Genomic DNA, 215,280 nt, shown 5'->3' on the forward strand with positions numbered 1-215,280 from the left:
ACTAGTTCCAGGAGGGGCAGGCAGGAAGAGGCAGGGTGCTCTGCCGTGATCAGATGGCAGCCCAGCTGCCAAGGGCACAACAGGAGGGGAGTGCTCAGCAGAGGTTGCGCAGGATCCAAGCTGCTGAGACAAAGTTCCCTTTGGGCAGTGCGCGGCTGCAAGGAAGCGGGTGTCTGCTGCCTTCGTCAAGGGCGGGATGCTGTTGCAGAGGCAGAGACCACAACTGGCATAGGTGCAGCCAACTGCACGCCCAGCCCTTCATGATGGGAAGGGGCTCTAGGGGAAGGAAGTGCTTTAGGACGGGGAAACACCACCCATCGAGAGGGAATTTTTAGCAAAAGAATGTTGTGAAGTCTTTCCTTCCAGGAGCTCAGAAATAAGTCCTGCCTCCCCTCCTGATGCAAAATAATGTGAAGAGCAACACTTTCCATGATTTTGCAGCAGGACGGGAGACAGGACTAATTTCTGAGCTCTTGGAAGGAAAGACTTCACAACATCCTTAGCCGAAAATACAATTCCCCCTCGATGGGCAGTATTTTTCCCGTGTTTTGTTTCCCCCACCCCATCCCTTCTCCTTTCGTGTTGTGACTTTTTAGAGCGCAATCCTATGGATGTTTAGACAGAAAAAAAAGTCCAGCTCTCAGTATTCCCCAGCCAGCTTGAGGAACAGCTGACGGGGGAACGAGGGAGTTGCAGGACTTTTTTCTGTGTAAACATGCATAAGATTGTGCCCTTAGAAAATAAGCCTGAGGGCAGGGATTATTTTATTATAAATCTTTGTAAGGCGCTCTGGGAGCTATTTTTGGCTGAAGAGTGGGATAAAAATGCTGTCAATAAAGAAATACAATAAATTTGCCGAAGCTGCAGAAAAAGGCAGGGAAGAGATCCATACTGGATTAAGCTGTATTTAGGATGTACCTGCTATTGTCCAGTGAACAGTAGAAGGTCCAGCGGGTTACCCTGCCCCACCCTCTCAGTATTTATTTTCATTTTGGGCTGAACACCAGCAAACGGGGGTGAAATAATACAAAATATGATCCCACGTTTCCTGAGAAAGACAAACTGAGCAGAAACAGGAAGTTCTTCCGAGAGGGGAGGGGGCGTTCTTTAATAAGACCCATTCCATTTCCTGGACAATCTATAGAATCGGGCACTTCCTGCGCATAAACATCCCAAACCACAACTCAACTTTCCCCTGCCCCCTCGCCACCCCCCCATCAGCGCCCCTGTGTTCCACAAGGCACAGCCCCCGCTCATGCAGTCCGCGGCGCCTCCCGGTTTTGATGGCAGGGCTGGCATACCTGCTTGGAAATCAGTTGCTGCAAGGGGTTCGTGCGCACATTCTGCCAGCCCGCTGGCCTCAGGCCTCCTTGCTCCTGCTGCTGTCAGAAGGGGAGGGATGGCTCCCTCTGCCCCAGAATCTCTTTCTCTCCTACAGTGTCAAAGGCCTCACCCCACGGATTTTAGCCACACCGAGCGTGAAGAGAAAGAGGGAAGGGGGCCACTTCCTTGAGTAGCACTGGCCCCAGATCAAGAGCTGGCTGCAGCTCCCCGTCCCCCTGCTGTAAAGGCCACAGATGCAAGACACCGGGAACCCAGGAGGAGTCCCTGGCCTTGCATGCGAAGGAGGGATGCCTCCTTGGGACAGTGGGTAACAATGGGGCTGCCCTCTTTTTCCAGTACCACCAGCAGCCCCCCAATTGCCCACACTGCTGAGCTCATTCAAGCCTTTTGCCTGAGGATGGGAAGCGCTGTCCTCGCAGCGAGTGCCAAGCCCCGCCCCGTCCTCTGTGGCTCACGGCAGCTGCCAGCGTCACAAGCCCCGCCACCCCATTTCCTCAGGCTACCACCTCTCCCCCACAGGCAAATGCACCTGGCAGCAGCAACAGAGGAGAGCGTGGCCCTGCAAGCAGCGTGGGCGTGAGGCGAGTGGAAGGGGCCAATGCCAGCTGCAGGGTGGGACTCTGCCGTCGCTGCCCTGGGCGGAGGAGGGCTTCCTCTCTGGAGCGGAGGCAGCACCTGCTGCCCAGGCACCGGAGGCAGGGGGGCCTGACGGCACCTGGCCTGCAGGAACGGGGAGCGAGCATGGCAGGAGGAGAGGGGCGCAGCCTTCTGGCACTGCCAACTGCCTTGCCACGAGGAGGCTCTGAGTGGCTCCCCAGGCTGGAGACAAACGGAGGCTGTGTCCGGGGCGGGGGCAGGCCACAGTCCAGTCCTTCTGCACAGCTCGGGCTGAGCAAGTCAGTGGTGGGTCTGAAGCGAAGCCTCCAGGGAGAGACCCACAATCCGGAGGTCCCAGCCGGGCACCCATCTCAGCGGAGTGGCAGGACCGCGCACTCAGACCCTTTTGGCCCACTCAAGAGTAGCACCGCCCAGACCCAGCACCACTCCTTGGCTCTAGGCTCCATCTGCCTGGGTTGTGTGCCGGGCGTATGCCTCTTCAAACATCTCCCGGCATGGGATGGCGGCACCCAGGCGGGCGCAGATGAGGAAGGAGCCAGCCATCTTGCGGTGCAGTGAGTAGCTCTCCTCCGGCGGGGGGCTCAGTCGGTGCTTCAGCATCACAGGGATGAGGCCCTGGATGCTTCGGGTCACGCTCTGGGCACTGAAGTCGAAGGGGCCTGCCGTGGAGAAGGCCTCCCCCAGGATCATCACCGCATCGACGTGCGCCTCCTCGAACACCTGGGGGAAGCAGGGGAGTCAGCCCCACCCCCTGCTCCGCTCCCTGAAGGGCCTCCCGGACGGGGGAGATCAGGCATGGCCAATGTATGCCAGCCGCAAGGGGCATGCCCTGGGCCATTGCCCTGGGCCCCCGAGAAGCCATGGCAGCTCCTCCTCCCTTCCATGCCCCTGCCCCACAAACTCTCCCCTCGCTCTGACAACTCAGCGCTCTGGCACAGCACCGTCCTTCCGCGGCGGGAGCAGCGGGGCCCAGCCGTTCCTGCCGCCACACAATCCACGGAAACTGCATCCAAGCCGCTGCAAGCAGTCAGCAGCTGGGTCAAATCCAGCCACCAGGGGACGGTCCCTTGCCGTCCGGTTGTTCATCCAGAGGCAAAAGCAGCCTCTGGAGGAAACAGCCCTTGTGGCAACGGGGCTGGCCAACAGGCTGCCGGAGGGAGGCTCTCGGGGGGCATGGGCCTTGCCCTTGGAAGCTCTCACAAGGGGCCAGGGGGTGGCAAACAGCACAAATGCAGACCTCCTCTGCTCAGCCACCGTCCTTCACTCTGCAGAACTGACCTGCCTTACAGCCTTCTTCTGCAGACTGGCCAGATTACATACCTGAAGCATGCTGAACACGAAGGCAAAATCGTCCTCCTCTTATAACTATTATCAAGTCTTTGCTGGCTGCAGTTAAATGTGGTCCCAACAAGGAGGGACACCGGATGCCACCAGGCAGCACTGCACTATCTAGCTAGGCCTGCAATGGGGCGGGGGGGGGGGGGGAGGTGGGCCTTGTGGAAGATTCCCCGCTCTCGCACAAGCAGACTGCTCCAGTCGTGGGGGTGGAGGTGCTGTCATTGCTGCAGCTGCTGGGAAGGGATGGCCTGCTGCGAGCTTGTGGTGCTAGATGTCCACAAAGAGCCTCCAAATAATGTTTAATGTACAAACGCCGCATGCCAGGGAGGGCGCCAGGGCCAGCGGGGGGAGTGGCTGGAGGGGGACGTCTCCCCAGTCTTGCGTTTGCAGCCTCAGGCCTGGGAAACTGCCATCTACCCTCAGCAGAAGCCGTGCCCTTGAGGAATAACCTCAGATCCCACCCCCCTCCCCACGACAAGCACGTGCTGCTGTGAGTGTGTGGTAGGGGGGACACCTTGAAAGGCCCTGGGAAGGTTTAAGCAGCCATGACTTCTGTAAGCCACCCCAGGGAATTCTAAGTTTGTGAAGGTGCTGAGAAGGACATTAGATTTTTGGCCTACAACTCCCATCAGCCCCAGCCAGCATAGCTAATGGTGAGGCATGATGGGAGTTGTAGGCCAAAACATCTGGAGGGCCACACCTGTCCCACCCTTGAATTGCAAAGAAAAAGTGACAGTTAAACCACTTCAAGGGGGGAGTTCCAACAGCTTTGCCGGGAGGGTGGTGAGTGAGGCCCCGCTCCCTCCTCCCCTGGCTCGCTTCCTCTCCAGGTCCTGCAGCTCCCCCAGGCCGCCTCAGTGCCAGCCCACAGCCCTTGGCCTGCCAGAGCCTCTGCCCAGCAGCCCCATAGTTCGGGGCTCACCTTGCACTCACCTTGGTCTCGAATCCCGTCATGAACTTGAGGTCTTTGGATTTCTGGAGCACTTTGGCCCGGTCGCCATCAGCAGCAGCTCTCACCACCTGGCAGCACCACGAAAGGATCCGATGATGTGGTGAGGCTTGTCTGGATACTGGGGGTTGCGCCCCCCCGCCCTGCTCCAATCCCCAGGCAATGACCGATGCTTAACTCACTGCTGCGGCCCCCCCTGCAAATCCCCTTCCCTGCATTCACAAGCTCCCTCCCCAGCACCACACTCTGCGGATGGTCTGAAGCCGAGCGCACAGAGCCCCTGCCCAGCCCTTTAGACCTTCTGCTGGGCGGCGAGGGTGGGAGCTGGTCGGGGTGGCAGTGCTGGGGGCGGGGCCAGCGAGTGCAGGCAGGGGCCCTCCCCGCCGCCCCTGAGTCCACAAATGGGTGGAGCCTGGTGAGTTCTGCGCAGCTGAACCGCCTGCATGCACATGCCTGGATTCTGGCACCCACGAGGCCACGCTCGCTGCCAGGCCCCTCCCCCCATGCTGGCTGCTCCCAGCACTTGCCTCGATGTAATGGTCAGTGAACTCCTTGCTGAAGTCTCGACTGGCCCCGAAGTCCAGCAGGGTGACCTGGAAGGGTCACAGCATTAGATGGGCTGCTGGCATAGCTGGGCTCCAGCAGCAAGGAGGGGTCCTGGCCTCCCCCCCCCCCCCCGGAATCCAGCGATTCCCCCGCCCCACCTTGTGTCTCTCAGCATCATAGAAAAAATTAGACCAGTTTGGATCAGTTTGCATGAAGCGGAATTCGAAGAGCTCCCGGAGGCAAAGGCGGAGGATGTGTGAGCAGATCTGGGGGGGGGGGGGAGGGAAAAACATCAGCCAGCATTTAAGTTCCCTTTGCTGAGTAAGTGACGAGCCTTCTGCAGAGAGGCGGCAGCAGCGGGGGCGGGGGGTCCCAGAGGGCTGGAACGCGCATATCGCCCTGAACATCGAGGTTCCCGCTTTGTTTAAAGCTCAGGCCATTCCCCTTGGCAGAGAGCTCTCCCCCGGAGCGTCTCCACCTGGCCCATGACAATGGACTCCCCAAGCAGCGGCAGCCGCGCCGCAACCTGCCCCTCACCTCGTTGCGGAGCTCCTGGCCAAGCACCTGGCACTGGTCCAGCGGGATGCCGCCCACCAGCTCCATCGACAAGACCCTCCTGGTGGACAGCTCATCAAACACCTCCGGCACCTCAAAGAACGGGTCTCCTTCCAGGAGCTGCCTGGGGAAAGCGGGCCGCTGGGTAGCACTGGTGCGGAGGCTGCCGTGAAGCATGCAACATGCCCCAAGGCTACAAGTCCCCTGGCTGGACACGCACGGACGCAGCCGCCCCCCGCCCGGCCCCCTCCAGAGGTGCTGGACTGCAACTCCCGCAACAGAGGTGGTCGTCCAGCACCTTGGGAGGGGGCCAGGCTGGAGACCGCTTCCCTCAACTCAGCACTTCTCCCTGGGCCTTCGCGCCTCCTGCCCGGCCCCAAGGGGCACCGCCCTGCCTCCGCCCAGACATGGCCGTGCCAGGGGTGGCAACCCACCAGGCGACTCTGCAGCCTGCCGCGGGGCAGAATGCGGGGCAGTGAAGGGGCAAGGCTCTGGGTGCTGACCACAGGGAGGGTGGGGGGAGAACTGGCCTGGGTACGTTTCCCTGTTGTGCTTTTGGGCCAACTGCCAGAAAGGCATGTCAGCGTGGAAGGTTTTTCTCTGCAGCCGTTTCTTCCGAGCGCCACATTGTAGGTGAACTGGTAGCTCTTGTGCTGGGCCCTGTCCCTGGTAATGCCAAAGCACAGGGGGCGGGGGACCCCCCCCAGATCCCTCCCGCTACCAGAATGTTTGGTTTGCGCTGTGGGCCCAAGGGGTTCCTGGACCACACCTTGAGGGGGAACGCAGGAAAGACAGCCCCGGGGAGCTCTGCACTGGGCAGGGGTCACTCCTGGCTACCTGAACCTCCGGGCGCAGCCGGCTTCCCGCTGGTAGTCGCACTCCCACTCCAGCTCTTTCTGCAGCACCTGCAGGGTGTTGTCTGCAAAGAGGCCTACGAAGAGGGAATGAAGAGCAGCAGGAGCAGGAGCATCAGGAGGGGGCACGGCAGAGCGACGTGGGTGCTGCACGCCCCAGATGCACCACAGGGGAGCTCCAGACCCTGGGCCTCCTCGCCCCGCCTGCACCCCACCCCCACCCCCACCCCCACACACTGGGCTCACAATCCTCCTTGAGCCCTCGTCCCACAGCCCCTCCGCCTCCCTGTCCCCACGCCCCGGCCCTCGTCGTTTGCTTCCGACATCCAGCTCCCCACCAACCCCAACCCCCAGCCACCTTCCCCATCCCAGGCCTTCGCTCGCCCCACTTGGCCAGCATGCCCTCCGCCGCCCACGGCCAGAAGGCTCTCAAGCCACGCGGCAGCCTGTTCCGTTCGCCCCATGTGGATGCCGGGAGGCCTAGGCAGTGCCCAGTGCCAGCCTGAGCAGTTACCATGGGGCAGCTCCCCCCCGCAATTACCCCTTACACATGACCCCAGTTCTAACAGCAGCTAGAAGGCCAAGGCATGGCAGGATGTGCTACACCCCCCCCCCCCCGCTTGCACCCCAGACATCACCTTCTGGAAGCATCACACTCATCTTGAGCACCGAGAGGAGGTTGTCCACGTCGCTCCGGATACTCTGAGCGATGCCAGGGTACTGTGGGGGAAGGCAGAGAAGCGGTCGAGACCGCAGGAGGGCGCCACCAGCCCTGGAGCCAGTGCCTCTGGCCACAGAGCCTGGCATCCTGTCTCGCACGTGCTGTAGCGAGCGCGCACCCCGGCTGACACCCGTGCAGGCCCGCCCCACTCCTCTGCAGCCAAACGTTACCTGGATCTTCATCGCCACCTCCGTCCCATCCTTCAGCACCCCGAGGTGCACCTGGCCGATGGAGGCAGCTGCAAAGGGCGTTTCCTCGAAGGAGGACACTTTACCCCGCCAGTTGGTGCCCAGCTCTTCAACCAGGACCCCCTGGAAGGTCAGAAGCAGAAGCCTCGCACTAGGCAGAGGGCAGCACAAGCATGTGGGGGAGCCGTCCTGGGCTAGGCAGAGCAAGGCCCACGCGGAGGGCGCCTAGTGGCGGCACCCCGGCGGAGACCCCTCCTCGGACGTATTCCAGGGCCCACCGCTTCCCAGCGCCTCGGTCCTCTGCGCTTCCCTCCCTCCTCCTTGACCCACAACTGAGCATGTGCCCAGTCAACCGAATTGGCCAAAGGGCTCCTGGGGCCGCTCTCCTTGCTCGGCAGCCTGGAGGACCCACTCAGTGGCCCCCGTGCCCACTCCTGCCATGGCCCAAGCCGAGACCAAGGGCGGCTCCCGCGGCCACCTCTCCCGCCAGCAGCGCACCGTCATCTGAGAGGGTGGCATGAAGTCTGCACTCTGGCGGACGCGCTCAAAGATCTGCTGCAGCTGGGGGCTGATGAAGCTGTTGTCTGTGGGGAAAAGGGTTAGTGGGGAGCCGTCCGCCAACACTGCCCCACTCTACGAGCCGCAGGGCAACCGCCTCCAAAAGGTGGCAGGATGACCTGGGGGCTTCAGGAAAACCGGTTTTTAAGAATCTAATTAAGTGACGGGAAGGGGCCTCTCTGCTTTCCCTGGACACAGGCTCTCGGGACGTTTACTGTGGGAGAGATGAAGGGGAACAGCCGCCCCTCTGAATGCCCTGCTTGAAAGGCATCTGACAGAGAGACGCTCAGCGGGACAGGACCTTTGCTCTGTGCCGGCATGGCAACAGCCTTCCAGGCCAAATGGGCTCAGGTGCGGAGCCTTCCAGAATCACAGCCATGTCCGGCCTAGATCCCCAGCCAAGGCAGTTCCAGCAGGCCCCTGCAGGTGACTAGGGATGGCCACGGGGGAGAGGCGTCCCTGCCCATACCTTGAATGCTAAGCATCTGGCCGATCTTGAGGGCCGCCCCACGCATCTTGCAGAGGGTGTCGACGATCCGCTCTGCATTGGCCTCCGACAGGAAGGGACTGGATTCCAGCAGGGAGCTGCCACCTGCAGAGAAGGTGCGGTGGGGAGGAAGGGAGAGAGCGCCTGAAGCAAGGTGGCCAGCCCTTGCCAGCCCCTCAGCTCTCTCCGGCAGAGTGCCCATCACCACTCAGAGCCTCCAGCCATGCCCTGGGAAGACCTGGGGGCAGGAAGAGGCAGGTGTCTTGGCCACGGATGTCAGCATTCCCTGCCCTGCCCAGGGGGCTTGATCTCTATGCCGGCGGGTAAGGCAAGGCTAATGGGGTGGAGGGAGCACGCAAAATGGCTAGCAGAGGGCTGATGGCAAGGGAGGGCAGAGTGCAGGCTGGGGAGCGCCAGGCAACAGTCCTGCGGGAAGGACCAACTGCCCCGCCAGGGCGAGCCAGAAGACGAGGCAGGCGGATGCCACCTGCCCTCCGAACTGCCCGCTGCAGCTCCGCCTCACCATGTCTGGAGCAATCAGAGCTCACGTGGCACAGCAGCTGGAGTGCTGGCCAGGGCTGGGAGCCTCAGGCTCAAGTCCCCACTTGGCCACGAGGCCCCCGGGTGACCTTGGCCCAGGCACTCCCTCATCACCTAGCCCACCTCACAGGGTTGTCGTGAGGACAAAACAAGAGGGGAGTCACGTGCGCCACCCTGTGCCCCTTTTTACCTCAATTCTTACTAGGCAACTCTAGGGGATACAATACTTACTAGGGGATACAATGCAATAAACAAACAAAGAAAGCTGCCTTTCCTCATTGTATCTGGGGGGGGGGGGGGTTTAAGTTGACCAGTTTTAAAATTCTATTTTTTCAACCTTCCCTCTCTGACTCCTCACAGATTGATTTCTTTTAATATTTTCACTTTTAAATTGTAAGGGGTTTAAAGGAATTACTGTGCTCTATGAATGACATGAGGTGCTTTGGGGGATCAGGATGAAAACCGAAACAAAACTAAGTCATGGGCTGGCGAGATGGGCTGGCGCTGCCCCAGCTCTGGGTGCTCTTCCTGCACCACCACAAGCGCCCTCTTTCCCCGGCCAGCTAGCGCTTGGACCTCTCCTCCGTTCGAAAGCCAGGAAGAAAGCTGGGCACAGCAAGCACCCCTCCCCCCACCGCCCCGGAAATCTTTGGAGAGACAACCACTTGCCGCCCAGCCCAGGACACCCACGCAAGCCAGTGCAGGCGAGCGCAAGAGAGGGCGGCAGCGCCTTTCCCCTGCACCTTTCTTACCCTTGGGCCTTTGCTCTCCGTTCAGGGAGTTCCTTGCCACTTCCACCAAGGCGCCAAGTCCCAGACCCACGGCCAACCCTGGAAAGACAAGGCAGTGCGAGGGGGCGGCTCTTTGGGCCCTGCCGAACCGTCTAGTTCAGGAGGCCAAACCAGCAGGTCTGGCGAGTAAGATGAATTTACGCAGCAGCTGGGAACCAGGAGGTATTAACTGCACCCCCACAATGACATGGTGCCTGTGCATATATCTACACTACAAACCTAAAACCAGGTCAGCATTAGCAGAAAAAACAATCAGGATTGTTCCAGTGTTGTAAGCAGTATATCCATGTCCAGCCATGAATTCGCAGCATGTCCCAGCCTATCATTCCCAAGGCTTCTTGTTATAGTTTACTTACTTGCTTGCCTTAAAAAAGCATTTAGTTTCTAGAGACAGGGCCTTCCCAGAAGTTAGCTTTTGAAGGAGGAAAGACGGTCTTCCAGGCCCCTTGCAGCAGCTGCACCACTTTGCAACATTCCCTGACCAGCCCCTCAGCAGTCAGCATCTCTGTAAACATTCTGCAACATCACAGCAGCTGAACCAACGACTGAAAGGCTTGTGCACAAAAGGCAATATCCAGTTTGCAACCATATGCAATCCCAGCATCTCAGTGTTGACCCAAACAACTGGCTCATAGGCAGTCACAGCAAACATTAACTTTCAGCCTGGCAACCTCCCACCCACACACACACCCTCAGCCATACATGCTACAGCCTAGTGCAGGGGTGTGGAACCCCAGGCCCAAAGGCTTAATCGGACGCTTCATAGTTCCCCAGAAGCCCACGCCCCCTTCCCTGGCCCCACCTTTCCCCCCAGCCAACAGTCATTTGGTCATATCCCCACCCTTTTGTGCAGTCCCCGGCCGCCCATTCTAAAGGCTCCTAAGACTTGGCTACTGGCAGGAAGAGCTTCAAGCTAAAGTGCAGCAGCATCTGGGGGGTTTTGGCCGTGTCCCTTTTGGCCGTGTCCCTTTCACCCCACCCACCACTGGAATGTGGCCAGTGAGAGTGTTTCCAAAATGGAATTTGGCCCTGGGCCTGAAAGCGGTCCTGCCCCTCTGGCCTAGTGGACCTTACCTCCGAAATTTGCAAGCCGTCCAACTCGTGTCACTGGCACTTTCCGCTCTCGGGCTCTCTCGCTAAGCTGAGGAACCAAGCAGAAATAAAACAAGCAGAAAGTAGGGCCAGCCAGATGCTGGGGAGAAAGAGAGATGGCTCAGCCCTTTCAGGCTCACTTGTGAGCTTCCCCAGAGACATCACATAGGAACATAAGAAGAGCCCTGAGGCTGGATCAGACCAAGGTCCATCTAGTCAGGCATTCTGTTCACACAGTGGCCAACCAGCTGCCCACGGGAAACCCATGAGCAGGGCATGAGCGCAACAGCATCCTCCCGCCCATGTTCTCCAGCAACTGGTGTACATGAGCATACTGCCTCTGATCCTGGAGGTAGCACACAGCCATCAGGACTAGTAGCCACCGATAGTCTTCTCCTCCAGGAATTTGTCCAACCCCCTTTTAAAGCCATCCAACTTGGTGGCCATCACTACATGTCATGGTCGCAAATTCCATAGTTTAAACATACGCTGTTTGAAGAAGGACTTCCTTTGATCTGTCTTGAAGGTGATTGGTGGGAGATTCATGGCATAACCCCAGTGGGTTCTAGTATGATGACAGAGGGAGAAAAATGCCTCCCACTCCACGTTCTCCACACCAGGCATAATTCTGTGCACATCTATTTGCCCAGCAGGACAATGCAGAACCACCTTGGCCAGATCCAACCAGATCGTTGTTTCATTCACAAGCAGGGCTGAAAAGTCTCTCAAGTAATGACCTGAAATAGTTTACCAGCCCTGCTCCATAGCAACCATTACTGCTGATACTTGTGCATACATCTTTGTTGTTGGTCCCAGCCACACGTGGGCAACCCAGCACCTTTGGGCATCTGCTTCCCACCCTACTATTCTATGAGGGGGTTGGACTCGATGCTCTTATAGGCCCCTTCCCACCCTACTATGCTACGATTCCTGCCCCTGCCAAACAGCTGTTTGGTGGGAACACAATTGGGGGGGGGAGAGGCTGCGGAGAGAGTCACCCCCATGTGCTGCTTCCCCATTTATCTCACCAGCACCTGCGGAACTGTTCCGGGCCATTCCAGTAAGTACTGGAAAGGAGGTACAATGGGATCTCAGCACTCATCCCTGCGCACTGAGATGGGGGGCAGCGGGGAGAGGAGTGAGACTGTCTTAGAAAAAGGTGTGTGTTTGTACATGAGGGACGGAGCGAGTGTGGGGAAGCTGTGCTAATAAGACTGTTGCTGAGTACTAACTGGTTTCTGAGCACGCGTAGCGTATTTTCTTTGTTCTCCAACTTCCAGTCTGAATACATGCATCCTGTTTCTTTTATTTGGGAGACACAGTTTTGTCTCTCTCTCCCATGGCTGTGATGTGCTTTAATAAATTTCTGACTGTTCAACCTGACCTGCCTTGGTTATTTCCTTAACAATTTGATGCCGTGACTCAGATCCCAAACTCTGAGGAGAATCGAACCAATTTGGACCGTCGTTCACTGAACATCCCAGAATCGCACACCAAGGTAAGAGATCTTTTGAACTCTCTAAGTCTGGGACTCAGTGTGGGGCTGCTTGTGGACAATTCTGCCTTGGCTGATGGTTGATGATTTACTGCCTTTAAAGAGACAGTAATTTAAGCACTTGGTAAAGTTTTGTTTTGGTTTTTTTGTTTGTTTTGGGGGTCACAGAGGTCTATGGGATATGGCGTCAGGTGAATGGGAGTTGTCTTGTGTAAATTGAGGGAAAAAATTGAAAAAGAGTTGCCTAGTAAGAATTGAGGTAAAAAGGAGCAGGGGAAATTACAGTCGCTGGAACCTTGTGAGAGTGAGTTTTCCTTCTTCCCTCCATGGTATGAGCCAGCCGACAAGGCACAGACCTCCTGATTAAATAATTCCTGAATGAAAGGAGATTGCAGTGAGTGACCCAACTTTTCCTTCACTCCCTGCCATGGTATGAGCTCCCTAGACCGTGGGTTACTGATTGTGCCTCCAATTCAGTGGGAGTCGGTCTCTGACTGTACCTCGGAATTTGATCTCATTCTTGCAACCTGTGGAGACCTCCTGACTGTTTTCCTGTGTGCTCCTGTGTGAATTGAGGATGGGGTCGGATTCTTCCAAAGAAATTCTGCAGCCTCAAAAGGAACGCCTTCAATGTACACGTACAAGAATTATGGACTGAAGACTTGCAAGTTTTGGACAAATGGAACTTCAGGCGTCCAAACAATTTCCCTTGGTTGGGACTTTTGATTTGGACAGAATCGTGCATTTAAAGGGAGCCTTGGAATCTTGAGGTCCACGGTGGCACAGCGTCAATGAGAATGCATTCTTTGATTGGTATGTTGAGACATAAAAAAAAAAAGTCACCTAAGTCCCAGGGAGTGGAGTCTTATGGACTCCAAAGAAAAACTGAAAGACCAGGTCAAATTTTGAAACATCAGAAAAGCCACAGAAATTTAGAGAAACAGTGATCACTTGTTAAAATCCTAACTGGGCTAGCACAAACCAACTCATGAGAATTATTTTGCCCCAAGAAGTGCACATTGGATTAGAGGAACAAGCAAATTGGCCAAATCAAGAACCAGCTGATCTTAATACTTTAAACCAAGCGTGCAGAAAAATATTCTAGCATTGCTGCCATTTTTTTTGTAGTCAAAGTTGAGCATAAGAAAAATAAGTGTCCCCACTGGCCTGGCCAGCTAATAGAAACACTTCACATATCCCCCTCCTCCTCAAAACATCTAAGACAGCCGAGAGGTTTGTAACTCCATCAACACCCATTTCTTTCTATTGACCAGAGACCTTTTGTGTAAACTTAGTTGCACTATCTTTGCTCCCTGAAATATTCCTGAGCCACTTCCCTGGTCTTCCGAAGCTGAATCTGCTTCCACTGCTCCAAAACAAGCACTGTTCTAAAACAACTTGGGCTTCCTGATTATTCCATTCACTCTCTTTTATGGAAAAATTATTGAGCTCTTAGTGTGTTTGCCTAAAAGCACAGAAATAAGAACTGACTAGTAACGTATTACAGTACTTTCCTTGATTCTGCTGCTGCTGCCCTCCTTCTTCAAGTCTCTGAAAATATTGTGTTAAGTTTTCCTTTAACTCTTTGTGTACCTCACTCAGTAGCAGCTCTTCTACTTAAAGCACAGAACTGTATTCCTGCTCAAGTGGCAGAACTTTTTGCCCTCACTTGGGCCACTGCCTTATTCCTTTCAGCAATAAGCCAGTCTCCCATGGCAACTTTTGAAGATGTTGCACAACTCCAGAATCAGGCCCAAATGTTGAAAAAGAAAAGTGGAGATTGGCTGGTTGCTCTCAGTACAATGACCATTTGTGGCGCTCCCCGGACAGCCGCCTGGTAGCGCCCATGGTCTGTCTTCCCCGCCTTGTAGTAGCAGATAAGAAGGGTAGAGTCAATTGAGTCAAACCCCTAAGGGCTGAAGGTGCCACAATGATTTAGATCAAGCAAGTGGCATAAATGTGAATGTGTTTAATGTCCACAGTAACTTCATTTTTTGTTTTTGCTTTTAGAGAAAATGTCTTTATATCTGTATTTCTGGCTATTGTTCTTGCCATGTGAGTGTGATCTTTTTACTCCTCTTAGTCATCAAATGCCTGTCCTTTGGGTCTGCTGGACAGATTGTCCTATATGCCACCTGAAAGCTACAACAGCAGCTTCTCCTGTGTAAAAATCAAGATACAATGACTGTGTGTGGCTGGCAATAGAGAGTGAGTGTTGGCTGAGGACCGTCTGTATGGTCATGTATTGGTTAATGTGTTTGAACATGTATTGTAGCTTAAGCCCAACCTTCTGTGTATGCCAGTAAATGTTACTTTACAAAGAAGAAAATGCAAACTAAACTGAATGTTTGTTGAGAGATGCTGCATGTGCTAGAATGATGCTGTTGAAATGAGATTTTAAAGTGGTCTAAAGAAGTATAAACTTTTATTGAAAGTCACTGGTGAGATATATTTGTACAATGACGTAACAGTGGATTTGAAATCCCATCGTTGTGTTAGTTATTGTTATTTTCTTGCTTTGTCTTTTTGCTTTGTATGTAGCCTAGCAAGCTTAATGGTGTTAGATATGTTATAATTGTTTAATAAACAACTGCATATAGAATCTGTGAGAAATCAACGGAAGAGTATATTAGATTTAGCGTCAGAAAAATAGCAAGCAGTCAGGTGTGAATTTGCCCAGAATCATATGCAATAATTATGTAGTAATCAATAGCAAAAGTATGCAGATTTGCCAGAAAGTTGGCAATTTTCATGATTAAGAGTTTGTTCTTATAGCTGTATTCACGTACAGTGAAAGCCACCCTTTTTGCTACTAACAAAAGCTAAAACAATGCACCATAATTGCTCTTCACACTGTGTACCTTCTAACTGATAAGGACCGCTTCTTTCTGTACTGTGAAAAACTTATTTTGCTGCCAAAAGAGAAAGGCCTTGATGAAGGGGGGCCAGCAGTGTGTGTATTTTCTGACAGTTTTCTAACTCAGTGCGACTTGCTCTATAAAATCCTGAGTGAATTAGCCTGTTATCTGTCTTGTCTGAGAGAAAGAAGGTGCACCATCTGCTCAGGTAACCAGCCCCAAAGAAAGTTAAGAGATGTGTAAGCTTTCTTTTAACATACAAATAGATTTCATTAAGATGAAGAAACGTTGTTCGTTTAAATATATATTAGCAGTTGTGTGTACAAAGCTCTGCAAATTCAACAGCATTTCCAGTGCCCCTAAAACACCCAGCCAGCAGGGCTGGCAGAAAAAAAAAGGAGTCTTAAAGAACAAATTAGCCAAAATCTGTGCTGGAACTGGACTTCAATGGCGTGATGCTCTAACTTTGGCCCTGCTGAGCATGTGTTCCACTTTGCACTGACAGAGTGGACTCAGTCCCCATGAGACCCTTATGGGAAGACCCATGAGACTCCTGTCTTCAGCACCTGTTAAAGAACATCTTACTAACTTGCATTTAAGGGATGAGACTGTGTTGAACTATTGCCAAGCGTTAATGAAGTGTGTGGAGGCGTTCAAGACGAGGCTGGACAGCCATCTGTCAGGGATGCTCTGATTTGGATTCCTGCATTGAGCAGGAGGTTGGACTCGATGGTCTTGTAGGCCCCTTCCAACCCTACTAGTCTAGGATTCTATGTGTGAAGGCTTTCCATTCACAGGTTAAAGAAGCTTCCAGACGTTCCTACAATACAGTGTCACAACCTGTAGCCTAGAGATTGAGTCTACATCAAAGTCCATCAGAAGAAGTCTTCCCTTCAGCCTTACTGGAAAAGACTTCATCAGGTGCTGTTGACCACCCACGCCACCGTGAAGCTGCAAAAACAGCCTCCCGGGATCCCCACATCCCACTGCAAGGAAGTGTTGCCCCTAGAGACAACGCACCCCAGAACCAGACAACACCAAATGTGCCCTAACACAAAGCTCATCAGCCCTTTGAGTCATTTTGGACCCGAAAGAGAAGAACATCTCTGGCTGCCCTCATGGGACTGGCTTGTTGCCCTTTTTCCTGCCATCGTGTGAGATCTTCTTAGGCTTTTGGCACTTTGGCCTCCTTGGGCTTACAAAATAGCCACCTCTAAGAAACCTGTAGCGACCCAAGCACTTGCTGGCGAGGTGAGCATAAGCCTAGCAGTGAGCCCAGCTCCTGTAGTGAAGAGAGAGTTGTCTCAGCATCCACCAGAGGCGCATTCTCGTGATGTGGCCCACCTGCATCCTGCTGCTGCTTAGCATCTTTTGTGGCCTGAAAGCAGAGGCCCCTCTCCTGAAAGTAGTGAGCCAGATTCAAGTGAACTTAAATGTATCCAACTGCTAGATCCGCAGCCATGTGCCAGTCCATGCCCACAGAAGCACACCAATGATCCAAATCCCACTAAATCAGACTGAAGTGATTTAAACCCTATTAACTAGATTCATCAGAAACAGCCACCTAGCAAGATGTACAATGCAATAAGCATAATTGTTGTTTATATTGTTTTGTTCCATGTGATTATTGCCTCAATTAAATGTTGTATCAAATTCCTTACTAAAAGTATACATAAAGCTGAACTGCACCAAATCGCCAGTACAATGCAACGAGAAATGTGAAAAAGAAGAGAAAGAGAGAGATAAAGAGATTGAACAATTGATAATAATACAAGCATAGATGGTGAGCCTAAAAGGCTCAAATGGGGGATTGTGAAGGTAGGCCTGACTAGGCCTTGTAAGTAGTTTGGTTCAAGCAACCACCCAAGGTGCCTGATGGGATTGAGGGAGTGTATCTGACCACGAGAGGGTAATTGTAACTTGCTCATAAGCAAGAAATTCCTATCCAACAAAGTAACTCATCCTTAAAGATAAGAAGGCTGCTGTGCTGATAAGACCGTTGCTGAGTACCAATTGGTTTCTGAGCATGCGTAGTGTATTTTCGTTGTTCTCCAACTTTCAGTCTGAATAAATGCACCATTTTCTTTTGGGAGGGGAGAGATACAGTTTTGTCTGTCTCTCCCATGGCCATGATGTGCTTTACTAAATTTCTGACTGTTCAACCTATCCTACCTTGGATATTTCCTTAACACTTCCCAAAGATCCTGGTGGGATAATATTGCCCAAGATGCCCACTTCTCTCCTGCAAGAGACAGCTGTTAAGAACATCAGAAGAGCAACGCTGCATCAGGCCAAAGGTCCATCTAGTCCAGCATTCTGTTCACACAGTGGCCAACCAGCTGCCCACAGGAGACCCACAAGCAGGACACGAGCGCAACAGCAACCTCCCTGCAATAGCTCTCACCTTCTGTCTCATTTTGCCCAAGCTCTCCTGGTCTTTCTTTGGCCGATGTTCCCTCGCTTTCTGGATGTCCTCGATCGTAAGGCCTCTAAGTGATGCAGCCTGATGGATCAGATGGGGATGCCCCAAAATGGGGTGCCTTGAGATCCTGGCTCCCCCTGCGATGATGGGAAGGAACTGGGTCCCCAAAGGACCAACTGACCATCCTGAAGGACTGGTGGTGTGGCAAGGATTTGCTCCCCATAACCAAGATCTTCCCTGGTATGACACATGGCCATGCTGTCCTTGGAGAGATGCTGGAGGCTCCCTGGCTTCCTGCAGAAAGAAGAAAGCCACCAGCTGTTCTTTGGCTCTGTGTGTGGCCCAAATGCCAGTTCCAGCAGCATCACCAGTCCCAGCACTATCTCCAGCAGCCAAGAACCAGGACTACCCCCATGGCAGACACCTCTCAGCCACAAGCCTCTAACGCATTCTGAAGCGCCAGGAGAGAAAAAACTCTGGGGTGGAAGAGAGGGAAGGGGACAGAATCACGGGGAGAAAATTTTTGTGAACTACCCAGAGGCCATTGGCTGCTGGGTGGTAAAGACATGTAATAAATAAATAAACAAACAGTATGTTTGGAATATGCATGGGGAAAATGTGAGCGCTCATACTAGAAGAACATGAGAGCCCTGCTGGATCAGACCAAGGGTCCATCTAGTCCAGCATTCTGTTCACACAGTGGCCAACCAGTTGTTGGATGGGAACCCACAAGCAGGGCGTGAGCACAACAGCGCCCTCCCACCCATGTTCCCCAGCAACTGGTGTACATAGGCATACAGCCTCTGGAACTGGAGGCAGCACATCGCCATCAGGACTAGGAGCCATTGATAGCCTTTTCCTCCAGGAATTTGTCCACTCCCCTTTTAAAGCCATCCAAATTGGTGGCCATCACCGCATCCTGTGGTAACGAATAGTTTGACTATCTGCTGTGTGAATAAGTACATCCTTTGATCTGTCCTGAATCTCCCACCAATCAGCTTCATGGGGTGACCCCACTGGGTTCTTGTATTATGAGAGAGGGAGAAAAATGTCTATCTCCATTCTCCACACCAGGCATAATTTTGTAGACCTCTATCATGTCTCCCTTTACTCTCTTTTTTCCAAGCTAGAGAATCCCAGCTGATTTAACCTTCCCTTATAGGGGAGTTGCTCCAATCCCTTAATCATTTCAGGACGCAATCCTATGGGGATAGGCCGCCTCCTCTGAACACGTTCCCTCCATACTTCTCCTGCCCTGCATGTGCGGCTAGACAGCTGATTTTGGCTGTCTAGTTGTGGGAAGGCGGAACGGGGGGAAGAGGCTGCTGGACGACACATAGGATGTGTTGTACCAGCATTTCCGCCTTCCAGTGCAGCAGGGGCCAAGGTAAGTTCCCAGAAAACCAGATATCCTATGGCTGTCTAGCCACTGACTAGCGGCCTTAGGATTGCTCCCTTAGTTGCCCTTTTCTGCAGTTTTTCCAGCTCTACAATATCTTTTTTTTAGGTGGGGTGACCCAAGGATGCCTCCATTTTCTGCTTCTTGGGTCTTTAAAAGACATGATGCAACGGGGGAAACGAAGCCTGGCTTTCTGCTAGAATGTTCCCTTCTTGCCTCGAGCTTGCACTGAGCTTCACCATCAGCTCAAGCACCTCACAAGAAATACAAGGTACATACAGTAAATTATTATAATGGCCCATCTATTACCAGTGGAGGTACTATGCATGCATGCTGGTGTTGCACCAGGCTCTGCATTGCACAGCATTTTTTGCACAGCTACTACAAGGAAGTTTGCACTGGGCTCTCCAGGGACCTGGAATGTTTGGGCAGCCATGGGCACATCACTCTCCCCAACCCCTCAGTTCCCCATCTGTGCAATGGGAGTAACAGTGACCTCCCCAGGCTGCTTTAAGAGACTATGCAGTACAGAACAAATGAAAGCACTCTGCAAATGCAGACTGTGGTTTAACTGGTAAGTAGTGGAATTTCTATTAAGGCTGCCACTGGTAATCAGTTTGCTTGGTTGATTCATCTCTGGGAGATTTCTTTTTATCAGCAAGGCCAAGAGTAAAGCGCAGACTCCTTCCTTAAAAGTTATTTTAGCTTGGCCGACGGTCCTTGTGTGTCTACTCCACACCACTCCAGCATCCACTGCATAAGGGGCGGTTCAGAAATACTTTGAATGAATGAATGCGCGTGCACCTGCGAGCCAAGGCCGCATCCACCTGCACCTTCCAAGGGTGACGCGGGCACCGTCAGCGCGCATGTCGCGCAAGGGCGCCGTGCACACGTTCATGCCCACACCGGCGGCGCCCCTTCAGAGGGCTTCCGCGCGCCGGAGCGGAGGCCGGATTCTGGCCCTGATCCTGCAGGGATGCCGTTGCGGGGCGCCCCGGCGCCAGCCCTCCCGCATGCCCGCTCCCCTCCCGCGGCGGAGACTCACCCTCCTCCTCCTCGCGCTGCGGCCGGCGGCGGGGCGGCGGGGCCCCGCGGGCCGTGCGCGCACGGGGCGGCCCCCCCACGCCCCCAGCCCCAGCCCCCAGCGCATCGCGGCCTCGCGAGGGAGCGGCTGGGGCGGGCGCCGGGCGGCCGGCCGGCAGTGAGGCCGCAGCGCCCCAGGGAGCGGGGCTCGCGACGAGGCCGCCGTCGCCAGGCCCGCGCGGGGAGGGGCGGGGAGGCAGCCGGCTCGCGGGTCCCGCGCCGCGCCGCCTGCCCGGCGCCGACTTCCGGCTGCGCCCGCCCCGCCCCGCCCCGCCCCGCCCCGCCGGACGCGCACAGGAGGCGCCCAATCAGCGGCGCGGCGCCTCTCGGCCGGGGGAGAAGCGGGCGCGCGCCGGCCCCGCCCAGGCGCGGCGCGCTGCCCGGCGGCGCTCCGGGGGCGGGCGCGGGCTGCGCGAGAGCTCCGCCGCCGAGGGGCGGCCGCTCCCCTGGCGCGCCCGCGGCGCCTCTGCCGCCCCGAGCGCCCGGCGCGTCGCTCCAGGCCCCGCGGGCGGCCGCCGCGGAGGCGAGGCGGGCCGGGCCGGGCCGGGGAGCGCGGCGAGGCCTCGGCCGCCAGCGGGCCCGCCCGGCGCCGCCCGCAGCCCCGGCCCGGCACGCCGCCCGGGCTCGTGGCCACGCGGCCGCGTCGTGCGCGGGCCGGAGCGGGCGGCGGAGGGCCGCGGGGCGCCGCGTTGGAGTGCCCGCGGCCCGGCGCGGCGGCAAGGGCCGGGCCCCGCTGGCTCCGACGCGGCCTGCTGGCGTCCCGCCGCCAGGAGCGCTGGGAAGGCGGCTGCTGCCGGCCGAGCAGGCGCGTCCTTCGGGGCGCGGCGCCTTCCCGGCCTGCCTCACCGCGGCGTCTGCGGAGCGGCGCCCGCCGAGCCGCGGACCAGCGTCGGAAGGGCGCAGCAGCCGGCCAGGCCGGCGACGGGCCGAGCAGCCCGCGTGCGCGTCTTGCGGCTGCGCAGAGCTCGAAACGCGTGCGGCGGGAAATGCTCGGGGCGGTGATTCCGGAATACGTATGGAACCTGTGACGAATAATGCAAGGCAGCCTGCATGTGTTGCTGCTTTGTTGCTATATGATTGTTACCTTGCGTTTCTTAAATAACGTACTTCATTTTTTAAAGAAAGATGTCCTGCCGCCCATCTGCTCTGGCGTCCTCCTCCTCCAAGTGGTCTTGAATCACATTTCCTGTCATTCCCAAGCTAATCTGAAATGACGTAGCTGTAGCGAGGAAAATCCTGTTTGCATGCGAAGGAGCCTGAAGAAGAACAAACAGGCTGCCTTGGGCAGGAAAGGCTGAGGCGATGAATGCAGGGCAGATGGACAATATCCGATGGGGCTGGCGGACAGAATCACGAGCGGCTACCAGTGACTCAGGAAGAAGCCAATGGCTTAATCTCTGTGGTGTTTAGCAAGAGATGGGAGATTTTCCCAGCCCACAATTCCTGTCTATGACATACGGTTTGAATAAAGACATGAGCCTGGATTGCAGGTATCAGCACTCCGTGAGTCAGGCCCTCAAATCCCAAGATCAGCCTAAAAGCTCTTGAGATTATGGACGAGATGTTAATTGCATTCCTAAAATGTTCTTCTAGGAGATGTGAAGCATGGTTAGATGAATCAAAACGCTGCTGCTGAACGCATATGGATTGTGCCCCCAGTGTGCTAGGTGCTGTACAGTGCCCCAGAGTGATGTGGTCTCTACACAGAGCGTTTGCAGCACTGTCATCTGGGGACATCCTGCCACTGCTGTGGGTTGAGGAGCAAGATGATACCGTGGGTCGGAGCAGGAGAGACTGTGAGAGCAGGCCCTGGGTTCTTGTCTGCAGCTCTGGGGTGGCAGTGGGAGAGAGGAGGGAACCAGGGCTCTGGAGGCAGTGTAGCTCAGCAGAAGAGCACATGCTATGCATGCAATAGGCCCTAGGTTCAATCCTCGCCATCTCCAGGTGAACCATGCTCAGGTTGCAGCAGGGCTAGGAAACGTCTCCTCTGCCTAATATAAGATGCTGGAGAGCAGCTGCTAGATGGATTGATGGACTGACTCCACTTAAGGCAGCATTATATGTGCACATGCAGTCTGTTTGCTGTTCTGGATGGGGCCTTGGATTGGACATCCAAGCCCAGACTCGGGAGAGAACGGACACTCCGCTCCCCTTGGTTGCTCTTCCTTTCCCTCTTCCTTTCACATTGTGTAGGTTTTTTATGGGAGGATGTGGGAAAGGTGGGGGGGGGGGAACAGGGCCAGGAAGAAATTGCAGAATGACGGAAGACCCTTTCCTCACCAGCAAACTGCAAGAGCCTCTTACACCACAGGGACAGCATTTCCTGTGTGTGGTTAATGCTGTGTTTGAGAAAGATTCAGTGGGGCAAGGGCAGTTTCTCATCCCCCCCGCCCTCATGGTACCTTACAAAGGGCTCCTTTGTTAAACTGCACCTCTCGAAGCTTACAAAACCAGTGTGGCCCTTGCAGCTTGGATTTTTACCATGTGCTTTGGATTTGCCTGCAATTCTGACTGGGGGGGTACCTGACCAACTAAAATACAAAGCAAGAGTGAGGAGGACCCCCACCCCAAACTGCCCATGTGGTCTTTGGAATGCGCAGGGCTTTCTTGACAGACAGGTTCCTGCTGAGAGTGTTCCCTGAAGGTGTCAGGTTTGAAAAAGCAGCAAGGGGTGGTGGTGGTGGTGGTGAGTCCTTTCCTAAATTATAGCTTGAAAGGGATGCTCAGAAGGCACCTACGTTTGGTGCAATGGCCAGGCAGAGAATTCAGTGGCTGTCACAGCACTGGGGAAGGAAATGGTGGCCCTGGTTCCCTGTGACAAGTCTGTTCTGGGGCAGACCTGCCCCTGCCCCCTACTTGGTTTGTAACTGCTCTGGATTCGGGAAGTAAGGTAAAAGTTTGGACTCTGGCTGCTGTGATTTGGGGTTAAAGAAAGAGAGCACCCCATCTCGTGGTTCAGCAGCTGGAGAGCCTCTCCTGGGACCATTACTGCTCTGTCTTGTGCTCTGGCTATAACCTGTTCAAGAGCCACAGCAGCACCGCTCCGTATCACAGGATGCTGTGTTGCCCCAGCTGTGGGTGTTGAACTCTTAGGTTAGAGGTGCCAAGATAGTGATAAATCAGCTTCAAAGGTTTACTTACAAGGAGACTTTATTGGGTAACTTACAGCACACAGGTGTACCCAGTGGTTGGATCAGACAGCTTCTCTGAACCAAGAGCCATGGGGTACAGTGGGTCTTATACCATACATGTTAGTTCTCAGCACAGCCACCTGTAGCTTTAAGGTAAACAACCTCTACTTCTCAGGCACATGAGTGATAAGAGACTCTCCTCATTACTATGGAATGTGCTAGGGCTGTTATTGGCCTTTTGACTCATCTGCACATGCTCAGAGGCTTACTAGCAAGGGAATTGCATTAACAATGAACTTAAGCAAGGCATTATGGATCTCTAGGCCCCTCTAACACTACAGGTGACTTGGTTACGCTGCTGGGGCCAATACATATGCACAGAGTTCTGCATGGGGACCCAGAACTTCGACTTATGATTCTGTCTGTCTCCATTGTGCTCTCATTAAAAGGAAACCAAACCCAGGTAGCATGTGAGTATTGTTTTGTATTGTGTATTTTCCTGTATATTTTTATAATTTTTATGAGCCACTATGTGTATTTTTGATTACAAAAACAGAATCATCATCAGTCACTGGAGGGCCGGAGCTCATGACATCAGACGAGCTGGACTCTGTCACACAGAAGCTGATGCCACAGCAAATGTCAGCCTTGCCATAAGGCTCTTAACTGTGTACACTGAATGTCGGCAGTACAAAAACAGGGTATTTGGGAGATGAGTCATGATGTGGCATTTTTTCTAGATGTACAAATTGTGCTTTCTGGAGAGAAAAGGCATATTTGGGCACTGATTTTGTGGCATGCACATTGTCCCAAAATCTCAAAATGTGCTGTGAGGAAAGGAGGTGGCGTGTTGGGCTCACCCGGCTCCATGCTGCGAGGATCCCCCTCTCAAGACACAGGGCGCCTGTGCTTCCCAGGGTGCGTGTCAGGGGACCTTTGCTGACACCGCATTTGCCGACACACGCGAGGGGTGGCGCAAGAGAGCACCAAGCGAGGAAGAGCAGGTGACACCCCCCTCCGAGGCGTGGGTCGCCCTGGGCCATCTACGGAGGAATGTTGCAAGGAGGCCGAGAGAGTGGCTGGCCCCGGGTCGGCAAGTCTGCCGGGTCGCCAAGTCCGCACGCAGTGGCTGGGGTGGGTTTGAGGGCCCAGGTCTCCTGGTCCAATCATAAAACCCCTAAGAACCCAAGAAGAGCCCTGCTCAGAGCAAGGTCCGTCTGGTTCAGCGTTCCGTTTCCACCATGGCTGACCAGAGGCTTCCCCGGGGAGCCCACAAGGACGACATGAGCGCAAGAGCACCCTGCCACTCACCTTCTCCAGCAGCCAGTACCCAGAGGCAGACTGCCTCCGCTACCAGAGCCATCAGGACTAGTAGCCACAGGTGGCCCAGTCCTGCCTGGCTGTGTCTCATCGCCTTTTAAGGCTGCCCCGATCAGCGGCCATCCCTCCATCTGGGGGCAGCACATTCCTCAGTTCGACTTCGCGCTGTGCGAAGAAGCACTCCCGTCTGTCTGCCCGGAGCGTCCTGCCATTCAGCTTCATGGGGTGGCCTCCTGGGGCCCCGTATTGTCACAAGGGAGGACACAGAAACAAGTCCCACGATCCCCAGCATTGCTGGCTGGCGGGTGCTAGGAGCTGTAGGGCGTTTCTCTGTGTGGAGGTGCAAAGGGCTGCGTCTTGAGTCCCTAAATTCCCTCGCTGCGCCGCTGGACGCAAGTCGGCGGAGGCGAGCGCAGAGAGCGCCCGGCAGAGCTTCTCCACGCGCGGCGCTGGAGCGCGCAAAGGATGCGGCGGCGGCGGCTCCACCTCCCGGGGCGGAGCGCGGCAGACGGGCCGGCTCGGCTCGGCTCAGGCGCAGGGCGGCGGCGCGGCGGGGTCGAGCAGCGGCGATGCGCTTGGACGTGGCGGCGGCGGCGGCGGCGGCAGGAGGGGCGCCGGCCGGGCAGGCCCGCCTCGCCGCCGATCACGGCTCCAGCGCCGCCGGGGACGAGCCCGAGGGGCAGGTAAGGTGGCTGGGAAGCCCCCCACGCCCGAGTAGCCCATGCGAGCCCGCGGCGTCGCGCGCGATCCGCGCCTGCAGCGGGCCAGCCCGAGCTCGAGGCGCGCGTCGTCGCGAGTGAGGGGCCCGGTGCGTCCGGCTAGGCTCGCCCCCAGCGTAAGGCTGCGAAGGGGCTTCTGCGTAAACATGGACTATTTTGGCTCTTGCAGGGCTTGCTTTGTTTTATGCTCAGCGCGGTGTTGGATCCGTGCAGGAGCTCGCAGCCTCCTGGCCCGATCCTGTTGCGTGTTAACTCGGAAGTAAATCCCATGGCAGTTGATAGTAAGTGTGCCCAAGTCTGCACCCTGCGCCCGATTCCCGATGATCTTTTGAAAGAACGTTCTTTTAAGGCCTCCTTGGAACATGCTTGAAAAACCCGGCCGACCTTTGCTTCTTCCTTTGTCTCTCGGGAACGGAATCGGGCGTTTCGCGCCTGCCTTGCCCCTGCGTACGTCGGGCGTCTTCGGGCAAAGCAGATTTCATAGCGACGCTGCCATCCTAGCCACATTTACCGGGGAGTAAGATCCGTTGCACTCAGCAGGACTACGTCTGCATAGACATGCGTGGGATTGCACTGTTGTTGTTGTTCAGTCGTTCAGCCGTGTCCGACTCTTCGTCACCCCACGGACCACAGCACGCCAGGCCTTCCTGTCCTGCGCTCTCTCCCGGAGCGTGCTCAAGTCCATATTCATTGCATCCGTGATGCTATCCAGCCATCTCATCCTCTGCCGTCCCCTTCTCCTTTTGCCTTCAGTCTTTCCCAGCATCAGGGTCTTTTCCAGGGAGTTTTCTCTTCGCATTAGGTGGCCAAAATATTGGAGCTTCAGCTTCAGTATCTGACCTTCCAATGAGCACTCAGGGTTGATTTCCTTTAGGATGGACTGATTTGACCTCCTTGCAGTCCAGGGCACTCGTAAGAGTCTTCTCCAGCACCACAGTTCGAAAGCATCAATTCTTCGGCGCTCAGCCTTCCTTATAGTCCAGCTCTCACAGCCATACATTACTACTGGGAAAACCATAGCTTTGATTAGACGGACCTTTGTCGGCAAGGTGATGTCCCTGCTTCTTACTATGCTGTCTAGGTTTGCCATAGCTTTCCTCCCAAGCAGCAAGCGTCTTTTAATTTCATGGCTACAGTCACCGTCTGCGGTGATCTTGGAGCCCAAGAAAGTAAAATCTGTCACTGCTTCCATTTCTTCCCCTTCTATATGCCAGGAAGTGATGGGGCCAGATGCCATCATCTTAGTTTTTTTAATGTTGAGTTTCAAACCAGGTTTTGCACTCTCCTCTTTCACCCTCAACAAGAGGCTCTTTAGATCTTCTTCGCTTTCTGCCATTAGGGTGGTATCATCGGCATATCGGAGGTTGTTGATAATTCTCCCAGCAATCTTAATTCCGACCCCTGATTCATCCAACCCGGCATTTCTCATGATGTACTCTGCATATAAGTTAAATAAGCAGGGTGACAATAAGCAGCCTTGTCGTAGTCCTTTCCCAATTTTGAACCACTCGGTTGTTCCATGTCTGGTTCTGACTGTTGCTTCTTGACCCTCGTACAGGTTTCTCAGGAGACAGGTAAGGTGGTCTGGTACTCCCATCACTTTAAGAATTTGCCAGAGTTTGTTGTGATCCACACAATCAAAGGCTTTAGCGTAGTCAATGAAGCAGAAATAGACGTTTTTCTGGAATTCTCTTGCTTTCTCCATGATGCAGCGAATGTTGGCGATTTGATCTCTAGTTCCTCTGCCTCTTCGAAACCCAGCTTGTACTTCCGGTAGTTCTCGGTTCGCATACTGCTGAAGCCTAGCTTGTAGGATTTTGAGCATCACCTTGCTGGCATGTGAAATGAGCGCAATGGTGCGGTAGTTTGAACACTCTTTGGCGTTGCCCTTCTTTGGAATTGGAATGTAAACTGACCTTTTCCAGTCTTGTGGCCACTGTGGAGTGTTCCAGATTTGTTGGCATATTGAATGCAGCACTTTAACAGCATCATCTTTTAGGATTTTAAATAGCTCAGCTGGAATACTGTCATCTCCGCTAGCTTTGTTGTTACTAATGCTTCCTAAGGCCCACTTGACTTCACTCTCGAGGATGTCCGGCTCAAGTTCAGTGACCGCACTATCATGGCTATCAGGGACATTCAGATCTCTCCTGTATAGTTCTTCTGTGTATTCTTGCCACCTCTTCTTAATCTCATCTGCTTCTGTTAGGTCCCTGCCTTCTTTGTCCTTGATCATGCCCGTCTTTGCACAAAACGTTCCCTTGAGATCTCCAATTTTCTTGACGAGATCTCTAGTCTTTCCCATTCTGTTGTTTTCCTCGATTTCTTTGCACTGTTCATTTAAGAAGGCCTTCTTGTCTCTCCTTGCTGTTCTCTGGAACTCTGCATTCAGTTGGGTATATCTTCCCCTTTCTCCCTTGCTTTTCGCTTCCCTTCTTTCCTCAGCTACTTGTAAAGCCTCATCAGACAGCCACTTTGCTTTCTTGCATTTCTTTTTCTTTGGGATGGATTGAGTTGCTGCCTCCTGAACAATGTTACGGACCTCCGTCCATAGTTCCTCAGGCACTCTGTCTATCAGGTCTAATCCCTGAAATCTATTCCTCACCTCCACTGTATATTCATCAGGGATATGATTTAGGTCATACCTGAACGGTTTAGTGGTTTTCCCGACGTTCTTCCATTTAAGCCAAAATTTTGCAAGAAGCAGCTCATGATCTGAGCCACAGTCAGCTCCAGGTCTTGTTTTTACTGACTGTATGGAGCTTCTCCATCTTTGGCTGCAAAGGACATAATCAATCTGATTTCGATATTGACCATCTGGTGACGTCCATGTGTAGAGTCGCCTCTTGTGCTGTTGGAAAAGAGTGTTTGCTATGATCAGCATGTTCTCTTGGCAAAACTCTATTAGCTTTTGTCCTGCTTCATTCTGTACACCAAGGCCATGCCTGCCTGTTATCCCGGTGATTTCTTGACTTCCTACTTTAGCATTCCAATCCCCTATGATGAAGAGGACATCTTTTTTTGGTGTTAGTTCTAGAAGGTGTTGTAGGTCTTCATAGAACCGATCAACCTCAGCTTCTTCGGCCTCAGTGGTTGGGGCATAGACTTGAATTACTGTGATGTTGAATGGTTTGCCTTGGATTCGTACTGAGATCATTCTATCATTTTTAAGATTGTACCCCAGTACTGCTTTTCCCACCCTTTTGTTGACTATGAGTGCTACTCCATTTCTTCTAAGGGATTCTTGCCCACAGTAGTAGATATGATGGTCACCTGAATTAAATTCGCCCATGCCTGTCCATTTTAGTTCGCTGATTCCCAAGATGTCGATGTTCAATCTTGCCATCTCATGTTTGACCACCTCCAGCTTACCTTGATTCATTGATCTGACATTCCAGGTTCCTAAACAATATTGTTCTTTACAGCATCGGATTTTCTTTTCACCACCAGACACATCCACAGCTGAGTGTCCTTTCGGGTTTGGCCCAGCCGCTTCACTCTTTCTGGCGCTACTTGGAAATACCCTCTGCTCTTCCCCAGTAGCATATTGGACACCTTCCGACCTGAGGGGCTCATCTTCCGGCGTCATATCTTTTAGCCTTGTGATACGTTCCATGGGGTTTTCTTGGCAAGAATACTGGAGTGGGTTGCCATTTCCTTCTCCAGTGGACCACATTTTGTGGGATTGCACTGCAAGGCTACAATTCTATACCCACTTCTCTGGGAATAAAGCTCCACTAAGTTCAAGGAGACTTACTTTTGAGTAGGCATGTATAGGACCATGCTGTAAAATCCGATCTTAAAATGTCATGCATTGAGAGAGAGCATAACCATCATAAACAAATAGCAGAGCTTTTTTGTTGTTCTTAAATGGCAGTATTTATTAGATAGCAATCCTCTACAAACTTACTTGGAACCAAATCCTCTCCAAGGCAGTGGAAGTTACTTCTGAGTAAGCCTGTTAGTATTGGGTTATTAAGCACATTTCAGCCATTGCTGTATTAATATTTTAAGAAATGGAGGAAGGAAGGTGGATGCCTCTTTGAAAATATGAGGATGCTGATTAGATGGTCTACCTTATAGGGCTGTTGTGGGTTACTGAAGCAGTTTGAGGCACCTTGACACTTGAGATACACACAGTGCACTCAGTATTATTATTTATTGAATTTATTAACCTAATTTTATCAAGAGACTGCCAGTGCCATCCTATATGTGTCTATTCAGAAGGAAACCCCACTCTGTGGAATTTACTTTGAGAGAAATGGGCATATGATTGAAGTCTGTATCATCGAGCTGCAAAGGTTGGTCAACACCCCTGGCTATTAGGTGCAAGGAGCAGTTCTAAACCAACTGGACTGAATTCGACCCAGGAGGAAGCAAGTTATCCCTGATGGCATTTGATGGGCAAGGCAAAGCATGATATAGCAAGAGGGTTGAATCATACCAGTCAACAGAGAGAGAGAGAGAGAGAGAGAGAGAGACCAGCTGCAGGAGCCCTTCAAAGACAGGACATCCGAGAGTTTCTGTTTGCTTTGCATGTTGCAAGGAGCAGGGTGGGGTGGATGAGCCCAGTACACAAATGTTTGTGGTTGCCCTTTACGTGAATTACTTGAAAGTGCCCATGGTGGGAGACTGAGCCAACAGTTGCCTTGTTGTGGCAGAAATGGATCTGCTGTCACCTGACCCAGGAGGGACCTGCCACGCTGCTGCTCCCCAACTGGAGCCCAGGCGGGGCTTCCCCACGAGTTGGGGCCGAACTCTGTTTGAGCATGGTGCCTGAGACATGGTCACACAGGTGTTTGCTGGGATGTGAGCTCCTGTCATTGCAATGTGGCTGTCACCCCAGCCCTGACCCAGGTGAGCTCCTCCACAAGCTGTGCTTTGGTGCAACACCGGTGATACTACACAAAACAGATCCAGTCCACTCTATATAAATATGAATCTCCCCATCTCCCACTTGCATCTCTTCCTCACAAGGATTCCTGAGGAGACTAACAATAGAAACATCATCACAATAAAACCACTGCACACAAAACATGTAAACAGACGAAAACAAACAACAAATTACCATTCAGAGACAGCAGCAAAACCCTCTGAACAAATTATTTATTTATTTATTGCATTTATACCCTGCCTTTTTTTCCTCTTGCAAGGAACCCATGGCGGCTTACATTATCCTCCGCCTCTCCATTTTATCCTCGCAACAACAACCCTGTGAGGTGGGTTGGGCTGAGTGTGACTGGCCCAAAGTCACCCAGTGAGCTTCCATGGCTGAGTGGGGACTAGAACCCAGATCTCCCAGCTCCTAGTCCAACACTCTTGCCACTACACCACACTGGCTCTCAGTTACAGGAAAAGCTGCATCTTGAGGTTTTTTTCCTTTCCAGAAGCCAACAGGGGGAGCGGGGCATGGAGTTCCAGGAAAGGTGCTTTTTTTTTTTTTGCTTCTCAAGTCCTTAAGTTCTTGGGTTTGTTCAGGTTGTGTGTGTGTGATGTGTGTGTTTGTCTGTGTGTGTGTGGCAAATATGGAAGTAGGTTTTCAAGTCTTCAAAACTGTTTAATAACTTCTACTGTGCTCTTAAAATACAACATACTTTTTTCACTGTCAGAACAACCTTGTGGCCACGTTTTTATATAATACTAACCAATAATAATAAGACCACCCCGTGGGCTGGGCTTGCATCCCCCCACACCCCGTGTCACAGATTGGGGAGGGGTGGGGGATGCAGCCCGAGAGGAGTGTGCTACCAATTGCCACCTAATGAATTCCAGGCGGAGGTGAGCTTTCAACCTAAGACTGCCAGCAAATCACCCTGGCTCCACCCTTTGCAGATGAGGCGGGCTGAGACTGAGAGAGAGAGAAACTTTCCCACTGCCAGGTCGTACCTTGATGGATGATGTGGGACTCCAGTCCAGAGGATCAGGGAAAGTGTAATTCACCAAATCTAATTATAACCCAGGAGGTGGCATAATGAATAGCCAGGCCTTCACTTTGCCTGGACGTTCATGACTCAACGGTATCTTTTATTGTTTCCCAACCTCTCTCTGTCCCCCATGTTGAGCAAAATAATTTGTTCCCTTGACTCAGTTATGGATGTGCAAAATGTTTCCATCAACCTGAGAGATGAACACCAAAGTAAAAACAACTTTATTTTCTGAATCCTGGTCCATTTGCTACTTCTAGTCAGTTCGCAGTCACACTTTCCTGTTTTTCGGACATGTTTTTCAAAACAAAGGTCTTAGCCTTAGTGAGGAAGAAAAGACAAACAGGGAAATTTGACTACCCAATATTTCCCCCCACTGAGATGAAAGAATTTTGAATGAGTAGATCACCAGTGTTTCCCCTGCTCCTCCTCTTCCTGTTGTTCTAGGAAAGAATTGGTACATATTTTGAAAAATTAGTTGACATTGGCACTTTAAAAACCACACAATCAGACTGCAACATGACTTCTTAAACCCTTGAGTTTTTCTTGATGTAGTTTCACATTAAGAAACCAATGTGGCTTCCAGGTCCTGCCCTGAGTACAAAATAGTGTTTCCCTTCCTGCCATGTGTTGGCGTTTTCTGAACTATGGCACTTGCAGAATGAAGTGAGTGTGTGTGTGTGTGTGTGTACACAACGCACATGGTATTTGTAGTGGGAGACTGGGCAGCCTCTGATGTAGGCAAGAGGAGAAAAGGGGCCTTAAAGACGTTATTTTTAAAGACAACACCTGTATGTCTTTAAAACATACAGGAGAGCCAGTGTAGTGTAGTGGTGAGAGTGACGGACTGGGAGCCGGGAGATCCTGGTTCTAGTCCCCACTCGGCCATGGAAGCTCACTGGGTGACTTTGGGCCAGTCACAGACTCTCAGCCCAACCTACCTCACAGGGTTGTTGTTGTGAGGATACAACGGTGAGGAGGAGGAGAATGTAAGCCGCCTTGAGTTCCTTGCGAGAGGGAGAAAGGCGGGGTATAAATGCAATAAATAAATAAAATAAATATGTCATAACTAGGGTTTTGAGAAATGCTTGTTTCATTACAGGGTTCTGCTACTATAATTTGTGCCTGTTTTGCCCTGGTCAAAGATCTAAAACTTCTGTTCCTGGATTGTTCAATGTCCCAAGGAAAGAACCATGAAGTTCTCAGGGAGTCTATATTGACCTGGTTGTTACGTTGCATGGAGTGCCTCTGAGCATGGGCAGAGTACCTTTCCCTGCCCTTTGTGTCACTACATTCACGAGTCTGGGATAATGGGCAGGGCTTCCAGACAAGACTTGAGCCTCAGCACCTCCCCCCCTCCCCGGCTCTCCATGAGCAACTTCCTGGATGCTTCATTTGCTCCAGGTGGAATTATTGTTCACTTCGCCATGGAGTTCATTTCCTGCCAGATGAATAATCCCCACTTCCAAAGGCAGCAGAATGCCTGGCTGATTCATGCTTTCACTCGTTCTTCGCTGGCCTTATGTTCTGTAGCACCGAAACCAGGACTTTCATCTGGGCTGACTCACTCCATGGTGGAGGCTGAACCCGGTACTGGAGAGACCTGTTTCTGATCCCGCTTGCTGCCTTATTCCTCCGCCTGACTGTGCTGCTGCGGCTTTTAGGCGGGAGCTGCAAGGAAATGATGGGGACTTTCTGGTAATTCCCAGAGTGGTGCTGCACAAATCCGCTCCTTGTGAGAAAGCATCCTGAGCGCCTTCCTGTCACACTTTTAGACCTGAGAAGGGCTGCATGGGTTGGTTGGTTGGTTGGTTGGTTGGTTGGTTGGTTGGTTGGTTGGTTTGTGCAACAGTACTGTTGCTTAGGCCACTGATATGATTACAGTTAATATTAATAATCCCCTGCACTTCACGGATGGCAAGTTGGGGGTGAAAGAGAAGTATGTCTGTGCGCAACATGGGGCTAACTTGTGGAATTCACTGTTCTTAAATATCTATTCAAAACAGTTCTTATCCAGCTTTCTTAGAAGGGATTCCAGGAGAGTATACAAAAGTGTGAATATGGCTATTGACACAAACATATAAAGACAATATGATAAAAGCAAAAAATAAACATAACAGAATACAGTGATAAATTAAGCATAATAAAAACAGACTGAAGCATAAAATCAGTGTAAAATTTCTTCTAAAATGCTTGGGCAAATAAAAAGGCCTAACCCTGGCACCCAAAAGATTGTCATGTCTGTGCCAGCTGAGCCTCTTTGGAGAGAGTGTTCTAGAGTTGGGGCACCTCCACAAAAAAGGCCCTCCCCTTTGTAAATACTCCTCTGTGAAAGAGCATGCTCAGAGGAGGCCCTCTGCAGAAGATCTGAAGACACAGGCAGATTGTAGGTTTGGTACTACCAGGAAATGCAGTTGTGGCCACTGGCTTGGATGGTTTAAAAGAAACTGATGGAATGATGGCTGAATCTTTCTGCAAGTTGCCATGGGTCAGATTTTCCTATGTAAACAAACGAGACTTCAGAGGCCAAAAGGAAGGATCGAGACAGGCTGAAGGCATCACCAAGGCCCAAGGCAGATGAGCTGTGAGAAGAGTTTCATTTTCCCTCTTCTGACTCTCTTATAAGAATTTGGGTGTTGTTCAAACACTCTCTGGAAACAAAGAACTCTGGTTCCATCTGCCCACAGCCTGAGAGCTCACTCACAGAAGGGAAAATATCGGTACATCTGTGTCACGCCAAGGGAACACACAGGGTTCATGATTATAGGAGTGAGCAAGCCAAGCGGATGAGGACACTACTTTTGTGAGATCTGCTTGCATCCCCCACTAGGAAGAATTTTTGATTTTTTTAAAAGGGCCCTTGCAACCTTGGGTGAACATCTTCACATTTATGTAGTACAAATGAGTAGTCTATATTTTCTCACTGCAGCCCTAAATGGTTAGATTTTGCTCCCCAAATGGTTACATTTTCAGAGTTCAGTGTGCAGTAGAGAGATGAGATCTGGTTCCAAAGCAAACGAGAAGGGCTTCTTTCTGCCCACCCAAACCAGTGGAGTGGATGTTGTCACTTTACCACATTATGGGAGAGAAGGGAGGCAGCAGCAATCCGTGCTGTTATTCTGTTTGCTTTTATTGTATGTCAGCCTGAGAGCTTTGGCCATTAGGTGACTCATGGAATAAATCCTCATCTTCACCTCACATGCGTTACCCCTCCTGCTGGAAGGCAGATTTCAAAAGGAGAACCTGACAGACTGAGCCCAGCTGATGAATGCAGCCAAGCCAGGATTGCTTCTCAGGGCTTAACCTCCACATGTACGCGCGCACACACGTGCGCTGACTTTCTGGGAGGAGGCATGCCTGTGGAGGCGAGGAGCAGGCTCTGCAGGAAGAGGACTGCAGCAAGCAGGACTGGGGACACCTCTGGTCTCTGGCAGCCCCACGTCTGCTGCTGGCACCTAAAGGATGTAAATCGTTTTGCAGAGCTGGCACCTCAACTTGCACGCTAGCTTTTCGGGGCCCTGGAATATCTCCCCCCGCCAGCTCTGTCATTGTACTGCCGGGATGCAGAACCTCAGGCTGCCAGAGTCCCAATCTAGCCCTCTGGGGCTCCCCAGAAGGCTGTGCCCCCTCTCTCCCAGCCACCAGTCGTTAGGGAGTTTCCCAGTATTGTGCAGTTCTGAAAGGTTGAAGTGCCTCTCCCAAGGGTTGGTTACCGGCAACAGGAGCTTTAAGCTAAAATGCAGTGGGGGTTTTGGTGTTTTGGCCCTACCCACCTCTGGAACGCGGCCCCTGAGAACTTCCCAGAAATGGAATTTGGCCCTCAGGAGGAACAATGTTCCGCACCCCTGCTGCAGTGGGACAGCAGCCCGGAGCAACGGGAGCCTTCAGGGCCATGTCGGTGCCACCAGCGGAGGAGCATGTTTCCCAGCCCCCACGGGTAAGAGATGGACCAAATGACTGGCAGCACAGGCCTGAGCCCAAGAAGGGACTTGGCAACCGTCCCCGAATGTGGGTGGGTGGCCTGGCTCAGGGCGGGTAGGGAGGTCACCTATTGTTGTTGCTCTTGGCAGGATGAGCGTTGGCTTCAGGTCAGCCTGGTGGGAGGATCTCTTTAGTTGCTGAGGGGTCTGTCAAGCTTCTGGGGTTCCTCTTCAGTGGATCCACAGTTGGCTGCAGAATCGGACTCCAAGGGTGCTTATCGATGGGACCTTCTCCAACTGGGGAGAGGTAACGAGTGGGGTACCGCAGGGCTCAGTCCTGGGCCCAGTGCTCTTCAACGTTTTTCTTAAGGACTTGGAGGGGGAGGTGCAGGGAATGCTGATCAAATCTGCAGATGACACCAAATTGGGCGGGATAGCTAAGACTTTGGAAGACAGAAACAAAATTCAAAGTGATCTGGATAGACTGGAGCGCTGGGCAGAAAACCACAGAATGACATTTAATAGGGATAAATGCCAAGTTCTGCACCTAGGAAAAAGAAACCAAATGCACAGTGACAAGATGGGGGATACGTGGCTCAACAACACTACAAGCAAGAAGGATCTGGGAATTGCTGTTGATCACAAGCTGAATATGAGCCAACAATGGGATGTGGCTGCAAAAAAGGCCACTGCTCTTTTGGGCTGCATTCATAGAAGCATCGCTTCCAAATCCCAGGAAGTACTAGTTCCCCTCTACTCAGCACCGCTTAGGCCTCATCTGGAGTACTGTGTCCAGTTCTGGGCACCACACATTAAGAAGGATGCAGACAAACTGGAGAGGGTTCAGAGGAGGGCAACAAAGATGATCAGGGGACTGGAAACAAAGCCCTATGAAGAGAGACTGAAAGAACTGGGCATGTTTAGCCTTGAGAAGAGAAGACTGAGGGGAGATATGATAGCACTCTTCAAGTACTTGAAAGGTGGTCCCAGAGAGGAAGGCCAGGATCTCTTCTTCATCATCCCAGAGTGCAGGACACGGAATAATGGGCTCAAGTTACAGGAAGCCAGATTCCGGCTGAACATCAGGAAAAACCTCCTGACTGTAAGCACAATACGACAATGGAACCAATTACCTGGGGAGGTGGTGGGCTCTCCCACACTGGAGGCCTTCAAGACGAGGCTGGACAGCCATCTGTCAGGGATGCTCTGACTTGGATTTCTGCATTGAGCAGGGGGTTGGACTCAATGGCCTTGTAGGCCCCTTCCAACCCTACTATTCTATGATTCTATGAACATTTTCAGTTTGCATCAGAAAAAGTTCTGATGCCCTAGAGGAGGGGTGGGCCACTTGTGGCCTCCAGACGTTTTGGCCTACGACTCCCATCATCCCTCACCCTTGGCTATGCTGGCTAGGGCTGATGGGAGACATAGGCCAAAACATCTGCAGGGCCACATGTGGCCAGCCCCTGGCCTAGAGAGATCGAACTTCGCATGTGTATTTGACTTATATTTAGTAAGCCACAAAGCTTAAAAAAAGGTATCCCATGCCAATTTTTTCTCCCAATACACCACAAGTATTTGACCTGAAATATTTGAGGGAAAACGTTAAAACACATTTAAGGTGATTAAAATGTCATGTTGTGTTTTTTTTCTTAAAGGGAAAACTTGTAAAAATGTAAAGACCATAGCATGTACTTCCCTAACATTGTTTATATTTAAGCAAACAACAAAAGTAATCAAAACTGTTGGCACACTAATCAATGTTAGCAAGCCAAAGAACTCTGCATGATATATGCTGCCAACCACTCCTCGATTTTGCGAGAGTCTACCTCTCTTCCACGGAGCTTGTTGGGGCATCTTCAGTCTGGCTGCTGCTTCTTAGTAGACCCAGTTCACACGGAGACATCGATGCCTTTCAGCGGCATGCATGCAGTTGCTCGCATGCTTGCAAAGGGTAAGCAAGCAATGCACCTCTGGAGCTGCCCAGCTTGCCTCATGCTGGACTTGCAATTGGCATCCACTCATTGTTACTCATGAACTTACAAAACAGAAACTTTTCTGTGGAGAAATAAGGCACTGGAAAATGTTCCACCGTGGAAAATGTTCTGCCTGGCGTGACTGTCTGCAAGTGATCCTGAACAGAGGAAGAGCCCTGAGGCTGGGTCAGATCAAAGGCTGATTTTGCCTGGCGCCCCATGTCCCAGGCCACAGGGAAGCTCACAAGCAGGACATGGGTGGCAAAGCAGAGCCCCCCACAGCTGGTATTCGGAGGAAGACTGCTTCTGACCCACGAGGTTGTGCAGAGCCACTGCTCTCTCGGCCCGCCTTGACTTATTGCCATGTGGGTTGCTGGGCAGGGAGTCCCAGGCTGCTTTCCTGGAGCATCCCTTTGCCACCCGGTTCTTCCGTGCAAAGTGTACAGTTGCTTCTCTCTCGCCATGAGGCAGGCTAGCAGGATTCCCAATTTACAGATGTATAACTAAGGCTGAGAGAGAGAGAGAGAGAGAGAGAGATTGATTTGCCCATGGCTGTTCAAGGCATCCGTGGCAAGAGGGAGCCACCTAAAGCCACACCTCTCAAATGTAGTGCCCTGGCCCCTGGACTATTTGGAAGGGGACAGAACTTCAAGTAGCAGGGAATCCAGCTTGCCCCTCCCAGCATGGCCTCTTTCATTGGGCTCTCCCATTTTGCCTTTTTCACAGGGTCTCTGCACCGTTGAGCTGTCCCTCGTTCAGTCAAGCACTGCTCACTTATTAAGGAGTTCTCAGGCTTCACTGCCTTGTTGTGGCGAAGAGGCTTGCGTACCTCAGTGAAGCCATAAGCTATGCCATGCAGGGCCACCCAAGACGGACAGGTCATGGCGGAGAGTTCTGACAAAATGTAGAGTGGAGAAGGAAATGGCAACCCACTCCAATGTCAAGGGCTCCTTGGAGGTCTCTCTCTGTCTAAACCAGTAGCCAAGTCCAGACACAGACAAAGGAATTCCTTTCAAAGCTTTATTCTTCTTTTACAACTTAACAACTATACCGATTGCAACTAGATCTGAGCAGCACAGTACCTATGCCCTAAGTTGGAACAGTTGGTCCCCGTTTGAAAGGGAATTACTGGCAGACCCCTGAACTTAAGGACTAGGGAGCGTCCCTCCCCTTTTCCCTTGGAGCCTCTGGGCGCAGCCATTGTTTGCGCGCCAACCTGGCACTTCGCCTCCTTTCCGCGCCCTCCATCTGGCGCCGCTCTCTGCGTCTGCGTCGCGCATCCACCAAGTCTGCTATCTGTGCTTGGTCACTCCCTGGACTGCTAACTAAACTAGGAATGCTGGTGAGAGGAATCTCCGTCAGCTGTTGGTCCTGGGAAAGAGGAGTGCGCTCCTCTCCCAGAGCGACTGCTCTTCCTCAGAATCAGAACTACTCTGGGATTCTATGGGCTCAGTGTCCACCCTGACATCCAGTATTCCTGCCAAGAAAACCCCATGGAACGTATGACAAGGTTAGAAGATATGACACCGGAATGTGAGCCCCTCAGGTCGGAAGGTGTCCAATATACTACTGGGGAAGAGCAGAGGGTGTTTCCAAGTAGCGCCAGAAAGAGTGAAGCAGCTGGGCCAAAGCCGAAAGGACACTCAGCTGTGGATGTGTCTGGTGGTGAAAGGAAAGTCCGATACTGTAAAGAATAATATTGTTTAGGAACCTGGAATGTCAGATCAATGAATCAAGGTAAGCTGGAGGTGGTCAAACATGAGATGGCAAGATTGAACATCGACATCTTGGGAATCAGTGAACTAAAATGGACAAGCATGGGCGAATTTAATTCAGGTGACCATTATATCTACTACTGTGGGCAAGAATCCCTTAGAAGAGATGGAGTAGCACACATAGTCAACAAAAGGGTGGGAAAAGCAGTACTGGGGTACAATCTCAAAAACGACAGAATGATCTCAGTACGAATCCAAGGCAAGCCATTCAACATCACAGTAATTCGAGTCTATGCCCCAACCACTGAGGCTGAAGAAGCTGAGGTTGATCAGTTCTATGAAGACCTACAACACCTTCTAAAACTAACACCAAAAAAAGATGGCCTCTTCATCATAGGGGATTGGAATGCCAAAGTAGGAAGTCAAGAAATCACCGGGATAACAGGCAGGCTTGGCCTTGGTGTACAAAATGAAGCAGGACAAAGGCTAATAGAGTTTTGCCAAGAGAACACGCTGATCATAGCAAACACTCTTTTCCAACAGCACAGGAGGTGACTCAACACATGGACATCACCAGATGGTCAATACCGAAATCAGATTGATTATGTACTTTGCAGCCGAAGATGGAGAAGCTCCATACAGTCAGTCAAAACAAGACCTGGAGCTGACTGTGGCTCAGATCATGAGCTTCTTATTGCAAAATTTCTGTTTAAATTGAAGAACGTAGGGAAAACCACTAAACCATTGAGGTATGACCTAAATCATATCCCTGATGAATATACAGTGGAGGTGAGGAATAGATTTAAGGGATTAGACCTGATAGACAGAGCGCCTGAGGAACTATGGACGGAGGTCCGTAACATTGTTCAGGAGGCAGCAACTCAATCCATCCCAAAGAAAAAGAAATGCAAGAAAGCAAAGTCGCTGTCTGATGAGGCTTTACAAGTAGCTGAGGAAAGAAGGGAAGCGAAAAGCAAGGGAGAAAGGGGAAGATATATCCAACTGAATGCAGAGTTCCAGAGAACAGCAAGGAGAGACAAGAAGGCCTTCTTAAATGAACAATGCAAAGAAATCGAGGAAAACAATAGAATGGGAAAGACTAGAGATCTTTTCAAGAAAATCGGAGATCTCAACGGAACATTTTGTGCAAAGACGGGCATGATAAAGGACAAAGAAGGCAGGGACCTAACAGAAGCAGATGAGATTAAGAAGAGGTGGCAAGAATACACAGAAGAACTATACAGGAAAGATCTGAATGTCCCTGATAGCCATGATAGTGCGGTCACTGAACTTGAGCCGGACATCCTAGAGAGTGAAGTCAAGTGAGCCTTAGGAAGCATCACTAGCAACAAAGCTAGTGGAGATGACAGTATTCCAGCTGAGCTATTTAAAATCCTAAAAAATGATGCTGTTGAAGTACTGCGCTCAATATGCCAACACATTTGGAACACTCAACAGTGGCCACAAGACTGGAAAAGGTCAGTTTACATTCCAATTCCAAAGAAGGGTAATGCAAAAGAGTGTTCAAACTACCGTACAATTGTGCTCATTTCACATGCCAGCAAGGTGATGCTCAAAATCCTACAAGCTAGGCTTAAGCAGCATGTGAACCGAGAACTACCGGAAGTACAAGCAGGGTTTCGAAGAGGCAGAGGAACTAGAGATCAAATCGCCAACATTCGCTGGATCATGGAGAAAGCAAGAGAATTCCAGAAAAACATCTATTTCTGCTTCATTGACTACGCTAAAGCCTTTGATTGTGTGGATCACAACAAACTGTGGCAAATTCTTCAAGACATGGGAGTACCAGACCACCTTACCTGTCTCCTGAGAAACCTGTACGAGGGCCAAGAAGCAACAGTAAGAACCAGACATGGAACAACCGATTGGTTCAAAATTGGGAAAGGAGTAGGACAAGGCTGTATATTGTCGCCCTGCTTATTTAATTTATATGCAGAGTACATCATGAGAAATGCTGGGTTGGATGAATCACAGGTCGGAATTAAGATTGCCGAGAGAATTATCAACAACCTCAGATATGCAGATGATACCACCCTAATGGCAGAAAGCGAAGAGGATCTAAAGAGCCACTTGTTGAGGGTGAAAGTGGAGAGTGCAAAACCTGGTTTGAAACTCAACATTAAAAAAACTAAGATCATGGCATCTGGCCCCATCACTTCCTGGCATATAGAAGGGGAAGAAATGGAAGCAGTGAGAGATTTTACTTTCTTGGGCTCCAAGATCACCACAGACGGTGACTGTAGCCATGAAATTAAAAGACGCTTGCTCCTTGGGAGGAAAGCTATGGCAAACCTAGGCAGCATAGTAAGAAGTAGAGACGTAGAATCCTAGAATAGTAGGGTTGGAAGGGGCCTACAAGGCCATCGAGTCCAACCCCCTGCTCAATGCAGGAATCCAAGTCAGAGCATCCCTGACAGACGGCTGTCCAGCCTCGTCTTGAAGGCCTCCAGTGTGGGAGAGCCCACCACCTCCCCAGGTAATTGGTTCCATTGTCATATTGCTCTAACTGTCAGGAAATTTTTCCTGATGTTCAGCCAGAATCTGGCTTCCTGTCACTTGAGCCCATTATTCCATGTCCTGCACTCTGGGATGATCAAGAAGAGATCCTGGCCTTCCTCTCTGGGACAACCTTTCAAGTACTTGAAGAGTGCTATCATATCTCCCCTCAGTCTTCTCTTCTCAAGGTTAAACATGCCCAGTTCTTTCAGTCTCTCTTCATAGGGCTTTGTTTCCAGTCCCCTGATCATCTTTGTTGCCCTCCTCCAAACCCTCTCCAGTTTGACTGCATCCTTCTTAAAGTGTGGTGCCCAGAACTGGACACAGTACTCCAGAAGAGGCCTAGCCAGAGCTGAGTAGAGGGGAACTAGTACTTCCCGGGATTTGGAAGCTATGCTTCTACTAATGCAGCCCAAAAGAGCATTGGCCTTTTGGCAGCCACATCACATCGTTGGCTCATCTTCAGCTTGTGATCCACAACAATTCCAAGATCCTTCTCGCTTGTAGTGTTGTTGAGCCACGTATCCCCCATCTTGTAACTGTGCATTTGGTTTCTTTTTCCTAGGTGCAGAACTTGGCATTTATCCCTATTCAATGTCATTCTGTTGTTTTCTGCCCAGCGCTCCAGTCTATCCAGATCACTTTGAATTTTGTTTCTGTCTTCCAAAGTATTAGCTATCCCGCCCAATTTGGTGTCATCTGCAAATTTGATCAGCATTCCCTGCACCTCCTCCTCCAAGTCATGAATACAAATGTTGAAGAGCACTGGGCCCAGGACTGAGCCCTGCGGTACCCCACTCGTTACCTCTCCCCAGTTGGAGAAGGTCCCATTGATAAGCACTCTTTGAGTCCGATTCTGTAGCCAACTGTGGATCCACCGGGTCATTGTTTCATCTAGCCCACTTTGAGCTAGTTTGCTCATCAGGAGATCATGGGGCACTTTGTCGAAAGCTTTGATGAAGTCAAGGTATATGATGTCTACAGCTTTCCCACGGTCTACAAGGGAGGTGACTTGATCAAAAAATGAGATCCGATTTGTCTGGCAGGACTTGTTTTTGACAAATCCATGTTGGCTTGGAGTAATCACGGCATTGTTGTCAAGGTGCTTCCAGATGGATTGCTTTATCATCTAACATCACCTTGCTGACAAAGGTTCGTATAATCAAAGCTATGGTTTTCCCAGTAGTAACGTATGGCTGTGGGAGCTGGACTATAAGGAAGGCTGAGCGCCAAAGACTTGATGCCTTCGAACTGTGGTGCTGGAGAAGACTTACAAGTCCCCTGGACTGCAAGGAGGTCAAATCAGTCCATCCTAAAGGAAATCAACCCTGAGTGCTCATTGGAAGGACAGATAGTGAAGCTGAAGCTCAAATATTTTGGCCACCTAATGTGAAGAGAAAACTCCCTGGAAAAGACCCTGATGCTGGGAAAGATTGAAGGCAAAAGGAGAAGGGGACGGCAGAGGATGAGATGGCTGGATAGCATCACCGATGCAATGAATATGAACTTGAGCACACGCCGGCAGAGAGCGGAGTACAAGAAGGCCTGGCGTGCTATGGCCCATGGGGTCACGAAGAGTCGGACACGACTGAACAACAACAGGCTTTGCACTGGAGAAGCGATTCAAAGTGATGGCAGGAGCCAAGGCCTAGTCCCTGAACATTTTCCCTGTTCCAGACCCTGGCACACGCGAAGCACAGGGTGCCTCCGAGAATGTCCAGAGTGCACTTCCCTCACCACCGTGGTAGCCACAGCTGGCGTCCATGCATCCGGAATGAGGCGGAAAGGGAGGCCGCGGCTTCTCGGAGGTTTGCGCTCCGGCGTCTGCGCGCCCCCTCGGAAATGCCCTTGTGCCTTCAGCGCTGGTCAGGGAAGGGCCGCTCGTGGGGCGGGATGCGCCCCACCCTTGCGTTCTGCGGAGGGGCGGATTCTCGCCCGGGCCCCTGCCGGAGGGCGAGCCCGAGCCAGGCGGGGCGCGCGCGGCTCGTGCGGGCTGCCTCGCCTCGTCTTGCCGCCAGCGAGGGGACGCTGCTCTGGCCCGGCGGCAGCGGCGCGGGGGCTGGAAGCTGCCGCTCCGCGATCGCCACGGGCCCGCCGGCTCGCCGGGCCTCCCCGTCCAGCGAGCGGGCCCGCCGGAGGGCCGGCGGCGCCCTGCCCGCCCCTCGGGGCGGGCGGGGCCTCGCGCGTCACCGCCGGCGGGGCGCGGCGAGCGCGGCGCATAAGAGCCGCGGCGCGGCGCACGGCCGCAGGCGCGCGCCGGCCCTCGGTGCGGAGCGAGAGCCGCGGCGCGAGGGGCGGGCGAGCCATGCGGGAGCTGCGCCGGAGCGCCTGCCGGGTGAGTGCCGCGCCTCGCGGGGGCCCGGCTCCGGGCGCGGGCGGCGCCCTCCGTGGCCAGGCCGCCGCGCTGGGCAGAGCGGCGCCCATCGAGGCTCGTCCCGGGCGGGACGGGCAAGAGAGGGCCCGGGCCCCGAGAGGCCTCTCCGCGGCGGGCGGGGGTCTGGGGCGCAGCGGAGGCGCGTGGGCTCCGGCCTCGCCTCCCGGGGAGAGGGGCCGTGGCCGTGGCGGAGCCCTGCTGTGCTGCGGAAGGCCCGGGTTCGGTCCCGGCGGCATCCTCGGGCAGGGCTGGGGCAGCTCCGGCTTGCAACCCGCGGGAGCCCTGCTGCCAGTCCGTGTCGACGGTGCTGGGCTGGACGGACCGGTGGCCCGAGCCGCTGTGATCAGCTCCCGATGTTCGGCGCGCCGTCCTATCCATGCGCAAAGCCGACGTCCGTGGTGTTCGAGCGGCGTGATCTGAGTAAAGTTGTCACTGGCTTCTGCCTCGGATTGGCATCTTCCGGCGTGGAAGTTTTGCTTTCTATGTGTTGGGACCAGTCATGATTACCTGGTGGTATGCACTCTGCCCATGTTCAGAGGCGACCTCATCCTGATTTATTACATGACAAGTCTTGGTGTGACGCGCTTTGGCCGTGAAAATTGGTGCTGGGACTCATGAAATCCTTCCTCTGAAGCCTTTCTCTCCCCGCCCCCCTCGGTGTATGGAGCACTCAGAATGCGTCACTCATGCAGTTGTATCGTGGGAACCAGCGCCGCTTGCAATGCGAGAGTCTGGCTGTAAAGTGTGAAGCGTGTGATTACGATTCAGGTTTCGAAGCAGCCAGCAGTGGCCCAAAGACCTTTGCTAGTGGGAGGAGGGGTCTGCTCAGCATTGCGTGCCCCCAGTCTCTGTGGTCCCCCTTCGGGTCCTTGGGGTGCCACCGCTTGTGTTGGGCTCTGTGGCTTCTGCTTGTAGCAGCCATATCGGGGGTCAGACTAAGTAGCCTCATGCAGTCTCATGCTTCATGTTCTTGCTGAGCTCTTTCTCCCTTGAATATATTGTTGTAAGCTGACGAGACACAGGAATTCCTTATCTTGTCAAAGGTCATACAATTGTATATCTTGTTCTCTGCTGTTCTCTTCTGTTCTCTCCTTATCATGGCTACCCTATAACCCAGTTCTTGTATTATAAACAATGGTGCTAGGAGGAAAAATGTTGAGGATTGCAACCCCATGCGGGAGGGGGAGGAGGAGCCGTTTCATATGTGTCACAATGTCTATAAAACCAATGTGCTAATGTAAATCGGGGCTTCTGGCTCTTTGGAAACGATTCCAGCCTTAAGCCCGCGCGTTAAATAAAGAATCTCTTTTTCCTTCACTCCGTGGTCTCTCTGACTCTGGGTTCTGCAACATAAATGGTGCCGTGACTCGGATGTGGCAGGCTCTGAGCCAGACAGGTGGCAGTTGCCTGCTCTTGATCGCCGCACCGGGAAGACGAGCTCGGCGCATGCCTCCCTTTCTTGGCGCCACCGACCTTTTTGTCGAGTGAATGGGAGAAGGCCTGCACCGGGATCGCCCAAACGGCAGCGAGCAGCAAGAGAACCTTGAGAAGCGGAGGAAGGAACTTGAGCCCTGCCTGTATCGCAGCTGCAATTGAGTTGAAACCCACATTGGAAGCCTTCAGGAGAAAGGCAAGTATATGGGAAAAAGAGGGCCCCGCCTTTAGGGAGAAAGGCCACTGGGCAGAAAAAAAGAGGGCCCCGCCTTATGAAGAAGGTCAGTGTTGGTGGTATACGTATACAAAAGAACCTACTCCTTGCGGGTAGAAGGGGGGCCTGATCACACCCCCGAGTGGGCGCCAGTACCTAGCACGCCAGTACTCAGTAGGAAGCTGGGGAAGCCGTTTTCCGCTCTGGTAAAAAGTGGGAAAAGTGGGTGGCAGGGACATATGGATGTAGTGGAGAGATTGATGATTGTGTGAGTGGCTACTGTGGTTTCTGACGCATACCGTTGACCGTCCGGGTGCCCAGGCCAGTAGCAAAGTGCGTGGTGTGAAAAATCCTCTTGTGTCGGCCAGTGAGACCCCTTACTCACTGACCAATTCCCATTCCCTAATTGTGTCTGTCTTCAATTTAGGAGGGAGGCTATGGGTGGTGGGGGAAGCAAACCTTGCACCCCCTTGAGATGTATGTCAAACAAAGAAATAAAAAGGTGTTTTTTTAAAGATTCAGAATAGAAAGAGAAAACAGCAAAAAGCTCAAGGTCGAGCTGAGAGGAAAAAAACAAGATCTGAGGCTGTTAATTAGAAAAATGTTGCAGGACAGTCTGGCTTTTAACAAAGCGTGGGAGCGTGAGAGTGTAAGGCCGAAGAAGTAGCTGTTAGCCTAGCGCGCCGAGAGAGGGGGGGGCAGGAAAATTGCCCACAACATTCTGAGTTGTGCAACATCATCACCTCGCCTAATTGAGATGAAATCCCTAAGAAATGGAAACTGAAAATGAAGACCCAGAAGATGAAGGCAAAATAGAAAATAAAGGTGAAGAATCAGCCCCCAGAGCACAGGCTAGACCCCTCTTCGAGTGAAAAGTGTGCCATAAGACTGTCCCAAAGCAGAATGAAGCGGAAAGACCACGTTGAAGATCTCTGTCAAGGTAACCGTGTTTAGCTTTGAACTGTGTTAAAATTGCATAGAGCCTGTAGCTACTGACCATCAGCTATATGATTTCTGAAGAGCGTAACCATTAAGCTTTTGCCGTGGGATTCCCTGCAATAAAGAAATCTCACTGATTTGAGTGTCCAGTGTTACACTGCCTAAGTGTGTGTGCTAAAGAGACCGAGAAACCAGACAGCATGTTCCTGGCCAAGCCAAAATCACGCTACTGCCATGCTCCTGAAAGCTGCAATAAACTGTGTAAGCTGAAAGACCCAACCTGATTGAGAAGAAAATATTGGAGCAACTGTCTTAAAAAACAATGAGATCTGTGTAGCTGGCTGGCTGACGCTGTCAGTGATGTTACAACTTTAAATTAAGACTGTTTTCCTGTTTGAGACCCCAGCGAAGAAAGCTGACCTGAGTTATTTGTTGCCCGTGCCAAAGCAAGAATTTAGCTGCCCCGTACCTCATCGTGTCCTGTTTTAAGCTTGGGATTTACAAATACAAACAAACTGAGAAGCTTGCCTTTGAAGTCCTGCAAATCACCCCACCGCCTCCCCGAAGATTAATGGCTGCCTGAAAAATGCAAGTATAAAGCGATGCCCATCACCCCCAGCATCCTGAGTTTCGGCACTCAGTGTTTCAGTGCTTTTGTGTACCAGGTTAGAAAAGAAAAAAAAAGAGTAAGTTTTTAAAATGTCTGTGAGAGAACCTGACAGAAGTAAAATAAAATTTACAGAGGAGTTGCCCAGGTTAAAGCATCATGGCTAGAGAGCTGAGCTGTGCCGCTCTGTTTAAACAGAAGCCTTGCTAAAAAGTTAAAGGCCCTTGTCTGTCAGAAGGGGTGTAGGGCCACACTTTCCCTTTTTAAACTCATGCAAAAGTAGAGAGCCTTTGCTGGAAACATCACATCTTCATTGCCCAGAGCCGTCTCTGTTTGCTTCCATCAATGTCTGGGCTTTTTAGAGACACTCTGCACATGAACTAAAATTTTAAATTGTCACAAACTTGCCATGGACAGTGCTGTGAAGCTTTTGATAAACTTGAACTCTCATCGCTGTGGACCATGTGTCTATGTTTGTAGTCAGCTCAGTGTACAGCAGGCTGAGTTTGATCTATAACTTTTAGATTTCCTTCTGCCAGAACTCATGCAGCATAGAGTTGCCGATGCAAAAATGGTGACCTAGAACTCTGTGTGTGTGGGTATGCCCGTCCCTTGATTTTAATGAGCCCTGAGCTTTCAGCCAGAAGAGCAGTATGATTGCTGGATCTGCTCCATCATGCCTTACCATGCAAGAAGTGTTTTCCATTCATTGTGTTAAATTGCAGAAAAAGTTTGTTGCGTATATTTTATGATTTCTTAAATATCATAAAGTATATGTGATATTTGCAGATTAGTGTTAGTTGCAACTCCAAATAATACTAAGTGTGGTTCCCAATGGATGACGAAGAGAAAAGACAAAAGCAAGTAGAAAAGAAGGAATAGAGAAAGTAGCAGACAGATAGAGAAGAGAGGAAAAAAAAAAAAGAAAGAAAAGGCAAGAGGCAAAGAAAAAACATTTATAAAAAAGAAGCGTGGCCATAGTTGCCCCCAGGGTAAATTAAAAGCAGCTGATTATGCCTGGAGCTTATTACCTGGGGTAAAGTAGCCACAATAATGTAATAGTTCTTTAAGATGAAGAAAATGTAACTAGAAGGAGAAGAAGAGCCTATCCCAAATGTGTGTCAGTGGGACTAGTGTAAGGCAGAAAGGTTTAAGTAAGTAAGTTTAACTTGAAAAAGACAAATAAAGAGACAAGGCTGGTGCATGGAGCAGAAAGTTTTATATAAAAAGTTTGAAACATGATCTGCAATACAGGCAGATCAGCAAAGAAAAAGAAAGCAAAAGAAAGAAAAAATTTGTCTTCCCATACTAATGAATAAAAAGTGTTATCAAGCACTTTGAGAAGCGAAATTGTTTACAGGAAGCTGTGCCTGAGAACCAAACACTTCTAGCCTATGCTAAAAATGCTTGCTAGTGTTGTGCTGCCTCATGGGTAACATGTATGGTATAAAAACCCATTTAGCCCAATAGCTCGTGGTTCAGAGAAGCTGTCTGATCCAGCCATTAAGTACGCCTGTGTGCTGTAAGTTACCCAATAAAGTCTCCTTGTAAATAAATCCCCCCCTGCTGGAATCCCAAAACACAAGTTGGGCTAGAGCGCCTCACCCAGTATCAAACCCTGCTGTTAGAAGCCATGAAAGGCAGGTATAAAGAAGTCAATTAATATGACCAAAGTGTCTAAAGTGCTGCAAGGTGCCACCGAGGCCCCAGAGCGTACTTGGAGCATCTTTCAAATGCCTATCGCCAGTACACCCCCCTCGACCCAGAGGCCCAAGAAGACGTAAACGAAAAAAGAAAAGAAGAAGACCCAGCAGAGGCAGAAGATTCTTTAAAAAAAGAACCAGTGTGCCCAGTATGGACAAGATGGACATTAGTGGCATGAATGCCCAAATAAAATACATCAAATACACAAAGGAGAAAACCAAAGGGGCCAGAATGGGCGAAGAGGGAGACAGCTTGAGAGGGGCCGTGACATTGACTGTGAGGGGCCGTGACATTGACTTCATGATTGACACTGGAGTGGCATCAAGAGCAAGCAAACGTTAGCCTTAAACAAGAAGTCCAAACACTAAACAAAGTTCTTCAAGCCCAGCCTAGCTTTGTCTTAGAAAATAAGCCATTCCCATCACAGAAGTTCATCCTTTCCAACCAAGAGTTAAAGTATGAGTTAAAGAGGGAAAAATAACCCTTTGACTCCCAGATGGAAAGAACTCAGAACTGTCATACTTTCCACCCCCGCAGCTATGAAAGCAGCTAGAGTTAAACCCTAGATACATTGGACACGAGTCAAGAGAGCGAGAGGGGGAGAGTAGACTGTAAACAGAAATCCTGAAAATCCTTTAAAAATCATTCTGAAAAAGCAGTAAGAAGACTCAGGCTAGACCTTACTGTGGACACACCGGGAAACTGTCCCCCTGCGTACGGTCAGACCTGCAACTGGAGAATTGAAGAAGGGGACTAGACCCTACTGCAGCTTGCCAGGTGAATAGCTGCCCAGCGTACGGTCAGATCCCAAAGAAGATCAAACATGCGTGTTGTAGTGTTAGTAGTGTTGCATTGTGTTTCCTTAATAAGGTGCAAAAAGGGGGGTCTGCCCCTAGAAAAAGAAGTTTGTCCCAGTGATTTGCTGATAATTACTGGCTTCACCTGGCTAACATCACAAGAGTAAAACATTTTTGTTTGCCAAGAGGTATACCTGCAAACAGGCTTATTAGCTCTTGCCTAATACCTGTCTGTAGACATCCTGGGAAAATTCAAAAAGATACCATGTTAAGAGTTTATGGTGTAAGTTTAACTTATTCCCAAAATGCTAATTGGGGCGTGGTTGCAAAGATCCTACCCCCTACAGAGTTCACTCTACGCACCCCCATCATTGCTGAAACAAATGCTACGTGTGCACAAATGCTTAATTGTCAAAATTTTTTCCAGAAAATATAAAGCTATCCCTGGCCCCCTTCCACTGTAATAAAATTCAAAACATATCTTTTAATGATGCCCACATACTTTTGCCTCATGGATGGTTTTAGACATGTAATTCCCGCACTTGGTCATTCATTCCTGCCAACTTGTCTGATAACCACCCATGTTGCCTCAGCCGCCAATTGAACTGGTGCCAATTCTTCCCCTGTAGCCCGAGAAAATCCGTCAACGGCAGCCTCGAGCACTCCAACTAACTAAAAATTGTAATAGTCATGTGCAGTTATATTCTGACTCAGAAAAATTGGCCTTAGCAATGTCACTGGTTAAGGTTCCAGGTTTAGCCTTGGCTGATGGTCTGGAAATCAACCGGTTAGCTTGCAGCTTAGCCAAATGCATAAATGCCACCTCACGAGCATTGTCCTTGTTAAATAAAAAGCTGCGTGATCTAAAAGGTGCAGTTCTAGAAAACAGAGCTGGTATAGATTACCTCTTCCTTCTTCATCATTTAAGTTGTGAGACACACCAAAAGCTCTGTTGTTTTAACTTAACTGATAATGGCAATGCTGTAGATGAACAGATCAACAAGCTGCACAATATAGTAGCTAACAAAACAATAAGACAAAACAATTAGCTAAATTAGTTAACCCCTTGGCTTCCAGATCTTAGCTGGCTTGAAAGCATTGTTCATCCTAATTCTACCAGTGTTGTTCATAAAAGTTCTGTTATGTCTCTGCGTTCCTTGTCTTATGCGCTGTTTAACCAATCTGTTTTATGTCTCAGCTAATAAAACTGCTGCCCTCTATGCTCTAATAGCCCAACAAGAGGCTAAGTAATATGTATGTCACAAAAAGCTTTGTATAGTTATCAGAAATGCTATAATTGTAATGAAATTATGCATTTAAGGGGGGAATGTAGCAGCCATATCGGGGGTCAGACTAAGTAGCCTCATGCAGTCTCATGCTTCATGTTCTTGCTGAGCTCTTTCTCCCTTGAATATATTGTTGTAAGCTGACGAGACACAGGAATTCCTTATCTTGTCAAAGGTCATACAATTGTATATCTTGTTCTCTGCTGTTCTCTTCTGTTCTCTCCTTATCATGGCTACCCTATAACCCAGTTCTTGTATTATAAACAATGGTGCTAGGAGGAAAAATGTTGAGGATTGCAACCCCATGCGGGAGGGGGAGGAGGAGCCGTTTCATATGTGTCACAATGTCTATAAAACCAATGTGCTAATGTAAATCGGGGCTTCTGGCTCTTTGGAAACGATTCCAGCCTTAAGCCCGCGCGTTAAATAAAGAATCTCTTTTTCCTTCACTCCGTGGTCTCTCTGACTCTGGGTTCTGCAACATAAATGGTGCCGTGACTCGGATGTGGCAGGCTCTGAGCCAGACAGGTGGCAGTTGCCTGCTCTTGATCGCCGCACCGGGAAGACGAGCTCGGCGCATGCCTCCCTTTCTTGGCGCCACCGACCTTTTTGTCGAGTGAATGGGAGAAGGCCTGCACCGGGATCGCCCAAACGGCAGCGAGCAGCAAGAGAACCTTGAGAAGCGGAGGAAGGAACTTGAGCCCTGCCTGTATCGCAGCTGCAATTGAGTTGAAACCCACATTGGAAGCCTTCAGGAGAAAGGCAAGTATATGGGAAAAAGAGGGCCCCGCCTTTAGGGAGAAAGGCCACTGGGCAGAAAAAAAGAGGGCCCCGCCTTATGAAGAAGGTCAGTGTTGGTGGTATACGTATACAAAAGAACCTACTCCTTGCGGGTAGAAGGGGGGCCTGATCACACCCCCGAGTGGGCGCCAGTACCTAGCACGCCAGTACTCAGTAGGAAGCTGGGGAAGCCGTTTTCCGCTCTGGTAAAAAGTGGGAAAAGTGGGTGGCAGGGACATATGGATGTAGTGGAGAGATTGATGATTGTGTGAGTGGCTACTGTGGTTTCTGACGCATACCGTTGACCGTCCGGGTGCCCAGGCCAGTAGCAAAGTGCGTGGTGTGAAAAATCCTCTTGTGTCGGCCAGTGAGACCCCTTACTCACTGACCAATTCCCATTCCCTAATTGTGTCTGTCTTCAATTTAGGAGGGAGGCTATGGGTGGTGGGGGAAGCAAACCTTGCACCCCCTTGAGATGTATGTCAAACAAAGAAATAAAAAGGTGTTTTTTTAAAGATTCAGAATAGAAAGAGAAAACAGCAAAAAGCTCAAGGTCGAGCTGAGAGGAAAAAAACAAGATCTGAGGCTGTTAATTAGAAAAATGTTGCAGGACAGTCTGGCTTTTAACAAAGCGTGGGAGCGTGAGAGTGTAAGGCCGAAGAAGTAGCTGTTAGCCTAGCGCGCCGAGAGAGGGGGGGGCAGGAAAATTGCCCACAACATTCTGAGTTGTGCAACATCATCACCTCGCCTAATTGAGATGAAATCCCTAAGAAATGGAAACTGAAAATGAAGACCCAGAAGATGAAGGCAAAATAGAAAATAAAGGTGAAGAATCAGCCCCCAGAGCTGATGTTCTGATGTTCAGCCAGAATCTGGCTTCCTGTCACTTGAGCCCATTATTCCATGTCCTGCACTCTGGGATGATCAAGAAGAGATCCTGGCCTTCCTCTCTGGGACAACCTTTCAAGTACTTGAAGAGTGCTATCATATCTCCCCTCAGTCTTCTCTTCTCAAGGTTAAACATGCCCAGTTCTTTCAGTCTCTCTTCATAGGGCTTTGTTTCCAGTCCCCTGATCATCTTTGTTGCCCTCCTCCAAACCCTCTCCAGTTTGACTGCATCCTTCTTAAAGTGTGGTGCCCAGAACTGGACACAGTACTCCAGAAGAGGCCTAGCCAGAGCTGAGTAGAGGGGAACTAGTACTTCCCGGGATTTGGAAGCTATGCTTCTACTAATGCAGCCCAAAAGAGCATTGGCCTTTTGGCAGCCACATCACATCGTTGGCTCATCTTCAGCTTGTGATCCACAACAATTCCAAGATCCTTCTCGCTTGTAGTGTTGTTGAGCCACGTATCCCCCATCTTGTAACTGTGCATTTGGTTTCTTTTTCCTAGGTGCAGAACTTGGCATTTATCCCTATTCAATGTCATTCTGTTGTTTTCTGCCCAGCGCTCCAGTCTATCCAGATCACTTTGAATTTTGTTTCTGTCTTCCAAAGTATTAGCTATCCCGCCCAATTTGGTGTCATCTGCAAATTTGATCAGCATTCCCTGCACCTCCTCCTCCAAGTCATGAATACAAATGTTGAAGAGCACTGGGCCCAGGACTGAGCCCTGCGGTACCCCACTCGTTACCTCTCCCCAGTTGGAGAAGGTCCCATTGATAAGCACTCTTTGAGTCCGATTCTGTAGCCAACTGTGGATCCACCGGGTCATTGTTTCATCTAGCCCACTTTGAGCTAGTTTGCTCATCAGGAGATCATGGGGCACTTTGTCGAAAGCTTTGATGAAGTCAAGGTATATGATGTCTACAGCTTTCCCACGGTCTACAAGGGAGGTGACTTGATCAAAAAATGAGATCCGATTTGTCTGGCAGGACTTGTTTTTGACAAATCCATGTTGGCTTGGAGTAATCACGGCATTGTTGTCAAGGTGCTTCCAGATGGATTGCTTTATCATCTAACATCACCTTGCCGACAAAGGTCCGTCTAATCAAAGCTATGGTTTTCCCAGTAGTAACGTATGGCTGTGGGAGCTGGACTATAAGGAAGGCTGAGCGCCAAAGACTTGATGCCTTCGAACTGTGGTGCTGGAGAAGACTTACAAGTCCCCTGGACTGCAAGGAGGTCAAATCAGTCCATCCTAAAGGAAATCAACCCTGAGTGCTCATTGGAAGGACAGATAGTGAAGCTGAAGCTCAAATATTTTGGCCACCTAATGTGAAGAGAAAACTCCCTGGAAAAGACCCTGATGCTGGGAAAGATTGAAGGCAAAAGGAGAAGGGGACGGCAGAGGATGAGATGGCTGGATAGCATCACCGATGCAATGAATATGAACTTGAGCACACGCCGGCAGAGAGCGGAGTACAAGAAGGCCTGGCGTGCTATGGCCCATGGGGTCACGAAGAGTCGGACACGACTGAACAACAACAGGCTTTGCACTGGAGAAGCGATTCAAAGTGATGGCAGGAGCCAAGGCCTAGTCCCTGAACATTTTCCCTGTTCCAGACCCTGGCACACGCGAAGCACAGGGTGCCTCCGAGAATGTCCAGAGTGCACTTCCCTCACCACCGTGGTAGCCACAGCTGGCGTCCATGCATCCGGAATGAGGCGGAAAGGGAGGCCGCGGCTTCTCGGAGGTTTGCGCTCCGGCGTCTGCGCGCCCCCTCGGAAATGCCCTTGTGCCTTCAGCGCTGGTCAGGGAAGGGCCGCTCGTGGGGCGGGATGCGCCCCACCCTTGCGTTCTGCGGAGGGGCGGATTCTCGCCCGGGCCCCTGCCGGAGGGCGAGCCCGAGCCAGGCGGGGCGCGCGCGGCTCGTGCGGGCTGCCTCGCCTCGTCTTGCCGCCAGCGAGGGGACGCTGCTCTGGCCCGGCGGCAGCGGCGCGGGGGCTGGAAGCTGCCGCTCCGCGATCGCCACGGGCCCGCCGGCTCGCCGGGCCTCCCCGTCCAGCGAGCGGGCCCGCCGGAGGGCCGGCGGCGCCCTGCCCGCCCCTCGGGGCGGGCGGGGCCTCGCGCGTCACCGCCGGCGGGGCGCGGCGAGCGCGGCGCATAAGAGCCGCGGCGCGGCGCACGGCCGCAGGCGCGCGCCGGCCCTCGGTGCGGAGCGAGAGCCGCGGCGCGAGGGGCGGGCGAGCCATGCGGGAGCTGCGCCGGAGCGCCTGCCGGGTGAGTGCCGCGCCTCGCGGGGGCCCGGCTCCGGGCGCGGGCGGCGCCCTCCGTGGCCAGGCCGCCGCGCTGGGCAGAGCGGCGCCCATCGAGGCTCGTCCCGGGCGGGACGGGCAAGAGAGGGCCCGGGCCCCGAGAGGCCTCTCCGCGGCGGGCGGGGGTCTGGGGCGCAGCGGAGGCGCGTGGGCTCCGGCCTCGCCTCCCGGGGAGAGGGGCCGTGGCCGTGGCGGAGCCCTGCTGTGCTGCGGAAGGCCCGGGTTCGGTCCCGGCGGCATCCTCGGGCAGGGCTGGGGCAGCTCCGGCTTGCAACCCGCGGGAGCCCTGCTGCCAGTCCGTGTCGACGGTGCTGGGCTGGACGGACCGGTGGCCCGAGCCGCTGTGATCAGCTCCCGATGTTCGGCGCGCCGTCCTATCCATGCGCAAAGCCGACGTCCGTGGTGTTCGAGCGGCGTGATCTGAGTAAAGTTGTCACTGGCTTCTGCCTCGGATTGGCATCTTCCGGCGTGGAAGTTTTGCTTTCTATGTGTTGGGACCAGTCATGATTACCTGGTGGTATGCACTCTGCCCATGTTCAGAGGCGACCTCATCCTGATTTATTACATGACAAGTCTTGGTGTGACGCGCTTTGGCCGTGAAAATTGGTGCTGGGACTCATGAAATCCTTCCTCTGAAGCCTTTCTCTCCCCGCCCCCCTCGGTGTATGGAGCACTCAGAATGCGTCACTCATGCAGTTGTATCGTGGGAACCAGCGCCGCTTGCAATGCGAGAGTCTGGCTGTAAAGTGTGAAGCGTGTGATTACGATTCAGGTTTCGAAGCAGCCAGCAGTGGCCCAAAGACCTTTGCTAGTGGGAGGAGGGGTCTGCTCAGCATTGCGTGCCCCCAGTCTCTGTGGTCCCCCTTCGGGTCCTTGGGGTGCCACCGCTTGTGTTGGGCTCTGTGGCTTCTGCTTGTAGCAGCCATATCGGGGGTCAGACTAAGTAGCCTCATGCAGTCTCATGCTTCATGTTCTTGCTGAGCTCTTTCTCCCTTGAATATATTGTTGTAAGCTGACGAGACACAGGAATTCCTTATCTTGTCAAAGGTCATACAATTGTATATCTTGTTCTCTGCTGTTCTCTTCTGTTCTCTCCTTATCATGGCTACCCTATAACCCAGTTCTTGTATTATAAACAATGGTGCTAGGAGGAAAAATGTTGAGGATTGCAACCCCATGCGGGAGGGGGAGGAGGAGCCGTTTCATATGTGTCACAATGTCTATAAAACCAATGTGCTAATGTAAATCGGGGCTTCTGGCTCTTTGGAAACGATTCCAGCCTTAAGCCCGCGCGTTAAATAAAGAATCTCTTTTTCCTTCACTCCGTGGTCTCTCTGACTCTGGGTTCTGCAACATAAATGGTGCCGTGACTCGGATGTGGCAGGCTCTGAGCCAGACAGGTGGCAGTTGCCTGCTCTTGATCGCCGCACCGGGAAGACGAGCTCGGCGCATGCCTCCCTTTCTTGGCGCCACCGACCTTTTTGTCGAGTGAATGGGAGAAGGCCTGCACCGGGATCGCCCAAACGGCAGCGAGCAGCAAGAGAACCTTGAGAAGCGGAGGAAGGAACTTGAGCCCTGCCTGTATCGCAGCTGCAATTGAGTTGAAACCCACATTGGAAGCCTTCAGGAGAAAGGCAAGTATATGGGAAAAAGAGGGCCCCGCCTTTAGGGAGAAAGGCCACTGGGCAGAAAAAAAGAGGGCCCCGCCTTATGAAGAAGGTCAGTGTTGGTGGTATACGTATACAAAAGAACCTACTCCTTGCGGGTAGAAGGGGGGCCTGATCACACCCCCGAGTGGGCGCCAGTACCTAGCACGCCAGTACTCAGTAGGAAGCTGGGGAAGCCGTTTTCCGCTCTGGTAAAAAGTGGGAAAAGTGGGTGGCAGGGACATATGGATGTAGTGGAGAGATTGATGATTGTGTGAGTGGCTACTGTGGTTTCTGACGCATACCGTTGACCGTCCGGGTGCCCAGGCCAGTAGCAAAGTGCGTGGTGTGAAAAATCCTCTTGTGTCGGCCAGTGAGACCCCTTACTCACTGACCAATTCCCATTCCCTAATTGTGTCTGTCTTCAATTTAGGAGGGAGGCTATGGGTGGTGGGGGAAGCAAACCTTGCACCCCCTTGAGATGTATGTCAAACAAAGAAATAAAAAGGTGTTTTTTTAAAGATTCAGAATAGAAAGAGAAAACAGCAAAAAGCTCAAGGTCGAGCTGAGAGGAAAAAAACAAGATCTGAGGCTGTTAATTAGAAAAATGTTGCAGGACAGTCTGGCTTTTAACAAAGCGTGGGAGCGTGAGAGTGTAAGGCCGAAGAAGTAGCTGTTAGCCTAGCGCGCCGAGAGAGGGGGGGCAGGAAAATTGCCCACAACATTCTGAGTTGTGCAACATCATCACCTCGCCTAATTGAGATGAAATCCCTAAGAAATGGAAACTGAAAATGAAGACCCAGAAGATGAAGGCAAAATAGAAAATAAAGGTGAAGAATCAGCCCCCAGAGCACAGGCTAGACCCCTCTTCGAGTGAAAAGTGTGCCATAAGACTGTCCCAAAGCAGAATGAAGCGGAAAGACCACGTTGAAGATCTCTGTCAAGGTAACCGTGTTTAGCTTTGAACTGTGTTAAAATTGCATAGAGCCTGTAGCTACTGACCATCAGCTATATGATTTCTGAAGAGCGTAACCATTAAGCTTTTGCCGTGGGATTCCCTGCAATAAAGAAATCTCACTGATTTGAGTGTCCAGTGTTACACTGCCTAAGTGTGTGTGCTAAAGAGACCGAGAAACCAGACAGCATGTTCCTGGCCAAGCCAAAATCACGCTACTGCCATGCTCCTGAAAGCTGCAATAAACTGTGTAAGCTGAAAGACCCAACCTGATTGAGAAGAAAATATTGGAGCAACTGTCTTAAAAAACAATGAGATCTGTGTAGCTGGCTGGCTGACGCTGTCAGTGATGTTACAACTTTAAATTAAGACTGTTTTCCTGTTTGAGACCCCAGCGAAGAAAGCTGACCTGAGTTATTTGTTGCCCGTGCCAAAGCAAGAATTTAGCTGCCCCGTACCTCATCGTGTCCTGTTTTAAGCTTGGGATTTACAAATACAAACAAACTGAGAAGCTTGCCTTTGAAGTCCTGCAAATCACCCCACCGCCTCCCCGAAGATTAATGGCTGCCTGAAAAATGCAAGTATAAAGCGATGCCCATCACCCCCAGCATCCTGAGTTTCGGCACTCAGTGTTTCAGTGCTTTTGTGTACCAGGTTAGAAAAGAAAAAAAAAGAGTAAGTTTTTAAAATGTCTGTGAGAGAACCTGACAGAAGTAAAATAAAATTTACAGAGGAGTTGCCCAGGTTAAAGCATCATGGCTAGAGAGCTGAGCTGTGCCGCTCTGTTTAAACAGAAGCCTTGCTAAAAAGTTAAAGGCCCTTGTCTGTCAGAAGGGGTGTAGGGCCACACTTTCCCTTTTTAAACTCATGCAAAAGTAGAGAGCCTTTGCTGGAAACATCACATCTTCATTGCCCAGAGCCGTCTCTGTTTGCTTCCATCAATGTCTGGGCTTTTTAGAGACACTCTGCACATGAACTAAAATTTTAAATTGTCACAAACTTGCCATGGACAGTGCTGTGAAGCTTTTGATAAACTTGAACTCTCATCGCTGTGGACCATGTGTCTATGTTTGTAGTCAGCTCAGTGTACAGCAGGCTGAGTTTGATCTATAACTTTTAGATTTCCTTCTGCCAGAACTCATGCAGCATAGAGTTGCCGATGCAAAAATGGTGACCTAGAACTCTGTGTGTGTGGGTATGCCCGTCCCTTGATTTTAATGAGCCCTGAGCTTTCAGCCAGAAGAGCAGTATGATTGCTGGATCTGCTCCATCATGCCTTACCATGCAAGAAGTGTTTTCCATTCATTGTGTTAAATTGCAGAAAAAGTTTGTTGCGTATATTTTATGATTTCTTAAATATCATAAAGTATATGTGATATTTGCAGATTAGTGTTAGTTGCAACTCCAAATAATACTAAGTGTGGTTCCCAATGGATGACGAAGAGAAAAGACAAAAGCAAGTAGAAAAGAAGGAATAGAGAAAGTAGCAGACAGATAGAGAAGAGAGGAAAAAAAAAAAAGAAAGAAAAGGCAAGAGGCAAAGAAAAAACATTTATAAAAAAGAAGCGTGGCCATAGTTGCCCCCAGGGTAAATTAAAAGCAGCTGATTATGCCTGGAGCTTATTACCTGGGGTAAAGTAGCCACAATAATGTAATAGTTCTTTAAGATGAAGAAAATGTAACTAGAAGGAGAAGAAGAGCCTATCCCAAATGTGTGTCAGTGGGACTAGTGTAAGGCAGAAAGGTTTAAGTAAGTAAGTTTAACTTGAAAAAGACAAATAAAGAGACAAGGCTGGTGCATGGAGCAGAAAGTTTTATATAAAAAGTTTGAAACATGATCTGCAATACAGGCAGATCAGCAAAGAAAAAGAAAGCAAAAGAAAGAAAAAATTTGTCTTCCCATACTAATGAATAAAAAGTGTTATCAAGCACTTTGAGAAGCGAAATTGTTTACAGGAAGCTGTGCCTGAGAACCAAACACTTCTAGCCTATGCTAAAAATGCTTGCTAGTGTTGTGCTGCCTCATGGGTAACATGTATGGTATAAAAACCCATTTAGCCCAATAGCTCGTGGTTCAGAGAAGCTGTCTGATCCAGCCATTAAGTATGCCTGTGTGCTGTAAGTTACCCAATAAAGTCTCCTTGTAAATAAATCCCCCCCTGCTGGAATCCCAAAACACAAGTTGGGCTAGAGCGCCTCACCCAGTATCAAACCCTGCTGTTAGAAGCCATGAAAGGCAGGTATAAAGAAGTCAATTAATATGACCAAAGTGTCTAAAGTGCTGCAAGGTGCCACCGAGGCCCCAGAGCGTACTTGGAGCATCTTTCAAATGCCTATCGCCAGTACACCCCCCTCGACCCAGAGGCCCAAGAAGACGTAAACGAAAAAAGAAAAGAAGAAGACCCAGCAGAGGCAGAAGATTCTTTAAAAAAAGAACCAGTGTGCCCAGTATGGACAAGATGGACATTAGTGGCATGAATGCCCAAATAAAATACATCAAATACACAAAGGAGAAAACCAAAGGGGCCAGAATGGGCGAAGAGGGAGACAGCTTGAGAGGGGCCGTGACATTGACTGTGAGGGGCCGTGACATTGACTTCATGATTGACACTGGAGTGGCATCAAGAGCAAGCAAACGTTAGCCTTAAACAAGAAGTCCAAACACTAAACAAAGTTCTTCAAGCCCAGCCTAGCTTTGTCTTAGAAAATAAGCCATTCCCATCACAGAAGTTCATCCTTTCCAACCAAGAGTTAAAGTATGAGTTAAAGAGGGAAAAATAACCCTTTGACTCCCAGATGGAAAGAACTCAGAACTGTCATACTTTCCACCCCCGCAGCTATGAAAGCAGCTAGAGTTAAACCCTAGATACATTGGACACGAGTCAAGAGAGCGAGAGGGGGAGAGTAGACTGTAAACAGAAATCCTGAAAATCCTTTAAAAATCATTCTGAAAAAGCAGTAAGAAGACTCAGGCTAGACCTTACTGTGGACACACCGGGAAACTGTCCCCCTGCGTACGGTCAGACCTGCAACTGGAGAATTGAAGAAGGGGACTAGACCCTACTGCAGCTTGCCAGGTGAATAGCTGCCCAGCGTACGGTCAGATCCCAAAGAAGATCAAACATGCGTGTTGTAGTGTTAGTAGTGTTGCATTGTGTTTCCTTAATAAGGTGCAAAAAGGGGGGTCTGCCCCTAGAAAAAGAAGTTTGTCCCAGTGATTTGCTGATAATTACTGGCTTCACCTGGCTAACATCACAAGAGTAAAACATTTTTGTTTGCCAAGAGGTATACCTGCAAACAGGCTTATTAGCTCTTGCCTAATACCTGTCTGTAGACATCCTGGGAAAATTCAAAAAGATACCATGTTAAGAGTTTATGGTGTAAGTTTAACTTATTCCCAAAATGCTAATTGGGGCGTGGTTGCAAAGATCCTACCCCCTACAGAGTTCACTCTACGCACCCCCATCGTTGCTGAAACAAATGCTACGTGTGCACAAATGCTTAATTGTCAAAATTTTTTCCAGAAAATATAAAGCTATCCCTGGCCCCCTTCCACTGTAATAAAATTCAAAACATATCTTTTAATGATGCCCACATACTTTTGCCTCATGGATGGTTTTAGACATGTAATTCCCGCACTTGGTCATTCATTCCTGCCAACTTGTCTGATAACCACCCATGTTGCCTCAGCCGCCAATTGAACTGGTGCCAATTCTTCCCCTGTAGCCCGAGAAAATCCGTCAACGGCAGCCTCGAGCACTCCAACTAACTAAAAATTGTAATAGTCATGTGCAGTTATATTCTGACTCAGAAAAATTGGCCTTAGCAATGTCACTGGTTAAGGTTCCAGGTTTAGCCTTGGCTGATGGTCTGGAAATCAACCGGTTAGCTTGCAGCTTAGCCAAATGCATAAATGCCACCTCACGAGCATTGTCCTTGTTAAATAAAAAGCTGCGTGATCTAAAAGGTGCAGTTCTAGAAAACAGAGCTGGTATAGATTACCTCTTCCTTCTTCATCATTTAAGTTGTGAGACACACCAAAAGCTCTGTTGTTTTAACTTAACTGATAATGGCAATGCTGTAGATGAACAGATCAACAAGCTGCACAATATAGTAGCTAACAAAACAATAAGACAAAACAATTAGCTAAATTAGTTAACCCCTTGGCTTCCAGATCTTAGCTGGCTTGAAAGCATTGTTCATCCTAATTCTACCAGTGTTGTTCATAAAAGTTCTGTTATGTCTCTGCGTTCCTTGTCTTATGCGCTGTTTAACCAATCTGTTTTATGTCTCAGCTAATAAAACTGCTGCCCTCTATGCTCTAATAGCCCAACAAGAGGCTAAGTAATATGTATGTCACAAAAAGCTTTGTATAGTTATCAGAAATGCTATAATTGTAATGAAATTATGCATTTAAGGGGGGAATGTAGCAGCCATATCGGGGGTCAGACTAAGTAGCCTCATGCAGTCTCATGCTTCATGTTCTTGCTGAGCTCTTTCTCCCTTGAATATATTGTTGTAAGCTGACGAGACACAGGAATTCCTTATCTTGTCAAAGGTCATACAATTGTATATCTTGTTCTCTGCTGTTCTCTTCTGTTCTCTCCTTATCATGGCTACCCTATAACCCAGTTCTTGTATTATAAACAATGGTGCTAGGAGGAAAAATGTTGAGGATTGCAACCCCATGCGGGAGGGGGAGGAGGAGCCGTTTCATATGTGTCACAATGTCTATAAAACCAATGTGCTAATGTAAATCGGGGCTTCTGGCTCTTTGGAAACGATTCCAGCCTTAAGCCCGCGCGTTAAATAAAGAATCTCTTTTTCCTTCACTCCGTGGTCTCTCTGACTCTGGGTTCTGCAACATAAATGGTGCCGTGACTCGGATGTGGCAGGCTCTGAGCCAGACAGGTGGCAGTTGCCTGCTCTTGATCGCCGCACCGGGAAGACGAGCTCGGCGCATGCCTCCCTTTCTTGGCGCCACCGACCTTTTTGTCGAGTGAATGGGAGAAGGCCTGCACCGGGATCGCCCAAACGGCAGCGAGCAGCAAGAGAACCTTGAGAAGCGGAGGAAGGAACTTGAGCCCTGCCTGTATCGCAGCTGCAATTGAGTTGAAACCCACATTGGAAGCCTTCAGGAGAAAGGCAAGTATATGGGAAAAAGAGGGCCCCGCCTTTAGGGAGAAAGGCCACTGGGCAGAAAAAAAGAGGGCCCCGCCTTGTGAAGAAGGTCAGTGTTGGTGGTATACGTATACAAAAGAACCTACTCCTTGCGGGTAGAAGGGGGGCCTGATCACACCCCCGAGTGGGCGCCAGTACCTAGCACGCCAGTACTCAGTAGGAAGCTGGGGAAGCCGTTTTCCGCTCTGGTAAAAAGTGGGAAAAGTGGGTGGCAGGGACATATGGATGTAGTGGAGAGATTGATGATTGTGTGAGTGGCTACTGTGGTTTCTGACGCATACCGTTGACCGTCCGGGTGCCCAGGCCAGTAGCAAAGTGCGTGGTGTGAAAAATCCTCTTGTGTCGGCCAGTGAGACCCCTTACTCACTGACCAATTCCCATTCCCTAATTGTGTCTGTCTTCAATTTAGGAGGGAGGCTATGGGTGGTGGGGGAAGCAAACCTTGCACCCCCTTGAGATGTATGTCAAACAAAGAAATAAAAAGGTGTTTTTTTAAAGATTCAGAATAGAAAGAGAAAACAGCAAAAAGCTCAAGGTCGAGCTGAGAGGAAAAAAACAAGATCTGAGGCTGTTAATTAGAAAAATGTTGCAGGACAGTCTGGCTTTTAACAAAGCGTGGGAGCGTGAGAGTGTAAGGCCGAAGAAGTAGCTGTTAGCCTAGCGCGCCGAGAGAGGGGGGGCAGGAAAATTGCCCACAACATTCTGAGTTGTGCAACATCATCACCTCGCCTAATTGAGATGAAATCCCTAAGAAATGGAAACTGAAAATGAAGACCCAGAAGATGAAGGCAAAATAGAAAATAAAGGTGAAGAATCAGCCCCCAGAGCACAGGCTAGACCCCTCTTCGAGTGAAAAGTGTGCCATAAGACTGTCCCAAAGCAGAATGAAGCGGAAAGACCACGTTGAAGATCTCTGTCAAGGTAACCGTGTTTAGCTTTGAACTGTGTTAAAATTGCATAGAGCCTGTAGCTACTGACCATCAGCTATATGATTTCTGAAGAGCGTAACCATTAAGCTTTTGCCGTGGGATTCCCTGCAATAAAGAAATCTCACTGATTTGAGTGTCCAGTGTTACACTGCCTAAGTGTGTGTGCTAAAGAGACCGAGAAACCAGACAGCATGTTCCTGGCCAAGCCAAAATCACGCTACTGCCATGCTCCTGAAAGCTGCAATAAACTGTGTAAGCTGAAAGACCCAACCTGATTGAGAAGAAAATATTGGAGCAACTGTCTTAAAAAACAATGAGATCTGTGTAGCTGGCTGGCTGACGCTGTCAGTGATGTTACAACTTTAAATTAAGACTGTTTTCCTGTTTGAGACCCCAGCGAAGAAAGCTGACCTGAGTTATTTGTTGCCCGTGCCAAAGCAAGAATTTAGCTGCCCCGTACCTCATCGTGTCCTGTTTTAAGCTTGGGATTTACAAATACAAACAAACTGAGAAGCTTGCCTTTGAAGTCCTGCAAATCACCCCACCGCCTCCCCGAAGATTAATGGCTGCCTGAAAAATGCAAGTATAAAGCGATGCCCATCACCCCCAGCATCCTGAGTTTCGGCACTCAGTGTTTCAGTGCTTTTGTGTACCAGGTTAGAAAAGAAAAAAAAAGAGTAAGTTTTTAAAATGTCTGTGAGAGAACCTGACAGAAGTAAAATAAAATTTACAGAGGAGTTGCCCAGGTTAAAGCATCATGGCTAGAGAGCTGAGCTGTGCCGCTCTGTTTAAACAGAAGCCTTGCTAAAAAGTTAAAGGCCCTTGTCTGTCAGAAGGGGTGTAGGGCCACACTTTCCCTTTTTAAACTCATGCAAAAGTAGAGAGCCTTTGCTGGAAACATCACATCTTCATTGCCCAGAGCCGTCTCTGTTTGCTTCCATCAATGTCTGGGCTTTTTAGAGACACTCTGCACATGAACTAAAATTTTAAATTGTCACAAACTTGCCATGGACAGTGCTGTGAAGCTTTTGATAAACTTGAACTCTCATCGCTGTGGACCATGTGTCTATGTTTGTAGTCAGCTCAGTGTACAGCAGGCTGAGTTTGATCTATAACTTTTAGATTTCCTTCTGCCAGAACTCATGCAGCATAGAGTTGCCGATGCAAAAATGGTGACCTAGAACTCTGTGTGTGTGGGTATGCCCGTCCCTTGATTTTAATGAGCCCTGAGCTTTCAGCCAGAAGAGCAGTATGATTGCTGGATCTGCTCCATCATGCCTTACCATGCAAGAAGTGTTTTCCATTCATTGTGTTAAATTGCAGAAAAAGTTTGTTGCGTATATTTTATGATTTCTTAAATATCATAAAGTATATGTGATATTTGCAGATTAGTGTTAGTTGCAACTCCAAATAATACTAAGTGTGGTTCCCAATGGATGACGAAGAGAAAAGACAAAAGCAAGTAGAAAAGAAGGAATAGAGAAAGTAGCAGACAGATAGAGAAGAGAGGAAAAAAAAAAAAGAAAGAAAAGGCAAGAGGCAAAGAAAAAACATTTATAAAAAAGAAGCGTGGCCATAGTTGCCCCCAGGGTAAATTAAAAGCAGCTGATTATGCCTGGAGCTTATTACCTGGGGTAAAGTAGCCACAATAATGTAATAGTTCTTTAAGATGAAGAAAATGTAACTAGAAGGAGAAGAAGAGCCTATCCCAAATGTGTGTCAGTGGGACTAGTGTAAGGCAGAAAGGTTTAAGTAAGTAAGTTTAACTTGAAAAAGACAAATAAAGAGACAAGGCTGGTGCATGGAGCAGAAAGTTTTATATAAAAAGTTTGAAACATGATCTGCAATACAGGCAGATCAGCAAAGAAAAAGAAAGCAAAAGAAAGAAAAAATTTGTCTTCCCATACTAATGAATAAAAAGTGTTATCAAGCACTTTGAGAAGCGAAATTGTTTACAGGAAGCTGTGCCTGAGAACCAAACACTTCTAGCCTATGCTAAAAATGCTTGCTAGTGTTGTGCTGCCTCATGGGTAACATGTATGGTATAAAAACCCATTTAGCCCAATAGCTCGTGGTTCAGAGAAGCTGTCTGATCCAGCCATTAAGTATGCCTGTGTGCTGTAAGTTACCCAATAAAGTCTCCTTGTAAATAAATCCCCCCCTGCTGGAATCCCAAAACACAAGTTGGGCTAGAGCGCCTCACCCAGTATCAAACCCTGCTGTTAGAAGCCATGAAAGGCAGGTATAAAGAAGTCAATTAATATGACCAAAGTGTCTAAAGTGCTGCAAGGTGCCACCGAGGCCCCAGAGCGTACTTGGAGCATCTTTCAAATGCCTATCGCCAGTACACCCCCCTCGACCCAGAGGCCCAAGAAGACGTAAACGAAAAAAGAAAAGAAGAAGACCCAGCAGAGGCAGAAGATTCTTTAAAAAAAGAACCAGTGTGCCCAGTATGGACAAGATGGACATTAGTGGCATGAATGCCCAAATAAAATACATCAAATACACAAAGGAGAAAACCAAAGGGGCCAGAATGGGCGAAGAGGGAGACAGCTTGAGAGGGGCCGTGACATTGACTGTGAGGGGCCGTGACATTGACTTCATGATTGACACTGGAGTGGCATCAAGAGCAAGCAAACGTTAGCCTTAAACAAGAAGTCCAAACACTAAACAAAGTTCTTCAAGCCCAGCCTAGCTTTGTCTTAGAAAATAAGCCATTCCCATCACAGAAGTTCATCCTTTCCAACCAAGAGTTAAAGTATGAGTTAAAGAGGGAAAAATAACCCTTTGACTCCCAGATGGAAAGAACTCAGAACTGTCATACTTTCCACCCCCGCAGCTATGAAAGCAGCTAGAGTTAAACCCTAGATACATTGGACACGAGTCAAGAGAGCGAGAGGGGGAGAGTAGACTGTAAACAGAAATCCTGAAAATCCTTTAAAAATCATTCTGAAAAAGCAGTAAGAAGACTCAGGCTAGACCTTACTGTGGACACACCGGGAAACTGTCCCCCTGCGTACGGTCAGACCTGCAACTGGAGAATTGAAGAAGGGGACTAGACCCTACTGCAGCTTGCCAGGTGAATAGCTGCCCAGCGTACGGTCAGATCCCAAAGAAGATCAAACATGCGTGTTGTAGTGTTAGTAGTGTTGCATTGTGTTTCCTTAATAAGGTGCAAAAAGGGGGGTCTGCCCCTAGAAAAAGAAGTTTGTCCCAGTGATTTGCTGATAATTACTGGCTTCACCTGGCTAACATCACAAGAGTAAAACATTTTTGTTTGCCAAGAGGTATACCTGCAAACAGGCTTATTAGCTCTTGCCTAATACCTGTCTGTAGACATCCTGGGAAAATTCAAAAAGATACCATGTTAAGAGTTTATGGTGTAAGTTTAACTTATTCCCAAAATGCTAATTGGGGCGTGGTTGCAAAGATCCTACCCCCTACAGAGTTCACTCTACGCACCCCCATCATTGCTGAAACAAATGCTACGTGTGCACAAATGCTTAATTGTCAAAATTTTTTCCAGAAAATATAAAGCTATCCCTGGCCCCCTTCCACTGTAATAAAATTCAAAACATATCTTTTAATGATGCCCACATACTTTTGCCTCATGGATGGTTTTAGACATGTAATTCCCGCACTTGGTCATTCATTCCTGCCAACTTGTCTGATAACCACCCATGTTGCCTCAGCCGCCAATTGAACTGGTGCCAATTCTTCCCCTGTAGCCCGAGAAAATCCGTCAACGGCAGCCTCGAGCACTCCAACTAACTAAAAATTGTAATAGTCATGTGCAGTTATATTCTGACTCAGAAAAATTGGCCTTAGCAATGTCACTGGTTAAGGTTCCAGGTTTAGCCTTGGCTGATGGTCTGGAAATCAACCGGTTAGCTTGCAGCTTAGCCAAATGCATAAATGCCACCTCACGAGCATTGTCCTTGTTAAATAAAAAGCTGCGTGATCTAAAAGGTGCAGTTCTAGAAAACAGAGCTGGTATAGATTACCTCTTCCTTCTTCATCATTTAAGTTGTGAGACACACCAAAAGCTCTGTTGTTTTAACTTAACTGATAATGGCAATGCTGTAGATGAACAGATCAACAAGCTGCACAATATAGTAGCTAACAAAACAATAAGACAAAACAATTAGCTAAATTAGTTAACCCCTTGGCTTCCAGATCTTAGCTGGCTTGAAAGCATTGTTCATCCTAATTCTACCAGTGTTGTTCATAAAAGTTCTGTTATGTCTCTGCGTTCCTTGTCTTATGCGCTGTTTAACCAATCTGTTTTATGTCTCAGCTAATAAAACTGCTGCCCTCTATGCTCTAATAGCCCAACAAGAGGCTAAGTAATATGTATGTCACAAAAAGCTTTGTATAGTTATCAGAAATGCTATAATTGTAATGAAATTATGCATTTAAGGGGGGAATGTAGCAGCCATATCGGGGGTCAGACTAAGTAGCCTCATGCAGTCTCATGCTTCATGTTCTTGCTGAGCTCTTTCTCCCTTGAATATATTGTTGTAAGCTGACGAGACACAGGAATTCCTTATCTTGTCAAAGGTCATACAATTGTATATCTTGTTCTCTGCTGTTCTCTTCTGTTCTCTCCTTATCATGGCTACCCTATAACCCAGTTCTTGTATTATAAACAATGGTGCTAGGAGGAAAAATGTTGAGGATTGCAACCCCATGCGGGAGGGGGAGGAGGAGCCGTTTCATATGTGTCACAATGTCTATAAAACCAATGTGCTAATGTAAATCGGGGCTTCTGGCTCTTTGGAAACGATTCCAGCCTTAAGCCCGCGCGTTAAATAAAGAATCTCTTTTTCCTTCACTCCGTGGTCTCTCTGACTCTGGGTTCTGCAACATAAATGGTGCCGTGACTCGGATGTGGCAGGCTCTGAGCCAGACAGGTGGCAGTTGCCTGCTCTTGATCGCCGCACCGGGAAGACGAGCTCGGCGCATGCCTCCCTTTCTTGGCGCCACCGACCTTTTTGTCGAGTGAATGGGAGAAGGCCTGCACCGGGATCGCCCAAACGGCAGCGAGCAGCAAGAGAACCTTGAGAAGCGGAGGAAGGAACTTGAGCCCTGCCTGTATCGCAGCTGCAATTGAGTTGAAACCCACATTGGAAGCCTTCAGGAGAAAGGCAAGTATATGGGAAAAAGAGGGCCCCGCCTTTAGGGAGAAAGGCCACTGGGCAGAAAAAAAGAGGGCCCCGCCTTATGAAGAAGGTCAGTGTTGGTGGTATACGTATACAAAAGAACCTACTCCTTGCGGGTAGAAGGGGGGCCTGATCACACCCCCGAGTGGGCGCCAGTACCTAGCACGCCAGTACTCAGTAGGAAGCTGGGGAAGCCGTTTTCCGCTCTGGTAAAAAGTGGGAAAAGTGGGTGGCAGGGACATATGGATGTAGTGGAGAGATTGATGATTGTGTGAGTGGCTACTGTGGTTTCTGACGCATACCGTTGACCGTCCGGGTGCCCAGGCCAGTAGCAAAGTGCGTGGTGTGAAAAATCCTCTTGTGTCGGCCAGTGAGACCCCTTACTCACTGACCAATTCCCATTCCCTAATTGTGTCTGTCTTCAATTTAGGAGGGAGGCTATGGGTGGTGGGGGAAGCAAACCTTGCACCCCCTTGAGATGTATGTCAAACAAAGAAATAAAAAGGTGTTTTTTTAAAGATTCAGAATAGAAAGAGAAAACAGCAAAAAGCTCAAGGTCGAGCTGAGAGGAAAAAAACAAGATCTGAGGCTGTTAATTAGAAAAATGTTGCAGGACAGTCTGGCTTTTAACAAAGCGTGGGAGCGTGAGAGTGTAAGGCCGAAGAAGTAGCTGTTAGCCTAGCGCGCCGAGAGAGGGGGGGGCAGGAAAATTGCCCACAACATTCTGAGTTGTGCAACATCATCACCTCGCCTAATTGAGATGAAATCCCTAAGAAATGGAAACTGAAAATGAAGACCCAGAAGATGAAGGCAAAATAGAAAATAAAGGTGAAGAATCAGCCCCCAGAGCTGATGTTCTGATGTTCAGCCAGAATCTGGCTTCCTGTCACTTGAGCCCATTATTCCATGTCCTGCACTCTGGGATGATCAAGAAGAGATCCTGGCCTTCCTCTCTGGGACAACCTTTCAAGTACTTGAAGAGTGCTATCATATCTCCCCTCAGTCTTCTCTTCTCAAGGTTAAACATGCCCAGTTCTTTCAGTCTCTCTTCATAGGGCTTTGTTTCCAGTCCCCTGATCATCTTTGTTGCCCTCCTCCAAACCCTCTCCAGTTTGACTGCATCCTTCTTAAAGTGTGGTGCCCAGAACTGGACACAGTACTCCAGAAGAGGCCTAGCCAGAGCTGAGTAGAGGGGAACTAGTACTTCCCGGGATTTGGAAGCTATGCTTCTACTAATGCAGCCCAAAAGAGCATTGGCCTTTTGGCAGCCACATCACATCGTTGGCTCATCTTCAGCTTGTGATCCACAACAATTCCAAGATCCTTCTCGCTTGTAGTGTTGTTGAGCCACGTATCCCCCATCTTGTAACTGTGCATTTGGTTTCTTTTTCCTAGGTGCAGAACTTGGCATTTATCCCTATTCAATGTCATTCTGTTGTTTTCTGCCCAGCGCTCCAGTCTATCCAGATCACTTTGAATTTTGTTTCTGTCTTCCAAAGTATTAGCTATCCCGCCCAATTTGGTGTCATCTGCAAATTTGATCAGCATTCCCTGCACCTCCTCCTCCAAGTCATGAATACAAATGTTGAAGAGCACTGGGCCCAGGACTGAGCCCTGCGGTACCCCACTCGTTACCTCTCCCCAGTTGGAGAAGGTCCCATTGATAAGCACTCTTTGAGTCCGATTCTGTAGCCAACTGTGGATCCACCGGGTCATTGTTTCATCTAGCCCACTTTGAGCTAGTTTGCTCATCAGGAGATCATGGGGCACTTTGTCGAAAGCTTTGATGAAGTCAAGGTATATGATGTCTACAGCTTTCCCACGGTCTACAAGGGAGGTGACTTGATCAAAAAATGAGATCCGATTTGTCTGGCAGGACTTGTTTTTGACAAATCCATGTTGGCTTGGAGTAATCACGGCATTGTTGTCAAGGTGCTTCCAGATGGATTGCTTTATCATCTAACATCACCTTGCTGACAAAGGTTCGTATAATCAAAGCTATGGTTTTCCCAGTAGTAACGTATGGCTGTGGGAGCTGGACTATAAGGAAGGCTGAGCGCCAAAGACTTGATGCCTTCGAACTGTGGTGCTGGAGAAGACTTACAAGTCCCCTGGACTGCAAGGAGGTCAAATCAGTCCATCCTAAAGGAAATCAACCCTGAGTGCTCATTGGAAGGACAGATAGTGAAGCTGAAGCTCAAATATTTTGGCCACCTAATGTGAAGAGAAAACTCCCTGGAAAAGACCCTGATGCTGGGAAAGATTGAAGGCAAAAGGAGAAGGGGACGGCAGAGGATGAGATGGCTGGATAGCATCACCGATGCAATGAATATGAACTTGAGCACACGCCGGCAGAGAGCGGAGTACAAGAAGGCCTGGCGTGCTATGGCCCATGGGGTCACGAAGAGTCGGACACGACTGAACAACAACAGGCTTTGCACTGGAGAAGCGATTCAAAGTGATGGCAGGAGCCAAGGCCTAGTCCCTGAACATTTTCCCTGTTCCAGACCCTGGCACACGCGAAGCACAGGGTGCCTCCGAGAATGTCCAGAGTGCACTTCCCTCACCACCGTGGTAGCCACAGCTGGCGTCCATGCATCCGGAATGAGGCGGAAAGGGAGGCCGCGGCTTCTCGGAGGTTTGCGCTCCGGCGTCTGCGCGCCCCCTCGGAAATGCCCTTGTGCCTTCAGCGCTGGTCAGGGAAGGGCCGCTCCTGGGGCGGGATGCGCCCCACCCTTGCGTTCTGCGGAGGGGCGGATTCTCGCCCGGGCCCCTGCCGGAGGGCGAGCCCGAGCCAGGCGGGGCGCGCGCGGCTCGTGCGGGCTGCCTCGCCTCGTCTTGCCGCCAGCGAGGGGACGCTGCTCTGGCCCGGCGGCAGCGGCGCGGGGGCTGGAAGCTGCCGCTCCGCGATCGCCACGGGCCCGCCGGCTCGCCGGGCCTCCCCGTCCAGCGAGCGGGCCCGCCGGAGGGCCGGCGGCGCCCTGCCCGCCCCTCGGGGCGGGCGGGGCCTCGCGCGTCACCGCCGGCGGGGCGCGGCGAGCGCGGCGCATAAGAGCCGCGGCGCGGCGCACGGCCGCAGGCGCGCGCCGGCCCTCGGTGCGGAGCGAGAGCCGCGGCGCGAGGGGCGGGCGAGCCATGCGGGAGCTGCGCCGGAGCGCCTGCCGGGTGAGTGCCGCGCCTCGCGGGGGCCCGGCTCCGGGCGCGGGCGGCGCCCTCCGTGGCCAGGCCGCCGCGCTGGGCAGAGCGGCGCCCATCGAGGCTCGTCCCGGGCGGGACGGGCAAGAGAGGGCCCGGGCCCCGAGAGGCCTCTCCGCGGCGGGCGGGGGTCTGGGGCGCAGCGGAGGCGCGTGGGCTCCGGCCTCGCCTCCCGGGGAGAGGGGCCGTGGCCGTGGCGGAGCCCTGCTGTGCTGCGGAAGGCCCGGGTTCGGTCCCGGCGGCATCCTCGGGCAGGGCTGGGGCAGCTCCGGCTTGCAACCCGCGGGAGCCCTGCTGCCAGTCCGTGTCGACGGTGCTGGGCTGGACGGACCGGTGGCCCGAGCCGCTGTGATCAGCTCCCGATGTTCGGCGCGCCGTCCTATCCATGCGCAAAGCCGACGTCCGTGGTGTTCGAGCGGCGTGATCTGAGTAAAGTTGTCACTGGCTTCTGCCTCGGATTGGCATCTTCCGGCGTGGAAGTTTTGCTTTCTATGTGTTGGGACCAGTCATGATTACCTGGTGGTATGCACTCTGCCCATGTTCAGAGGCGACCTCATCCTGATTTATTACATGACAAGTCTTGGTGTGACGCGCTTTGGCCGTGAAAATTGGTGCTGGGACTCATGAAATCCTTCCTCTGAAGCCTTTCTCTCCCCGCCCCCCTCGGTGTATGGAGCACTCAGAATGCGTCACTCATGCAGTTGTATCGTGGGAACCAGCGCCGCTTGCAATGCGAGAGTCTGGCTGTAAAGTGTGAAGCGTGTGATTACGATTCAGGTTTCGAAGCAGCCAGCAGTGGCCCAAAGACCTTTGCTAGTGGGAGGAGGGGTCTGCTCAGCATTGCGTGCCCCCAGTCTCTGTGGTCCCCCTTCGGGTCCTTGGGGTGCCACCGCTTGTGTTGGGCTCTGTGGCTTCTGCTGTGTTCTCTTCCCCAAAGTTTATGCTAATTGGTTGTTCTAGGGGAGAGCCACTGCCCATAAATAGGTTATGGGGTTATGCCCTGGTGGGGTGGTGATGCTGCAAATGGGAGTCCTTCCCGAGCAGGGGCTTGTGCCCGCAAAACTTGGGCGGGCCTTTGGTTGCAGCTGCCCCTGGCATGCCCCAGTTTCCCCTGCATAAATGCACGGCCTCTTCTCTCCTGCAGGCTTGGCACATGCGGAGTGTTCACTAAAAGACAGGTGGAAAACTTGGTGCCAGTGGCTCGTGGCACTGCCTGCAGCCTCCCCTGTGCCAGCCAGCAGAACCTGTCAGGGCACTTGGAAACGCTGAGGTTTCTCCCACTGCCATTTCCCGTGAAGATCTCTCCCTGCTCTTCCTCCCCTCTGGTCTGGGGAGCTGTCCCACCAAAGTGGGGGCAGTTGGGAGCAGACGTTGCTAAGGGAGACGGGTGCAGCCCAGGTGAGGCACCGATCTGGCCAATCTGGCTGGGCAATTCTGGGGAGGGAGGGGATTGCTGGCTAAGGAGGGAGGGTTGTGCTCTGAGGTGCATTGCATGGCCACCAAGGGCCCTCAGTGACCCACAAAACTGACCCACAAAGCTCTGTTGCAAAAGGGGGGGCTGAAGCTTGCCTGGAGATAGAGAGAGAGAGGTATGCTGTGTATGCTCAGAAGCAGCCTCCCTGAATTCTGGCTCGTTCTGTTTAGGATTGGGGCACTGGAAGTGGGTTCTGGCACTGAACTCAGCCCTGGGGCCCTGGTGGTCTGTGACCCCAAAGCAGCCGCCCCTTGCCCAAGAGAGTGTCTTAAGGCATGGCTGAGAGGAGCCGCATCGGCTCGCCAGCGGAAGGGGCTGGCCCAAGCGTTGGAGAATCCCCCCCAGGGCCAGCACCCCTTGGTCCCCTCTTTTCCTCTTTTTAACTTAGTGATGGTCATCCCTGACATTTACTAACTGAGGATGATTTTGAACATGCACAGAGTGCCATTCACCAGCTGCCTTACTGAAGTCCCCCAAGCAGCTCTATGCCACCTGGGTGGAAGGCTTGGCTTCTATGCAGGTATGAACCCCAGCACCCTTTTGGCCTTGGAAACCCTGCACACCTGGTTTGCTTCTGAGCTGCAGCTCAGTCAGTAAAACCCCAGCATGTGCTCACAGTGGAAACTCTGCATCATGCTGTGGTTTCTGCTGCCAGTGGTGGTGGAGTGGGGTGGAGATGCTTTCCAGTGAGGCAAGATGCTGCCGGTGCATGGCGGATGTGGGGCCGTGAGCCAGGAGGGCGAAATCAGGAGGGCACCAGCTTGGCAGGGGAAGTCCAGCACAGGGGTGCACATCCCAGGGAGGGCTGCACAGGGCAGAGGAGTCCTGCCTCCTTGCTTTCTCTGGCTCGCTCTGCTCAAGGTGCCCTCTCTGGGGGGGGGGGGAACCTGGGGGCATTGGCGAGGCTTTTTCAGGAGCGGCTCCAAAGCTTTGGAACAGATTGCCAGTGGGGTGCCTGCACAAAGCCCTTTCTGCTTTCCATTGTTCAGCCTCAGCCTTCCCCAACCTGGCTGTTCTGGCTGGGAATGATGGGGCTTGCAGTTGCCCAACACACCTGGAGGGTGCCAGATTGGGGGAGGCTGCGCTATGAAAATAAAGCCCGTTGTTTAGTTGAGGTGTGGTGACATCTTTGCTCCAAGTTCTGCTTGCCTCGGCGTCCCCGTCTCCATTTCAGCCTGCCAGACCCCTGACCTTCCCTGGAAGTGTGTGTGCGCACGCAGCGGGGATGGAGTGGGGAAGCCCAGGAGTCTGCGCTGCTCGTCATCCTCCTTGCCAGCACAGCTGCCTCTCGGTGTACTTGCAAAACTTGGCTTCTCCGTCTAACGTGTAGGGACTGTAAGCTGGGCCCCTTCGGCCCCCGCCTTGGGACGCATGAAGTGGGCGCCACGTCTCACTGGGCCTGGGATCAAATTGGCGGTGCTGGGCTGGCCCATTGGCCCCCGGCAGGCCCCCTTGGCCCTTCCTGGCAGGGCTGTCGGGCCTCCTTCAGCCTGAGGCCTGTTTTGGAGACGGGCCAGAGGCAAAGGGCGGGGCCGGAACGCCAGCCTCTTGCTGCCTGTGCCTGCCTCGGGAGGGGCCATTCAGCCCTTTGGGATGGGGGGCGACCACAGGAGCCGCCTGGTGATGTGGGGAGGGGCTGTGCGCCCTCCCCTCCAGCCGAGGTCTGAGAACCCTGTGTCATGACCCTTCTAGCTGTGCCCTTCTGGCGCCAGCTTCTCAGGACAGCCTCATGTCTGGGTCATGGAAGGCCAGCTGGACACACCGTCGCCTAGGGTGCAGTGCTGGAGCCTCAGAATCGGAGGAGGATGCCTCTGACCATATGCAGAGTGCCTTTTTGCTCACCCTGAGGAACAGTTGGGTGCTCACAGCTGGGGTGAGGGGACACAGCTTCCGGGCCAAAGCAGCATGGGCCCTGCCCTCCCTCCTAGCAATGTTGGGCATGGTGGGACGCCAAGGGTCCTGTCACACTCCTGTAATGCGTAGAGTCTCCTCCCCCTGTTAAGGAAATGCCCAAGGCAGGTCAGGTTGAACAGTCAGAAATTTATTAAGGCACATCACAGCTGACGGAGAGACAGACGAAACTGTGTCTCACCAAATAAAAAGGAACAGGATACTTTTGTACAGACTGGAAGCTGGAGAACAAGGAAAACACACGACGCATGCTCAGGAGCTACTTTAGCTCAGCAACAGTCTTGTCAGCACAGTGGCCTGCTTATCTTTAGGGAGAAGCTACTTTGGCAGATAGGAATTCCTTGCTTATGATGAGCAAGCTACAATTCCCTCCTTATGGTCAGACCCAGACACACGCCCTCAACCCCATCAGGCCCCGTGGTTGGTTGCTTGAGCCAAACCACTCCAGAGGCCTGGTCAGGCCGACCTTGGCCCCCCAAAGCAGCCTGCTGCACCTCAGTCCTGTCCCGCGGGTGTCTTGGGAGCTCATCAGCAGTTAGGGTGCGCCCTGTTTCTTGCTGCTGTTGTGTGGGCGATGCGGGCCTTTTGGCATTCCTCGCACACGAGGAACTTGGAGACCGAAGCGCCCCTCGTGAGCTTGACTGGAGGGCAGCTGCGAGGGCCCCAGGGAGGGGGAGAAGAGCGGGCTCGGAGGAGGCACCGCGAGCACCTGCGTGCGCTGGCCGCTGCACAGCACCCCAGGCTCTACATCTGCACTGCTGCTAGCTTTGATCTTCGCAGTCGTGCCCAGCTTCTGTCGCAGTCGTGCCCAGCAACTAGTGGCGAAGGGGGCTTGATAAGGAAGCAGGACTGAAGGAGAATCAGGGGAAGCTGGGCTGAAGGGAGGGTTCTCCCCCTCCTCCTCTGCAGCAGCCCTGGTCCTGGATATCAGCTGCCTGATAGGGGAGGGAACCCAGGGGGCCTGGCTCCCACTCAGCCCACCCTCACCCGCCCAGCCAAACCCTTGGGCCAGAAGAGGTGGGGCCGGCCGTGCTTTGTCCGTGGCCTGCCCTGGAGGTCCCCCGCTTCAGGCCTCTTGGCAGAGTTATACGCCGCTGGTGCTGAGGCCAGCAAGGGCCGGGAACACACTCCCAGGCCCACCCCTCGGGGCCGCACAAATCTCCCCCCGCCCCAGTCTTGCAAGAGAGGCCAGCTTAGATGGCGGAGAAGCAGAGGCCTCCTTCAGGCTCCTTGGCGAAGACGAGGAAGCAGCTGCTGGTGCTGCTGGAATCCAGCCTGGCACTCTCCTGAGCGACGGGGTGCGCTCAGTTGGTGGCAGCCAGCACCTGGCGGCGCAACAGCCCCCATAACTCGCTCCTGCTTGTTCCCGTTCAGCATCCCATGTGCACAGAGGAGGGCTGTTGGGTTGCCTGTTGGCGAACTAGCTTCAGCACTTCAGGCAGAGGAGGGTGGCGGCCACCTTGGGCCCAGGGGCGCTGGGGAGACGGGCAGACGTGATGCTGGGAGTCCTGCGGCTGCCGACCAGGGCCTGGAGGTGAGGCAGGGGTTCCCTTGCTTTGCAGCAGCCCAGGGTGGCTTTCTTTGCTGAGGACCATCCAAGATCTTCACCAGTCTCGTGGCTTGTGGGGAGGGTCTGCAGAGGGGAAGGCCTTGACGTGATCTCGATTTTGTTAGTCTAGAAGGAAGATGGCGGCAGCAAAATGCTTGACAGAAGCTTCTGACGTTATGAACAGAGCAGGGAGGGTGAACGGTAAACACCCTCTAAAATCCTGTCCAAGGCACACTAATGGAAACAGTGTTTCCATCTAGTACAGAAACCGCAGACATTATTGTTGCAGGACATTTAGTTTTTACAGTTGTATCTTAACTTTCCTTCAGGGAAACACGCATGGTGCCCCCCCATTTTATCCTCACAACAGCCCTGTGAGGTAGGTGAGAGACCGTATGACTGGCTCAAGGCCTCGCAGTGAGTTTCATGACTGAGGAGGAATTTGAAGCTGGGTCTCCCCATTCCCCCTTCTCCAGCCACCGCACCACGTTGTCATGCTGGTGATGGCCACCTGCATCCCAGTGGCCTGGCCTGCCGCTCTGCTCCACAGCAGCAGCAGGGATGAGGCAGCCACTGTCCCGCCATGCAGCTGGGACATCGCACCGAGCCTCTGGGGGCGGAGTGAGGTGGAAAGGGACCGCGCTGCCATCCCTCACTGCCCAGCAGCTGGCTCCTTGATGGGCTCGGGCGGGGGCCCCTGTTCCGTGTCAGAGCAGTCCTGGCTGTGTGTGACCAAAGTTTGCCCGGGAGCGGCATGTTCCGTCATGCAGCGCTGCCTGCTTAACCCACACATCTCAGCAGGGCTCGAAGTGTGATGGAGCCGTGTGTTCTCCAACTGACACACTCACACACTTTGCTCTTCCCAGTGACTTGTCGAAAGGGGTCACTCCCCCTCCCTCCAATTAACTTGCATGCTCTTTCCTTTTCTCCTTGGACCACCCCCCAAAGGCTTGGGGTCTTCTTTGGAGCAGCTGTGGAAGGGTGCTCCCCAGCCACTCACTGTGTGTTCTCTTTGCTTTGATCTGCAGAATAAGCCGTGGAAGAAGCTGAAAAACATGGTGCATTGGTCTCCATGTGTCGTGTCCTTCCGAAAACGCTACCCGTGGGTGCAGCTTGCTGGCCATGCAGGTAGCCATGGTGGCGAAAAGTGTGTGTGGTGGGGTGGGGGCTTTACAAGTTGCCATAGGGAGCACGTGCATGATGGTGTTTTCTTCAGGGGCAGCGGGTAGATATCGGGAGCCAATGGAAGGGATGTAAGCAGGCAGTGCCGTAGCTGATACCCGAGGCATCCCACCCAGGCACTTTTCCTCTAGGCGAGTTAAGAGCAACTACTGAAATTGCAAGTTCTTACTGCTCAGAAGCCATGGGGCAAAAACCCTGTTGGCTGTCCAGTGTCAGAAGTCTCCCATCTTTCTTTCATCTCCCCCAATTTGCAGTATTTAATACGTGAATACACTGTAGTGTTAAAGAGTACAAGTAGACAGGCCCAGTGAAAAAGTGCTGTAGTACCAGCCTGCTGCCCTTATTAAGCCTCTGAGCAAGCCAGTATCCAGATATTCATTGGTCCTTTTGAAAACATGCTTAATTTATCCAAACGAAAAAAGAAAACAACATCACTTTGCTGTTATTTGGATAAATGCCAATATGTGTTTCAGAGATTGGTGCTGAGGCTCAGGGGTTCTACCAGTCCAAGCTAGTTTTGCTACTGGGTATCAGCAAGGCCTGATTTGAGCTCACTGACCTTACTGGATTGCTGTGCGACAGGAACCCGAGAGACACGAGGGGGACGTTGGAAGCCCAAGGACCCCGGTGCCGCCTCCCCACCCGCTACCTTCTCTCCCCTCTGCAGGCAGCTTCAAGGCGGGGGAGTTTGGGCGCATCTTGAAGAAGTATTGCCCCAGTGAGCAGCAGTGCCTGGAGCGCTTGGTGCATGACACGCTGCAGCCCTATGTCCCGGCGTACTATGGCGTAGTGGAGCATGACGGGGAATCCTATATCCAGATGGAGGACTTGCTGTGTGGCTTTGATGCCCCATCCGTCATGGACTGCAAAATGGGAGTCAGGTAACCCTGCTTGCCTCCCTTCAGCTGGGAATGTCCGACCAGCCCAGGCGGCTACAGCTGAAAGGCCATCTAGTCTGACCCCCTCCAGAGACAGTGTGCCGCATCAATGACGTTGTGCTTCTCTTCTCCTGGCCCTGCATAGGACATACCTCGAGGAGGAGTTAGAGAAGGCAAGGCAGCAGCCCTGCCCGCGCAGGGACATGTATGACAAGATGGTCGCTGTAGATCCAGCAGCTCCCACAACCGAGGAGCACGCAAAGTGCGGGGTCCTGAAGCCTCGCTACATGCAGTGGAGGGAGACACTCAGCTCAACCACCACCCTTGGCTTCCGCATTGAGGGTATCAAGGTGAGGGGCAGGAGGGGTGAGTGTGCAGAGGGCAGGGCAGGGGAGGAAGCTGCCAGGGCTATTCCCACGAAAGCACTCACGTGCGTGCAAGAAATTCAGCAGCAAACCACACCGACACAGCTGCCTGTGCTTGTAGGTCTCCAGCCAAGGACACTAATCGACATGCTTTCCCCTGCTGCTGCTGCTGCCGCCACCTAGGGTGGGGACACTGCATAGAGCACAAGACTTGGCGCAGCATAGGGGACCCCCCCCCCCAATAGTGTAGCGGCCCCTGTGTTGGCATGTCCCTTTTCCTGTGCTCATCCTCAGATCCTGGTGGCAAAGGGTTGCTTTAAGGCTCTCCCGACAGTCTGGCCGACTTTCTTTCCTCTTCTCGCCCTTCCCAGAAAGCCGATGGCACTTGCAACACCAGCTTTAAGAAGACCCGGCAGCCAGAGCAAGTGGTGCAGGCCTTCTGGGACTTTGTGGACGGAGACAAAAGCATTCTGGTGAGGATGCCGCTTCTGCACAGGGGCAGCTGGCACGCCTTCCATCGCTGGGGGACAGGAGTTTTTGTAGGGGTTGGGACCCATCTACTGCTTTCCAGAGGCACAGTTAGAAAGGATGTGGGGATGTGGCCTGCCTTTTCAAGCTCCTGGAGGAACCGCTCAAGGGAGCTCTGCCACCAAAATCTGGCCCCTCCAAATGGCTATCCAAACCACAGCCCCATTAGTTGATGCTGCACTGGGCTGTGGGCAACAGATGCCTCCTTTCCCCTGCAGGCCTGTGGCTGTCTTGCTTCCTAACATGGGCTCCTCTCTCCCTAGACAAGCTACCTGGAGCGTCTGCGGGAAGTGAGGCTGGCACTTGAACAGTCGGAGTTCTTCAAGGTGCACGAGGTGGGTGTCCTTCTGTGGGGCGAGTGGGAGCCTTCCTGGGGCACCTGCTGGGCTGCTGGCGGTAGATGGGGAGCTCCACAAGGGCGACTCCTCTGCTGCACCAGCACAGTGACTGGCTGCCCCTTGGCCTCCCTATCCGCGCCTCGGCCTCCATGCCTGTTGCTGAATTCTCTCTCGGCTCCAGGTGGTGGGCAGCTCCCTGCTCTTCGTCCACGACCACACAGGCCTGGCCCGGGTCTGGATGATCGACTTTGGCAAGACGGTCCCGCTGCCCGAGAAGCAGACCCTGACACACCGGCTGCCGTGGATGGAAGGGAACCGTGAGGACGGCTACCTCTGGGGCTTGGACAACCTTGTTGCAATCTTAGAGAGCATGCTGGGAGAGTGACCAAGCTGTAGCCCACGGGGCACCCCGATGCAACCAAAGACGAGGACTGCACCGCCGGCCTGGTCTGGGTGGCTCTGCTTTTAATTTATTCAGCCAGATATGCTACCAAACCTAGGGAACTCTGAGAAAGCCTGGAGCAGAACTGGTGCCACTCAGGCCATCTTCCAGAAGCACCTCCGTTCCTGCTCATGACTTCACTGGCAGTAGCCTTTTGAAGGGGCCTTGGTTTGGCACAGAGTTGCTGCATCTCAAAGCGATTTATTCTAGTGATGGACGTGGTTCAGACCTGAGCTCTGCTCTGGGGGTTCCTATGTCCCTGGAGAGCCACTGTGTGATGGAGAGACTTCTGGGGACCACAAAGGGCTTGCCACAGGAACCAGAACTGAGTGGAGATTCTCAGGATGCCCAGTTTAGAAGCAGACTTTGACTGGTGTGTTGACTGTAGCATTTCTAAAACAAGACATCTCTCAAGAGCTTCTTAACTAAGACACTGGAAAAGAAGAGGGGGGGGGGTGCTTATCTAATGCTCCTCCCCAAATAAGCCCCAGCCACATCAAAAACATGGCATGTCGTCCTGACAAAACATTTGGTTTCTCTTGGGCAGGTGGGGTGCATAGAGATAAAGAGAAACTGTGAATCTTGAACAGTTAACTTGCCTGGGATCTAAATAACTTACTTTTTGCCAAGGCAAGGGGAACCAAACCGTCTGGCGCCTCTGCAGGTTAGACAAGAGCCACTTCTCAGTTCCCTAGAGATTAGGGTTTTCAAACTGCTTTGGCATTGCCAGGCTGCCTATTTTATGGTGCTGAATTTGGGACAGTCGTAAAAAAAGGAAAAATCTCTTGGGTAGAATCTCCCACTGGACTTTTTCAGAGTGGTGAGGAAACCATATGCTCAGCTTCACCCCACTGAAGAAGGGAGCAGCTTTCCTATTAACATGTGTTTTTGTGTGTGTGTGTAAATTTTAAGATGTTGAAACTTTTTTTAAAAGGACACGACTAAATGCCATGTGTACTGTGCCTTTTTTTTATCTTCTTTCAAACGTGAATTTGAAGAGTTAAGGGTGACTTAACTCTTTCAAGAAAAGCTCATTATGGTAGGGCCAAGTAGCCCAGCCCATGACCTGCCACAGGGGTAGCGGGCCACCTCTCTCCCACCACCCCAGCTGCCATATTTCCTTAAGCTGCTTTAGAGGCACATGCTTTAGAGGCACAGTGCTGGAAGAGAACCTGTCAGCCAAGACAGGGGCCCTGGCAGCAGTTGTGACCGCCAAAGAGGGCGAGACATGGCTGGCCAGACCTCACTCCTGTCCCAGCAAGGCACTTTCTCCAAACAGCCTCCTGTGGGCTGGTCCATCTATGTGTTGATTTTAATTGCACATCTCCGCTGCTGAGGTTTCAAAGATCCCAGCAGGGAGGGGCTGGTAGGTCACCCTGGCATTCCACTTTGGATGGAACCAGGAAGGAGAAGTTATTTTGGGAACATGCCACAAACACTTGTTTCCTGTCGCCATGGTCAGAGACCCTCCCAAGGAAGGGGACAATGGCAGTGGAGGAGGGAAGGAGGAAGCTGAAAATAGCACCCAGGCTGGCAGGACGTCACAGACCCTGAATGGTCCTTGTGCCCGGCCAAAAGTGCCTGGGCTGGTTTACCAATGTAGCAACCCCCCTCAGCACCATTCATCCTTGGGTGGGTGGGGATGGCATTATACACCTTGAGGAGAGTACTTTCACGCAGGCACTTCTCCAAACCCAACATTTTCTACCACTTATCAATTCTGTAGCACTTTTAATTTCCAAAGCACTTTACAACTGTGGCTTTGTTCACCATCAGAACAAGCATTAAATCATTGTTTTCACTTTGCAAATGGGGAAACTGAGGCTGAGAGGGAGTTACACACACACACACACACACACACTGGAGAGGCAGGACTTGACCTTACATCTTCCCCCGCTTCATTCATTAATTCATTACATTTCTATACTGCCCAAGAGCCAGAGCTCTGTAGGTAGTTCACACGCACAAAAAGTACCTTGCATTACACAATGCTTCACACTTTTGAGATAGTTTTGGCAACAACACGGGATCTAAGAGACACTGGAGTATAAGTTTACCTCCCCCAGTGTAGCTTATACCTAAAGAAGTTGTTATTGGCATCAAACCAGCTTGGCTTTGAAACAAAAGCAAATCCAGACTTGTTTTAAAACCTCCTGCTATTTCTGAATGCAGCAGTGAAGGCCTTCCGGCTCTTCCTACATGTGCCAGTGACGAGAGTTGCAGCTTGGTGGCTGTGGCACAGCCCAGAATCATCCAGGCTGCAAACGTGGCCATGCACAGGCAGTGGAATTTATTGCTGTGGCCCCAATGGGATGCCTGAGCCACAGTGCAGGAGGCTGGAGACCAGGACTGGCTGGGTGCTCCTGGGCAGAAAGGGGAGGCTGGAGGGCCCACTAACTCCCTAGGCAGAGGAGTCCACATTCTCAGACACAGAGCAGGAGGGGGCCGACAAGCCTCTGGCTAGCTCAGGTACAGTATTCCGAATGGGATTTGGAGGCAGGCCTCATCCTCCAACTAGGGATGTCAGAGAATTTCGCCACGAATCTCGGGGAGGCCGAATGCCAGCGCATTTGGCCCCCCGAAATTGGTGGCGAAATGATCTGCTCCCCCGCTCCTCCCCCACGGGACGGGACTTACCTTTGGCGAATGTCCCTGGCAGCGGCTGCTGCAGCAGCCAGTCTTTCGACCAGCTGCCACTGCTGCCATTTCCAGTTTAAAAAAAAAAAAACGTGATAGGCTACGTAAAGATTTACGTAGCCTATCACAGCTAGATTTTCAAAAAATACCGTGATAGGCTACGTAAATGTTTATGTAGCCTATCATGGCTGAGTGGAAAAAACAAAAAACGCGCGTATGCAAATGGCGGCGTCCATGGGCGCCGCCATTTGCGTTCCTTATTTTGGCACGTGTAGTCTATGTAAACATTTACGTAGACTACGGCAAAAATAAGGGGAATGCAAATAGCGTATGCTATTTGCGTTCCCCTTATTTTCGTCTACACGTTATTTTAGACTACACGTGCCAAAATAAGGGAAGCAAATGGCGGCGCCCATGGGCGCCGCCATTTGCGTACGCGCGGTTTGGTTTTGTTTTTTTTCACTCAGCCATGATAGGCTATGTAAACATTTACGTAGCCTATCACGGCTGACTGCAGAGACCCGCCGCCATTTGCATTCCTGGCCGGCCAGGATTCGCGGTGGGAGGGACGGGGCGTCTCCCCCCCGGCCAGAATTTCGGGGGGAGGGATGGAGCGCCTCCCCCCCACCGCGAAGCAAATTTCGTCAAAGGTAAGTGACTTTCGTACATCCCTACCTCCAACCCACGAAGCAGAACCATTTTAGGTTCATGTGCGGGGGCAGGAGCGGCTCACCCTCTGCATGGCTGTTGCCCCACTGCTCTGGGTGCAATGCTGCTGACTTGCTGCACAGGGAGGGAATAAGCGATCCAGCGATGCCCACTGAGGGGATGTAGCTGAATGACCCTCCCCTCCAAGGGGAAGCAGAGGCAGCAGAAGTGGCCAGGCTGGCACAGCGACTTGGAGGCACGGCCGGCCGCCTCCTCTGGGGCCGGGGAGCGGGGGACGTTGGGCCACGGTTTGCTGCAGAACATGTGTCTGCCCAGCCCAGTTTGGGAGTCAGAAGACGGCCAACTAGTTTTCAGAGTGCAGGCAAAGTAGAGGGGAGTAGGCCACTGCTTCTCCCTGGTGGGTCATGCACACTGCCCAGGGCCCAGGCTTTCCCTGCCGAGCAGCCTGCTGCTTGGGGAAGGGGGAAGAGATGCTGCTTTAGAGTCTCAGAAGCGGGGAGGCCAACTGAGCTTGCAAACAACTCCTGCTCGTTTTCAAGGAGGCCTGGGCAGGAGCACTTGCTGGTGCTGGACTGTGCCCCCAGGAGGTCAGCGTGGCCTGCTGCCTTGGGTGGCAGCCAGAATCCACCACCTCCCAGTGCCTCTGCATGCTCATGCGTCTCTTCCTGTGCCCTGTTCAAGCCTAGGGGCTGGCCGCTGCCACCGGGAAGCACACGGCGTGAAGGAAATGGACAACTCTGGCTTCTCCCCCCAGCTGGTATTCAGGGACACACTGAATACCAGCTGCACCTGGGGGCTTCTGTAGCTACTGTGCCTATCAGCTTCTCTTTGAGTCTGCTCTGCCTCCCTGAATCTGCCAAAAGCCCATCGAGAAGTTCCCACTAAGGCCTTCTCTGGCTGCAACTTTGGAAAGAAGCCCCGTCGCCCTGGGCTGGTGGCTCCCCTGGCCACAACAGTACGGCCTTCCCGCACAGCCCCTCCCGCATGCCACCGGCTGGCACAATGTAGAGCTTGCCGTCAGCCGCCCGCTTGGGGCTGAAGTCCGTCAGCTGGGCGTTGCTTTCCTGCACCTGAGAGTAGCTCCACAGCTGGTAGCGGCAGCTCTTGCCCTGCTTAGCCAGCAAGTAGGTCTTGGCCACAGCCCCCAGGGGGGGTGATGAGACTGTTGGGCCAGCATGGAAGAGTCCTAGGATCTCCTTATCTTCCTGGCAGGGAGGCAGCTGGAAGTCGCTCTTCAGACCAAGGAGAGCGCCTGGGATATAGGAGAGATAAGGTGAATGTTACCTGTGCCCAATCATCATCCCTCCACTCAGGCTGTGAAGTTACAGCCCTCCACCCCAACTGGCAGCCCTTGACGCACACAGCTCCCGCCACTGGGCCTCCTGGCCAAGTCTGCCCTTCCCAACGGCATTCCCTCTCCACTCTGCGCTGCTATTGCACCAGCAGCTACTCCCCAAACACTTGGCAATTGTGTTCTGGACAAGAACACAGGGACACTGTGTGTGTGTGTGTGTGTGTGTGCGCACACACATATTATGTGGGGGTTGCCAAGAGCTGGGGGGTGAGCCAATTCTATTATCATTAATTACATTTCTATACCACCCCATAGCCAAAGGTCTCTGGACAGCTTACAAAAGTTAAAACATTAAAATACAATATACAAAGTTTAAAAGCCATTTACACAAAAGTACACAGACAATATACACAAACAACATATAACTAAAAACAATTTTGAACTGTCAGTCATAACTAAAGACACATCCAGGACCGATTAAAACTCATCATGTGCTGCCAAATGCCTGGGAAAATAGAGAGGTCTTAACGTGATGCCAAAAAGATAACAACTTTGGCAGCAGGCAGGCCTCATTGGGGAGCTCGTTCTATAGCTGGGGGGCCACCACTGAGAAGGCCCTCTCCCTCGTTGCCACTTTCCAAGCTTCCCTCAGAGGAGGCACCCGAAGGAAGACCTTAGACGCTGAACGTCTAATTCTAAACAAGTTTGATGGATTTTACACTTCTCTTATGCAAGTGAACTTGAAATTTTGCTTGCATAAGGAAGTGCCAAAACCCATATTGAGACTTCAGGATAAAATAATGCCAGTAACCTTTATCATGTTTATCCACCCAAAGAAGTTTTTGTTGTTGGGCAGACTAAAAATATATTAAACAAAAACAAAAAGAAAAAACACTGGCTTTTCAAATTTAAGGAGAACTGCATTTTATCCATTTGCCCGAACTGGGTGGGGAACCTGGGGCTTCTAAATGCTGTGGAACTCCAACTCCCATCAACCAACCACTCGTCATGCTGTCTGGGGCTGATGGGAGTTGGGGTCCAACATCTGGAGGACCACAGGTTCTGTAACCTTGGCTTAAAGCATAGGATGGGAGAAAGAGAGAGATTTCCTCCAGAATGTGGGCCCAAATATGAGATGGTTTGACAGGCTGGAGGAGAAAGCTGTTGGTACTTTGGGGGGTGGGGTGGGATTGAGTCCTATACCCTGGAAATGAGGTGTGAGTAACTGGGCTTGTGACAGCAGCACAAGTGTGTCCATGCACTCCCTGGGAGGGGAAGCGTTCTCATTTGCCCACTCTCGGGGGCCAACTGCACGGCTCTGCACTCTAAAGAGGGTTGACCCTGTGGCCTGGCCCTCCAGCCTGGGGGCTGTCACCCCCTTGTGGGCACAGCTGTTCTAGGCCGTGAAGTGATTTTCCTTCTTTCCCATCTTGTTATTGAGGGAGAGGAAACAGCCAGGTACAGAGCGGCTCCACCAGCCCCTTTCACCCTATAAGGGACACCGTGGGCAGCAAAATGTACCTGAGGCGATGGCCCAGTGAGCCTTGTGGCCGCGCTTGAGGCAGGGTTCATGATTGGAGTCTTCATCATAGCTGAGCTGGATGTTAAGGTCTGGCCTAAGAGACTCTTGCTTAGATGGGCAGAAGGGCAACGGAAGCAGGAAGAAGTGCCGCTCCTAGCACTGGCCACCTCTCGAGACAAACTGCTCTCCCACACCCTCCAACTGCTCACCAAAGGGGGATGGCTGGAAGTGGAGCACAGCACACTGTGCTCCACTGAATAGTGTGGGTGGCTGGAAGTGGAGCACAGCAGGCCCAAACTTTGTTCCTTCCTCCTGGGAGCCTTGAGCAAGGAAGGAAACATGACAAGCTCCCCCGCAACATTCCACCAGGAAGGATACGGTATCAGCACTGGGAAGCCGGCGCTGAGATGCTGAAGCAGCCTTTCGTGGTTCTGTCCCTCCAGGCCTCCAGAAAGCAGCTCTGCTTTGCAGGGGAACGCCACCTCGGCAAGCTTGGCCATGTCGGCCGCTGAAGTGGGCAGACGTAGGAGAGGTGGTGCTGGGGTGGCTACAGAGCAGCCCCCAGGCAAGCCCCCGACCTAGGTCAGGCTCGTGCAGGAGAATGGGACCTGTGTGAGCAGCAGACCATGGGCTAAATGTTTCTAGGTCCTGTGCCGGAAGACCCCAAGATGGGAATAATTCTGGCAGGTTTGCAGGACACATCCACTGTCCCTTCTCAGATACCAACCTGAGAACATTTCCCCCTGAGCTGTGTAGCCTTGCTCCAAAGCCACCTGCACAATTCTCTCCAAGGAAACAGCTGTGGGCAGAGAGAGCAGTGCACCTGCCATCCACAGGGCCACCAGACCACACCTGGAGGAGGAAGAAAGGCAGAAAGGTCGCATTGCTGTGCTAATGTCCAAACAATAAGCTTAAAAAAAGAAGTCTTCTACAATTGTATTTATAGAAGCCAAAGCTAATTGCCTGTATTATATTTGCTTGTTACTTTGCATAACATTTTCCCCTGCATGAAAGTGAGGGGGTGGGGAGCAGCAAAAAAGCAATGCTGAATATGAACTCCCACCCTTGCTGAACACTGTTCAGCATCTTCTGGCTAGATGAAGCATTCTTCACATACTCTTGAGCCTAGTAACCATAAGGATTCAGAAATTTGCTTTAAGTAGAAGAAAGCCAATGCTTTTAGGATACTGTAGTCTGTACTTGCTGCTAAGTTATGTGCTTGCCACAATGCAACTATGACAAATTCACAGGGTGGTCAACAATGGTGTCCTTCCACTAGCAGAATGGACACTATTGGCAGAATAAATCCCCCCTCTCCTAGCAGCCCCCCTAAATCGGATCTGGATTAGGGGATCCTCTGAAGCTGATTTGGGGAGTGCAGGCGGGCTGCAGGGCAGGAAAACTCCTGTTGTGTGAGTGGTCGTCAATTCATGTAACAGTGGATTTAGTCCCCAGTCCTGAAGCACCCCACCTAGAACAGAGGGCTTGGATCCAGGGTCAAAATCCTCCTCCACAATGAAGCTCACTGGGGGGCTTTACACACTCTCTCTCTGCCTAACCTACCTCACAGGGCTGTTGTGAGGATACAACATTGCTTTGTGTTCCTTGGAGCTATTAACATTTGTGATGGTAGGCCTCTTGAGTAGTTTGGTTCAAGCAACCAAACAAGGTGCCTGATGGGATTGAGTGTATCTGACCACGAGAAGGTAATTGTAACTTGCTCATAAGCAGGAAATTCCCATCCACCAAAGTAACTCATCCCTAAAGATAAGTAGTAAGAGTAATAATGCAGCTATACCGAGTACTAATTGGTTTCTGAGCATGCATAGTGTATTTTCTTTGTTCTCCAACTTTCAGTCTGAATAAATGCATCCTGTTTCTTTTATCTGGAAGAGACATGGTTTTGTCTGTCTCTCCCATGGCCGTGATGTACTTTTATAAATTTCTGACTCTTCAACTTGACCTGCCTTGGATATTTCCTTAGTGCATCATACATATATATTCAGAATTCTTTTAACTTTCTTCTGTTGGTTAGTGGAGTTATTTTGGGGTGGGGGACTGTGCTGCACAAGCTCCTACCTACCCAGCAAGCTATTACTGCATAGTTCCTTTTTACAGTAAAGAAGAAAAACCAATACTCACTGGGGACCCTCCTGGATTAAAGAAGGGATATGATTGTTGAAGAGAAGCCACTTTAAATGCTCACTAAAGCTGGAACACAAGAGAAGGAGAGAGAGAAAAACAATACCCTTACAAGCCACTTAAGGGCCTGGCCCAACATTATCAGCACTTTCTCCCCTTGCATAATTAACAAGGTTCTGCATGTTTCTCATCTTCAAACACTTAATAGGAGCAACTCCCGAAAACTGCCTTAGCTGTAGCTGCCTCTGGGGTGATGGTGTTCCTTGCCTTGCAGGAAATGGAAAGGAGAGTAATGTGGAAATGGAGATTCAAGGAGACAAAATGGAACACCACCCACAGGACATCAGAAGGCAAACACCCACATTCCAGTGGGAAAGAAGATTTTGCAATTAGAACATTTTAGTCATACATTACAAATGAAGCTGTGGTTGCCAAGGATATTGTGTATGTAAGCCCCCAGTCAAGTCAAAAGCTGACCAGGGTGGTGGTGGGAGATGAGGTAACATCTAGCAGTGTTTGCAACTCCTAGAAGCAGACTTTGGAGTTACACAGGGCTCCTCTTCTGTCCTAAGTATTCAGTACAAAAACTGATGGTGCGTGTGCCTTGTTTAATGGTTGCGCAGACATGTCTGCAGGGGGGTTTAAAGAAGAAAACTCAGGAAGTGGAAGCAGATGCTATGAGCACCATCCAGCACTACATAGTGCCAATTGTCCCCCTGAGAAGTTAGAACATGCATGAACATTCTGTAACATCACAACTCAGCCAACGGTGCTTGGGCGGAGGAAGCTGGGCTGTATTTTAGCCTTTTACATATACTGGCTAGCCTTGTAGAGAAGACTCAGTATAGGCAGCTACGTTGGCCTGGCCGCAGAACAATTTTGTTGGGGGGGGGGGGATCTAACCTCGAGGAACAAAGCAGCGCAAGCAATGTTAAATGCAGGCTGAGGCCTATGCCCGCATGCTCTCGCATGTGGATAAACCACCTTCCAACACATTCCCACCAAGATGACCAAACTCGGACGGGGGCCGGCAGCGGCTCCGAGGCGCCTCCCTGGCCCCGCCACCGCCTCCACGTCTGCCGCGCGCCTCCTTCCCCGGGACAGGCGGCGCCGCCCTGGGCGCGGGGGCTGCCCTGCCACAAGCTCCGCACCTGGCCTTCCTGCGCCTCAGGAGCTCGCGCACGCCGTCCTGCTCCGCGGGGCCCGCCTGCTCCAGCGCGGCTTTGAGGAGCCGGGGCCCTCGCGGCTCCGGGGGCGGCGGCGGCGGCGGCGGCGGCGCGGCGCCCTCCAGGGCCTGGGCCATGCCCGGCTCCCGGCGGCAGTTCGGCGGAGGGGCCAGAGACCACGCTGGGTCTGCAGGGGGCCTTCGCGGAGGAAGGCCCGTGGCAGCCCCGCAGACGGAGGCCAGAGCTCAACGCCGGAGGTCAGGCCAGAGGTCACGGTCAGGGGTCCCTCCAGGGCCGTTGCCGGCGTCGGGGAGGGGTCAAAGGGCACGAAGCGTGACGCCGCGACGCGGACAAGACGCACCTCCGACGCCCCGCCCAGATCACGTGCCCGGACGTCATCGCCAGGAGACCTTCTTGACGTCCTCAGAGTCTGCCCCGCCTCTCCCTGAGTCGCCCATAGGACGCGCGCCTGCGATGAAGGGCAGCTCATAGGCTCCCGAAGAGGACGCCCAATCCAACCTTCCTGTTTGGAAAGGGGGCGGAGAGAGAAGCGGATCCCATATGGCGATTGGGCAGCAGGCGATTGGGCGGGCGAGACGAGCTCGTCATGCCAGATCGGCGAACGGCCAGGCAACGCCCGAGTGGGCCACGGCGCGTCCAATAGCGGGCGCACAGCGAGGAAATAAGGAGCGGGCGTCGCGATTGGCCGGTGCCGGGCGAGGGGCGCGGCTTTGCTCCGGCGCGCAGGGACGCGGCCGCTCTCGTTGCTCGCGCGCCGCCGCCGCCGCCGCCGCCGCGTGGAATCGGTGAGGGCGGGGGCCGGGCCGGGCCGGGGGCGGCGCTGCGATGGCCGGCGCGCCGCCGCATGCGGGCTTCTCCGTCCGCGCCGCGCCCGGGCTTTCCGGAGCCCTCCTGGCTGGGGGCCTTCAAGGGGCCGAGGGCCGCGGGGCGGGGCGGGGACGCGCCCGTGCGGGCCCCGGCAGCGCCCCTGGGCCGCCGCCCGCTGGACGTGCGGAGGCGCCGCCGTTGGACGGCACCAAATCGAGGCGGCCCGCCGAGCTGCGGGAGGCTTCGGAGCCGGGGACAGGGAAAGCGGGGCCGCGGTTGAGGTCGGAGGGCTGCTTCGGAGGCGCCCTCCCGCGGAGAGCGGCGCGCGCGGCTCGGCAGACGCGGCAGTCGGGCGCAGCTGGGTGGCGCAAAGTGGAGTTGCTGCGCGGGAAGGCCTCCAGGCAGCCCCCGCCGGTGCCCGCGAGTCGCGGCGCCCCCGCTAGCGCAGACGCATCGGGGCGCCGGCGGGAGAGGCTGCGTGAGCAAGCGGCGGAGGGAGAAGGCCCGTTGCTTCCTTAGTGGGTTTCGTAGCCCGCCTTTCTTCAGTCGGGGGCCTCCAGGCAGCTCCCTGGTTCCTTTGACTCCAGGCAGAGCCAGGCCTAGCGGGCGGGCTTCAGCAGGGTGATTGTGTCGTCTGCCCTCAGCCTCAGGACTGCGTTGGCTGGGCTGGGAAACTTAAAATGTTGGGTCAACGCCAACACCACGCTGGCAGACAACGTCTTGCTCTGGACAGAGCCCTGCCTCTCCCCTTGCCCAGCTTGCTGGTGTGGAGCCCCTGGTTCTTTGGGGCCTCATGACCTTAACACACACATCCCTCCTTGGCTGAACTGCCTCCATTTCCTTCTGTCGTTGTGTGCTTGGGGGGGGGGGTGTCTCCAGAGCCCCAGAAAGGCAGCGTTGGAGAATGGGCCCATTTCTTGCTAACCAAGTAGAGTGTATGGTGACCACTCGCTTGAGTGCATCGCGTATCTACTTGGGGTTGCTTGAACTGGCACAGAACGCTCTTTAGCTTCCTGGTTGCTTATTCAGAAGGGGCTGCATTGGCCTTTCCAGGAGAGTCCTTGGTGGCAGGCTATGCTTTTGCCAGCAGCTGTGTTCTCTTTTGAATCAGTTTCCTGTTCAGGAATTCATCACTCTGCTTGTTCTGATGAGGTTCTTTCCCCCCGCTTCCAGTGTCTGCTGTTGATAGAGCGATCACGATGGCTGTCCCAGAGGCCCGGCCCAATCACACAATCTACATCAACAATCTCAACGAGAAAATCAAGAAGGATGGTGAGAGGCAGCTTCTTTCCTCAGCTTCCAGGATTTTGTCCAGGGAGGGGTGGAGTTCTCATGTTAAGGGAGTAGTTTTTATTTCCACTTTCCTACTACAGTTGAGTGAAGTGGCATATTTGGAGTTGCTGAGCCTTCGTCACGATATGTGTGTGAGGTGGAGGGGCTCGCCATTTTATTTGCATGTTTATGGGATTTGATGGCCGCTCCAAATGCCCCGAGGCAGTTGTGAGATCTTAGAAACATGTAAACCCAACCAGCACTTTGATCTCAAACACCACTGCTCCACATCCTAGGGGCAAAGTGTAAATGTGGCTTTTCTTCATCTTGTGCTTCTTCCTCGTAGAACTGAAGAAGTCCCTCTACGCCATTTTCTCCCAGTTTGGCCAGATTCTTGACATTCTGGTGTCCCACAGCATGAAGATGCGGGGTCAGGCCTTTGTCATCTTCAAGGAGATCAGCAGTGCCACAAACGCCTTGCGCTCCATGCAAGGCTTCCCCTTCTATGACAAGCCCATGGTAAGTTTCGCTGCTGTCAGGGGAGAGCTCTGTTTCTGAGGGGTGGGCTGTTTGTTGGCTTCTTGGCTGAGAGGGAAAGTACCATCTAGGTTTGGGGCTGAACGTGTCATCAAGGCCTGAAGAAATGTTTCTGGCATGTGTGCCTGTTAGTAAGAATGGTACATTCATAACAGCAGCACAGATACATTCAGGACTAGTAACTCGAATAGAGGATGTGAGTGCTTCACAAAAGTGTACTCATTTGTCAACTGGGAAGGGTGGGTTGGACAGCAGGATTACCATTCCAGATTATTTCAAAGAAACGTGCTTTAGCTCCCCCTTCCACTCAGTGGATGTAATTTTTCCCACTGTATACCTATCAAGTTTCCAAACTGTGTTGCTTACCTGGCAAATAGTCTATGGCTATAGCCTGTGATGGCTTATTCTAGAGCAGACCTCTATTTTCGGTTCTGGCACAGCTAGTTATTGTGTCTGTAGTTCACTCACACCATCCCGTGCAACCAAGTGCTTCCTTTCCACGTACAGCGGATTCAGTATGCAAAATCTGACTCTGACATCATAGCAAAAATGAAGGGCACATTCGTGGAGCGTGACCGCAAGCGAGAGAAACGGAAGCCCAAGGGCCAGGAAGCACCAGCTGTCAAGAAGCAGATCCCTGGAGCAGCTGCACCAGTGGCCCCTGCTGTGCAAGGCGCTGTGCCTGTGAGTATCTGCACGGGGGGCGGGGGGGCGGCATGAAACTGTCTGACTCGCCTCTGCAGGCTGTGGGGGAAAGTCAGTAAAATATCCCTTGTATGACCTCTCTTGATTGTTGCATTTAAATCTGCATGGAGAGATGTTGCACAATTGGGCCAACACATTGGTGGGGTTCAGCTCAGGGTTGTGTTCCTTCAAAGGCAATAGAATGTGAAAATGCAAATGGGCTCTGGTTGCAGCTTTGTGAATTGGGCCTGTTGGCTGGCCCTGCAGTCTGAGGCTAATGCTTTCCTCTGTTGTGAGCTTGCCGTTGGTCCCAGAGATGCAGCTGCCTCAGCCATCCTTCTAGTGGCTTGTACAGTGGGGTCTTTGGGCAGCCCTTGTCTTGAACCCCAACCAAAGCTTCCCCAGCTGTCTGTTGAGGGGTGTCCTGGGTTTGAGCTTGACTACTCAGGGGTGTGCTTCCCTCCTTCCTCCCTCTACAGGGCATGCCACCCATGAACCAAGCCCCACGAATGATGCACCACATGCCAGGCCAGCCTCCTTACATGCCCCCTCCGGGGATGATGCCACCACCTGGCATGGCCCCAGGCTCCATGCCCCCGGGGGCTATGCCGCCTCAGCAGATGCTGCCGGGGCAGATGGCCCCTGCTCAGCCGGTGAGTGGTGCGGTGCCCAGGGCTGCAGTGGCAGGGGGTGTGACCCTGCGTTTGTGGGTCTTGCAAAGAAATCTCTGCAAGGGTATGACGTTGCACCTGGTGGGGTAACGGGCCGTGAGGGTGTGGCTGGGGGCTGTCTCTGTGGCAGGGTGTCAGGGGTTGTGCCTTGGCAAGAGGGGCCTGAGCAGCGCTGGGGTCCTATCACACAAGCCACTTTGGAGGCTTCTGGTGTCTCTGAGCTTCCCATGTGACTGGGTCTTTCTGCCCTTTGCAGCTGTCGGAGAACCCACCCAACCACATTCTGTTCCTCACCAACCTGCCTGAGGAGACAAATGAACTGATGCTGTCCATGCTCTTCAACCAGTAAGTGCCTGGTTGTTCCCCATTGCTGACGGGCAGAGTGACGTTGCTCTTGTGCGGGGCAAAGCAGGACCAGCAGTGGAGGGTTTGCTCATGGGCCTGGAGGCTGACTTCCTGGGTCTGTAGCTGCCAGCATAGGGTTCTGTTGGTGTGAGAGCCTGAGGACTAAGATCTGGAGGCCTGGCTTTGTGGTTGTCCCTTTATGTTTAAAATGGGAACATGGAAATACCTGTGTGCGTGTCCCTCATAACTTGTTGCCTGGTGTGCGTTTTGTGCTCTTAATATCTGCAAGAGTCATTACGCTGGAGACGTACTCCCTTCAGCTGGGCTCAAGCTTTATCCTCGCTCTGGTTTGTAAGCTGCCCATTGCCCAACTTGCACCTTCAAGCCCCTGGCTCGGTTCAAGAGTCCGATAAAGGTGTTCAAGCTCTGCCCCGTATTCCCTCTGTGTCTCTTCCATCTTCCCTTGCTGGGTTGCCCTTCAGCAAAGGTGAATACCCTAGACAAATCGCCCTCTTCCATGTTTCTCCCCTTCCTCTCCTTGGGGAACTGCAGCCTTGAGCCCACTTTGCTTGCCCTCCTCTAGGTTCCCAGGCTTCAAGGAAGTGCGGCTGGTGCCTGGCCGCCATGACATTGCCTTTGTGGAGTTCGACAACGAGGTGCAGGCCGGAGCTGCCCGGGATGCCCTCCAGGGCTTCAAGATCACGCAGAACAACGCCATGAAGATCTCCTTCGCCAAGAAGTGATGTCTCCCTCCACCTCTCCCAGGGCTACTTACCCTCCCTCCTCTAGTTAGTGCCTGTAAAATGGTTTGGGTTGTTATTTTTTGTGTTCTGTTCTGTAAGGTAAGTGGGGGGGTGAGAGGGGGGGAGTGTCTGTGTGTGTGTGACAGAGCAAGAGGGAGCAAGGGGTAGACAGAGAATCAGCTGCACAAATGGGCAGGCAGATCTTGGCCCAGACTACCTGCCCCTGACTCAGTGGCTTAGGAGTTGGGTGGGTGTGTCTGTGTGTGTGCACCACTGGAAGATCGCAGCCGATTCTTTGCAAAAGCATTGCACCCAGGGTCTGACGGCTAGACATTGCACCTGGAGCTTTTCTGTTTTGCAATAAAAACATTCGTTGATTTTTTATCTTTGGTTTTGGTTCTTATTGCCAAGAGACTCGGGGGCTTTGGGGGGGGGGGGTGAAACAGGTATGCATGTAGCCTTGCCAAAGATCCCACTAGCTTTTACTGGCCCATCATCTTGCTAGACATGAGCTAGTCACTGTAGCCTGATAGAACCAGCTGCAGTACAGCTTCCGTTCCTGATCACCTGGGGGCAAATCTTCACAAATCTTCACATGTCATGGGCAACAGCTAAGAGTGCATTACAAGCCAGTGTGGGCTACCCCAGGTGCTGCTGCCCAAGACACTCCTGGAGCAGTTTGCCTTTTGGGGGGAATTCTTATCCCTCTAGTACCTGCTACTTACTTGGGTGACCTCCAAGATGACATATTGCACCCTGGTGGGAAAGGCCCTTTGGGATTGGGCACGGGGATGGGGGGATACTGGTGAGAGTGAGGCTGCAGTTTGGGCTAAAAGCCACAACGGGCCACTCTGGATCCAAACCATTCTGCTCTCTGGGGCTTCTCCTTCACTGTGTTTTTCTCTCACCGCAAATTTGCCAGAGCAAGTGCTATACTGATGCATTGGCTACCTGACTTTTTGGCTCCAGGGGGAGAAACTCCGGTGGGCTGAGGTACATTCAGGACTGTTGCATTCAGACCTGGAGGTAGCCTAGAAATTGGCACCAGACAAACGAGCCAGCAGAGGGCAGCTGTGGGAAGTTGTGGGGCATTGCTGGGGTGAGGATGAGGCCGAAGGGGGTGTGCCTGCTGGCAAGTCATGCCTCTGCAAGGGTTGCTTAAAAGCACAGACTGCCCTGCTCTCTAGGGCATGCACGCTCTTTCTGCACAGGAAAATACGCACCTTATTAGCAGGAGTTGGATGTGTTCAGCAGAATCTTACATAGGGGTTATAAAACATCCTCCTGAAGTTGTGGGCTGAGTGGGCTTTCCTGGTCCAACCAACCAGCAGTTCTGCTGCTGTAATCCCAATACCCACTGGAATTACAAAGGATAAAATCCAGTCTGGAAGTGTCTGCAGCTAACTCCTCTGGCAGCCAAGAGGTTCCCAGTCAGGTGTGCTGTCCTGTCAGAGCTGGCATGGAAGTCTCCCTGTCCTGGATACTGGAGGCGATGGGCCCTGCCTGCCCTCCCACCAAGAAAGGGGGAGCAGGTCAGCAGCACGCAAAGGGATTCAGTGTGTGACAGGCAGCTGCTCCGGCCAAGGCCAGCCTGTTCTCATGGCATCAGCTTCCTGTTTGGCCAGGCAAGGACCCCAGCTTGGAGCTGCCTGTCCCCAACTTGTGCTTATGGCACTGGAATTCTTTCCCTGCAAAAGCTGTGCGGCAGGGAGAAAATGCAATTCGGAAAGGTTTAAGAAGCACCCCGGAGGTTCTGGGTGTACCACTTCATCTTCGTATAATAGAGGGAAAAGGAGGTAAGGGGGAAGGCTGTCTCTGTGCTTGGTCTTCCAAGAAATTGGGGCAAAGTGTAGGTAACATGGCAACATTAATTTTCTGAGATCCTTCCTGTTCAGCAATTAAGAATGTTTGTAAAAGTTCCACAACATTGCAGCACCTGAACCAGCAGCTGTGGTTGAGAGGGTAAGTGTTGGTGACAAGTTTTAGCCAACGTACTGCATGGGCAAAACTGGTCAGGGTGAGAGCCACAAACTATTTTATCTTGGATGCTGCCCAGTTATTCCATCAAAGAAGCTATTAGGCTGTCTCAGTCTAGATTGCAAAAATGTGGGGTGCTGCCTGGTGCTTTCTCTGGCCCTGTCTGCTTCTCTGCACCTTGGGGGGGCCCATCGGGAGTGGGCGCCAGATGGACAAGCTGGCAGACAAGAAGTTGTGTGCTGATGCTGAATGCAGCCGTGAGTGTGCGCTCCTTTTGTAGAAGTTCTGCCTTCTCCCCTGCCATGAGAACTGGAGCATGGGCAGGCGAGTGCATCTGATTGACCCGCCCAGTGCCCCTAAGAAGTCGCAAGCATGGCTTTGGACCCAGAGTTGGTTCCCAGCATCTGGTAGCTGGGGAGAGAGCTGGGAAAGGTGCAGAGGAGCCACTCCTCTAAGGAAGGGCGAAAATGGGTTTTGTAGTCTATCAAAAAGGCTACTGTGTGTGTGGGGGGGGGGGGATTGATGAAGATATAGCTTTATCCAGTGATGCATGGTGTGGCAAAAGCGCTTTCTCCTTCATAATACTGAACTCCTCATCCGTTGAAATCCATTTGCAGCAAATTAAGGAAAGGCTAAAGTACTCTTGCTTCACACAAGGCATCTTCCCCCAGGGCAGAGTTCTGTCTGTTTTATCCTTTGTCTGAAGCAGGCATCAAGGGGAGGGGAGCATTTCCCCCAGTGTGTGCAGATCACTTTCCTTGGATGAATCTCTCTGGTCCCTGTCCTTCCTTCCTTCCTTCCTTCTCCTTCCTTCCTCCTTCCCCAACTCCAGATCCCATCTCCATTGCAGTGGCGCTGCAGGATTACATTGCTCCCGACTGCCGCTTCGTCCACATTCAGCAGGGCCAATTTGTGTACATCTTTTCCAAGCTGAAAGGCCGTGGGCGACTCTTCTGGGGTGGCAGCGTGAGTAGGCACTGCTGCTGGGCTCTGCCCTTCTGCTGGGCTCTGGGTGGTTGTGAAGATGTGTGAGCCGTGAAATGTGAGAAGTAGTGAGCATGTACAGAGTGCCCTGCCTTTATCGCTGGCTAGTTGGAGCCATTGCCCACAGTCCGCTGCCAGTGGACACGTTTCTGCCTGTGAGTCTTGGGTTTGGGTCCCACTCTTCCTGTACAGGCTCTGCTGGCCGCTTTTGCCCTTTTCCAGCTTCAGTTCCCCATCTCTGAAATGGGGGCAGTAGTGGGTGATGATGTCAAAAAGGCTGTAAACTTTTTTTGTGAGTTGAAGGTGTTCATATATGGCAAGAATGTTACGAATGGGATTATAAAGGTTTCCAAGAAGGCAGGGACGCTGACAACCGCACCCCAAATCCCTGAACTGTAGCCCCGGGGAGGGCTCAGAGCTGCTGCTGCTGCTACTTCCTCCGACTGGCCAGTAGGGGGGGCTCCAGCCATGGGGAGACTGCGGGCGGGACGGGACCTCACTCACGCCCCCCCTTTCTGCGCAGGTGCAAGGTGACTATTACGGGGAGCAGCCAGCCCGCTTGGGCTATTTCCCCAGCTCAGTTGTCCAGGAGAACCAATACCTGAAGCCTGGCAAGGTGGAAGTGAAGACTGATGTGAGTGCGGCACCCCTTGAGGCCTGGGGGTGCACGCTGGGGATAACCCACCTTCTCTCTCCCCATCTATCCCATCCCATCCCTGCCCCACCCCACCCCACCCCACCCCACCCCTGCTTTATTGCCCCTCTTCCTCTCCTTCACATTCCTAGTTCATGGGGCAAGGACCAGGCTGTGCCTGTTGCTGGTACGATGCCGAGGGAGCGCCCCAGGAATGGTCTGTGGCTGAGCCAGGAGGCCTCCTGCGCCACCCATCCTGGCCATCCGTCCCCCTGGCGTGCCGCACGCTCGCATCTCACCAGGGCTTTTCTCTCTGGCGAGGAGGGCTGCGTCAGCTGGCCACGGCCTTCTCTGCTTTGGAGGAAATCCCTGCCCTGGATTTGTGCTAGGACAGCCTGGCCTACCATGACTTGCCCAGGGCTCCGCACCACAAAACCATGGCACAGTCTGGATCCCGTTCCCCATTGGCCTCCATTCCTTGCCTCTTTAAAATGGAAATCTCCCGAACCTGCCTTGTTAGGCAGCTACCTGTGAAGTTGCCTGCATGTTGCTGTGAGCAAGAGTTCCCTAAGGCTGGCCGTGGAAGGTGACGGTGCTTCTGAGCCTGGGCCGAGTGCCTTTCCCTCACCTCTTGAGTAACCACAGCCATATCTTGAAATGTATTTCAATGGCGCTCGTGCCACAGATGCAATAAGCGAGTTCTGCCCCAAATGTATCTTTTATCTTTCCTTCAGAAGTGGGACTTCTACTGCCAGTGAGTTGAACTGCCTGGATTTGGACAATGCCTCCTCTGCGTGACGCTTGCTCTTGTTCAGAAGCTGTGCCAGTCCAGCAGGGTGAACTGGGCGGGTGCGCTGCATTCAGGCCCAGCCTCGGGCCTGGCCCATGTTTCCAAAGACAGGCGCTTTCTTCTCGCTGCTGCTCCTAGTATGCGTGCTGGGGGGCTGGGGTGTGTGTGAAGAGAGTTCACACCCTGCCCCTTGATTCAGGGGTGCAATACCTTTGCATAGATGGCTGTGTAAGCTGTATTTTGAGTAATGCAAATCATCCACCCATTGCTAAAGAATGAATGAATAAAGCTCCTTTAAAGCAAAATATATTGATATTTTAAATCTTGGCTGTTGTATCTAGATGAAATAACTGGGGAGGAGGCATCTCAGGTACTTTCTTTAAATGGCTTTGCAAAGAGTATCATATATGTACAGTTTAAATTGGGTTTTAAGATCATTTATTTCTTCCGTCAAGGGAATTCAAAGTGGGGTGGGGGGGTGCACGTCTCCCAGGTGGTCTCCCACCCAGTCTCCCAGGTGGTCTCCCACCCAGTCTCCCAGGTGGTCTCCCACCCAGTCTCCCAGGTGGTCTCCCACCCAGTCTCCCATCCAGGCACTGACCAGGCTTGGCCAGGTTGGCAGAATCGGACTGTGCCCTGGGAAAAGGGTGTGGGAGGAGCTGAGGTGTTCGGAGAAGGGGAATGTTTTGGGCCTGGAGTAGCCAACCTGATCTCGGAGAAAGGAGTGGAGCAGAGACCTGGGCTAACCACGTATCTGCCACAGCCGTCCTGCAGGCAAACTGCTCCTTCCCACTAGTACAAATGAGGGAACGGGCTGGGAGAAAATGACCTTCCCTGCAGGGTGGTTGTGAGGGTAAACACAAAGATGGCAAAAGTATGTGAGTAAGTCAATTGCTGTAATGGGGTGGGGAGGAACTGGGATATTCCTTGGCAGCTCTGTTGCCTTAACCCCAGAGTTGTAGAGGATAGGCACCAGTGACAGTTACTGAGGGTTGCTGGGGAAGCATGCATGGCACATGTTCAGAGGCACTGTTCATTTGCAGCGCTTCTTGTTTCAGGGTCAAGTCATAGTACCGAAAACAGCTTCTGGGGCGGAGGCTCAAATTGAGCGCTGCCCAATAGGGGCAGCAGAACCACCCACAGGCTGGGGGGTGGGGGAGCACACAGCAAAGAGGTGGGGAGCTGAGGGGCCGCAACTCTCGCAGGGGGGTCTCGCCGCCCCAGCCTCGCGAATGTAGGGCAGCCCCCTCCCTTGGCAGCCCAGCAGCGCTCAAACAATGCAGGGGCTGCCTGGCACCGCAGGCTGGCCGAGGGCCCTGCGCTGAAGCCGCCGCCGCGACCCACTTCCTCGGCCGGGCAGAGGGCGCGGGCTGCCCCGCGTGCCCCAAATGCTGATTTCTCCATCCCCAAACGTGTGTCAAGGGCTCCTTGGAGGCCTCTCTCAGTCTAATCCAGTAGCAAAGTCCAGACACAGACAAAGGGATTCCTTTCAAAGCTTTATTCTTCTTTTACAACTTAACAACTCTACCGTTTGCAACTAGATCTGAGCAGCAGAGTACCTATGTCCTAAGTTGGAACAGTTGGTCCCCGTTTGAAAGGGAATTACTGGCAGACCCCTGAACTTAAGGACTAGGGAGAGTCCCTCCCCTTTTCCCTTGGATCCTCTGGGCGCAGCCGTTGTTTGCGTGCCAACTGGGCACTACGCCTCCTTTCTGCGCCCTCCATTTGGCGCCGCTCTCTGCGTCAGCGTCGCGCGTCCATCAAGTCTGCTTCCTGCGCTCTGTCACTCCCTGGACTGCTATCTAAGCTAGGAATGCTGATGGGAGGAATCTCCGTCAGCTGTTGGCCCTGGGAAAGAGGAGCGCGCTCCTCTCCCAGGAGCGACTGCTCTTCCTCAGAATCAGAACTACTTTGGGATTCTATGGGCTCAGTGTCCACCCTGACAACGTGTGTGCAGGTCAGCGCGGAGCAGCATGTGTGCGTGCTGAAATCCCTTCTGTGCACTGAAGCACGTACATCCACCATTGGGCTTTAACCTGAGCTCCCGGCTGATGCAGCTGCTGTATTAGTGTGCCAGGGAAGCCCCTGTCTGCAGCACCCATCCCCAGGGCAGGAGCGCTGCAGTCCGAGGGAGGCACCCTAGCTGGGCTGCTGGGCATGTGGCCCTCTGTACAGGGAAGCAATTTGTGCACAGCGTGCCACCTTTCCGGTGGGCCTGACGGACACACTGATCCACCTCAACCTGGCCTTGCTGTCTTCCTGCTGTCCCCCCCCCGCCCCAGGCAAGGTGAAGCAGGCAGCGTCTGGTGATGGAAGTTAGGGTGGGGGGAGCAGACGAAGGCCAACACCTGTGTTGTGAGTAGTGCTTAGGGTAGGGTGGGGAGAGTTTAGTGTTTAGACGGGGGGGATAGCCACAGATGGCAAACTGCCTCCACCTGGCTCTGGGGAGGGTTCATCCATCCAGCAGAGGTACCTGTTGGGCATCTACCTGCATCTACCTGCAGCCTGTTCTCTGCTCCTGAGAGCAAGGCAGCGCATCCGCCTGCGTGACTTCAGGGCAGGGGAAGGAGGCCTCCTTGCCTGTGCCGCCATGGCGCCTCAAGCGCCTGCTCCAGCTGCAGCCCTCTTGCTGCACTCCCGGCTCAGGACTGGAGAGAGAACCCGGGCATCCTGCTCATTCTTATCTATTACATTTCTGTATTGCCCTTTAGTTGAAGCTCCCTGGGCAGTTTACAAGACAAGGCTGAAAACCATAAAATGCAGCACCTTAGTAGAACATAATATAAAACCATAAGTTTAAAACAGAATAAAACCAAAGTAGTAGCCAAGATACAGGCCAGTCACAGTGCAAAGGTCTAAAATGCACTAACGCCATTTTAAAAACTTTTTTAAAAGGGCCAAAAGGCCTGGCGGAATAAGAAGGTGCCAAAAGGTCCACCATGTAGATGCCAGGCCAGCCAATCTGGGGAGCTCATTCCACAACCGGCGTGCCGCCACCAAAGAGGCCCTCTCCTCGGGAGCCCCCCGCCTCGCTCCCTTTGGCACTCAGAGAAGGGTCTCCAGGGATGATGCTGGGGTCCAGGCAGGTATCTATGGCAGGAGATGATCTTTCGGGGAACCAGGCCCCAAGCTGTTGAGGCCTTGAAGTTAATCCCATCACTTTGAACTTGGCCCAGAAATGGGTTGGCAGCCAGGTCGCGTCATAAAGCACTGGTGCAATGTAACCATATCAGCCAGCCCCTGTGCGCCACCTCGCTTGCCTGCTGTGGACAAGCTGAGGTTTTCACAGGCGGCCCCATGTATCCCTCATTGCGATAATTCAGACGAGAGGTTGCCAGAACATGGATAACTGTAGCTAGCTGTCCTAGCCCCCAATCCTCCCACTCCCCCCTCTGTCCCCATCTCCAGTCCCTTTGAAGGAGCCACAAAGGCCCAGGACTCCTGCACTATCGCTCTGTACATAATGTTTCCAGTACTAACTGGGCGGGTGTTCCATTTTTGGAACATCATGTTATCAGTTCTTCCAATTTATCATAAATAAACGCAGGCGCTGCAGTTTCAGGAAGGGCTGGGAGCAGCTGCTGTTCCCCTGGCGCTGTTGCAGGGGGAGGCTTCCTGATCTCACAAAGGAAGGAGAAATGATGAGGACTAGAAAGCTGGAGCTGCTTTGAGCCCCGTACTCACTGCCTAGGTAAGCAGCTGGTCCCAGTTCTCTGGTAGGTGCATTGTACAGACACTTGCTCACATGCCTTTGTGTGTACATTTATGATCTTATATTCCTCACAGAAGGCAAGGCAGTATTCAAACTGTGCCCAGTGCATTAACTTAGACCCCACAACAGCCCTGAATGGCAGGCATAGTTTGGTGGAAAGGTGGGATAAAAAATAAATAGGCCAATATTTTCATCTTCAATGGGGCTTGGGGGAGGGGTACCTGGTGGCAGAAGCAAGATCCAGGTGGCGGACGTTGGATTCATCACGCAGCCTCCACCAGGTTAGCTTAAGAGCCTGTGTTCAAATGCCTGGAATGTGAGATGCGATCCTCAAGGGGCATCTGCCTCTGAGCTCATGCAGAGTGTATTGCCATAATTAGTTGTTTGACACATCTGAGGTCAGAGAGCAGTGCCCTCAGATCAGAAGGTGTGGTGTCAAGAGGGCTGAACTCGCAGTGCCTGCCTGCCAAAGTAGCCATGAAGTAGTAGAGATGCATGGATGGGAGGCAGAGAGGGGCCCCCCGCCTGCCCGCCCTGCAATCCTCCATTCCCCTCCCAGCTTTTCAAAGCCAGTTCGCCAGTGACCTTTCAGCAACAGACTCCCAAGGGGCCCAGAGCCAAGCCCAGAGACAGAGGCCCCCAAATTATGACACCAGCTGAGTTTATTTTCGCCCTGGATAAAGCTGCCCGGGACTCACTGATGTGGGCCCTCCTTGGTGCCAAGCCTGGAGCCTGCTGAGAGACTCACTGAGGCTGGCTGTGATGAAGGCGCTCCCTTTCATGGTGGCAGAGGTGGGCTCCCCTCTCTGAAGGGGAGCACCCTCTATGGCAGCATGTGATGCTCCATCGTTTGCCTCTTTCCAGGCTGTTTGGTGGTGGTGGTTCAAAGTGAAATCTGTGTGAGTGGGTGGGGGGAGAGGGAGACAGAGAGGGAGTGTCCGGCTTCAGGCACAGTTTCTTGGTCATGTCAGGGCCTCCTTATTCCCACGATGGCCCTCCCAGGCCTGCTCTTGTCTGTACCTCTCCTAGGTCTACTCCTCTCTTCAAGGCTAGAGACAGACAGGCGATCCTTCCGGAGAGATCCAAATGTCCCTGGCTGGATCCACAGTCCTTCCTTTGGTCCCACTGGCCAAGCAGGTTTTGCTGGATCCCGAAGCACTGGCAGCAGGGGGGGGGGTTCGCGGGGGGAGCGTGCACACAGTGCACCCGGCCTGGCTCCTCCGACTCCCTCCTTGGGGAAAGTGTAGTGCAGCCCTTCAGCTGGAGGTGCAGCAAGAAAAGGGCTGAGACTAGGCTCGCTCGCTTACCTGGGCAAGTCTGCCCCCCCATGCCTGCTGGTGCTGGACGGGCCAAGGAGGTTTTTCTGTGCAAAGTGGCATCTGCCCTGGGCACAGCTGACCTTAGTCCCCGTTTCCAGCTTTCCAGTAACAGTTCGGGTGTTTCCTGTTTTTGCTGGTTAGTGCAGCCCTGAGGGGGGTTTCCAGGCTGCTGTCTGGTATGAAAAGCAGGAAGAGCCTCCCTCACCCCACAAAAACATCAGCGGGTAGGACAGATATTTTCCATTTCAGGAGAGACAGAGTGCATCCCAGCCCAGCCCCTGCTTTTCACAAGGGACAGAGCTGTTTAAGGGTCCTGAAGATGGCTCCACCTCTGAGCAAAGCCAGAGTGCATTGCCCCTCTTGAGTATCCATAGCCCAGGCCGGCTGTGACTAAAGGGAAGCCCCCTGCCCAATTTGCTCCATGCCCAGCCCTTCTGGGGGTGGCCTCTTTCCCCAGGAGGGCCTGTTCCAGTTTCCCTTTACAAAGTGCCCTGGATTGCTGGCTTTCTTTCTCAGCTCAAGGAAGGGCTCCTACCTTAGTAGTAGGTGTGTAAAGAGTTCCCGGGCTGCACTCCTTGCTAGGGGCGGGAGCGCTGGGGGGGTGGGGGTGGCGGCTTACACCCTGGCACCTCTCTCTGTTGAGAAGTCTGAACAATTCCCAGGGAAGGGGGTTAGACATGCTGGGGGCCTTAAAGAAATGGGCAAGGGGGATCGAGGCACCCATACAGGGAGTCCAAAGGATCAGTCTCCCCCTGCCTTGCCCACCACACATGGCTGGATCTGGCCCACCTGTGGGAGTTGCAGCCCCATCCTCAAGTCTTCTGGGTTAACTGGGAAGGGAATCTGTCTAGCTCAGTCTTGTCAACAGTTCTCCAAGGACTTGCCTAGCCCTATCTGGGGGGGGGGGATTGGACCTGGGACCCTGTGTATGAGCAGGTGTGCTCCCCCTACACAGCAAGGGCCCTTCCTAAAGAAAAGCAATGAGTGACCATAAGAAGCCCTTGGCCCATCTAGCCCAGGCAATTGGGTGGGGTGTGTGTGTGGGGGATCCCTAGGCTGAGAAGGGTCTTTCCCAGCCGTGCCTGCAACTGGGCCCAGGGCCTTCTGCAGGCCAAGCAGGGGCTCCACACTGAGACACAGGCTCATGCCTCTTTCTGGACCATGCACAGGGCCAGTGCCAGAAGGGCTCAAGCCCTCACACAGCAGAGCAAACACTTTTCAGAAAGGGATCCAGCGGGGATCCAGGAAATTACAGGCTGGTCAGCTTAACATCTGTTCTGGGTAAATTGGTTGAAGGCATTATTAAAGATAAAATTAGCACATAGAAGGACAAGTCCCCCTGAAAACAAATCAACATGGCGCCAGCAAAGGGAAGTCCTGTCTCATGAACCCTTTAGAGTTCTTTGAGAGTGTCAGTAAACATATAGACAGCAGTGATCCGGAAGACATTGTTTACTTGGACTTCCAAAAGGCTTTTGACAAAGTCCCTCACCAAAGACTCCTGAGCAAACTTATCAGTCATGGAATAAGAGGGGAAGTCTTCAAATTTTTCAGTAACTGGTTAAAGAGCAGAAAGCAGAGAGTAGGAATAAATGGTGAATTCTCCCAACGGAGGGAAGTAAATGGTGGGGTTCTATTACTATCGATCTGGATTAGGACCAATGCTTTTCAACCTGTCCATAAATAATCTGGAATTAGGTGTAAGCAGTGATTGAAGTGGCCAAGTTTGCGGAGGACACCAAATTACTTAGGGTGGTTAAAACAAAAAGGGATTGTGAGGAGTTCCAAAAGGATATCTCCAAACTGGGAGAATGGGCATCTAAATGGCAAATGCAATGCAATGTAAGCAAGTGTAAAGTGATGCACGTTGGGGCCTTTTTGGCTAGACAGCTGATTGTGACTGTCTAGTCTCAGGAACACGGAGCAGGGAAGGAGGCTGCTGCGCGACACTTTCCCCGAGGAGGATGCGTGCAGCAATGCTCTCCCCGCCCCGGACCGCCCCAGCCACGCCCCCTTTCGGCCCCTCCGCGCTCCTCTAGTGAGCGCAGAGGACGGGGAGGCAACGCAGGAGCGTGGGGTGGTCGGTTTTCCAGGAATCGACACGGAGCGCAGGCTCCGCGGTCGATTCCCGGGAAATGGCATGTCCTACGGCTGTCTAGCCGCTGTCTGGCGGCCACGGGATCGCTCCCTGAAATGGCCCAGGGGCTGGAGCGTCTCCCGTGCGGGAAGGTCGCGACAGCTGGGATTGCTTCGCTTGGAAAAGGAGGGCCGGGGGAGCCGTGACGGAGGGCTGCGCGGGGAGAGGGCTGCGCGAGGGCCCGGCTCCCGGAGGAGCTCGCTCGGGGCGCGTCCCTCCGCGCGGGGAGCCCCGAGCGGGCCCGCCCGGCTCCAGAGCGGCACCGCCGGGCGCGGGGCGCTGCACAGGCCCCGCCCCTCGAGGGGGCGGCCTCGCCCGGCGCGGGGGTGCGGCCCGGCCGACGAGGCGGCTCCGACTCCCGGCCCGGGCCAGTGCGGAGGCAGGGGCCGGGCCGGGCCGCGCCGCTCTGGTGCGCCGCTCGCCGATGGCGCCGCAGGAGGAGGCGCTGCCGCCGGTGCCCCCGCGCGGGCCCCGCGGGCGGCGCCGGCTGCTGCTGCGGCGGGGCCTGCAGTGCGTGCTGCTGGGCGACGGCGCCGTGGGCAAGACCAGCCTGGCGCTCAGCTACAGCGCCAACGGCTTCCCGGCGCGCTACGTGCCCACCGCCCTCGACCGCTTCTCCGGTACGCGCCCGCCGCAGGAGGCCCGCGGGGGGTGCGCGCTCCCCGGGCAGCCGGGCTGCAGCCTCCGTCGGGGCGGGAGGCCGCGGCCGCCGCCCCGTGCCTGCTGCCTGGCAGCGCGTCGGAGCTGCCCAGGGGCGGGCCGCGGGCCGAGCGGCGCTTGCTCCGGAGCGAGGCCCGCCGCGCCGCCGGACTGGCTTCCCAGGGTCAGGAGCCCGGCCGGCGCGCCCTGCGCCTCGCCCCCTCCTCCCTCCGAGGGGCTCCTAGCCAGGCCTCCCGTCGCGGGCGGGCGGGGAGAGCGCTGCGCCCATCCCCGTGGCAGCGCCCAGCCCTGAACGCCTCTCTGCTCCTCCCCTAGCGGTGGTTCAGGTGGACGGCGCCCCGATCCGGCTCCAGCTGTGCGACACGGCAGGGCAGGTAATGGCCACGCTCGGAAGCCGCCTCGTTGTCTGCCCAGCTGCCGCGCCCCCGCTGCTGCTCCTGGGCGGCGGCGCGCGACCGTTTTCCGGGCGCCCCGTGCGTCCGCGCCTCGGCCCGCCTCCCCAGAAGTGGGTCCCGGGCGGCTTAGAACGCTGAAAGATCCCGGGCGCGCGCGCAGAGAGCCCCGCGAGCTCCGGAGGGAGCCCGGCCAGACCCAGGAGGGCTTGGGCCGAGCAAACGTGCTCCGGGGCGCGGCCCGCCCGCCTTCTGGCGCGCGGGAGAGGCTCCGCAGGTCCCCTCGCCGTGGAGGGCCTCCTTCAGCCCCAGCTCCGGGGACCCCCGGTGGGCTTCTTGGGGGTGAGCAGGGGGAGGCCGCGGCGGAGGGGGACGGGGCCCGCCAGGACGACGCGCCGGGCCTTCGGAGGACCAGATGCTGAGCTCCTCGCCCCCCCCCCCCCCCGCGCTTCCCGCTGAGCGGCAGTCGGCTCCCTGGCCGAGGGAAAGGGGCAGCCGCCTTGTGCGGTGAGCCCCTCGCTGCAAGGCCCCAGAGTCTTTTGGGGCGGCTTGGTGTGGAAGGGGTAACCAAGGGCGCCTTCCCCCGCGCTTGCAGACCCGTGTGCCCAGCCAGCCATGCTGGGGAAGCTTTGAAGCTGGGAGGGCTTTTCCCATCCAAGCGCGCAGGGGAGGGGGCCCGGAGCAGGCTCGGGCAGGGCAGAAAGCAGCTGCGCCCCTGCAGCAGGGCTGGGGTCTGCTCCCTGGGCCTCGCTCAGCTGCCCTCCCCTTTGCCCCCACCCAGGATGAGTTCGACCCGCTCCGCCGGGTGTGCTACCCCAAGGCGGACGTTCTCCTGCTCTGCTTCAGCGTGGTGGCCCCCACCTCCTTCCGAAACATTGCGGACAAGTGGCTCCCCGAGGTGCGGCGCCACTGCCCGGCCACGCCAGTGCTGTTGGTCGGCACACAGTCGGACCTGCGCCAGGACGTCAAGGTGCTGATCGCGCTGTCCCGCCGCCAGGAGAAGCCGGTGCCTCCAGCAGCTGCCCGCGCGCTGTCTGCGGAGCTGGGCCTGGTGGGCTACGTGGAGTGCTCGGCCCTGACCCAGCACAACCTCAAGGAGGTCTTTGACGTGGCCATCACGGCAGGGCTGCGGTACACGGAGCCCCCCGGCCCCAGGGCCCGCAGGAGCACCGCCAGCTGCATCCGGACCCTTTCCAAGGCCTGGTGGAAGAAGTATGTGTGCGTGCGGTAGCCCTGGCTTCCCCTCCGGGCGGTGGGGCTTCCGGGGCGCCTCACCTGCGAGCAGCGTGCCTTCCCTGGCAGCAAGGGGGGATTCTGCGGCACAGTCCTCCCCCTGACAGGCAGGTTGTGCAGACACTGTGCTTCAGAGACTGGACTCCCTGAGGCAGGGCGGAGAGCCGCCCCGGGGTCCTCTGTGGACTGCATGGACGGAGGAGGGGCGGAGTGGGTTTGGCGTTGGATCCGCATCCCAGCGTCCACTTGCTGAGGGCTGGAGCTCTGGCCCAGCCCGACACCCTCAGCCCTCTCAGGGGAACGCAGCTAAGGTCTCATCATGGCGGCATTGACACCACCCTGCCCCTAAGGCGGGGGTGCACAACCTGTGACGCTGGTGGAGCCACAACCACTTTCCCCCGCAGCTGTGGGAGATGGACAGGGTGCTCTTCTGGTGCTGCTGTTGGCAGCACCAGGGCGGTGATGTCACTGGGGCATGGGAGAAGCCTTTGCTTTCATCCCCCCCCTCGATCTCAGCATGCTGAGATGCACATGTGTGAGCTTGCACACATGCAGGGCCCCTGGCTGACAGATGTCGCTGTTAGGGCTGGAATGGCTGTGCACCCCTGCTCTGGTGGCTCATGGATAGGCCTCCGTTTAGGGACTAGCTGCCCAGGCAGAAGAGGGGGACAAATATTCTCTTCATGCTGGAGAGTGGCTGACTAGAAACTCCCCCGCCCGCCACTGTGCATGGAAAATTTTACGCCGGGTGTGTGAGAGAGAGGACGAGAGGGAGCATTCCTCTTCCCTCCTGCTCCCCCCCCCCACTGCAGTAAGTTCCGCCAGAGAATGTTATTTGCTAAAGAAGTGTGCAATTGGGTGAAGTTTCAAAGCAGCTGAACCTGCTACATAGAGTTCTGGTCATGAGATGCTTCTGGGGGAGCGGGGAACATCTCTCCCATAACATTTACAGTAAAACGTTCACGGTTTGTGCCTTGCTTTTCTCTTAAGACCAAAGCCAGCACTGGGCCTGCTCCAGGGGTCTGTGGATCAGTGGCAGGTTGGTTTGTGTTCACTGAACAAGGATGCCATCGTGGCTCTTTCCTTTTCCCTGGCCCTGGTTTTCCTTGTACTACTGCAGGACTGTGTGAAACCTCCGCTCCTTCCCATCTCCCCCCCCCCATTTCTTTCCATTGATGTTTTTTGGGGAGGAGCAACTTAAACCTTCCACTGCTGGTTTCCCTTTCATGTTTCTCAGAGCCTGGTGCCCAGTTGATGGGACTCCCACAACTCAAACCTGGTTTCAGAGATGGGAGCAGCTTCCCTGCTGCAGGGCCTGGCATGCCTGGGCTGTTCTGCCTTTGACCGTCTGCAGGTGTCCCAGCTTTCCCTGACTGAACTGTTTTCAGGAAAAAGTGTCCCAAGCTTCTGATGTGAAAGGGGAGGTGCCTGGCACAGGCTGCATTTCTCTCTCCCTGCTTCATCTGAGAAAATCTTGGGGATTTGCGCGCTTGCAGAACTTACAAAGGGTGATTGACACTGTTCATCCAGTGGAGGGCTGTAAACCTTGCTGCAGTCCAGAGAGGGCAGCACAACTGTTTCTCCAAAGTATGAGAGGATGCCCCCCCCCCCTCTCTAAGTTGTAATTTACACTGGAGCATTTCTGTACTTTGGGAGCAAAAATCGACTTGATGTTTGTTTTTCATATGGAAACAATAAAAAAAAGCGTTTCCTTCTCGCTCCTGTGTGGCTTCCACTCTGAGCTGCTTCCACAGCTGAGGTGGGTGGGGAGGTGCAGAAAGGGTTTTGGTGCTCCAGCAGCAGATCACAGTAACAATTAATGTTCTACACACACACACACACACGAAGTAAGAAGACTTAACTGAAGAAATGTGAGGAAGGGGTGTGTGATGGCTCTAGTTATTCATTGAGGAGTGAAAGTTACTCTGCACATGCTCAGAGGCACCTAATTTTTAAATGTATGGCTTCAAATATCCTAGGCCTGAATCTTGCACTTCACACCAAGTTTTGGGGCGTAGCACCGGAACGTTGATATTAACAGGAGTGGAGGATGGCGCCAAATCTGCATTGATAAAGGCCACGGAAGTGCAAGATTAAGTGTGCGCGTGTAGAGGGGAGGCAGTTCTCCTGTCCACTCGGACCCTTTACAGAGCTGCTTCTCCCCCCACCCCCAGCTGTGAGGAGCTGGCCAGGGCCAGGCGAGGGTGACTCAGCAAGGAGCAGCTGACTTGTTCAAGACGAGGAAAGAGAGAGAAGAAGGCCATAGCAGCCTCCGCGGCCGGCTGCCCCCCTCCCCTCCTGCGCCAGGCTTAGAAGCTGCCCTGCCCTCGAAGGACTCCCTCCTGGCATTCGTGACCAGGAGGTCACGGGGCCAGGCCCGGCCCAGCAGCGGCAGCCCCCAGAGGGCGATGGGCACGCGGCGGGGCCAGGAGCCGAGCGCCCTCCCCCTCAGGGGTGTGCTGACGGGCCGTAACGCCGGCTGCTTCACAGGACAGGGTGAACGGGAGCTGGGCCTCCCCACCTGGAGCACGAACGGGAGCTGGGCCTCCCCACCTGGAGCACGTGCGGAGCGCCTCTCTGAGGTTAGAGGATGCAGGATGTGATCTCCGCCCGCCCCGCATTCTCCCACTGCTTCTTCCACCTTTCGTCTTTCCACAAAACCCATTACGGAGGGGGAGGCGGCGCAGGGGCACAAGGCTGGGGGCTCCAGGAGCCCTCCGCCTGGATGCATCCTTGGTGACCAGTGGTCAGAGTTCCATGCTCAGCCCTGGATTAGGAGGAAGTAGCCAGAATGACAGCCTCCCTGAGCATGTGCAAAGTGCACCACAGCAGCTGGGAGGCAATCCCTCCCCCTGAGTTCCTTCCCCTGATGGATAATCTCCTGGGCCAGAGGCGGAGAGGAAGCCAGCTGGGGATGGCGGCTCCCTTCAGTGAAGAGAGGTCTGGTCCAGGCAGTTGGGGAACAGGGAGGACCCAGGCGTCCTGGCTCCTAAACTCCCACACCCCACTCTCCTCAGCCCTGGGGAAGAAACCTTGGGACCTGCTCTCCACCTGCCCTCTGGGTCTGAACTGCAGGTTCTTGAGCGGGGAGTAACACCTAGGAGGTTGGGAGCCTGGCTTCTGGCCTGCCCCTGCACTCTGGAGCCGGCAGGCTGCTGGCCTCTCCCTGCCTTGCTGCAGGATCCAACTTGATGGGGAGGAGGAGGAGGAAGTGCCTGGCTGCACCCTGCCCCTGAGCACCAGCAGGGCACGGCTGTTTGCTTGGCAAGGACAGGCTGTTCCTGCTCCTCTCTGGGCCTCACCCTGCCCCCGCCCCAGTGGCCTTGCAGGGAGAACTTGTAGGGGCCTGTGCAGGGGAAGGAACCAGGAGAGTGCTGGGGGTGCTGGTGCAAGGGATGCTTGCAGGGGTGGTGCCCAGGGTTCCTGGGTCCCTTCCTGCCACATTGCTGGGCTAGGGAGGAAGAGACAGTGGATAAGGTGGGGGGTGAATTGGGAAAGCCTGGTTTTCCTGAGCTCTCCTCCCTCTGCTTGCCAGAGAGTTGCAAACTTGTGGGAAAATCCTCTCCTCTGGTGCTGCTGCTGACTTTTTAGGGGTTGGGCCAATGGAGGGCTGGGGGCTTCCTGAAGACCCCTGCTTGGGAATGACTCAACCCACCTCCCACCAGGTTCTTCATGACCATGGCGGTAAAGCTCTTTTGCAATGCCTGTGCTGCTCACCTTTACGCCAATCTTGCGAGGTGGTGCACAGTTCTGCTTTATGATGGACAGGCTTGAGAGGCAGCCACTCACCCAGAGCAACTCACTGCATCTACAGCAGAGGTAGGACTTGAACCCAGGTCCAGCTCAGGGCAACCCATCCTCCACCCCACTCTGCTGCTGGGCTGGGTCCTGGTAGCAGGTCCTTTCCTCTGCCTAGCTTGATTCTGAGCTGGGACTGCCCATGCCAGGTTTTGAAGTAGGTGGAGTGTTAATGAAGGCATGCTTCCCTCTGACCATGTGCAGAGTGTTTCCCTGCCAAGTAATTACAGTCAGCCCCCATGTAAGGGACTGGGGGAAAGGCACTTGAAGGAGAGGGCTGTGCTGTCTTAAGAGGGGCGGTCCCAGCAACAGCTGTGGGGTTGGGAATTAAGTACTGGAGGAGACGCTACCCCCACCCAGGCTCCTCTTCCTCTCTAAGACTCTGCCAGAAAGAGCCCACCATTTTCCTGGCTGGAGATTTCAGGGGAGTCTGGGTATCCATTTGCAAAGTCCCTGTCACTCATGAGTTTGGTCATGCCTTTGCTGCCCCCCTCCTAAGCCCCCCCCCCCGTGGCCTCCAGATGTATTGGGCTGCAACGCCCATTCTTCCCAGCCAGGACAGATGGCAATTGCAGTCCAACACACGGGGGGGGGGGCAAAAACGGTTGGGGGAGACACACAAGAGGGTCTCCAGTGCTCAACTGCAAGAGGCTGAGCTTGCCTCTTCCCCACCTTGCCAGCACATTCCCCAAACTCCAGAGCAGCAGAGTCGTCCCCCCCCCGCAATGCCTTTTCCCTCGGGCTGCTCCCCCAGCCTCTGTGTATCCCAGGCTGGTTGTTTTCCAGTTCCCTGCCAGCCCCCTCCTGAGAGAGCGATTAGCCATTCCTTCTGTGATGCCAGGCTTTGCCTTGGTCAGCCTGCTTCCTTGTGATTGAGCTGGCATCCATGGCAAGGTGGGGGAGCGGGAGATCCCCGAGGCCTCTGCCTGCAACCCTGCTCTTGGGGGCAGGCTCTGCTTTTGGGTGTTTGTGCACCCATTGGTGCAAGACCCCCACTTTTAACAGAGTTCAAGGGAAGGGCTGGATTGCCACCTCTGCTCTGTGCTCTGGCTGGCCTGGCCTGGCCTCTCTGTGTGTCCCCCTGTTGCCCAGATTCTCCTGGCTTGACTTGATTGCCTTTCAACAGAAAGGGGTGGTGGTGGTGTGGGCAAGAGGAAAGGCAGGGACTGCCCCAGGCTGGCATGTGTCAGATCACCTCCACAGTATTGTTTTTCATTAACATGGAATTTACATGGCAGCTTTTTTGCTAAAAAGCTATCAAGGCAATCTAAAACCAGAAAACCTTCAAACAATAAAAAATAAGAACATGAAAACAACTATGTCGTTGAAAAGGCCAGGTTAACAAGCACCCTGCTGGTCTTGCGGCCAGCTGCTTGGATGTGCTGTGGACTGGATGCCGCTTGTGGCAGGATGAGGGCTGGACCCAAAGGCTGGCAGACCAGCAGAGAGACCAGCGTCCGCAGAGAAGGGCTTGCGTTTCTAGAGCAGAGGTGTGTGCTCTGCTAGTAAGGCATATCATTTGATTTATTCGTTTAGCACATTTGCACCTGCCCTTCAGCCAGACCACGGCCCGGGCCGTTTGCAACAAACGGGCAGGATGGTGAAAGCACAAGAAGGCAAAGCCAAACCAGGCACGCCCTCTGGTGCCCCGGGAACGCGATCTCTGACTCCCCGGGGTCTTTGTGGATTGGTTGGAAGGATGTGTGGAAAGGGCTGGCTGCCCCAGTTCAGAAGCGCTCCTGAGGCGATCTCTTCCGCACAATCCTATTTCTCACGCACATGCTCAGGGGCACTTCTGGATTCGTTTATTTCCCACGGCCTCGAACTCCGTCTTGGTGTTGAACATAGATTCAAGGCGGAAGCTTGGTGTCGCGAGCCAGTCCCGGGGACACAGTCTGCTGGCGCCAGCTGCCTCCGGCGGAGGGAGCAGACCTGCAGCTTTGGAGGGCCCTTCCTGAAACCCCGCGCGAGAGGAGAGGGGAGGGGAGGGGAGGGGAGGGGAGAGGAAAGCTGCGGCGCCCGCGCTCCGCCAGGCCCCGACCACAGCAGGCCCCCGTCCCGCAGCCTCGGCCCCCGTTGCTTCCGCCGCCCAGCAGCCCGCTCCGGCCGGGCCAGCCCGCCCGCCCGGCCGCAGGCCCCTCTCCGCGTGGCTCCAGGCCGCCCCGCACTCGCGACAGGGACGGCGCGACCCGCGCGACGAAGCAGGCCGCTGCCAGGCTGCCGCCGCCGGCTCCTCTCCTGCTGCCCCGCAGGCGAAGCCCGCGCAAGGCTGCCCCTCTGCTGGCGAGGGGCAGTGCAGCCGGCGAGGTTGCCCGCCGCGAACAGACGGCGCGGTGCGGGCAGCGCCGCGTGCAGCGAGGCCGCCGCCTTGAAAGAGGCCTGGACTCCGGCCCCGCGCTTCGCTCGGCGGCTCTCGGCCGGGTCGCGCGGGCTGTGCTTGCGCGGTGCTGAGGAAGGGCCGCTCTGCGCACGCCCAGAGGCACTGCCGGAGCACACCCAGCTCGAGCCCAGCGCCGGAGCGTAGTCTCCCCCTCTCCCCTTCGGCGGTCGCAAAAGGCTCCCCCGTCTGATGCGGCCCCGCCAGTTGTGCTCCCGAGAGGGGCTGGGCTGCCTTCGGCCGGGCTGGAATGGCGGGAGCAAGGTCGGGGCGGCCCGCAAGCCCCATCCCGGGCTGCCCCAGCTCTCGCCAGGGCGTGCCCCCCGCAGCCTCCCCGGAGCAGCAGCTCGGGGGCAGCACAAGGAGGGAGGGGCACCTGCCCACCTCCGCTCGCCGCGTAACGCGCCTCGGATGCCTCAGTCAGTCGCCAGGATTCCGCGGGGAACGTGCGCCGGTCTCTCCGCGGCTCTCCGCCATGCTCGCTGGAAGGCGGCCCTTGTCCAGGTGCCGCCTGGCTCTGGATGCCAGCTGGGGGGGGGGCACTCTCTGCTGCCCTTCCACAGGAATCCCCAGGGCCATTTACAAAAAAAAGCAGGGTGGTTTGCGTATATTTTGTTTGTATATTTATTGTTTGAAAAACTGCATCTCCCTCATTTCAGGCTCAATTGAACAGAAATCAGTTTTTATCAAGTAGTTGATAAAAACAAAACGACAGAGTGAAACATAACAGCAGCAGAAAAATGCTAAGGCGGTAGGGGACAAAGGCAGCTTCTCCCGTTCAGCGGAATCGGGTTGGCATACTCCGCGGGGGCTTCGCGGGGCAGCCTTCGGCTGCCCACCGACGGGAGCGGGAAGCCTGATCCGGGTGCAGCTCCGAGGCTGGAACGCTAGGGGGCGCTGGTCGCCAGAGCGGCGCGGGGAGGGAAAGGGGCGCGGCTTGGGGCGGGCGTGACGGGGCCCGTCCTGGACCTCGAGCGGAGCCGCGTGGCGTCAGACTCGCGGCGACGCCACGCCCAGGGGCGGGGCGGGGGAGAGCGACCACCCGGAAGCGTCTGGCTCGCAGGGCGCCGCCATATTGGCCGGGCCCCTGGGCGCCGCCATATTGCGCGAAGCGGCTCGCTCTCGGGGCCGGGCAGCCTCGGCGGGAGGAGGAAGGAAGAAGAGGCGAGGGCGGCGGCGGCGCGGGAGGAGGAGAGGGGCTGCCTCCCCTCCCCTCCCCGGCCATGTCTGAGACCTATGGTAAGGGGCTGAGGTGCGGGGCGTGATGGGGGCGCCCGGCTCTGCTGGGCCTCGCGGCCGCTTCCCGGGGGCCGCGAGGCGCCACGAGGCTCCCGGGGCGGCGGCGCGCCTTGGGGGCCCTCGCGGGGCCGCCCCGCCTCCAGGCCGCGCGGCGTGCTGGCGGGGCCGGCGCGGGGCAGCGGGCGGCCGCGATGTGGGAACAGCCGAGGGGGCGTCGGGGGCCCTTGTGGCGGCTGCCGCGGTTCGGGATTGGGGGTGTCGGGGCGTCCCAGGCAAGTGTTGCAGCCGGCAGCGGCGATGCTGCTGGCGCGCGTGGGGTCTGCGGCACGCGGGTGGGTGGCTTAGGCCGGGGCCCCTCCGGCCTGGACCGCGGACCTGCCCCTTGCTGACGCGGCGGGAGCGCTTCGCGGCGTTCCCGGGGGCATCCTTGCCCTTCCCTCTCCATCTTGCAAGAAGGAGGCCGAGGGACTTGCCCCAGGGCTCGGCAGAGAGGCTGCGTCAGAGCTGGGAAACAATCCTGGGCAGGTCCCCATCTTGCTTTCCGTTAAAAAAAGGGGGGGGGGAGGCAGTATGTTCCATTATTTTGCTTTGCAGCTAGTTGCTTGGTGCCTTCGTCGGTGTTCTCAGGACATGAAGCTGTTGTGAACAGGACTTGAAGGGTTGCTGGGTGGGTGGGCTGTAACCCCCCCCGCCCCCATGTTCTCCTGGGCTGAGGAAGGAAGGAAGAGGAGGCTTAGGTTATAATTATACCTTATTTATGTAGGAAGTACTCCACCTCCCCAATAATGGCCCTCATTATGTTCTATTGAGTAGGCTTAGCTGCCTTTTTCCATGTGTGTCTTCCATGGAACGCTAGCCCACAGAGGCTGCAGGAATTGGAAAAACCTGCTGGTGAAGGAAGCAGCAGGCCATATCATGTTGTTTATTGGAGAAGATCTCCTAATAATGATACCCTTATTACCTGCATGGTAGGTGAGCAAGATCCAGTAGAGGTATAAACCCTCCATGACACATATCCAGTGCTTAAAAGTGAATAGTTGGTGGTAGGACTGGAAATACCTTTATTTTGCTTTCTGTGCTAAAAGGGGTGTAAAGGCAGGGCTGAAATTGGGTTTCTTGCAGTGATTAATGGCTAGGTTGAACACTGCAAGTATCATGCTGTTTAAATTGGTAGGTCATGATGATAACAGCACTGCTTGCAGGAAGCCAGAAGTCTTGGGGTAATGGCATGAATAGTGATAAAAAGAGCCTTTAGTGTTGTAACACTTAAACCAAACCCAGTTGTGAGTGTGGTTATTGTATCAGCTGCTGTGCAAAAGAGCCCTTTTGAATTTGTGGGGTAGTCACACGACCCGGTGCTTGAAAGTATTCTGTGAACAGGAGTGTGCCTTAAAAAACACACACTCTGTTGCCACTTGCTGTTCTATTTGTACAGACCTGAGCCCTCTGCCTGGTGTGTATGGGTGGAAACTGGTGGGTGTGGCACTTATGAGTGTGTGAGAATGTTCAAAATACATGCGTAATGTGAGGCAGTGTGATTATCATCACACAGATGCTGGAACTACAAATAGCATAAGAGCTGCTTGTGAAAGCTGCCCCAGTGTACCACTGCAGAATATTTGAGGGACAGGTTAAAAGATGGGGAAGAAACACAGTTGATGGAAGCATAAAAAAGTGGGCTTCCTTGACCTGGCAAATAGAGCAAAAGCTCTGGAACAGTCAATTCATTCTTTAAAATTCCGGAAGATTTCATGTTGGATCTCCTGCCGCAAAAAAACAACAACTAGTTCTTTGGCATCTCAGAGTTTGACTTGCTTATTGGGATAACTTTCATAGACAACTTTGTTAGATGCACGAAGAAGGCTAGTGCTAAGTTTGAGCAGCAATGGGAGTGGTTTAAACAATTTTGGACTAGCCAACAAACTACAGTGTTTGGTAGCCCATTTTTGTTGACTTGAAGAAGAGGAAATGTTGGCATAAACTGGCTGTTTAGTATGCAGTTGTAAACTTAATTTTCAAAATCAATAAATATTTGAATAACAAAACAAAGAAGAGGACTAGAAATATAATGGTATAGAAAGATGTAGGTTGAGGAACCTTGAAGGAGAAATGATTTTGACAAGGCAGAATTGGTGCTGGATTCTGCTGCAGTCTGCCAGGATTGCCATGGAGGTGGTTTTTAAACCCCAGCAGGACCATTGTGTACCAATTAGATGGAGCTGCATGTTCTTCCTCTGTCCCGATGTCTTTGTGGCTTTTGCCTTTTTGTCTTTGTGTGCTGAGAGAAGACAATGTTTTCCTAGATTTCATTGCTTCTTTGTTTCCCATGTAGCTTTGCAACAGCAGCTTTCAAAACATTTTCCTAGTACACAAAGGAAGAAGGCAAAGAGGGAAAATTAAATCAGCGGCTGGACCTAGTTTTGTTGAATGGAGCAATTCTTAACTAGCGGAGGCGTTGATTCTTCTAGGGCGTGCCTGTGTCCATGCAAGCCAGGCACGTGCAGGTTGGGGCAAAATAAGCTACTGACCTCACAAATAGGGCTTGTGAGCTCTTGCCTGCTTGTGTGGCTGGGCTGGAAATATCCATAGCATTGGAGGCGGAGGGACAGTTCTGTTGTGTAGAAAGAAACTGCTCCAGAGAGAGCATTTGTATCTTGGCAGGATTGTTGATATTGATTCTCATACTGAGGCAGCCCTGTTGTGAGGAGTTTGGGGGTTGGTGCATGTGGTCAAATGCGACTCCTTTTAGACTAGGCAAACTGCCTTGAATCCTTCCAGAATGGGGACCTGCTAGCTGGGCAATGGACCAATCCTGCCTCAGTGGTGCAGTTGCTGTCTAAGCACTCAGCCTGACAAGCTTCGGGTCTTTGGCAGAATTATGTTGCCCAACTCTTACAGCTTTGAATTCACATCCTGCCCTTTCCCTCCATGAAAATGGCTTTGATCAAAACCTTGAAGTGCAGGGGGCAGCCTATGCCAGCAAAGAGATCTTCTCTAAGGGGAAGCTAAGATGTTCCCCCTTATGGCAGAAGGGATCTGAACACTTGCTGTCCAGCCTGAAAACAGATGCCTTGAATTGTAGTGAATGTGTGTCTAAAAACCCACTTCTGCCGCTTCACCTTCCCACAAGGCTGTTCTCTCTGCCTTGTTAATTTCATTGCCCCATTCAGTGTTCCTCAGACTACATCTTTATTTTTCTAGTCCTCTTCATGCATTTGATCAAGCTGGTGCTGCCCTGTGAATGCTTTCCCAAGAAGCTAGTTAAACTCTCAGGTGTCACATGACTCTGGTATAGGAAACCTAACTTTAGAATACCTTTCTTCCCACCCTGACCTACAACTCCAAAGCAGTTGAGCTGGTGTTTATGTAGCAGGAGCGCTCAGGGGCCATAGGTCCTTCAGGTCCTGAAAATATGACCCCAGCACCAAGAAATTCTCCATTCTCTTCTCAGCTCTGTCCAGGCTCATGTATGTGTCAGGAGCGCCTTAGCTGCCTCTTGCAGTCCCCTCCAATAGCCAACTCAGGACACAGACGACGAGGATTCTTTCCAAGGCTTTATTCCTTTATGACTCTTACAGATACTAATTACTAGTGACTAAGCAAGGAACTGCACTGGGGTAGATAGCAGAGTAGCCTAAGCTCCAGGTAAGGCAGTTGGTCCCCATTTGAAGGAGAACTGCGGGAAGACACTGAACTTATGGGCTATGGAGAGATCCTCCCTCTTTCCCTTGGGTCCTCGGGACGCGACCGTTGTTTGAGTGCCAAACGAGCGGAGCGCCGCCTTTTGGCGCCCTCCATCTGTTGCCGCTCCCTGCGTCTGCGCCGAGCATCCAGCAAGCCCCCCTCCAGCGCGCTGTCTCTGCCAGGGTCACTATCCATCCCAGGAATGCTGGCAGGAGTAATCTCTGCCAGTTGCTGGGCTTGTGAGAGATGCGCGAGCTCCTCTCCCACGGATTGTTGTTCCTCCTCAGAATCAGAACTGCTCTGGGGCTCTGTGGGCTCAGTTTCCACCCTGACAGTATGTTCCCAGCCTTGGTCTGTTACCAAAATGTTGATACCTTCTCAATCCACCTTGTTCATCTTGCCAAGTAGGCTGTTGCCTACAAAAAGCCTCTTGCCTCTGCTGCAACCAGGGCTAGAGGGACTTGAGCTGCCTGAGTGCCTAGATTTCCTGATGCTTCTCCCTTCAAGGACTGTTAAATCTTTGTCCAGCAGGGCTGGCTGGCAGGGTGAGGTTCCCACCACAGAGAAAAAGCTAGTGGGGGTGGGAGATAGTGGGCACAAAAGGCAGCACATTTCTACCAGTGGCAGTGGGGTGCCATCTGCTGGGATTTCCTGCTCCCAGATGTCTGGTATTGTCTCTGTTCTCCAGTCTTGCTGCCATTCTCTTTGAGCTTTGCTAGTTTAGGATGCTGCTCACATCCTAAGTTATATGATTTGCCATCTCCCCCACCCTGAAAAAAAAAGTTTTTTGAGGGTGTGAACATCATGGCGCTTTCTCTGGCTCTCCCTGCAGATTTCCTCTTCAAATTCCTGGTGATTGGAAGTGCTGGCACAGGGAAGTCCTGCCTCCTCCATCAGTTCATAGAGAACAAATGTGAGTTATTTTAGTTTATCTATAACTATGGTTATTTCTTGTCTTCCTAGGCACATGCCAACTCAAAGCAACTTACAAAAAATTGAGCAGAAGGAAGTATAATAAAAAAGAGTTAAATGCAATCAAAGCAAACAATAATAAAACCAGAAAAAATAGCATTGTCGATGTGTTAAAGCCCTAACTTCAAAAAGAAGTCTGGAATAATTCCATGTCAAAGACCACCTAAAAGCAGGCAAAGGGGGTCCAGACATATCTTTCTGGGGAGACAGTTGGGCAGGCTGGGCACCTCAGCGGAACAGGCCCTTTCCCTCATCCCCTCCGCTGAACGTCTGTCAGCCGCTGCAGGGGCAGGGAGTTGTCTGTCTGGCTCAGGTGCTGCTTGAGTGTTCTGTGTTCTTGTACAGCATCTGGCCACGTCATTTTTTTCTTTCAAAACGAAGCACATGAGATCTTTTGACTTGAGGGGGAGAAGACAGTGATGTGTTTGTCTCTGTGGGAAGAGGGTATGTAGCACAACAAACTTCTTATCTTGTTCAGAGCCAGCACGTAATGCTTTGCAGCACGGAGGAACTGCCCCACCTGAGCCCAGGGTTGTGCTCTGGGATCCCATATAATAATGCAGAGGGTTGCGGGGCAGGTGGTGGTCAGGTCGGGTCAGGGAGGCTCCCTCTTGTATCATGTGCTGTACTATTGATGCCCCCAAAATATTGCCGACCCAAGTAATTAATCTGATTTTTATTAAGGTCCTTGTAAGCTGTTGTCCCTGTGTCCAAAGAGGCTTACCTAAGCAATAGAACATCTCCTAAAAAACAGATCTTAAGCAGCAGTTTACAGTAAAACCCCCTAAGCAATGCAGGAGCCAATAAATAACTCTGTCATTCAAATGCCATCTAAACAGAAGGATTTTATGGAAGGCCAGAAGGAATGACTAACTCCACTGGGGGCTCATTCTGCAGCCTGGGGGCCACTATCTTAAAGGCCCTGCTGCAACTGGTTTTGTGCTGGGAGAGAGATGGAACGGGGGCCTGATCAGCCAGAGATGGTGCAGAGCTTGTGCTGTGATGTTGCCTTACCGTCAGGCTGTCCTGCATATCACTGGCAATCTGGCACTGCTGTAATGGGTTGTGTATATTCTGTCAGCAATCCTTACAGCAACCCTGGAAAGTAAGCTGCCATTATTTACTCATAGTTCAGATGGGAGAGAGCAAACCAGGGGAGGGGGCCCTTCTCTGAGGCCATTTTGTGTTCATGACAGAAGCAAGATCTGACGGGGTGATGTCCTGGTTCACCTCTCAGCCTCTGAGACATCATTCCTGCTCAGACAAGCTGTTTGTGTGCCTTGATTCTACCACATCTCCGTTGTGGCTGACATTACCATCACATCAAGATGTCTGAACAACAGGGTCGGGGGTGGGTGGGGTGGTCATAACTTGTATTCTCAGAAAAATTCCATGGGTCTGTTTGCTGAGCTGACTCTTTACTACCACTGCCACCCATCCCCTGATATGTTTTAGTTATTGGCTTACTTTTCATTGAAGCATAAGGGAGATGGATGGAAAGGGTGCTCTTTGTCTGCAGTGTAATGATGCAAAATGTCCTTTTAGTGACGTGCATGGGGCTGGCTAAATGAAGTGAACTGAACAAGCTGGAGATGGAAAGCCAAGTCCCCCCATTTCCTTCCTGTCTTGCGACAGGCTGCAAAAGAGCAATGCAGGATGTCTTCCTTCTACTAGCCAGTTTTGGACACTGTACCTGAATATTTCCTCATTCTAAAATGAGGTGCCCTTTCATTCTGGCACCTAAATCTCTTTGTCTGCTGGTCTGTCGCAGCCTTAGCCCAGAATCTGCTGTTGGTGGTGTTAGATCACGCTCAACCCAATAGTGTGGTCGATGCCATTCTCTGCCTCCTCTCTAGTGCTGTGGGACTTACAGTTTCTGAGTTGCTGTTTTTGTGTGTTTTACAAAGACTTGCTGTGGCTGATCCTGTGTGCCCTCTGCGCTTTGCTAATTTTTCTTTCCTTCTCTCTGTGCTTCTGTAGTCAAACAGGATTCCAATCACACAATTGGAGTGGAATTTGGATCCAAGGTTGTGAATGTTGGTGGCAAAACAGTGAAGCTCCAGATCTGGGACACAGCTGGGCAAGAGCGGTTTAGGTAAGGGTCAGGATTGCCCTGGAACCTGGCGGAGGCTCCAGGCTTCTCTGCTGGTCTGCAAGCTCTCAAGAGGTGGCTAGCTTTCTTTCCAGTCTTGCAGCAAGGGGGGGAGGCAGGGACATGAGAATGCTGCCCATTTGCTAGGCCTGGAGAGTGGGTGTTTCTGGGTGGTTTGAAGATGCGTGTAGCTGGTGCCCTGTGCCAAAGTGGTAAGCATATGGGAAGGGAATTTTTGAAGTTTTCTAGTAACTGCTGTTAGACTCCAGCAAGTAAGGAATGTAAAAATAGATATTCCTCAAAATCGGCAATGCAGGATCTTCAGTACCACTGCGTACGAACCTCTGCGATTGTCAGTCTTCCCCAAAAGGGTGGCACTTCTCTCCTTTCCACACCTCAGATATCCCAGATGTTAACGGGCTAAATGTTAGGTCCAGGTTAAAGGGAGAGTGTCTTATTTTTGCAAGGCTTCGGATGCCCCTCCTTTTTACAGGCCCCCCCCTGTGTCTCTGAGTGCCAGAGGTACTCAGCCCATCAGCCCAAAGACTGTACAGAAACACAGGTGTGTGTGTGTGTGTGTGTGTGTGTGTCCTGTCTTGAGAGAGGATCCAAAGCAGTCTGGATTTTAATTGTTTAGTTCTGGCTGGGTTTACTCAGAAGTTAACCCCATGGAGTTCAAGTAAATGTGTTTAGGATTGCAGCTGAAAAAGCGGACCCTGCCTTTTGCGTCTGTATAAGGCTTTGATCTCCCTCTGTCTAGGTCTGTAACGAGAAGCTATTACCGGGGTGCAGCTGGGGCGCTCTTGGTCTATGACATCACCAGGTGGGTCTCTGCAGTGGCTTCCCTTTCCCTTCAGACGGGGAGTGGGAGGAACTGTTGGGGAGTATCAGACCCTGTTCTAAGGGTTGTGGGGTTCTGGTGCCTTCTTTGGAGAGAGCTGGTCAAACAGCACTCCTCCGGCCCAAGAGAAGGCTCCCTGCGAAGGGTGGCAGGCGGGTTTAGCTGCTGGGCTCTGGGGAGGTTCCCCTGTGGCACTGGAGAGGGTGGGGAGGAGGCAATCAGCTCGTCCAGCAGCTCGCAGTGGGGAGGGGCGCCCCCCGGTCCCCGTCTCCTCCAGCCCGCCTGAGTCCCTGCCCTCTCCTCTTCCTGGTCCTGCCTTGCAGCAGAGAGACGTACAATGCCTTGACCAACTGGCTAACAGACGCCCGGACTCTGGCCAGCCCCAACATAGTCATTATTCTGTGTGGCAACAAGAAGGATCTGGATGCTGACCGGGAGGTCACATTTTTGGAAGCTTCACGTTTCGCTCAGGAGAATGGTAACTTCTGCAGGGGGGGGCTTTTCAGCCTGGCTTTTCCACTCATGCAAGGGTTTCCTTCCTGCCCTCCTCCACCCGCCTGCGTTCCCCTTGCATTGGGCCCAGCCAGGCTGCAAGAGCTACTTGTTCAGGGCGAGAACAGTCGCTCCTTGAGGTCTGCCTGTGTTTCCTTCCTGTGCTGTCCTTGTGGCTGCACCGCCAAGGGTGAAGTGGGGGAGCTGGTGGCGACGTGCTGCCTCCCCTCCAGCAGGGGCTGCTGAGGCGCAGTCTCAGAGGTGGCTTTGGGGCTGGGGAGCAGCTGGGTCCCCCGTCTCGCTCAGCTTGCAGCGGCTAGTTCACCTGCTTGATCGCAGCACCCATCAGTGCGTTAATGAGGGACGGTGTTCTGCGGCTGCTTCTGCGGTCCCGTGCAGGCCTTGGGCGGCAGCTCACCCTTGAACTTGAAAGAGGTGGTGGTGGGGAAAACGGGGGTGGGCAGACCTGGGGTTCTCAGCGCAGCTGACCTACAAGCGAGCTCAGCCCCCCTTCTCTCACTCCTCCATGGCTGTGTTTTCCTCCTGGAGCTGGGAGGAGAAGCATTGGCCCCACACCCTTCTTTGCTCTAACTCACATGACTGAGCAAGATGGGATTGTTCTGTGTCTGTTTTTTTAACCCTGCAGAGTTGATGTTTCTCGAGACCAGCGCCTTGACTGGGGAGAATGTAGAAGAAGCTTTTCTAAAATGTGCACGGACCATACTGAACAAAATTGAATCAGGTGTGTCTTGGCCTGTTTCCCCCATGGCTCCAAATGAATGCAGGGAGCCTCTTTTGGATGGAAGTAGGAACATGGGAAGCTGCCTGCTGCTGGGCCAGAGGCCCCCGCGTCCATCCCGCCTAGCATTGTCGACGCTGACAGGCAGCAACGGCTCTCCTGGGTTTCAGGCAGGGGATTTTCTAGCCCTGCGCAGAGATGCCAGGAATGGAACCGGAGAGCCGCAGCATGGAAAACACGTGCTCTCCCGCTGAGCTTCAGCCCCTCAGTGGAGCCCAAATGGCTTTGCCGTCAAAGGTTCACCGCCCTGGAGTATCGACTGCTTGGGAGGGGCACGGCTCCTCTCTTGACGTGTCTCGTGCGGGAGTTAGTTTTCTATGTTACAGCAACGGCGGCATTATACCATGCGAGTGAATATGCATAAGAGCTTCAGTACTGAAGAAATGTGCACAACAGAAGTTGTGTTCCAGGGAGCTCTGGGGCTCCTCAGAAGCTTCCTGGGGCTCCCTCAGTGAGGAATCGCAGCATGGCAGCTTGGCCGCAGCAGCTGGCCTGTGCGTGCAGCCGTGACGGGAGTGCGGATGTGCCTGAAGGAGCCATTTCTGTTCAGGCAGTGCAGTGGTGGGGCCTGACAGACCTGGCCAGTGCCCTGGGTGAACTCTGTGTATGCTCCAGAGCAGGGATGAGGAACACACGGCCCTCCGTGTTGCTGGAGTACAACTCCCATCATCCTTCACTGTTGGCTATGTTAGCCAGAGCTGGTGGGAGTTTATTTATTTAGTGATTTGATTTGTACCCTGCCTTTCTACCAAGAAAAATGGCACTCAAGGTGGCTTACAGTCGTAAATAAAACGTGATTAAAACAATAATAAAACAAATGTGTTAAAACACAATTAGAAATGCAGCAATAATGTAATAAAACAGCACCCAACCCAGCAGACCTGTTTACATGCCAGAGGCCTGCGTGAAGAAGAAGCTCTTTGCTTGTTGATGGAAGAACAGCAGAGGGGTGCAGTCCAACGACACCTGGGGGACTGCAGGTTCCCCATCCCAGCTCTAGAGCATGCCCAGAGTGCTCTGCAAGTGTGTAGCGGCTCCTCATACATGGGAAGAGTTCCCTTGAAGAAATTAGATTTGGAAACCAGGGATGTAAGAGGGTGAAGGCTTTGGAGTTGAACAGAACGCTTGGACTGAACACAAAGTAGCCCAAACACAGCGGGTCAACTTTGCACACTGCTGCAGAAGTGCTCCGCTGCTTTGCGCTGCTCTTAGGGATGGAATAAAAACTGCCTTGCTGAGCCAGAGGCTGGATTCCTTGAGCCAGCTGTGCTTCAGGTGGGCCTGTCTGGCTGTAATGAGCCTGTTGCCATGCTCCTGGATTTGACGGGAAGCTCTTTTGCGTGGAGATGCACCTGTTTTTTGGGTTCCTGCCAGAATAATAAGACCCCCACCCCCAGGTGAACTTGATCCAGAGAGGATGGGCTCGGGCATCCAGTATGGGGACACATCCCTGCGACAGCTGCGGCAACCCCGGGGGACCCAAACACAGACCAGGCAGCAATGCAGCTGCTAGAACCGAAATCCAAGCATGCCTGGAAACTGTCTTGCAAGGTAAGTGTTAGGGGTGGGTTGGAGGTGGGGTGCACTAGCCCAGCCCCTGGTGCTTGAGGAAGCCCCATGGCAGAGGCGCCTGCGTGGGAGAACAAATTGGCCACGGGCATCCCAAGTTGGTCAGGACTCCTAAGCTGGTGCATCCTCCGCAAAAATACCCCCCTCCCACCCGGATGTGGGAACACCCTTCTTCTTCAGATTGTATGGGAAGGGCTTGCAAATGAAGCTGCAGGGGAGGGCTTGCAAATTCAGACAGGTTCTATCCAGGCAGGCAGGGAGGAGAGCAGGGAGAGCGATGCACACGCAGTCTTGACCTCTCCCTCACTCCCCCGCTCTGTCCAAGTTCAACGTGTGTTTCTGTGCCCTCTGCCACCCTGCTCCCCATGCCTGGAATAGCGCCCCCCCCCCCCCCGAACATAGGAAGTTGCCTGATACCCTTGGTCCACCTGGCCCAGTGTTTGGCAGCCATGGCTCTCCTGGAGTTCAAGCAGGAGTTTTCCCAGCCCTACCTGGAGATACTGCTGGGGATTGAACTGGGGGTTTTCTGCATGCAAAGCAGGGCTCTGCCACGGAGCTATGGCCCTTCCCCTGTATGCCTTTCCTCCTCCAATCCCACTTCAGCAAATGCTTTTGCTTACCGGACTGGGGTCTCATTTCTCCTGTTGTTCCCCTTGGCCAGCCCCTGCTCTGCTGAATCCCCTGCTCTGCCTCTCACCAAGGCTTTGGGACTCACGTGTGGGTCAGGGCTCCTCTCTGCAAAACACAGACCTTCCCATGTGGAGGGAGTGAGCATGGCGGGAAGAAGGGGAGCCTGGACTCTTTCTCCCAGACATGCTGGGGGGGGGGGGGCTCACTCAGTGGGGGAGTGCCAGCTTTGTATGCAGAAGACCTGGGTTCCATCCCTGCCGTCTCCTGCCAAAATGCTTTCGAGCAGCTGGCTGGGGAGGCACTCAGACTGCTGAGAGAGGCTCCCGATGGCACTTGACGCTGGATGGGCCTGTGCTTCTGGGCTCCGGATAAGGCAGGCTGGTGCAGCAGAGCCCCTTTCCATTTTGGTTTTGCCTGGAGGGGCCCCTCTTTCCTACCCACACCCTGAAGTGGTTCAGTCCAGAAGCCTGGGTGATTGCTCAGGAGCATGTAGCGTGTGTGGAGACGGGGAAAAGCACGCCTGCTGCAAGTAACTGGTGCGAGGGGTGTGTCTCTGTTGAGGGTTCTCCTCCTGGCAGCTGTTGGCCCTAAGCAGTTTGTTCTCTCTCTCTATACACACGCACGCACACACACACACACACACACACACGCGCACGCTTTCTCTCTTGCCTTCAGTGCTGGAAGTTGGCTGCTCTGTACCTGGGGCCGCCTGAAGCACCTTCTTGCATTCTGTTCCCAGGACTATGTGCCTCGTTGGCTGAAGCCCTCTTCCTTTCCAAGGATTTCTGCTCCATCTCCATGCTGCTGCCACCGCCACTTTCTCCTTCCCCTTCACCTCCCTTCCCGACGAGAAGCCTTGCAAGTTCACTTCCCAGACAAACGTCCTTGCGGGAGGTCTGTGACGGAGACTGTGCGCCAAGCCCCCTTCTTCTGGCACCACGCAACTATTCTAGCTGTGAGGTCAGCAGGCTGCGTGTTCACGAGCAGCAGGGGCGATCCATGAACGAATCTCGGCCGCCTTGTTAATTCCTTCTGCCCTCGGCGGCGGCAGCTGCTGACTGAATGACAAAATAAGATTCTGATTTGGGGGTGCGGTCTGTGTGTGTCGCTCTGGAGATACTTAATTTCTTCTCCCTCCTCTCCTAAAGAGTGGATCTTGATTCCACCTTCTGGGGGAGAGGTCAGTGTGGTTTCTCCAGGGCAGGCCAGAGCACGTGGCACTTCTTGGGGCTCTTTATGCAGTGGAACAGGGACTGCTCCTGCTAAGATCCCGGAATGGGCATATTCTGCCTTGGTAGCCAAACCAGATGACCCCTCTGCTTGGTAGCATCTCTGGTGCACGCCTTCCCCATCTGGGGTCCAGCTTGAATGTATGTTCTTGCCAGATCCGCTCGTGTGTGTTGGGGCATGTGTGTGTGTTTCCATTCCTCCACTCCGCTCTGAGGGCTCCTCTTCTGTTTTACAAAAGCCATAGATTGTACCTTTTGCAGGCACTTTCTCCCACATTTTTTTCCTCTGCCCCCTCCATGGGGTTGTAGCCACTGGGCCAGGGCCAGAAAGGGCTGCACACTCAACGTTTGCGTCTTTGCCGCTTCTGTGTGTGGTGTCAGCTGAAAGAGAAATGAAATTTCTTAGGGGTTTGTGTGTGTTGAGTCAGCATTGCTCTACTTTGCTCTGAGGACATAGTAAGGAGTCCAGATCCTCAGAGAAGGAATCATTGCTTGCGTGATCAGGTCTCTTATGCAGGGGAAGCAGTGTGTATGTGTGTGTGTGTGTCCGTCCGTCCGTCCGTCCGTCTCCCCACCCCCTTGTACGTTTATAGCCATCTGTTTGTGTTCTCTTGGATTCCTGTCCGTTGTCAAGTGCTGCAGAAAGCCCCAGTGCTTTAAAACCTTTGACCAGGCGCTGCCGTCCCACGCTTGGGAGATTTTAGGGCACAGGAGCTACAAAGGGTGCCTTCCTCTTCCAAAGGCTCTGCTGTGAGGAATGTTCACAGCTTTCCATGGCCCTTTAATCCCTCTGTGAGTAGGTGGTCCTCAGACTCCGCTCCTTCCTGGCAGCTTATGAATAAATCCAGTTTCTGAGCCCCTGGGCTTCAAAGCCAGCAGTGCTCTTGCACCCGCCGTTCACTCTCCTCCGTGGCTAAGGTTGGACTGGCTGTGTGGGCGTGGAGCGGTGTCGTGTGGTGCAGATCTCTCCAAACAGGGCCTGTTCCCCACCAAATTGAATCTTCCTCCTTTTCTAGTGGCCGGCTGTGGGGGCTTGGGCTGGCCCAGGGGTGGGCAACTTGCGCCCTCCAGACGTTTGAGCCTACAGTGCTCGTCATCCCTCACCATTAGCAATTCTGACAAGGAAGGTATGCGTTGTAGGCCAGAACACCTGCGCAGCCCTTGGAAGTGTGCCTTCTTTCACGCCTCCCGTTCCTCCCTCTGGAGGCCTGGCTTGCTCATGTTGGTCTTTTTGGCCCGGAGTCACCATAATGGGCCTTCCTTAAAGCCTGTTGCTCATGTGCGCCAGAGAGTCTCACTTTGAATGCTCCTGAGTGGATCTGTAGTTTCACCTTATCTTGAGGTGTTTGGCTTTTGGGTGTTCTCAAGAATGTGGCGGAGTTCTAGTTCTTGTGACAATACAGGTTCATTCAGAAACATTTTCTGGGCAAAGAGGCAAGATCATGGCAAATTTACCAAAAATCAGTGTGAAATTGGGAGGCAGAATGGACGCTTTTGCTCCTGCTAGTGTTCACTTCTGATGACGTGTGGAGTTTGCACACATGGCGGAGAGCGCGCCAGTGCTTCCAAGTGGTCGGGAATTCCCCTCTTCCTGTTTTCTGAGCTTTCCGGGTATGTGGTGTGCATGCACAGTGGTGCTGGTGTCGCTGGGGGGCGGGGGGTCTCATTTGGACAGCAGGTTCTGCTTCTGTGGTTCTGTCTTCTGCTGGAATATCGGAACTGGCACTCCTGGCTTGCCTTATTGGTTGTTTTGGGGAGATCCCCTCCCCCAGCTGCCGCATCAATTCCTTCAACTGAGAGCCCCTCAAAAAAAAAAGTCCCAAGGGGAAGGGGTAGGAGGAGTTCTTTGGATTCTCTGTCTTTTTAAAAAATGTAATGTTTAACTTTGTTATTTATTACTTCTGTGTTGCAGTTAGAAGCCCACAGCCACCTTGCCTGTGGCCCCTCCTGCTCTCTCCACCCCTGTGCTTCTACCAACAATCTCTCTGATTCTGGACACTCCCTTGAGGTTTGTCAAGGGATGGGCAATTTGGACAGGGCTGCTTTGAATCTGTGGCTGAGCAGCTGGCTGTTGCAAAGCAATTTATAACCCAGATCCTCTGGTGGATTTTCCTCTCTAAATGCAAACGTTCCCTCCAATCTAAGGCTGTGAAACTGATTCTCCTACATAAAGTGTTCTTTTTTTTTTTCTTTTCCAAATGTGAGACTGGTGGTGCATTTCTTCCTTCCTTCCCTTCTTTGGGCATGGTGTGTGCGTGCTGGCCAAGGGGCAGCATGGCAGGTGCGGTTCAGCACCAAGGAGCATTGCAGTCACTGGCCATGTACACAAGGGCGCATCTAATAATGCCAATGAGTGTCTTGGGGTGATGGAGGTTCCAGCACTTCTCAAGGCATCCCAGTCCAAAGTTCCAACCCGCTCTTGCTTTAGGAATACAAGCATTGTCTCCCTGAGCCCCATTCCCAATGGGAGTCCTCCAGCCACCCTGGGAAGCTTCACAAGCAGGTCTGAAGACAGGAGCACTCCGCTGTCTTCTACTCTGCTACTACAGTACCTATCAGTCCCAGCCAACATGACCAGTGGGGGTTATTGGAGCTGTTGTCCAACACGTTTGGAGGGCACCACATTTGGGAAGGTTGCAGTACATCATCTGCCAGGATGGAAAGAGCAATTCTACAGCTTGAAACCAACCTCAAGGGAAAATCTCTCCCGAAATAAAATGCGTCTTGCCTCTCTCTTGAAAGGAAGAGCAGCAGGTGAATTAATTTGGGCTGAGTTCCACAGTCCCCCCCCTCCCCCAAAGCTGCCTTTCTGCAACTTGCTGTATGTTGGGCAGTGGGTGGCACTTACTGAAGAGCCTCCCCCAGATGATCTCGGTTGCTTGGGGTATATGGGAAGAAGTGACCCTTCCCCTGGGCCGGACGTTGATCACAAGAAGCTCTTACAGAGCCAGACTGTTCAGTGGTCCATCTCGCTCAGCATTGGCTATGCTGACGTGCGGCAGTGGCTCACAGACCTGCCTGTGATGCTGTTGGGGATCAGATCTGGGACCTTCTGCATACAAAGCAGGGGCTCCGCTATGACTCTATGGCCCTTTCCTTAAAAAGCACCTGTAGGGCCTTGAAAGTCAAAACCATCACTTTGAATTGGGCCCAGAAACTAGCAGGTAACCAGGCCTGGGTGCTCTTTTTCCAGAGCAGTGGGAAGTGGTAGCTCAAATGCTAGCTGCTGCATTTTGGCCTGTTGGTGCTTCCCAGGAACCATCTTCAAAGGAAGTCCCACCTGTCAGTCAGGAGGTCACGGGGGCAGAGCCAGGGTGGGCTTGTTGTCCAGCAGAGGGTGCTGTTCTAGGAGGTTGGAGTACCTCTGCCTTGCTGGTGGTTGCCCCAGACGGTGTCTCCAGGAGCAGCTACATGCAGGAGCACCCCCAGGCGCCAACCTCCCTTTCTTTGGGGGCGGGGGCGGATGTGACTCATATCTGGGGTGGCTTTTCTGCTGGTTCTTCAGGCTAAGGTCTTGCCTTCCCTCAAAGATGTATTAACGCTCAGCTCAATTTCCTTTGCAAGGAAGGGTAAAGATCCAGAACGCAGTAGCTTAGCTGGGCTGCTCCAAGAACCTTGTCCAGATCCTTGGGCCGCAGCAACTGGAAGTCATCCAGGCAAGAGTTACAAATACTCTTGCTATGGATACTGTCAATAAAGGGAGTCCCAAGCAGATCAGACTGAGAGATTTGTCTGCAAAGTATTTAGCAAATACGTCACAGTGGTTTATGAACCAGTCAGCGTAACCAGATGAGGAGCCCAGGACTCCTTAAATCTTGTGTTGTTCAGAACAATCCTGCAGGCCACGCTGAACAGATGCTGTGGCAGCAAAAGAGGTGTGCTCTGCCACTGCTTCAGAGAGAACTCCCAAGTCTGGATTTCACCCAAGTCTCTCCACCTAGCTTAGCCATCGTCTCAGCTGTTCTGTTGCTCTCAATGTCTGGTTCTATCAAGGTGTGGAGCGGGCTCCGGTTGCTGGGTCAGGAGCAGCTCTGTCGATCACTGGCATGGACTTCCTGTTTGGGAAGTCTGATAGGGTGGGGACAGTGGGCAGCAGAGCCAGGCCAAGGATCACCAAGGGGGTCCTGGAAGCCAATAAGAGCTGGGCTTGGCTGCCTGAATCAGTCCTGATCTTGCAGGGATCAGAGGCCACAGGAATCCCCATGTAATAGTCTGCAACAACACTCCCAAGCCCTTGCCTCACGAGAGCAAGCCCGTCCCACAGAATACCACACCAAGCGCATGACCCTGTTGCCGGCCCTTCCATAGACATTGGGGCAGCTGCTGGGCTTGTAAGGGGTCTTTGGTATGGATGCTGGAGTCTCCTGAGGATCAACAGCCTGGCATGTCCAGCCCTGCACAGCAAATCCCTGGTCTTCCTCTTCCCCACCTATCGCCCCACCTGTCTACCCCACCTTTATACCCAGTACTCAAGGCAGCTTACAAGTGTCCTAACAAAACTACAGTTAGGTGGTAAAACAACATGCTACAGTGAAACCTAACGGCTAAAAAGGCAGCTGTGGTCATCGGGTCCTTGTTTGAGACAATATTACAAGCCCCCGCCCCCGGTCTTTGTGGCTCACCCAGAAGTGGGGGGTGGTGCTGTGAGACACGCTTCTCTTGCAGGCGATTCCACATCTTGGGTGCCACAGAGCAGAAGGCCCTTGCCTCTCGGGTGGCCACCTACCATAGCTCTGACCGTGGAGGGACACCAAGACAGGCCTCGGTGGTTTCCATTAGTGCTGCCCAGAGAATCCAGCTGCGTAGACTCAAGGCAGAGCTGGGCCTTCTAGCTGACCCTGCAGGCTTTGCATGAACTCAGGCCACTGGCTCCCTTCCTCCAGGACTAAAGGGCACCCTTCCCACAGTACTGGAAACCAACTGCCCTTAGCCAGCATCACCTGCACAATAAGGTCCACTTGGAGCAGTGTGTGGCTCCTGGGGCACTCCAGACGTGGTCTCCACTCCCTGCTGAGCATGGCAACGCTTGACTCCTAATACGTGCACACACACCCCCGCCCTCTGAGCATGCACAGGGACTGCTATCTTGTCCTATGGGGGCTGGGAAAGAGGAGAAAGAGCAGGGAAAAGGGAGGGGGTCCTGTATGTAAGACTGATGGTACTGCAGAGCCAGGACAGGGCTCCTTGGCATCCTCTCTCCCCAAATATCTGTTTCTTCCCCACCCCCTCTATTGAGTGGGAAAGGGTGGAGGAACTGTGCCTTGTCCACAGAACTCTTTTCTCTCCCTTCCTCTTCTTAAATCACTTGACTTTCTCTTCCTCTTTCCTTTTGGAAATCTAAGCAGTTCCTGGAAAGTGTGTGGGAGGGGGAAAGGCAAGAGAAAGGAAGCAGTTTACATGGTGATGGGATGCAGGGTTATGGATGCCTGCTCTCACAAGAGCATCCACTGTGCCCACTCCTTTGCTCCTCGCCCTGTGCACTCAGTGGTGCTACTCCAGGCTACCCTCCCTCCCCTTGATCCCTGCTGCAACCTGAAATCTATTTAGCACCTATCAGGCCAGCCCTTTCCAGCCTGGTGCCCTGGCCATGCTAGCTGGGGATGATGGGAGCCCAGGGCGTTGTTATCAATAGGCCCACCTGGGCACGGGCCCCAGATAATTTTTGAGCTGTGCCCTGGATCTTTTGAGCTGTCCCGCCATACTTTTTTTTACATTTTCCCATTGACTTGCATTGGAAAACAAAAATGGCCATACTTTTTTTAGTTTGTATGATAACTACATGAAATTTGGAGACCTTGTAGCCCCGACAGAGTTGATTGAACCTACCAAAGTCAGGCAGTTTGGTCTAGTGGCTTTTGTGCTAGTCACAGGTAAAATTGGCTATTTTCAATAAAATCTGTCAAAGAGCTATATTTTTTTTGTGCTTCCACATACATGTATGGAATTTGGGGACCTGGCAGCCCCTGTGGAGCTGACTGAACCTGCCAAAGTTCAGAGAGTTAGGTCCAGTGGCTTTTGTGCTAGCCATGCATAAAGTTTCCTTTTCTCAAAGTCTAAAACAAAAAATAACTGTCAAGCCACCCAGGGGATTAAGGATCCTAATCAGAAGTTGTTTAAGGTGGCCATTAGGAGGTCACTATCCCTAATCTGGTGTACGGTTTTTTTGAGGTGCAAAAAAACCTCTCCCCCCTACTTTTCTGCTCTTACCTGCCCACTCTTGGGAGCTTGCCTGCAGTGAAATTTTTGAAGAGGAAGAAGGAAGGGAAGAAAGAGCTCCATGTGAAATACTGGTATTTCACACCACATCTGATTTTACTGCCCCAAACTGGAAACTTTGCCTTCTGCAGAAGTTTAGTAGCTTCAGTATAGCAAAGGATCCAATCAGCCTCCACAAACTTCTTTCTCTCCCTCCACTTTAATGTCTCCTAAATAGCTGTAGGACTCAAATTATTCCAAAAGGAGGGTTAGGACAATGTGCTGTCACGATCGAGGAACTGCTGAGGCTTTTAAATAGGTTCTACAGTTTTAAAAAAGCCAGAAAAAGCCCTCAGCTACCTCACCTCATAAAATAAATTTAGGTACATGCAATCCTTACAAACCCTGCACAGCCTCCTAAATTCCTCTGAAGTACTACCTCTCTGAAAGGAGCCACTTGGCTTAGGGAATTTTCTACCCCACTCCCGTGCACATTTCCAATCACCATTCTTTTCTTCTCCCCTCCCCTCCCCTCTCCTGTTCTTTCTCTCTCTTCTTTATTCCACCCAGAGCATCTCTTGGGGAATTCTTAAGGAGAATTCCCTTTGGTGTGCAAGAGAAGTTCTGAACTGTATTTGACTTTAATCAAACAGATAAGAGGGTTGGTTTTTCTCCTCACTCAAGTCTTTCAGAAAAGTGGGTTCACATGGTTGCAGAGAAACCAATGTGGGGCTCTTTGGTTGTCAGTTGCCCTCATCCAGCAATAGGAAGGGCTGCAGCTCAGTGGCAGAGCACACGCTTGGCATGCAGAAGGTCCCGGGTTCAATCCCTAGCATCTCCAGATAGGGCTAGGAAAGAATCTGGCCTGAAACCCTGGAAAGTCAGCATCAACAATACTGGGCTAGATGGACCCAGGGTCTGACTCAGTATAAGGCAGCTTCCTATGTTCCTCTGAACAGAAAGCTTTCATAAAAATAGGTGTCTGGGGTTTGTTTTTTAAGTGGAGGGGAGATAAACACTGCTCATTTATACAAGCCTATGTATGCCTACTGAGAAACCCCTTTATGTTTAATGAGGCTTACCCTCAGGAAAGTGTGCATAGGATTCCAGCAGAGAGGTTTGCACCTTGATGTTCTGCATGTGTACTCAGAAATACGCCTGAGTTGTGAGCATGGTACTGTCAGCTTAACACAGTGCCTACCCAATTCCATCTAATGAATTGACTACCCTTTCAGCTCAGTCCTATGCATGTTTTGTTGCGTGTGTGTGTGCGCGCGCGCGCGTTAATTTTGCATGACCTCTAGCTTCAGTGGTGAGGGAAAGGCACTTAGTACATGCTCAGAGCTTCTCATAACTTAACCCTAGTTTTGAAAACAGACTCATTGGCTGAATCCTGGTGAAGTCTTGGCACAAATGAAGTTATGAGGAGGAAGATATGATGACAGCTTGTGCATAACAAGGAGGAGATAGAGGAAAATTGCATAAAACAAGACATCTGCTTTGATCAAGAGTTGCTGGAGGATGGTAGGATGAGGAGGGATGGTTGCATGGAGGGGAATAGAAGTGGTAGGGGGGAGAATGTAAGTACTCAGTGTTGAAGGAAAGGCATTCTGCGTATGCTCAGAGGCATTCTCTATTTAAGAACATAAGACAAGCCATGCTGCATCAGACCAAGGTCCATTTAGTCCAGCATTCTGTTCACACAGTGGCCAACCAGATGCCCATGGAAAACCCACAAGCAGGACACAAGCGCAACAGCACACTCCTGCCCATGTTCCCATGCTGCTAACATTGATGAAATGTAAACAAATTCTAGTAATTCTAAATTTGCATGCATGTATATCCTTCAGGAACTTTGCAGGTTTCTTGCCTGAGGGACACCTCTAATGACCTGTGCATTTTCATAAAACTTGCCCAAAAATTATTGGGGAAGGGGTGAATGGAAGGGAAAGCAAATCACTCCCTCCTCCAAATTGGAGAACTCTCCTTCCACATGAACTGCTGCACCTATCCTTCTGAAACTTTGCTGGTTTCTTACTTAGGGACAACTCTAGGCTGTCTGTAATTTTCAGCACAATGGTCCACAAGGATAATAGGGAGAAAAGTATGTCCTTTTTTGGAGACCTCAAAATGTCAAGGCCACCCTTGCACAAAAACCCCTATGTCTATCATTCTGAAATTTGGCAGACGTGATCTCCTCTGATGGGACAATCCTGAAAGTTTTATCCAATTCTTCCAAGGAATAAAAATGTTATTGGCAGTTCCCTTTAAAAGAAAATCAAAATATAACGTATTTTTTTCTGACATTGAGTAGGTGTAATCCCCTTCTAGGGGGCTTTGTTGTTGTTGTTCAGTCGTTCAGTCGTGTCCGACTCTTCGTGACCCCATGGACCATAGCACGCCAGGCCTTCCTGTCCTGCGCTCTCTCCCGGAGCGTGCTCAAGTTCATATTCATTGCATCCGTGATGCTATCTAGCCATCTCATCCTCTGCCGTCCCCTTCTCCTTTTGCCTTCAGTCTTTCCCAGCATCAGGGACTTTTCCAGGGAGTTTTCTCTTCGCATTAGGTGGCCAAAATATTTGAGCTTCAGCTTCATTATCTGTCCTTCCAATGAGCACTCAGGGTTGATTTCCTTTAGGATGGACTGATTTGACCTCCTTGCAGTCCAGGGCACTCGTAAGAGTCTTCTCCAGCACCACAGTTCGAAAGCATCAATTCTTCGGCGCTCAGCCTTCCTTATAGTCCAGCTCTCACAGCCATACATTACTACTGGGAAAAGCATAGCTTTGATTAGACGGACCTTTGTCGGCAAGGTGATGTCTCTGCTTCTTACTATGCTGTCTTGTTTATTTATTTATTTATTTATTTATTCATTCATTTCATTTCTATACCGCCCAATAGCCGAAGCTCTCTGGACTGTCTAGGTTTGCCATAGCTTTCCTCCCAAGGAGCAAGCGTCTTTTAATTTCATGGCTACAGTCACCGTCTGCGGTGATCTTGGAGCCCAAGAAAGTAAAATCTGTCACTGCTTCCATTTCTTCCCCTTCTATATGCCAGGAAGTGATGGGGCCAGATGCCATGATCTTAGTTTTTTTAATGTTTTTTGCACTCTCCTCTTTCAGCCTCAACAAGAGGCTCTTTAGATCCTCTTCGCTTTCTGCCATTAGGGTGGTATTGTCTGCATATTGGAGGTTGTTGATAATTCTCCCAGCAATCTTAATTCTGACCTCTGATTCATCCAACCCGGCATTTCTCATGATGTACTCTGCATATAAGTTAAATAAGCAGGGTGACAATATGCAGCCTTGTCGTACTCCTTTCCCAATTTTGAACCAATCGGTTGTTCCATGTCTGGTTCTTACTGTTGCTTCTTGACCCTCATACAGGTTTCTCAGGAGACAGGTAAGGTGGTCTGGTACTCCCATCACTTTAAGAATTTGCCACAGTTTGTTGTGATCCATACAATCAAAGGCTTTAGCGTAGTCAATGAAGCAGAAATAGACGTTTTTCTGGAATTCTCTTGCTTTCTCCATGATGCAGCGAATGTTGGCGATTTGATCTCTAGTTCCTCTGCCTCTTCGAAACCCAGCTTGTACTTCCGGTAGTTCTCGGTTCGCATACTGCTGAAGCCTAGCTTGTAGGATTTTGAGCATCACCTTGCTGGCATGTGAAATGAGCGCAATTGTGTGGTAGTTTGAACACTCTTTGGCGTTGCCCTTCTTTGGAATTGGAATGTAAACTGACCTTTTCCAGTCTTGTGGCCACTGTTGAGTGTTCCAGATTTGTTGGCATATTGAATGCAGCACTTTAACAGCATCATCTTTTAGGATTTTAAATAGCTCGGCTGGAATACTGTCATCTCCGCTAGCTTTGTTGTTACTAATGCTTCCTAAGGCCCACTTGACTTCACTCTCTAGGATGTCCGGCTCAAGTTCAGTGACCGCACTCTCATAGCTATCAGGGACATTCAGATCTTTCCTGTATAGTTCTTCTGTGTATTCTTTCCACCTCTTCTTAATCTCATCTGCTTCTGTTAGGTCCCTGCCTTCTTTGTCCTTGATCATGCCCGTCTTTGCACAAAACGTTCCCGTGAGATCTCCAATTTTCTTGAAGAGATCTCTAGTCTTTCCCATTCTGTTGTTTTCCTCGATTTCTTTGCATTGTTCATTTAAGAAGGCCTTCTTGTCTCTCCTTGCTATTCTCTGGAACTCTGCATTCAGTTGGGTATATCTTCCCCTTTCTCCCTTGCTTTTCGCTTCCCTTCTTTCGTGAGCTACTTGTAAAGCCTCATCAGACAGCCACTTTGCTTTCTTGCATTTCTTTTTCTTTGGGATGGATTGAGTTGCTGCCTCCTGAACAATGTTACGGACCTCCGTCCATAGTTCCTCAGGCACTCTGTCTATCAGGTCTAATCCCTGAAATCTATTCCTCACCTCCACTGTATATTCATCAGGGATATGATTTAGGTCATACCTGAACGGTTTAGTGGTTTTCCCGACGTTCTTCAATTTAAGCCGAAATTTTGCAAGAAGCAGCTCATGATCTGAGCCACAGTCAGCTCCAGGTCTTGTTTTTACTGACTGTATGGAGCTTCTCCATCTTTGGCTGCAAAGGACATAATCAATCTGATTTCGATATTGACCATCTGGTGATGTCCATGTGTAGAGTCGCCTCTTGTGCTGTTGGAAAAGAGTGTTTGCTATGTTCAGCATGTTCTCTTGGCAAAACTCTATTAGCTTTTGTCCTGCTTCATTCTGTACACCAAGGCCATGCCTGCCTGTTATCCCGGTGATTTCTTGACTTCCTACTTTAGCATTCCAATCCCCTATGATGAAGAGGACATCTTTTTTTGGTGTTAGTTCTAGAAGGTGTTGTAGGTCTTCATAGAACCGATCAACCTCAGCTTCTTCGGCCTCAGTGGTTGGGGCATAGACTTGAATTACTGTGATGTTGAATGGTTTGCCTTGGATTCGTACTGAGATCATTCTATCATTTTTAAGATTGTACCCCAGTACTGCTTTTCCCACCCTTTTGTTGACTATGAGTGCTACTCCATTTCTTCTAAGGGATTCTTGCCCACAATAGTAGATATGATAGTCACCTGAATTAAATTCGCTCATGCCTGTCCATTTTAGTTCGCTGATTCCCAAGATGTCGATGTTCAATCTTGCCATCTCATGTTTGACCACCTCCAGCTTACCTTGATTCATTGATCTGACATTCCAGGTTCCTAAACAATATTGTTCTTTACAGCATCGGATTTTCTTTTCACCACCAGACACATCCACAGCTGAGTGTCCTTTCGGGTTTGGCCCAGCCGCTTCACTCTTTCTGGCACTACTTGGAAATACTCTCTGCTCTTCCCCAGTAGCATATTGGACACCTTCCGACCTGAGGGGCTCATCTTCCGGCATCATCTCTTTTAGCCTTGTGATACATTCCATGGGGTTTTCTTGGCAAGAATACTGGAGTGGGTTGCCATGTCCTTCTCCAGTGGACCACATTTTGTCAGAACTCTCTGCCATGACCTGTCCGACTTGGGTGGCCCTTCACAGCATAGCTTATGGCTTCATTGAGTTACGCAAGCCCCTTCGCCACAAGGCAGTGATCCATGAAGGGGTCTAGGGGGCTACTATGCCTGAAATTATCATCCAGTTCTGACCAAGAGAAAAAGGTTACTTTTCCCCCCAATTTCCCATGGTAGTCAGCAGGAAGCATAAAGACTCATTTGTTCAAACCTTGACTCAGATTTGGTGCTGAGCTGAAATGGTTCAACTATAAATTGACCTGAGCAGAAGTGGGATGTTTTCCAAAACAATGAACTGGGGTGCGAGTTGAAGTGGGGTGGGGGGTCAGTGCACACTTCTTATGTATGTATGTAATCTATACACACATGCAAGCACACCACATGCATCCCCCCCTAAGTATATATGTATTTATATATATGAGGTGTGCTTAGACTTGCATATATATTAGATAGATATGCAAATTTGTGTTATGGCCCTGTGCCCCGGATCTTTTAAGAACCTTGCAATGTCCCTGATGGCAGCTGTAGTCCAGCTTGTCTGGAGGGGACCAGGTTGGGAGGGCTGGATCCAATTAACTCTGTACAGCTGCTCTGACTAGCAACTCCATCAGAAGACCGATGCAGGCTTCAGAGTTTTAACGTTATTCTCTCTCTCTCACACACACTGCTTTTTTTGTTCATTTGACATCCAGCCTGTTGAAGGGGTTTGGAAGGATTTGCTCATGCCTTAGTGACAATTTGGTTGGTATGAATACCCCCCCCCCCCGCCCTACAGTGGTTTCTGCACCCTTTTTCTAATGGGCCAGCCAGGCTTCTTATGACTTTGTTTCCTTTGGCCTGGCAGGATCTTTTTTGGTGCCCCTGTACCCCCCGACCCCACCCCACCCCACCCCAAGCAGATTTGGCACCTGGACAATTCTTTCTGTGTACTGAAAACTACGTCTGTTGAAGGCGAGCAGGGAGGAAACATTTCAAATGGTTCTTTCAATTGCAACCAGGATGGTGAGGCATCTAGAAACAAAGTCTGTTGAGGAACAGTTCAAAGAGCTGGGTGCGTTCATTCTGGAGAGTTTATTGGGGTGGGGGCACACACACACGATACTGGTCTTCAAATATCCAAAGGGCTGCCATGCAAAACATGGAGCAGAGTTTATTGCTCCAGAGGGCGGGACTAGAACCAATGGGTGGAAGTTGCAGGGAAGCCGATTTTGGCTAAACCTCAGAAGTGTCCCACTGGGGAAAGCTGTTCAAGTGGGGGACAGACTCTGCCGCGGGGGCTGCTGGGCTTCCCTTGGCTGGGGGTATGTAAGCAGAGGTGGGATGGCCACTGGTCAGGGATGCTGGAGCTGCCGCCCGCAGTGCAGAGCCGGCATTGAGCAGGGGTCTGGACTAGATGATCTCCAAGGCCCCGTTCAGCTCTATAAGGCTTTGGATTGTCTTGCTCGAAGAGCTCAAGGGCTCAATGAACACACCTTGGCTAGCCCCAATGAAGACTGGGGTGGGGGTGAGGCTGGGTCCCAAGTCTCTCAAGGGTGGCAGTAGGGAAGCGTTCGGCTGGCAGAGGCTGCAGCCAACAGCATCGCATCATCTCTGCCGTCTCTCTTTTGGCTGCTGGGTAAGAACCAAGGCCTGGATAGGTGGCTGCCAGCCCCCCCCCCCCCCGCAGCTCCTCTGCCCTTGGCTGCCCTGAAGCAATGCTGCTCCTTCTGGGCATTCTGCCTGCAGAGTGCTGTTGGCATCTAGGGCCTTTCTGCTAAACAAGCGGTCTTCTGCAAACTTGAGGCACTGATCCGCTCTGCATCTACCCACTTATTAAGCACAGTTCACTCAGCCTTTGTTACCCAGGGTGGGGGAAGGACAACAAGCAGCAATGCAGACAGCCCCAAATTCCTAGCCAACACAAGGCCTGCCAAGCAGCTCCTGGGCTTTTGCTAGGTGCAGCCTCCTGCTTTCAAAGGCTGCCAGTGCGGATTTATTTTATTTATTTCATTTCTATACCACCCAATAGCCGAAGCTCTCTGGGCGGTTCACAAAAATTAAAACCAAACAGCACACAATAAAACAATTTAAAATATATAGAACATTAAAACCACAATATAACAATACAACCACAATAAAACCTAGCAGCAGTGCAGTAGTTTAAAATACAGACTTAAAACAGCAAAGCTAAAAATTTAGAAAGCTAAAATGCTAAAATGCCTGGGAAAATAAAAAGGTCTTCACCTGGTGCCGAAAGGAATACAATGTAGGTGCCAGGCGAACCTCACTAGGGAGCTCATTCCAGAGCCGGGGTGACACAGCAGAAAAAGCCCTCCTCCGAGTAGCCACCCGCCTCACTTCCTTTGGCAGGGGCTCTCGGAGAAGGGCCGCTGAGGATGATCTTAAGGTCCGGGCAGGCACATATGGGAGGAGGCGATCCTTCAGATAACCTGGCCCCAAGCTGTTAAGGGCTTTGAATGTTAACACCAGCACTTTGAATCGGGCCCGGAAATGGACTGGCAGCCAGTGCAGCTGGAAAAGTACTGGTGTAATATGAGCTCGCAGGCCAGTCCCTGTTAACAATCTTGCTGCCCTATTTTGGACCAGCTGAAGTTTCCGGTTTTCAAAGGCAGCCCCACGTATAACGCATTGCAGTAATCCAGATGAGAAGTTATCAGAGCATGGACAACTGTAGCTAGGCTATCTCTGTCCAGATAAGGGCATAGTTGGTATACCAGCCTAAGCTGATAAAAAGTGCTCCATGTCACTGAGTTCACCTGTGCCTCAAGTGACAGTTCTGGGTCCAAGAGCACCCCCAAACTACGAACCTGATCCTTTGGGGGGGAGTGCAACCCCCTCCAGAACAGGTTGACTATCACCTAGCCGGGCAGACGAACCACCCACTAACAGTACCCCCGTCTTGTCTGGATTGAGTTTCAGTTTATTGGCCCTCATCCAGTCCATTACCGTGCCCAGGCACTGATTCAGAACAGCCACTGCCTCACCTGGTTTTGATGAGAAAGAGAGGTAGAGCTGGGTGTCATCCGCACATTGATGGCACCTCAGCCCACACCTCCGGATAACCTCCCCCAGCGGTTTCATGTAGATGTTGAACAACATGGGGGATAAAATAGAGCCCTGTGGAACCCCGTGGCACAATTGCCATGGCACAGAGCAATAATCCCCCAGCACCACCTTCTGGAATTGGCCATCCAAGCAGGAGCAGAACCACTGCAGAGCAGTGCCTCCAAAGCCCAACCCAGACAACCTATCCAGAAGGATACCATGGTCAATGGTATCGAAAGCCGCTGAGAGGTCCAGGAGAATCAACAGGGTCGCACTCCCCCTGTCCCTCTCCCGGCAGAGGTCATCCCATAGGGTGACCAAGGCAGTTTCCGTTCCAAAACTGGATTCGTCCGGATGTCCCAGATGAATCTGAGCTTCCACACCAAAGAGTGTTGAGGCAGCAGCACCAGCTGGAAAGGAGGAAACAAGGAACTTGGCAATCAGGCAAGGGAGAAGGGGCCCAGCTGTTATCCATCATGTGACGGGGAGGCAGGGCCACTGAATCAAGACCGGTTGGGTCTGACTGTGGCCACCATGCTGAGGATCAGGGCTGCCACCAGATCAAAGAATTCTTAGCAAATTAATGTTAAGAGTTTTAGGGCTCAACCCTACACATGTTTAGACAGAGAAAAGGCCTACAACTCCCTTTTCTCTGTCTAAACATGCATAGGACTGCACCCTTAATCGATTAATTTTGAATATGGGTAACAAAAAATAGTTTTGAACCAAAAAGCATTCTTTCTTTGTATGCAAGGCACGTGTTTGTTGTAGCAGTGGAAAAAGCTTGTCTGAAAATGCAGTTTTTAGAAGCACTTGAATTTTAAAAATACTTTTAAGGTCTAAAAGGAGGTGTGGGCTCACAGCTGCCAGGAATCCCCGCTCCCGGCGTGTGGTAGCGGGCTGCTGGGGCAGCTGGAGGGAATCTTGATCTGCACGTGCTCAGATGCACTCTCCTCCCACTGCTTGTGTGTGGTCCCCCCTGTCCTGGATTCTAGGGGTGGGCGGGGCTGGCTTGAAACGGCGCCTCGGCTACGGACGAGGACGGGGACTGCCGTCTGCACATGCTCTAGGGGCGTAACCGAAAGGAGTCTTGGGGGGAAAAGAGCCGGGGGTGGGGAGAGCCGGCACTGAAACCAAGCCTGAGCCCGTCGGGCGAGCTGAAATGGCCCTCCCAATGCCCCGCCTCTGCTCTGTACATGGTCAGAGGCACAGCTCCCCTGCCCAGGCGCCCATGCAGGCGCATCTGGGCATTGCTCTCGAGCCGGGCCCGCGGCGGACGGAGGAGGCGCAAGCGAAGGAAGGAGGCGGCCAAGAGCGGCCGGCCGGTGCTGGGCTCCTCCCCCAGCAAGATCGGGCTCGGGAGGGGTCGAGCCAAGCTTCGCCCGCCGCCGCCGCACAAAAGCGCGAGGCGGAGAGGTATTGGCCGGAGGATCGCTTCGGGGAGCGGGGCCCCCTCCCGCCTTGGCCTCGGAGGGAGCCAAGGTCCCTGCGCGCCTCGCTCGCGCCCGCTGGTGTACTGAGGACTAGCCCCTTGGCAGCCCTCTTTCGGAGCAGCGCCACGGTTTAGCGAGCGGGCTGCGCGTGCTGGGGGCGACACCCCCCCCCCCCGGCCGGTCAAGGTCTGTGTTCAGGGGGAACCGGGCGGGGGGTGGCTGAAATTTAGCGCTTCCCGCCGGGCTGGCCTGTGCAGGAGGCCACCCCTCCTCCCGAATAAAAATGCGAGAGGGAGAGCCGCCGCCGCCAGGGGGCCGGGGGCGGCGGCGCGGCTCGTGCGTCGCCGGCTGGCTCCGAAGCCGGGCTTTTCCGGGGGGCCGGTCCGCTTCGGTGGCCGGTCTGCCGGCGGCCCTTGAGCCGGGGCGCCCCTCCGAAGTCCGGCCTCCCCAGTCCCGCCTGCTCCTCCCCTGCCCAGCCCTTCTCTCGGCCCGGGTTACCTTGGCGCTCTTCTCCCCACAGCTGCCCGAAGGCCGGACGCGGGGGAGCGCGAGCGCAGCCCGAGGCCGGCCCGACGGCGCCGCGGGCTCCGTGGCCCTCCGCCCGCCCTCTCTGCACCCAGGCGAAGGGGCGCTGCCCCCCACGACGACGGCCGGCTGCCCCGCAGGCTCCTGGCCCGCCCCGGCGTTGGCCGCGCGAGACCCGGCCGCGACGTGGCGACGGCCCGCCGCGACCCAGGCCCCGCGGAGGTGACATGGAGGCCTCCGGCCCGGCGGACCCGGTAGCCGGCGGACCCCGCCACAGCATGGGCCGCGAGAGCCGGGGCAAGGCGGGCCGCCTCCTGGAGGGCGAGGGCGGCGCCGTGGGGGGCCTGCTCCTGCTGGCCTTGAACGGGCGCCGAGAGCCGAGGCGGCGGGGGCCGGAGAAGCGGGGCGCCGAGGTCGAGGGAGCCGCCAAGCGGCCGGGCGCGGGCCCCCGGCGCGTCCCCGTCGGCCGGCTGGCGCTGGACTACGTGGTGCCCTGCCTGCGCTGCTACGGCGTCTGCGTGAAGGACGCGTTCCTCGGCGAGCCGCTGGGCGCCGGATCCTGGCGGAGGTGGCGGCGCTCCACCGCAGCGGCAAGCTCCGCGACGGGCAGCTGGCGAGCCAGAGGGCGGTGCCGGCCCGCAGCGTGCGCGGGGACCGGGTCGCCTGGGTGGAGGGCCGGGAGCCGGGCTGCAGGGCGTGGGCTCGCTCATGGCGCGCCTCGACGAGCTCCTCCTGCACTGCGCCGGCAAGCTGGGCGGGTACGACGTCAGCGGCAGGACCGAGGTGAGTCTGGGCCGGCGGCGAGAGCCGGGCGGGGCCCGCTTGCCGCGCGGGGCCGCCCCGGGGCGCGGGCGGAGGCGTTTCCCGGCCTCCTCTGCGCGCGAGGGGGGCGGCGCCGCATGGCTGGGGCGGGGCGGGCCCTCGGGAAGAGAGCGGGGCGTTTCCGCGGCCGGGCCCCGCGCCTCTCCGGGGCGAGCAGAGCGCCGGGCGCGCTCGGCCTCGCGTCGCTGGGCCCCAGGCGCCCTCTGCGCCGGAGGTGGCGGGGGGAGGCGAGGCGAGGCGAGGCTCTGCGGCGGGGGCGGGGCGCCTGGCCGGCTGGGTGGCCGGCCGCGGCAGCCCTCGGCAGCGAAGGCGTGGGCGCGCGCCCTTGCGCCTGGGCACGAGAGCGCGCTCGTGTTGGGGAGCGCGACGCTTTCGCAGGCGGCCGCGCTCGCCGGGACGGGGCCCATCCTGCTGCGCGCGGCCCGGCTCCCTTTGGCAGGGAGCGGGGTGGCCCGCGTGCCTCTTCCTGCCCCCGGAAGGGGCCGCGGGGAAAGTCGAGGGGCGCGCTCTCTGGCCCCTCAGCTTCCCGCTCGGTCTGCGCGCGCGCCGCGCCAGCGCGCGCCCTCGGCTCGCTCGCTCGCGCGCACGGGGGGACCGGGGGCCGCCTGGTCTCCCGGGGGCCTCGCGGGCTGCCCCCCCGAGTCTTGCATTTCAGTGGGATCCCGCTAAGGCCGCCGTTGCTGCGCTCGCGGGCAGCCCCCCGCCCGGAGGCGGAGTCCTTTTCTTGCCCCCGTCCGCGGCGGCGGCGGCGGCAGCAGCCCCCGCGCGGCGGGAGAGCGCAGCTGCCCTATAAGGGGGGCAAGGGGCCCGCGAGGCCTCCGGGCTTTTCCTTCACTGCTCGCATCCGTGTTGCCTCGGGGTCGGAAGGGGCCTGCTGAAGTTACTGGGGGGCGCTGAGCAGGGCCCTGAAACATGTTGAGGCAGAGAGTACCTCTGAGCGTGCGTGGAGTTCGCGTCTGTTAAGTGCTGAGAAACTGCCACCCACTCTCCTGCATCCGAGAATGGGCACGATGGGGGGGGGGGTCTTGGGGGCGAGGCAAAGGCAGCTAGATCCGGAAGAGCAGCTCCTGGGCTGTCTTGGCTCATTGTCTGCTCGAATGAGGTGGTCCGATCTCTTGCCCGGAGGGCGAGGCGGCTGTTCCTGCCACGGCCGCCATCCTGAATTCGGGCCCCTTTCCCACCAGGGCCCAGCTTTCCTTGGGAGCGCCGCTTGTTCCCTCAGCACCCTTCAGTGCTCCCTTGAGCGGATGCCTGTGCAGCCCTGGCTCGTGCGGGGAGGGCAGTGGAGGGTTCCGGGGGGCTGGCTGGGGGTGGGCAGGACTGTCGCAACGCTCCCTGGCGCGTGCAGGGTGGCTGCGCCCCGGGACCCTTTGTGGCCCCCAGATGCTTCCCCCTCTGCAGATGCTTCCAGCGCCTGCCCTTTCAGGAACCGCAGCCAGACCCCCGCCCCGCCCCGCCCCGCCCCGCCGTCTGGGGGCAAGGAGAAAGGTGTGGCTGCCGCCAGGGTCAGGCCTCAGCTGGGGCTGCTGCCCCGCCCCCAGGGGTGGCTGTTCACAAGGAAGCCGCCAGAGCTGTTCCGGGTCTTCCTGTGGTTGTCTAGGCGACGCCTTGGCGAATCCCTCTCCGAGCAGCTGTTTCCTGTGGCTCAGCTCCCTTTGTGCACCAGCAGTTTTTGACCCCTTGGTGTGGCTCGGCCCCTTGGGCCCCTTTCAGCCACATCCACGTGCTGCAGCGTGCGCAGGAGTCTGGCACCGTGGTGAGCCGCCTCTTCGCAGGGGCTCCTCTGCTGAAATGAGCAGAGGCCAGCTCCCCACGTGGATGCTGGGCCTCCCAGCCCCCCTGTCCTGAGGGCTTGCCCCGGACATGGGAGGGCTGGTTGTGGTTACTCCATGGACAGGGAAGGAACTCTGCGTGCGCCCAGGGCACTTATTTTCGGCTGCTTCATTTATTCCATCACCCAGATATCTGGTCACTGAGCTCAGTTCTGGAGCCAAGCTGTGGTGAGCTGTGGAGCTGAGGGCTTTTGGTACGCAGATCTAGGTCAGCAGCTATCCAGGCTGGCCCTAGGGGGCTTTTTGGTAGAGGGATGGTGGTATGATGGCATTGGCTCCCCCCCCGTTGGCTGCTTGTCGTTGTCAAGCTGTTAGGGGTCCCAACTGGCCCTTTCTGTTTTTCTATGCACCCCCCAAAAAAAAACCTGAGTAAGTTTGCCAGAGCAATGCCTACATGGGAACTGGAACACTTTCTGTCCCCCCACTCCCCGTTTTGCCCTTGCGGTGGAGGGGGCTGTGGCTGTCTGCCTGCTGGGTCAGGGCAGGAGGAGGCTGACTCTCAGCCCACTCCCCAGTGCCAGAAGCGATGTGTCTTTTCCATGAAGGCTCTGGCTGCCTTCAGCTCTTCCTGAAATTACCCCGTCTTCCCTCCCAAGAACAGCTTCTCGGGGCATAATAATTTGGACAGGGGCAACAATGGAGCCTGTGTGAGAGCAGAGAGCCTCTTGTGTCTCCTGCAGTGAATTCTGTGGAGGGAGGCAAAAGGGTCTGTCCTCCATCACAGGGGTGGGGGGGTGGGTTTAGGGTGCGTGCTGCTGCTAGGCTGGGCAGGGAGTGTGAGGTCTTGGGCTCCTGGGTTCCTCCCTTGCTGTGGGACTGCAGTGGTGTTGGCCTCAGGTTTACTCTGAAATGGCTTGCACAATCTCACGTTGAAATTGTCCCCTTTCGCTTAAGATCGCCATGTCATGGGATGCCAAACTCATTCTGGTCAGGATGGCCGTTGGAAGGAGAGGCACGTTTGGCTCTTCTGTGGACAAAGCAACAAAAAGCACTCTTCCCCAATCTGGCGCCCTCCAGGTGGTTTGGACTGCGACTCCCTTAATCCTACAGCCGGTTATCAGAGTGTATTGGCTCCAGGAGCGTAGCCAAGTCATTTGTAGCGTTGCAAGGGCCTAAAGATCCATAATGCTTGCTTAAGTTCTTGTTGCAGTTCTCTTGCTAGTAAGCCTCTGAGCATGTGCAGAGGAGTCAAAAGGCTGATAACAGCCTTCTCAATGCATTCCTTACTAATGACTAGAAAGCCTTATCAGGCTGTGCCTGAGAAGCAAAGCCATGTGTTTATGCTGAGCTGCAGGTTGCTGTGCTGAGATCCAAGTGCTGTTACTTTATGCTGGGAATGAACGCAAGGGGCGCGTGCTGCTGCAATGCTGCTTTATTGCTAACATGTATGGTATAAAACCCATTGTACCCCCTGGCTCGTGGTTCAGAGAAGCTGCCTGATCCAACCATTGGGTGCGCCTGTGTGCTGTAAGTTACCCAATAAAGTACTCCTTGTAAGTAAATCTTTGAGTCTGATTTATCACTATCCTGGCACCTCTAAATTAAGAGTTCAAAGCCTATGGCCGGGGCAATACACGCGCGCGAGGTCCAGCAGAGCTGAGCAGGGGGCTGGTAGCCCGGCAGTGCTGGCGGCGTCTCCCTTCTTCCAGGGATGCTGTTGGTATTTTACAGCCGTGTGTAAACTGGAAGCCAGAACTCCTGGATTTACATCCCTGACCCCCAGCTCTGGAAGGGGGGGTTAGTGGCCCCTTAAAGAGCTTCGATAGCTGTTTGGTAGCTTGGCCATGCCCCCCCCCACCGCACAGGCAGCCCTCTCCGCTCCCTGGCGTGACCCCTGTAGAAGCCGAGAGGAGGGGGAGCAGCTGCTTCTATGCCTCCACGCCCCGAGGTGATGAGTGACGCCTGGAGGGGGCAGATCTTTGTCCTGGCAGCCTGAGTAGCACAAGTGCGCCTTCGGTGTTGTTATCCGTGTTGTTATCCAGAGCCCTCCCAGTGGGGAGCGCGACGCTGGAGTGCAGCTGCAGCGGCTGCCGCCGCCATCGTCCTCAGCTGACCCCGCAGGGAACATCCCACATGGGCTCACGGCCCTGCTTGGTCGGGGAGCAGATCCTGCGTCACAGGGACTTGATGTCCTTGATGCTCCCAGGAGCAGAGGGAACAGGACGCACCAGCCTTTGCCTGGGGGTGGGGTGACAGCTCCCCCCGCCACGCACTTCTGTACTGTTGACTGGTGGCAGTGTTTCTTGCAGGGAGTGAGTGGAAACCGGTGGAATTTCAGTGCTCTGTGCAAGCACTTCAGGAATTTCCACTTGCTTTTTGGGTGTGTGTGGGGAGAGACGTCTTCATGGGTTTGGCCTTCTGCCTACCCCCTCCCTTGTTGCCTGGCAATAAAGAACAGTGTCCCCCCCCATGTGTTAACCTTTTGCTGTGGGAAACGTGATGCCCATTCATGGACCCCAACCCTCTCCATTTCTCAAGCACCACCCAGCCCTGGTTCCTCTGGGGCATTAATGTTTAAGTAGTTGTTTTTGGCCTTTTTCCAGCATTTTCAGCCCTGGAAGGTAACAACAGGAGTGTGACTCTGAACAGTACATGCAGAGTACTGTTAGCTCCTTGTTGAGACAGCACAAGTCATCTTTGCATATCTCAGATTAAAATGGAAGGCGTTTGTGCTCAGGCCAGAGAAGGAGGGGCGGTCGAGGCCCCTCTCTTTGCTTTGCAGGATCACTACACAGTGTGGGGAGGGAGACAATCCCCGGAGGCATCTGGTGGGTCACAGTGCCTGAAATACATTGCTTACTGAACTAGCCAGCTAAATCTGGGGCGTGCGGGGAGGGGAGTTCATCAGATGTTCCATGAAAAAGCTCCAGGGCCTTGAGGGCTGGGCCTCGGAGCCTGTGCTCAGTATGGAGACTTCCTTCGGGTGCATATGAAGGCAAAAGCCAACGGTATCCCAGCAGCACATGCAGAGTGCCTACCCCACTGCTCGGTAATGTCCATCTGCGTAAAGCCCCAACTGGATTCATTTTAGAAATTAAGCACCTACATTTCCCTCTATTTTGTGTTCCTGAGCACGCGCTCTCTCTCGCGTGCAGTCTTCCCCCTCCCCACCCCACCCCGGCGCGTGCTGCTCCTGTTCCTTGAAATGCTACAGACTGGCTGGCTCTGCTGTCACCCTCCTCCGGAGTGGGCGTGGGGGCCTGGGCGGGTGCAAGAGGCCTCTGATGGTGGCCTTGCCAATTAAGTCCACGGAAGCTTTTAAGCCTGACTGCCCATGGAAAACCCTCAGTCATTTATGGTCTAAAGTCAGGGGAGCGGGGGAGGAACCGATTTGGATGTGCTTCTTGCCTGGTTGCCTGGAGGAGATTCTGCCTCACCAGAGGCGAGGTGGAGAGTGGCTGTTGGCAAGCTGCCGAAATGGGCTGTTGGGTGGGTGGGGGGAACCAAGCAGGGGGGGCGTCAGCAGATCTGTGAGCTGTCTGGTCCTGTCCCTGGCAATGAACCCCCTCTTCTCTCTCCCCCTCCCTTCCAGGCCATGGTGGCATGTTACCCTGGCAACGGCATGGGTTACGTGCGGCACGTAGACAACCCTCATGGAGATGGGCGCTGCGTCACGTGTATTTATTACCTAAACCGGCAGTGGGATAGTAAGGTAGGTGGCGGTGCAGGGTGAGCTGGGTCTGGGCAGGGGGGAGGGGGCCTCTGCACCTGTCACCCCCCCTCACAAGTCTCCTGCATGGCACAGGTTTCTTCCCCTAGGATGTGGGAACACGCCCCTCCCTCCCTCTGCCCCTTCCTGCCCTCCAGCATGCGAGACTCTACCAGGACTCCTGGTTCGATTGGCAAACTCTGCAGCGTGAGGCTTGCTGGCTTCTCAAGGCCCAGGACACTGGGGGCGTCACTCTCAAAACAGGAGAGGGATTGGGCTGAAGAGATGAGATCAGATCCTGGGATGTGAGAAGTAGGGCTTTAAAAAGTGTGTGTACCTGAGCATGGGCAGAGCGGCCCCAACACCTAACCAACCACAACAGTCCAGCACAGGGCTGTTGGGCACAAGGGTGTGACTTACAGCCAGGCAGAGGTCCCTGCATTTATCCCAGCTCTAGGAACTTTGGGACAGGACTCCTGGGTTCTTCTCCCTGCTACAAGTGGGGAATGGTAGAGAAGCCTGTTCTGGGAGAATTTCTCTGCCGCAAGTGGGCCTTTTCTGCAGAGCTTCTGGTTCTGTTCTAGTGCTGTGAGATGCACACAAATGTAATAATTTATGTTATTTATTTTAAAATATGTATACCCTGTCTTTTCTCAAGAGTTCAAGGTGATTAACAACAACAACAACGAAACAAATATTTAACAGCTAAAAAGCATTTCAATTTACAACATAAATACTAAATATGAAAACAGCAGGAGAAATAACGGTCAGATTTGGATTGTCCTTTCCCTTCGCAATCAACACCACAATAGACAACGCTTTGGGCTAATACGACTTTATTTTGCTGGCAGTTTGGGGTATGAACCTCCCTGGCAAGCTGGCTTCAAGAGATGCCCCTCCCGTGAGGCAGCTCCCTCCTACGTTGGCTTCTGAGAGTGGCTGTCTGGTGGAGCATCTGAGCCCTGCCCCTAACCTTTCTGGCTTTGCTTTGTGTTGTGCCCTAGCATCTCTCATGTCGCACCCCTCTTCCTCCTCCTCTTCGGAAACTTGTGTTCTCACGGTAGAGGGAGGGGGCAAGGACTCCATCGCGGCTGTCTGTGGGTCAAGGTCTTGGGAGGACTCTCTTCCAGCATTTTGGCTCACTAGGAAGGGTCCCTCCCCCGGCCTCTGATCTGGCTGCTGTTCCAACTCTGATTCAGAATCAGAGCGGTCAGACATCTCGAGGCGCTGAGACTCATCCCTGACAATAACAGTGCAACCACAATTTAAAATGTTTACAGTTCTCAAATCAAAGTTTATTTTACAGTCATAGAGCTGTTCAAAGAGTAGAGAAACACCAAGACTGTTCAAGTTTAACATAGGATAAATTACAGTACATGGACAGAATATTCAAGGACAGAATATTCAAAGTAACCAAACGGGGAAAAAGAGAGAGATGCTAAATTAAAATATCCAGCTTAGGATATGTAACACAGTGGATTAAATATATGTGGGCTAAAATATATAGGATAGTAACCTCGGATATAAAAATGAAAATATATGGTACGTATATGAGCCACAGAAGAGATGATACAAATTGAATTTCAGCAGAGAGAATCCTTCTATGTGCTTTGGCAGCTGAAAAGAGAAATCTGTCCACTATTTCTGTTACTATTTTGTCATCTGCTAGTAAATAAACCAGATACCATTCAAAAGTCCTATCTGGGTATTTTGATAGGACAGAATAATTTGTATTTGTCATCTTTATAGAAGGTACTAACAAAACAACCACGCACTAGTATTTCTATAGCCCCGCTTGTTATAAGGGGGGCCTGATAAGCTATTTCCAATATTTAAGAAAGAGGCCCGATTAAAAACCATGGGTCGGAGGATGTTCCTGTGGGGTAGCAGTTCAGAGGCTAACTTGCTGCCCCTCCAGTTTAACTACTGCTGTCCTTGGCCAGTCTGTGAACCAGACCCTTCCTGCCCCCCTGTCTTGGCCAGGTTCATGGTGGCATCCTGCAAATCTACCCAGAGGGCCGGCCGGTGGTTGCAAACATCGAACCCATCTTTGACCGGCTGCTTCTCTTCTGGTCTGATCGGCGCAACCCACATGAGGTGAAACCAGCCTATGCTACAAGGTAACGGGAGTGGAGTGGGTGGGGGGAGCCACCAACTCCTAGATTCTCCAGCTCTGGCAGGAGTGTGGGGATTAAGCTGGTGAAGGAGTGGGATGCAGAGTTCCATGGATGTCAGACCTGCGGCATATGAAACAGTGGCCCTGAGGAGAGTGAGCTTTTAGTCATCACCACTTAGGGGATGCTGCTGGGAATAGGGGGAAAGGGCTTCCTTCCTGACCACGAGCAGGCTGGTGCCCCACTGTCTGTTCCTGTAGAAGGCCTGGATCCTGCGTGCTGCCCCCCTCCTTGGCTCTTTGAGATGGGAGTCGCTGGATTGTGGCCTCCTGATCCATCTGCAGTGCTGAAGCTCAGCCCTGCAACACACACAGAGTGGCTTGTGTGCCGAGGGTCTCCCCTTTTTTGCAGAGCAACCACAATTAGCCCCTCCCCTGGGTGTGCCTGAGATTCAGGGGAAGGTTTATTTCCCAGGAAGGTCTGAGTACTGGTATTCCTTGCCATAGAATGTGCAGGCTTTGGGAAAGGGGCCGGGATGTGCCTGCTTGGGGATTCCTCTTATTCCTGGTCCCTTGCCTTCCCAACAGCATTCTGGTGCCCGAGATGGAACATTTGGATATTGACTTGGGGCACAATCCACTGGGGTTTTCCCTGTGCAAGCACCATTGAAATGGACAAGAGCTGTGCAAAAGTAGGGTGGTCACTGGTGACATTAGAGATGCCAACCCAGTGGCGCCGTCTGGTGCCTTCTGCGGCAGTGCTCTGGCCCTGCGCCTGTTGGTTCCAACGAGGCTTGTGCAGGAGAACTCCCAGCAGACTGGGAGTTCCAGCCCCGCTCCCTGGCCAGCTCTGCCTGTCTGCCGCTCCCTTGACTGGCCCTGCGCTGCGGCCGCACCTTCCCTGGCAGGAGAGCTGGCTTGGGTTCTGCCAGTCTGCCTCGCATTACAGCTCCTAACCCCGTGCCACCTCCTTCCTCAGGTACGCCATCACGGTCTAGTATTTTGATGCAAAGGAGCGGGCAGAAGCCAAAGGGAAGCACCGGCTGGGTATGTGAGAGGGCTGGGAAAAAATGCCCATAACGAATAAGCAGGAACGGGAAGCCAGCAGCTTCGTGCCCAGCCAGGCAGCCGTTGTCCCGTCTTGCCTGGCATTGGCCATTCCAGCAGCTGCTGTCTGGAGTGTCCAGCAGCGAGAGCCTTTGCCGGGCCGCTGCCAGGCCTCTGCCTGGTTTTTACCTGGAGACACCTGGTAGCTTCTGCATGCGAAGCACGTGCTCTACCTCTGTGTTGCGGGCCATATGCAGAGTGCGTTCTCCTTTTGCACCCCTACAACCCATGAGCAGCTCGGCTCGGCTCTCGAGATATCCAGGCTCAGGAATTCCTTGTATAGGTTCAGTACAGGAAAAACCGGTAACCCCAGTAGCTGACCAGTGGCTACTGGGAAGTCCTGGAGATGGTCAAATCAACAAGGTACCCTGAAGAAATGGATCCATTTATTCTGTGGTGCAATATGTATTGCAAAAAAGAGGCTTTTGGTGGGGGTCAGTCATACTTTTTAAAAATAAATTTGAAAGAAATGGGAGGAGGGGTTAAGGGCTTCCAGATCAGAGGCTTGACTCCCAGATAGCCTTTGAACTCCAGTCTCTTCCCCCCCCGACGCGCACACACACACGAGCAGTCCCCAGTGCTGTTGGTGACAAGGCGGTGGCTCCCACCTCAGCCCGAGACCCTCACCGCACCTTCACCCCTCCATCCTGTTCAGAACGGGAGATGGCCTGCCTCCCCTTCAGATGGTGGTCTCCCCCTTCCCTGGCGCTTAGCTTGTGGGCCGGTGCTTTGCCTCCCGATCCCGTTTCAGGGCCGGGTCTTAGCCCTGGCGTGCATGGCGGTGTAATAAAGAGTGGGGAGTGCCTCTGTCCATGTGAGGAGGGCCCGCCACCCCGCTGGCGTGGGGCTGCGGTGGGGGAGGCCACACTTTCAGGCTGGCCTTGCGGCTGGGCGTGGTGACCTCCTTTGTCCCGTCTCTTGCAGCGGCTGCTCCACAGGGCGGGCCCTCGCCTGGCATGCCGACCAGCGGCCCCACTTGACGGACAGCGGATGTTGCCGTGGAAGCCGGACTGCCGAAGGCCTCTCCCTCTCCGTGGCCCTCTCAAGCTGCCTGCCATTGCTGCTGCTGCCATCTGCTGCTGCTCCCCCAGCCCTGGCCGGGCGCAGCCAGAGGTGCTCTGGGCGCTGCCCCGGAGGAGAGGAGGGTTGTCGTGCAACAGGCAGGCCCGGAGAAGGGAGGGGGCACGGGGAGTGTCATGTGGACAGACGTGTCTGGACAAGCAGCCCTGCTGCTGGGGTGCCGTGTGCATTTCCTCTGCTGCGTGGGGAGCCCCCGGTTCCTGGGGGTGCCTCCCGGCCGCAGGGACCATTCCGTTTTCTGCAGTGCTGCTGTGGCTGCTTGGTCCTGCTCATTTTAATCCATCCCTGAATCAAGGGAGCGCAGGGAACGAGGGAGCGAGACAGGCCAGGAAGGAGGAGGGAAGAAGAGGTGGCAGTGGCAGAGAATGAACCATTGTGTGGCTCTGGGATGGGATGGAATAAACATTACCTCATGACAATGGCCTCGGACTGCCTGTCTGGAAGGGCTGGGGCGGGGAACCAGACCTCCTGGGCCCTTTCCCCCCTGCTCTGGAAATGAGGTGTGGCTGCAGTTGTCTACGGGGGTCACTGCGCAGGGGGCGGTCAGCACCTCGGGAGGGCAGCTCCCTTGCCCTCTGGCTTGGCTGGTCCGCAGGAGCTACCGCTCCATGTCGTTGTAGAGGGCAAGAAGGGGCCTTCTGCCAGGCCTGGCGGACAGTCCGTCTGGATTGATTTTGTCTCCTCTGACGGGCAGTGGCTTTCTAGGGTTTCTGATAGAGAAGGCTCTAGGCCAGGGCTGGGCAGCCTTTTGGGGCTGTGGACACATTTGGCCATTTGAGAAACTCCTGTGCACCACTACAAAATGGCTGTCACAGGAGGCTTGGCAAAGGCCAAGTAGCCTGCCCCAAAGACAGCGTGCAAGGCAGAAGTGGGGGCTGAGCTCCAGCACGCTAAACAACTCTGTCAAACCCACAGCACCAACAGAACCCTATTTCACAGCAACCCTGATTGCTGGTAAGAACCTGTGTTGATTTTTAAAAAATGTTGGAGGGCACCAAGAAAGGTGTCCTGGGGCGCCACATTGCCTGCCCTGGTCTAGGCCCAGGCCGCTGCAAATTTTATCAGTATTCCCTGCACCTCTTCCTCCAAGTCATTAATACAAATTTTATATTTTTAAAATGTCTTTTACTATGCACGTAGTTGAAGAAAGCCTTTTTGTTGCGCTTAGCATCCCTCGCTAACCTCAGCTCATTCTCAGCTTTAGCCTTCCTGACGCCATCCCCGCAATTCTGTGCTACCTGCCTGTACTCTTCCTTTGTTACTTGGCCTTCTTTCCACTTCCTATATGTGTCCTTTTTTGTTTTCAGGTCATCCCTAAGCTTTTTGTGAAGCCACACTGGCTTCTTCTGTTGTCTTCCACCTTTTCTTCTTGTTGGAATTGTTTGTGACTGTGCCTTGAGAGTTTCCTTTTTTAAAAGCTCCCACCCATCTTGGACTCCTTTTCTCGTTAGCATTGCTTGCCGTGGGACCTTACTGATCATTGTTCTGAGTTTATTAAAATCAGCTTTCCTAAAATCCAGGGTACGCGTTTGACTACACTCGGCTTTTGCTTCCCTTAGAACCAAGAACTCAAGTGCAACATGATGGCTTTCCCGCAGAGTTCCTGTAACTGCTACTTTCTCCACTAGGTCATCTCTGTTGGTTGGGATCAAGTCAAGGATAGCCGATCCTCTAGTTCCTTCCTCTACTTTCTGTAGGAGGGAGTGATCCGCCACACAAGTCAGGAATTTCCTGGAGGGGCCATGTTTTGCAGAATGTGTCTCCCAACAAATATCGGGGAAATTGAAGTCCCCCATTACTACTACATCATGCTTCCTTAAAACATTGGCTATTTTCTTTTCAAAAGTTTCATCCTTGTCTTCTCCTTGATTGGGTGGCCGGTAGTAGACTCCGACCACCATGTTCCTTTTATTCTTTGCTGCATTTATTTTAACCCAGATGGCCCTCAATGGGACTACCAAGCTCCTCCTCCTATATTTCTGTGCAGAGATACAGTCAGGGCCAGAAATATTGGAACAAGGATAACTGTTTTGGCAGGTGGCCTCTGTACACCACCACATTGAAGTTGAAAAGAAACACACCCAGACGGGAGCAAAGTCATGACTTTCAGCTGTAATTCAAGGCCTTTACTGCAGCTGCCTTCAGCTGCTGCCTGTTTGTGGGTCTTTCTGCCTTCAGTCTTGTCTTCAGTAAGTGAAAAGCATGCTCTATTGGGTGGAGATCAGGTGACTGACTTGGCCGTTGAAGAACATCCCACTTCTTTGCCTTGGGAAACTCTTGGGTAGCTTTTGCTGTAATTATCCATCTGCAATATGAAGTTGCGTCCTATCAGTTTGGCAGCATTCAGCTGAATTTGAGCAGAAAGTATAGCCCTATACACTTCAGAAGTCATCCTGCGGCTTTTATCAGCAGTCAGGTCATCAATAAACACCAGTGACCCGGTTCCATTGGCAGCCATACATGCCCATGCCATAACACTGCCTCCACCATGTTTGACAGATGATGTGGCATGCTTTGGAACATGAGCCTTTCCTTTCCTTCTCCATACTGTTCTCTTCCCATTATTCTGGTACAAGTTAATCTTGGTTTCATCAGTCCAAAGAATCTTCTTCCAGAACTGGGCAGGCTTTTTTAGGTGTTTGCTGGCAAAGGCTAATCTGCCCACTCAGCTGCTGGGAGTACTCAGGCCACAGACCTGCAATTAACTGAAGCTCTCAGGGGCCCCTGGTGAGCTCACAGCCACTCAGCAGGAAAAGGACTGCCCTCTGGGCTTCCTCCAGCCCACTTACCTCTTTGCCTTTGTCTCTTCTGCCACTGCAGCCCCCCTGGCCAACTCCTGTCCGCTCGCTCTGATCGCTCGCTCTCTGGGAGCTTGCTTGCTTCTGTAGTGCCTAGACCAGCTGGAGCAGCTTCCTCTGCTCTGCTTAGCTGAGAGGCAGGAAACAGTCAGTTCCTCTGTGAAACGGTCAGTCCCCCCCTCTGCAACTATCCTTGTACACTCCTCAGAGGCTGAGTGAGAGGCATCCTGTTTTTAGGAGAGCAGTCTCACTCTTCACAAGTCTGAGACCCACCCCAGCCCTCCCCTTTAGCAAGACACAGCACAGATGCTTCTCTGTGCATCAGCCGGGCTCTTGCTGGGTCTCTGACCGAGTGGGTGGTCTTTGTCCTCCACCCCGCCTGGAGGAGCACCCGAAAGAGGCCACTTGCTTGGCTCACCCCTGCAGTGGCCGCCCACTGGCTGTGGCAGGCCCTGTGGAGCTGGCTGTCACGCAGGCAAACGTTTTGGCTGCCTGTGGGGCGGGGGCAGAGCTTATTAGTCTGCCGCAGTGCTCCTCCACCATTCCCTGTTTGCCTTGTGGGGGTGGGGGACAGATGCCTACCTAAGCTGCTGCTCTGTGTGCTGCAGCTACTGTTGCCTTCTTCTGCGCTCCCCAGCACTACCTCGCCAGGCCTCCGGGGAGAGAATCCCAGCACGGAAGGGTCTTCCCCTCTCCCAGGCGGTTGGATGATTACAATAGGCTAGACAGCATCCTAAGCTGCATATTCGGATGGAGCGCCTTCACCCCTGCAGTCTTGGGCCTTGGCGCAATTGGGAGGCAGTGGCTGGACCTGCAAAGCTGGAAGTCGAGAAGAGGGAAGTTGCTCTGAGTGAGGCCAAGCGCATGGTGCATCTTCAGAGACTCGTACATGCCCAGGTTCACATGCAAGGATGACACTGTGTGTGTTCTTGTGGGGGTGCTTCAATTTCATTTCATTTTGAATTTACTTTCATTTTGCCCGATCTGTGTGTGTGAAAAACGGAAGGACAGAGTTGCCTGCAAATGATTGCATCATGCCAAGAGGGAGACCTCCATGCTGTTCTCATGCTACACGCGTTGTCACGCCATGAGTGCGGATGGTGAAGCTGGCTATACGACATCCGAGAAGGCATAGCATTCCCCAGGCTCGCATTCAGGCCTGGCTTCGGTTCAGGGTCTCTTCCTACCCACATAACTGCATGGACCGTAATTTTGGCGAAGGGTTATTCATGAGTGCGAGGAGGATGAAAAACGGTGCTGAGTAAAATGCCCACAAGGTGGTGCCATTGAGCTAACTTGGGAAGGGGTTGGCTAAAGGGATTGGGGGCTTCTTTCCGCGTTGCGGGGGAGGGAAGGAGCAGGAGATGGATCCTGAATTATCCCTTTAACTCCTGGCCTGCAGGAAAGAGGAACATTCCATTTGTGTTTCTCATCTTCTGACTTTATTCATAGAATCATAGAGCTGGACGGGGCTACTTAGGCCATTAAGACCACCCCCTGCTCAGTGCAGGAATCCAGTTTAAAGCATCCCTGACAGACGGCTGTCCAGTCTCTGCTTGAAGACACCCAGGGATGGAGAGCTCATCAGCTCCCCAGGCGGTTGGTTCCATTGTCTGACTGCTCTGACCTTAGGAGGTTTTTCCTGATCATCCAAAATCTGCCTTCCTGTAACTTAAACCTGTTATTTCGTGTCCTACAGTCTTGGACAGTAACAAGCAGGTTGCAGCCCTCTTCTGTGTGACAACCTTTTCGAAGCTGGGTAGGTTTAGCCTTCGGAAGAGAACACCCATCCCCCCCATCTCCTCTCCTCAAGGTTCAACATACCCGGTTCTTTCCACCTTTCTCCATGGGACTTAGTTTCTAGTCCCCTGATCACCTTTGTTGCCTTGTTGTTTAAGGTATGAAGGAAGCAAGTGATGGGCTGCCCTCTTGCCCGGCCTTGGGAAGGGAGGGGGCCTGATGGTTGGTACAAAGTGGCGTGCCAGCGTAAACGGAAGCTGCTTGGAACATAACCTGGTGTCTGGCACTGCATGCCTGGACGCTGCTGTGCTGTGAAACAAAAACCAGAAGGGAAGCACAAAAGCTGGAGAGAATGCATAAAAGTGGATGTGTTCTCAAAGGTGCCAAGGAAAAATGTTATTGAATCCAATGCATTTCGGAACCAAGAGCTCCTTCCATCATGGGCAACCTACGGAGAAAAACAAATTAAAATTAACTCTGTGAGCAATCCTATGCGCCCAGGCAGCATCCGGGGTGGGTAGGGAGGCTGCATAGGATAGTTGGGTTTCCTGGCTCCAACCTTGGAGCCAGGAAACTGCACTCTCCTCCCCCTCCCAGCTGATGAGAGAACCTTGCCAGCTCTCTCTCTCTGCTTGGAAAATGGAGCGTGGAGATGGGGAAAAGGGGGCATTTCCAGGGGCAGGAGACGGGGTGGCTGCGATATAATATATCCTATGGCTGCCCCAGTCTCCTTCCCTCTCCCTCCAAGGCGCTACCACTAGACAGGCAAAATTGCTGATCTAGAAATGCAGGGTGGCTGGAGCATGGAAACAAGGATTGCCTCCGCTGTCCTCCTGCCCTGCATTGGATTGTCAGCAGCCTCTGAGTTCGGAGGCTGCCGGAAATCCACATAGGATTGTGCCCTCAATAAATAAAATGCCTCAATAAATCATAGAATCATAGAATAGTAGGGCTGGAAGGGGCCTACAAGGCCATCAAGTCCAACCTCCTGCTCAATGCAGGAATCCGGGCTAGAGCTGTATCTTCAGCCTATCACGTGGCGTTGAAGGCAGCAAAAAAGGAATATTATGCTGCCTTCATCGCGTTTGCAGAGTACTGTCCCAGGAGGCTGTTCCAAGTGGTCCGGAGCCTGGTCGGTCCTGTGGCTCCGGAACCACTGGAGCATTCTAAGGCCTCCTGTGAGGCCTTGGCAAGGCACTTTGCAGATAAAATTGATCAGATTAGGTGTGTTACTCTGCACGCTGTGGATACAGTTAGTGAGCAAGAGGCGGCCTGTGGCAAACCGGTTTTGTGGGATCGGTTCCAGCTTCTTCCTCCTGATGAAGTGGACAAGGTGCTTTCATCTGTACGGCCGACCACCTGCTTACTTGATCCTTGCCCATCTTGGCTCATTATGGGCTGCAGAGAGAGACTGGGTGAGGGGATCAAGGCGGTGGTGAACGCCTCCCTTGAGGAGGGAGTGATGCCATCAGCCCTCAAGGAGGCAGTGATAAGACCGCTCTTAAAGAAGCCCTGCTTGGATCCTCAAGTTCTGAACAACTTTCGCCCAGTCTCAAATCTGCCATTTTTGGGCAAGGTGATTGAGCGGGTGGTGGCGGTGCAGTTGAAGGCACACTTGGAAGAAACTGATTATCTAGACCCATTTCAGTCGGGCTTCAGGCCTGGGCATGGGACAGAAACGGCCTTGGTCGCCTTGGTAGATGATAGGAGGAGGGCTCTGGATAGGGGTGAATGCTCCTTCCTTGTTCTCCTCGACCTCTCAGCGGCTTTCGATACCGTTGACCATGGTATCCTCCTGGACCGCCTGGAGGGGTTGGGCATTGGGGACACGGTATTGCGGTGGTTCCGGTCCTTCCTCTCCGGCAGGTACCAGAGGGTAGCACTGGGAGAGGAGGTTTCGGACCCGTGGCCACTTACTTGTGGGGTGACACAGGGTTCCATCCTCTCCCCGATGCTATTTAACATCTATGTGAAGCCGCTGGGGGCTATCATCAGGAGGTTTGGGGTGCGGTGTCATCAATATGTGGATGACACGCAGCTCTCCCTCTCGTTTAAAACTTCACCAAGGTTGGCCGTAGAATCCCTGTCCAAATGTCTGGAGATGGTGAGTGGCTGGATGGGGAGGAATAGGCTGAAGCTGAACCCTGACAAGACCGAGGTACTTTTGGTGGGAGACAAGAGGAGGCTGGGGGATGTTGACCTGGTGTTGAATGGGGTACGGCTACCCTTGAAAGACCAGGTCCGCAGCCTGGGGGTCATTTTGGACTCCCAGCTGTCCATGGAGGCTCAGGTGTCAGCTGTGAGCCGGACAGCGCTGTATCAACTCCATCTGATACGGCGGCTGCGCCCCTTCCTTCCCGACCATCTGCTTCCATCGGTAGTGCATGCCCTGGTCTCCTCTCGTTTAGACTACTGTAATGCGCTCTACGTGGGGTTACCCTTGAAGACAGTTCGGAAGGTGCAGCTGGTACAGAACGCGGCGGCTCGCCTGATTAAAGGCAGCCGCCGGCGAGATCACATCACTCCAGTGCTGAAGGAGTTGCACTGGTTACCAGTTCTTTTCCGGGCCAAATTCAAGGTGTTGGTTTTGACCTTTAAAACCCTATATGGTTCCGGCCCAGCCTATCTTAAGGAGCGCCTCCAGCAGCACCAGACAGGCCGCTTAACAAGATCAGCCTCGGATGGCCTTCTCTCTGTCCCATCAGCCAGGACAGCTAGACTGGTGGGGACGAGGGAGAGGGCCTTTTCTGTGGTGGCCCCCACTCTGTGGAACTCCCTCCCTAGGGAACTCCGTCATGCCCCCTCTTTAATGAGCTTCCGTCGTGCATTAAAAACGTTGTTGTTCAGGCAGGCATTTGGGGTGGGTTAGGGTATTTTAGAAAATGTTTTTATTGTAGAATTTTATTGTTTTAAACTGTTTTTATTGTATGTTGTACATAGCCCAGAGTGGCTGGATGACCAGCCAGATGGGTGATTAATAAATTTAATAATAATAATTAAAAAATCCAAGTCCGAGCATCCCTGACAGATGGCTGTCCAGCCTCGTCTTGAACACCTCCAGTGTGGGAGAGCCCACCGCCTCCCTAGGTCATTGGTTCCATTGTCGTTTTGATCTAACAGGAAGTTTTTCCTGATGTTCAGCCGGAATCTGGCTTCCTGTCACTTGAGCCCATGATTCCGTGTCCTGCACTCTGGGATGATGGAGAAGAGATCCTGGCCTTCCTCTCTGTGGCAACCTTTCAAGTACTTGAAGAGCACTATCCTATCTCACCTCAGTCTTCTCTTCTCAAGGCTAAACATGCCCAGTTCTTTCAGTCTCTCCTCATAGGGCTTTGTTTCCAGTCCTCCGATCATCTTCGTTGCCCTCCTCTGAACCCTCTCCAGTTTGTCTGCATCCTTCTTCAAGTGTGGTGCCCAGAACTGGACACAGTACTCCAGATGAGGCCTAACCAGTGCTGAGTAGAGGGGAACTAGTACTTCCCGGGATTTGGAAGCAATGCTTCTATTAATGCAGCCCAAAATAGCATTTGCCTTTTAAATAAATTTAAATAAATAAATAAATAAAATGAACAAAACATTTAAATGGTAGCATCTTAAGAGAGTAAACCCATAAGTTTAAATACTTGTAAAATGCTAAATTAGTACAAAAGGAACGGACAACAAAAATTCCATTATAAACTGCTAGTATAAATCTAAATATATCAAAATGAATACTTTACAAAACCCAAATTCTGGAAACAGGCTGAGCCAGCTTTCAAAGATGGTGGCTCTCTTCCTTATACCATCTGCATGGAAGTGCATTGAAAGGGGAAACAACTCTCGCATAACCATACTCCTAATCAGGGGCTATGGACAATTTAACCCTCGCATAACCCATGATGGCTGGGTTTGCACGAAACAGTGCAATGCATGTTCACTCTGATTGGAGGCTGTACATTGAAAAAGGCGTCTGCATGAGTCCCACGATGATGTGGCCATGTAGTGCGAACAAGGGGGGATTTGCTGCGAATTGGGAACATTTCAAGGCCGTTCGCGGCACATGACATCATGGCCGATCCACAGCCACCTTGGAGATTTCCGGTAGAAAAGCTGGATTTTCTGAGGCTACTTTTGCTCCATTTTATTTCTTTAATTTGGGTTCTCCACGCTGCTGGTGCTGTGTGCCCCTATCCTCCGCATTTATGTCAGCATGATAGCTCTACCCAGGGCTGTGTGTTTCACTTGGCCATGACCTCACTAAGCCTTTCCAGAATTGCCCTGCACTCCCATTTTGCCAGTAATTGGCCTCTGTGATGATGCACTTCTCTGATGTTTGTATTACTTCACTTCTCCATTGTTGTGTTAAATTGCATCTCTGATATTGTGTAAAGTTGCTTCTCTGATGCTAAGAGTTTTATTGTAGCAGCTCTTAGGGAGGTCTTGGGAGCCTGTCATTGCAAGCAGGGAAAAAGTGTCCAGGGAAAGAGAAGGGGGGGGGGTGAGTGGAAGCAGTAACTGTGACAGTTTGCTGGAATGGGGCAAAATGGAGTAGGGGTGCTCTCAGGGGGAGCCTTCAGATGCTGCACAGGAGAATTGGGGATTTGGGCTTCTTCACTGAAAAGTGCGTACATTGGGGAAAGGGGTGGGAGCAATAACTCCGTGACAGTTTCCCGGAATGGGGCAAAATGTGTGTGTGGGAGGGGAGTTGCTCTCATGGGGACCCTTCAGATGCTGCACTCAAGAATCACGGAGTTTGGCTTCAGGGAAATCTGCACACATCGGGGGAAAAGGGTGGGAGCATTGACTCCACAGCAGTTTGCTGGAATGGGGCGAAATTGGGGTGGTTGGCTGCTCTCATAGGGAGCCTTCAGATGCTGCACTGGACAATCAGGGATTTTGGCTTCGTTATGGAAAGGGGGGGGGGAGCCTGGACAGTGGTGGGAAACAAGCTTCTCTCATTGGTTGAGCAGCCCCTGCCAGGTTGATAACATTCCGTTCCATTCCCTCCACCAAGCACAGAGGTATGTTCCTTTGAAGTGCTGTGTGACCTGTGGAAAACAGATTTTGAAGGTATGGTACACACTGCTTTTCTTGCTTTGTGTGTCTCTCACAGACCAAAGCCAATTCCATGAAAATCCAGATAATACTCCAATGTGCTTCTCATTCCATTGTTGTGAAGACCCCCCCCCCCCCGTCATTGCATCAGAAATAAATTGAAGGAACAAACAACTTTTCTCTCAAAGGAGGGATGTGGAGAAAAGCCTGACATACCTCCATGGCTGCTTTTGTCACTTCAGTGAGGCCTCGGTTTTAGGCAGTCACCAAGATCTTCCTGGCTATCTTTCTCCCCTGAACTGGTCATAATATGTTAATGCAAATGAGCAGTCTCTCTCTACCCCCCCCCCCAATCAGGAAGGAGAAAGAAAAGCCCATTGTGGTTTTTCTTCTCTCTGACTAGCACCTAGGAAGTTCTCTCCAAAACCTGATAGGCCGCCTTAAAGTGAGAACTTGCTTTGTTTTAATTGCTGAATTGTGAGAGGGGGATAAAAAGCGCACCCACCTCTTTGGAATTTGGAGGATGCGTTCCCTCCAGGAAGGGCCCTCACGCTTGTTGCTCAGAAGAGGAACGCCCCCTTTTCCTTCTCTTCTTGTTTGAGGAGGAGCTCAACAGAGCTTCCAGCGCTCACAATTTCCTTTCCCTCTACTCAGCACTGCTTAGGCCTCACCTGGAGCGCTGTGTCCAGTTCTGGGCACCACACTTCAAGAAGGATGCAGACAAGCTGGAGAGGGTTCAGAGGAGGGCAACAAAGATGATCAGGGGACAGGAAACAAAGCCCTATGAGGAGAGACTGAAAGAACTGGGCATGTTTAGCCTTGAGAAGAGAAGACTGAGGGGAGATATGACAGCGCTCTTCAAGTACTTGAAAGGTTGTCACAGAGAAGAAGGCCAGGATCTCTTCTCGATCATCCCAGAGTGCAGGACACGGAATCGTGGGCTCAAGTGACAGGAAGCCAGATTCCGGCTGAACATCAGGAAAAACTTCCTGACTGTAAGAGCAATACGACAATGGAACCAATTACCTGGGGAGGCGGTGGGCTCTCCCACACTGGAGGCGTTCAAGACGAGGCTGGACAGCCACCTGCCGGGGATGCTCTGACTTGGATTCCTGCACTGAGCAGGGGGTTGGACTCGATGGCCTTGTGGGCCCCTTCCAACCCCACTAGTCTTATGATTCTAATTGGTCCGTAAACCAATTAGCTCCTTTCCCCAATATTTCACCCCATCACCAGCTCCAAAACCCTTAGGAGCCCCCGAAGCCTCTTCATCTACTTCCCAAGCCTCTGCGTCGGCTTCGTTCTCCTCTCCGCCCGCCCACATGGCAGGCGGCCTGTTGCCGTCCAGCCTCCCCCCGCGCCATCCCCCGCAAAACGCGCAGTTCCCTCCCAGGGCGCCCGTCCGCACGTTCGGCCAGGAGCAGCCCGGCAGGGCCCCGCGCTCGGCGGCCGGCGCGGCGCCAGCGGCAGGGCCGCATCCTGGCTCAGCGCGCGCGGGGCCGCGCCCGAAGTGGGTGTTCCAGTGCGGGGGTGCACCGCCCTCCCAGCCGCTGGACGGCGCCGTGCCCCCGGCGAGCCGCGCGGGCTGCCGAGGAGGGCACCGGGCCGCGTCCCGGCGAGCCGCGGGGGTGGCTCCCGGGGGCCGCCCCACCGGTCCGAGGGAGGCCTCGGGATTCCTCAGCCAGCCCGTCGGGCTGAGCCGCCCACCCGCCCCGCTCCTGGCTTCCCCTTCCCCGTCATCGGCCGCGCGCAGAGCTTCGCCCGGGAGGCGCGCGGTCGCGGCTCGTGGGCCGGCGCCGCCCCCTTCGAAGGGTGGCCTGCGCTGAGCAGCGTGGCGCGCGCCCACCACCCCTGTTCTCAACGGCGGATGCTCTTTTGGGCTGCGTTAATGGAAGCATCGCTTCCAATTCCCGGGAAATGCTAGTTCCCCTCTACTCAGCACTGGTTGGGCCTCATCTGGAGTACTGTGTCCAGTTCTGGGCACCACACTTTAAGGATGCAGACAAGCCGGAGAGGGTTCAGAGGAGGGCAACAAAGATGATCAGGGGACTGGAAACAAAGCCCTATGAAGAGAGACTGGAAGAACTGGGCATGTTTAGCCTTGAGAAGAGAAGACTGAGGGGAGATATGTTAGCGCTCTTAAAGTACTTGAAAGGCTGTCACAGAGAGGAAGGCCAGGATCTCTTCTTAATCATCTCAGAGTGCAGGACACGGAATCATGGGCTCAAGTGACAGGAAGCCAGATTCTGGCTGAACATCAGGAAAAACCTCCTGACTGTTAGAGCAATACGACAATGGCGCCAATTCCCTAGGGCGGCGGTGGGCTCTCCCACACTGGAGGCGTTCAAGACGAGGCTGGACAGCCCTCTGTCAGGGATGCTCTGACTTGGATTCCTGCACTGAGCAGGGGTTGGAGTCGATGGCCTTGTAGGCCCCTTCCAACCCTACTATTCTATGATTCTATGACTGTTTAGCTTACAAAACAGCTTAGAGTACTGGGGGAGATGATATTGGTCTACAATATTATGCATGGTGTGGAGAAAATGGAGAGGGAGATGTCTTTCTTCCTCTCCCATAATACTAGAATCCAGCGGGGTCATCCTATGAAACTGAATGGTGAGAGATTCCGGACAGAGAAAGGGAAGTACTTCATCGTACAGTGCACGGTTAAACAGAGGAATTTGCTGTCAGAAGATGTAGTGGTGGCCACCAACTTGGAGGAGAAGGCTGTCCATGGCTATAGCCATGATGACAGTAGGCTACCTCCAGGATCAGGGCCATATACCAGCTGCTGGGGGAGGGCAGTGGGGTGGCACCATCGGACTCATGTCCTATTTGTGGGTTTCACAGAAGCAGCTCCTTGGCTGCTGTGTGAGCAGCATGCTGGCATAGACGGACCCCAACCTGACCCCGCTGCAGGCTCTTGCGTATGTTCTTCTCTTTGCATGGTGCTTAGCATGGAGGGCGACACTGCAACAGTGGCGCTTCTGGCCCTTTGCGTTTCCTGCCTGCTGCTGTTCTTCAGAAGGGACTGGCGGAGCACCTTCCTCCAGGACCTCAGCCGCTGCCTGTAGTGGGCAGCTTGTGCCGCCTGGATGCCAAGAACATGGCCAAGTCACTCTTGGCGGTGAGTTTGGCCCCTGGCGCCTTTGAGTTCAATGCTTGTTCAGGCCTTTTGGGGAAACTTTTTGCAATCATGTTGAGGTGAATCTCAAGATTCTTTAGCAAAAGTCTGTTAAGAACCATTTACTAGAAGGATTAAGAAAAAGCTGTCACCACGGTGATTTTGGGCCACCTTTTTAGCTGAAGTGGCTTTCTTATAGGAACACACAATTTTTGGGAAAGTTTTTTGCTTCAGATAATTCTGCACCAAGAATTTAGAGCAGCATGGGCCAACCTCACTTTCATCCTGGGCTTCTAGCTCAGCAAGCAATATGGGCTCTGTCTACACGATCTGCCTGGGCAATCAACCTGTTGTGGTGCTGTGTGGGTACCAGACTGTGAAGGAGGCACTAGTGGACCAAGGCAAGGAGTTTAGTGGACGTGGAGCCTTCCCAGCAATTCTATGATTCACCCAAGGGAATGGTGAGCATGTTTGACTTTTCTGTCTGTTGCTCTGAGGGATGGTCTTGAGGGACTGATTTCTAAAAAGGGAGGTACAAGGATTATTGTAGAGTTTGCAGTGAAGAAAAGGCGACAGAATATGCGGAGAGTTGGAGCACCTTCCCTTATAAGGAGGCTGAAACACTTGAGACTCTCAGTGCATAAAAGAGACAAGTGAGAGTGGGTGACATGATAGAGGTTTATAAAATGATGCATGTTATGGTGGTGGGGGGAGAGAAAGCAGAGAGAGAGAGAGAGAGAGAGAGAGAGAGAGAGAGAGAGAGAGAGGTTTCCCCCCCTCCTTTATAATAGTGCGACTCCGAGTCATCCAGTGAAACTGACTGGAAGTAGATTCCAGGCAGAGAAAAGAATTCATGGAACATAAGAAAATAAGAAGAGCAGTGCTGGGTCAGACCAAAGGCCCATCTCTGTTTCCACCAGTCAGATGCTCCGGTGGGAAGCCCAGAAGCAGGATGGGAGTCCAGCAGCACTCTCCCACTCATGTTCCCCACAGCAGCTGGTGCACATAGGCATACTGCCTCTGGTACTGGATGTAATATATGGCCACCATGACTAGTAGCCATTGATAGCTGTATCCTCCATGAAATTTGCTGCCACACGGTGTGTGCTGATTGTCACTAGTTTACATCTTTCCAGATGGAGTTTAGAGAAGTTCATGAGAGAGGATGAGGAGGCCTATCAATGGCTATTAGCTGTGAGAGCAAAATCCACCCTCCATGTTTAGAGGTAAACCTCTGCATACCATTGCAGTGGGGTCAACAGCTGGAGAGAGCTATTTCCTTCCTGTCCTGCTCATGGGCTTCCTGGAGTCTTCTGGTTGGCCCCCGTGGGAACCAGGATACTGGACGAGATGAACCTTTGCACCTGATTCAGCAAAAGTTTCCTCATATTCTTCTCATGTTCATCGAGGTTCCTGCCCTCCTGGAGATCTACCTCTTTGCATGACTTCTCTAACCACAGTCTTCTCTGCTCTCCTTACAGGAATTACTCTGTCCCAAGGGGAAGACAGGTGCTGCGCCGTTTTGCCATACAGACAATGCACAATTTTGGGATGGGTAAGTGCACCATTGAGGAATGGATCCAGGAGGAGGCCCAGTGCCTGGTGAAACAGCTTGCCAAGACTAAAGGTGTGTGTGTGGGGGGGGGGTTGATGGGGGGGTTGAGCGGGGGAAATGGCTGAGGCTACCCTACTTACACCTGCAAATTTCCAGAATTTGGGTGGTCTTTAGATTTGGCTCCAATAAGCTATTGTAATAGGGGATATTTAGGGCTGTCATCCAATTAAAACTGATTTGATTAATTCAGAAGATTGCTTTAATCAGTCCATTAACTGATTAATTAAATCTGCATAAATTTATAAAGGAAGGTTTGAAGAAAGCATAGTTTCAGTCTATCCAATTAGAGCTTGCAGCACTAGGAATATTCTACATAGAATGTAACCAGTCTTAAGGAACAAAGTCAATTCGTTAAAATACAAGTTTCTTCAAGATATTTGAGATCTCCTCCCACTTCCCAAATTCACCTTTCTGAATATTTTGTGTAGAACCCCACATTTATTTAATACATTGAGGGTGCAATCCTATCACGATAGACATCAGCCTCTGAACTCGGAGGCTGACCCTGTGCTATGCAGGGTGGATGGAGTGTGGCAGGGGTCCTCTCCTCCGTGCTCCAGCCACCCTACATTTGTGGCTAGGAGCGTGTTTCTGCGCATCGAGCTGCGGCTTCAGGGAGGGGGAGGGAAGGGGCCCAGAGACCCGATGGGAAGCTGTCTGAAGTGGCTTCTGCGGTCTCCTCCCCGCCCTGCCCCAGGACCCCCGTGTTTTCACTCTCTCTGCGGTCCATTTACGGACGCGGAGATGGCAGCAGCACACAAAGAACTGTGCTGGCTGTGAGGGGCAGGGGAGAGGAGCACAGTTCTGGGAACCGAGGCTGGATGACCTTGGTTTCCAGAAAGCGGAAAATCCTGTGGGCGTCTAGACAGTGTCTAGTGGCCGTAGAATTGCTCTCTAACTCATTCAGGAAAAGCAATTTAATCATTTTTTAAACAACAATGTGAGCCATATAACATTACAGCCTGTCCAGGCCCGGCCACAGCACTGCGCTCGGCCATGCAGCTGATAGCCAGAAGTTGATCAGAAGTGGCCTGGAAGGACCCGGGCCTGTCCAGCCTGTGGGATGGCGGAATCTGCGTGAGCGTCGCTCTGTCAGCGCTGTCAGAGTTCAGCTGGGGAGCCTCCCTCCTCCCGCCAAGCTGCTGGCCTCCTTTTTTTCCAGGGCCGAACCAGCAGCTGGGCGGGAGGAGGGAGGCTCCCTGGCTCTGCTCTGACAGACGTGTAGTATGCCACTGGCGGTCCTTCCTGAATGGTCAGTGCCCCACTTTTGTTGCACCCCTTGAATTACAGCTGGAAGTCCTGACTTCGCTCCCATCTGGGTGTGTTTCCTTTCAACTATATGTGGTGGTGTACAGAGGCCAACTGCCAAAACAGTTATCCTTGTTCCAATATTTCTGGCCCTGACTGTATATCTGTATCTCTATATCCGATAACACTGTGGTCAATGTTTCTAGCTGGTTTGACCACACTCACATTTTGCACTAGCCATCGCTTAGGATTAAGTCCTAATGTGCTATGGTCAGTTCCATGACCAACTGTTCTAGGGCACAGTTGTTCAAAGAGATATTTAAACCCTTTGTTGTGACTGGAACATGCAATTATCCAGTCAGTGTGGGGGTAATTGAAGTCACCGATTACTGCAACCCTTCCTCATGTGAATGCCTCCCTGTGTGATTGGTCAGGTGTTGTTGCTGTTCAGTCGTTCAGTCATTTCCGACTCTTCGTGACCCCGTGGACCACAGCATGCCAGGCCTTCCTGTCCTTCGCTCTCTCCCGGAGTGTGCCCAAGTTCATATTCATTGCATCGGTGATGCTATCTAGCCATCTCATCCTCTGCCGACCCCTTCTCCTTTTGCCTTCAGTCTTTCCCAGCATCAGGGTCTTTTCCAGGGACTTTTCTCTTCGCATTAGGTGGCCAAAATATTTGAGCTTCAGCTTCAGTATCTGTCCTTCCAATGAGCACTCAGGGTTGATTTCCCTTAGGATGGACTGATTTGACCTCCTTGCAGTCCAGGGGACTCGTAAGAGTCTTCTCCAGAACCACAGTTTGAAAGCATCAATTCTTCGGCACTCAGCCTTCCTTATAGTCCAGCTCTTGCAGCCATATGTTACAATTTAATTCTTAATTTACTTTTATTTTGCCCTGTCTGCGTATGTGAAAAAAGGAAGCAGAGTTGCCTGCAAATGATTGCATCATGCCAAGAGGGAGACCTCCATGCTATTCATAGAATCACAGAATGGTAGGGTTGGAAGGGGCCTACAAGACCATCAAGTCCAACCCCCTGCTCAATGCAGGAATCCAAGGCAGAGCATCCCCGACAGATGGCTGTCCAGCCTCGTCTTGAAGGCCTCCAGTGTGGGAGAGCCCACCACCTCCCCAGGGAATTGGTTCCACTGTTGTATTGCTCTAACCGTCAGGAAGGTTTTCCTGATGTTCAGCCGGAATCTGGCTTCCTGTCACTTGAGCCCACGATTCCGTGTCCTGCACTCTGGGATGACCGAGAAGAGATCCTGGCCTTCCTCCCTGTGACAACATTTCAAGTACTTGAAGAGTGCTACATGCATTGTCACAGCATGAGTGTGGATGGTGAAGCTGGATATATGACCTCCACACCTCAGGTACCTGTTCTGGCTCATGCTCAGGGTCTCTTCCTGCCCACATAACTCCATGGACTGGCTGTCTGGAAAGGGTGGCGTGCATGCAGGAAGGGTGAAGAAATGTGCTGAGAAAAATGGCCACAAGGTGGCACCATTGAGCTAACTTGGGAAGGGGTTAGCTAGCTAAAGCCAGGGTTGGGGGATTCATTCTGCCTGGTTGGGGGGAGGAGGGACGGGGGGGGGGGTATACTTCACGATCCCTCTGAGTCTGGCCTGTAACAAGAGGAATCCCCTGCTTGCTCCTCTAACTTCCTTCGGATTTCACTCTTTCCAGCGTCAAGGGCGGGCGTGACTGGACTCCTGCTGAGCCCCCCCGCCCACTGACAGGAGCCCCCGCAGTCGCTCCGCTTCTTCGCCACTACAACCCGCTTGCTCCCCAGCCTCAGGCGACAGCGGCGGTGGGGAGATGGAGGAGCATCGGATGCCTGGCCTGCTCGCCCGCTGGCTCCCCCTGCCGGGCAAGTGAGCGAGCTGCAGCCAAGACGAGGAAGCAGAGGAGGGGCACCAGCAGCGGGCGAGCAGGCGGGCCGCGGAGGGCCTGGCCCAAGGGCCCTCGGCAACCTGGGCAGCGCTCAGGGCAGGTCATGATTCGTCGTCCCTCCCACCTGCTCCCTAGAGACCCAGTTCCAGAATCTGCCTTTGATGTCAGCCCTGGATAACTTTACCAACCTTTAGAAGTACTCATCAGAGTTCCTCTGGCCATGCACAGAATGCTTTCCCCTCAGCACTGATTAATGACAGAGCTGGGTTTAGGCGAATGGCTCTGAGGTCGAGGAGCTTGACTTCTGGTCCGGCTCCGCCCTTGCCATTCTGTATGTTTGAAATTAATTGAAGGGTGGGGTTGGGTGGAGGTGTCAGGGGAAGAGAAGTCCTGGTGTGGGGCTGCAGCCTCCTATTATTATTATTAGACTGCCCTTCATCCAAAGTTATCAGGGCCCCAAGACTCCAAAGTGGTCATATCACCCTAAAATACAATAAAAACAAAATACGGTCATAAAACCATTTAAAAGGTGTTAAAATACAGAAGGTCAAACTAACCCGCTCAAACGCCCAGGCAACTGAAGTGTTCCGGAGCCAGTGCCATGACGAGGTGTCCCAGCGGAGGCTTGTTCCCTCGCAAACACATAACGGGTAATACCCAGTGTGAGGCCTATGTAGAGCTGACCCATTGAAATGAATGGAACCTAAGCTAGTTGTGACTCATTTAAGTCCCATTCATTTCAACGGGTCTGCTCTATGTAGGACTAACATTGGATACTACCCCAAGGCATCATCTTGCATTTCGCTGCAACCCTCTTGTGTAGGAATTTCCAGAAGGGCAGCTGTGTTAGTCCATTGCAGCGCCTTAAATGCTAACCCGCTCTGACGAAAGCTTTTATGGCTACCATCCACTTCATCAGATGGAACCTCTGATTTATTTATTTATTTATTTATTATTAAATTTATTAATCGCCCATCTGGCTGGTCACCCAGCCACTCTGGGCGATGTACAACATACAATAAAACAGTTTAAAACAATAACATTCTACCATAAAAACATTTTCTAAAATACCCTAACCCACCCCAAATGCCTGCCTGAACAACAACGTTTTTAATGCACGACGGAAGCTCATTAAAGAGGGGGCATGACGGAGTTCCCTAGGGAGGGAGTTCCACAGAGTGGGGGCCACCACAGAAAAGGCCCTCTCCCTCGTCCCCACCAGTCTAGCTGTCCTGGCTGATGGGACAGAGAGAAGGCCATCCGAGGCTGATCTTGTTAAGTGGCCTGTCTGGTGCTGCTGGAGGCGCTCCTTAAGATAGGCTGGGCCGGAACCATATAGGGTTTTAAAGGTCAAAACCAACACCTTGAATTTGGCCCGGAAAACAACTGGTAACCAGTGCAACTCCTTCAGCACTGGAGTGATGTGATCTTGCCGGCGGCTGCCTTTAATCAGGCGAGCCGCCGCGTTCTGTACCAGCTGCAGCTTCCGAACCGTCTTCAAGGGTAACCCCACATAGAGTGCATTACAGTAGTCTAAACGAGAGGAGACCAGGGCATGTACTACCGATGGGAGCAGATGGTCGGGAAGGAAGGGGCGCAGCCGCCGTATCAGATGGAGTTGATACAGCGCTGTCCGGCTCACAGCTGACACCTGAGCCTCCATGGACAGCTGGGAGTCCAAAATGACCCCCAGGCTGCGGACCTGGTCTTTCAAGGGTAGCCGTACCCCATTCAACACCAGGTCAACATCCCCCAGCCTCCTCTTGTCTCCCACCAAAAGTACCTCGGTCTTGTCAGGGTTCAGCTTCAGCCTATTCCTCCCCATCCAGCCACTCACCATCTCCAGACATTTGGACAGGGATTCTACGGCCAACCTTGGTGAAGATTTAAACGAGAGGGAGAGCTGCGTGTCATCCACATATTGATGACACCGTACCCCAAACCTCCTGATGATAGCCCCCAGCGGCTTCACATAGATGTTAAATAGCATCGGGGAGAGGATGGAACCCTGTGTCACCCCACAAGTAAGTGGCCATGGGTCCGAAACCTCCTCTCCCAGTGCTACCCTTTGGTACCTGCCGGAGAGGAAGGACCGGAACCACCGCAATACGGTGTCCCCAGTGCCCAACCCCTCCAGGCGGTCCAGGAGGATACCATGGTCAACAGTATCGAAAGCCGCTGAGAGGTCGAGGAGAACAAGGAAGGAGCATTCACCCCTATCCAGAGCCCTCCTCCTATCATCTACCAAGGCGACCAAGGCCGTTTCTGTCCCATGCCCAGGCCTGAAGCCCGACTGAAATGGGTCTAGATAATCAGTTTCTTCCAAGTGTGCCTTCAACTGCACCGCCACCACCCGCTCAATCACCTTGCCCAAAAATGGCAGATTTGAGACTGGGCGAAAGTTGTTCAAAACTTGAGGATCCAAGGAGGGCTTCTTTAAGAGCGGCCTTATCACTGCGTCCTTGAGGGCTGATGGCATCACTCCCTCCTCAAGGGAGGCGTTCACCACCGCCTTGATCCCCTCACCCAGTCTCTCTCTGCAGCTCATAATGAGCCAAGATGGGCAAGGATCAAGTAAGCAGGTGGTCGGCCGTACAGATGAAAGCACCTTGTCCACTTCATCAGGAGGAGGAAGCTGGAACCGATCCCACAAAACCGGTTTGCCACAGGCCGCCTCTTGCTCACTAACTGTATCCACAGCGTGCAGAGTAACACACCTAATCTGATCAATTTTATCTGCAAAGTGCCTTGCCAAAGCCTCACAGGAGGCCTTAGAATGCTCCAGTGGTTCCGGAGCCACAGGACCGACCAGGCTCCGGACCACTTGGAACAGCCTCCTGGGGCAGCACTCTGCAGACGCGATGGAGGCAGCATAATATTCCTTTTTTGCTGCCTTCAACGCCACGTGATAGGCTGAAGATACAGCTCTAGCCCGTGTCTGATCGTCTTTGGAGCGAGACTTCCGCCACCGGTGCTCTAGCCATCTCACCTCCTGTTTCAGAGCTCGTAACCGCGGATTGAACCATGGTGCAGTCCGAGCCCTGTTCAGGGGGAGAGGGCGTTTCAGAGCCACCTGATCTAATGCCCCAGTGATTGCGGCATTCCAGCCACCCACCAGGGTCTCGACCGAGTGGCCGTTGGCGTGCCCCAGAGAATCCCCAAGCGCGTTCAGGAATCCATTTGGATCCATAAGACGCCTGGGGCGGACCATTTTAATGGGTCCTCCACCCCTGCGGAGGGGTTGTGGAACCGAGAAGTCCAATGTCACCAGATAGTGATCTGACCATGACAAGGGGGTGGTGGATATACCCCTGACTTCCAGATCACTCCCCACTTCTCCAGAAACAAACACAAGGTCTAGTGCATGACCGGCTACATGGGTGGGCCCAGTTAGAATAGTGTGCGGCTCCCAGGAGGCCATGGTCTCCATGAAGTCCCGAGGTGCTCCTGTGAGGATGGCCTCCGAATGTACGTTGAAGTCCCCCAACACCAGTAAGTTAGGGGACTGCACACGCACATCAGAGACCACCTCAAGCACCTCGGCCAGGGAGTCAGTCGTGCCGTGGGGTGGACGGTACACGAGCAGAATCCCCAGACTGCCCTTCGGGCCCAACCTCCAGTACATGCACTCAGCAACCTTGGTCTCCCGGAGAGGGGGTCTGGTGAAGACCAAGGACTCTCGGTAGATAACAGCCACTCCCCCTCCCCGATCCCCAGCCCTCGGCTGCTGTGCATACGAAAATCCGGCTGGACACATGGCTGCAAGGGTTGGAGCTGCAGCCTCGGCCAGCCAGGTCTCCATAATACATGCCAGGTCTGCACCCTCATCCAGGATCATGTCATGGATGAGGGAGGTTTTCTGGGTAACAGACCTGGCATTGCAGAGCAGCAAACGAAGGCCAGAAGATGGGGTCACGCCTCCCCCAGCCATCCTTTGGCTCTGGACAGGCCTGGAGCAGGGGACAGATACTACACATCTCTCCCTTGTTCCCCTTACCCGGCATGGCCTGCCCCTGGCACTCCGCCAGCGCCTGCCGCCCAGCCTCGGTATCTTCTGGCCCCCAACACTCCCCCCACTGCCTCCATCAGGTGGACACATGCCCCCTCGCTCCCGCCTATCAGGCAGGCTACCCACCCCTAAAAACACAACAAAATCCCCCAAGAAAAAGAAAACACACACACACACAAAACAATTAAAAATCCCCTTAAAAATAATGCCAGACCGGAGTCCACAGGGAAGGCCGGGTGGTGGTGGTGGTGGTGGCGGTGGCAGCAGCGGCAGCCGCCGCAGGCCCAGCAGCAGCAGGCGTGCCTCTTCCCCTGTGGTGGCCTCTCCTACAGGCCCTGGCTCTCCCAGGCCACCTCAGCCAGCCAGCTTATGTAGCCCCTCCAGGGAGGGCAGGTGGAGCAGCACAGCTGGCTCGGTACCTGGGGGCCTGGTCCTGCAGGGACTGGCAGTCTGCCAGGCAGAAGTCCACCGGGAAGGCCTGGTGGTGGTGGTGGTGGCGGCGGCGGCAGCAGCAGCAGGCCCGCCCCTTCCCCGGTGGTGGTGGTGGCCTCTTCTGCAGGCCCTGGCTCTCCTCTGAACATTCAGAGTGTATTCCTCTGAACTCTTACTCTGAACAGCTCTACACGAGCCTAAAATCCTGCATTTAAAAGGGGGCTTTCTGCTTCCGTTTTAAATGCAGGATCATGACGGGCTCCCCTGACACACACTTCTTTCCCTGCTCCTTTTCCCCGAGTCTCCCATATGTTCCATTATGTAGCCACTAGATGGCACTGTGGCCTAGCTCCTCTTTCTGCGGGTTTTCTGCTTTCCACGGAGGGAATTCAAGCAGAACTCAAGCGTGGTAATTTGATAAGTCATTATCTCCAATCTTTTAATAAACGGAATAAAGTTCATTTATTGCAGGAGACGCCTTGGAGGTAGACGACGTCATCTAAAGGGCCCGCAAACTTCCATGAGTAACCAATCACAATAGCAGGATAAAAAGAAGCCCCCTTCCATGTGAAGAAGCACTGTGTGTGTGTGTGTGAGAGAGAGAGAGAGAGAGAGAGAGAGTGGCTTTTTCTTTGGCCACTGTTAGCCATGAGAGAATGTGGCCCCTCAGCCCAAACGATTCCCCACCTTGAGTTAACAAGAAGTCCCTAATCAGGCACCTTTTTTTTAAAAAAAATGTATGTAATACAGTGAGCCCCAAAAGCCGTGGGTGGCAACCAACTCCTTCCAAGAGTGGCTCCCGGCCCCCCATGGCGTCAGAGCTCATGGAGGCCTCTCCCAAGATGGCACCTGCTGTGACACAGGCAGGCATCATGGGAAAGCAGAGCAAGTACACCCCCCCCCCAGGACTAACTTTTACTCATGTTCCAATGTATGTATTGATAAACAACTAATCAATTACAACTCATGGAATTAATCAGCTCAGATTTCTTGAACTGGTGACAGCTTCAGGAAGTCATGTTGACTCCTGATTGTACGTTGGACCCCAACATGTAAATGCTGAAAGGGGAGGGGCACTTTCCTCACCCGGCCAGTGGAGCCCCCTGCCAGCCGGAGGATCAGGGCAGCAGCGAACGCACCCTGGCCAGCGCCGCACAGTCGCCTTCCTTCCCCATTTTGGGCGGCAGTTAACTTGGCCAGCTGTCCTCATGAGGCCTTGGGAAGGAACGCTGCCTGGCAGCTGGCAGGAGAGTGCAACAGGCCTGCCTCGAGCGGAAGCTGCATGGTTCATGACCTGGTGCTTGGTGCCACGGGCCTGAATGTTGCTGTGCTACAAACCCGGAGTCTTCCTGCCGCCCTGCCCAGTTCAGGCCAAGTGCACCCCGCCGATTTGGATCAGGACTGTGGCGGAAGCCTTCTGGACCATTTCCTTTTGCACTGACTTAAGCTGCCCCTCCCTGAAGGTGCTACTGCCCACGGTGGGGAAAAAGAGGAGGTGCCTGTCTTGTACGTCTCCCCCTCCCTCACAGCCAATAGCTTTGGGGGATTTAAATGAGGGGAAATGGGTCCCCCCACCCACACGGCTGCTTGTAATAAAGAGAAAGAAATGGCGAGGTCCAACTGTGGGATCCGATCCAACATCACATCCAGTCTGACCCTTATTGTGCTGGAAAGGGGCGTGGAGAGACCAGCCCTGTGCTCCTTCTAGGCCCACGCGTTGGCCTTGCTCTTCAGTGCTGATGGGACCAAGTTTCCTCTCTCTTGTCATGCGCTGGAAAAGGGGCTCCTTGGGAGGAAGAGGTGCAGGCACCTGGGCCTTGGGTGGGGGAGCAGGGATCAGTGGGTTTTAGCAAGGACAGTGCGCGTGCCGTGATTCCATTTCCGCATGAATGCAGCACAGGCGTGCCAGCGGCCATGGGCACAGAATATAACTTTCTCAGAATTGTGGCTGGTTTGATAGTGCTCTCCTAGGCCAGGAAAGACAGAGGCCAGCTGCGACTGAAGCTTTATTGAGAATGACACGAGATCCATTGGGCTCGCGGAGGCTCCTCCCCCTCGACCTCCACACTGGCGCCTCCACCTCCAGCCCCCTTGCAGTCCCCATGCTGGATGCAACTGCTACCCATTATAACAGTGGCCTTTGTTCATTGTTAAAGCCAAGCTGCTAGCCCTTATGGGGGCTAAGATTGGCTTTTAAGCATGTGGGCACCCTACTGAAATCTCAGAAGGCACAGCTGAGTAAGATTTCCCGTGCTTGGGGGTTCTGTGGGGTGGGGGGCTCTGGTGCCTTGCACTGCTCCCTGCCCCTAATGAGTGGCAGAAGCAGAATGAACTTTTACAGAATGCAGAATAAGTTATGCAAAGTCAGAGAAACCCACATATGCATAATATACGCCAGGTGCAGACTTCAGATTCCCTTGGTGCAGAATTTGGATGCACTTTAAAGGGTGGGGTACAGACAGCCCTGGCAGGATCCCCGGCAAGTGAGTGGGTGCTGTGCAGCCCTGAGGCTCTCCTGGGTCCTCCCCTGGCTCAAGGGGTCTGGGGGCAAAGCTGGCTGACTCTGTGTCTGTGTCCCTCCCAGAGCTAGCGAGGGAGGACTCTGAACTCGAACGGGCGGGGCACGTTGCCCAGGCCAGTGCACTGCGGTGTCAGGTCGATCTCTGCCGGGGGCACCAGGGGCTGGAAGGTGAAATGCTGCAGGAGGGTGGTGAGGAAGAGGAAGATCTCCATGCGGGCCAGCCCGGCACCCAGGCAGATCCGTTTGCCTGCAGGTGAGGAGCAGAGAAGCAAAGGTGAGGGGGTCAGGCGCCCTGCTCGTTAATGAGGGAGGCGTTTGCGATGCTGCCTTTGAGCCAGTTATCTGCATTCTAAGGCAGTCCACAAAACGCAGCTCTCCATTACTCTGTTTTCAGTGCCAACACTCTGCTCTGGAGCGTGTCTGAAGAGCATGGACTCCATGCCGTCCCTTTGCTGGTGGCCCACCGCCACCAGACCCACATACGTGGCCCCAGGGCTCGCTCGGGTAAAAGGCACTGCTTCCAGGCAAGGCTCGAGCAGGTTTGGTGATGGGGCTTCTAGGGGTGCCCCTTGGCGCGTGTTGATTGAAAGGAACGTTAGTGTGTGCGTGCGTGCGTGCGTGCGGGAAGAGAGGCCACCATGCCTGTGTTCTGATGCGATGCGCTTGAAGCCACCTTGAGAGGGTGTGGTCTTGAAACCTTCTACATACATACATACAGCGCTCTAAAATCTTTTCCTCCTTTCTTGCCCACTTTGCAGCTCTCTCTCTCTTTCCCTGCATCATGAGACCCCTAGGAGGTCTCCCCTCGGGGGTATTTCCCCAACCTACAACCCTGCAGGGGAGGGTGCTATTCCATCACTCTCGAATGGCCTTTTGTTGCTTTGGTTCTGTGGACAGCATTGCTTACTCCCTGACCCGCTGGTCACACCAGGGGGGCCATCTCCCGCCCCCGGCTGAAGTAATAGGAAGCAGCCTGATCGCGTTCCAGTATTGTCCTACACGGATCTGCCTTTTCCAGGCCTGATGCCAGAGATCTTTGCACTGAGCTTTACCCAATGTGCTGCTTGAACATACGAAATTACCATCTGCTGTGTCCAAGAAAGCAGCCTTATACTGAGTCCAGGCCCTTGGTCCGCCTAGCTGTGCCTGAAACCAGGGCTGGGCTAACGGGGGGGTGGGGAGCTGCCCCCCCTGAATTTTCTCTGCTCCCCCTAAATTGTTTTACAAACAATTAAAAAAAAAGTTACAATTTTGTCTTCAAAAGGCCTGCAAACCAGATGAACTGCCCCCCGCCGGGTGCCCCCGCTGAACACTTAGGCTGGTTAAGGGGCTTGTGCCTAGCTCAGTTACTGTCTACAACAGCCTTCCCCACCGCCCATGAGCCCCAGCCAGCATGGCTGATGGTTGGGAATGTTGGGAGTTGTAGTCCAAAACATCTGGAGGGCACCAGGTTGGGGAATGGCAGCCCACACTGACTAGAAGCAGGTCTCAGGCAGGGTCTTTCTTTCCCAGCCTTACCTGGAGGTAAGAAACTGAACCTGGAACTTCTTCGTGCAAAGTGTTCTGCCACTGAGCTACAGCCCTGCTGCTTGCAAACAGCAGCAATTTTACAAATCATACTGATTTTACTCGGCAAGAATTAATCCCAAATAATGTCCGTGATCCAGTTCTGTAACCCACAGACACTGCAGAAGTTTTACTCCCTTTTCCCTCCATACCCACAAGCGAGCACCGAAAGGGTCAACTGGAGTAATTCATTCACAATGAATGACCTCGGCTTCGTGCCCAAATTATGTTAAGGAGCAAAAAGGAGATTATACCATGGGGATAATCTTGGCGAAGGGCTCTTGGGAATGCCCCCTGCCATCCAACCTCCCTTGAGGGCTCTCAGGCCAGTCTTTGTCTTTGGAAGGGACTTTGACACCAGTTCCTGGCTAATGTGGCACCAGCTGCTTCTGCCTGTGGGTTCTGTCCATTACTACACTGAGTCCAGAATTGCCAACAGCCACTCTGGAAGCTCTGCAGCCCCTTTCTCTCCTGGGCTGGCTTGCAGTGCTCAGAATTAAGAGTTCCGTTGGCCTTGGTGTGTGCTGCCGTTTTTCCTAAACCCGGTTTGGCTGCTTCAGGTGCGCGTTTCGATTGCAACCTGCCTCTGAGCTGCAGGGATGATGGTGGTGAGGGGGGGGGGGGCTTTATGAGGAGGGGCTCAGAGAGATGGACCACTGTCTGGCTCGGTAGTAGGATTGTTGTGATGAATGCAGATTCAGCAAACAAATCTCTCTCTCTCTCACACACACACACACACATTGTGGTGTGTTCCCTTCTTCTCTGGCTTGTATTCTCTTTGGCTGTTTCTCAGCTCCTGACCCTATTGGTCACCCTGGTTTGGAGCATTACCAGCAGCAACCACTCTTGCCAAATGTAAACATTTTCTCTGTTGTCGAAATTGTGGGGTGGGCGGAGAAGGAACCTCATACTGAGACCCCCCTTCCTTACCTGGGGCAAAGGGCATGAATGCATCACTGCTTTTGAAGGAGTTCTGTTCATCCAGGAAATTGGCTGGGTTGAAGGAAGTTGGGTCCTTGAATTGGGTCGGGTCATAGTGGACGGAACTCAGTAAAGGGATCACGTTGGTGCCCTATCGGAGCGTGGGAGGGAGAAGCGGGTGGTTAGGACTTTGGAAGGAAAGAGGAAAGAGAAGGAACAGAGACAATAAGGGAGGGGAGAGCCAAGGGGAATGATGGGCTGCCTTGGTGCTCTGCAGACAGACAGCTAGGTTGAAGTTCTGCCTCCTATCTGGAACTCAAGGTATTTCACAGAATCATAGAATAGTAGGGTTGGAAGGGGCCTACAAGACCACTAAGTCCAACCCCCTGCCAAATGCAGGACTCCCAAGTCAGAGCATCCCTGACAGATGGCTGTCCAGCTGCGTCTTGAATGCCTTCAGTGTGGGAGAGCCCACTGAATCCCTAGGTCATGGGTCCCGTTGTCATATTGCTCTAACAGTCAGGAAGTTTCTCCTGATGTTCAGCCGGAATCTGGCTTCCTGTCACTTGAGCCCATTCCGTGTCCTGCACTCTGGGATGATCGAGAAGAGATCCTGGCCTTCCTCTCCGTGACAACTTTTCAAGTACTTGAAGAGTGCTATCCTATCTCCCCTCAGTCTTCTGTTCTCAAGGCTAAACATGCCCAGTTCTTTCAGTCTCTTCTCATAGGGCTTGTTTCCAGCCCCCTGATCATCTTCGTTGCCCTCCTCTGTACTCTCCCCCACCCCCCACAGCTTGTCTGCATCCTTCTTAAAGTGCAGTGCCCAGACCGGGACACAGTACTCCAGATGAGGCCTAACCAGTGCTGAGTAGAGGGGCACCAGTACTTCCTGGGATTTGGAAGCTATGCTTCTATTAATGCACCCCAAATAGCATTGGCCTTTTTTGCAGCCATATTGCATTGTTGGCTCATATTCAGCTTGTGATCGACAACAATTCCAAGATCCTTCTCGCTTGTAGTGTTGTTGAGCCAAGTATCCCCCATCTTGTAACTATGCATTTGGTTTCTTTTTCCTAGGTGCAGAACTTGGCATTTATCCCTGTTAAATTTCATTCTGTTGTTTTCTGCCCAGCACTCCAGCCTATCAAGATCACTTTGAATTTTGATTCTGTCTTCCAAAGTATTCGCTATCCTGCCCAATTTTGTGTCATCTGCAAATTTGATCAGCATTCCCTGCACCTCCTCCTCCAAGTCATTAATAAAAATGTTAAAGAGCACTGGGCCCCGGACTGAGCCCTGCGGTACCCCACTCGTTACCTCTCCCCAGCTTGAGAAGGTCCCCTTGAGAAGCACTCTTTGAGTCCGATTCTGTAGCCAACTGTGGATCCACCTGACAGTAGTTTCATCAAGCCCACTTTTAGCCAGTTTGCTCATCAAGATATCATGGGGCACTTTGTCAAAAGCTTTGCTGAAGGCGAGGTATATTATGTCCCCAGCATTCCCACAGTCCACATTTGGTACCTCACTCTCCCTTTTGCCCTGCTGCCTGATGGGAATAATTGTGACCCACTGCCCTCATCCAGTAGGTATTAGTGAGAACCCAGTGCAATTTGTAAAAGCAATTTGCAAATTCAAAAGTGCCATAAGCATCTCAGGGGGGTATGATGATGGGTTAGGGCTTGAGCGCGGGGGGCAAGCGGGCAAATGGAGGAAGGGGCTCATATAAGCATCTGGAAAGTGTGAACAGGGCAGGCGCTGGCGTTTCTCACACCGTGTTCGTATGAAGCATTTCTCCAGTTCAACAAAGACTTCAGGCAGCCTTCCCCAGCCTGATGCCCTCCAGATGTGTTGGACTGCAACTTCCATCATTCCCAACCAGCCTGGCCACTGGCAGGCCAAGACATCTGGAGGGCGCCGGGCTGGGGAAGGTGGATTTAAGGCACATCTACACTGAGGACCGTAGTTGGTGAGGTGCTGAGTATTCTCTAGCGCTCGCTCACACACCCATGTTCCCTAGGAAATTGGAATGACTGCTGCTGCCCAGTTTAGGGCTGCAGTGGAAGTATACCCTTAATGTGTTTTAACTGCTCTTTTCAGAAAAAGTTTTAAAGTGAGAAGGAATCAGTACGAATAGAGGCTCATCTTTAATAATAAAGTAATTATTCCTATTTCTGAATGGTTTGTTCCTGTTCAGGATGTAGGCTTTCTTTCCCTAAAGAGAGAAGAGAAGCAGCCCCTGGCTTTGTTGAGTATGCTCTTCTGTGCGAGAGGTGCACTCCTGCACACGAAGAGCATGTGCACGTCCAGGAATAAGGCCTCTCTCCTGAAGAAGCAGCACCAAAGTCCCCAACAAGAGTGCTTGCCATCTGTCCACACCTATGCCAACTCTGAGTGGGAGCCAGAAAGCAGACAGACTCAGGTCACACCAGCTGGCCTGAGGGACTTCTCACCTTGGGAAGCAGGAAGTCCCTGAAGGGGGTATCCCTGGTCACGGCGCGAGGCAGCCCCATGGGCAGGATGGAGATGAAGCGCTGGATCTCATAGATGACGGCGTCCGTGTAGGGCATGCCTTTGCGGTCGGCCAGGCAGGGGGTGCGGTGGGGCCCGACCACTCGGTCGATCTCCTGGCGGACCTGAGCTGCAGGGAGACAAGATGGAAGGAGGAGGAGGTGGGAAAGGGATGTGTCCATACACAACTTGGTGGCAAGGCTCGGATTTCACTCTGGTGGGTTTCCCGGCCCCAGATCCGATCCAGGGAAATTGGCTCCCTGCAGCAGCTGCACCACACTATTGAAGAAGCGGGTGCTAGGGTCTCCTGGGGCACGCCAGAACATACGCTGCGTGTGCCTCTGGGACAACAGGCCGATTTCTGGTTCTTGCATGATGTGACTTCAGTTGCTGGTGTAGTCAGGTCAGACCTGCTCACAACCCAAAGTTGAAATTGCAAGGCAGTAATTCACTTGCCTGACATTTCCTCCCCCATTCTAATTTATGCAGAGGTCTGTGACTGAGATGTTGCTGGGATGCCCAGGAGACTGGGCCTTTGTTTCCCACAGGAATGAGCAGAGAGGCCCTGGGCTACAGAGGCAGGCATGTGTGGGGACACTGGAAGCTGCCCGTACGCTGAGCCAGGATGAGGAGGGTGCATCTCGCTCGGTGTTGTCTCCACTGACAGGCAGGGCTCTCCTGGGACTCAGACTGGCTGTCTCTCCCAGTCGCAGCTGGGATGCTTGTGGCGTTGGGCCAGGGACCTTCTGTGTACAAACAAGGGCTCTAGCACAGACCCACAGCCCCTCTGTGTGTGTTCATGCCATGATGACCCTGGCGCATGCGCTGCGTGCCTTCCCGCCTCCTCCTGTCCCTCACCGGCCACCTCAGGGTGTTTCATGAGGATGAGGAAGCTGTAGCGGAGGGTGGTGCTCGTCGTCTCGGTGCCCCCGAAGAACAGGTTGTGGGTGGTCATCACCAGGGTCTCCATGTGGAAATAGCTCAGCGGGTCTTGCTTCTCCTGGAAGGGGCAGGAGCAGAGGCAGTTCGGAAAGAGTTGCTCGGGCTGCCGTTCCGTTTTTGGGACCGGGCCATAGACGGTGTTCCCCTCGGGACAGACACTTGGGGCCCCTCTCCCGTGCGGTGTGAGGCTCCGGCAAAGGGGTGCTCAGCCGGTTCCATGAATGGCTGTTCGCTGCTCCCCTGCCGAGATTGATGGTCAAGCTTCTGTCATGCAGACGTCAACTTGTTCCCCTAGATTGCCAGTTTCCTTTCAAAGTCTCTGGCAATATCACAGCTTCTCTTCCTCTCCAGGTCCGCCGCTTCCAGATGGGATGCAGCTAGAGAGGGAAGCTGGCAGGGACGGTGCTGGGGTGTGTTCAGGGGCCTGATCTTGGACCACTTGGAAGCAGAAGTGCTCCCCCCCCCCCCGCCGTATTCAGAGATGCAGTTGTTCTGTGTGGGATTTTGTTGTTCTGAAAAATGTGCATTCTTTCAGGGTTCCCCCCCCTCCCCCAGGTACATTTAAGTGGTCTCCCTCTCTGCTAACTGCAAACCTTCTAAGCAGGGGTGTGGGCCACATGTGGCCTGCCATGGTCGTCTGTGCAATCCCCACTCAGTACCACTGAGTGGCACTGCTGCCACTGCCATTGAAATCCCAGTGATTCTGCTGGGAAACAAGGCGGCTGTTTGGTGGGCTGCTGGGAGCCCCATTCTGCTGAGGAACTAAGGGCAGGCCTCCGAGTGCCTCATTTCCCAGCGGATTGGCAGTTTCACTGCAGAATAGGGCTCCTGGCAGCTTGCGAAACAGGCTTGGTCCTAGAAAGCAGGGCCTGTGAGGCCAATCTCAGGGCCCCAGGCAGTTCCCTTCAGCCCTATTGATTGATTTTGATTGGTTTTAGTTTATCTGTAACAAACTGGCCTTAGCCATCCTGAGACCTCATGACAGGGCAGGATGCAATTCAAAAGAAATCAGTAAATAAGGCAGAAGGGATCCTGGTTTGTGATGGCTGAGTGTTCTGTACCTCAGGTGGGTGGTGTATATTGTGGTGTGTGTGAGGTAGTACCTGCTCCATGCGGATGAGAAAGCAGTCAATGAAGTCCCGGGGGTTGTTGGGGTCCAGGTCTCTCTGGTGCCAGATGATGCGCTCGGCAATGAACTGCCGCAGTTTCTCGAAGTTGTGGAAGATTTGGTGATGGGGCCCCGGTAGGATGTCCATGAGATGGGGGAAAATGTTGTACAGCTGGAAAAGGGAAGCGAAGGAGGCATGAGGCACAACCACAATGGTCATCTTTGCAAACAAAGCCCACAACACCCCACAGACTTTGATATACCTAAGAACATTGGAAGAGCCCTGAGGATGGATCCTACCCAAGTGGGTCCATCTGGCCCAGCCTCCCACAGTGACCACCCAGATGACCCCAGGAAGACCACAAGCCGGACCTGCTCTGCCCCTGAGCTACGGCCCTTCCTATGAAATGAGTACATTTGCAAAGCTACAAGGTAGGAAAGGAAGGAAAGGTTCCTCCTGTGCAAGGACCGGGTCATTACTGACCCCTAGAGGGGCACCGCTTGTGCCGGCGTTTTCCTGGCAGACTGTAGCAGGGTGGTTTGCCGTTGCCTTCCCCACTCGTGACTACCTTTCCCCCAGCAAGCTGGGTACTCATTTCACCGACCTCGGAAGGATGGAGGGCTGAGTCGACCTGAGCCGGCTACCTGGGACCCAGCTTCTGCTGGGATCGAACGCAGGTCGTGGGGAGAGTTTCAGTTGCAATACTGCCGCCTACCACTCTGCGCCACACAGTAGATGTGTTTTTAAAAAGGGTCTTGAAGGAAGCGTGAGAGAATCTTCCAAAAGCTGGCCCGTACTGTTGTGACAGTGGCTTTCAAAAGAGCCAGTTGATTTGAACAGGTTCAACAGAGGCTGGGTGCTTCCAGACGAGGCTTTTATGGCGCCACTGTCCTACCTGATTTGTGGAATTTTACTGGGGATTCCAACATGGTCGTCCACCAGTAAGCCTCCCCTGCCCCCCACCTCTTCTTCTGTCTTTTCCCTTGCTGCAGAAAATCCAGAACAGCTGTGCAGTGCCTTCTCCTTGGCAGCACTCCATCTGAACGGCTTGCCCTACCCTGCCCAAGCGGGCCTTGGGGAGGGGGTTAATTAGGGGCTCCCCTATCCTGCTTCACTCCATTGAAAGAGCCCCTGCCCAGCAACCTCCATGCCGCGCGTTAATCCGTCTCAGCCGCAGAGACGCCATTGGGCCTTTGGGTCCCCGAGAGCCCACTCCCAGCCTGCACCGTGCTGCCCTGACTTGCCTCGCCCCAGGAGGAGCTCATGATCCTGAAGTTCTCATTGAAGTGGTCAAGGAGAGTGAGGAAGTGGGCATCTTCATAGTCGAAGCGGTGGCCAAAAACCACCGCACAGATGACATTGGAGACAGCACGGCAAACGAGGTTGATGGGGTTGAAGGGAGCCCCTGTGAGGGAAAGGAAAGGGGGAGAAGGTGGTGCTGAGGGTGCCAGCATGGCTTCTTCCTTGGGGACCCTAAAGACACCAGGCAAGGACAGCATAAGTAACTGCTTGTGAGGAGGAAATGGGTTCCTCTCAGATTGCTTAGGGCTCTGCCCCCCCCCCCGGTGCAAAGCAGCATTCTTCAGACCAATCCTGCCTTTGGGCAGGCCCTTCTGTGTACAAAGAGGCTGGGTCCTGCCTTCCTTATTCCCACCTCTTCTATCAGCTACGAACAACAACAGCAGGCATCCTGCATGTGTAGCTGTTCTGCAAAAGGATGGGCTATTGTGTGTGTGCGCACGTGTGTGGGGGGGCGTTGACGCAGCTTGCCAGGCCAAAGAGGGGCTGCTCCTGCCAAAATCCTCTCTGCCAGTCCAATGTTCAAGTCCAGGAGCTTCCCGGCCTTCCTTGGCATCTGGCAGCCCTAAACTCTGCTCTGGAATCGGGACTCACCGCCAGTTGTTTGGAACGCTTGAACAAGGCACTGGGCCTCCTCTTGGATTCGGGCCTCGATGCTCTTTTTCCCCATCCCAAAGTTCTTCAGCGTGTGCAGTGCAAAGCGACGCAGGACCTTCCACTTTTCCCCGTTGGAGAAGGCGATGCCTGCAGGAGGCGAAAGCAGCCCGTCAGCCCTGCGCGTGAGGCACAGAGGGGATGTGGGCTGGACACCCTTCTCCCTTTTGGGGGCTTCATCACTCTTCTCTCCAAGGACGCAATGCCTACCTTGAGCCTTCCCTGAGATAGCCCAGCCAGGAGGCAAGGTGAGGCCGTGGTAGCCTCGGAGGGCAGCCTTGGGACGCCGTTCAAGGCCGCAGAGCAGGAGACAGGGCACAAGCCACCGCTGGGAGGTTCTCCTGCACAAGCTCCATGGGGACGGACAGGAGCGGCACAAGAGCCCGCTGGCCAATGAACGCTCCTGCGGGGCAGCACCGAATTCCGCCCTGGCCCCTCCCAGAGGGATGACCGCGCACCCACAGCGCGAGACCCCTTCCTTGCCTCCTCACCCGGCTGCTCCTCACGGGGGGCTCTTCTCTTAGGGCGGACTCTTATAAATCACCCCAACAAGAGGGGGCTGATTTGCATAAAATGTGCATACGCCGATTTAAATGGACAGATGCGGATGCACGCATAACCCCCGCTTCAACGGAGGTTCGGGGCATCCCAGCGTGGCGGCCGGGCGCGCCTGCCTCCGCAGGCGCTGACGGAGGGCGGGCGGCGGTTCCCGCGGCCCCGCGTCTTCGAGCGGGAGCTGCGCAGGGCCGCGGAGGGCGCCTGCCGCGTTACGTACCGTTGCCCCGAGTGAAGCGGTGGAACACGGGGAATTCCCCGCGGCCGCTGAAGTCATCCGCCTGGTCCACCAAGGCCTCCTTCACGGCTCGGTAGCCGCAGAGGACCACGCACGGCCGAGAGCCCAAGTGGACGGTGTAGACCGGCCCGAACCTCTTGCCGAGCTGCACAGGGGGAAAGGGGAGGCGGGAGCGGCGGCGGCGGCGGCGGCTGGGGAGCCGCGGCGCGGGAAAGCGCGCGGCGGGGCTTCCCAGGCGCGCGGCCTCCCCGCCGCCGCAGGCGCTTCGCCCGAGCAACGCGAGCCGCGCACGAGGGGAGGCCAGCCGCGGGCGCTCTTCCGCGGCAGCAGCTCCGCGACCTCGCCTCCGAGCCGGGGAGAGGCCCGCGCCGCGCCGCGCTGTGTGCCGCCGCCGGGCGCCTGCAGATGGGGGGCCCCGAGCCAGAGCGGCCAAGAGGCCCGGGCGGCGCTGCCACCTTCCCCTCCTCGACGGGCTTTTGGGGGTAAGAAGCAGCGGGCGGGGGGCCGAACGGAAGGCGCCGCCGGCTGCCCCCCCCGTTCTGCGAACGAGGCAGTCGATTGCGCAGCGAGAGCCTCGCCTGGGCGCCCCCGCCCTCGGCCTCCCCCAGCCCCGAGGGGCCTCCGGCAGAGACGCCCGGCGCGCGCTCCGCCCTGAGCGCCCGCCCGCCGCCGCGGCCTCTGCGCCCGCGAGCGTGGCGCGCGCTTCGGCCACACCAGCGGCGCCCCTCGTGCGCTGCTGTGGTGGCTCCTGCCGCCGCCGCCCCCAGAATGGCTGGTGAGGGACAAAGGCGCACCCCCCAGCAGTGACTCTTGGGCGCTTGCTGCGTGGTGGGCGTTGCACCCACCAGCCATTCCGGGGGTCCCGGTTTTGCTTTTCCCCACGCAAATCAACGGGGCCTGTGCTGGTGTTTTTTTAATCCTTTTCAAGCTCACACTAGAATGCTCTTTCATTATGCACTATTGTGCAGATATTTTAACTTTTTAAGCCAGAAAAGTGCTTTAGTGCTAATTCAAAGACTCATTTCAAAAAAGGGGGTGATAAAATGGTGCAGACTGAGAAGACAACACTGACGGTGTGCTGAATGGCAATAAGCTCCCCCGCCCCATCCATCGCTGCACACGCCAACCCCTGGCACTTTCAGAAGTCCAAGAGCTGCGCTAAGGCCATCGACAGCAGGGGAGATTGTGCTCCCTGTTCTTCTGAAAGAAGTAGGAAGAGCCACAGAGGAAGCACAGGATGACAGTGACTGGAAGACAGCGTCATGTGGATGCCCCATAAAAAGTGAGCGAACCAAGAATTTATTTATTTATTTATTGCATTTATACCCCGCCTTTCTCCCTCTCACAAGGAACTCAAGGCGGCTTACATTATCCTCCTCCTCACCGTTGTATCCTCACAACAACAACCCTGTGAGGTGGGTTGGGCTGAGAGTCTGTGACTGGCCCAAGTCACCCAGTGAGCTTCCATGGCCAAGTGGGGACTAGAACCCGGATTTCCCGGCTCCCAGTCCGTCACTCTCACCACTACACTACACTGGCTCTCAGTGTATGGCAGTTTCACATTAAAAGACCCCGGACAAGAAACCCCATTCTATCCACCAGCACAAGAACAGGAGTCCTTTGCTGTATGAGTATGAAGCGGTCACTAATAAGTCTTCTGAGGTCATTCATCCACATTAAGTGAACATGAGCATGCGCCAGGGAGAGAAAGGCATCTCTCCCACCTTCATCAGGGAACACTGAGGGGGGACATGACAGCGCTCTTCAACCCCCAGAAGGGCTCTCTCAAAGGAGAGGGCAGAGCCTTGTTCACTGCTGCCCCGGAGGGCTGGACTGGATCTACTGGGCGTAAGTGTCAGGAGGGGAGATTTTGGCTGCATAGCAGGAGGAATGTCTGGGCCCTACGAGCAGTCTGGCAATGGAACAGGCAGCTAGAGGGGTGGTGGGCTCCCCCTCGCTGGAGGTCTTCACGCAGAGGCTGGGCAGATGCTCCAGCTCAGGGCTCCCTGCATCCAGCCGGGGGCGGGCTAGCTGGGCCCAGGGCCCCTCTCACCCTGGAAGTCTGGGAGGAACAGGCCCGCGCCCAACACCTCCTGCTCCGGACTGCTGTGAGCAAGCAGGCTGTCCCACCTCTTGGCACTTTGTGGGACGCGTAAGCTGTGCCCGGTTAGCCTTCGTTAATGGCCTGGCCCTCTCCCACTGGGAGGGAGCGTTGGCAAGGGACTGGCTCCTGCAGGGAGGCAGCTGCCCTTGGGAGTTTAATCCGGCCCTCCTGCTGGGTGCAGAGTTTCGCCAATACCTCCTCTCTGGGGCGCAGCAAAAGAGGGCGTTGGAGTTTCATGATGCATACAGGGAGGGAGGATTAGTGGAAATCCAGTAATTGCGTCTTGGCATTTCTTAGCCTTCCCTGCAGGAGCAAGAAGGAGAACCGCAGAGTCCCTGGCACTGCCTTCTCCCCACATCTGAGGATAGTATGCATGGTCTCTGCACCCACACTCCATGTCCCAGCCCAAGCATGTGACTTGTGAAGCAGCAATACAAAGAAGAGGTTCGTGAGCATGTGCAGAGAGCCCTTCTTTCAGTACACTGAATACAACCATGACCCCACAGGTGGGATTAGTGAGAAGGGCATTCAGGGCCGCATCAGCCAACCCATCTCTCAGCACCTCCTGGATCTGGGAAGGAGACTTTGCCTGCGGTTGGGAGCCAGAGGCGCCCTGTCCCAGGCCCCTGGTCTAGCATGTGGTGCAGTGGCCCTCCTGCCCTGCCAAGCCAGAGCGACAGAGCAATGGGGCCAGGGACAAGGCCACTGCACTGTTTGCCCAGAGATCCGGAGGATCACTTTGGGGGGATCACTTTGGGGGGCCAGGTCAAGACGTGGCTTAGAAGGGCATTGTGCAAGGACACACTCCGGCTCAGGTTTGGCTGCTCTTCCGCATTGTGTTGCTGCAGCTCTGCTTTTTGTTCTTAAATCATTTTATTGCTTTACAGTTTTGTGACCTGGTTGTTGTGAAATGCTCAGAGGCTCCCTTTTGGGATGGAAGGGTTATAAATTCATAAATGAGCTTCTGCCACACATTGAAAACATGGTTGTTCAGGCAGGCATTTGGGGTGGGTTAGGGTATTTTTAGAAATACGATGTTTTAATGTGGAATTTTATTGTTTTAAACTGTTTGTGTTGTTGTACATCACCCAGAGTGGCCGGGTGACCAGAGGGGAGCCATGTTAGTCTATTGTAGCTAAACCAACAAAGGCCTTTGAAGTCCTTAAAGACCAATACATTTATTCTGTCAAAGCCTTTTATGGACGATAGCCATAAATCCAGTGCGTGGAGTATTATGGGGAGTTTCAGGCTGATTGCTTCTTCAGACAGACGCATCGCACAGCCAAGAGGAGAGACTCAGGCTGGAGCCAGGACTTGCCATGTCATGGAGGATGTTGGGGTTCACCTCTTGGATTGCCCACAGTGGCTTCCCAAGTGCCCATGCAAGCCCCGCCAGGCAACACTCCCTCTCCCAGGCAACCTCCCAGCCCATTTCACAACTGCCCAAATCAGAAGGATGAAGCGGTCAGCTGCCCAATCTGTTTAGGCAGCGCTGCCCCCCAAACCTCCCTCCCCTGATCCCAGATAACTAGAGTCTGGTTCAGTTGTCAAATTATGGGTGTGTGTGTGGAAAAGTGGGGTGGGGTGGGTTAATTATAACACCTCCCTGTAGCCTTCTAGAAACAGTAGCAAAGGAGGCCATGGAATTATAGAATAGTAGGGTTGGAAGGGGCATTTCAGAGCTGAGCACCGGTGCTGCGAAGAGGCTGAGGAGCCAGGCGAAAGCTGCATTGTGCTCTGATCCCAGACAGGCTGGCACAGAGTCAGGATGGCACTCGGAAGAGGCGCAGGGCTCCTGGGTGCAGCCATCATGGCTAAACCAGTTTCAAACTAATTTTGTGTAGATGTGCCTGTGCAACACAGTCCAGGAGTTCCCATTCACCCCTACTCCCACCACCCAACCCTCCAGTAATCCCTGGAGCGCAAGAGGCCCTGTCTCTTACCTCCTCTAGAGAGCGGTGCATTTCCTTGGGGTCTAACTGGAAGAAGTTGCCCAGGAGTGGCAGTGGCGTTGGGCCCGGGGGGAGCATCCCCTTTTTTTGCCTTCCCCCATGGCTCCCATTCAGGTACAGAATCAAGCAGGAAAGGCCAGCCAGCAGGAGCAACGCCAGGGTGATGGCCCCATTGGGATCCATGGGTGCCAAGAGGCTGGAGCCGAGTGGGAGACACTTACTTTTCCTGTTGGGCTATATATAGGTTTCCCTCCCTCCCTCTTGCTTGCTCTGCCCCCCCCCCACCGTTTTTGCTCTCAAGGCATGTGGGTGAGGTTGCCCGTGTTTACAGTTCTGCATGGATGTCAGCAACGTTCCTGCACAGGGTTCCACGGAAGGCCTGGCACAGAGCCGCAGGCGCCCTGCTGTGAGCCTCATTGGCAGGGTCTTTGACAAACGCCCCATGATCTTAACGAGAGATTAGCTGGCAGCTGCCAAAATGAGGGTTTGCCAGAATTGTTCCATAAAAGTGAGGATGTTGTCCTGCAGACTTTGTGCAATCCAGGGTGGTGGTGGAGACTGGATTTATGCTTGCTATTTTCTAAAAGCCGTCAGGATTTAACTGAACTTGGTTGCTCTCTGTTAATCCTCCTGCTACACTCCCCATTGCTTCCCCTTTGGCCTAACCCCTGAGCCCTACTCACAGACCCTCAGGCACCCACAGGGCTTTATTTGAGCCCTAGAATAAGACCTCAATCATGGCATGTGTAAAAGCATGCGCAGAGTGCCCTTCACTCTCTGTTGCATAGCAGTACTTAGTACTTTTGCCATATGCTCAAACTCCTTACTTGCAGCAACTCTATTAGTTAGGCTGGTGTCATTGTCTCCATATTGCAGGGGTGTGTGTGTGTGTGTGTGTGTGTGAGAGAGAGAGAGAGAGAGAGAGCTTGTTCACATCTACAGAGATTCAAATTAGGAACATCTCCCTAACAGTCTATATACCCTTCACTAGCACAGCACACTTGGTAATTAGTGCTTCTTTGAGGCATCTGGGATTAGGGTTCCCAGGTTAGAGGGAATGGCTCCTGGGGTCACTGCCACTGTTGTTTCCTTTAAGCCTCTGCACATCACCTTCTCTTGGAGGGACAGATTTTATAGGGGCAATATGTAGGGATGGGGGAGAATTTCTCCCCAAAACTTCGGGGGGCCGAGTGCCAACGTATTCGGCCCCCCGAAGTAGTTTCCGGGAGAAATTCCCCGCCCCCCGCCCCCGGGATGGGACTTACCTTTCCCGAATGTCGCTCCCGGTGGCGGGTCGCAGCGGCGGTTCGGCAGGGCTTCGACAGGGGCAGGGGCGGCAGCCGGTCTTTCGACCGGCTGCCGCCACCGCCGTTCCAAGAAAAGTAAAAAAACACAAAAAAATGCCCCCGTGATAGGCTACGTGACGATTAACGTAGCCTATTATGGCTAGAGTTGCAAAGTCAGCTGTGATAGGCTACGTAAATCGTCACGTAGCCTATCACAGGTGACTTTAAAAAAAAAAAAAAGGGCGTACGCTAATGGCGGCCCCCATAGGGAGCCGCCATTCGCGTTCCTTATTTGGTCGCTGTCGTCTACGTAAAGATTACGTAGACTACGGCGAAAATAAGGGCAATGCTATTTGCGTTGCCCTTATTTTCGCCGTAGTCTACGTAAAGATTTACGTAGACTACAGTGACCAAATAAGGAACGCGAATGGCGGCTCCCTATGGGGGCCGCCATTTGCGTATGCGCTTTTTTTTTTTAAAGTCACCCGTGATAGGCTATGTGACGATTAACGTAGCCTATCACGGCTGACTTTGCAGATCTAGCCGTGATAGGCTACGTAAATCGTCACGTAGCCTATCACGGGGGCGTTTTTGTTTTTTTGTTGTTTTTAACTTTTTATTTCGCGGTCGGGCGAGGCAAGGTGCCTCCTCCCCGGCCTGAATTTCGGCCGGGCGAGGTGGGAAGCCTCCCCTCCAGCCTGAATTTCGTCTGGGCGAGGAGGGAAGCCTCCCCCCCCGGCCTGAACTTCGGGGGGAGCAGCGAAGCGCCTCCCCCCCACTGCAAAGCAAGCTGCGAGACCAGGTAAGTGACTTTCGTGCACCCCTAGCAGTATGATATTGGCAGTTTTATTTTCAGTTCCTTTTCTAATTATGCCTAACATGGAGTTTGCCTTTGTTACAGCAGCTGCACACTGGGTTGACATCTTCATTGAACTGTCCACCACAACCCCAAGGTCTCTCTCTCGGTCAGTCACTTCCAGCTCAGATCCTATCAGGCTATACTTGAAGTTGGGATTTTTTGCCCCAACGTGTGTAATGTGACACTGGCTTACACTGAACCGCATTTGCCATTTCGATGCCCATTCTCCCAGTTTGGGGAGATCCTTTTGAACTCCTCACAATCCCTTTTTGTTTTAACCACCCTAAATAATTTGATGTCATCAACAAACTTGGCCACTTCACTGCTCACTCCTAATTCCAGATCATTTATGAACAGGTTGAAAAGCATTGGTCCCAATACAGATCCCTGTGGGACCCCACTACTTACTTCCCTCCATGGGGAGAATTTACCATTTATTCCTCCTCCCTGCTTTCTGTTCTTTAACCAGTTAGTGATCCATAAGAGGACCTCTCCTCTTATTCCACGACTGCTAAGTTTCCTCAGGAGTCTTTGGTGAGGGGCTTTGTCAAAAGCCTTTTGGAAGTCCAAGAAAAAAGTGTCTACAGGATGACCCCTGTCGACATGTTTACTGACACCTTCAAAGAACTCTAAAAGGTTAGTGAGACAGGACTTATCCAACACCAGGACCTGTTGTCCAGGCCAGATCATGCCAAGTAACCTGGGCTTCCAGACGGAGAGCTCCTAGAGCTACAATCCAAAGGCACTGTGCAAGTATTCTGTTTGTCCATCCTTAATGGACTGTTTTGGAAGATGGCATCTTCTGGACCCCTCGTCAAATTCCATGTTTGAGGCCAGGCTGGTGCACAATAAAGGCCTCATCTGGAAGCACCCTTGCCTCAGCACTGTGTACTCCTAGCCAGCTCCCTCACGCACGGGGTTTCTGGAACTCCGAGGGCCAAAGGCGCCTGGCTTACAGAAGGCTTGAGCCCCAGCACCTCATTATGTAATATGAAGCACTGAGCTGGGTCCGTGGGAGCAACAGGCTCTGTGAGCTGTTGGCTGCCCTGTGCGCAGAGGTCCTGTGGCCTTGTCCAAGGGCCTGCGGCAGCCAGGGCTCAAGGCCGGTTTGGCCAGACTTCAGAGTGGGAGAGGCACTGTGTACTCAAACACCCGCCAAGCTGGCCGTTCCATTCCCTCCCTCCTGCATTCCAGAGCACCTGTTGCACAACTTCCAATATGCTCCTGTGATGTGGCAAGAACCGAGCTGTTTATATGCTACTAGAAAATCATCGCAATTGCCTGATGCCCTGGGCATGCCGTTGGTGAAGGACAGGGGGCCATCAGGATGGGCCCAGAATACCGGCGTTGCCTACGCAGGAGCCTGGTGGCGGTAATGGGCCAGTAGCCAGCTGCGCCCCCACAAGGAAAGAAGGGTTGCGGCAGCACTGGGGGCTCTTTAGCTCAGGGAAAGGCAAGGGGGGGACGCGTGACAGAGACGTATTTTTGAATATTGCTTTTATATTGTATTATTATATTGCATTTTGAGGTTTGTAAACCACCTAGAGAGCTTTGGCTATTGGGTGGTATGTAACTACAATAAACAAAATGGAAGGTGGGTAAATCAGGGCATGGTGCAGATAGGGAGAAGGCTCTCTTCCACTCTCCTCGTCCTTTAGCCCAGCAGGGCTGAACCGTGGGGCATTCAAGACAGACAAAAGAGATCCCTCCTCCGCCCAGCACAGAGTTGAAGGGTGGAATCTGCAGGTGGTGATGGCCACCAGCATGGCTGCCTTTGGAAGGGGATTCGAGAGATTCTTAGAGCGGGAGGCTGACCAGGGCTGCTAATCACGATGCCTGAAACTCCAGTATCAGTGGTCACATGACTCTGAATTACGGGTGTGCAGATTTTGTAAGATCTGTCCCGTCTACGTGTCGTGGATTGTCGGGTGCCTTTCGTCCCATCATCCGCTCATTGATAGAACTGGATTTTTTCCCATTTCCCAAGTTTGTGCAAGTTCACACTTGTGAAAATGCGCAAATCCCCCCACAATGTGCATTTTCATGCTCCAGGCTATGAAATGCCATGGGGTAAATGCACTTTTTCAGCTGGTGTTTTTTTTAATTTCACGTATGTTCTCTGACTAAATGTGTGTAAAATTCTGGAAAGTAAAGAACAAACAAACAATGGCCCACAAGTCTGCGGAATCTGTGTGCCTTGGGAAAAGCTGGTCCGCTCCGGAAGCCAATGGTTGGATTCATAGAAATCCAAAATCATTTGATTCCATTGCAGATTTCTCTGATATCCCTGCTCATGAATACCAGTTGCTGGGGAACATGAGCGGGAGGGTGCAAAATTGTGCTGCTGTCCTGCTTGTGGGCTTCCCATTGGGGCATCTTAGCATTTAGTTACACGAGGTTGGTGCACATTTACATTTTCAAACAGGGAAACTTGGGGGGGGGGATCTGGATGAGGCATGACAGTTCTCCATCTGTGCCCTGTGCGTGCCGTGCTTCCTTCTGCCCCATGCTGGTGTATCTTGCCCAGCAGAGCAGATCTTCCAGCTCATTTCTGGGATGGTGGTGGACAGAGATCTGCAGAGGCCGCTTCCCACGAGGGACGTCAGAGGAATCTCTTTGGGGGGTGGAGCTCGGCGAGCTCTTGCTAGCTCAGCCCCAGACTCTGACCTGGCCATCTGCCAGCCGGCTCGACTCGGACCCCGCAGACTCGGGCCAGCTGGAGGATTTTCCGGTGGTGCCACAGCGAGGGCGGGGTGAGTGGGGAGCCCTCTTGGGCATCCTCCTGCCCTTGCCGCCAGGCTGCTGTTGCTGCCACCACAGTGGCAGGGTGGGCGGGGAGAGGGCTGTGATGTGCCCCTCTCCTCCACCCGCACCTGCTACCACAGCAGTAGCAACGCTGGCAGGACAGGGAGAGGGTGAGCGGGGCTTCCCTCCGGCCCTCCTGCTGTCCCGCCAGCACTGCCACAGTAGCGGGATGCAAAGAGGAGAGGGGGCGGCTCTCTCTTCCTCTGGCCCCCGGCATTGCCGCTGCCACAACGCTCCCTCGCCCCCTTCCAGCCTGGCTACTGTGGCAGCAGTAGTGGGACAAGAGGAGGACGAGGGGGAGCATCGCTCCCCTCTCCTCCATTGCGCACACAGCGACCCCACCCCTGTGCGCAACTCACTGCTTCTCCCCTTCCCAGGACCCAGTTGCTCATGGTGGCAGAGTCTTTTTGCACAAAATTGTGGCAGGTGGTGGCGTAGACTCTTGCTGCTGCCACCTGGTGCAAAAAAAAACTCAGCAAAGTCCCTGGGTTTTGGAACTTTACTGCAGCTCGGCCCACCTATGCAGGCCCAGCTGAGCCCACTGCAGGGATCCGTATAGCCCCAAAGGGCTGGATTTTCCTGTGATGGACAGCCCTACTTTCCACCAGAGCAGGGTGAGTGGATGAACTTCACCTCATCCTAACTCCCTCCATTCTCCAGATCCTCAGTTTAGGGTTGTGCTGTTTGTGTGACTCCGTCTAGGCCTGCTCTTATGGATAATTTTCAGCTTGTGCAGGCTGAGAATGTTGACTGAGGACTAATTTGTTTTGAGGACTGAGAATGTTGCTTTGAGGACTGAGGCCTAATATTTGCCCTTTAGATCCTTGCCCCCCTGGGTAGTGAAGTCTGCTAGGGCTGGACCTACAATATGGATATCATAAGTAGCCAATGCCTCATTAAGGGACAGGGTAGTTCCAACAATCCTGAAAGAGGCGGCAGTAAAACCACAGTTGAAGAAGCTGAGACTAGATCCCTTGGCGCTGGAGAATTATCGCGCAGTTTCAGTTCTACCATTTCTGAGCAAGGTCTTGGAGAGGGTGATGTCATGTCAGCGCCAGGCAGTTTTGAATGACAGTGTATTTAGTTCTATTCCAGTCTGTTTTCCAGCCTGGGTTCAGGACAGAAACTGGCTTAGTTGCTCTGGTGGATGACTTATGCTGGGGAATGGATTGGGGGAACATGACCCTATCAGTTCTTCTGGACTTCTCAGTTGCTTTTGATACCATTGACCATGGTACCGTTTTGGATCGTCTCTCTGGGACAGGACTTAGGGGCACAGGTTGCAGTGGCCCCAGTCCTTCCTGGGAGGATGGACCCAGAAAGTGATCCTGGGGGACTTTTGTTCCACCCCTTGGCCATTGACATTTGGTGCGCCTCAAGGTTCGGTCTTGTCCCCCATGCTCTTCAACATTTGCATGAAACTACTGGAAGAAGTCATCAATATGCGGATGACACACAGCTCTAGCTTTCTTTTCCATCATTGAATCCCAGGAAGCCGTTGAAAACCTGGATGGGTGTCTGGGGGCAGTATTGAAATGGATGAGGGCTAACCAGCGGAGACTTTATCTGGAGAAGATGGAAGTACAGTGGGTTGGGAAATCCAGTCATCTGGATGGAGGTTTAGATCTGACTCTGGGTGCGGGCCACACTCCCTCCCAAGGGCCAGGTGTGCCGTCTCAGAGGGCTCTTGGAGTCAGTGCTGCCCACGGAGGCCCAGTGGGCGCCGGCTGCCAGGAGCGCTTTGTACCAGCTTAGGCTGGTTCAGCAGCTATCTAGAGAAAGCTGGCCTAGCCACATTGACACGTGCCTTGGTTCCATCATCCAGGTTAGATGACTGCAGTGCTCTTTACATGGGGCTGCCCTTGAAGACAATTTGGAAACTAGAAATGGCACAGGATGAGTCAGCTGGAATGCTGGTGGGAGCGAGGCATTCTGAGCACAGTACTCCCATTCCGCATCATTGATATTGGCTGACAGTTTCCAGGCCCCATTCAAAGTGCTGAGTTTGGCCTTTAAAGCCTTGCATGGTTTGGGGCCACATGATCTGAAGGACCGCCAACACCTGCATGAGCCTGCCCAAGCAGTAAGATTCGCGTCAGATGCCCGGCTCTGGCCCATCAGCAAGAGTCAGCAGGCTGTCCGGTACTATGGAAAGGGCTTTCTCAGTGGTGGCCCCACGCCTTTGGAATTTTCTCCCCAGGGCGATACATCTGGCCTCATCGCTGCTAGCTTTAAAAACACCCCCCCAAACACATTCATTCCAGCCTGCACTTGGTGCTTACAATCATTAGCCGTTGTAGCTGCTGCAGTGCATGTGTAACTGTAATTTGTATGTTCATGTATTTGAAAGACTGTAAGCAGCCTATTTATATATTAAATAAAGAAATAATCCCAAGAAGTGAAAGGATGAATAACAGAAGGACATTTACCACACGGTCATAGGGGAGCCACTGGGGCTGTCAAGTCCAGCCCCCTGCTCGCTGCAGGAATCCAGTTTAAAGCATCCCTGACAGACAGCTGCCCAGTCTCTGCTAGGCAGGTGGTAGGATCATCTGACAGCTCTCACCGTTGGGAAGTTTTTCCTGATGCTCAACCGAAATCTGCCTTATTGTAACTTAAGCCTGTTATTTTGTATCCTGAGAGAGAAAAGGTAGAGGCCCTCTTCTGTGTGACAACTCTTTAGGTACTTTAAGAGTGCTATCATATTCCCCCTCAGTCTCCTCAAGGCTATACATTGCCCACTTCCTTCCATCTTTCCTTGTAGGAATTAGTTTCTAGTTCCCTGATCATCTTTGTTGCCATTCCCTGAACTAATTTCAATTTATCTGAATATTTCTTAAAGTGTGGTGTCCAGAACTGGCACTGTATTCAAGGTGAGATCTGACCAGTACAGAGTAGAGTGGAACTGTTACTTCCCGTGAGTTAGAAGCTATCTGTGGATGCCACCTAAAATTTAATTTATCCTTTTTGCAGCCACATCACACTGCTGACTCATATTCAGCTTGTGATCAACTCAACTCTAAGATCCTTTTCACACAGACTATTGCCAAGCCAGGTATCCCACAACTTATACCTGTACATTTGATTTCTCTTTCCTAAATGAAGAATTCTGAACTTGAATTTCATTGTTATTTCTGCTCAAGATGATTTTGAATTTTGTGTGGTCGCACCATATATTTGTATAAGGGCAGTATGATATTGGCTGTTTTATTCTCAGTTCCTTTCTAATTATGCCTAACATGGAGTTTGCCTTTTTTTACAGCGGCTGCACACTGGGTTGACATTTTCATCAAGCTGTCCACCACAACCCCAAGATCTCTTTCCTGGTCAGTCACCGCTAGCTCAGATCCCATCAGGTTCTAGTTGAAGTTGGGATTTGTTGCTCCAACATGCATCACTTTACACTTACTCATATTTTGCAAGACTGATCTTGCTGAATATAAACCTCCCAGAATCTTTTTTAAAAAATTGGCTTTGGTGATTGCTGGTTTCAAACTGGTGACACATGGTGTTGGAAATGCAACAGAGTTGTATCAAATGAGCGGCTGTTTCCCAGGTGGACTCTACCAAAGCCATAAAAAAACCACAGTGCTTTAGAGAAAATTTAGATAACATCTTGAATCTTAAACCAGTAGGTTAAATATACACAAATACACCCTCATCTCAGTTGGGAATATCCTGGATTCCATGAGTACAAGAGATATTCCGGATACTTCTCTGCACATGACTTCGTACAATAGTTAAATGAGTGGTCCCATAGAAGGTAGACTTTAGCTTCCAAATTTTAAGAGTGGCTTCCTCACCTTCCACTTTGAAATCTCCACACTTTTTGAATGTTCAGCTTTGGATTTAGTGGGATCACAGAGTGCTTTCCAGCTACCATCCATGTGCTGAGAATGAGAGGCCTTTGGTCTGACCAGCACAGCTCTTCTTATGAGAACAGAACACGCAAAACGTGAGAAGTTTGAGTTTGTTCTTGGTAATGGTCAAGAATGCCGGCGTGCTTCTCCACCATAATGCCAGGCCTTGCTGTCATGGCTGATGCAACCACTTGGGAGTGTGTTACCTGGAGAGCGCCTAAACCCGTCCCGCCGCTCCAGGCCAGGCCCAGTCCTTGTTAATTTTGGGGAAGAGATAGCTGGGTTTGGAGGGAAGACCCTGCCTCCTGGGGTGAGGGGGGACCCAAGGACTGGGCTGGTGATTGGCTGGGGGAAATCTGCCCTGGGTTGCCAGGACTGAGCCTTAAAAGGAGCTGGGGCAGAGGCGTGGTGGTCTCCCCTCTTTATGGTGGTCTTTGGGCCTGGCTCAACAGCCGGACTCTATCGTGGGAGGCCCTGACTTTGGTATGTACAAGGATAGGTTAGCTAGCTTTTGTTATTTTGCTTGCATGTGCGGTTAAAGCTCTCTATGCTACTTCTTTCTTGAGTATTTCAGTTTTGTACGCCTCTGTACAATCTGCTAACTCCACCTTACCCTTTCCCTCTACCCCTCTTCCCTAAATAAACATTTATCCAACTTAAGGTTAGTGAGATTCGTTCTGGGTAAACTCAGTGCTAATTTCAGTGCCTCTTGACCTGGGAGGGTGGATACTGGGTGTCTTTTGGGAATGTGGGGCTGGAATTGGCCTGTCCTACCTTGCAGGGGAGTTGGGACTAGTTTCAGCTCTCCTTCACAGTAACATATGACACTGCCTTGTACTAAGCCAGACCATTGGTCTATCCCGCTCAATGTTGTCTACACCGACTGGCTGTGTCTCTCTAGCGTTTGAGACCGAGAAGGGTCTTTCTTTTCCAGCCCTACCTGGAGATGCTGGGGATGGAATCTGGGACCATCTGCATCCAAAGCAGGAGCTCTACCATTCAGTCACAGCTCCTCCCCTTTGGGCTTATTGTAATTACATTCGATGTTTGATTGTGTAATTTTAGTCAGATTGAACGTGTGCGGGTAATAATCATTAGGGCTGTGCATCGCTTCGGTGCCGAATCCGAATACCGAAGTGAACTGGGGTGCTTCAGGGGTGCCTCGGTGACATCTGAAGCAGATCAGAACAGCACTGAGGCGCTCCGAAGTGAAGTGGGTCACCGCCAAAGCACCTTGGTTTGCCTCAGATCTTCGGAGCTCTTCTGATGCCTTCTGAAGCCCAGACAGCCTGTCTCCAAATGTATGAACTTTTGAAACACCGGGGAGGGGGAGGGAGGGGGGAGGGGGGAGCTTTGGTGAATGGCAACTCTAGTTGCCAAGTTAGGGCTGAACTTAACCCAGAAGTCTCCAATCAGTGGCAGTGGTGGAAGAGGGGGAGGCAGGAATACTGCATATATTGGAGAAAAAAGCCTGCGTTTGTTTATCGTGAGAGAGCTGTTAGAAAAAATTGGTTAGTTAGTTGGCTAGATCTGTGGTGTGTGCGTGTGTGTGTGTCTGTGTGTGTTGTACAGCAGCTTCTTATTCTAGATGTAGGCGTTGTCCTGCTTCTGAGCAGACATGCAGATGTTTGGTATGTGGGTTAGTATCAGTCCTGCTTACTCATGTGTAGACATGCAGAGCTTCCTCTCTCAGTAGTGAGTAGAGAAGACAACCACACACCTTCTAGCTGCATGGTTTGATCACACGCTCTGCATGCATCCTTGTGTCTGCAGGAAAAGGAGGACCCTCTCAGCTACTTCCACGTGGACTCCCTTGTCACGTCCGCCCACAACCTTTTCTTTGCGGGCACTGAGAGCGTAAGCACCACCCTCCGCTATGGGATCCTTGTCCTCATGAAGTACCCTGAGATAGCAGGTGAGGTGGGGAACTTACTTAGTCATGTAGGTAGGAAGCTGCTTATACCATTGGTAGTTCCAGCTGAGGCTTTTATTGTGCAGTCAGGCTGCCCCATTCACCTGTGTGTGTTCAGATGCCTTTGTCTTCCATTTGTAGCCTTCTTGTGTTTTCCCACCACTTCTTCCATCTTTTTGCTTCCCATAAAAACCCTCTTAAGGAGGGAAGGATGGAATAGCAGCACAACACCTTTCACTTGGTGGTGCTAGGAGCCCCCCATCTGGAAGCACCACAGACCAGGTGATGTGTCTACCTAGCCCAGTATTGCCCAATGACTGGCAGCCATGGCTCCCCAGGGCCTTGGGCAGAGCAAAGTCTCTCCCCTCAGCTGCTACCTCATCCTTTTTAGCTGGAGATGCATGTGAGGAATGAACCTGGGACCTCCTGTGTGCAAAACGGGGGTTCTGCCACTGAGCTTCAGCCCCTCTCTGTATGCTGCTGCATCCATCCATCTTCCACTCTTGTCCTCTGTTCTCAGCCAAGGTCCAAGAAGAGATCAACCGAGTCATTGGCCCTCACCGCAACCCATCAATTGCAGATCGGGGGAAAATGCCCTACACCAATGCCATGATCCATGAGATCCAGAGGTTCATTGATGTCCTCCCCTTGGGGATCGCTCATGCCATCATAAGAGACACCAATGTCCGTGGCTACTTGCTTCCTAAGGTACTTGGGAATCAAGGCTTCACCCTAGTTTCTACTGTGCAAGACAAGCGGTATGTTTCCAAGACAAGGGCAGATGGAGAATGTGCCTTAGCATTATTGGTGGGATTTTCACTCTCCCAATTTCTACTGGCCAGGTTCACAAAGCCAATTCAGTTTAGCGAATGCTATAACCCTCCTTAGTTCTTCTCCCTGTTTATAAGTTCCCTTGATACATGGTTGCTGCTTGGATATGGATCCACATGGGTGCCATTTCATGACATTTGTGTCAAGTGGCTTTCTATGAGGTGCTGGTGGTAATTCCAGAGACACCAGCGCAGCCCCAGGACTTTACCCCTGGCAGAAGCGAATGTAGGAATTGGGTAAAGAAGAAATAAATAGGCAGGAGGAGGAGAAACGGCCTTCTCTCTCTAGAAGCTGCTGCTCCAGTTCTGAACTATCTGTACATGTCCAGGGTAGGGCCAGCTCCATGAATTCTCTTCATGCCTACGTGCACTCCAGAGCTTAGCAAAAAGGTGATTAAGCAGAGACATGACAGAAGTGTACAAATTATGCATGTTGTGGAGAAAGTGGATAGGGAGACATTTTTCTCCCTCTGTCATAATGGTTGAACCTCGAGTTGAAGTGGATTGGTGGGAGATCCAAGAAAGATACCACACAGTGCATAAACTATGAAATTTGGTACCGCAAGGTGCAGGGATTTCCTCCAGTTTGGATGGCTTTAAAAGGGATTAGCCGAATTCATGTAGGAGGAGAAAGCTATCCATGTCATGATGGCTATATGCTACGCCCAGTGTCAGAGGCAGTATGTCCATACTAGTTGCTGGGGATATGAGTGGGAGGGTGCTGTTACCCTCCTGTCCTGCTTGTGGGCTCCCCATTGGGGCATCTGGTTGGTCATTGTGTGAACAGACCAGTTTGGATCTGATCTGATTCAGATGGGATGTGGATCTGAATCAAGATTCAGATATCCAAATTATTCGGATTTTATGTTTTTCCAGTGACTTGCATTGGAAAATGAGATGACCCTAACCTTTTAAGTTTTTATGATAAATACATGGAATTTGAGTACCTGGCAGCCCCTATGGAGATGACTGAAGCGCCCAAATTGCAGACAGTTTGTTCTAGTCGTTTTTGTGTGCCGTGCAAGGTAAAAAAAAACTGTCTACCACACAGGGGATTAGAGATCCTAATCAGAAGGTGTTTAAAGTGACCAATAGGAGGTCACTCTCCCTAATCTCTGCTGTAGGGGTTTTTTTTTTGAAGTGCAAAAATACTTTCCTTTTGTCTGTTCTGAATCTGCCACTGTCCCGAGGTTCTCATTAAGGGAAGGAAGAAAAGTGAAGCATCTCTTTGGCTGCAAATTGCAATACACATCACCTGGAAAAGTCACACCGACTGAACTCAATGGGGCTTATTTATTAATTGCACTGCTACACTTTCTCTACTCTATATAATTTTATAAACCTCCCCACTTATTTGCCTTCTTCTAAATTAAATAGCCCAAGCATTGAAGCCTTTTACAGAGGTTGTTGTTCCAGCCCCCTGACCATTTAGGCAGCCCTTTTCCCCAGGAAGAGCAAAATGAAGCAAACATTAAAAAAAACATGCATATAGCCTAGCTTGATCATATTCTTCTTACGGTTTTTGATGTACAGAAGGGAAAACAAGCAACTGGCAAAGTGTCTTGGAAAATCAGCAAAAGGGATGCTGCTTCATAATATGTGTATTGTGTTGTGCTTTGCCCCGCAGTGTATATTGGGTTGTGTTAGTGTACTGCTTTGACCACACTCTGTTTGCTTGTGCACAATACTGTGCATGGTGCACTCACACAGCACACACATACAGACACACGCAGACTCACACACGGAAGACCAAGAGAAGGGCAGATACAGAAAGAAAAAACTCGCCCACATGCTCGGGTGAGGGGAAGGGAAATAATAGTAAAGCCTAACCGAAGAGAAAAGGGTGTTTTGCAGGGTATTCTTTTGTTTTTTTATAAGAATAAAGAGAGTTGGAAAATGGGAAGGGAAGGCATAGTAATTGAGAAGGGTGGGGAGCCAAAGAGCAAACAGCGCAAAGCAAGGAAACAAGCTGCTGGGTCAAAAGTTCAGCCCGATCAGCACCTGGAGATGTCGCTCCGAGGCTCCGTTCGGTCCCAACTCCTCCTCTCCCCCTCCCGTCGCTAGCAAGTTGTTACATTTGCTCAGACAGGCTGCCTGGGCTTCAGAATTGACTGAAGCGATCCAAAGTGCTTCAGATCTCTCCGACCTGCTTTGGACCGCTTCAGACCGCTCCGGACCCGCTTCGGATTGAGATCGAAGCTGTCCAAATCATCCCGATTCGCTTTGGAATTTGGGATTCAGGCCGAAGCAGGGCAGCCCTGGTTAGTAGGCCGTTCTTCTGACTGGATGAAGGGTGCTCAGCCTGTTCTGGATGCGGCTGCGCTCCCCATGAAGGAGCAGGTTCGTAGCTTGGGGGCCTCCTAGAACCGTCTTTGTCACGTGGGGCTCAGGTGGCCTCAGTGGCACGGAGCGCCCGGTTTGCTTATTCTATGTATTTTAATACTGCTGTTCAATCATATTCCCAGTACAGTTTACAAGAAAGAAAAACACACACAATTACAATGCTCTACCGTAGATGAAAGGGCCACTAAATCTTAAAAGCAATACAGAGTCAGCAAGGTTAAAACAGTATCCAAAAAGCTTGGGAAAATAATGTGTTTCCTAACCCAGATCTTATTTTGTGTGGAAGACTATGATATCACCTGATTTTTGAACACTTTAAAAATCTCATATCCAAGTGCAGGAATGGAACTCAGGTTTTCTGCATGCAGTTGAGTGCTGGATTCAAATGTGTGTGTGTGTGTGTGTGTGTGTGTGCGCGCGCGAGTGTGTGGAAGGGGGGATGGAGGATTTTTGGCTGGAAAGCCAAACGAGGGGGGTCAAATGCAGCTTCGTGGGTTCCTAGCCTCAGCCACACCCCCAGCCTGCAGTATTGGTCTCACCACTTCAGCGGGGGAAGCTGGTGGGCGGCATTGGCATTGGCATTGGCAGGGCAGGTTTTTGAAAGTTAAAAAATTCACGCGCACCCAGTTGCACGCAAAGAAAGATCTGACTCAGAAAGAGCACGAACCCCCGCGTCTGAGTGAAGAGGCCGCTGCCTGCTCCCGCCCCAGAGGAGCGAGGAGCAGGAAAGGGGAACTCTGCCCGAACTCGGAATCCGGCGGCCTGCGCGAGTCTAACGCGTGCAGCCGGGAGCGAGGCGGCAGAGCCAACCGCGGCTTTTCCGGCCCCTGGTGCGGCTCCCTCCTCATCCACAGGGGACGCGGCCCCTGGCGCTACAGCTCTTGTTCGCGAAGCTGATCGCGGCCCTCCGGTCGTCTCCCCATGCCCGTCTCCCTCTCGGGGAGACGCTTGTGCCTCAGAGAAGCCGTGGCTCACCCAGAGATGCCCCTGTTCTTCACCACACTGTGCAACACTTCGCCCTCCAGCCCACCTGCCCTCCGGAGCAGCTGGACCTCTCGCCGGTGATAAGTGGCATCGGGACCGTGCCGTCCCCCTACAAGTTCCACGCTGTCCCCTGCTGAAGCCCAGCTGCAGTTCCCGTTTCCACTTTCCTCCAGCGCGTCCTTTATTTCTGGTCTTCTTCCATGGGGTTTCTGGGTGTCTTGCCAGTAGGTTGTGAAGACGTCCCTGGTATGGTTGCAGTGTGGGCTGTGAATGCAGGAGGCCAAAGGAGGACACATTTGGACATGGGGCAAAGAATGGTGTTGTTGGGGTGGTGGGGTGATCTGAAGGAAAGGGGTGCCCGTCCTGCCTGGTCCCTAGGGCCCTGCTTTGCCTCGGCTTTGTGACTACCGGGGTTGGATGTGTTCTTATGTCAGTCCTTTGCTTGCATACGCGGAACAGTCCTGGAGGAAAAGGCTCTCAATGGCTACTAGTCTTGATGGCTACATGCTACCTCCAGTACCAGAGGCAGTGAGCCTACGTACACCAGTTGCTGGGGAACATGGGTGTGAGGGTGCTGTTGTGCTTGGGTCCTCCTTGTGAGTCCCTGGTTGACAGCCAGTTGGCCAGCGTGTGAACAGAATGCTGGACTAGATGGACCCTTGGTCTGATCCAGCAGGGCTGTCCTGATGTTCTTAACAGGACACTAGACACCCGAGGAGTTGAATGTTAACTCACCGTTGCCACCTGTCTATCACTAGAAGATGGCTCAATCAGACAACAGCTGAGCCCTTCTCTCCAGTGGAAGGTTTCTCTTTTGGAGGACAGTGTGCAGCCTCCCTTCATTCCTTCCTGTCTTGCTCTCTCTGAGGAGGAGAACTCATAGACCAGAGGTGAGCAGACTTTAGGTTTGCGGGATCTCCTTTCCTTTTTACGAGAGCCCCCGGGACCACCATCTGGAGCCTGGTGCACTTAGAATTAAACTGTTTTAAGCCCAGGAACATGTTCTAAGTGCCAGAGCTGAACTGAGCCCACCATCCTCCCACTCAAAAATGGACTCCTGGGTATCCCGAACCTCCTTCGCTTCAGTGGTGGTGGTGGGAGTTATTTTATTGTTGCTGTTATTAAACAATTGGGAGTCAGAAACCCTTGCCAATTTATTGCAAATCACCCGGAGGGCTACCAAGAGATCCCGTCTGCCTTCTGCCCACCCCTGCTTTTGCTGTCCCTGAAAGCTGTAACCTCCCTTTCCCGCCATCTGAGACAGCCTGTTCCCCTGCACTTAATCGGATTAAAGGGAACTGGTTTTGTGAGCAGCAAAGAGTGATCCTTGGCTGCAAGATATGAGAATGAAAAGGACCTCTAAAAATTCCAATATTTTGTCCCTTTGAAGCAGAACAAGATACTGTTTGCTCACCTAACTGGTCATGTTGATTTTTCTGAAGATGTTAGATATGCATATGAAACAGCCAGATACCTGGAGGCTGGTCAAGACAGTTCTTTATTATGCACAATTTCAATAATTATTGTGAGCCTGTTTTAATAGTTTATTTGCATCATAGAGCTTAATAAGATCTCAACCTTTAATATGCCCAATATCTGTAATATAAGGTTTTCTATAAGAATTTCTAGTATTTTTATTACGAGAGCTTTTATTATGTGCACTTGTGCAAATACTGTGTAGTATGAGAGTACGACAAGGTGGTATATTGTCACCCTGCTTATTTAACTTATATGCAGAGTACATCATGAGAAACGCCAGGTTGGATGAATCACAGGTCGGAATTAAGATTGTTGGGAGAATTACCAACAACCTCAGATACACAGACAATACCACCCTAATGGCAGAAAGAGAAGAGGATCTAAAGGGCCTCTTGTTGAGGGTGAAAGAGGAGAGTGCAAAAGCTGGTTTGAAACTCAACATTCAAAAAACGAAGATCATGGCATCTGGCCCCATCACTTCCTGGCATATGGAAGGGGAAGAAATGGAAGCAGTGACAGATTTTATTTTCTTGGGCTCCAAGATCACCGCAGACGGTGACTGTAGCCATGAAATTAAAAGACGCTTGCTCCTTGGGAGGAAAGCTATGGCAAACCTAGACAGCATAGTCAGAAGCAGAGACATCACCTTGCCAACAAAGGTCCGTCTAATCAAAGCTATGGTTTTCCCAGTAGTAACGTATGGCTGTGAGAGCTGGACTATAAGGAAGCCTGAGCGCTGAGGAATTGATGCCTTCGAACTGTGATGCTGGAGAAGACTCTTACGAGTCCCCTGGACTGCAAGGAGGTCAAATCAGTCCATCCTAAAGGAAATCAACCCTGAGTGCTCATTGGAAGGACAGATACTGAAGTTGAAGCTCAAATATTTTGGGCACCTAATGCGAAGAGAAAACTCCCTGGAAAAGACCCTGATGCTGGGAAAGACTGAAGGCAAAAGGAGAAGGGGACGGCAGAGGATGAGATGGCTAGATAGCATCATGGATGCAATGAATATGGACTTGAGCACACTCTGGGAGAGAGCGCAGGACAGGAAGGCCTGGCGTGCTATGGTCCATGGGGTCACGAAGAGTCAGACATGACTGAACGACTGAACAACAACAACAACAATGAGGGTATTATGCGATCATTTGTCGATTTTTTCCCCAGTCTCATGGTTGTTTTGGCTTATGTAAAGACTTCAGCCATGCAGCAAAGTGCCAGGAATGTTTTTGCTTAATTCTTTTAATATGTTTCTCTGTATAACGCTAACTGTAGGAGTCACATGTGGACATGATGTTAGGAAACTCCCTGGCCCTACACCAGGGGCCAAGGGCTCAGAGGAAGGGATGTTGTGTGTGGTTCTGAACTGGTGGAGGGAGATAGAAAAAAGGGAACTTGTTTTCTTCCTCCACTAGATTCTTCTTGTAACTACTCTTTGATGTAGATTGTAGCTGTCAGGCCTCCCTCCCTCCCTCCCTCATTCGTAGTATAACCTTCTCTACACCAGGCTTTTATCCTGCACTTTTACCTGGGCTTCTGCTATTGGATTTCTTGCAGGATTGAGATTGGATCCTTTACACATTTTTGTGGGTTTTTTTCTGGGGTTTTTCTTTCTCTGCAAGTTCTGTATGTTTCATTATATAGCCACTACATGGCACCGTGGTATATCTGTGATACCACAGGATGCTGGAAATTCACGAGCCTTTGTAGTGCTTCAAAGTGCGATAAAAATTTATTAGCGCATTTTCCCTGTTAAGAATAAAGTCACTATAATGGCCAGAAAGCACGGGAGAGGCCCTGGAGTTTGACGATGTTGAGTAAAGGGCCCACAAAAGAACTTTAGTGACCAATCATGAGTGCACAATAAAAGCCTTGTGTAGAGAAGCCCTAAGTGTTCCTTTGGCATACCAGCGCAGCCATACTGACGGCATTCAACCTTTTCTTCAGAAACTAGCTCTGAACTCCCGATCCAGTGCTGTTTCCTTTTCACGTAGCAGTGTGTGTGTGTTTCTTTCTATAGCACTTGCCTTACACCAGTTGCACACTGAATCTACACAGCTATAACTGACCAAACAAATATAACTGTGATGGTTTTGACGGGTGGGGGAAGGTAAATATCTTTACTGTGCAAAAATGTAACTGTGCCTGTGCACTGTGGCATGAAGGTTGAGTTCCCTGAAGGAGATGGGGCTCCGACGCACATCTGCTTATTTATGTGATGCATTTATACCCCGCCTTTCTCTAAAACATGCCCAAGGTGGCTAATGGAAACAGCACCCACAATACAAAGAATGAATGCATTTGCCAACTGTCAGTGGTGAAAGACTCCATTCACCACGTGCTGAGCCTTCAAATGCTGTGGCGCAGCTCTGGAGGGCAGCAAAATGCCTCCTGTGCTTTCACAGAATCACAGAATAGTAGGGTTGGAAGGGGCCTACGAGACCATCGAGTGCAGGAATCCAAGGCAGAGCATCCCCGACTTTGCGCCACTTCAGTCTCACCACTGACCTGGCAGTTAATTTCCACCTTGCCCAGAAGACCCGTTAGCATCTTCTGCATTTGCAAGTTGGGACAACATCCAGTTTTGCCAGCAAGTCCTTCCTCCTCCTCCTAATCGACATTCCTTTCCTCTGTAGAAATCTGAGAAAATACACTGCGAAGAAGTTGGTCTATGTATTTACTAATAAAACACTCCATCATGAAACGGTGTGGACCGTGCTTGTCCCTGCACAGATTTCTCCAGCAGTGGCTGAGCCATGCCAGCATTGCAGAAGTGGGAGCTTGGCCTGCATTGCTCAAGACTTGGCAATGGCATTCTCCTCCCTGGGCGCTCATGGCCCTGGCAGCCAGCTGGTGATGCTGGCTGACGTGTGCAGCGGAAGGCAAACAAGCAGCCACGTTCCGGCCTCTGTTCTGCACCTTGGCATTTCGTTTCAGCAGTAATGAGAAGGAAAAGCAATTTTCAGCAAAGATGATCCTATACAGGCCATATATAGAGACTGAGAGGGGGAGAGAGAGTGAGAGCAAGAGAGCAGCACATATATATATATATATATATATATATACACACACACACACACACACACACACACACGCATATTCATATTCAGTGGCTAATTTTTTACTCTCCTTTACCTGCTGCCGAATTACTAGAGAAAGAGGAAAATTGGGGTGCAGAAGTATCCAGGACCTATCTCTGTGTCAGTTCCCAGCCCAGCAGGACTGTGGCACAATCTGCCTTGGCATGATCGTGTCTGTGTCAAGTCCATTAAAGGAAGCTGGGACCAATGCCAAGTGCTGGCAGCTTTAACCTTTCAAGGCCTTAATGACTTGGGAGTGGATATCAGAAAACTTGACTTTGCCCATATGTACAGTCGGGGCCAGAAATATTGGAACAAGGATAAGTGTTTTGGCAGTTGGCCTCTGTACACCACCACATTGAAGTTGAAAGGAAACACACCCAGATGGGAGCGAAGTCAGGACTTTCAGCTATAATTCAAGGGGTTTGGCAAACGTGGGGCACTAACCAGGAAGGACAGCCAGTGGCATACACCCCTCCCCCATTGGTGGTGGCTCATAAGTAATGGAACGAATGGCTGGCAAGCAGCTGCATGGCCAGGGGTGGTCTGTTTCCTGGGCACCCCATGACCAATCCAGCAGATAAAAGGCCTGGAGGTGGTTCTGAGTGTTGCATTTGGTAGCTGTTCCCTGGAACTCCCAACATGAGGTCCAAAGCGGTGTCCATGCGAGTGAAGGAGGCCATCATTAGGCTGAGGAAACAAAATGAACCCATCAGAGAGATAGCAAAAACATGGGGAGTGGGCAACACAACAGTTTGGAACATCCTGAAAAAGAAGGAATTAACTGGCAAGCTCAGCAACAGCAAAAGGCCTGGCAGACCACGGAAGGCAACTGAAGTGGATGACCACAGAATAATGCTCATGGTGAAGCAGTATTTCACAACATCTAGCCAGGTCAAGAACGCTCTTGCCGAGGTAGGCATGTCATTGTCAACATCTACAGTCAAGAGACGGCTTTATGAATGTAAATACAGAGGCTCCACAACAAGGTGCAAACCACTAGTAACGCTCAAGAACCAAAAGGCCAGATTAGCCTTTGCCAGCTAAGACCTAATAAAGCCTGCCCAGTTCTGGAAGAAGATTCTTTGGGCTGATGAAACCAAGATTAACTTGTACCAGAATAATGGGAAGAGAACAGTATGGAGAAGGAAAGGAAAGGCTCATGATCCAAAGCATGCCACATCATCTGTCAAACATGGTGGAGGCAGTGTTATGGCATGGGCATGTATGGCTGCCAATGGAACCAGGTCACTGGTGTTTATTGATGACCTGACTGCTGATAAAAGCAGCAGGATGAATTCTGCAGTGTATAGGGCTATACTTTCTGCTCAGATTTAGCCAAATGCTGCCAAACTGATAGGACGCTGATATTGCAGATGGATAATGACCCAAAACATACAGCAAAAGCTACCCAAGAGTTTCTCAAGGCAAAGAAGTGGGATGTTCTTCAATGGCCAAGTCAGTCACCTGATCTCCACCCAATAGAGCATGCTTTTCACTTACTGAAGACAAGACTGAAGGCAGAAAGACCCACAAACAGGCAGCAGCTGAAGGCAGCTGCAGTAAAGGCCTGACAAAGCATCTCAAGGGAGGAAACTCAGCATTGGGTCATGTCCATGGGTTCCAGACTTCAGGCAGTCATTGACTGCAAAGGATTTTCATCCAGGTAGTAAAGGCGATCCTTAAGTTTGAAATGATGTTGGTTTGTTCCATTACTTATGAGCCACCAACAATGGGGTGTGTGTATGCCACTGGCTGTCCTTCCTGAATGGCTAGTGCCCCACTTTTACCAAACCCCTTGAATTACAGCTGAAAGTCCTGACTTCGCTCCCATCTGGGTGTGTTTCTTTTCAGCTTCAATGTGGTGGTGTACAGAGGCCAACTGCTAAAACAGTTATCCTTGTTCCAATATTTCTGGCCCTGACTGTACCTACTCAAACCCTGAGATCCTCCAGCTATCTCCACCAAATGAAGTAAAATGGGTGTCTGTCTGGGAGAGGGCCTTCTCGGTGGTGGTCCCTGACTGTGGAATGGCCGTGCAAGAGAGGCTCGCCTGGCGC

General features: G+C 52.9%; 9 protein-coding genes across 19 annotated transcripts; 6 read left to right on the plus strand and 3 right to left on the minus strand.

Annotated features, from left to right (window-relative positions):
* Nucleotides 1–854: 854 nt before the first annotated feature.
* LOC146337412 (uncharacterized) lies at nt 855–21,791 on the minus strand. The gene is made up of 16 exons (XM_084814440.1): nt 21,297–21,791; nt 20,973–21,094; nt 19,801–20,860; nt 17,339–17,650; nt 10,564–10,630; nt 9,451–9,528; nt 8,141–8,263; nt 7,612–7,697; nt 7,096–7,236; nt 6,843–6,924; nt 6,188–6,281; nt 5,333–5,474; nt 4,954–5,061; nt 4,777–4,842; nt 4,234–4,320; nt 855–2,682 (listed from the first exon to the last, which is right to left on the minus strand). Exons 1-16 carry the CDS (start codon nt 21,789–21,791, stop codon nt 2,398–2,400), a joined length of 3,348 nt encoding a protein of 1,115 aa, XP_084670566.1. The 3' UTR covers nt 855–2,397.
* A 3,050-nt stretch (nt 21,792–24,841) lies between these two features.
* On the plus strand, nt 24,842–80,910 carry LOC146337413 (inositol-trisphosphate 3-kinase C-like). Of its 3 annotated transcripts, none has more exons than XM_084814546.1 (7): nt 24,842–24,972; nt 77,423–77,522; nt 78,244–78,457; nt 78,600–78,804; nt 79,191–79,292; nt 79,611–79,682; nt 79,867–80,910. In XM_084814546.1, the coding sequence occupies exons 1-7, from the start codon at nt 24,859–24,861 to the stop codon at nt 80,068–80,070; spliced, it is 1,011 nt and encodes a 336-aa protein (XP_084670672.1). In that variant the 5' UTR covers nt 24,842–24,858; the 3' UTR covers nt 80,071–80,910. The 3 variants fall into 3 exon arrangements, with proteins under 3 accessions (XP_084670672.1, XP_084670671.1, XP_084670669.1); XM_084814545.1 differs by lacking the exon at nt 24,842–24,972 and adding an exon at nt 70,429–71,430; XM_084814543.1 differs by lacking the exon at nt 24,842–24,972 and adding an exon at nt 70,429–71,430 and having other exon boundaries at nt 79,611–80,910.
* Nucleotides 80,911–81,842: 932 nt separating this feature from the next.
* On the minus strand, nt 81,843–89,928 carry ACTMAP (actin maturation protease). The gene is made up of 7 exons (XM_084814547.1): nt 89,543–89,928; nt 88,392–88,460; nt 86,977–87,101; nt 86,628–86,757; nt 86,249–86,319; nt 83,144–84,685; nt 81,843–83,061 (listed from the first exon to the last, which is right to left on the minus strand). Exons 1-6 carry the CDS (start codon nt 89,692–89,694, stop codon nt 84,315–84,317), a joined length of 918 nt encoding a protein of 305 aa, XP_084670673.1. The 5' UTR covers nt 89,695–89,928; the 3' UTR covers nt 81,843–83,061; nt 83,144–84,314.
* Nucleotides 89,929–90,268: 340 nt separating this feature from the next.
* Nucleotides 90,269–95,019, plus strand: SNRPA (small nuclear ribonucleoprotein polypeptide A). Its single transcript, XM_084814548.1, has 7 exons — nt 90,269–90,363; nt 91,559–91,657; nt 92,004–92,176; nt 92,702–92,878; nt 93,358–93,531; nt 93,806–93,894; nt 94,478–95,019. Exons 2-7 carry the CDS (start codon nt 91,585–91,587, stop codon nt 94,635–94,637), a joined length of 846 nt encoding a protein of 281 aa, XP_084670674.1. The 5' UTR covers nt 90,269–90,363; nt 91,559–91,584; the 3' UTR covers nt 94,638–95,019.
* Nucleotides 95,020–96,701: 1,682 nt separating this feature from the next.
* MIA (MIA SH3 domain containing) lies at nt 96,702–99,323 on the plus strand. Its single transcript, XM_084814549.1, has 4 exons — nt 96,702–96,871; nt 97,447–97,580; nt 98,122–98,232; nt 98,967–99,323. The coding sequence occupies exons 1-4, from the start codon at nt 96,742–96,744 to the stop codon at nt 98,988–98,990; spliced, it is 399 nt and encodes a 132-aa protein (XP_084670675.1). The 5' UTR covers nt 96,702–96,741; the 3' UTR covers nt 98,991–99,323.
* Nucleotides 99,324–106,560: 7,237 nt separating this feature from the next.
* LOC146337417 (rho-related GTP-binding protein RhoU-like) lies at nt 106,561–110,193 on the plus strand. The gene is made up of 3 exons (XM_084814550.1): nt 106,561–106,810; nt 107,166–107,224; nt 108,024–110,193. Exons 1-3 carry the CDS (start codon nt 106,615–106,617, stop codon nt 108,471–108,473), a joined length of 705 nt encoding a protein of 234 aa, XP_084670676.1. The 5' UTR covers nt 106,561–106,614; the 3' UTR covers nt 108,474–110,193.
* A 5,575-nt stretch (nt 110,194–115,768) lies between these two features.
* RAB4B (RAB4B, member RAS oncogene family) lies at nt 115,769–131,908 on the plus strand. Of its 8 annotated transcripts, XR_014784960.1 has the most exons (9): nt 115,769–115,889; nt 120,406–120,486; nt 122,526–122,640; nt 123,398–123,460; nt 123,802–123,956; nt 124,617–124,712; nt 126,167–126,320; nt 127,708–127,928; nt 130,110–130,400. XR_014784960.1 is itself a non-coding variant. In XM_084814557.1 (8 exons), exons 1-7 carry the CDS (start codon nt 115,874–115,876, stop codon nt 126,280–126,282), a joined length of 642 nt encoding a protein of 213 aa, XP_084670683.1. In that variant the 5' UTR covers nt 115,769–115,873; the 3' UTR covers nt 126,283–126,320; nt 130,110–131,908. The 8 variants fall into 8 exon arrangements, 5 of the variants coding, with proteins under 5 accessions (XP_084670683.1, XP_084670684.1, XP_084670680.1 ...); XR_014784961.1 differs by lacking the exon at nt 120,406–120,486 and having other exon boundaries at nt 130,110–130,393; XM_084814557.1 differs by lacking the exon at nt 127,708–127,928 and having other exon boundaries at nt 130,110–131,908.
* Nucleotides 131,909–144,492: 12,584 nt separating this feature from the next.
* On the plus strand, nt 144,493–157,036 carry LOC146337419 (uncharacterized). 2 transcript variants are annotated; one of them, XM_084814552.1, is made up of 5 exons: nt 144,493–144,583; nt 144,918–145,705; nt 151,109–151,228; nt 153,209–153,345; nt 155,370–157,036. In XM_084814552.1, the coding sequence occupies exons 2-5, from the start codon at nt 145,631–145,633 to the stop codon at nt 155,812–155,814; spliced, it is 777 nt and encodes a 258-aa protein (XP_084670678.1). In that variant the 5' UTR covers nt 144,493–144,583; nt 144,918–145,630; the 3' UTR covers nt 155,815–157,036. The 2 variants fall into 2 exon arrangements, with proteins under 2 accessions (XP_084670678.1, XP_084670677.1); XM_084814551.1 differs by lacking the exons at nt 151,109–151,228; nt 153,209–153,345; nt 155,370–157,036 and having other exon boundaries at nt 144,495–144,583; nt 144,918–146,709.
* A 20,795-nt stretch (nt 157,037–177,831) lies between these two features.
* LOC146337420 (cytochrome P450 2F2-like) lies at nt 177,832–193,998 on the minus strand. Its single transcript, XM_084814561.1, has 9 exons — nt 193,777–193,998; nt 189,712–189,874; nt 188,877–189,026; nt 188,228–188,388; nt 186,978–187,154; nt 185,791–185,932; nt 184,875–185,062; nt 182,434–182,575; nt 177,832–180,184 (listed from the first exon to the last, which is right to left on the minus strand). The coding sequence occupies exons 1-9, from the start codon at nt 193,966–193,968 to the stop codon at nt 180,003–180,005; spliced, it is 1,497 nt and encodes a 498-aa protein (XP_084670687.1). The 5' UTR covers nt 193,969–193,998; the 3' UTR covers nt 177,832–180,002.
* Between the last annotated feature and the right edge of the window lie 21,282 nt (nt 193,999–215,280).

The sequence above is a fragment of the Heloderma suspectum genome, chromosome 10 (assembly GCF_057233095.1).
Source record: "Heloderma suspectum isolate Gila_16-S chromosome 10, 16-S_ref, whole genome shotgun sequence".
Lineage (NCBI taxonomy): Eukaryota > Metazoa > Chordata > Lepidosauria > Squamata > Helodermatidae > Heloderma > Heloderma suspectum.

What these genes read in the sequence shown, in the direction of transcription:
- LOC146337412 (XM_084814440.1), bottom strand. Translation starts at nt 21,791, where the DNA reads ATGGTTCACCTGGAGATGGCGAGGATTGAACCTAGGGCCTATTGCATG. An exon ending in CTCATGTCTTTATTCAAACC is followed by an intron (nt 21,095 to 21,296) that starts GTATGTCATAGA and finishes GTTCTTCTTCAG; the next exon opens with GCTCCTTCGCATGCAAACAG. An exon ending in CCAGATGCTTAGCATTCAAG is followed by an intron (nt 7,698 to 8,140) that starts GTATGGGCAGGG and finishes TTTTCCCCACAG; the next exon opens with ACAACAGCTTCATCAGCCCC.
- LOC146337413 (XM_084814543.1), top strand. Translation starts at nt 70,516, where the DNA reads ATGCTGGGAAAGATTGAAGGCAAAAGGAGAAGGGGACGGCAGAGGATG. An exon ending in GCAGCTTGCTGGCCATGCAG is followed by an intron (nt 77,523 to 78,243) that starts GTAGCCATGGTG and finishes TCCCCTCTGCAG; the next exon opens with GCAGCTTCAAGGCGGGGGAG. An exon ending in ACGGAGACAAAAGCATTCTG is followed by an intron (nt 79,293 to 79,610) that starts GTGAGGATGCCG and finishes CTCTCTCCCTAG; the next exon opens with ACAAGCTACCTGGAGCGTCT.
- ACTMAP (XM_084814547.1), bottom strand. Translation starts at nt 89,694, where the DNA reads ATGGCCCAGGCCCTGGAGGGCGCCGCGCCGCCGCCGCCGCCGCCGCCG. An exon ending in GGCTTCCCAGTGCTGATACC is followed by an intron (nt 86,320 to 86,627) that starts GTATCCTTCCTG and finishes CATCCAGCTCAG; the next exon opens with CTATGATGAAGACTCCAATC. An exon ending in TCACTGGGCCATCGCCTCAG is followed by an intron (nt 84,686 to 86,248) that starts GTACATTTTGCT and finishes CCTATATCCCAG; the next exon opens with GCGCTCTCCTTGGTCTGAAG.
- SNRPA (XM_084814548.1), top strand. Translation starts at nt 91,585, where the DNA reads ATGGCTGTCCCAGAGGCCCGGCCCAATCACACAATCTACATCAACAAT. An exon ending in CTGTGCAAGGCGCTGTGCCT is followed by an intron (nt 92,879 to 93,357) that starts GTGAGTATCTGC and finishes CTCCCTCTACAG; the next exon opens with GGCATGCCACCCATGAACCA. An exon ending in AGATGGCCCCTGCTCAGCCG is followed by an intron (nt 93,532 to 93,805) that starts GTGAGTGGTGCG and finishes TGCCCTTTGCAG; the next exon opens with CTGTCGGAGAACCCACCCAA.
- MIA (XM_084814549.1), top strand. Translation starts at nt 96,742, where the DNA reads ATGTGGGGTGCTGCCTGGTGCTTTCTCTGGCCCTGTCTGCTTCTCTGC. An exon ending in TGCTGATGCTGAATGCAGCC is followed by an intron (nt 96,872 to 97,446) that starts GTGAGTGTGCGC and finishes CCCCAACTCCAG; the next exon opens with ATCCCATCTCCATTGCAGTG. An exon ending in GACTCTTCTGGGGTGGCAGC is followed by an intron (nt 97,581 to 98,121) that starts GTGAGTAGGCAC and finishes CTTTCTGCGCAG; the next exon opens with GTGCAAGGTGACTATTACGG.
- LOC146337417 (XM_084814550.1), top strand. Translation starts at nt 106,615, where the DNA reads ATGGCGCCGCAGGAGGAGGCGCTGCCGCCGGTGCCCCCGCGCGGGCCC. An exon ending in CGCCCTCGACCGCTTCTCCG is followed by an intron (nt 106,811 to 107,165) that starts GTACGCGCCCGC and finishes CTCCTCCCCTAG; the next exon opens with CGGTGGTTCAGGTGGACGGC. An exon ending in TGTGCGACACGGCAGGGCAG is followed by an intron (nt 107,225 to 108,023) that starts GTAATGGCCACG and finishes GCCCCCACCCAG; the next exon opens with GATGAGTTCGACCCGCTCCG.
- RAB4B (XM_084814554.1), top strand. An exon ending in GCTGGGCAAGAGCGGTTTAG is followed by an intron (nt 122,641 to 123,397) that starts GTAAGGGTCAGG and finishes CCCTCTGTCTAG; the next exon opens with GTCTGTAACGAGAAGCTATT. An exon ending in TTGGTCTATGACATCACCAG is followed by an intron (nt 123,461 to 123,801) that starts GTGGGTCTCTGC and finishes CCTGCCTTGCAG; the next exon opens with CAGAGAGACGTACAATGCCT.
- LOC146337419 (XM_084814551.1), top strand. Translation starts at nt 145,150, where the DNA reads ATGGAGGCCTCCGGCCCGGCGGACCCGGTAGCCGGCGGACCCCGCCAC.
- LOC146337420 (XM_084814561.1), bottom strand. Translation starts at nt 193,968, where the DNA reads ATGGATCCCAATGGGGCCATCACCCTGGCGTTGCTCCTGCTGGCTGGC. An exon ending in AGCGTTCCAAACAACTGGCG is followed by an intron (nt 188,389 to 188,876) that starts GTGAGTCCCGAT and finishes TTTCCCTCACAG; the next exon opens with GGGCTCCCTTCAACCCCATC. An exon ending in ATTCATGCCCTTTGCCCCAG is followed by an intron (nt 180,185 to 182,433) that starts GTAAGGAAGGGG and finishes CCTCACCTGCAG; the next exon opens with GCAAACGGATCTGCCTGGGT.